At 43.5% G+C, this 211,266-nt stretch overlaps 4 protein-coding genes across 20 annotated transcripts; 2 read left to right on the plus strand and 2 right to left on the minus strand.

The window, feature by feature from the left end:
• The first annotated feature begins 8,226 nt into the window (after positions 1-8,226).
• cdc27 (cell division cycle 27) lies at positions 8,227-41,699 on the plus strand. 4 transcript variants are annotated; one of them, XM_036938088.1, is made up of 20 exons: positions 8,227-8,245; positions 26,235-26,353; positions 27,686-27,761; positions 28,299-28,446; positions 28,588-28,713; positions 29,639-29,736; positions 30,009-30,178; positions 32,647-32,864; positions 34,289-34,400; positions 34,654-34,772; positions 35,091-35,190; positions 35,556-35,760; positions 36,026-36,198; positions 36,423-36,575; positions 36,795-37,003; positions 39,706-39,823; positions 40,068-40,196; positions 40,343-40,417; positions 40,927-41,089; positions 41,464-41,699. In XM_036938088.1, exons 2-20 carry the CDS (start codon positions 26,327-26,329, stop codon positions 41,550-41,552), a joined length of 2,508 nt encoding a protein of 835 aa, XP_036793983.1. In that variant the 5' UTR covers positions 8,227-8,245; positions 26,235-26,326; the 3' UTR covers positions 41,553-41,699. The 4 variants fall into 4 exon arrangements, with proteins under 4 accessions (XP_036793983.1, XP_036793984.1, XP_021480250.1 ...); XM_036938089.1 differs by lacking the exon at positions 8,227-8,245 and adding an exon at positions 25,474-25,610; XM_021624575.2 differs by lacking the exon at positions 8,227-8,245 and adding an exon at positions 25,570-25,706.
• A 3,736-nt stretch (positions 41,700-45,435) lies between these two features.
• On the plus strand, positions 45,436-127,481 carry kansl1b (KAT8 regulatory NSL complex subunit 1b). Of its 4 annotated transcripts, none has more exons than XM_021624577.2 (15): positions 45,436-45,615; positions 74,714-76,091; positions 110,672-110,813; positions 111,404-111,496; positions 112,110-112,210; positions 113,524-113,716; positions 116,211-116,382; positions 117,814-118,005; positions 118,823-119,005; positions 119,366-119,532; positions 119,681-119,805; positions 120,162-120,219; positions 120,479-120,591; positions 124,303-124,585; positions 124,808-127,481. In XM_021624577.2, the coding sequence occupies exons 2-15, from the start codon at positions 74,803-74,805 to the stop codon at positions 125,063-125,065; spliced, it is 3,369 nt and encodes a 1,122-aa protein (XP_021480252.1). In that variant the 5' UTR covers positions 45,436-45,615; positions 74,714-74,802; the 3' UTR covers positions 125,066-127,481. The 4 variants fall into 4 exon arrangements, with proteins under 4 accessions (XP_021480252.1, XP_021480254.1, XP_036793985.1 ...); XM_036938090.1 differs by having other exon boundaries at positions 45,439-45,595; XM_021624578.2 differs by lacking the exon at positions 45,436-45,615 and adding an exon at positions 47,029-47,470.
• A 154-nt stretch (positions 127,482-127,635) lies between these two features.
• Positions 127,636-168,593, minus strand: maptb (microtubule-associated protein tau b). Of its 10 annotated transcripts, XM_021624584.2 has the most exons (15): positions 168,431-168,593; positions 152,352-152,552; positions 151,777-151,863; positions 147,794-147,823; positions 145,080-146,321; positions 143,382-143,425; positions 142,749-142,928; positions 142,381-142,471; positions 141,615-141,850; positions 141,085-141,177; positions 140,595-140,687; positions 135,389-135,470; positions 135,070-135,176; positions 131,213-131,380; positions 130,365-130,593 (listed from the first exon to the last, which is right to left on the minus strand). In XM_021624584.2, exons 2-14 carry the CDS (start codon positions 152,533-152,535, stop codon positions 131,228-131,230), a joined length of 2,622 nt encoding a protein of 873 aa, XP_021480259.2. In that variant the 5' UTR covers positions 152,536-152,552; positions 168,431-168,593; the 3' UTR covers positions 130,365-130,593; positions 131,213-131,227. The 10 variants fall into 10 exon arrangements, with proteins under 10 accessions (XP_021480256.2, XP_021480258.2, XP_021480260.2 ...); XM_021624581.2 differs by lacking the exon at positions 131,213-131,380 and having other exon boundaries at positions 127,636-130,593; positions 168,431-168,586; XM_021624583.2 differs by lacking the exons at positions 131,213-131,380; positions 168,431-168,593 and adding an exon at positions 154,882-154,902 and having other exon boundaries at positions 127,636-130,593.
• A 7,239-nt stretch (positions 168,594-175,832) lies between these two features.
• On the minus strand, positions 175,833-179,804 carry myl4 (myosin, light chain 4, alkali; atrial, embryonic). 2 transcript variants are annotated; one of them, XM_036939660.1, is made up of 6 exons: positions 179,620-179,804; positions 178,499-178,526; positions 178,205-178,354; positions 177,694-177,867; positions 176,122-176,158; positions 175,833-175,986 (listed from the first exon to the last, which is right to left on the minus strand). In XM_036939660.1, the coding sequence occupies exons 1-5, from the start codon at positions 179,791-179,793 to the stop codon at positions 176,130-176,132; spliced, it is 555 nt and encodes a 184-aa protein (XP_036795555.1). In that variant the 5' UTR covers positions 179,794-179,804; the 3' UTR covers positions 175,833-175,986; positions 176,122-176,129. The 2 variants fall into 2 exon arrangements, with proteins under 2 accessions (XP_036795555.1, XP_036795554.1); XM_036939659.1 differs by lacking the exon at positions 175,833-175,986 and adding an exon at positions 176,245-176,322 and having other exon boundaries at positions 176,128-176,158; positions 179,620-179,801.
• Positions 179,805-211,266: the final 31,462 nt, after the last annotated feature.

Here is a 211,266-nt window from a genome sequence, read left to right on the forward strand (position 1 = left end):
GCTCTGGAGCAGGTTTTCATCAAGGATCTCTCTGTACTTTGCTCTGTTCATCTTTGCCTTGATCCTGACTAGTCTAGTGGTCCTTGCCACTGAAAAACATCCCCACAGCATGATGCTGCCACCACCATGCTTCACCGTAGGGATGTTGCCAGGTTTCTGCCAGATTTAACGCTTGGCATTCAGGCCAAAGAGTTCAATCTTGGTTTAATCAGACCAGACAATCTTTTTTCTCATGGTCCGAAAGTCCTTTAGGTGCCTTTTGGCAAACTCCAAGCGGCCTTTTTACTGAGGAGTGGCTTCCGTCTGGCCACTCTACCATAAAATCCCGATTTGAGTACTGCAGAGATGGTTTTCCTTCTGGAAGGTTCTCCAATCTCCACAGAGGAACTCTGGAGCTCTTTGAGTGACCACTGGGTTCTTGGTCACCTCCCTGACCAAAGGCGCTTCTTCCCCGATTACTCAGTTAGGCCAGGCAGCCAGCTCTAGGAAGAGTCTTGTGGGTTCCAAACTTCTTCCATTTAAGAATGATGGAGGCCACTGTGATCTTGGGGACCTTCAATGTTGCAGAAATGTTTTGGTACCCTTCCCCAGATCTGTGTCTCGGAGCTTTAGGGACAATTCCTTCAACCTCATGGCTTGGTTTTTGCTCTGACACGCACTGTCAATTGTAGGACATTATATAGACAGGTATGTGCCTTTCCAAATCATATCCAATCAACTGAATTTACTTCAGGTGGATTCCAATCAAGTTGTAGAAACATCTCAAAGATGATCAATGGAAACAAGAAGCACCTGAGCTCAATTTCGAGTCTCATAGCAAAGGGTCTGAATATGTAAATAAGTTATTTCTGTAATTTTCTATACATTTATAAACATCTGTTTTTGCTTTGTCATTATGGGGTATTGTGTGTAGATTGATGAGGATTTTTTTTTTGTTTACGCATTTTAGAATAAGGCTGTAACATAACAAAATGTGGAAAAGACCAAGGGGTCTGAACACTTTCCCAATGCACTGTATAGTATTAATCAAGTAAAAGAGATTGATGCTAGTCTAGTCTGGATGCTAGTCCGGATGCTAGTGACAACAGGCCAGCTTCAAAAGGTAAAAGACTGGAAGTTTAAAAGCAGGGTAATGGGTCAGTGGGGCTGGTATTTAAAGGTCTTAAATTGGAGCGATTCGCAAAGACAAAAAGATGGGGCACTATTTTTCAGTGTTGTATCCTTTTGCTGTGTTATGACAACTTTCACATTCAGTTACATCTCTTGATGTACCCATTCCCTGCCATCCAAAATAATTGTAATAGACTAGCACTAGAACATACTAGAAACTCTCAAAAAGGTAATGACTATGTTTTATCAGAGCATGGAACAGCTATTCAAAAATGTGCTCTGTCAAAGGTTCATTGTTAGCCTGAAGAAATGTCAAATAGGGTATAGATGTAGTCATCCACAGCAGGTGGCATGACAAATTGCTGTTCAAATACCAAATGATGAAGAGAAAATGGAATAGAAATGCCAAAACAAAGAAGCAGCCTGATGTCCTGCATTTTGTCAAATTAGGCCTTCTTCCAAAGCCGAAAGAAAAACACCCGCTACTAGTTGTGGGAGGGAAAGAGCTGAAAGCACTCATAATCACTGTTATTCTGTCTTTTTATAAAACTTTTTTATCTGAAATTATATTGATAGAAAACTTTTGAACGGTTACAATGTCTTCCTTTTCCTATAAAACGATGCATAAGAAACATTGTTTTTTTTGAATTGTTGAACAGAGACCAGAAGAAACTTGACTTTACAGACAGAAAATTAAAGGGAAGTCAAATCGGGCCAGTGCAAGTAGGTTGATTCCCAGACTTTAAACGCTACTTGAATAAGTCATGTCCCTCGTCTATTGGGGTTGGCAAAGGTCCTCCTATTCTTTAAATTCCTGTCACTCTGGGGGGGTCAAATGCGGGCACTATCCTCCTCAGTGAATTTCTTAAAAATAGTAAAACCTAAAAAAAAGTTAGCCTTTTTAGATCAAACTATATTAAATATTTTCACAGCACCAAATAATCTATTAAAACACACTGTTTTGCAAAGAAGGTCTACAGTAGCCTCAACAGCACTTTGTAGGGCAGCACTATGGTGTAGGCGGAGGACAGCTAGCTTCCATCCTCATCTGGGTACATTGACTTCAATGCAAAAACCTAGGAGGCTCATGGTTCTCACCCCCTTCCGTAGACTTACACAGTAAGTATGACAACTTCCGGAGGAAGTCTCCAACCTGTCAGAGCTCTTGCAGCATGAATTGATATGCTGTCCACCCAATCAAAAGATCAGAGAATGAATCTAGTACTGAAAGTATAAGCTACAGCTAGCTAGCACCTCAGTGCATAAAATGTGTTGAGTAGTTGACTCAAAGAGAGAGAAAGACAATAGTTAAACAAAATTTAACAAAAAAAAATGGAGAAGCGAGAGAGAGAGCTATATATGTGACTCACCACCTGGATTCGGTCTTATGTAGCAAAATTTGAAATTGTGGTTTTTACATTGGATAAAAGTAGAGACTCAGAGCTACAAAATGGTATATCATACACTGCATTGTTGAGGAACAATGGGAAAGTAATTCTGCTTTGAAAGTTGATAAACTTGAAATCTCACTTTTGAGAAAATGGCCTTGCTTTGGAATGGAATGTTTTGGTATCTAGTGAACAACTCTTCATTGTCTACACCCATACAACATCGTTCACACCCTCTTAGGCTTTAGCCCCACCCATCTCATTTCGCCCTCAGAGCACACACATGACGCTCTGGCCGATGATTTGTTTACTCATGGATAACATGAAAACAGCCTAACCAGCTCTGCTTGCAACAATTTCATTACGCTTTTTTGCAGACCTTTACTGACACCGGCCATATTCGACATGTGTTGTACACTTTAGCTTAAGACATGTAGCTAGCTAGCTAAGTAAACAAGGAACCTAGCTAGGTAAACAACGTGTAAGATCACACACGTCACGTAATGCTACCTAACAAACCAGCCAGCTAAAGTTAGCTAGTTAAACAACAATGAACATAGGAACGACATGATTTGGCACTACGCTGCATGAATATGCTGGGAGCTAACCAACCAGGTAGCTAACATTACGCTTTAACTAGCAAAGCAAAAAGCTATTGGATACAAATAATAACATCAGCTAGGGAGCCAGCCAGCTAACGTTAGCTAGCTACAGTTGATGTTGGAAGTTTACATACACTTAGTTTGGAGTCATTAAAACTTGTTTTTCAACCACTGCACAAATGTCTTGATAACAAACTATAGTTTTGGCAAGTTGGTTAGGACATCTACTTTGTGCATGACACAAGTAATTTTTCCAACAATTGTTTACAGACAGATTATTTCACTTATAATTCACTGTATCACAATTCCAGTGGGTCAGAAGTTTACATGCACTAAGTTGACTGTGTCTTTAAACAGCTTGGAAAATTCCAGAAAATTATGTCATGGCTTTAGAAGCTTCTGATAGGCTAATTTACATCATTTGAGTCAATTGGAGGTGTACCTGTGGATGTATTTAAAGGCCTACCTTCAAACTCAGTGCCTCTTTGCTTGACATCATGGGAAAATCAAAATAAATCAGCCAAGACCTCAGAAAAAAATTGTGGACCATACTTCCAAAGTTGTGGCAAAATGGACAACAAGGACAACAAAGTCAAGGTACTGGAGTGGCCATCACAAAGCCCTGACCTCAATCCTATATAGAATTTGTGGACAGAACTGAAAAAGTGTGTGCGAGCAAGGAGGCCAACAAACCTGACTCAGTTTTACCAGCTCTGTCAGGAGGATGTGCCAAAATTCACCCAATTTATTGTGGGAAGCTTGTGGAAGGCTACCCAAAACTTTTGACCCAAGTTAAATAATTTAAAGGTAATGCTACCAAATACTAATTGAGTGTATGTAAACTTCTGACCCACTGGGAATGTGATGAAAGAAATAAAAGCTGAAATAAATAATTATCTCTACTCTTATTCTGACACTTCACATTCTTAAAATGAAGTGGTGATCCTAACTGACCTAAGACAGGGAATTTTTACTAGGATTAAATGTCAGGAATTGTGAAAAATGTAGTTTAAATGTATTTGGCTAAGGTGTATGTAAACTTCTGACTTCAACTGTAGATAACAGTACACTAGCTTGAAATGAAACCACTTTCTGTCATAATTAGAAATGTGTAATATCTGAAAATGTAGCTAGCTAACGCTAGACTAGCTTACTTGTATACAACATCATGCATGATGGACGCCCCTCCCTGTCATGGATGCCATGCCACAGTTGCCTTTAGTTTGAAGATGGAATTGGGAGACAGGTGTTTTCTCCATCTCTTTAGCTATCATACTCTAATTCCACTGATTTCAAAACTTGGTACTCCAGAAATTGGAGAGCAACACTTAGCTATGCAGCTCCATTACACAATACATTTTTTTATAAAGCCGTGTTTGACAGGATTACTAAGACAGACTGACCAGCTCAATTAGACAAAAGTCTTCTATATGGCAGACCAATCCAAACTCCTCTCTCGGCATGTCCAGCCCACTCATCTCAGCCAATCATGGCTAGTGGGAAGGTTGCTCACTTTTTCTGTGGCTTAACCAACAAGGCTCATAATTTAACAATTTTATTCATATTTACAGATGGCATTCAAGTTTGTTATTAAGGCACATGAAAGTTCACATGTTCCAGAAGGTATTTCGGCCCCAAAACGCATTTTGATCAACAAAAAAAAGTTAAAATAGCTCTACTGTGAAGTCGTGACTTACTACATAGGCCTAGTTACCTGAAACGGGTCACATATTTAATTGTGTTTTTTTTCCATTTTCATTTACTGTAGCTAGCGAATGCAGCTAAGGAATGCTATGTTAGCTAGCTGAGTATGGCTATCCAACACTAGAACTCTTTCAAGTAAAGGTAAGCTTTTGGTTTTATTAATTTATTGCCTCTGCGGTCAGCCAGTGTAACTGCAAAACTGCTTTCTACCTGTACCCTATACTGCATGATAGTAGCGGGTTTCCTAACGTGTTAGTTCTAGTAGCTATGTTGACTAGCTTTGACATTAGCTAATATGGTGACAATGATGTAGGCTGTGTGTAGCAGTTAGAGGTTATGATATGAAGGTTTGGCTTGAATGTTTGGCTTCAGTGGCCACAGACCACTGAAGTCCACAAGCGAATGGAAAAGGTGAGAGGAGGAGAGCGCGTAGATGCGGCAAGGAATTCTGTTGAAAAACGTATCTTAAACTGAAGCAAATGAAATGAAACAAGGATAAACACCTGAATTTGTCCAATAGAAACTCTTGTTTGCAACTGTTGGACAATTGATTACACCTTAGATCAGCTAGATGCAGGCAAGAGTGTGCAAGGTGGTATTGAATGTGTCACTGTCTGTCACCTTGATTACTCAATTTTCTATTGATCCGTGTACCTATGTTGTAAACTTTCATTCATCAGCTAGATTATTGCAACCTCATGATAGATATAGAGACATTTTTGTATCATGTAGTATCCTAAACCTATTGATGTTACATTGAACTGGGTCAATGGAATATGAATGACAGTCATACAATTTGCTGTAATAGAAATAAGGCCATGCTCATTAAAAAAAAGAACTCGTCCTCCCTAATCTTAAACGTCAACGACCGTTACTGGCAGGCACAAAGGGCCCCATAACCTCTCATGGTTACCAAAGAGGTTGAGTGTATTAGTATATTTCTAACAGTCATAATTGAATTGATCCATGAAAAAATGCCCTAGCAACTAAACTAAACTAAAATCCATGTATTCTGTGTTGGAGTGTTGACAGACATCAGCAGTTCCTTTTAATATGTTAAGTCAGTCTGCATTTTGAATTCATCACAGAATTCTTCAGACATATTTGATCCATTAATGATTACCTGGAAGTAAAAAAACTAAACATTCTTAATGTCCCACCAGGGAAATTCATTGTGCAATCAGGGGTTCACAACACACAGCATGCAGGCATATTACCCAAACTGTTCATTTAAGTCTGTTCAAACAGATCCCATTTCAAAGGAAACAAGAGCTCATTAAGATCAGGTGTGACTAATTAGTGGGCGAGGTCAACAAACCTGAACAAGATAGAGGATAGAGATTGTTTTGTTGATCCTGAGAACTGTATGTACGTTTTTAAATAACCTTCTTGGAACGTTCTCTGAACGTTAATGTTTTCTTGTGGTTTTTATGGAAAGATTTCTTAACGTTCCTTGAACATTAATTTAAATAGAACCATGAGGAAACCTGTAGAAAATATTATGCTGAAGTAATGAAATTCTCACAGAAGAACTTTGTTTCTAAACATTCATAAAACAGTTTGAGAACATGGCTTTAAATAGAACCATGAAGAAACCTGTGGGAAACGTTATGCTGAAGTACTGAAATTCCCACAGAATAACATTGTTTCTTAATGTTCTCTAAACTATTTGAGAACATTCCAAATGTCAAACCAGTTGGAAAATGTTCCTAGAACATTGCCAAAATTTAAATTAAATCAAACCATATTTGAACTTTTAGGAAACATTAAAATTACTTTTTTTTGTCAAGAATGTTCCAAAGCCAAGCGACTATCCTGCACCATTCCCAGAAAGTTGTGGGAAGGTTGTATGCAAAATATCCATAGGACAACCACCCTGTCACCATCCTCTAAGAAACATAAGGTTCTCAGAACGCTAGCTAACTGGGTATACACCACACTTGACGGAAAACGCACCGTTTTAACATGTAAACAAATGTATCAGTCTTGCCTCTAGATTAGAGAGATTGCTTCAAGTAAAGGCTGTCTATACACCAACCACACTATATTAAATGAGTAACAAGTGTTATGTACTGTATGACCTGACCTCACTCATCAATCTATATTTCCGTCGAACAATGGAATGATGAATGACCTATGTTTAGGAATACATATTGAGAATGAATTGTCTCTATTCTAATAACATCATTGTATAGTACTGTATAGGTAATATACAACCCTGAGCTGCTACAGCCATTTGATTCTATACTGAACAAAAATATAACTATTTCAAATATTTTAACGAGTTACATTTCATATAAGGAAATCAGTCAATTCAAATAAATTCATCAAGCCCTAAACTATGGATTTCACATGACTGGGCAGGTGTGCAGCCTTAGGTGGGCCTGTGAGGGCCAACCAGAATGAGTTTTTCCTCACAAAAGGGCTTTATTACAGAAATACTCCTCACCCCCTCAGACAATCCCATAGGTGAAGAAGCCGGATGTGGAGGTCCTGTGCTGGTGTGGTTACACGAGGTCTGTGGTTGTGAGGCCGGTTGGACGTATAGCCAATTTTTCGAAAACGACGTTGGATGCAGCTTATGGTAGAAAAACGAACATTCAATTCTCTGGCAACAGCTCTGGTGGACATTCCTGCAGTCAGTATGCTAATTGCATGCTCCCACAAAACTTGAGACATCTGTGTCATTGTGTTGTGCAACAAAATGGCACATTTTAAAGTGGCCATTTGTTGTCCCCAGAACAAGGTGCACCTGTGTAATGATCATGCTGTTTAATCAGCTTATTGATATGTCACACCTGTCAAGTGAATGGATTATCTTGGCAAAAGAGAAATGCTCACCAAAAAGGATATAAACAAATTCATGCACAACATTTGAGAGAAATATACTTTTTGTGTGTATGGAACATTTCTGGGATTTTCTATTTCAGCTCATGAATCAAGGGACCAAAACTTTAAATCTTGCGTTTATATTTTTGTTCAGTGAGTTGTGGTAACGCATCATCAGCCATTATGCTGTGGTTCTTCCGGTGAGTATTTCACCTTATCTCAAAAGAGGAGGGTACAAGAACTAAGAACAAAAAACATGTAGAGAAAGAAAGATTGGAAGATTAATTGAACAAATTGGGAGGGAGGGAGAGGGAAGGAAGAGGGAGATGAGCCAATTAGTGACTTACATAAGGAAGCCTCTCCTGCCACCACCCTTATTGTCCTAATAAGCATAGTGACCACAGCATGGTCAAAACAACTCTAACATGCATGAGGTATTTTCCTATCTGGGCTGTTGGTGTGGGGGTGAAAAGACCTACAGCCACTGACACACCAGACACTCTTGTCTGGCTGGCTGGCCCCTGCTATACAGACAAGGGGTAGCTGGTATCTCTGACCTCCAAAACAAAAACATAAGGGGGCACTGAAGTGAGCCCTGAGGTGGGTTCTGAGGTGAGTTGAGTTTGAGTGCATGTGTGCATGACAAAGAGAGCTGCATCTCTCTCTCTCCTCTTGAGTGACACAGTGTTGACATTCGAGGACACTTGATTACAATGTAGCCAGGCTAGATGGTATCCACTCAGTGCTACATCTCACCCATCTCAATCACTTCAACCATGTTCAACAAGATCCCAAAATCATGCACAGTGCTGAATGAGATTACTAACAACTGGTGTGGGGGAGATAAAAAGACCACTTGAACAGAAACAGTAGGTATTCAAACTGTAGAACCCAGTTCCCTACATTTTAATATAAAAATGGATATGATCAAACAAAACTATGCTACATTTTATCTCTGGGACCATCAGGATGACAAATCCGAGCAAGATTACTGAATGTAAGTACATTATTTACCTTCAAAGGTGAATGTATCAAACTAGTTGCTGTGATAAAAGTTTTTTGTTGTTGTGCACTCGCCTCAAACAGTAGCATGGTATTTTTTCACGCTAATAGCTACTGTAAATTGGACAGTGCAGTTAGATAAACAAGAATTTAAGCGTTCTGCACATATAAGACATGCATATGTCAGAGGGGAGATTCAGAGGGGTTGGGTTAACTGCGAAAGACACATTTCATTTGAATGTATTTTGTTGTGCAGATATCCCCTTTCCCTTACACAACCTTGGATTTGGATGGTGAAAGTATGCCTGGTCCTATTTGTTTGTGCAGTCAGCCAATTCCTCTGGTCGTTGACAGACTGCAGGCTATAGGCCATAGTGTATGTTTGTATTTGTGGCTCAAAGCTAAATACCAGCTCCACCTCTAACCCTAACCCTAGTTTTATGTCCACACAATGGCTCAACCCTAACCTTAACCTTAAGCCTAAACCTTCCCCACATGTGCCAGATCTTGAATCCAGTAGGACTCATGTCTTGGAGGCAATGTTTAGATTTCCTTTGTGTGTGGGATGTTCTAAAGTCCAGGTAAACATGACTGTTTACCTGCATGAAATATTAGACGTATCTCAAGTTTACTTCCATAACAAATGGACTTTGCTTCTAGGTGTTACACAAATTAACGTCTGGATGGAAACAAAAGTGATCCTTCAATGCGCCTATCCTCCAAGCAATCTCGAAAATACAGCAGCCACAGGACAACTTTGTTTTGATGTCGTGAAGGACCAATCTCAGGAACTGAAGAGATATAGCTAGCTAATGACCTCCTTTTGCACGTGGATAAAAACAGTGGACAGAGACTTGCTTGCTACGTTAGCTAGCTAGCTGGGATTTTCTACAAGGAATCTGCCTCCCGAAAAAGCTTCTCCCAAGCGTGACACCTACTCCCGTTGCCTGCTGCTTGGATTCCACCTGGCGAACTTTTCACCGTCTGCCTGGGCCTGTCTCCCCCTGCCTACTATTTATTTACTTTATCTCATACTTTTATAGCCTACTCGACTCATAGAGAGCTACTCTCTCAAGATATCTTGTTGGGGCGAGTGACTCTTTGAACTTACAATTGGCTAGTCATTCTTGTGGGCCGGCTAAGGAGTATTGGTGTCTCAGAGGGGTCTTTGGCCTGGTTTGCTAACTACCTCCCTCAAAGAGTGCAGTGCATAAAGTCAGAACATCTGCTGTCTTATCCACTGCCTGTCACCAAGGGAGTACCCCAAGGTTTGACCCTAGGCCCCACGCTCTTCTCAATTTACATCAACAACATAGCTCAGGTAGTAGGAAGCTCTCTCATCCATTTATATGCAGATGATACAGTCTTATACTCAGTTGGTCCCTCCACAGATTTTGTGTTAAACGCTTTACAACAAAGCATTCTTATTGTCCAACAAGCTTTCTCTAGGTTGTGGTAGCTAGCACACCAGGCCAAACACCTCTGAGACACCAATACTTCTTAGCCGGCCCATAAGAATGAAATGGTCTACCATATCAAAAATAAAAATAGCAGCACAACATTGCTTAAAATCAAGGGCAATGGTGACATAATTTGGGACCTTTAAGGTTGCAGTGAGACATCCATAACCAGAGCGGAAACTAGATTTAATATTTTAGACATCAAGAAAGCCAGTCAGTTGATTGTTGACAAGTTTTCCCCAACACTTCTGATAAATTCGCAAAATAGAAATTTGCCTATAACAGTTAAGATCAGCTTGATCTCTCCCTTTAAATAAAGGACACACCGTGACTGCCTTCCAAGCAATGGGAACCTCCCCAGACAGGAGAGACAGGTTAAAAAGGTGAGAAATACGCTTGACGATGATAGGGGCTGCAACCTTAAAGAAGAAAGGGTCTAACGATCCTCTGTGGCTAAGTCATGCTCCCTTGGGAAGTATTTTGAATGGTTTTATTTAGACAGCAGTAATTATATAATTTTGGCAAAACTTCAATTTACTTTCGGGAAATCCAGCATCCTTACAGTGGTCTGTGCACCTGCCAACTTTCCTTTCCAATTCCCAAGAGGCTGAAACCAGAGATATGTATATAATGACGAGATGTTCATGTCTCCACCCTAACAATAGGAGTCTTTGTCCCAAAGGCGGGAATGCAGGTGACAAGCTTAGGTCTGCATATTATTCCCATGGAAATGCATTGGGCTTATACTGGATAGATGTTGGCGAGAGTGAGCCCTCTCGCTTCACCTCTTCCTCTCTGCTGAAACTATATCACCGCATGTATCGCTGTCTGGACAGAAATAGTATGACATGCCATACTATTTTGGTCCAGACAGCACCAGATACTGTACACTGTCAAACATACTGATACGGCCTGTGTCATGAAATTGTACCCTTCATCATTTCACTCATTTAGCAATACTTCCTCAATGGGCCAGAAGGTTATGTCACAATGTAGAACCTTAACTGGTCTGAGACTGACAGAGGCTAATGTGCCTTTGGCTTAGGCCATGTGGCTCTGCTGATGCTGGTATTACAGTGCTTTAGCCACACCGTGGGAAGACTGCGGATAGTTTTATGAACCTCAGAAATAGCCTGCCCTGTGCTAACAGCATGTGGATTTGTAATTAAAAGACAAGCTCATTCCCATGTAAGGGTTGTCTGTCGATTTTACGGTATGACTGGTAAAATAAATAATATCCACACGCACACACACAACCCATGACCCCGTTTTTAGTTGGGGAACAACACTTTTATTTAGATGTGGTGTAAACTAGGACATTTGAATCTATTCTAGTGATTTAATTTGATAGGATTTGGTTACAGCACTTTTCTTTAACAGCAGGTTAGTTGACAGCCGGTCAATCTATTCATAATCCATTATTCATAGATGTAAGTGTTGTTGTTGAAATGTCTCTAGGCAGAATAAACATGAACCTGGGGCATGTTAGTCATCCTAGTTTAGTGCTGTGTTTTCCCTACAATGTGACATAAAAAGTAAAAATGGATTGATACATTAATATGAGTGAACAATAATGTAATTTGTGACTCTTCATTTCTTCATACACTCATGAATAAATTCAGACGTGGATTTTCAAACTGAACAGCGATAGCTATCCTCTACCAGGACAGTAGAATATATTTCAGCAAAACATGTCCAGCAGCGGTATGTGGTATGTGCCTCTCACGCTTAGTGTGATTATTATTAGGCTACCCTTTTCACTCTGTGACACTGGACAATAATTTAACAACATTCCTCATTCCCCTATAGCATCATATTCTCCAGAGAAGCTGTGAAGGAAGTAAATGTTGCCAGGACATGACAGACCAGATGTATGCTACATGTCGTGACCTTTGTGTTGTGTTATATCTGGGGGATAACTGCAAGAGGGCGAAGAGAAAACAGAGGATCATGGTCTTCTGGCCTGATCACTCATCTAGTTTGAAAGCACATTAAGAAGTTACGACGTCAACAATAATATGTATGTGGCTGTATGTGGATATTATGTTTGTACATGAAGAGCAACGGTGTGGTTATCCAGATATGAAAAGAGCGTATAGCAGAAGGGGGGGTCAAATCAAGTCTGTAGGACAACGCCTATTGAATGCTGCATGGAAATACAAGTTGCAGATGTTGAGTGGAGAGTGGAGAGGTACAGTAGTAGTAGTAGTCATTGTTCTAATCTCGACAGTCTTTTGGCACCATCTAGTGTTTCATTACTGCTACACTACCTCGTGGATGAAATGAATGGCATTGCGCTGCAATGAATGCATCTTTATGAATTTCTTCACTCTCCTCTAGAAAACAACTCAACTGTACATCCTGGTTTTCTATGCATATATTGTTTAGATGTTTACATTAAAACATATCAGTGCCATACAAAAATGGTATAAATAGTCCATGCTTTACATTATCAATTATTTAGGTCAATGGTCAGTAACAATCAATACAAATATTGATAAGTCCGGGGCCTTAGCGAGAAAAAAAACCCTGTTACAAAGCGGATAAAAACCTTACATTTGGTACAAAAATTCCTCAGGTTATATGAAAACATCTCAGAAGGGGTGCTCATTTCAAAATTAACCAGGAAGCGGAATTCAAAATGGCCACCAATGGAGACGATAATAAATCCATAGTCAAATTTAAAACATCTTACCAAGTCAAATTTTCAATAACAAAAAACAAGTAATAATACATCAAATGTATTCTTAAATTCTGATTAGTGAAGAAAAAGAAAAAGGACTTAGGGCCCTGGTTCACGTGCCAGCATAATGGCATAATGCAGTGTATGACAATCCAAAATCCTGGCATTGACACTTTTGGAAACAGAAGGTGTCACTTTTACAGCTACACCACAGGAGTTCTCTGCAAACTTCGTCAGTCTCTGGTAAAAGTTTCCTCCAAGGTGTCCAGGAATCAACTGTTTTAGCCCATCCAAGATTGAATGGTTTTCAGACTTGTTGACCAAATGCTTGTTTGATACACTGCTTGGTTTGCATGGTGCACCAGTGCAGCGGTATGTTCTCCATTGAAAATGACCTCTTGGAGAAGAGATCCTTCTTCAGATCAGTGACACAATCTAGGCTGTTGTCTTGTATCTCTCAAGCAAAGTGAAAGTGGACGAATCCAGATCAAGGTATGAAATGGTTCAGCTGCCATCGAAACAAAGGCATTAGTCACCTCTGGAGATGACTTCCATGCTGTCTTTTTGCCCTTTCCGTTGAAACCTTGAGGTTGTATAACAACTTGTGAATGCATAGAAGTGCCCCCTTTAAAATATGAATGAATATATCCGAAAGATCATCTCTACCAAACGTGACGCTTTAATCCGCTGCATAAGTTTCATATCAAGGTGATATTACATAAATTGTATCATAATGTGACAGCCTATGCAAGAACCACCATCTCCAGTTTAAGGTCATATTCAGAGTAAATTACCCATGTTCTCTATAAATGAGCTATGGTGGCCATATTGGATTATGTTTAAAAAAAAAGAGGTGCCATGCCCCAATTTTTGCAGTGGTGGAGAAGTACTCAATTGTCATACTTGAGTAAAAGTAAAGATACCTTAATAGAAAATAACTTAGGTAAAAGTCACCCAGTAAATTACTACTTGAGTAAAAATATCTGATTTGATTTTGTACTTAAGTACAGTGGTGGAAAAGGTACTTAATTGTCAAACTTGAGTAAAAGTAAATGCCATACATCAAATTCCTTGTATTAAACAAACTAGATGATACAATTTCTTTAATTATTTTTAGACAGACATAATTTACAAACACAGACGTTGTGTTTAGTGAGTCTGCCAGATCGGAGGCAATAAGGATGACAAATCTGTTGCAGCTCAAGTCAACATGCGAAACCCGCAATGCTCTGGGTCTGCGACCAAACGACCACCCCTCATCACTGTCAAACGCTCCCTAACACACTTCTGTGAGCAGGCCTTTCTAATCGACCTGGCCGGGGTATCCTGGAATGACATTGACCTCATCCCGTCAGTAGATGATGCCTGGCTATTCTTTAAAAGTGCCTTCCTCACCATCTTAAATAAACATGCCCCATTCAAAAAATGTAGAACTAGGAATAGATATAGCCCTTGGTTCACTCCAGACCTGTCTGCACTTGACCAGCACAAAAACATCCTGTGGCGTTCTGCATTAGCATCGAATAGCCCCCGTGATATGCAACTTTTCAGGGAAGTTAGGAACAAATATACACAGGCAGTTAGGAAAGCTAAGGCTAGCTTTTTCAAACAGAAATTTGCATCCTGTAGTACTAACTCAAAAACGTTCTGGGACACTGTAAAGTCCATGGAGAATAAGAGCACCTCCTCCCAGCTTCCCACTGCTCTCACCACTGATAAATCCACTATAATTGAGAATTTCAATAAGCATTTCTCTATGGCTGACCATGCTTTCCACCTGGCTACCCCTACCCCGGTCAACTGCCCGGCACCCTCCACAGCAACCCGCCAAAGACCCCACCATTTCCCCTTCACCCAAATGCACATAGCTGATGTTCTGAAAGAGCTGCAAAATCTGGACCCATATAAATCAGCCGGGCTAGACAATCTGGACTCTCTCTTTCTAAAATGATCTGCCGAAATTGTTGCAACCCCTATTACTAGCCTGTTCAACCTCTCTTTCGTATCGTCTGAGATTCCCAAAGATTGGAAAGCTGCCGCGGTCATCCCCATCTTCAAAGACGGGGGACACTCTTGACCCAAACTGCTACAGACCTATATCTATCCTACGCTGTCTTTCAAAGGTCTTCGAAAGCCAAGTTAACAAATAGATTACTGACCATTTCGAAATCCACCAAACCTTCTCCGCTATGCAATCTGGTTTCAGAGCTGGTCATGGGTGCACCTCATCCACGCTCAAGGTCCTAAACGACATCATAACCGCCATCGATAAGAGACATTACTGTGCAGTATTCATCGACCTGGCCAAGGCCTTCGACTCTGTCAATCACCACATTCTTATTGGCAGACTCGACAGCCTTGGTTCCTCAAATGATTGCCTAGCCTGGTTCACCAACTACTTCTCTGATAGAGTTCAGTGTGTCAAAGGGCCTGTTGTCCGGACCTCTGGCAGTCTCTATGGGGGTGCCACAGGGTTCAATCCTCGGGCAGACTCTCTTCTCTGTATACATCAGTGATGTCGCTCTTGCTGCTGGTGATTCTCTGACACCCTACACAGACAACACCATTCTGTATACCTCTGGCCCTTCTTTGGACACTGTGTTTACAAACCTCCAGACGAGCTTCAATGCCATACAACTCTCCTTCCGTGGCCTCCAACTGCTCTTAAACGCAAGTAAAACTAAATTCATGCTATTCAACCGATCACTGCCCGCACCTTCTCGCCCGTCAAGCATCACTATGGACGGCTCTGACTTAGAATATGTGGACAACTACAAATACCTAGGTGTCTGGTTAGATTGTAAACTCTCCTTCCAGACTCACATTAAGCATCTCAAATCCCAAATTAAATCTAGTCGGCTTCCTATATCGCAACAAAGCATCCTTCACTCATGCTGCCAAACATACCCTCGTAAAACTGACCATCCTACCGACCCTTGACTTCACCGATGACATATATAAATTAGCCTCCAACACTCTACTCAACAAACTGGATGCAGTCTATCACAGTGCCATCTGTTTTGTCATCAAAGCCCCATACACTACCCACCATTGCGACCTGTACGCTCTCGTTGGTTGGCCCTCGCTTCATACTCGTTGCCAAAACCACTGGCTACAGGTTATCTACAAGTCTCTGCTAGGTAAAGCCCCGCCTTATCTCAGCTCACTGGTCACCATAGCAGCACGCACTCGTAGCACGCGCTCCAGCAGATGTATCTCACTCGTCACCCCCAAAGCCAATTCCTCCTTTGGTCGCCTTTCCTTTCAGTTCTCTGCTGTCAATGACTGGAACGAACTGCAAAAAATCTCTGAAGCTGGAGACTCATATCTCCCTCACTAGCTTTAAGCACCAGCAGTCAGAGCAGCTCACAGATCACTGCACCTGTACATAGCCAATCTGTAAACAGCCCATCTATCTACCTACCTCATCCCCATACTGTATTTATGTATTTCTCTTGCTCCTTTGCACCCCAGTATCTCTACTGGCACATCTACCATTCCAGTGTTTAATTGCTATATTGTAATTACTTTGCCACCATGGCCTATTTATTGCCTTAACTCCCTTATCTTACCTCATTTGCACTCACTGTATATAGACTTTTTGTTTTCTTTGTTCTACTGTATTATTGACTATATGTTTTGTTTATTCCATGTGTAACTCTGTGTTGTTGTATTGTGTCGAATTGCTATGTTTTATCTTGGCCAGGTCGCAGTTGCAAATGAGAACTTGTCCTCAACTGGCCTACCTGGTTAAATAAAGGTGAAATAAAATAAAAATGGGCTGGCTGGCTAGCTAGCAAATATAGCTACACACAATAATAGCAAAGTCAATATCAGCATGTGAAGTAGCTAGTTAGCCAACCTGGTCTCAGAGCATTTCGCATTATTCTGTACGTAAATCCGAGAAACTCTGTTTGGTATGGTTACTTAACCCCTTTAACTAAACATCTATACAGGGCCTTAGCATCAAAAAGGGATGAAACCGTTACACAGCAGATCATGCTTTCAAGTGTATCTGAGCTATTGACTTTCAAGCAGGCAGACATTTGGCTCATATGGCGCAGTACTGTGATAAAGCCACTCTCCCTACACTGAAAGTTAATAGGGATACGACTTTTAGATTGCAAAAACGTATTTCGTACATGTCAGATTTCAAAACTGGCCACTGTCATAATGTGGGAGGTTGTCTTCTGTTGAATGAGCCATTGATCATATTTTTGCAATATACCTACATCAAGAAATGTGTAATTTAACATTTCTCCTATTTGTCTGCTTCTTCAGTCCAGGGTGCATTGCAGCTAACCCTTCCCCTAACCTTTTAACCTACATTTAAAAAAAAAATAAACTAACCCCTAGCCTAGCTAAAATTAGCAAGGTAGCTAACATTAGCCACCTAGTTAGAATAAGAACAAAAATGGATTTGTGTGCAAATACTATTTACAAGATATTTACAGATGTTCACTGCTGCAATGTGAACTTTGGGAGCATGTGGTCCTTAAACTCCTATTGTCCAGCAATATGTGTCTGCCCTGAGGTCGTCCACACAACGAAGAAACAAGTGTCCCTTCCAGTGATGTGGAGCTGCCCTTGGACCTGGTGCCAGTAAGAATGGTCTTCACAGAGGCGGTAAGACCCTCCCTCTTCCTGGATATAGAAATCCTTTGACTTCACTGCCTTCTCAATTGTAAGGTCCCTTGCACTATAGGGACTTGACTTCCACCATTGCTGTGGTGCTGACGACATTATCTGATTGCCCTCCTAGTCTGTGCCCCACTTTACATACAACACTCCAACCAATGACTGTGATCTGAGGACCTTTATTACCAGCGACGGAGTAATGCGCTTGGCCCTAACCACTACTCCTAAATTGCTGGCCGTCAACCTCCCTCTCCTCATGGTGTGCCAGTTGGAGTTGGTGCGCTGTCCTACTGTTGCCTGCAGAATAGCCTCATGCTGCGCCGATGACAGCGCCATGCCAGCCAGGATGCTTGCATGCCCCAGCGGTTTTTCTTGCTCAGGTTCAAGGAGCCATATCACACTGAACCTGCCTTGGAGATTACTTAGCCACTGAAGATTTTCCTCCGTGGGCTCTCGGGACAGAGGGTTGTAGTCTTCGGCCGGGTACAGGTCCTCCACTGACTGCACCTGGATGGGCATGGCTGGCTTCCTCCACATCCATACAACCGATATTGTGAACTCCAAAAATAGCCAATGCAGCCGCATGGGGGGCATTCGCATGTGGTAGAGAGAATCCCCTGGTCACCTACAGAGACATGCCAAGAGGAAGGATGTTAAGTGCCACATTCCTTTCAATGCATGACTTTGAACACCTTGCAATGCATTTGTTTGTAAGAAATGTGCTATATAAATAAAGTTTGATTTATGATATTACAGCTGTAGAATATTTAATAAACAGTAATTTCCACATGAGGACAAGTGCAGCTTTTCCATAAACTTTTAATTGATAAGTTGGGATTTTATAACTTGACATATCAATCATATAGTGGGAATGAGCATATAAGTCAAGACTGGGTGAATGCATATATCACCCTGAATAAATAAATACTGTGCCTTTGAAGACTTGTCTCTGGTCATGAAACTACAATAAAAGCTGGATGCCTAAACAAAGTCAATTCTGACCGTCAATAGATTTATAGATTCATTCTCCTCAATGACTACATTCTAGAGCTGAGTTATCACTCATCTACGTCTGGTATCCGGGGTAATCTAGTTAGTGATTATATAATCGATTAAGTGGCTCTTTCCTTGTAGAATGTTGACAGCAGTATAGAAAACATTGTATTGCTAAGATGCTCAAATTGAACTTAATAGCTACACTCACTGACACAGGATAAACTTAATCTCTCATGCTGGCCCTGACCAAACCAGTAAATTGCCTCTCACTATAGCTGCACTTCTCAACATGGCCAGACTTCCCTTTTAATGCTCTTATAGTCATCCTTGAAAAATGCTTTAAGGTCTGAAATAGACACCAGTGTCGACAAACTGGGCAAATAATTATCTAGGCTAAGTAAAACCATTAAAATATATCTATCTATACTGCTCTGCTAACTAGATATTCAGTGGCAAGCTGAAACCACGAAAGGGGACGGGAGACGTTAATCAATCGGGCACGGGTCTCTGATCTCGCTGAACGGTAGCTAACAATGTGGGCTAGAGATGGTGTGTAGGAGCTTCCTGTAGGAGTTGTACAGTCTTGCTGAGGGTTTCTCTGTTGCTAATTAGCATTTCACATTTTGGAGAGTAAATTGAGGCAAATATATTGATAAAACTTGTCAGAGAGAAAATTACATGGCTATCAAAATATCACGCCAGGGTAAGTCTACACAAAACACAGACCTTATATGAAGTACTTCTAATATCCCAGATGTAAAAATTAATTGGGGAAACAACAATTGGAACCATTACCTGGTTTTACCGCTAGGTTTTATGGATATTATGACGCGTCTACTGTGCTGGACTATATGAAACGTTGGTACCATATAGAATGATAACGGCCTCTATTGGCCAAAAGCCCGTTTTAGCATGGGTAGATTCATTGAGGGCTTCCACCATGCTTCAGACATTTTAAAGCAGTCAACTGAGTGAAGATTCCTATGGGTTTTAGCCTCAATGGCACTTGCCATTCTGTCACAGACACTATAATGGCCAGCCTGGTCTCAGACTAGACGTAACAAAGTACATTTAAATCTGGGACACTCAAATTAGTACATGTTACATTTGGTATGGCTACATAAAACAGCAGGTTACTTAAGCAGGGCTCGACATTAACACTTGTGCTCTTCCTCTGGGCAAGTAAAAAAAAATGTTGGACAAGCAGATTATTGGTTTAAGTTATCCGAAGGGACAATAAAACAAAACCACGTAAAAATCAAAATATCAAACAATTAGGCTACTCCAATCAGAATTGCATCAGAAATGGATCAAAGTGTCTTCCGGATACAATGTTTTGCTCACTGTCCTCCCAATCTCTGCAGAGCTTATTGTAGTATAGTTATTGTATGCCTGCATTGAAAGGCTAGTAATGGTTCACATCAACACCATTATCCCAGAAACCCTAGACCCACTCCAATTTGCATACCGGCCCAAACAGATCCACAGATGATGCAATCTCTATTGCACACCACACTGCCTTTTCCCACCTGGACAAAAGGAACACCTACGTGAGAATGCTATTCAATGACTACAGCTCAGTGTTCAACACCATAATACCCTCAAAGCTCATCACTAAGCTAAGGATCCTGGGAATAAACACCTCCCTCTGCAACTGGATCCTGGACTTCCTGACGGGCCGCCCCCAGGTGGTGAGGGTAGGAAGCAACACATCTGCCACACTGATCCTCAACATTGGAGCCCCTCAGGGGTGCATGCTCAGTCCCCTCCTGTACTCTCTGTTCACCCACAACTGCATGGCCAGGCCAAACTCCAACACCATCATTAAGTTTGCAGACCACACAACAGTGGTAGGCCTGATCACTGACAACGGCGAGACAGCCTATAGGGAGGAGGTCAGAGACCTGGCTGGGTGGTGCCAAAATAACAACCTATCCCTCAACGTAACCAAGACAAAGGAGATGATTGTGGACTACAGGAAAAGGAGGACGAGCACGCACCCATTCTCGTCGACGGGGCTGTAGTGGAGCAGGTTGAGAGCTTCAAGTTCCTTGGTGTCCACATCGCCAACAAACTAGAATGGTCCAAACCCACCAAGACAGGAAACTAGAAATATTTGGCATGGGTCCTCAGATCCTCAAAAGATTCTACAGCTGCAACATCGAGAACTGGTTGCATCACTGCCTGGTACGGCAACTGCTCGGCCTCCGATCGAAAGGCACTATAGAGGGTAGTGCGTACGGCCCAGTACATCACTGGGGCTAAGCTGCCTGCCATCCAGGACCTCTACACCAGGCGGTGTCAGAGGAAGTCCCTAAAAATTGTCAAAGACCCCAGCCACCCCAGTCATAGACTGTTCTCTCTACTAGCGCATGGCAAGCGGTACCGGAGTGCCAAATCTAGGACAAAAAGGCTTCTCAACAGTTTTTACCCCCAAGCCATAAGACTCCTGAACAGGTAATCAAATGGGTACCCGGACTATTTGCATTGTGTGCCCCCACCCCCAACCCCTCTTTTACACTGCTGCTACTCTCTGTTTATCATATATGCATAGTCACTTTAACTATACATTCATGTACATACTACCTTAATTAGCCCGACCAACCAGTGACCCCGCACATTGGCTAACCGGGCTATCTGCATTGTGTCCCGCCACTCGCCAACTCCTCTTTTACACTACTGCTACTCTCTGTTTATCATATATGCATAGTCACTTTAACCATATCTACATACTACCTCAATCAGCCCGGCTAACTGGTGCCTGTATATAGCCTCGCTAAAATTTTACTTAGAAATTGCACTGTTGGTTAGAGCCTGTAAGTAAGCATTTCACATGTTGTATTCGGCACATGTTACAAATAACCTTTGATTTGATAGGCATGAGCACTCTTTCAATCATGCAGTCGCAAGATTAGTTTTTGAGATCAAAGCGAGCCGCGTTTGCACATTTGTTGATAATATGTCGCACGGGACTAGGTGTAATGTGGCACCAAAATACAATGACCAAAACACAGGGTGCGAAAATTACGGACCAACCCAAAACACAGGGTACCCAGTCCGGAGCACGAACACACCCAACAACACAACACGTAACACTAGAATAATCCTGCACAAAACAAGGGCGGGTCTACTAGCCTTAAATAAGGATGCCCATCAGGAAAACATAATAGGACACAGGTGCAACTAATAAGACAAAACAAACAGAAAAGGGAAAAGGGATCGGTGGCGGCTACTAGGCCGGCTCCCGCAGCGCGCCGCCACCGGCCTCGAGGGCGAGGCGCTGGGCGATCCGGGTGGAGGCGGTGGAAGTCTCTCAGGAGTGAAGAGTCCAAAATGTCCTTCACCGGTACCCAGCACCTCTCCTCCGGACCGTACCGCTCCCAGTCTACGAGGTACTGTAGGCCCCCCACCCGGGACCCCTCGATGTCCAGAGGGGGCAGAGGGACCTCAGGCACCTCACCTTCTTGATGGGTACCAGCCACCACCGGCCTGAGGAGAGACACATGAAATGAGGGGTTAATACGATAATAAGTAGGAAGTTGTAACCTGTAACACACCTCGTTTATCATCCTCAGGACTTTAAATGGCCCCACACACTGCGGCCCCAGCTTCCGGCGGGGCAGATGGAGGGGCAGGTTTGGGGTCGAGAGCCAGACCCGGTACCCCAAGCGACTTACAGCTGTAATCGCAGCAAAAGGTGGCGCTACAAAGTATTAACTTAAGGGGGCTGAATCATTTTGCACGCCCAATTTTTCAGTTTTTGATTTGTTAAAAAAGTTTTAAATATCCAATAAATGTTGTTCCACTTCATGATTGTGTCCCACTTGTTGTTGATTCTTCACAAAAAAATACAGTTTTATATCTTTATGTTTGAAGCCTGAAATGTGGCAAAAGGTCGCAAAGTTCAAGGGGGCCGAATACTTTCGCAAGGCACTGTAAATGCGGTTTTCCACTCATCTCCTCCCCAGATACGCACCAGATTATACGCACTCCTCAGGTCCAGTTTTGTGAAGAAGCGCGCCCCGTGAAATGATTCCACCGCCGTAGCGATGAGAGGTAGTGGGTAACTAAACCCCACTGTGATGGAATTTAGACCTCGATAATCAATGCACGGACGCAGACCTCCCTCCTTCTTCTTCACAAAAAAGAAGCTTGAGGAGACGGGTGATGCAGAGGGCCGAATGTAAACCTGTCTCAGCGATTCAGCGACATATGTCTCCATAGCCACTGTCTCCTCCTGGGACAATGGGTAAACGTGACTCCTAGGAAGTGCAGCGTTCTCCAGGAGGTCTATCGTGCAGTCCCCTCGACGATGGGGTGGTAATTGGGTCGCCTTCCTCTTACTGAAGGCGATAGCCAAATCGGCATATTCAGAGGGAATGCGCACGGTGGAAACCTGGTCTGGACTCTCCACCGTAGTCGCACCAACGGAAACTCCTATACACCTGCCTGAACACTCCTCTGACCACCCTCTAAGAGCCCCCTGTCGCCATGAAATCACCGGGTTGTGCTGAGGTAGCCAGGTAATTCCCAACACCACTGGAAACGCAGGTGAATCGATAAGGAATAGACTAATCCGTTCCTTATGACGCCCCTGCGTTACCATGTCCAGTGTCACCGTGGCCTCCCTGACCACTCCTGACCCTAATGGTCGGCTAACTAAGGAGTGCACGGGCAAAGGTAGGTCTAACAAAACCAGGGGAATCCCTAGCCTTAATGCGAGCCCACAATCCATTAAGTTCCCAGCTGCGCCTGAATCGACTAGCGCCTTATGCTGTAGAGAGGGAGAAAACCTATTTTCCTGGGTTAACACAAACATATGACCGACAGTAAGCTCTGGGTGAGTTTGGTGCTGACTCACCTGGGGTGACCGAGTGGTGCTCCGCCTGCCCTCCCGACTCCCAGACGAGCTCCTCCAGCACCGGTCGGCCGTGTGTCCTTGCCGACCACAACTGGTGCAGGAGGAGACTCCTCCTCTGGTCCCCCTCGATGCAGCCCCCCCTAACTCTATTGGGGTGGGAGCAGGAGGGCCTGGGGGTGGAACCAACAGGGCCTGTTCCGGACACCCGCGGGCAGCCAGCAGGTTGTCCAGACGAATGGACATGTCTATGAGTTCATCCAAGGTGAGGGTGGTGTCCCGACAAGCTAGCTCCCTGCGGACGTCCTCCCTGAGGCTACATCGGTAGTGGTCTATCAAAGCCCTGTCGTTCCACCCCGCTCCTGCGGCCAAGGTCCGGACCACCAGGGAAAAGTCCTGCGCGCTCCTCGTCTCCTGTAGCAGGTGGAACAGCCGTTCACCTGCCGCCCGACCCTCTGGTGGGTGATCGAACACAGCTCGGAATCGGCGGGTGAACTCGGGGTAGTGATCCCTCGCCGAGTCTGGGCCATTCCACACTGCTTTAGCCCACTCCAGGGCTCGTCCCATCAGACAGGAGACGAGGACGCTCACACTCTCCTCCCCTGAGGGAGTAGGACGGACGGTTGCCAGGTATAGTTCCAGTTGGAGGAGGAACCCATGACACCCAGCCGCCATCCCATCATACTCCCTAGGGAGCGCCAGACGCAGGGCCCGGAGCCAGATGCTGAAACAGGGGTGCTGGTAGAGGGGATACTGGAGATGAGGTGTGAAGGCCACTCCGCTCCCATCGGTCCATCATCAGATCCATTGCCGGTCCTATTCGGTGGAGAACAGTGGTGTGATGGAGGACCCTCTCCTCCATCGACGGGAGAGGAGGTGCGGCTGCTCCTGCTGATTCCATTTAAAAAGGTGCGGGATTCTGTCACGCGGGACTAGGTGTGTGAGGTAAGAATCAGGCGCAGAGAGTTCCAAGGGAGAAGTGCACTTTAATGTGGCACCAAAATACAATGCCCAAAACACAGGGTGCGAAAATTACGGACCAACCCAAAGCACAGGGTACCCGGTCCGGAGCACGAACACACCCAACAACACAACACGTAACACTAGAATAATCCCGCACAAAACAAGGGCTGGTTTACTAGCCTTAAATAAGGACGCCCACCAGGAAAACATAATAGGACACGTGCAACTAATAAGACAAAACAAACAGAAAAGGGAAAAGGGATCGGTGGCACCTAGTAGGCCGAACAGGTAGGGGAGCCAACTTTGGCGGAAGTCGTGACATAATAATTGCTAGTGACTTATTTGACCAGTTATATCCCATTTTTGGCAAGCTATGAAAATCCTGGAAAGTCATGGTGTGTGCATCACCTGCGTGTGTGCCAGGGGGCTATTGCCAGATGAGAGACAATTTCGCAGCAGGTAAAATAATGATATATAACAGACTAAATAGATAGCCAATTAAACAATGTGTGTAATTTGGCTAGTTATCTCGCTAGTGTAACTATTTAGCTATTACCATTCATTAATGTAATTGTCCTGTCCGATGTCCTAAAATAACTTTGCACTGGCACTCGTGTATAACCACAAATGGCCAGCCAACACACAGTTGATGAAACGAATGCAGCATACTCCGATTGTAAAACCAACTCTCAAGTGCTCAAAACTGGCTAGGATTATCCTCTATTCAATCCTGGCCATGTAATTCTGACAAAGTAAAAAAGTATTATTAGAATAGCCTGATTGACAAGTAACTCCTAAGCTGTCAAGATCTCCTCTGAACACTGAATATTTTAACCTTACAAATAGATACAAATCTTAGTTAGCTACTTCACCCACTTTAGCAATTTGATCCCTGGTTCATTGAATGAGGGATTTTTTTTATAAAGACATCAAATGTATTTGTCTGTAATTGTAATGTTGTAAGGTGGCCAACTCTCATTCTGGAGAGTCCACGAGAGCTACTGTGCGTGCAGGCTTTTGCTCCAGCCCTGCTCGAACACACCACATTGTAAAAAAACACACAAAAAAACAGGACCTTGATAAGCTAAATCTGGTGTGTTTGAGCAGGGTTGGATAAAAATCCTGCACATCAAGTAGCTCTCTAGATGGAGGGTTGAAGGACCACGTGTTTTATACAGTAGCCTATCAGTGCATTATTTTACTTTGTAGGGGGATAATTAAGAGCCTTGCTCAAGGCCACACCGGCAGGAGATATAATACATAGTATCAGAGACCAGCAGCCTTCCATTGTCAATACCAGTGATAATATTTAAGGATATTTTGTGAAGTGGTTCCTTGTATCATACAACACAATTTTCAGGCATATTTTGGCCCATGGTATTACAGACCTTTTTTTGAATTGAGGTTTCAGACAAGTAAAAAATCTGTCCTACTTACAAGTGGCTAAAAAAGTTAATGTCAAGCCCTGTTAAGGTAAAAATGAAAGGAGAGTGGTTGGTAACGTGAACGTCTTCGATTCTCATCATGGACAATTTTAGCTAATTAGCAACTTTGCAACTACTTACTACGTTTGAGCTACTTAGCATGTTAGCTAACACTAACTCCTAACTTTAATCCCAACCCTTAGCCTAGCTAACGGTGGTAACAACAAATTGGAATGCGTAACATATCATACGTTTTTGAAATTCGTGACATATTGTAGGAATTGCATTTCGTAACATCATATGAAATGGATGATGGACATCCAGAAATTGATACATACCATATGAAACGTAACATATCAAACTAAACATAGTGTCTCGGATTTAATTACACAGTTATACAAATTAGTTCTATCGATCTCTATGGTTGATACACAAGTTTATATTTTAGCTAACAACAGTTTCGGTTATTTCCGCTGGTCTTCGATTCTATTCGTAAACTGATACGTTTGCATCTGTTTCGGATATGTTCGGGAGCTTTCGACATGGTCGGTAACGGTCGTTGTGTTCAAATCTTCAGAGCTACTTCTGGCCTGGATACTGAAATAAGAAAGGAACTGAAGAAAGAGGGAAACAAAAAACAGTGGACGAGAGAAGGAGCCTGACAACGGAATGACGGTGCTGCAGGAACCTGTTCAGGTAAAGAAGTAGTTTGCTATACCAAGAAGAGAACGGTCACATGCAGGACGAGGAATGTATTGTGGCCTGCATGGTTACCTCCCTACCAGAAAGGTCCACTACTGCTACACCGAGGCCTGAGAAGAAATGGTTTGGCCTAGCCAGCTAGCATTCTCCGAATAGTTGCTTCGTTGTTAAAATCGGTAAACTAGTGCCTGTTATTCAATATATACCACACATGGGTACTCTTTAGAACGGCCACTGTCAGCCAGGTATACGACATTAGATAGCGGTAGATGCCAGCTAACTAGGTGCTCAGTCATTAGCCATATTTAGCTAACGACATTAACTCGCTACTAGTTAAGGAGCCTCAACGTTTGTTTTTAAATTATCTGGTTAATGTTAGTAATCTAGTTAGCTACTGGAAAACTAGACTAACAACTTGCTAACTTTAGCTAATTAACGTTACTAACTTAGACTGACAGTAAAGTGAGTTTTTCAGATAACGTTATCTAAATTAACTAAAGTTAGTTAGCTAAACAGTACAGCTGATCAGATTGATGATGGTTGACATTATTTCGATGTCATTCTCCCTGTAAAATAACATTAGCTAACGCCAAAGTCGTTAAGCTAGCATCTAAGTTAGCTAGTATGTCGACCAAGGTTTAAGTTATTTCAGATTGTATTGTAAAATGGGCATTTTGACAGCTGAATTGAACATATTGAAAACCATTGGCTAGTTAGCTAACTACTCAGTGCTAGCTAGCTACATGGATAACTGCTGCCTGCATTGACATAGCGTTTGAACATTTGATGCAGCTAGCTACTTGCCATTTACCGTAACCTTAAACATCATCAGATCTGACATAGCCAAGTAACGTTACCTCAACTAACAGCCAAGTACCTAAATTTGAGTTGAGGTACTTAGCTAGACGTTACATTGCTACGTTATCCAATGGCCACAGATGTTGGTATTGATATCGAACGACGAAATAACGTTAGCTAAATGTTTGACACTTACCACGAAAAACTGAAATTCGCCTAAGCCCTAGACCAGTGAAAGCCCCCCCAAATGTAAGATAGCATTGTCTGCCCGTCGAATGTAACTAGCTAATGGTTGTTTGCTGTGTCAACATTTCATAGCCATATAGCTAACAGCCAGCCATAAGATTGAATAGTTCGCTATAATATTCAAAGAATGTATTATCAACGCATGTGCTTATTGACTGATTAGGTCATTGATTATTAGTGAGTTGTAAAGCTTGCTGTCAGAGCCACCACCAGATCAGACAATCATAGTAGGCTGTATGACAATATGTAGAGATGCAGATGTGTTTGTCTCCCTGTGTCTAGGCTGCTGTTTGGCATGCACTAAACCACTATGCCTACAGAGATGCCGTGTTCCTGGCCGAGAGACTATATGCTGAAGGTAATGAAATCTACCCCTCATGACTTAAGAAGATCCTGTCCATGCTGCAGTACAGCTGAGCTCCTCCTCTTTCAGCTTAACATTACTGTGCAGACAACTGTACAGTTCCGCCTGATTGCTTTAATCCACACATATACCCCTGAAAGGTTTTGACATGATGGTGGCTTGTGGGGCCTGACTGACACATGCAAAACAGGTTTTGGAACACATTGTCATTTCTTATAGAATAGCCTGTAGGCTGCTGTTGCTTTAATGTGGAACGCAAACCACTGCAGTGGGCTATTAGGCTATAGCGTAGATGTGAGTCGATCAAAATAACATGTCAAGTATGAAAATTGGTCACATGCCAAAATGAATCTAATGCTGTCAGTGCAAGTATGAAAATGTCGGCGCCAAATTAATAAAATGTATATTTATAACTCAGTCATCTGGGATTGTGCTTTTGGTGTTTGTGTCAGGGTATGTATCTGTATGTTAATTTAAGCGCAAATTATGCAAATGCCTATTATTTGGATGCATCTCTTATCCTCCTCACAGTGCATTCGGAGGAGGCCCTCTTTCTGTTAGCCACATGCTACTATCGTTCGGGAAAGGCCTACAAGGCATACCGCCTTCTCAAGGGGCACAGCTGCACAACGCCACAATGCAAATACCTCCTCGCCAAGTGCTGTGTGGAACTGAGCAAGTAAGGATGTTATTTTGTTTCTGGTGTTTTAGGTCTCATAGCTATGACATTGTGCATGCTTTGAATGCAGAATGTCTGGATAGCTCCTTCCTCTGACCCCTGTATGCTCACATCAGTGGTCCGGTCCTCTTCTCTTTCCAGGCTTGCAGAGGGAGAGCAGATCCTGACAGGGGGGGTCCTGAACAAACAGAAGAGCCAGGAGGACATCGTCACAGAGTTTGGAGACTCTGCCTGTTTCACATTGTCCCTATTGGGGCAAATCTATTGGTAGGATAACCATGTTCATTACTTCATTGTTGACCAATCTAAAGCATGTTCGGGTAAAGTTTTCAATTGATTCTTGATTGCTTGTGTGCTAGCAATCACATAGCAATAGCTAATGTTTTACTATGCAACTGAGTGATAGATGTTGCACCCTAGTGAAGAGGGTTGGGCGTAGCAGTGCCTTGATGTTTGTTTGTCGCGATGGGCTCGTTTATTGTATCCTGAAGGAAACCTTGTTGATTCATCTTCCCGTGGTGTTGCTAATGAATTAAAGGGAGCAGAAATTGAGAATTGGAGAGGAGGCATGTCTGTGAATGACATTTGGATGTTACCTTGGTCAATTCAAATGGACTATTTGAATGCAGGAAGGGGCTGCAGCAGCCTCCTAAGCAGAGGATGTCCTTTTCTACAGAGATACTGTATTTAGAACATGATGTAAGCTCAGCCAGTGGGCTAGAATCTCCGAGCATTTAATTATCACTTAGTCGTGAACGTCATGTTACAATTTAGACATGCATGAACCACAATCAAAATGCTGTTGTCTCAATTTCTAAGGTTTAACCATATCAGAAATCAGACTCTAAACAACAACATGGTATGCTGGTATATTTCACAGTGCTGTTGCATTATTACTGTGTGATGTCAGGAAAACCAATGTAGCGGTTAAGCAAAGGTAATTGGTCTGGTTCTCTAACATGTGTGACCGTAATACAACCATAAATGCACAGCGAGTGGTTGCTTCCTCTTATAAATTAGATTTGAGGTACAGGAACAAGCTAATCCTGACAGATATTAGCTGGAATGTTCTGAATTAGATTAACGTAACCAGGCGCTATGTGTTTTGTTGTGTGATTGCACGTTCGTGCCTGTCACCCACATGCGTCACTCTATCGAGAAGATAATTTTCTTCTTCCTTCTGTCTGTGCAGCAAAACGGATCGTCTGGCCAAAGGTTCTGAATGTTATCAGAAGAGCCTGAGTATGAATCCTTTCCTGTGGTCTCCCTTTGAGTCCCTCTGTCAGATCGGTGAGTCAGTCAATCAGCTGGGATGGGTGGGTGGTAGGGTAGTTAGTTATATAATGCATGTTAAGATGATAGAGTACAATATGTATTTGCATTAAAAATAGTTTGATTCACTCGTCATTGTAAGACAAAAATGTGAAACTTACACTGGTCCTTATCCCATGCATGATGGCGGATCCAAATCTAATTCCCTGACCAGTGCTCAGGCTCAAATCCACTCTATTCCCTCCCCTTGTTCTTAAGCTGATTGTATTAACCTGTATCTTTGTTGTCAGGCGATCGGCCGGACCCAGAGCAGATCTTCAGACTGACGTCCCTGCAGTTCTTTAGCGGTGGGAGTGGAGCCCCTCCCCTGTTCCCTATCAGCCCTGCCCACACACCAAGCCACAACATGCCCCACCGCCAGGTGGACACGGTGCTCATGGAGACGCCCCAGGACACCTTAGTACGTCCTTTCAACTCTCCCTCCCCCTGTCCTTTTAAACCCAGTATTCCTGTTCATATTTTTCTAAGGCCAGGTTTGGCTGTCTTTACAATGATGGCTTGCATTGCATTGGTGCCAAGATGAGTGTTTGACCTGGTGTTTGGTTAGGACTGTGGAAGAAGGTGATCGGTGAACACTAGGGGTGTAACAGTAAACTTATTCTTACTGAACTGTTTGGTACGGGGACCTTGGTTCGGTCTGCAATGTGAACCCAAATGTATATATTTGTTTTTGTGTGTTTGTGTGTGTGTGTACACACACTACCGTTCAAAAGCTTTGGGTCACATAGAAATATCCTTGTTTTTGAAAGAAAAGCACTTTTTTTGTCCATTTAAACTAACATAAATTGATAGGAAATACAGTGTAGCCATTGTTAATGTTGTAAATGACTATTGTAGCTGGAAATTACTGATAAAAAATAAATAAAAATGGAATATCTACATAGGTGTACAGAGGCCCATTATCAGCAACCATGACTCCTGTGTTTCGATGGCACGTTGTTAGCCAATCCATGTTTATCATTTTAAAAGGCTAATTGATCATTAGAAAACCCTTTTGCAATTCTTTTAGCACAGCTGAAGACTGTTGTTCTGATTTAATGAAGCAGTAAAACTGGCCTTAGACTAGTTGAGTATCTGGAGCATCAGCATTTGTGGGTTCGATTACAGGTTCAAAATGGGTAGAAACAAATAACTTTCTTCTGAAACTCGTCAGTCTATTCATGTTCTGAGAAATGAAGGCTATTCTATGCGAGAAATTGGCAAGAAACTGAAGATTGCGTACAATGCTGTGTACTACTCCCTTCACAGAACAGCGCAAACAGGCTCTAACAAGAATAGAAAGAGTGGGAGGCCCTGGTGCACAACTGAGCAAGAGGACAAGTACATTGGAGTGTCTAGTTTGAGACACATCCTCAACTGGCAGCTTCATTAAATAGTACCTGAAAAAAAACACCCATCTCATTGTCAACAGTGAAGAGGCGACTCTGGGATACTGGCCTTCTAGGCAGAGTTCCTCTGTCCAGTGTCTGTGTTCTTTTCCCCATCTTAATCTTTTCTTTTTATTGACCAGTCTAAAATATGGCTTTTTCTTTTCTTCTAGAAGGCCAGCATCCCGGAATCGCCTCTTTACTGTTGACATTGAGACTGGTGTTTTGCGGGTACTATTTAATGAAGCTGCCAGTTGAGGACTTGAGGTGTCTGTTTCTCAAACTAAACACTCTAATGTACTTGTCCTCTTGCTCAGTTGTGCACCGGGGCCTCCCACTCTTTCCATTCTGGTTAGAGCCAGTTTGCGCTGTTCTGTGAAGGGAGTAGTACACAACGTTGTACGAGATCTTCAATTTCTTGCCAATTTCTCGAGTGGAATAACCTTCATTTCTCAGAACAAGAATTGACTGACGAGTTTCAGAAGAAAGTTATTTGTTTCTAGCCATTTTGAGCCTGCAATCAAACCCACAAATACTGACGCTCCAGATACTCAACTAGTCTAAAGAAGGCCAGTTTATTGCTTCTTTAATCAGAACAACAGTTTTCCGCTGTGCTAACATAATTGCAAAAGGTTTTTCTAATGATCAATTAGCCTTTTTAAATGATAAACTCGGATTCGCTAACACAACGTGCCATTGGAACACAGGAGTGATGGATGCTGATAATGGGCCTTTGTACGCCAATGTAGATTTTCCATAAAAAATCCGCTGTTTCCAGCTACAATAGTCATTTACAACATTAACAATGTCTACACTGTATTGCTGATCAATTTTACGTTATTTTAATGGGGGAAAAAATGTGCTTTTCTTTCAAAAACAAGGACATTTCTAAGTGACCCCCAAATTTTTACCCGTAGTGTGTATATACACACAGCACCAGCCAAATTTGGACACCTACTCATTCAAGGGTTTTAATTTATTTTTTACTATTTTCTACATTGTAGAATAACAGTGATGACAAACTTTGAAATAACACGTGTAATAAAGTAGTAATTAAACAAATCGAAATATATTTGAGATTCTTCAATGTAGTGCCTTAGACCACTGCGCCACTCGGGAGGCCCCAGGACCTCTAATTTTTGAGTTAACCTGGAAAAACTAAATGAAACCAGGTAAAAAAAAAAAATATGAAACAGATTTTATAGGGCCCTACATTATATGGCTCGTGATCTGTTCCTGGGTTAGTTTGACATCTTTTGCCAACACTAAAATTATCTACAGTAACGTTTGGCATTTAATTTTCCGCTGTACCGAACCGTGACCCAAAAACCGCAATATGTACTGAACTGGGGGTTTGGTGAACCGTTACACCCCTAATGAACGCTTTATGATAAATGGCACTTCACAAGCAAAAACCACAGTTCTTTCTATAAACCTGCCTATCCAAATATGCAATGAAGAACTGACAACTGCTGTCTTGTTCCCTTTCCCTCCCCTGTAGGAATTAAACAGACTGAACCTGGAGTCTTCCAACTCAAAGTACTCGTCTCTGAACACAGACTCCACCATGTCCTACATTGACTCGTCTGTCATCTCCCCGGACACCGTAGGGCCTCTGGGTACAGGCAGCTCCCTGCTATCCAAACAAGTGCAGAACAAACCCAAGAGTGGGCGCAGTCTACTGGGGGGACCGGCAGCACTCAGCCCCCTAACGCCCAGGTACTGGTGGTCTCACCCTGTACACACACATAAGATGTTTTTTCTCAGTAGAGGCTCTATTACATGTGTTGGGCTGTTTTATCATAAGTGGATTGACACAGGCACGCATTATTTATCTGCTCATAAGTGTCGTGTGGCGGGATTCTATGTGTGTTGAGGCACTCCCACATGTTTCCCTCTTTGACTACTTTTTCAGTGTCATTATGTAGGGTGTCCAAAAATGCACTTTGGTGATTAAATTTCACTTCCTTATGTTTATAAAATACATTTTACCAAGACAAATTTGATTATTCATGTTCTAAATCTTTCAGTTGGTCTTTTAACATATCAAAAAAGTCACATTTTGTAACCTAATACATCTGTTAATAAGCACTAAGTTTTGTTGAGATAGCGGTGAAGGTTCCTCATAACTTAAGGATTTAGCATTTTGTGGTTGTTGTCTTCAAAGTTGTTTCCGCGGGTCGCAAAAAGCTAAATTAGCATAACACGAGCTGAATTGAATGTAAAAGGCTTTGAAGGTAAAAGCTTGGAACACACTCAATGCTCCATTGACATTTCACAGAGATACGTTTGTTTTTGTGAGAAATCTTTGAAGTAGAGCAGGAATTTCACATTTAATACAAAAAGTTCATACTAAAATATGGAAGCATTACATATGTCTCAAAATCGATATCTATCTTACCTCTATTGTTTTATGTCCTGTGGATTTTATAAGAAAGATGATGAGTTAAACGGTGAGCCTGTCAGTTTACCTTATTAATTCTTGCACAGCATCCAGCCTAGCAGACACAATGCTATTTTCCTGTATTTTGACCACTTCTGCTCTAGCCTCCATTGATTTAGTCATCATTCAAGGGTGAAAACTCTAACATTTGAATGGATTATGATAGAGACATGAGATTTGGAGCATTGGTTTTCTTAGAGGAGTATCTGCCCAATTTAATGTTATTTTACCCATTGGTCAAAATATGCATTTTTAATTGGACACCCTACATTATAGAGGCATATGCATTGGCAGCGATCACTCCGCTAGTAATTTGTCCATGGCGTTGAAAATTGTAGTCAAGTAACATTATCTAGGTTATAATTTGATATTGTGCACCTGGCTGCAGTACTACATACTGGTCTCTTCATTCATTCATTCATTCATCCTCCAACTCCATTGTCCACTAGCCTGTAATTAGGGAGACTGTAATGATAACTGGCTTCAGACGACGTCTTGATTACTGCTTTTCCTGTCCTCTACGACGGTTTTGTTCTGTGAGGGCTTTTCTACTTGCGTTAAAGGCTTCTCTGGTACTGCAACTGGATGTAAATGGCCTCCATGGAGACTTTTGGATGATATGTTAAATTATACAGAGCTGAATAAGTCAACAATGTAGATGAGATTCAAATGGATTCTCAGTGTATGATCTTATTCCCAGTTTTGGAATCTTGCCCCTGGAGCCCAGCCCAGGGGACCCCTTGTATCTGCAGAACTACTCTCACAGTGGCTCGGGGATGGAGCCACCCCCTCCCGGAGTCCCACCAAAGAAGGTACGCACGCGTCATCGCTATATTGAAGACAACACGCCAACCGCTATGTGGCTCTCCTATTTGGAGCGTTGATCGAAGAGCAACACACTGTGTGTAAAAATTGTTATATGCATGCTGAATAGAAAACATTTCAACTTCAGAGGAAATTCCTTTAATTTCAGTGTTGGATTGAACAATGGAGGTCAAAGATGTTTTGTTAGAATTTTTTTAAATGTATTTTTAAATAGCTTTGTTCCCACTTTTCCCTCTTCAGTCTGTAGCGAGAATCAGCCAGCCGGGGACGAAGTCGGTGTTTGCACAGAGTGGCAACAGCAGGGAGATCATCCCTATCTCCTTCAACCAGACTCAGACCACTGCCCCCCCACAGACCAGGTATGTGCTCTTTACAAGGCCCATATGGACCCATGTTTACAGTATGGAAATGCAGAGATATTGCCAAAAAAGACAGCTGTCCTCACAATACTTGTTTATTTTCAGTGAGAATTCATGCAGGGTGAAATTATGTAATGTTATGAAATTGTGATCCATACTTGTTTTGAGTTAAGTGTTGTGCTTTAAACTTGAAACACTGCAGCATTTTTGCTTTGTCAAAATGTCACTCATGGCATTGGTGTTCTCTGTGCTAGTGGTTGTCTAAGTATGAAGACCTGATGACCATTGTTGTGCTCTGTTTGTCTGTGCCTACTGTAGTACTACGCCTCAAGTGCTGAGCCCCACAATCGCTGCTCCCCCCAACGTGCAGCCCAGACGGAGCTCCAGACTCTTCACCAGTGCCAGCTCTACTGCCAAGGTAACATAGAAGAGACTCGGCATTTGAGTGGATTTTTCCTTTAAACATATAACCAAATACTGGAATTGAGATGGACAGTAGGATTTGTGGTGTGTCATTTGAACCAGAAAAACAAAAACATCAGTTTGCTCTCAAGTCTAGCATTTTAAGTAGTATTATATTTTTGAGCAGAGATTTCATTTTATATGTATTATTTTGTTCTATATAGAATAGAGGTTGGCACTGGGCTGTGCTGCTGAGATTCTTGGCAAAGATGTTATTTTTCCTATTACCAAATATCAAAAGGGGGGGGGGGGGGGCAGACATGGTTCTGATGTTAGCAGAGGTCTTTGAAATGCTAAACACAAACAAACATTCCTCAACAGGAGAATAGCAAGAAGCTGAAAATGAAGTTCCCCACCAAAATCCCCAACCGGAAGACCAAGTCAAAAATGGGCAAGGGAGGCATCACCCCATCCAACCTGAACGAGAGCATTGAGATCCTCAAGCTGGACTCGTCCATGACAGACGGGAAAGTCAATATGGGCTCTCCTCAGTTCCAGGCCTTCAGTCTGCAGAAGGCTGCTGCAGGTGAGCTGGGACACTGTTAGAATCAACTCTCACACTTTGACTTTCAGTCTTCTTTGCCTGACCATAAAGATGTAGGGATACACTGCCATTAAAAACAAATTATGTCAAAGTAATGCAGTAGTTTTCTGACTTTTTTTTATTAAGTTGCTGTTATAATTGTACTACATTTCTATAGTCTTATTAGCCACCTTGTCATATGATATCCTTACAAAGATGCCATCACAAGTCCTTATCTCCAAACCCCTTTTTTCCCTCTGTGTTCCAGATGGCCTGATGTCGCTGATGCGAGACATCGGCCGGGGGTACCTGGCCCTCTGCTCTTACAATTGTAAGGAGGCTATCAGCATCCTGAGCCAGCTGCCCTCCCATCACTACAATACAGGGTGGGTCCTGGGACAGATCGGCAGGGCCCACTTTGAGCTGGCCGAATACATGCAGGTAAGGGAGAGCCTTCTTTTGCTAGGTTCATCTTTCATACATAAAACAGGAATTGTGGGCATCTGAAGCTAGATGTGCTCCTTTCCTTACTACAATTCCACAGGGTTAAGACTGTCAAATGGATGCAAAGAATGGTTGAGGGCTGTGCATGGTGGCTTTTGCTACTTCTCAATGGCTCGATTAGAAACTTTTCTCACTATTCGCCTCCTGTCCCATCCCTGCAGGCGGAGAGGATCTTCTCAGAGGTGCGGCGCATCGAGAGCTACCGGGTGGAGGGCATGGAGATTTACTCCACCACCCTTTGGCACTTGCAGAAGGACGTGGCCCTGTCGGCCCTGTCCAAAGACCTCACCGACATGGACAAGAATTCACCAGAGGTACGTAGTTAACTAACACACTGGGACAAACAGTTGCATGTACCGTATCCACATGTCCTGGACTAAAAAGTATGTTCAATTGAGACTTTTCCATTGGGAATTGCTTACAAGTGATTCTGTCTTGGAGTATGGTTGCCTTTAATTTAAAATATCCATATTTTTGCTCCTCTTCTATTCCTTCCCTCCTCCCCAACTCTTTCTCTCTCTTTGTCCCCTTAGGCATGGTGCGTGGCTGGTAACTGTTTCAGTCTGCAGAGGGAGCATGACATTGCCATTAAGTTCTTCCAGCGTGCCATCCAGGTGAACCCGGGCTTTGCCTACGCCTACACGTTGCTAGGCCATGAGTTTGTCCTCACAGAGGAGCTGGAGAAGGCTCTGGCCTGCTTCCGTAACGCCATCAGAGTCAACACACGCCACTACAATGCCTGGTGAGTTAGTGCACAACCTTGGAGTGATAGTGGATGTGACAAAATCTGAATTACAATCGTAATAGATGTGAAAATGCTCTATTGTGGTTGAGAATGAAACGACTGAACAAATGAACAACGAAACAGCACAGCAAGTAATTGAAGGAAATAGGTTTTGATTATGTTTTACCGGTAATTGGGACATGCGTAAATACCAACAAAATAACTTTTTGGTTTTCGTGTGTGTGTTTCAACTAACTGTACTAAAATGCTTAAAAGGCCGCTAAAATTGTAAATGTCAGTATTGGTTTTTTTGGCACGGAAAATATTGGATATCTATCGGCCAGAAATGTCATATCGGTGCATCCATATAATTGGTAATTCCCCAAAATATCAGGTTTTAAAATCACAGCTGGCCTGTTACATTGTTTGCTGCCTCCATTCGGGATGCATCGTTTCAGTTTCAATGACTCAATATAAAAACGGATGAATGTAACTAAGATTTGGAATGTCAATACAATCAAACTAGCAACGGAATGATCACAAGTCCATTATAACGTGGCCAATAGGCTAGCACATCTATTTATGTAGCAAGCTAAAAACATGGAGCCTAATGCTAGCTAGCTAGGATGTCATGCCATTGGAGGAGTGAGTAAGTGACCCCCCACTCCCCTCATATCGTTTTTCGGGTGGCTATACAAAGCTAGAGATGCAGGTGTCATTTGGTTAGCTAGCAAGAACTTGAATGACTGTTATACAGTTAGCCAGAGTGAATTTGCGAATGCAAGAGATATGCTATCTACTCTAATTTCAGAGTACTCTCGTCTGAGTATGCCAGAGCGCAGACAACTGATGAATTTACAAACGCACAACACCTACTGAATATGACCGGTGTCAGTAAACATAGGCAAACATTTTTTTTATAGTTAGTCAAGAATGCTCCAGATAACATGTAACCAGCTCTTCTACGGCAAGTAAAATGGTCAGAGTGAGGTGTTCTCACATTTGTGTCTGGAAGTAGCTAGTTAGCAAACTAGCAAACTTTAGCCAGTTAGCTTAGGTGCAACCATGCATTGGCAGGCAAGCTGCAGAAGGACAAGGATATAATTCCCCATTGTTTAGCTGAAAAAGTTTGAGAGTGTTTATCTAATGTTCCTTCATTAGATTTGATCTCCTCTTGCTCTGGCTAGCATTAGTTGTTGGTCTTGTTGATGTGCATAACTGAGGGAGAGAGCCTACCTTTTCATGGTTGTTTGATCAATAGAAATAAAGTTCCCAAATGTAAGAGGACTCCTGTGTTGTTTACATATTTGCAGAAATCCATCCGGATGTATTTTGTGGCTTTTGGCGAATGCGTTCTAATGATCTAAAGTTGCGCTGTTACAACTGCCTGTAAACACAGTCCAGTTCAAAGTGAATGATTGCAGGCCCATGTAGCAAATGGCATGTTTATAGAAAGGTCTACTGTAGCTCTGATTGGCTATAGCGCACCAGTCTGTGTAGATTCCGGTCCTGGACAAGACATGTTTTTATTCATTTTTATTAACTGCAGGGACTATTTATTAATTGTCCAAATGCACGGCCGCTTTCCCACTTTATATTGCTATAGAATTTACACAAATGCCTTAGTATACGTAATTCCCAAACATTCTAAGAATTTATGAAACGTGAAAATGACCAGTGGTTGCTTGTCAGAATGTAAGTGTCATTCTTCCTAGTGTGTATATGAACAGATTTGTATACGATTTTATGTCGCTAAATTGCTGTCAGTTCCACTTTAAATGCAACACTGTTTCTCACACAAATTATTTTCAAAGAGTTGGCTAACAGCAAGCACGCAACAATAAAACTTATTCTTGAGTTATTCTTGAAAAGGGAGAAGCTAACAAATTAGCAACAACATCCTCTATGATAACACCTACTGCAGCCGCAGCAAACTAGCCGCCGAAAAAAGCTAGCTAGCTAGACCGTGGGAAAACTACTGCTCGCTATTGCGCAGAAGTGCAGACGTTTCGGTATGTTTTTGTAAAAAAAAGTCCCACTCATTAAGTCAATGTGATTGGTTGATTTCATTGTCACTACAAATTTTTTCCCTATTACAGTTGAATAGCAGAAGCCTTTTTCTAACTTCTGATGGTCTAGCCAATGGCTGACTTAGCTAGGTAGATTTATTTCCCCAGAGACCAGCAAAGAAATCCTGATTTTGAATTTTTTTTCCTCAGCAGCGTTAATCCGTTTTCTTTCCAACAAAAACTGAAGAGATTAAATCAAACTCCATTGAAAATAATAGAATTAGCATTATTATAATCATAATTGTATAAATCCTTAGCCTGTAGAAGGCCCATTGTTCCCCACTGTGTTTGTGTTAGTAATTATTTTTAGATTGGCTCTATTTTTCCCCAGTATGCATTTTTTTTTTTCACTATTCTGAATATCTAAAGAATCCATATGTTCTGAAATATGAACACAGAAATACTGGACATTTTGAACTCTTATGGTGGGGATTTGACAAAATTACAGTCATGGTCTTGAATTGGACTCTGGTCTTGACTATGTCTCGGTCCCTTTGTCCCCCTCCCAGTCTCGACTCGGTCTCGCTTAACACAGCACTGTATTACCTTAATGCAGATTAAAGCTAAAACGTTGTGTTTTGATGTTGGTGAATAATTCAGGATTATGGGAGAAACTTGTTCTCATCTCTATTTCTATCTCTCCATCTCCAGGTATGGCTTGGGGATGATCTACTATAAGCAGGAGAAATTCAACCTGGCAGAGATTCACTTCAAGAAGGCACTTAGCATCAACCCTCAGAGTTCTGTGCTCCTCTGCCACATCGGAGTGGTGAGTGGCCCACTACACTCCGTCTCTTTCAGCTCACTCAGTCTGTCAGGGCACTTCAAGACATTGCATGCAGATTTTTTTTTAACCATCTTTATGTTTTAGAAAACTACTTATAAATCATATGCATTATTGTTACTATTTTCAAAGCCTGTAGTATTTTACATTTTGTACTTGAGTCATATTTCTCCAATGTTCTTTATGGCACTAACTAACGTGCTCCATGTTTCCTGTTGTTTCCACACAGGTTCAGCATGCACTGAAGAAGTCTGACCATGCTTTAGAAACCCTGAATAGAGCGATCAACATAGACCCCAAGAACCCTCTATGCAAATTCCACAGGGCCTCCATCCTCTTCGCTAATGAAAAGTACAAGGTAGGTCCATATGGCATTTCACAAGCAAACACCGACTAACCTACTTTTCAGCACAATTCCTCTTCTTCCGTATTAATATTATCATTGTTCACTGTATTTTCTATTGGTTAAGTCTAAGCAAACAGTTTTTTGTGATCCCTATTCAGGCGGCTCTTCAAGAGCTGGAAGAGCTGAAACAAATAGTGCCCAAAGAGTCCCTTGTTTACTTTTTAATAGGAAAGGTAAGCAAATGTAAACTTATTTTCTTTGTGGGGATTACGAGGAAAGGAGCTGACCATAAGAGAAGAATTTACAGTCACTTTGATATTCGTACTCAATAATAGACCACTTTACACTCACCTCTCAAATCTCATATAGTCTGACTTTGTGCAATAGACTAAATAGCTATGAGATGTTTATGACATCAAATTTTATTTGTCACATGCGCCGAATATAACAGGTGTAGTGTAGACTTTACCGTGAAATGCTTACTTACGAGCCCTTAACCAACAATGCAGAGTTTTTAAAAAGTAAGAAACATTTGCTAAATAAACTAAAGGAGAAATAGTAACCCAATAAAATAACAATGAGACTATATACAAAATGTACTGGTACCGAGTCAATGTGCAGGGGTTCGGGTAAGTTGAGGTAATTGTGGGGATTTAGTGACATATTTCCTAGTTTACGAATGTATTCATATGGATGGTGTGTCCTGCTCTAATCATGCTTTCTTCCCTATTGCTCCCCTCAGGTGTATAAGAAGCTGGGCCAGACCCACTTGGCATTGATGAATTTCTCCTGGGCAATGGACCTGGATCCCAAAGGAGCCAACAATCAGATCAAAGAGGCCATAGACAAGAGGTACCTCCCTGACGACGAGGAGCCTGTCACTGAGGACTACCCCTATGACTCAGGTACAACCACTGTGACTGCCATGACCAACTGACACATGGCTTTGACCATTTAGTTCCCTGTTAATGATGGCAATGACTTGTACATTTGTTATGAGTTGCATAATTTATGAATGCAAAATATTTGACAGCCTTAAAATTAAACATTGAGTACTAGTAGTAAATAATTGAGTCAATACACGTCCGAATTTGAATAGTATATGTGAAACACTCCATAAAGGTGTAGCCAAGTGGCCTACCACTAAAGTACATATCATAGGGCGAGAATGCCAATATGGTCAGGTTTCTGTCTCTGTATTTGTTACTTCAAGAAGGAAGCTGAAAAATGTCACTGTCAGGAGCCATGCTTTGACCTCTAACCTCCATCTTGTCCCCAGCAGCTGAGGTGGAGGAGTCGCAGGAGAGCAGTATGACCGACGCAGATGACACACAGCTCCACACTGCCGAGAGCGACGAGGTCCTGTAACTCACCTGCCCCTACCCCTCCACCCCGACCCCTCTTTTGGACTTAAAAACCATGCCAACCTGGAGCCAACCGCTGGACTCCAGCATTAAAGAGGAAGAGGAAAAAAAGGAAAACAAACTGCTGCTAATACAGTACCTCCGATTTATTTTCATCATCTGCTATTTCTTGGTTTCGTTTTCTTCTACCCCTACACACACCACTACCACCACCATCCTCGTCCTTCTCCTGTCATGCCTTAGTCCTCACTGGCTTATCATTCTCGTCGGCTCCCATGCAGCCATGTGTGGACATTTTTTTATTTTCTGGTTTGTTTTTCCTAGAATACCTCATCAGCACCACATTGCCCCATCAGTGCTGATTTTGAATGTCCTACCCCTCATCATTGAAAGACATCACTTTCGCTTCTTTTAGGTTTGGAGCGCTGCGCTCATGCCCTCGGAAGAAAAATAAACAACAAACATTCATGGAAGTTCCTGTCTTAATGTTTAGGGTTTTTTTATGTTCTTTTTATCAGCTTTACTCTGAATAAACACTTGTGTTATAGCCTGTAACTCTTTGGTTCCTCTCTCCTGGTTGGTCTGTGATTAAATGTATGGGAGAAGAAATGAGGACAAGCACATTTCTCGCCTTTTCTCTGGGGCGTTGGGATGTCCAAGGTGTTCCAACCATGGCCCGGCAAGTTTCAGCTAAAGCAGACAGATAATATCTCCTACTTGAGATCTAGCAATGACAGATGTCTCGATCACAGATGAATAAATAAAAGTGACATTTAACCATGTTTGTTTTAGAAGTGCCTCTTATTGACAACGATATGAGAAGCCAGTGGTTCATCAACCTGTCAACAAGATTTGATGTGCAGTTCTTTTGAGGTGATTCATCATGAAATACTTCTAGAAACAAATGTGCTAAAATATGATAATCATCCACAGGTTTAGCCTGAGTGTCGGTCTGTTTGAACTATCATGCCAACTAGTTGTCATTCGCCGTACCAAACATTTGGCTTGACAATTACATGAATGGAGTTGGAAAGACCACAAACTGATCTTGCACAAGGCTACCACAGGTTGGTCCTCACTGACCACATTAATACAAGGTATGATGACGGGGATTAAATGCCCAGTTTCAATATTTGGATGCATCTGGTCTAGAATTAATCAACCAAACATCCAAGTGTGTGTTTGGGGAATTCCGCATTGATTCTATGTGTATGTATACAATGTTTCTTGATGTGCTTCTTAACGTACAGTTGGGAAAGGCAATCTCAGTGCCACATTCAGAAATATTGCCCCATATCAAGGAGTTTAAATGCCTTTCCTAAAGTTTTGGTCCTTTTTTTTCTAAGGCAAACAACTTAATTTGTCCTCAGCACAGCCAGGATAAAATATTATGTTCTCATTTTGCAAGTGCTTTGGGATATTAATTTAAAATGTGTTCTGTCTTTGGGGATAATGTCTGTTCATGTATATATGTGCTATTCATTTTAAGGATATTTGAGATTATAGAATAAACTACTTTAAACATGTCCTCTATTTGACTGCCTTGTGCTCCCCCAAAATGTGATGTCAATAAATGTAAGACTTGTTGGCTGCGTCTGCCGACAAACACCCGATAAGACAATGTATCTTAGTAGATGCTGATCAGAGTAAATTGGACAATGATTGGGGAACTGAACAACAGTTTATAGCCTAGTTTAAATTAAGTATGGATTTATATCACAAGTCTCAATTAATTGCATTGAGAACACTGATTAGTTCATGATTTCTAAGTGGGGGGAAACCAGTATTGTTTCAGGACAGGAGATGAAGATAACTCAGTGGTTCTGACAGCAGTGGGAAGATATTTTCACAATTGAGGACCTAGATCAGAGAAGAACTGGGATGAGCATCTGCTGTATCCTTGCCCTCACTGGCATACCAGGACATTGCATCTGACGTATCCTTGCCCTCACATCCATAGCAGGACATTGCATCTGATGCAAGCAGGGACTTGGAGCCAGTATATGGAGGTTAGGAATGTTATTTTAAGGTTAGTCTTATCATGTAGAAGGACAGAAAGACCACTGCAAGTGGGGCATGACATTAACTGACAATACACCTAGTCGGTTTCAGGTCCTCAACAACTGAGCCACTCCACATACAACCACCTAGGCTAGCACCATTATCTCTGTATTTTGCAACTTTAGTTCAGCAATGTAATATTACACACTACAGCAGCCTGAAGAAAATCCCCTTCAAATGACAGTGATCCAATTGTTGTGACCCAGCTTCAGCTTGTCAACACATCTAACACCGTATTAGGTTGCTGAAAAAGCAAATTAACAGCTTCGACTGTTCTCAGTGGCTATTACTAGGTACAAATTATGCTCCGTTTAGCCAATTAAGGGTTGAAATGTGGAGACTAAATACAAAGTAATTTGTGGCAAATGATTTGGTGGAGACCGGGATAATTTGGTGAAATTGACGTTGAAGAGTAATTGGCTAAGTATTTAGTTTAACCAAATTATTTTATTTTAAAGTATTGCACTGTTATTGAGCTTGTATATTAATGACAACAACTGGTAAACTTCCATATTATTTACTTTCAGCTGAACGCCCATCCGTGCAGACTAGAAGATATAAGCCAATCGCCATCGCTGCATAACCAGGTTGACGAATCACAGTGCTAGGCAGGCGGGTAATTCCGGTTCAAGACTGGTTGACTTGTGCAGGTAAGTGAACATGAATTCTTCACTCTGTCATGTTAAAACTGAGTTTATCTCACGTAATTTTACAAAATGGATTATGTTAGAAGATAAAATGAATAGATATGGGATTTAAGTGTGCTATTTTATATGTTATTGATTTATTTGATGATCAAGTTTGAAATGCTAAGGTAAAACTGCTAACGTTACTGTGGGGTTGCAGTCAACAGGCCAAATAGTGTATCTAACGTTAGCTAGCCATCGTTCTTCGGGTGTCGTACAGTAGGCACACACACTTGCAAAATTATATACACTATATAGTAAATAATAATTGTGATAACACTGTGATATTTACAGTAGAATTTTGCACAGTAAGTCACAGTGCATGATAGTGTGTATGTTTAGCTACGTTTATAAGTTAGTAATAGATTTTAGCGCAGGGATTGCTAGCAAGCTATGCTAGATGCGCCAGCTAGCTAACTTACTTAGACAAGGGCCGTGGAGTTCGCTAGCTAGTAGCTATCCAATATATTTGATTATGGGCTACAGCCCGTTTCCACAAAATCAGTCAAGCTAAAATAGTATTGAGTCTCAAATGAATACACTTTTTATTCTTGATTTAGAAGACTGTGGAAGATTATGTCCTAGTCTAGTGTTACTGTAGCTGCACGTAAATATTCACCAAAATTCAACAAGATAACTTGCAGAATAATTTTTTAATATGGCACAATGCCAGGTCATTCTATAAATATAATATGATTGTCATATAAACTCAGAACAACAAAAATCAATCACATAATGTTCTGTACAAATAGTGTTTTTCGACATTCTTTGTAGTGGCCATGCCAAGTAGGCCTATGTCAGTCATGATTTATAGATATATTATTGATTTATAATGCAGTTTCTGTGTATGTACAGGTACCTTGGACAAAGAATTGGAGGGATTACCTTGTGGAAGTTACAGTGCATTCGAAAAGTATTCAGACCCCTTCACTTTTCCCACCTTTTGTTATGTTACAGCCCTGTTATAAAATGTATTAAATAATTCCCCCCCTCAAAAAAATAAAAAAATAAAATCAATCTACACACAATATCCCATAATGATGAAGTGAAAACAGGTTTTTAGAAATGTTTTCAAATGTATTAAAAAAAGAATAGCGTTTCTAAAAACCTGTTTTTGCTTTGTCATTATGGATTATTGTGTGTAGATTGATGAGGGTGAAAAAACTATTTAATCCATTTTAGAATAAGGCTGTAACGCAACAAAATGTGGAAAACGTGAAGGAATCTGAATACTTTCTGAATGCACTGTACCTGGAAGACACAGTGGATATTTTTACCCTAAGGATGGATTTGGTTGGAGGTGAGCTTTTCTATTGCAAGGTATGTATACACAACACATGTGTTACATGATACAGTATTGATCATGTGTCATCATCATGCATAGAGTTATTACATGCACAGTGCTTGGTTTTAATAATTTTGGACAGATTGCCAAAGTGCATTGTTCCTTAAATGACTATGGTTGACATTTAACTATAATTTGAAATTATGTATCACTACAATATTGTGTCACTGTCTGGCATAGCAACCTAAAGACTGTTACAGAAATGCTGTGCGGGAGTCATATGCTGACACTAGATGGCGGAATAGTACATTAGTAGAGTGGACAGTTGCAGAATACAGAACAGGTGGAATATCAAAGGCATCCATATAGATGTTTATTGTCATCTGAAACTGTAAGCAGTTTTATGTTTGCCTAATGAAAGGAACTGGATTTGTAAGTAATAGTGAAGGATTGCAATTAGATTACCCTAGAAGTTACAGGACCATCCTTTGCCTATATAGAGCTCGCCAGCTTGAAGTCCAAAAAAACATAAATGAGTAACCTCTGGTTCATTCAGCCATTCCTATTTGGAAAGAACAAAGTTTTGGGATAAACGCTGAAAATAATGTCTGAGGTTAACACAGGCTTAGAAGATCTTATAAGATTTGTTCTATGAGATAATACCAGTCAGTTAACATGACCTTTATGAATTAGGAAGCATTTCGTGTTTTAAAAAATAAATAAATGCTTCAAAATTCACAAAAAGTGACGTTAGCTGATAAAGATTCTCACAGAACAAAACGTATAAGATCTAAGCCTGTGTTAACCACATACCCCATTTCTGCATTTATCCAAAACCCCTACAAAACTCATAGGCTTTGTCCAACGAACCATGGCAGAGTTAGTGCTTACAAAAAGACGCCATTACTATTGCTCTATTGGTTACAGTTACACGCATTGCCTATCTGTTACCTTCAGATCTGCACACTAAAATGGTACAGGGCCAGGGGGAGTGTTTTTAAATTTTTTTATATTGGTTTTTGTTGAGAAAGCAGGGACACAGTTCAGGGGTGTATTCATTGTGTCTTGCAACCGAAGCAGTTTACTGTTTTAGAACCAAACAGAACGAAACGTTTCCCATTGGGGAATGCTATCATAACATTGCAGGGTAGTATCATAGATATTTATAACTAACCATGTGTCATTGTCCTGGTTATGAACCCATAACCATTCACTTTCTCCAATCCTTAAGAACCACGTTTTGATTTAGGGTTATAATGAAACTGGATCCATTCCGGCTCTTGCGTGACATGTAATAACTGCAAGTCACGATTTAATTGAGCCATGATGGAAGACACAGCAACCCAGTTTCAGTCATTTAGAAAATGGAACGCTTGACTCTGGCTCCCTCTAGCGGAGACAGGCTGAAGTTCCACTAGTGGCGAGTATGAGGAATGTCTCCCGCCGCGGTTTTGCTCTCGGGTTCTGTTTGTCAGACTTGAAATCCGAGGGAGAGGAGCGAGCCGCCATTTTCTGTGTGACGCTCTCCCTAAAACGGCAACAATAAAAACGGATTGCCGTGGAAAATACATAACAAATCGTTGATAAATGGCGTTGGGAAACAAGACCAGTCCAACCGCATTTGAAATAAACTCGATTGAACATTAATAATTGCAGAGGGAGAGAGAAGAGAGCAAGCTGACTCGGTTCCTCAAGTACTCGTTGTTTCGCCCATTTCGTGATTTCGGGAGTAACACGGGGTTACCCAATTTGGATCGCACGAGACGGATTTTGTGAAGAGGCATTCTCGAATTATTTGTTTTTCAACATATTTTGTTTCCTTGATGAAATTACTATCAAAGTGCGGGATTTGTTTCTAAAAATTTTACCGGATCGGCTCCTCGTCACGTGGTAGGTTCCTCCTTTTTCTTTGTTACTTTTAACTCCGTAGTAAAAAATAACTTTGAAATGTTGCAACATCATTTAGCATTTAACTTGTTTGGTAACCTGCATGCCGGCCATCTCGCATTTATAGTAATGCTCAACCATTATTTTGTGATTATTTTTTTTTTATGTTGCATAGCTGGGTCTACCTACCTTCCTTTCAAATCCAAGTTCTAGCTACAGACAGTATAGGTAACGTTATGTTTATTACTCTTACTGCATTCGCTCTAGCTGAACGATCTGCTGCCAAGGGTACACCATTATAGTAATCTTCAGCTAGCCAGTGAACATGAGCCATGACATTCTTAAATTATGGGAGAGTGCGAGGGAAAATACAGTTGACCAGACAATCGTAAAACATTGATATCAACATTTAACTGTAACGTTACCAGCTACAATTGTGTCAATGTCAAGCCTTATTCGCCGAAGCGCTTGATTTGAGTATTCAAATTACACCTAGTCAGTCCACTAACATACTTGTATAAATGTATTTAGGCCGTTTAAAAACGTAGTTTGCAAGCTTGCTGTATTTCCCACGATCTAATGCATCTCTGCGCCACCGCATTCTAAACTTAATCGTGCGTAATATACACACCCGAGCAATTCTATCGAATGATCGCAATCGTGCGAGAGGGGAACCATTTTCGCAACCCTTAAACGTTAACCTAGAAAATGAATTGTCGCATAGATCACATTATAATTTTGGATACATTTCCAATTGAGTAATTTATGGCGAGGTTTACATAATGGCGCAGCCATTGGCAGTTGCAGGCGCCACGTTTTCCACTAATTGTTTCATAAAAATGATTTCCTTTAGCAGAACCAACCAAGCTAGTTTGCCAAATAATTGTAACATGTCAATTTAGCCTCACTTGTGACTTAGCGATATACACAAGGCCGCTAGAAAAAAACAAGGAACATTATCATTGTATTCAATATCATGGCATGGCAAAACCTTGATGTGTTGATCTCAACCGTCTCCTATGTGCTTGTATACTGTCTAACGTCAGTGCAGATATTGTAATTTTGTCCCATCCATTTATCAACCAGGAACCGTGTTCATGTGAATCCCTTTAATTGCACACTAACCTGCTCAACCCCTGGTTAGTGTGTTACACATCTGTAGTTTTCTGTTATATAATGTGTTGCATATCCTTGCATCATATGTGATCTCAGCACTACAATTCTGTCATTTTCTGATGTGTGAACTTCCTCCAATGTCTGATAATCTCAGTAATGTTCATCTTGTGGGGAGGGGGAAGTTTATCTTCCTGGTTGTTTACTGTCATTATGGGTGGGTACACTACAGTACACTCTTGGTGTAGCTGAGCAAGTGAGGCCTTGACTGTTGTGCTCTGCTGCTGTACTGGGGCCTCTGCAGTTTGCAAATCCATTGACTGAATTTAAAGAGAGATCATGGTCTGGCTGACATGTGCTTTTTGGGAAATGGTTTCAGGGGGTTAAATACACATAAACAGGACTGGTGTAGAGAGAGAGAAGCCTACTGATTGCACATATTGGCCAGACAGGGTGACCTCCCCCACGACCCTGTCCCCATTGCAGCCCATGTGTTGGAGTCAGAGAGGTTTTATGAATAGAGGGTGATGAGCACCTTGCCTGCTGCTGCATTGGACCGATGGCACTGCTAGCTCAGGCCTGGCTCCATGTTATAGCCAATTTAATGAAGAGCTGTTCTCTCGTATTACATGGCCCCTCCCTAGCCTGTTTGATATGGTGTAGGACTGGGAGAATATGCTGCTTAAAGTGTGAGTGCTTTCACTGCCTGTTTTCACTCCTCTTATTTGTTTTTATAAGCCACACAATTGACAGAGAACCCCCCTCCCCCATTGACCCTTTAGATCTGGGTGGAATCCTATCAGCTGTCTTCGAAACGTGTGTGTGTGTGTGTGTGTGTGTGTGGTATTGGAGCAACCGTAGGAGGAGGCTAACACAACAAGTATCTAGTTTATGAATTTGGAAGCCATTGGTTGACTCGGGGGAGGGTACTCAATAACCTGAATGGAAAACAGCATTTATTCAAGCCACTTACTCAGCTTTTGTCCTTCCCAGAAATGATAACGGTTCCTCACTTTAATCAGTTTTCCAGGGCATTCCACTACAAGAAAATTGGCTCATTGTTGCAAATGTTAGATACTGTCAGTGCCAACCGAAAGTATGAAAATATTGTGGTTTGCTGGTTGCATTTTAAGCAGGAAATGTTGCGTTACGTAACACCCTATTGTGGACAGAAATAGTCCTATTGTAAGTTATTAAAAAGGTATGGGTATACATTTTTGGCCTCGATTTAGGCTATCCTAGCCACTTAGAGCATATAGCAATTTCCTCAGCCTATATTCTAGATCCTTCTGTCCTAATTTTGCATCTAACCAATCAATATAGAAGCAGAGTTACCAGGAAACAACCAATAGAGGTATGGCTGATTACTGCTGTAGGCTACAGACCATAATGTGCATAAAGCAACATCTGTTTCTCCGGTTAGGCCAAAATGCAGGCCTATTTCTGATGATTATGCAAATCTATATGTACGGATCTGCAGTGTGTTTTCATAGGTGCACTGGGTTTGGGATTTTATCCTGTCAGACGATTGACTTGGAGAGATGAAAGCAGAGCCTATTGGTATTACTGCTGTTATTACTTGGTATTGTTCAGGCCCCCTCAGACGGTTAATGTCTGGCTTCTGAGCTGAAGACTTCAGCTCATGATGAATAATCTGTTCCAGTCAGGCACACTTGAAATCAGTCTGAGCAATCACAGCTTTATTCATACATCTAAATTATTTGCTCTTTTGGGTTTCTGTAGAAGCAGTTGTTTTCACGTGTGTTTTGGGTAGCAGGTATTGTACACCTTGCTTTGGCATATACTTGAGCTGCTGCTTATATGGAAACACTAGTCTCTTTCCTGGAATACTGACTGGAGAAAGAGCTGAAGGGTGACATTTGGCTCACTAAAACGACGTCTTTGCTGGTTGTTTTTGATAGTTCAAGCCTAGTCTGCCGAGGCCAAGTACACTCCGATGCACGCACCCTCCAGTTTCATGCCCTCAAGCCAACATCCCCCTCCCTCCACCTCAATCCATCTCTTCCCCCATCTCAAACCAAGGGGCCGTGCCTCCCTCTGAACTTAACCTAGCTCAGAACACACCTGAAACAATCCCTTTGTTCAAACTCTCCTCCCAGAATGCCCCATTCCTGAAAATCTTTTACCAAATGTTTTATTTTTTTCCCTCCGCCTCACATAAGAGAAACATGGACCAGCCAGCCAGGTGGGAGAAGCAGGAAAAATATATCAACCCCACTCAACAAGGGAGGAAAAAGGCAAACAATGTACATGACCTGAAGAGAAACCAGAGGTGAAAATGACTTAAATCCACAAATAAACATTGCTTTTAAAAGGGGAGGGGGAAAAAGATGGGCTAAAATATGGGCTAAGAACAAAGGCAATGTACTAATTTACCAGACTCCTGCCTGGACTTGTCATGGCCTAGTAGGATGTTAAAGGCCAAAGTGTTTCACCCCCCCAGACCCTAGAGGTCAGGACAGGTTTGAGAGGAAGCCTGACCATTGGTAGGCTCTGCAGGGAGTGGCTTGACTGACACACTGGCCCCCATTCACTCCTGTGCTGAAGCCACCAAACCAGTCTGGAAGTGGAACCATATGCATCATGTATGATTGGGTGAATTGGGGAGCACAGAAACACACCATAGGTTTGCTGGTTCCTCAGAGTTTTACTTCTCTCTAGCCTATTCAGACACTGGCTTTTGTTTTTGTGTGTTTTTAAAACCCTACAGTCAACTAATTGCCCCAGCTGGGAGTACCTGGGACAGCTGGCTGAAATCTCAACCTTTGAGATAAGAGGAACAGAGGAAACTCTGAATTATTTTCAGACCCAATTGTTTTCCCCCGTTTACTATGGTGTATTTAAGCTTTTTTCCCTTCTCATGGAGGAACCTGAACGATTAAGAGACTTCAAAGGCAGAAACCACTGGCATAGTGTTTACAAAACCAGGTGCGCTGTACCGTGTATGAGGAGAGGAGTGAGTATACCCACGGGTTGAACCCGACCTATAGTCTAAAGTTCAGTGTGCTGTGGCCTGTGCTCCCTGATGGCCTAATGGCCCAATTAAAAGTGCAAGGCGCACATGCTTCTCTTCCTCTCTGGGTCATTCTGTATTTTTATTTCACCTTTATTTAACCAGGTAGGCAAGTTGAGAACAAGTTCTCATTTACAATTGCGACCTGGCCAAGATAAAGCAAAGCAGTATTTCAATCACTTTGCCAACACCTCATTTGGCCGCCTTTCGCTCCAGTTCTCTGCTGCCTGTACTGGAACGAATTGCAAAAATCGCTGAAGTTGGAGACTTTTATCTCCCTCACCAACTTCAAACATCTACTATCTGAGCAGCTAACCGATCGCTGCAACTGTACATAGTCTATCGGTAAATAGCCCACCCATTTTTACCTACCTCATCCCCATACTGTTTATTTTTATTTATTTACTTTTCTGCTCTTTTGCACACCAATATCTCTACCTGTACATGACCATCGGATCATTTATCACTCCAGTGTTAATCTGCGAAATTGTAATTATTCGCCTACCTCCTCATGCCTTTTGCACACAATACAATGTATATAGACTCTCCTTTTTTTCTACTGTGTTATTGACTTGTTAATTGTTTACTCCATGTGTAACTCTGTTGTCTGTTCACACTGCTATGCTTTATCTTGGCCAGGTCGCAGTTGCAAATGAGAACTTGTTCTCAACTAGCCTACCTGGTTAAATAAAGGTGTTCTCAACTAGCCTACCTGGTTAAATAAAGGTGTTCTCAACTAGCCTACCTGGTTAAATAAAGGTGGGGGGGAAAAACACTTTTTGACTACACCCCTTTTGATTTGAACGAAAATGTATATAGGCCTAGGTATTTGCCCATGGTAAATATGGCCAAAAGATCATACCATGGTATGAAAACAATTGGATGGTATGATAGTATTTTATATTTTTGAATAATACAAGTTCTAAATTTGCTTTCTGAGTATTGTGTGGCCCAAGGATAGCAACACATACGTTCAAAGTGATATTATTGTTTTATACTGTTCAATTAAACCAAAAATAATTTTATGCATTTCCTGCACTCATTTGAGATCGTTTCCACACTGCCACATAGTGCTGCACAAACAATTTAGGCTTTATTTTTAACCCAATGTTACAATTGCGGTTTGACTTGTGACTTGGGTGAACTGTTGGAATTGTGGAAATTCTAATTCTGTAGTTAGAATATAGTAGTGGGCACTTGGAATTAGAGGTCGACCGATTATGAGTTTTCAACGCCGATACCGATTATTGGAGGACCAAAAATAGCCGATGCCGATTTTTCTTATGTGTGATTTAAAATTAAAAAAAACATTTGGGTAATAATGACAATTACAACAATACTGAATGAACACTTATTTTAACTTAATATAATACATCAATAAAATAAATTTAGCCTCAAATAATGAACCATGTTCAATTTAGTTGAAATAATGCAAAAACAAAGTGTTTGAGAAGAAAGTAAAAGTGCAATATGTGCCATGTAAAAAAAGCTTGAACATACGAAAGCTGGTGGTTCCTTTTAACATGAGTCTTCAATATTCCCAGGTAAGAAGTTTTAGGTTGTAGTACTATTTCTCGTTATACCATTTGTATATATACCTTTCACCATTGGATGTTCTTATAGGCCCTTTAGTATTGCCAGTGTAACAGTATAGCTTCCGTCCCTCTCCTCGCCCCTACCTGGGCTCGAACCAGGAACACATCGACAACAGCCACCCTTGAAGCATCGTTACCCATTGCTCCACAAAAGCCGCGGCCCATGCAGAGCAAGGGGAACAACTACTCCAAGTCTCAGAGCGAGTGACGTTTGAAACGCTATTAGCATGCACCCCGCTAACTAGCTAGCCATTTTACATCGGTTACACCAGCCTAATCTCGGGAGTTGATAGGCTTGAAGTCATAAGCAGCTCAATGCTTGAAGAGCTGCTGGCAAAATGCACAAAAGTGCTTTTTGAATGAATGCTTACGAGCCTGCTGCTGCCTACCACCGCTCAGTCAGACTGTTATATCAAATAATAAACTTAATTATAACATAATAACACACAAATGGTCATTAATATGGTAGAATCTGGAAACGTATCATTTCGAAAACAAAATGTTTATTCTTTTAGTGAAATATGGAACCGTTCCGTATTTTATTGAATGGGTGCCATCCATAAGTCTAAATATTGCTGTTACATTGCACAACCTTCAGTGTTATGTCATAATTATGTAAAATTCTGGCAAATTAGTTTGCAACGAGCCAGGCGGCCCAAACTGTTGCATATACCCTGACTCTGCGTGCAATGAACGCAAGAGAAGTGACACAATTTCACCTGGTTAATATTGCCTGCTAACCTGGATTTCTTTTAGCTAAATATGCAGGTTTAAAAATATATACTTCTGTGTATTGATTTTAAGAAAGGCATTGATGTTTATGGTTAGGTACACGTTGCAGCCACCTCAGTCCTTTTTCGCGAATGCGCACCGCATCGAATATATGCAATGCGGGACACGCTAGATAAACTAGTAATATCATCAACCATGTCTAGTTAACTAGTGATAATGATTGATTGTTTTTTATAAGATAAGTTTAATGCTTAATGCTAGCTAGCAACTTACCTTGGCTTCTTACTGCATTCGCGTAACAGGCAGGCTCCACGTGGAGTGCAATGAGGCAGGTGGTTAGAGCATTGGACTAGTTAACTGTAAGGTTGCAAGATTGAATCCACGAGCTGACAAGGTAAAAATCTGCCGTTCTGCCCCTGAACAAGGCAGTTAACCCACTGTATCTAGGCCGTTATGGAAAATAGGAATGCGTTTTCTTAACTGACTCGCCTAGTTAACTAACGGTGTAAATTTTATTGACATGACAACAAATGAAAATTCCAGGGATTAGTTTTTGTGACCGGGTAGGAACCAAAGTGTTTAAGGGACCCTATAATCGTTGCCTACAGTGAATGTTTTCTCTTAGCTACTTCATGTAGCTAACATATTCTTGCTTTGCATATTCTTCTTTGATTTAGCTGATACTGTTGCACAAACAACATGCTGATTTAGGCCTACACCATCACTGGTATTATCAGACTGTATAGTTAGTTACGTTTGCTCTGACTCAGTACATTTTATTAGCTAGTTAGCGATTAGCATTAGCAGCTAACCAAATTTAGGCCCAACTTGCTAAGAAAAGACAAACTAGCTGTTTGCAGATGTAAGAAACAAACTATTAGTGTAATTATAGAACACTAGTGGATTTATATTAAGGACCAAAGTGAAAACGTATCGTCATCAACACTGTTGCATGTGCTGCATTGGCCATGCAGACTGAACGCTAGTGTCTCGATGTTAAGGAACAACAAATGTGCTCCTTGAGTGACAGAGGGCGGGGCTAGGCCTGTGTGGAAAGCAGCATTGAAAGAGAGCTGAGAGAGATTAGTGAAGTAGCGAAGTTAACAATAAAAATCAACGTTACACATGGCGTATCGCATTTAAAAAAACAAACATTCAAATACCATTTGATAGAAGGTAAAGTAAAAACCCAAACCAGTCTGTGCATCAATAACGGTATATCGTAAAATACAGTATACTGCCCAGCCCTAGGCAGAAGTGGTCAGAAAGTACATTTTTGGACCCGAATGGTAAAACATATGATATGATATATGTTGATATATGATATGATATATATGATATAGGTGCTCAAAGTTTACCCATTTTGCATACCCCACCCTACCATAAGACACCCAATGGTTGAGCTTAATTTAAAAGTGTTTTCATTAAATTAGCATTTAAAAAAAACATTTAACATCAATTACCTAAAAACGCATAAACTCAGATTTGATTTAATTTTAGCATATTTGGTAGTTTAGACCCACCCTGTATTCAAGAGTATGCTGTGTCTCAACTGATGGTGGGCACGACATTAACATCTCAGATGATTAATTGTTAGATACTACTGCACTGTTGGGGCTAGGAAGACAAGCATTTTGCTACACCCACAATAATATGTGTATGTGCCCACCATCAGTTGAGATTTGATTTTAAAATAAGTTTTGAGGCTACAACGTAAGAAAAAATGGTAGGGGGAAATCGCAGTCATGCTAATCGTTGTTCAATATAAAACAATGAACCATTCCTACCATTTGGCAAATATGGATGGAAAGTATTTTACCTACACACACAGGCGTGTGTAGACACGCACACACAGAGTATGTGAGCAGAGTGAGGAGCTGAGCGTTTCCAATTTGACTGGAGCGTGGGGCGAGATTTGGCCTTCTCGCCCGCTCCAATTTCGCTCCAGTAGCACCCCACCCCAGCTTGCATTTGTAGTCTACTCGTGTGCTGCTCTAGCCCCTTGCTTTATCTACTGTCATGTTAGCTAAATATTTTCATAAATAAACTAATAAAACATGGGGGCTAAATCAAGGTGACTTATAAAGATGAGGGCCAAGAAAGGGAGTGTCCAACTAAATAATCATTGTGGAATCTGAAAATGCACTTATCCCAAAAGTTTGAGTGTGTACTTACTATGTGCACATGCTATAACAGGAATGCGGTGGGTAGATAACGAAGTCGGTCATTGTAGCAAATTATTTCTAAACAAAAAAATCAGACCTATTAAAAGTTTCATTAATTTTAGTTAATTTTCATTATCTTTACAATAGGCCATAATAGATTTATCCCCATAGGCCTGGCATATTCCCACATTCAATGAGCTTTCTGTTTTGATTGGGTTATTGTGCCTAAAAACCTTTGGGCCTCATCATAATAGAAAAATAAAATCAACTACTCTGCATCTCTGCCCAACCTGGTAAGAGTGGCCAAAAGGGTGTTTAGCATCCCCAGTGGCTCTAAGTGTAGGGGGTGTTCTTCACTGCTGGCCGGTTCTCCAGGCACCATCACATGAGCCTGACACCACAGACCGGCCAAACTTGTGTTTCAAAAAAGGAATTTTTCCATTAATTTGTATTTAATTCTAAGTAAGTCACAGCCTATATGTGCAATTTATAGACTATAATGATTTAATACAACGCAATGTTTAAATGGTGAGAGCTTTATGTCCCTACCAGCCTGTTGTGTCACACTCGCAAATGCTTCACAGTGTATGTCTTTGTAGGCTATAGCCCTGAAATAATTGAAATAATATTGCCAAAATAATTCATTTTCATTCCTTAGTTTTCCTGTCTGGGTCCTGACCTATTTACTCTTTTATATGCCGTTTTAATACAACATGTAGCCTACTTTAAATGATTTTCGCTTCTTACATTCACCTTTTCATGTTTATTCAAATACTTTTCATTCAAATCCATATGGTTTGGTTTCAATACTTAAAAACCAATTTGTAGATCCAGAAGAAAAAAAATAGATGTGTGCTAGTTAAATTGTGATTTTAATGAATGGAGCGGAGTTTTTTTTATTTTTCATTAGCGCGGACCTTTTCTTTTAGCAGAGCTGTAGGAAAGGACATGAAGCATTGCGCACCACTCCATGAGCTTCCAACAGCTGAACTACTCTCACATGCTCTGACACACAAACACACACACACAAACACACACATCACACACAGGCCTATGCATGGACACACACGCAGTCATTATGGGAACTTTGATCCGGACACATTAACTGCAGCATGTAGGAGAAATCCTTATCGCATTCAAGGACTGGGTTTAACGTGAGTTGGTGGATGGTTCCCACGAATAGCAGAGATAAAGGTTACGACCTTCAGCTGCAATACGAGTAGCTGGATTTACCTGGTACTGGACCAGGTGAGGGAGAACCATTTGATGCTTCTGTCAATAGGTAGAATATTGTTTTGTTGTAAAATAGATATATAAATAAATATTTCTTACCATTAGGCCCTATTTAGCATTTTGATTATGATTCGTAATGTATTCGACCAACATTAGACCTTTATGCTTAACCATCATCAATGGTAAATATAGTATATTGTGTTATGACAAAATTACTAGCCTGTTTTCCTAATTTAAACCTTTTTTAGCACAACCTACATTCTTTCCTCTGTACTGGAAGTCGATCCATTTCAGGTTTTACTGCCTCTGCGATGGCTGCCTCCACCTAAGAAGAGCCACATTTTAATTACCTCTTTGCATTGTGTTCAGAATAGGTCGACGGGTGTAGAATACGCATCATGACTTGGTGGGAGGTGCCTCATCCGCATAAGGTGATCGTGTGAAATACGCATCATTGTGGGGCATGTCCTAAACAAAGCCTGCGTTTGGTTGGATAGGGTGTCGCTGGGTGGGTGGTGCTTCTTATACGCCTGCAACTGGTTAGACTGGGTGGGTTGGTCTTAAAGGGCTCTGTAACAGGAGTCCTGTTTCCAACGCTCTGCTCTGCACACCGCCATGCCTGGCTCAGGGTTGTCCATGAGAATATTGATTTCTTCGTAACAACATGTGTGTTATAGAGCCACTCTTGCTTGCCTGGTTGTGTAGGTGGAATAAATGTGTCAAATTCAATGGTTCTTTTTTTCAGTGTTAATGGGATGTGACAACCACAACAAAAATAAATGAAATGACGCAACCCCATGATCTAGTTTTGAAGGCTGGCCGTTGCAGTGTTTACTTTAAAAACTTAATGTTTTTTACGCTTTTGATTGCCTTCATCAAAACATCCAGCGTTGTTTTTCTTCAGGATCATTATTTAGGGACTAGACCGCTCTCTCGTTTAACTCCTGTAGGCTTCAGTTAATTATCTGCCCGAACAAGGCCCTATTGGAGCGAGGTCATCATATGACGGGAGACAGTTTCCATCTTTCCTCTTGTTAGTTTATGCCCTCAGAATAACTGCCGGAGGCTGGAGAGTGGAGGACATGTTTGACAGCCAAACATGTGTTTTTGAGTCTAAATGACGGTCTTTGTCAGTTCATTGAGATGTGAGCTGTCCTCTTTCCCACCTTCTCTTCAGTCTGTGATTAAAAGTCTGATTGGTCCCCTGCAGGAGGCCTCTCTAAGGTTACGGCTGTGACAACTCTTTGTCGCCCCAGCATTTAATAGCTCAATCACTAAACTACAGTACAAAAAAACTCCTCAGCTTTTCAACATGGCTATTTCAAGACTTCCTGATATTGTTCAAAACTTTTTATGCTTATGAATGTCGTAGTAGGGCGTTAAGACAACAGATGTACTTTCATAACATATTTTATAACTAATAACACCAATACAAAAATGGTATTGTGTGTGTGACCAGCTTTGATAGATCTTTAAGCTAGCCTTTATTGGCGCTTCCTGGATATGTGCCAGTACCTTTGACCATTATATCAGCTACATATCTGCACCCCCCCGTTCTTGCATAGTTCTCTTCTGACGCATGTTATGAAATCTCCAAGCAAAAAAAATAAATGGATTGCAAGTTAGTATTAACCACTAGACCTATCTTTTTCAATAGACACAATGCTGTCCATTGTTTTTGAAATGTTTGATATTTTTATCTGAAGCAGGCCAGAACAATGGTTGCATCCCAAATGGTGCCCTATATTGTGCACTACTTTTAACCTGATCCCTGCGGGGACCTGCTTGTCACACGAGGTGGTATATATATATATATTTAAGCAGTAAGGCCCGGGGGGGTGTGGTATATCACCAAGGCTAAGGGCTGTTCTTAGTCACGATGCAACGCATTGTGCCTGGGCACAACCCTTAGCCATGGTATATTGGCCATATGTCACAAACCCCCGAGGTGCCTTATTGCTATTATGAACTGTTTACCAATGGAATTAGAGCAGTAAAAATAAGTGTTTTGTCATACCTGTGGTATACGGTCTGACACACCACGGCTGTCAGCCAATCAGCATTCAGGGCTTAAACCACCCAGTTTATAATATAGGATACAGTTGACATACACCTTACACCTTAGCCAAATACATTTAAACTCAGTTTTTCACAATTCCTGACATTTAATCCTAGTAAAAACTCCCTGTTTTAGGTAAGTTAGGATCACCACTTTCTTTAAAAAAATGTGAAATGTCAGAATAATAGTAGTGATTTATTTCAGCTTTTATTTCTTTCATCACATTACCAGTGGGTCAGAAGTTTACATACACTCAATTACTATTTAGTAGCATTGCCTTTAAATTGTTTCACTTGGGTCAAACTTTTTGGGTAGCCTTCCACAAGCTTCCCACAATAAGTTGGGTGAATTTTGGCCCATTCCTCCTGACAGTGCTGGTGTAATTGAGTCAGGATTGTAGACCTCCTTGCACACACACACTTTTTCAGTTCTGCCCACAAATGTTCTATAGGATTGAGGTCGGGGCTTTGTGTTGGCCACTCCAGTACCTTGACTTTGTTGTCCTTAAGCCAATTTTCCACAACTTTGGAAGTATGCTTGGGGCCATTGTCCATTTGGAAGACCCATTTGTGACTAAGCTGTAACTTCCTGAGCGGTATGACGGCTGCGTGGTCCCATGGTGTTTATACTTGCGTACTATTGTTTGTACATATGAACGTGGTACCTTCAGGTGTTTGGGAGCAATTTCCAAGGATGAACCAGATTTTTGAGGTCTTGGCTGATTTTCTTTAGATTTTTTTTCCCATGATGAGTTTGAAGGTAGGCCTTGAAATACATCCACAGGTACACCTCAAATTATGTAAATTAGCTAATCAGAAGCTTCTAAAGCCAAGACATAATTTTCTGGAATTTTCCAAGCTGTTTAAAGGCACAGTCAACTTAGTGTATGTGAATTTCTGACCCACTGGAATTGTGATATAGTGAATTAGAAGTGAAATAATCTCTCTGTAAACAATTGTTGGAAAAATTACTTGTCATTCACAAAGTGGATGTCCTAGCTGACTTGCCAAAACTGTAGTTTGTTAACAAGACATTTGTGGAGTGGTTGAAAAAACAAGCTTTAATGACTCCAACCTAAGTGCATGTAAACTTCCGACTTCAACTGTATATATTATAGGATACTTAGTTCTTTGGGTGATTAGCTACCAGCTATGAATCCAAACAACAGAAACACTTTGAAAATGGCTACTGCAGCATTTATTTTGCTATACATGTGCTCATACTTCTATTTATATTCACAAATGTGAGTGACATGCTTGCACTGTGGAGCCCTGACCACCCACCTACTTTGCTGGTGAAACAGACATCTTACCCACCAATGCCAAAATCTACCCACATTTGGCGGGTGTTAGTTTTATGCCCTGTTTCTTGCACCCCTTTCATCCTTTCAATGTCAGCATGCTCGTCTACCAAACGTACACAGTGGCAATTCCACAGTAATGAGACTCCGCACAAGGACTACTGTATAATGTTATACTACACATTCTACAAAACACATTTTACTGGAAGAACTGTTCAGATGCAAAGTTTGAAAACTGAGGGAGATTTTACAGAAATTCTGTTATGTTACCACGATTTCCAAAAACTCTGTTAAATATCTGGTCTGAATTCAAATTTAACTTCTTACGGCTGAAATCCCGTTAATGGGATCGATTTGACAACAGCCAGTGAAAGTGCAGGGCGCCATATTCAATCAACAGAAATCTCATAATTAAAATTCCTCGAACATACAAGTATTATACACCATTTTAAAGATCAACTTGTTGTTAATCCCACCACAGTGTCCAATTTCAAAAAGGCTTTACGATGAAAGCATACCATGCGATTATGTTAGGTCAGCGCCCAGTCACAAAAAAACACAGCCATTTTCCAGCCAAAGAGAGGAGTCACAAAAAGCAGAAATGGAGATAATATTAATCACTAACCTTTGATCTTCATCAGATGGCACTCATGTTACACAGTACATGTATGTTTTGTTTGATAAAATTCATATTTGTATCCAAAAAGCTCAGTTTACATTGCCATGTTATGTTCAGTAATGTTTTGCCTCCAAAACATCCGGTGATTTTGCAGAGAGCCACATCAAGTTACAGGAATACTCATCATAAACTTCGATGAAAGATACAAGTGTTATGCATAGAAAGATATACTTCTCCTTAATGCAACCGCTGTGTCAGATTTCAAAAAAAGCTTTATGGCAAAAGCACACCATGCGATAATATGAGTACAGCGCTCAGCCACTATACAGATACCCGCCATGTTGTGGAGTCAACAAAAGTCAGAAATAGCATTATAAATATTCACTTACCTTTGATCTTCATCGGAATGCACTCCCAGGAATCCCAGTTCCACAATAAATGTTTGTTTTGTTAAAGTCCATAATTTGTCCAAATACCTCCTTTTTGTTTGGGTGTTTAGTCCAGTAATCCAAATGCACAAGGCGCGAGCACTAAGTCCAGATGAAAAGTCCAAAAAGTTATATTACAGTTCGTAGAAACATGTCAAACGATGTATAGAATCAATCTTTAGGATGTTTTTATCATAAATCTTCAACAATGTTTCAACCGGACAATTCCTTTGTCTTTAGAAATGAAAAGGAACAGAGCTCGTGCGCGTGACTAAACTCAATGCTTTCTGGCCTCCCGGGTGGCGTAGTGGTTAAGGGCGCTGTACTGCAGCGCCAGCTGTGCCATCAGAGACTCTGGGTTTGCGCCCAGGCTCTGTCGTTACCGGCCGCGACCGGGAAGTCCGTGGGGCGACGCACAATTGGCCTAGCGTCGTCCGGGTTAGGGAGGGCTTGGTCGGTAGGGATGTCCTTGTCTCGTCGCGCACCAGCGACTCCTGTGGCGGGCCGGGCGCAGTGCGCGCTAGCCAAGGTTGCCAGGTACACTGTGTTTCGTCCGGCACATTGGTGCGGCTGGCTTCTGGGTTGGATGCGCGCTGTGTTAAGAAGCAAGTTGGCTAGGTTAGGTTGGGTTGTGTATCGGAGGACGCATGACTTTCAACCTTCGTCTCTCCCGAGCCCATACGGGAGTTGTAGCGACGAGACAAGATAGTAGCTACTACAACAATTGGACACCACGAAATTGGGGAGAAAAAGGGGGTAAAAAAAACAAGAAAACTCACTGCTTTCTGCCAGACCCCTGATTCAAACAGCTCTTATTCTCTCCCCTTTCACAATAGAAGCCTGAAACAATGTTCTGAAGACTGTTGACATCTAGTGGAAGCCTTAGTGTACATTTGGTCTGATTGCACTTCCTATCTTTGATAGGCAATGAGTTGAAAACCAACAAACCTCAGATTTCCTACTTCCTGGTTGAATTTTTTTCTTGGGTTTTTGCCTGCCATATGAGTTCTGTTATACTCACAGACATCATTCAAACAGTTTTAGAAACTTCAGTGTTTTCTATCCAAATCTACTAATAATATGCATATATTAGCTTCTGGGCCTGAGTAGCAGGCAGTTTACTCTGGGCACGCTTTTCATCCGATCTGTGGAAATAGAGCCTCCCAGCCATAAGAAGTTAAAGGTATCTGCAGCAAGAATGGGGTTTCTGCAATAACATGATACATCTATTTTGGTTATTCAACTACAGTAAATGAAGTGGAATTACACCCGGTTACAGAATTCTGTCATGGATCACTAATCTGTACTACACAGAAACGGATATAAATGTATTTCTCTTCATGGTGATGTATCCTAAATGGATACTATGCCTACTCAAAGGTATACATACGTATGTAATACCCTCCTTTGAATATTTAGTTATTATTCTACACATTGTAATGATATCCGCCCCCAAAGAAGACCAAATTGGGTTGGACTGGACCAAATCCGAACCAATCATAGACGTCTATGTTTCACAAGTTTGGACATCAAAGTACAGTACATCACAGAACAGAGTATAGTACAATAAGGTAAATTATACTGTACCGTAAAGTACTGAACTATACTCTACTAAAATATATATATATATATATATATATATATATATATACCGTTGAAGTCGGAAGTTTACATACACTTTCTTGTTCACATACTATAGGTTTGGCATGTCGGTTGGGACATCTACTTTCCATGACACAAGCCATTTTTCCAACAATTGTTTACAGGCCAATTATTTCACTTGTAATTCACTGTGTCACATTTCCAGTGAGTCAGAAGTTGACGTACACTAACATGCTGACCAGACCAGACACGTCGCGTGCGTCGCAAAATAAATGTAGAAATCCATGTTATTCAATTATTGCACCCACACTGCTCGCACGCGCCAACACGCATCTGCAACGCCAAGGGCTAAAATAGAACTCCTTTCTATTTCTGTTGCAGATCATGCTGAAAGTCCTGCCTCTCCCATCTCCTCATTGGTTTATAGAAGCAGGTATCAACGTGCCAGCTCCTCATTGGTTATACCCACGTGGGTGATTGAAAGACGAATTTAAATGTATTTGGCTAATGTGTATGTAAACCTCCGACTTCAACTGTATATGTATCTTGTGCGGTGCTCTTCACACTTGTAAACATAAACGTCTATGGTTGGTTCAGATTTGGACGGCACATCCAATCATGGATCTCTATGGATGGGCCAAATCAAGGCCGGACCGCAACAAAAATAAATATCTGCGGACGTTGAAATTAAACCTATCCAGACCGCTCCAAGAACGTCTTCTGTGGACGTTGAAAGCAAGGCAGCAATTTCAACTACTTTTCAACTTCCATTGACATCCGGTGTTGGTCGGTGCTCAGATGCGGATTACAGTAAATGGAAATACGTATGTGTGTGAGAGAGACACCAAGGAGGGCCTACAGCAGCTCTTAGATCTTCTATCACACCTGGGTCCTGACAGCAAGACAACAATGATTGTTTCAAAAAAGGTCCAGTTGCCAGGACCACAAATACACATTCCATCGAGACAACATGGCGCCTGAGCACTCAAACTACACCTATCTAGGCCTAAACATCAGCACCACAGATAACTTCCACAAAGCTGTGAACGATCTGAGAGAGAATGGGCGAAGGGCCTTCTATGCCATCAGAAGGAACATAAAATACGACATCCCAATTAGAACCTGTCTAAAAAATACTTGAATAAGTTATAGAACCCATTGCCCTTCATGGTTGTGAGGTCTGGGATCCGCTCACCAACCAATAATTCACAAAATGGGACAAACACCAAATTGACTCTGCATGCAGAGATCTGCAAAAACATCATTGGTGTACATTGTTAAATGGAAAATAATGCATGCAGAGCAGAAGTAGGCCAATACCAGCCAATTATCAAAATCCAGAAAAGAGTCAACTTCTACAATAACCTAAAAGGAAGCTATACCCACGCCTTCCATAACAAAGCCATCACCTTCGGCGAGATGAACCCAGAGTAGAGTCCCTTAAGCAAGCTGGTCCTGGGGCTCTGTTCACAAACAGACCCCACAGAGCTCCATTTCAGCCACAGCAACACAATTAGACCCAACCAAATCACGAGAAAACAAAAAGGTCATTACTTGACACATTGGAAAGAATTTACCAAAAAACAGAGCAAACTATTATGCTATTTGGCACTAAAAAGAGAGTACACAGTGGCAGGATACCTGACCACTCTGACCCAAAATTATGGAAAGAGGCACAAATTTCCCTCGGATTACAGACTCATGAAGAATTTGAAATCCAATTTTGACTAACTCCCATATATTTTGGGTTAAATAGTGTGCAGTGTGCCATCACAGCAGCAATATTTATCACCTGTTGCTACAAGAAAAGGGCAACCAGTGAAGAACAAACGCCATTGTAAATACAATCATTTATTTATTTTCCCTTTTGTACATGAACAATTTGCACATTGTTATAACACTGTACATAGCCATATGACATTTGAAATGTCTCTGTTCCTTTGAAACTTTCAAGTTTACATTTTTAATTGTTTCGTTCACTTTTGTTTATTATGTGTTTGAAAGACCGAGAGAGCTTTGACCACAAACCAACAATGAAAAATGGTTGCGTTGAATGTAATAATATGCCATTGGAAGGGAAGACTGGTTTGACTACTATGATTTCCCATTGTAGCTAATTCAATTGCAGTAATTCCTTTACTGATTTTAAGGAAATTCTGTTATCAATTTGGTTAATTTCAAGTTTTAATCACTTATTAATTAAGAAACCAAATAGATATGGTTTCTACCTTTACTTATTACTTCCGTGAACGTTAATTATCTTCCCTAATGAGCGAGATAACTTAGAAAATATCTTAAGATATGTGGGGTTTTGGTAACGGAATTAAGGCACATGCCAATGTTTCTTAAACTAAATGTAAGAGTTGATATTAGTTGGCAGGGCCCTTTACTAATTCATTGTTGTGTTTTTTTTTTATATTTCAAATTTATTTTATTAAGATTTTTCCATCTGTTTGACCAGAAATCACAGCCTTTGCTTATTCCCAATTTTGAGGATGGAAAATGGTAAAAAAAAAATTAAAAATAAAAATAAAAAAGTTGTCAAAAATATAGACTCTAAGTTTTCATTTGGAACCATATTTGACATGAACTTCACATGGTGGTGCTCATGGCTGCTTTTACATGAAAATGACCAGAGGTTAAAAACTGACTATACTGTATGCAAAGGAAGTAGCCTAAGTCACGTGTAAATGTGTGCTGTGAATGTTTAATAGTTTCTCTCTCTCCTTGTCTCTGACATCACCTTGTGAATAAACATGCTAGAGGTGTCTTGAATGAGTGGTGTGTGACTGCTCTGTTCCTCCTCCCTATCCCTGATCTACGTCTGAACTGGAACCGAACCCTAAGTCCCTATAGGCTGTAGTGTATTAGTTTTGACCCTGGTTTCAAACATCCTCCATAATGTTCTCTGTAGTCTAGTTGGTGCCTAGTGTAGAGTGAGGTATTGCTGAGTCATTGCCACAGTCTGATCTCACTTTCTGACACAACAGCCCAAGGGAGGTCACCTTACATTCCAAACCCTCACTGGATCTTTACTCTGCTGGTTTATTATGAGTGTGACGCTGAGCGACAGCCCAAGTTGTTTCAGCCTACTCGTGTGTGTGTGTGTGTGTGTGTGTGTGTGTGTGTATATCTGTGAGCACATGCGCGTGTCAAGTTTGGTCAACATACAATTATTTCCCCCCTCGAATGGGAAAACAGTGTTCTCTTTCTTGATTCCATTCAGACTGTAACATCGTTTGGAGAGTGTAGGACGGGACTTCCCCAGACAGCATAACTCCCTCATATCTGTCCCTCCCTGCTGCCTCTCAAAGGCTTACGTTGATTAAATGTTTTTCTATGTAGAGACACTTGGGAAAGCACCCATTAAGAAACCCTTGGCCTGCAGTAGCTGATACAAGAGGTAACTGGCAGCTCTGGTAGACTACGCACCAAGCTGTTCTTGTCACACAGACAGTTTTGGGCTATTAGATGAATCTTGTTTGTCCTTCTATGTAACTCGGGCCATATTTGTATAATAATTTTACTAAGTACATTCAATTTATGTAACCCTACTTGAATCAAACTGTCATTCACACCCCTGTCCATTCACCAGGGAATTATGAACACATACATTTGAGCATGGAGGGGTTGTACCGTAGCCTACTTGTTTTATACTGAAGTCCAGAGAATGGCGAAAGGATTATTTGATTGAGGTTTGGTGAACTGAGTTTGAACCTGGCTGCTGTATTAGTAATGTGCTACTAGCAGGCGCCTGGGTTAGCTCGTCTCTTCCACATAGCTTCTGCTTTTTTGACCAGGGCCCATTAGGGAATAGGATGCCAGTCGGTGCATATCATGAGAGTGGGACTGTCAATTTCTCTGCTTGAGTTTGTGTATCTGGACATATTCTCAAGGAACCAAATACCAGTTTGACAAAAAAGGCTACACTCTACTGAGCAAGGACCTGGCTAGCGATGTGATAAATTGAACTGTGCAGGAGCTCCACAAAATTATAATTAACAAATAATATTCCACATCAATTCACAATGCAGAATAATGGTCCTATTACGTATGTACAGTGCTTGACTTGGGCAGGAGCTCACCGGAGCGGAGTACCGGCAGCTCACATTTTCTACTTCTTGAGCTCCTGCACCTCTTATAGAATATTAGCTCAAAAGTATTGTGGAGCTCCTACACAAAAATATGAACAGTACCGGCATCTATTCCAGTCCAAGTCAAGCAGTGCATATGTGTGTCCGCTAGGGTCGGGCAATGAAGTTGCATATCTACCACAGTTTTTATACATGCATACTATACATACCCTTGACAGGGCATCAGATGCATCATGTTTGTTTGTAAGGGTGCACTACAGCATTTTACTTGTCTGAAGTAATGCTTTTTCTGAAGCGGGATTAATGTCTATCGCTAGACAACCAGAACTGTCAATCAAATCTTGAGCTGCCTGCGCGCAGCCTGCTTGCCTGTGCACAGATCACTCTTTCCTGAAAACAAACAATATCATTTACATGAAGCTTTTTTCATTGTTAAAATAAGCCTAAAAAATAATCTCAAAATTAATACTTTTAAGTGTTTGAAAAGAAACCGTAGGTTCGAATATCCGGATATTTGATTAACCGTGACCATCCCTAGAGTAGTGTGTGTGTTGGATAGTCATGCGTGTATTTGGTATTATATTAGGATCCCCATTAGCTGTTGCAACAGCTACTCTTCCTGGGGTCCACACAAAACATGAAACATAATACAGAATGACATAATACAGAACATCATTAGACAAGAACAGCTCAAGGACAGAACTACATACATTTAATTAACCATCTATCATTTCCTTCACCTTTAAATAGGCTTATGTCTGCCCTGGCCTTGCTAGGTGCTGCTATGTCATTGTCTCAGTTGATAATTGACACAGCTGCACGGTTCTAGTGTCTAGTTTGACATGACTCAATCCCAAGCTAAAGTAACACTGCTCGGAGACTGTGTGTGTGGGTTGACTCATAACCCGCAGTCCCCATGGTTAAATCCGCAGGTCGGTCGGGTTTAGGGCCATAAAATGTTGTGTGGAGGAAGGGCAGGTGGATGGCGGGCGGGTTGAATAAAGAGAAAGTGATACCCGGACAAAGTCCATCAATGTATAATTATTCTGCTATTTATAGGCTACATTGAAGATGCGAAATGGAGAGTTGAAAGTAAGGGGGGGGGGGGGGTGCAGAAAAATAAAGTCTGGGAACGATTTAGTTATGTGTGGTGATTGAGAGGCACTATACATATTCGACAGTCACAAGACGGGGACTTCAAATAGGCCTATGGCACGTCAAGGGAATTGTAGCCTACTGTTCAGATGGGTTAAATGGAAACTGAAATCTGGACACTGACTAGGTCTATATAGCTTTAATATTAATTCCTGCAGAGTAAGGCATTTCTTGCTGTAAAATAATGCACCGAATGTAGGCTACATTTTGACTGGGGAACAGGAGTGGAGAAATGATTTATTTTGTTCAGCATCTTGAGAGAATGCAAATCCGCTGTTAGCACCTCTACAGACGGTATCTATCTTCATCAGCATCATAAAAGCTGATTAGTATTTCAGCCACATCAAATATGCATCCAGAAGGAACTGAAATCTTGTCAGAAACATTGTTAGGTTGTTTTTAGCAGCTTTCTGTTTCCTTACAATCGGTCAAACTGGTGTCATTTGGAAATTTAGCATTTTCTCCCCGAGAATCAGAGATGACCGAGAACTTGACCGACGTCAACTAGATTGAAGCATTCACTCTTATCGATTTATGATATTCTCGTGAGCAAGGGTTAATTTTGTACTCTAGGGCAGCATACTGTGTAACGACAGAAGAGAAACCGCGTGTATCTAATTATAGACAAGATGACTAACGGCCTACCAAAATATTGGAAATTATGAGCAGAAACATGTCTAAATAATGCAACAAAAATCCTGCACCCTATGTCAAAAGAACAATCTGCCATCTCGGACTGCGGGTTAGGGTCGGGTGCAAACCTCTTTCACTTTATCACATATAGTTGGGCGGTTGCAGATGGGTTAGCAATTGCTGACTGGTGAGGGTGAACAAATGGCTGACCCGCGCACCACGTGTGTGTCCTGGAACCCTGTCCACAACTGGAGTGACCCCATCCCTCCTTTTTAAAGTGTGGCCTTCCACCCCCACCTGACCACTCATCATATGGTAGCAGCAGTACAGATGATGGGTTCAGATTAGCACAGTGGAAGTTGACCCGCCCGTGCATGTCAAATTAACATACCCCTCCAGAATGTTCTAGAATCTATTCACTACGTAAGCCTTCTCCCCACTCAACCAGCAACATGGGGAAGCAGCCTTAGGAAAACAAATCACAAAAGAGCATTTCTGATAAGTGCTTCCAGAAATGGCTTGAGAGAAAATCAAATGACTTAGGCCTTCCTGTCCCCCTCATTTATCCTTTCTCTCCCTTACATTTTCCCTCAATTTTGTGAGGAGATACAGTGCCTTGCGAAAGTATTCGGCCCCCTTGAACATTACGACCTTTTGCCACATTTCAGGCTTCAAACATAAAGATATAAAACTGTATTTTTTTGTGAAGAATCAACAACAAGTGGGACACAATCATGAAGTGGAACGACATTTATTGGATATTTCAAACTTTTTTAACAAATCAAAAACTGAAAAATTGGGCGTGCAAAATTTTTCAGCCCCCTTAAGTTAATACTTTGTAGCACCACCTTTTGCTGCGATTACAGCTGTAAGTCGCTTGGGGTATGTCTCTATCAGTTTTGCACATCGAGAGACTGAATTTTTTTCCCATTCCTCCTTGCAAAACAGCTCGAGCTCAGTGAGGTTGGATGGAGAGCATTTGTGAACAGCAGTTTTCAGTTCTTTCCACAGATTCTCGATTGGATTCAGATCTGGACTTTGACTTGGCCATTCTAACACCTGGATATGTTTATTTTTGAACCATTCCATTGTAGATTTTGCTTTATGTTTTGCATCATTGTCTTGTTGGAAGACAAATCTCCGTCCCAGTCTCAGGTCTTTTGCAGACTCCATGAGGTTTTCTTCCAGAATGGTCCTGTATTTGGCTCCATCCATCTTCCCATCAATTTGAACCATCTTCCCTGTCCCTGCTGAAGAAAAGCAGGCCCAAACCATGATGCTGCCACCACCATGTTTGACAGTGGGGATGATGTGTTCAGCTGTGTTGCTTTTTTTTTTTCTTTTTTTTTTCATCTGACCAGAGCACCTTCTTCCACATGTTTGGTGTGTCTCCCAGGTGGCTTGTGGCAAACTTTAAACGACACTTTTAATGGATATCTTTAAGAAATGGCTTTCTTCTTGCCACTCTTCCATAAAGGCCAGATTTGTGCAATATACGACTGATTGTTGTCCTGTGGACAGAGTCTCCCACCTCAGCTGTAGATCTCTACAGTTCCTCCAGAGTGATCATGGGCCTCTTGGCTGCATCTCTGATCAGTCTTCTCCTTGTATGAGCTGAAAGTTTAGAGGGACGGCCAGGTCTTGGTAGATTTGCAGTGGTCTGATACTCCTTCCATTTCAATATTATCGCTTGCACAGTGCTTCTTGGGATGTTTAAAGCTTGGGAAATATTTTTGTATCCAAATCCGGCTTTAAACTTCTTCACAACAGTATCTCGGACCTGCCTGGTGTGTTCCTTGTTCTTCATGATGCTCTCTGCGCTTTTAACGGACCTCTGAGACTACCACAGTGCAGGTGCATTTATACGGAGACTTGATTACACACAGGTGGATTGTATTTATCATCATTAGTCATTTAGGTCAACATTGGATCATTCAGAGATCCTCACTGAACTTCTGGAGAGAGTTTGCTGCACTGAAAGTAAAGGGGCTGAATAATTTTGCACGCCCAATTTTTCAGTTTTTGATTTGTTAAAAAAGTTTGAAATATCCAATAAATGTCGTTCCACTTCATGATTGTGCCCCACTTGTTGTTGATTCTTCACAAAAAAATACAGTTTTATATCTTTATGTTTGAAGCTTGAAATGTGGCAAAAGGTCGCAAAGTTCAAGGGGGCCGAATACTTTCGCAAGGCACTGTATGCCCTAATCTGCATTGCTGTTCAACATTCCCCACCTACCAATCATGCAGAGCCATCCAATTGGTTGCCCTGACTGTCATTCAGGTTCGACTGGTTGTCAGTGTTGTCCTGTCCTCTAAGATGTGGTTGACCAGATGGGGGACAACTTGTTTCCTCACACCTCTCCCCTCCCCCCTACTGCAGCAGCTCCACGTCCCAGCTTGTCCCAGCCCATCCATGGCCTTCACACACAAGGCATTTTGAGTAAAACATTATCAGAAGATTAGGACGATTATAACATATGCCTCCTCCCCCTCGTCAGTTCGTAGCAGCTGCCCTTATTTTTAAGGTGTTTCTATTTGCATTTTCAGTTTCTTTTTAGGAGCTTCTTGCCTTTCTGCTTGCTAGCGCTGTTGCTTAAAATAGTGCAGCTGTAATATTGAATGTAATGTCATTCAGGGACACAGGTCAATATTTACTTGATACTGTTAATAAAACACCCTCCCCATTGAGAAACATTCAGTATTGCAACATCTTCTTAGGGCTGAGATCCCAGCCAGTGGGATCACTGAAAGTGCAGGGCGCCAAATTCAAAACAGCAGAAATCTCATAATTAAAATTCCTCAAATATACAAGTATCTTAATTTTAAAGGTAATCTTGTTGTTAATCCCACCACAGTGTCCGATTTTCAAATAGGCTTTACAGCTAAAGCACCACAAATGATTGTTAGGTCAGAGCCATATCACAGAAAAACACAGCCATTTTTCCAGCCAAAGAGTGGAGTCACAAAAATCTGAAATGGAGAGAGAATGAATCACTAACCTTTGATCTTCATCAGATGACACTCATAGGACTTCATGTTACACAATACATGTATGTTTTGTTCGATAAAATTCATATTTATATAAAATAATCTCATTGCCTCATTATGTTCAGTAGTTCCAAAAACATCCGGTGATTTTGCAGAACCACATCAATTTACAGAAATACTCATTATAAATGTTGATGAAAATACAATTGTTATACATGGAAATATAGATAAACTTCTCCTTAATGCAACTGCTGTGTCAGGTATCAAAAACGCTTTATGGAAAAAGCAAATCATGCAATAATCTGAGTACGGCGCTCAGAGAACCAACAAGCCAAAAAGATATCGCCATATTGTGCAGTCAACAGAAGTCAGAAATAACATACAAAAATATTCACTTACCTTTGATGATCTTCATTAGAATGCACTCCCAGGAATCCCAGTTCCACAATAAATGTTTGATTTGTTCGATAAATTATAGATATTATGTCCAAATGGCTACTTTTGTTAGCGCTTTTGGTAAACAAATCAAAACTCACGAAGCGCGTTCACTAGTTGCAGGCGAAATGTCAAAAAGTTCCGTTACAGGTCCGTTTCAGTAGAAACATGTCAAACGATGTATAGAATCAATCTTTAGGATGTTTTTAACATAACTTCAATAATACTCCAACCGGAGAATTCCTTTGTCTTCAGAAAAGCAAACGCAACGGGAGCTACCTCTCATGTGAATGCGCGTGACTGCTGGCAGCCATCTGACTCATACCCCTTTCATTCAGCCCCCCTTCATAGTAGAAGCCTCAAACAAGTTTCTAAAGACGGGTGACATCTAGTGGAAGCCTTAGGAAGTGCAAGATGACCAATATCCCACTATCTTCAATAGGGGCTGAGTTGAAAATCGACCAACCTCAGATTTCCCACTTCCTGGTTGGATTTTTTCTCAGGTTTTTGCCTGCCATATGAGTTCTGTTATACTCACAGACGTCATTCAAACAGTTTTAGAAACTTCAGTGTTTTCTACCCAAATATACTAATAATATGCATATATTAGCAACTGGGACTGAGGAGCAGGCAGTTTACTCTGGGCACCTTATTCATCCAAGCTACTCAATACTGCCCCCAGCCATAAGAAGTTAATAAAACACCCTCCCCGTTGAGAAACATTCAGTATTGCAACATCTTTTTGAGTCAAGTTGAAAAAGGAATTTTACATCTAGGAAGTGGGAATAGTTTGAATGCCTGATTTACTGGGTCAGATAGCCCAGTAAATGCTTTGCATTTATCTTGAAGATGAAACATGGACATTGTTTTTGCATTCTAATAAAGTCGTAGGCTACATGTTTGCTTAAGAGAAGCCTACGTGATTCTTTACATTATTGCATTCTTTGTAGACAAATGTTATAAAGCTGAACACTGCCTTTTTTTGGGTGATTTTTACGCCTAGCCTATCCTTTTACGCAGCTGCACAGTGTAACCTAACACCTGTGCCATCCGTCACCACACCCTTTGGATCTGCAGTGTTACAGCACGGCACCCTTTCAGAACGTAACACACCAGTCTGCTCTCTCTCTCGCTCTCTCTCGCTCTCTGGAAATGAATAGTGATTTCATGTCGTGTCAGCCTGACCTGTTTGTATTCATGACTGAACATTTCTTAGAAATATTACTCACAGATTTTTCTATTGAGCAGTGATGTTAGTATCGTGCTAGCATAATTTGCACTTGCGAAGCCAGCCAGCCAGCCACCTGCATATTTTTCCTTCCACCATTATGATTTTCCTGTCTTCTCATCAGTCTATACCCTCCATTGTTCTTGAATTACATTAGCCAGGCAGCCTGCCAACATCTAACCAAATTACACATTGAAATGGTGAGCTTAGTTTGGCTATGGGGTCTTAAAAGCCCATCTGAGCTTCAGGAAAATACTTTGAAAATACTGAAATTACCACTGGTAGGGTACTTTTCCCATCACTCTGCTCCTTCCCTTTTCTTTTTACCTTGTTAACCTTCCGATCGGCTGCTGAAATCCCCCTTGTCTGGATGCGTTTTGGTAGGCCTTTGCTCCAGCTAGGGCTCTGACCTACATTTGGTGAGATCAGCTGTTCCCTCTTGTGTCCCACGCAGACATAAATTAAGCTGCATAGCTCCTCTCAATGTAGTACTGCTGGTAAATTAACCCCCCCCCCCCCTTCACTCTCTATCTTCCAGCTATGGTTTCATCTACGCACCTGCTCCTCTGCTCCAGAAACATGTAACTGATGTCTGAGTTCATATGTATAAAAGCTTCACTGTCTGTCAGCAACCAGATTTCATGCAGAGTAGTAATGTGGCATTAGGGCCAGATCATTATGACTACTATAGGCAAATTTGAAGCGTTACGTAGAATGCTCTTGGTTTGGATGACAGTGAATTATGATTTATCAAGTATGAACGTTGGAAATGGCTCATGGATGTTGTGCTGTGTTTTTAATGTAGATCTCTGACTCCCCCTCTCTCCTAGGCTGTCCTCTGGCGAGGCGGTAGGTGGGTGGTGTGGAGCTGGCCTCGGCACCGGGAGAGGCCCCCTCGCCCGCCCCCTCCCTGTGCTGCATGGCTGCGATGGCGCCCGCTCTAACCGACGCGCCGGCCGAAGCTCACCGCATCCGCTTCAAACTGGCTCCGCCCTCCTCCAACCTCTCCCCGAGCGGCGTGGAGAGCAGCGGAGGCACCAGTCACATCCTCGTCTCCAGCAACGGCACCGTCAAGCGCAAGGCCCCTGAAGAGCGTGGTCCCCACGGGGGGTCCATCACAGGTAAGGGGAGGGAGGACTCGCCGCGAGGCAACGAGGCTCCTTCCACACCTCTTGGGAAATTACAGCCGCTGGTGGCGTCGTACCTGTGCTCGGACGTGACGTCCGTTCCCTCTACCAAGGAGTCACTGAAGCTGCAAGGCGTCCTACTGCAGAAACACGGCCTTCTGCCCAGCTTCCTGCCCAGGAAACACAAGACACTGGAGCTGTCAGAGGAGCAGCTGAAGAGCATCATGAGTAACAGCAGAGGAGGTGGTCCCCCTGCCCTGTCAAGCTCGCCGCCACCGGTCAACGGCGTGGCCAAGAAGTTGGCCAAAAACGGGGCGGACCGCGACCGGGACAGTATGACAACAGTCAATGGAGGTAATAACAGGCCTCCTGCTGGACATGGACTGGACTCCCCAGTGCACCAGCCCCAACCCCACACAGCTGCCTCTAGAGGAAACTCTCCTCTTAACGGGGGAGGGCAGCACCAGCAGCCCACAGGACTGTCCTACAACCCTGCTGGAAACACTGAACAGCCAGCACCCCCCGCAGCCTCCACCAACACCCCCATGGACTGCCCCGACAGCAAACCCTCAGAACGGCCACCATCGCTGGCCACGGACACATCATCCCTTTCCCCAACGGACCGACAGACCTCTCTGGGCCTGGGCAGCCTTGGAGTGGACGTTAAGGAGAGGACTCAGCAGAGCCAGAGCCGGCAGGGCGAGATCGAGGGGCGTCTGCGGCGCCTGAGGAAGCGCCTCCAGGTGGTTCAGGCCAAGCAGGTGGAGCACCATGTCCAGCAGCAGCTGGGGGGGCTCCTGGAGAGCACCCTGGGGCCACTGGATGCCCTCCGACCTGGCGGGAGACGAGGAGGCCAGGACACCCCCCTCACCCCGCAGGAGAGGGAGGGGCTTGGGCGATTCCTGAAGGACGGCTCTGTACCGGCGGAGCTGGAGCGCTTGTCTCTCAGTGGAACCACCAACCTGAGGTCCACGGAGAGTGCCTTCGACTCGGACGCCACGGAGAGCAGCTCTGGAGGAGAGACGGACGTGGAAGAGGACGAGCTCACCAGGGTGGACATCGAGCAGCGACACATCTCTCTGTAAGTACCTGGACAACAGGAAAAACATATTTTTTTCCCCCGCTTGACAGACAATTTAATTGGATAAAGATAGTGGGCCTTTTGGAATGAAGTAATGTTGACTAAATTGGCATTTAGGATGGGGAGAAAGCAGAGAGGGAGTCGGAGACTGAAGTAGTGGAAAATACAAAGATGCTAGAGTGAGTGAGTGAAGGGGGGGACTCCATCCTGGCTTGGCTTGTTGGGTTGTTAGCCACTGGGGATCTGTAGTCTCGTTTTTAGCAGAGAAACACTGCCAGTTTCAGGGTTCATCTCCGGTTACCACTCTGCTGCTGAAAGGAAGCCTAATCCAGGCCCACTTATGTTACATACAAGCGTGTGTCCGCTCGCTATGTCTTCCTGGTCCTGTGTTCATGAGGATGTGGCTTGCACCCTCCTTCATGTGGAAGGTGACCCTGATGAAGTGATGGCTGATGGGTAATGAAAGTGAATTAAAAAACCCTGTTTTAATAAAAGGCTGTTCTGTTCTGATGGTGCAGTGCCATCCTCTGCTTCAAACACACTTTCATGTCTTCGGGGATAAGCCTGGGTCTAAGAAGCCACCGTTTTCAAAGAAGTGAAGGCAGAGAGCTTCTTCCGGATATATCTTGGCCCCAGGTTAGGTTAATTCCAGTGCGGTTGTTATCCTATGTCCGATATTGCTGATCTTTTGCTAGTTGACCATTGGAGGAGGCACTAAATGTGATCATCCCAGGAGTCAATTTTAACCCAGAGTTGGTGTTTTCATCTCTTTTTACAGGCAGATGAAATAATGGGGGAGTAGATGGACAATCCAACCTGAAGTATTCAGTATTGGTCCTACGTTGTTTCATGTTACCTTAACTTTTGAATAGCGTTGGCTAGCTGTTGCTGGTTACGCTAGATGTTCCTATTCAGTTGGATTGGCCTTTTTCAGTTGAGTAACATGTGGGCACTATGTTTGGCTCTTTTTATAGTCAGCCCTGCGGCTTTCCTCTGATTCTAGCTCCACCATGCCCATTGGTTATTGTGTGTAGTGCGTGGCCCATGGGCACTAACCAATCTATATAGTGCACTACTTTGGACCAGGGCCCATAGGGCTGGGATCAAACGTAGTGCACTATGTAGCGGATAAGGAGCTATTTGGGACTCCACGTGAGCCTGACTGTGGGTCAGAGTCACCGAGGCCTTGTTTGAATGTTGTGAACTAAAGCTGAAGACGGACCGGTATGAGGGATAACCTACATTTGGGCATGATGAAAGCAGTTGGTCGGTCACATGGCAAATTGCGTAAGACCAAATAGGCTTACTTCCAGCCAGATTATAGTGAGAGAGCATGATGACACAGCTGCTGTTTTTTACAGTCTCTGTCTGACTGTCTGTGTGGGAGAAGAAAATTGTGGCACCTGCACCTTTAAGAAGTGACAAGGCGCTCCTCTTGTGGAGCGAGAGAGGGGGGGTGGCACTTTTTTTTCCTTGTACATGACTCATCCACTTCCATAACATTCTATATGATGAACAGAGAACATATTTGCAAACACTTCAACTCACCACACAGAACTATTCCTGCTTTTCATAGTTTAGGTTATCAGCTTGTTGATGGTACCACCTTGTCGATTGTGTGTGTCTGGATGTCTGTTGTGTCTTGTGTAAGAAAAGTTTATTATTTCCAGACCAGTTGAAGTCGCTATTGTGGCGTTGATGCAGCCACTATAAGGTCATTTTAACATTTGGCTCTGAGCAACCCCATGAGGTTTGATTTGTGTGATCTGTCTTGTCTGTCTGTCTGCACACCGTGTTTGTCCTGAAACACACGTAAATACACCAGGGGTGTAGCAGTGACCCAAACCCACGGTTTGGTACGTTTTGTGGTTAAGGTACAGCAGGAAAATGAAATGCCAACAGTTAATAGTTCATTTTAGTTTATTTGGCTAAATACGAAACATTTAAAGGCACCCTATTTGTTGCCCAAGTCCAGTTTCTGTGACATCATTTAAAATGTTCCTGGTATTGTCTGTTGTGACAGCGGTTGTTATGTTGGGCCTCTCAAGTAGAGGTCTAAAAAGTTGGACCTGTTCTGAAATGGACCTGGGGCTTTCCCACCCGGACAAAAAAAATGCATAAATCTGTTTTTCAATATAGAGACCCGAACCAACCCGAGGACCACTAGTTGCGTATAGACATGGTCGGATCTGAGTTAGGGGAGCAGCAGAGAAGTCCATTTGTAAGCTACTTTGTTAACCAGAGCTTATACAGCGGGGAGAGACGGTGGAGGACGGGCCTTGCGTGTGTGAGAGACCGAGGCAGCAACCAACCATAACAAGCCAACTTGCGCTAGAATATTAACTTCTAGCCTGTCATAGCTAGGTTATATATCATCCAATATGATATAAAAGTGTGCTGTGTCTTTTAAGACCCATGATGTCATTCACACAGTCATTTTCGAGGCTCAAGCAAAGATGATATTGAGAGACTTGAGGCGGGGCCCATAGGAGGAAGAAAAGTAATTGTTTTTGGTGACAATCCGTGTTGAAATCAGCAATATTTTTGATTTATGGTTTGTATATTATCAAAAACAAGGTACTAGGGCAGTGAATTGATGTTAGCTTCAGCTAACCAAGGAAAGCTAGCCTACAAAGCTGGAAGCTACCGGTATCATCTTGCATTGTAAAGTGTTGTAATGGTTATATGTTGGTGAAGAGTAATTAACGGTTTCAAAATGCCTACATACCGTGTTGCATTATTCAATTGTGTTAACTTCTTTGCAACATAAGTGGTGGTGCAGCCCAGGCTCCCAAGGAAGTGCAGTGGTTCCTAGAGCTAGCTATGAGTATGTGGAGCAGGCACGGTGCTCTCACACTATAAGGGGACATCGGCTGCGCTGATAGACAGACTTGGTTCTCTCTCAATCAGTAGATGACACGAGACGCATTTGACAAAGTACCGAAAGTAACAATTCTAGTTCCAGACAGTTTTTCATGTTCTAGTATCAAAAAGCTCCTGCCGTCTCGGTATACCGTGCAACGCTACACACGCGCACACACACACACAATATAATGTGCTGTCTGAAGCTAAGCGGTGATGGTTAACCCCCCCCCCCCCCCCAGAGTGTTAACTCCTTGTGAAAATCTAAAAGCAGAGCAATTGTCTTGTTTTGATTTGGTCTCATTTTACAACCCAATAGTTCTCTTTGACACAGAATGACCGGTTTGCTTTTGATGTCTGTGTGTCACGTGATGAGTATGGTCTCTGTGTACGAGGCTGCTTGTTTGTTTGTGGCCTTTCTGTCCTTGTCAAAGTGACACAACAAAGCTTATGTGAAGATTAGCATCATTGAGGGTTTTACTGGAGGGCTTGATGCTTGGTTGGAAGAGCCTAAACATGTTTTTTTGTATACCAGCCACTGTGGAAGGTAGATTTAAAAAATGTATATATACACTACTCAAAAAATAAAGGGAACACTTAAACAACACAATGTAACTCCAAGTCAATCACACTTCTGTGAAATCAAACTGTCCACTTTGGAAGCAACACTGATTGACCATAAATTTCACATGCCGTTGTGCAAATGGAATAGACAACAGGTGGAAATTATAGGCAATTAGCAAGACACCCCCAGTAAAGGAGTGGTTCTACAGGTGGTGACCACAGACCACTTCTCAGTTCCTATGCTTCCTGGCTGATGTTTTGGTCACTTTTGAATGCTGGCGGTGCTTTCACTCTAGTGGTAGCATGAGACGGAGTCTACAACCCACACAAGTGGCTCAGGTAGTGCAGCTCATCCAGGATGGCACATCAATGCGAGATGTGGCAAGAAGGTTTGCTGTGTCTGTCAGTGTAGTGTCCAGAGCATGGAGGCGCTACCAGGAGACAGGCCAGTACATCAGGAGACGTGGAGGAGGCCGTAGGAGGGCAACAACCCAGCAGCAGGACCGCTGCCTCCGCCTTTGTGCAAGGAGGAGCACTGCCAGAGCCCTGCAAAATGACCTCCAGGAGGCCACAAATGTGCATGTCTGCTCAAACGGTCAGAAAGACTCCATGAGGGTAGTATGAGGGCCCGACGTCCACAGGTGGGGGTTGTGCTTACAGCCCAACACCGTGCAGGACGTTTGGCATTTGCCAGAGAACACCAAGATTGGCAAATTCGCCACTGGCGCACTGTGCTCTTCACAGATGAAAGGTTCATACTGAACACATGTGACAGACGTGACAGAGTCTGGAGACGCCGTGGAGAACGTTCTGCTGCCTGCAACATCCTCCAGCATGACCGGTTTGGTGGTGGGTCAGTCATGGTGTGGGGTGGCATTTCTTTGGGGGGCCGCACAGCCCTCCATGTGCTCGCCAGAGGTAGCCTGACTTCCATTAGGTACCGAGATGAGATCCTCAGACCTCTTGTGAGACCATATGCTGGTGTGGATGGCCCTGGGTTCCTCCTGGGTTCCTCCTAATGCAAGACAATGCTAGACCTCATGTGGCTGGAGTGTGTCAGCAGTTCCTGCAAGAGGAAGGAATTGATGCTATGGACCGCTCGTTCCCCAGACCTGAATCCAATTGAGCACATCTGGGACATCATGTCTCGCTCCATCCACCAACGCCACGTTGCACCACAGACTGTCCAGGAGTTGGCGGATGCTTTAGTCCAGGTCTGGGAGGAGATCCCTCAGGAGACCATCCGCCACCTCATCAAGAGCATGCCCAGGCGTTGTAGGGAGGTCATACAGGCACGTGGAGGCCTACAGGCCTCAGTCTCATTTTGACTTGTTTTAAGGACATTACATCAAAGTTGGATCAGCCTGTAGTGTGGTTTTCCACTTTAATTTTGAGTGTGACTCCAAATCCAGACCTCCATGGGTTGATACATTTTATTTCCATTGATCATTTTTGTGTGATTTTGTTGTCAGCACATTCAACTATGTAAATAAAAAAGTATTTAAGAATATTTCATTCATTCAGATCTAGGATGTTATTTTAGTGTTCCCTTTATTTTTTTGAGCAGTGTATATTTGTGTGTGTATATGTGTGTGTATATGTAGATTAATATGTATGTATGTAGATTAATATGTATGTATGTATGTATGTATGTATGTATGTATGTAGATTAATATATATATATATATATATATATATATATATATATATATATATATATATATATATATATATATATATATATATATATATATATATATATATTAATCTACATTTTAATATACATCTCTTTTGTTTTTGCCAGACAAAATATCTGTTTTGCCATAGTTACACAAAGAAAAAATTGGATGAGCATGCTTGTAATGTTTCTAAAACAAGTAACGTGGTATGTTGCTCAATTTAGTTAAATATTCTGTGACCTGAGTGTTTTTTCAAATGTTTTGCTCCCCCTTTAAGGTTACCTTGGTAACAGGGCCACTCGAGTCATCACTTGTGCCTGCTACAATGTCACTAGTAGAGGCCAACGATGTCTCTTTTTGTTAGCTGTGTGAGCAAACTCAAACATTGAAAAGCAACCGAGCTTGTGAACAAAGCTACGTAAATGGATAAGTAACACGAGGACAAAGTCTCACTTTAGAAGTCATTCAAGTAAATTAGACCAACATTTATTTTGCTACAAAGCACAACTCGCACTTGTGCCCATACTTGACTCTTTTTATGAAGCGCTCACAATTTTGAGTCCGACGTGTTACCATGCGCCAACGTGGCTGGTGAATTAGACGTTCTTTCCCGGCAAAGCCTAAATCTACCTGCGTTTGGCAGGTAGCCAGTGTTCATTTTAGGCCCTGTTGGTTGGCCTTATATCCTCCATTTGTAATCATTAACCTTTGGCTGTCTTCCAGGCAAGGTCTTGTAGCGCCCTGTAGGCCAACTGTTTCACTCCTTCCCATAACCCACTAGGCCTAAATATTATGCATTCATGAATAAAACTGTTCTATGAACTGTTGCTATCGGTTCTACCTAACTGGGGTTGTTTTTGGATTCATATCTACTCATCCATATCTACTCATTTTTGGGGGGAGCAACAGGAACATGTTGGAAATGCAGGACAGGTCACCTGTGCAGGTAAGTGTCCGATTTTAAACATGACCTAGAAGGCTCTGGGCCCTAATCCACAAAGTGTCTTGAGTAGCAGGGCTGATCTAGGATCTGTCCACATTATCTTTTTCATTAGGATCCAAAACTGATATTTGATCAGCACTCCTACTCTAAGATGCTTTATTGATATGGGCTCTCTGATGTTCTGCTCCTTCAGCCTTAGTGCTGCAGTGCACTGACTCAGGATGATGAAAGGCCTTTTTCTGGTGCATTCCACTGTCTGCTCCATTTTGGCCTCTTCCGGAGACCAGCGCCTCCCTGTCAGCCCAAGTGGCAGCTCTGTCTCAAAAGCCTGAGCCTAGCCACGCCCCCATTATGCAAACCCACTGCCTTTGATAACAGGATGTTTATTTTTTTAATTTTTTTTTTTTTTCCTTCTTCCTCTTCTTTGTCTGTACTCACATCTCACAGGCTCCCCTTCATCTTATGGGGACTCTCCACAAAGCCTTGTGTATTATAGTACTGTCGACGTGTCAGCAGCAACTCATTCTCACATGGTCTCGGTGCAATACTTTCCTTCCTTCAATCCCTTCAAATTCAATATGGAGAACTAGGTCCTTATCCTTCCTCCCACTGATGCTAAACTTGTGAAATATATTTAGTGATGGTGGGCATGTGAATGCGACCTCATGCAAATTGAGTGTGAGATTTGTTTGTACCAATACTTTTGGCATCCCATTTTTTTTTTTAAGTGCAAAACTGTATTCTATATTCTTCTGCCCCAAAACAATGGCAAGGAAATTGGGAGAAAGATTAGTTTGTGAGGTGTGTCAAGGTTTTAAATAAGTAAAGCTCTCAAGCAGTTACCGACCTCTTCCTGCAGTTATTGGTGTGTGAGAGCTTAGCCCTGATTGGTTCTCAGTCTGTTTTATTGCCATAATTGCAACAGTGAGTTTCCTGTTATGTTAGCGCAGCTTCCTTTTTTGCATGGCCGTTTGGCACATAAACCTGTAGCCTTGGCCCACATTAGGCTAGTTAGCATGAGAGGAACTAAGCTCTTAGCCAAACTATGGAAAAACAGGCTTTTTGTGCCCTGTCCTTCAATTATTCTGTGTGCTTCACAGGGCCGTGCCAAGAGTCCTTGTCAATGTGATTTAAGGACCCAAGTTACTCATTTACAAATGGATCCACTACGTCCTTGTTCCTTCCTGCTTGCTGACCTTTCGGGTTGGCTTTCCAGTTTAGCCAGTTAGCTCGCAGGATCCTCGAAGCAAGCTGGTTGGTTAGGTTTTCTTTGCGTGGGTGGTTTTCATCTTTATATCCGTTCGTCTTTTCTCTCCTTTCTGCCTTCCTTTTGTCTCTTCTTTCCCTGGCTTGTGTTGATACGTTCACCTGGTGTGCCTGTTCATCAGTCTCTCAGCCTGACGCCAGGCTCTTTTGTTAGCCCGTTTTCTAGAAATGTTCGTGCAACGTGTCCTCTCTGCAGTCGGCACCACATGTCGCCATATCCTGGGTCCTGTTCAGCTGCACCCCTAGGCAGTGAATGGGAAAAAAAACGCCTGGACTGACCCTAGCTGCTCAGTGCTCAACAGTAATGTAGTGTCTCAAATGTCCCTCATCTGCTCCTCTCACACACTACAGGTCCAGCTGTAATATCCGTAATGACCACTTTATCTCACCCCCAAAGCAAGTGTCCAGAACAATATTATTATTTATTTATTTTAATTTTTCCCTTGTTATAAGTAATACTTTTGTCTGCATATTTTTTTTCATTATAGATAATCACTCTTATTGTTCATCATTCTTATCTAACCAGAAGGTTTCCAACAACAGTATTGATTTAAAAAGGCAGTGTTGGGCAGCACATGGTGCATTAGATGTCTGTTTAATCAGTCTGGAGATTACTAGCACGCTGGATTAGCAGACAGCTACCACCAGCACCACCACTAGATTAATGGGTTGTGGATTGAAACGACAACACGCCTGCCTTCTCAGGGTGGCTTTCTGGAGCTTATGGTAGAAGTAGGATATGGTTCACCCCCCCCCCCCCCCCCCCCCCCCCCCCCCCCCCGTAACGAACGCCCTGAAGGTTGAATGGTAGTTTCCTCATCATCAGGGTTGTGTTGATTAGGGCACAACGTAAGAACATGTTTTGCAACAGGAAACGAACGTGAGTGTTTTATTATTGGACAAGTCCAGGTAGTCCCTTCCACTTTTAGAGTCATTCTCACTCTGTGAAAGCAGGACATACCATACAAATACTAGTTTACCACCACCCCAAACCTCTCTGCCTGTGGTGGTGTGACTGCAATTATTGAATGCATTGCCATTCTCTCTCCCTCACTCACACCACTGTGTTTGCTCTTCGCGAATGGAGTCAAGAGAACCGCTCTGGCTCAGAGCTTCCCCTCTAAAGATCACTGAGGTTCTCTTAGGCTGGTTTTCTATCTTAAATCCTAGGACCAATACCATTGAAAGACAGATGGGGTACAGACAGTCATGTTCATTAGTGATTTCAGGGGATGGTAGGTGACTAGGCTTAGATCGTATTCTCAGATGAATGGGGAAGGTTGGAGGAGTCTCGTTTTCCATAATGTTCAACATCTCCATAATATCGTTATATAGGCTGATGATATAACATCAGTCTTATTTACATTCCAGGGGGACTGAAAAACATGTCAACAAGAGGCGCCTTTTTATATGCTTTTTTTGTCTGATTGAATTGTTTGTGCAGTAGACAGTAGGCCTACATTTGGTGCTCTCCTTCGAAACCCGTGAGAAGGTGGCAGCAGAGAAGTTACAGCAGTGTTTCAGACCATGACATCCCGACAATTGACAGTGGTGTAAAAAATACTTAATTACTACTTAAATAGTTGTTTGGCGTATCTGTACTTTATATTTGACAACTTTTAATTCACTACGTTCATAAAGAGAATCATTTACTTTTACTCCATTTTCCCTGACACCCAAAAGTACTTGTTACATTTTGAATGCTTAGTAGGACTGAAAATGGTCCAATTCACACACTTATCAAGAGAACATCCCTGGTCATCCGTACTGCCTCTGATCTGGCGGACTCACTAAACACACATGCTTTGTTTGTAAATGATTTCAGTGTTGGAGTGTCCCCATGGCTATCTGTAAATTAAAAAATAAAATTTAAAATTTGCCTAATTATAAGGAATTTGAAATCATTAATACTTTTGATATGTAAATATATTTGAGCAATTACATTTACTTTTGATACTTGTGTAAATTTTAGACTTTTATTCAAGTAGTATTTTACTCATTTTCTATTGAGTTTTACTCAAGTATGACAATGGGGTACTTTTTCCACCACTGAAAATTGTTCTTCTCACGAAAGCGTGTGTAGCGCCTGAACGGTTTGCGCCACAAACTAATGACTATGGAAAGGGGGAGACTCACAAACACGATGGTGTTCTCCGGTTTGCTCTACGACCTCCATAAGTGTTACCCATACAAACGAAGGGAGGTATGAAGGCAGTTTTGTGGCATCAAAAATAAGGGGTTAAATACACTGAGTATGCCAAACATTAGGAACACCTTCCTAATAATGAGTACCCTCTTTTGCCCGCAGAACAGTCTCACTTCGTCGGGGCATGGGCTCTACACGGTGTTGAAAGCCTTCCACAGGGATGCTGACCCATGTTGACTCCAATGCTTCCCACAGTTGTGTCAAATTGTCTGGATGTCCTTTGGGTGGTGGACCATTCTTGATACACACAGGAAACCGTTGAGCGTGAAAAACCCAGCTGCGTTGCAGTTTTGACACAAACTGGTGCGCCTGGCATCTTCTACCATACCCCGTTCAAAGGCACTTACATTTTTTGTCTTGCCCATTCACCCTCTGAATGGTGCACATACGCAATCAATGTCTCAATTGTCCCAAGGCTTAAAAATCCTTCTTTAACCTGTCTCCTTCCCTTCATCTAAACTGATTGAAGTGGATTTAGCAATTGACCTCAATAAGGGATCATAGATTTCACCTGGTCAGTCTATATCATGGAAAGAGCATGTGTTCTTAATTTTTTTTATACTTAGTGTGTGTCCAAAAAAAACATTTGCTTAGTTTTGTTATCTATTAGATATGCAATTGGCATGCTGACTGCAGGATTGTCCACCAGAGCTGTTGCTAAATAATTCAATGTTAATTTCTCTACAATAAGCAGTACGTCGGCCGGCCTCACAACCACAGACCACGTGTAACCACGCCAGCCCAGGACCTCCACATCTGACTTCTTCACCTGCGGGATTGTCAGAAACCAGCCACCCAGACAGCTGATGAAACCGAGAAGAATTTCTCCGTAATAAAGCCCTTTTGGGGGGGGAGAAACCCATTCTGATTGGTTGGGCCTGGCGCCCCAGTGGGTGGTCCTATGCCCTCCCAGGTCCACCCATGGCTGCATCCCTGCTCAGTCATGAAATCTATAGATATGGGCACATTATCTCGTTGTATTAAGTCTACCTCAGTAAAATTGTTGAAATTATTGCATGTTGCGTTTATTTATGTTTAGTATAGTGAATGCCAAGTTCAATATTTTCTTTAAAAAAAAAAAGTGTGTATAATTAATTTTGTTGAATCTTTTTTTATATATATATGTAAAAATCCTAAAATTCAAAATCAAATAGTTAAATGATCCATGGTATGGCCAGCGTTTAAAAAATAAATACAAATAATAATAATCTATGTTTGCAATTGGGTACTTTTTCACCACTGACACACAGTTTTTATAATGAGAAAGTGACCAATAACTACTTATTTTGTAATGGAATGATTTTGTCTGGAAAGCCAAGTCAACTTGGCTTTCCAGACAAAATCATTCCATTACAAAATAAGCCAGCATTTATATGTTGTCTTCCTCATAATAACCACGTGGTTTTACTGCAACAGTGTAGCACAACACCTCTTCAATTGAAGCCGCGGTAAACAAATGAAAGTGGCCACCTCTCACAAAAACAAATCAAAAATGAAATCACGGTTAATTATAAGCGAAGCAGGAGAACGTATACATTGGCTACAATAATTACAAGGACAGTTCAAGGACCAAATTTAGGAAATGTCAGATTTTTCAAGGTAGGCCTATTCCAGTAGACCACTTGAATTTCTGAGCTCCAAATTGAACTTCCAAGAAGGCTATTTCAAGCCCCTTGTTTAAAATTGCAGGTGTGACATGGTTACCAAAATCTATTTGGCACGTTATTTCATTACCCGATCATATTGTGAAGAGGCCCACTAGGCTATGTAATATGTTGTCATTATATCCAGAATAATTTATAGGAATGGTGTTGGATGTTGCGCAAAAGCCCATCCTACACAATTGAGTCTAGTAGACCCCCGTGTCCAATCCGAGGCACGAAAACATGAACTCGTTAACTTGATGCTTTCTCTGTTAAATCTAACGAGACCCTGCTGTAAATCAAGCAGAAAACAGACGATCAACATCAATTCGCTAGAGATATTAGATCCAGGCACAACGGTTTTCACCTGCATAATGGATGAGAGACACATATTCTAGACATTACTCGAACACCTTTTCTTTCTTTTTTTCATCACTTGGGCTGTTGCATCGCATGCGCTGTCTCAACAGCTCTTTGTCACTAGACTATCAGTCTGAAAATGCACATCAACACAGTGTTATCCATAAATATTGAAGAAACACATTGATGACCGTATCTATTTAGGTTTCAAGTATGTCTTTCAAGGGGACTCTGGCTAATGTGCGTTTTTATTTTCTTCTCTCAATCGTATCAATTGTTTTGGATTTGTATGCCCATAAACTGTTTTCATACCGTAACATATGGAGACATGAAATGTTTCGTGGTTACACTGCATTTCTGGGAACTCTATATATAAAAAAAAAAACTGTCCGACAGCTATATCCAGGATTCGTACGGGGTTCACGTTCAATGTCTAATTTAACAACTTAATAAATATATATAACGACAACTTACACTGCAAGAAATGGAAGGATAGAGAAGTAATGTTTAATGTCACGATTTTGGACAACTCCGTCAAGACACCAACCACGAGGAAGGGTTACACGGGTTTCAAATCAGCTCGTGAATTGTATTGAATATAGCTATGTTCCTCTAATATAAAAGAATTGGCTGATTTTTATTATCAATGACTTATCAACCGCTGTAACATGTTGTCCATCGTATGAAATCCTCAGTGGTGCCCTAGTTTCTAGAAAGACCCATATGCGCACAGGCAATGTCTAACGCTGCAGGCAGCATAGACGATGGAAAATTCATGTTTAGAGCTGATGGTTGGTTGCATGGTGTAAGAATTAATACAATGAATTAGTTCTTAAATGTTATGATGGACACAGCTTTGTCGAAACTAAACACACCACCTCAGCTCAACAAACTCGAATGGATTGTTTGAGGTGCTGCAGTTTGCGAACGCCATTGTGCTAATCACCTTTCAGTCAAGCATTGCAATCCGCCAACAGTTCACAATCTAGTCCGGTTGCGGCCACAATTAGACCTGGCTTCCTATGTACCTACAAATAATCGTATTTGTGTGCCTAGCAATCAACACATGTTCATTTGTTAAAGCGCACGCTTTTACAAGTCTGTTACAAATTACAGCTCCAATAATCCCCTTATTGTGAACAAGAGGTTTGTAGAAGCATGACTGTTTTGAGTTTTCTGTTCACCGGTTGGGGGTCCTGCGTGTTCTGGGTATTACTGACTCAAATGAACTAAATGAGTTGAAAGATTAGTTCTTTTGATTGAACAAGTTGAAGATCAGTCTGTAAAAAGAGCTGAACTGTGTGTGTGTGTGTGTGTGTGTGTGCCAGTGTCTCATCCACACATGCGTGTGTTGGAAATGTCATCCTAACCTGACCAGGTCCTTTCTCCTTCAGAGGTGATAACCTGGATTACGTTTCTAGTGGACAGTGTTTCCTTTAAAGATAAACTGGTGTGTGTGCCTTCATGGTTGAGCTCTTTATTCATTGCGGCTGCAACAGAACACCTTGGCTGAATCTGCGTTCTGCATTTAAATGACCTCCTAAGCCATTTGATTGGCCAAATGTCCCTCTACTGGACAATTTAAAGGGAAGTGTGGACTGTGGATGGTTTCCCCATCCGCACCTACTTATATTAACCTGTGGTTACTACACTACCTCCCTTTTTATGAGTGGAACCCCTAGCTCTACAGTTAGGATTTCTGGGGGGCTGCAGTGGCAATGAAACCCGGTCATGTCGCTGTGAAATGAGTTCCTCTGCTGCTCGAGAAGGAATTGAAGAACCATTTGCTGTGGTGTGTGTGCTTGCTGAAGAGGAGGGGTCGGGTAGAGGGGAGCAGGTCGCACATGTAAAACATCTGTCACAGTTTGAGTATCAAGAACAAGATAACAAACAGCATAGCTGGTCTCAGCGCTATTGTAACACGAATACCACAGCTCATGTTCTCTTTGAATGAACTGGTGACGTGTGGTGCTGTAGTACCATGTTATGGGGAGCACTAAGAAGTGCTAACCTAGTGAGGTAGAGCCTCCCTCATTCATGCTACATAATATCGAAGAGCCTGTGTGTGAAGTCGCTGTGGTAGTCAGTGTAAATAGAATAGATTGGCTGCTCAGGTATCCTGTTGCCTGCAGCAGAGAGAGAATATTGACTCGTTTTAAAGGGCAGCTCCCTCTGTGCACTGCTCCGTCTTTGTTTGTGCCTCCGCGTGTATGCGTTTGTGCGCACATGTGGGTTGTGTGTTTTGAGTCTGAGGCGCAGAGACCGAGCGAGCAAACTTTGTTTGTTCAAGAAACCAGATGTCACATCACCCTCCTTTCAGTTTCTCCTCCCGCTCTTTAACAGATACAGGAAGTGGTTATGCATGCGTTTGTGTGGCGTGTGTGTATGTGGCAGTGCGTTTCCTGTTGTGCATCACCCTCCAGTCAAGCTAAGGTGGCTGACAGACCAGTTTGTGTGTCTGGAGAGCAGAGTGAAGGAACGCGTGCCACCATTGTGAACTGTGATGTGTCATTACCCATATGGTTAGATGTTCTACGCTCGCTTGGGTTCTTTCTGTGTTTGGATATTCTGTTTTTATTAGGCCTTACTAGTCCAGTGGAAGCATTTTATAACAAGTAACATGATCATCTATGATATTTCTTCACCCCAGGCTAATACAGGCCTATGTGACTCACAGCGTATATCTATTGGAATACCCAATGCACCCTGGTAAAAAAAAATCTTAGAAATGCGACCCAGGGACAGTGCTCCCAACTAATACAAAATGGAGCCTTTTATTAGTCAACCAGTGTATTTTTATGGGTGTGGCTTTTCTATTTCAGGCCAAGCAGCATATCCCCTCTTGCTCTGTTTGTCAGATTCTTCAGGTCCTTCCTCCTCCGAATGGCCAAATTACTTTGGGACATCAGTCTGATGATGCTTAATCGGCGAGAGCTCCTCTGACCTTTTTGCGAGACAAAGGGTTGATGGAATATGACATTTGGATGCTCTATCAAGGTTGCCGTTTGTCATTCATTCGGAACCTAGCAAGCAGCGATGGGCTTTGTCTTTCTACCCTATGCATGGCGTTCCTCAAAGTGAGCTTCTGCTCAACAAGCTATACCACAATTTTATTCCAGACGTTGAAAAGCGAGGCCTATTCGAGACCGCCTACAGATGTCCAGTGGAGCACATGCTTGTTTGTCTGGATGTCTTGGATGTGGTCAACATTTCGGCGGCTACAGTTGCCTACCGTAGTGAATAGCTTGGTGGCACAGCGGCAGTGTAAACTAGTATGCTCATCAGTTCCTGATTTGGAGAATGCTGCTGCCCCACCTCCTTCCCCCCTATCCCAATAGGCCTAGCCCGAGCTCTGGTGTGTGTGAAGAGCTCTTCTCGCCCGTCTCTGCTGCCTCGGTACCTGCAGCAGAGTCCCTCCCACCTCCTCTAGTCCTGTCTAGCCCACCCTCCTCTCGCGCGCTCTCTCTCGCTCTCTCTTATATCTGGCAGTGCCGGGCCCATAATGAAAGGGCACCTGTGTGTGTGGCAGTGTGAATGGCTAATGTGCCTAGTGTTTGCTTGAATGCCTATACGGCACTTTTCTGATTGCTTGTGAGTTGGTTTAGTTTGCAAGGTTTGTGTGTGCATTTTATTCTGCTGTGCATGGTGGTCATGACCTATGTCATGTCATTTTAATGTCTAATGTACTTGTTCCTTCCTTTTGATTTTTTTTCTTTTTTCAGTAAACACTGACTTTCAATAACTTACTCAGTTTCAGTTGGAAATGGTGGGGTTTGAGGGCCTGACTGTTACAAGGATCTAAAAATAAAGAGATGGTACTGCTATTCATTTGGTCTCCATATCGCTTAGTCTCCAGTATATTTATAGTAAAGGGGGGAGGGGGTGGCGTCCTCAGTCCCCCAGGAGCATGCTTCATCCCTGGGCCAAACGAGTCCTGTGTCTGCCGCTCTGTGGGAGAAAGGTCTGCTAGATGGATAATGAGATTACAGGACAGAGAGAGAGGAGAAGAGAGGCTGGTTGGGGCTCAGGCTGTCTGCTGCCTCAAGATCACTGGGGACCGCACCGCAGTGGTTCACTATACTGTACCACCCCAGGCCTGAATCCTCTAGAAACACAACATCCTTATATTGCGTTGGATTTTCATTTGCTATAGACTACTACCCCCGTAATTGTCCCTCAAAGCTGGGAGTGGGGTTATTACAAAATGGAGGCAGGCAGGCACTGTGACTGAAGAATTACGATGCTATTGAGTCCTTTTTTTAAAGACCAGGCTGTAAACAAATTGATTTTTGCACACTAGACATCTGTTGGGACAGAACAACTTCTGGTGCCCTCCAAACTTGGAGGTTGGCAGATTTGACGCACTAAAATAAACACACTAAACTAAAGGTCTAACCACTGACTGCTACACAATATAACTATTAAAATGTAATTATAAGTGGTGTAATTCAAAGGTTACACGCGAGAAAGGGGAACATGTGAAAGCAAAGGGTGTAATTGTTCAGGATTTTGGCATCAGACTTCAAGATGTCTCATTATGTTTTCCTCAAGTTGACACCCTCACATGGTTTCTCTTAGACCATTATATGTTTAACAACAACTTGTGACTAAATTTGAAATAGCAGGTCATTTTATGGAGAAACAGTCAACAGAAACCAGGTTGCATATTAGCATGACATCAGCAGTCATGGGGCCGCACATAACTCAATATTTGCACATTTTCCCAGTGGTGGGGGGTATATCAATCTGTCTGTGAGTCAGGCTTTACTTAAATTACTCATGTAATCCTAAACCTTTTGAACGCGCTTTAAAAGACTACATGCCCCGTCGCTCCCTGCGTGAGCCTCCTTCCCCTGCCATGTGCATAGGCCTAGATGTACACATAGCGGCCAGTTTATTAGGTACTCCATCTAATACTGGGTCGGACCCCCCTTTGCCTCCAGAACAGCCCGAATTCTTTGGGGAGTGGAAACGTTGCTCAGTTGGTATCAAGGGAACTAATGTGTTCCAGGAAAACATTGCCCATAACCCTGCCATCAGCCTGTACCGTTGACACCAGGGGCCGTGGACTCATGCTGCTTACACCAAGTTCTGACTCTGCCATCAGCATGACGCAAAAGGAACCGGGATTTGTCGGACCAGGCAATGTTTTTCCATTCCTCAATTTTCCAGTGTTGATTGCGGGCCTACTGGAGCTACCTCTTGTCTTTAGCTGATAGAAGTGGAACCCGGGAGGAGGTCGTCTGCTGCAACAGCCCATCTGTGACAAATTGTGCGTTCGGAGACACCGTTCTACCCACCAGTGTTGTACTGCGCCGTTATTTGTGGCCTGCCTGTTAGCTAGCACGATTCTTGCCATTCTCCTTCGATCCATCTCATCATAAGCTGTTTTCATCCACAGGACTCCCGATGACTGGATGTTCTTTGTTTGTCGCACTGTTCTTGGTAAACCCTAGACACTGTCGTGCGTGAAAAGCCCAGGATGCCGCCCTTTCTGAGATAATACCCCGCTAAAAGTTAATTAGGTCACTCGTTTTGCCCTTTCTAAAATTCAACCGAACAGTAGCTGAATGCCTCGATGCCTGTCTGCCTGCGTTATATAGCAATCCATGGCCACATGACTCACTGTAGGAGCAAACTATTTTCGTGAACGGGGTGGTGTACCTAAAACTTTCCACCGAGTATGTGTTAATTCAGACGAGGCACCAATGCGTTGGAGATAATCTTGTTGTTTTCTGACAACAATACAAATTCCTGGACCGGTGGACTGGGCCATGGAGGAAGCCACTGGGTTCTTGGTGAGTTTTTCTTTTCTGGCAGGCAGGGCAGACGCTGGGAATGGGGACAGAGAGAGCAGTCTACTGGGCTCCGCTCAGGGTTCGTTTGCAAAGAGGATTCCTGCCCTGACGCTGCCGTGGTAAAGATATGGCCCTGCCAGAAGCTCGGACACTCGGGCTCCTCAGCCTTCCGCCTCCCTTCTCAGCCCCCTTGGCCCTTCTCCTTCAACAGCCTAGAAAGTGGACTAGATCCTCATTGGGGTATTGGCTAGGCCTACTCATGCGAATCAACTGGAACTGCTGACAACTTATTATGAGTATATTAGTCAGCGTGGGCACTGGACATGGTGCATGGATAGGCCAAAATGAAAATGCATGGACACACCAGTCTTGCCCACACACATAAAACAAGATATGAGAACATCAACACCCATACACTTTCTCTAATTGTTAGACTCATTTGTTCATTCACAACACCCACTCCTAGTCTTCTACCAAGGCCTGTGACTCATTCACCAGGCACGCACACACACACACACACACACAGACATATGTTTCCTCTTCCTGTTTCAGCACCAACAGCCAACCATATTGGCCCAGTAGAATACTGGCAGGTCACATGGTCCATTAGGCTAACTGACCCCATCAGCTAATTGAGACTCTCCGGCAGTCAGACTGATGTTATATCCAGGCAACAGCCCCAAGACTTCTCACCAAATGGCACCCTATTCCCTATGTAGTGCACTACTTTTTACCCGAGTATGTGGCAGAGAATAGGATGTCATAAGGGACACTAAGACTCCCTCCCTCGTTGGACCGATGGCAAAAGTCCACAGCTACAGTAGTGCACTATATAGGAACTAGGGTGCCATTTGAAACGCTGACCATGTAGCTTCAAACAGGCTCAGTTTCATTTACATTTAATCCCCAATCCTTATTTCAACCACAGTCCTTTCAGCAGATGAATTGCCGTTAAATATATATATATGTGTGTGTGTGTGTGTGTGTGTGTGTATCTGGATCATTCTATTCCATCGGTACACAACTCTTTCCCTTTATGTGATTGTAATGTGCTAGTCTTTGTCCACACTTTCACATTGGCAACTGATACAAGCCCAGGCAACAAACAATTGGACGTCTCCTCCCGTACCAAAATCGGACACAAAACCAGACGACACAAAGAGGAAGCCGGGCTAGGATACTACATTGAGACGGTCTCCTCCAGGCCTGGTGCTAAGCCTAGAGTGAGGGAGGGCCCAGCCCATGCCTTGCAGTGGGCTAGCTGCAGCCCAGCAGCCTGCCTGCCTGGCCTGCTCAATAATACACAGAGGAGAGCTGCTGCCGGTCAGATGGTGCGGTAGTCTGGAGGAGGAGAGGAGTGGAGCCTAGGGCCTGGCTGTGACACAGCAGCCCAGCCCTCCCACCTCCCACTTTTATTTAATGTATTTATGTAATGTGTAGGCCTTCCACGAACTGGAAAGGGTGCTTGGTTTCCATGGCAAAAGATGTTCAAAGGGTTGGCTAGCCGAGTCATAGCTCACGACCTATGGAGGCAATTTGTATTACTGATTTCTGATATTAACGCCGCCGCGAGGTTGTTTTGTCCTTTTGAAAATCTATAATGGATTATTGTGTGAGCCGCCATTTTAATGTCCATAACAGATTCAGTTCTGTAAGCGCTGTCATCCTTATCATACAACAAATAAAGGATGGCTGATAGGATTTATTTGTACACCTCCTCTTTTTGACCAATCTAGGCCTGTGTATTTCCTGGTGTTAACATCTATATTTCAAGGTTGTATGTTTTCAGTGCCGACGTTCCTGCTTCTGCCTGCTTGTATGGCCAGTGTAGACTGTTGTGTACTGCGTTTGTTGTCAAAGCGTAGACTAGGAGCTTGGCTTACTTTGATGTGGCTAGCTTTGATCGCTGTTCCCATCTGTTGTTGTAATATGCACAGCCCCCCCCCCCTGTTCAACAGTCACCGTTCTGCTCTGCTGTCTCCCTGTCTCCCTGTCGCTGGCCATGTCTTGTCACCAGCGTCACTGGGCTGATTGAGCTAGTAGCACACAAATACCACTCACCGGAGTGCCGGACTTTGTCATGTTTTTGTTATATTCTCTGACATGCATACGGGCAGGAGGTGAACAGTGAAAAGTATCGTACACTGTAGGTAGCCCTATGGTAGTTTTCAAGGTAATGTCTGGGTTGTATTCTATGCAGGTAGATGGGCTATACTAAGCCTTTCCCCCCTGTAAACACCCCCCAATTACACCTAATGTTTTTATGAAGCAGCATGTAACCTAGTTTGAATACGACCCTGCTGTCAGTTGTCCAGTGCCTTGCTATGAACAGTGTCTCGGAGGAGGGATTTTTTTTTGTCAAGCAAGTTATTGCGATCAAGTATTAATAATATGTCCTGTTGCCAAGTAACCGAGAGCATTTGGCATTCGGTGGTAGTTGTATTGAGTTCATTAATCTAGCTTTTCAATTTGAATATTCAAATGATCCTTTTTTGTATTTTGCTTTCGTTGACCTAAATGGGCCCGAGGTGAATGGGAGAGCATGCAACACTAGCTTGGCGCCTCCCCTGTGCGGCAATCTAGAGGGTCACCTTTCCACCCATCACAACTTAGATTGACAGCCTTGTCGTCCTATCATAGTAAAAGCCTACTTGATTTACCACCCATCAACGGTAGTACACATCAGTATATCAATTGTCTCTCTTAATTTGATTGTAAATGTTACAGCATTCAACAAAACTGAAACCTTACAATTGATTAATGATAATGTCTGTTGACAAGAGATGACAGGCAAACACTGACGGTAGCTCCAACATGTGATAGGTTGAAGATTAACTAAATGTAAAACAGCCTAATTATAGTTGCCAGGCTGTCAGCCCTATCGAAGCCCATGCAGAGAGAGAGAGAGCGGTGTGCTGTCAGGACAAGTAGTTTGAAGCCATTGGCACTGAAATACGTTTACATGGTTGCGAACCTGAAACTCCCTTTCTCCCCCTCCTATCACCAGCCAAAGGCAACATGTCTTCCTCTATTGCTGGCTGGCACCACTTTACTAAGGTGTGGCATTGCTAGGCAAGATTCACCATAACATGCAGCAGCCCTGCCTCCCTCTGGGAACCTATGACGGCATATGCTGTGGGTTAGGACAACAAAATAGCGGTACCCAACAAAGGGTGCAATTCCATTTAAAATCTGGTCAATTTGGGAAGTGCACTAAAACTCCAATGCCGTGTGTGTGTGTGTGTGTGTGTGTGTGTCAACGAAAGCAAAATACAAAAAGGATCATTTGAATATTCAAATTGAAAGCTAGATTAATGAACTCAATACAACTGCCACTGAAGGCCAAATGCTCTTGGTTACTTGGCAACCGGACGTATTATTAATACGTGATCACAATATGAACTATATATATATATATATATATATATATATCAAATGGAATTTGGTTTACTTTCCAAATTGACTGGATTTGCCTCAACTCTGGTGCATCTGCGTCTAACATCCCTAGCCTAATCTTTTATTTATAGGCGACTGAAGTTATTGTATGACGACTGTAACGCCCAGTGTAAAAAAAAAAATCTGGTATTTTTTGTAAAAAAAAATATATATATTATTTAGGGCAATATTTTCATCCAGACTTAATTTAAATGCCCCTGACCTCTCTTATCTGGCCATCTCTGGACAGCATGGTGATGTCTATGGACAAGCCTGGGCCAATAGGGACGTGTGGAATTGGAACATGGAGTGGAGCCTCGAACCGGTATTGGAGTTCCTGCCTAACCCCTGTGGGTTATGCAATCACACGCAATATTTTTAACACGTAATTTTCTCATTCTCACATCTGGGCTGGGTTAACCAACAGTATGTCTCCTTTCCAATACCACCCCACAACAATGTCATAAGACACTCACTCTCTTTATTCACTCTCTCCTCCCTCTCTTCAACTCTCACCCTAATTCATATCTCTACTCGCTCTCCACTTCTCCCTCGCTCTTCTACTTTCCCTACTCTCTAGCTCATTATTTGTTCTTTATGTAATGACTCCAACATTACATCCCCACTTAACCTTTTTAAGTCATAGCAGTGAGACTTTAGTGCCCCCCCCCCCCCCCCCCCTCTGGCCCTGGCGTCCCAGCAGCACACATTCTGTCTCTCCATTCACCAAGAAACACAACGCCGGCCGGGGAAGTCAGAGCACAGAGAAGGGCCCGGGAATACAGGTCTTCGTTCCCCGTCTGGTCTGCACCCATTGAATCGTTTGCTTTGAATCAATCACCTGCGGCCCAAATGTATTGCAGTTTAGTCCTACCTCTTTCGAAGAAAGCTGTGGGTGTTGCCCGGGTATTGCATCGAGTTCTGTATTTAGTGTCGTCCCCCCTTTTTTCCCTGGAAAGCAACTGTGCTTCTCCTTGTATGGATCGAAGCTTCCATGTGTGTTTTTATTAGCAGATAAAATGGGTAAGTCCTTTCCAGGAAGCCAGGCGCAAAAAACAAACACAAACATGAAAAATTGGGTTTGACAAGACTTGATGCAGAATCTTAGTTTCCTGTTCCTTTCTCTCGCTGGGAACACATGAACTCAGCAAATAAAGAAACGTCCCTTTTTCAGGACCCTGTCTTTCAAAGATAATTTGTAATAATCCAAATAACTTCAGATCTTCATTGTAAAGGGTTTAAACACTGTTTCCCATGCTTGTTCAATGAACCATAAACAATTAATGATCCTGCACCTGTGGAACGGTCGTTAAGACACTAACAGCTTACAGACGGTAGGTAATTAAGCTCACAGTTATGAAAACTTAGGACACTAAAGAGGCCTTTCTACTGACTCTGGAAAAACACCAAAAGAAAGATGCCCAGGGTCCCTGCTCATCTGCGTGAAGGTGCCTTAGGCATTCAATGTCCGTACTGTGAGACGCCTAAGACGGAGCTACATGGAGACAGGGCGTACAGCTGATCGTCATCCTAGTGGCAGACCACGTTTAACAACACAGGATCGGTAAATCCGAATATCACACCTGCGGGACAGGTACAGGATGGCAACAACAGCCGCCCGAGTTACTCCAGGAACGCGCAATCGCTCCACCAGTGCTCAGACTGTCCGCAATAGGCTGAGAGAGGTTGGACTGAGGGAATTTATTTTTCACCTTTATTTAACCAGGTAGACCAGTTGAGAACAAGTTCTCATTTACAACTGAGACCTGGCCAAGATAAAGCAAAGCAGTGCAACACAAACAGCAACACAGTTACACATGGAATAAACAAATGTATTGTCAATAACAAAATAGGGGAAAAAGTCTATATAAAGTGTGTGCAAATGGCGTGAGGAGGTTAGGCAATAGTAGTGAAGTAATTACAATTTAACAATTGTAATTAGATGTACAGATGCAAGTAGAGATACTGGTGTGCAAAAGAGCAAAACAGTACAGCTGTGTACAGCTGCAGCGATCGGTTAGCTGCTCCGATAGCTGATGTTTAAAGTTAGTGAGGGAGATATGTCTTCAGCTTAATTTATTTTTAAAATTCGTTCCAGTCATTGGCAGCAGAGAACTGGAAGGAAAGTTGGCCAAAGCAGGTGTTGGCTTTGGGGATGACTAGTTGGATATACCTGCTGGAGTGCGTGCTACGGGTGGGTGTTATCGTAACCAGTGAGCTGAGATAAGGTGGACCTGGAGCCAGTGAGTCTGGCGACAAATATGTAGCGAGGGACACCCGACGAGAGCATGCAGGTCGCAGTGGTGGGTGGAATATGGGGCTTTGGTGACGAAACGGGTGGCACTGTGATAGACTGTTTGTTGAGTAGAGTGTTGGAGGCTATTTTGTAAATTACATCGCCAAAGTCGAGGATCGGTAGGATAGTCAGTTTTACGATGGTATGTTTGGCGGCGTGAGTGAAGGAGGCTTTGTTGCAAAATAGGAAGCCGATTCTAGATTTAATTTTGGATTGGAGATGTTTAATATCTGTCTGGAAGGAGAGTTTACATTATAGCCAGACACCTAGGTATTTGTAGTTGTCCACGTTCTAAGTCAGAACCGTCCAGAGTAGTGATGCTAGTCCTCACCAGACATCACGGTGTGTCACATGGTCATCGGACTGAGCTTGTTGTCATTGCAAGCAATCTCAATGCTGTGCGTTACAGGGAAGACATCCTCCTCCCTCGTGTAGTACCCTTCCTGCAGGCTTATCCTGACATTACTCTCCAGCATGACAATGCCACCACGCACAGAACGAGCAGTATGGCTGATTTCCTGTAAGACAGGAATGTCAGTGTTCTGCCATGGCCAGCGAAGAGCCCCGGATCTCAATCCCATTGAGCATGTCTGGAACCTGTTGGATCGGAGGGTGAGGCCTAGGGCCATTGCCCCCCAGAAATGCCCGGGAACATGCAGGTGCCTTGGTGGAAGAGTGGGGTAACATCTCACAGTAAAAACTGGCAAATGTGGTGCAGTCCATGAGGAGGAGATGCACTGCAGTACTTAATGCAGCTGGTGGCCTCACCAGATACTGACTGTTACTTTTGATTTTGACTCCCCCTTTGTTCAGGGACACATTATTCCATTTCTGTTAGTCACATGTCTGTGGAGCTTGTTCAGTTTATGTCTGTTGTTGAATCCTGTTATGTTCATACAAATATTTACATGTGTTAAGTTTGCTGAAAATAAACGCAGTTGACAGTGGGAGGGCGTTTTCTTTTTTTGCTGAGTTTATTACAGAATCCTGAAAACATATTCCCGAACCATGACAGTTTTAAATCTGTGTTCCAGCATTCCTCAGCTGCCTGGTTACAGCAGATGAGACAGGGAGCCATGTGACTTTTGGGGGTTAGATCTGTCTCCTTCCCCAGATAGGCAGGAATCCTCAACCTTGTTCTATAACAAATATTTTATTTTAGCCCTCAAAACAGTGTGCAGAAAAAGGAATTCATATGCAAAAACCATTGTCTGAATAATCAAGAAATGTAATGTTATGAACCTAGCAAATATGTAAACCAGATGTGCCCTACCTTTTGGTAGGGTTGCAAAAACAAGCCTTGTTGTTTTGTCTGGGTCTGTGCCCCAGTTAAAACATCCACAATTGTTTACAGGACTTCCAAACGCAGTACTCTGCTATTCTTCCCGTTTTATCTCCTCTCTGCAAGACAATCCCCCATTGCAGCGAGGTCAAGAATGATACCACTCTCTCCTCCTCTCCCATCCGGCCCAGTTTAGAACCTGTGGAATATGCTGGTCCAGGGTTGTGTCCCAAATGCCACCCTATCCCCATTTAGTGCACTACTATTAATGTCAAAAGTAGTGCACTAGGTAGAGAAAAGGGTGTCATTTGGGACACAGATCTGGTTTTTGGTTGGCTGGTGGTTTTGTCTCTCACTGTTTCTATAGAGTCAGGTCTGTTATCGGAGAACCCAGAGAGGAGCCTATCAGCCTGGCCGGCCTGGTCCATACGCAATCGTCATACAACCGGAGTTATTTACTGGGTTCTACTGCCTTATCTCCCACACCAGTGGGCTAATAGTGGGGGGAAGAGACAATGGAGGCTGGGGTAGGGGAGAGAAGTTTTGTGGGAGGGGGTATTGAGTATGGGGGAGGGGGTGAAGTGGTCACTTGTTCCGGCGCGCATCCGATCATGTGTTCCCCATTTGAAAAGGAGCAACACTGTGGAAATGTGCCTACAGGCAGAAATGTGGAGGGGGATGGTGGGGGCTGGGGGTGTGTGAGTGCAGAGGTGTATGGATAGGGTACTTTTGTGTGTGTAGGGCCCCCTTCAGAAATCGAGCGTGCTGTCAGATTGGCAAGCCAGGCGAACGTGAAGCCAGCCTACTTTAAAGTTGCTTCTGTCTGGCTGTGTAACAGAGTTAATATACTATATACATGGTGGATCAACATCCAGTCCAAATAATTGAGTACTATGGTCACTGTTCGCTTTGAAATGTAGACAATTTTCTGTTGAAATGTAGACAATGCCACTGTTGGATTGCATTTAGATTGTGGACATTGTTGTCCTTGTAGAGAAGACTAAGCTGAAATGGCAAGAAGCTGCGGTATGCAGGACATGAAAGCTTACCATTCTCACATAAACCCCTTCTGATTCACAGATGGTCTTAATCACACAATATACAGTGCCTTCAGAAAGTGTTCACTCATCTTGACTTTTTCAACGTTTTGTTACAAAGTGGGATTAACCCCTTACGGTCGATGTCCGCGCCCTGTGGAAATCGAATTGGCATAATAAATAACAAAAAGCCCATTAAAATTCTCAGTGTAAGCTAGAGAGACGTTTGTTTGCATAGGATGTCTCAATCCACCGCATCTGCAGTGAAAGATGACCGAGTTGATTTTTCTCCGATTTTGTGTACAAATTTGGTTACATCCCTGTTAGTGAGCATTTCTCCTTTGCCAAAATAATCCATCCACCTGACAGGTGTGACATATCAAGAAGCTGATTAAACAGTGTGATCATTACACAGGTGTACTTTGTGCTGGGGACAATATAAGGCCACTCTAAAATGTGCAATTTTGTCACACAGCACAATGCCACAGATGTCTCAAGTTTTTAGGGAGTGTTCAATTGGCATGCTGGCTGCAGGAATGTCCACCAGAGCTGTTGCCAGAGAATGTAATGTTAATTTCTCTACCATATGTCGCCTCCCCCGTCATTTTAGAGGATTTTGTAGTACGTCCAGACCACGTGTATGGCATTGTGTGGGCAAGCAGTGTGCTGATGTCAACGTTGTGAACAGAGTGCCCCATGGTGCTGGTGAGGTTATGGTAGGGGCAGGCATAAGCTACGGACAACAAACACAATCGCATTAAATTGATGGCAATTTGAATGCACAGAGATACCGTGACGAGGTCCTGGGGCCCATTGCCGTGCCGTTCGTTCATCAACCGCCATCACATCAGGTTTCAGCATGATAATGCACGGCCCCATGTTGCAAGGTTCTGTACGCAATTCCTAAAAGTTGGAAATGTCCCAGCTCTTCCATGGCCTGCATATTCACCAGACATGTCACCTGTTGAGTATGCTTGGGATGCTCTGGACTGACGTGTACAACAGCGTGTTCCAGTTCCTTCCAATATCCAGCAACTTCGCACAGCCATTGAAGAGGAATGGGACAACATTCCACAGGCCACAAATCAATGGTCTGATCAACTCTATGCGAAGGAGATGTGTTGCGCTGCATGAGGCAAATGGTGCCCACACCAGATAGTGACTGGTTTTCCGAGCCACGCCCCTACCTTTTTTATTACGGTATCCATCTATTCCCAGTGATGTGAAATTCATAGATTAGGGCCTAATGATTTTTTTTATTGGCTAATTTCCTTATGAACTACAAAATCTTTGAAATTGTTGCATGTTGCTTTAATATATTTGTTCAGTATATTATGACCCCTCTATGGAAAGATAAGACTCTCACAAACATGGTGGTGTGTCCCCCCACAATTGTCTTGGGACTTGTCTGAAGTCGGTACAGCCGAGCTGCCAACTTCTGTCTGTAGCGTCCGAACAGTTAGTGTGTAGCCCAATCAAACAAATGTCCACACTGTGCGAAGGTGACACGAACATGAAGGTTGTTTTGCTCTAGGACGTCCACAGGCCTCACGAGACATCTGAAGGTCCCCCGCTACCGGTTGAAAAAATGAATGGTAGTGTTTAGTCCCCAAAATAAGGGATCTTTCTTATATTTCTGTGAAATGTATTTTTTTTGTGGATGATTTGTTGTTCCATGTCATGAATCTGTTATTCTATGCATTTGTATGGGCTATTATCAGTAACCGCAAATTTATTTTCATCAAAACATTTTGTTTATACTGTACCAGTCAAAAGTTTGGACACCTACTCATTCAATGGTTTTTCTTTATTTGTACCACATGAAGTCATGTAGTAACCAAAAACTGTTGGTTACCAGTGTGTCACCAGCAAAGCACCATCACACCACCTCCATGCTTCACCGTGGGAACCACACATGCCGAGATCATCCATTCTCCTACTCTGCATGAACTGTAGAATGGCGCCGGAGAAGATGGCTGACGTTTTACGTGCTCCTAACCAAATGTGCTATTTGTTCGTTTTTTGCGTTGGTTGTAACTTATTTTGGAACTTATTTTGTACATAATGTTGCTGCTACTGTCTGGCCGAAAATAACTTGTGGATATCAGAACCGCGATAACTCGAACTAAAATAAGCATTTTCCTTTTAACGAGTTAGAAGCAAATGATATACCGCTTTCTTGGGAACAGGCCCAAATCCCCACCATTTGCTTGAAGAAAAGACGGTGAAAAGGGGGTGCGGAGGTCAGGCCGCCTTCTGAGAATTCGTAGGCAAGCGAGTAAACCCCCACTGCCATCCGTTCTATTGGCCAACGTACAATCATTGGAAAATAAAATCGATGACCTACGATCAAGATGATCTTATCTACCAATGTGGCCTTTTGCGAGGCTTTGGAAAACATCCCTGGTCTTTGGTTGAATCTGTGTTTGAAATTCACTGCTTGTCTGAGGGACCTTACAAATAATTGTATGTGTGGTGTACTGAGATGAGGTAGTCACTCAAATCATGGTAATTAAACACTTATTGCACACACATTGACTCCAACTGCAACTTTGTGACTTGTTTCACATTTTTACGCCTGAACTTACTTAGGCATGCCAAAACAAAAAGGTTGAATGCTCACTGACATTTCAGCTTTTCAATTTGAAAGAATTTGTAAAATTATCCAAATACATAATTCCACTTTTGATACTATGGGGTATTATTAAATATCTTATTTTTAATAATAGTTTTTTTATCAAAGGCTCTGACTACCCTCCAAACATACGTTTATATAGTAGAGGAAAATGTGGGCCTGAGGCTTGTAAGTCATTGTAGAGGATTGGCCCACCCTTGATCTGACCTCATTATAAAACATGTTTTGAAGGGGCAATCTGGGATTCAAACAGCAAAGCAGGTCACCACACCACTGTTTCAATGGCTGTAGGCCTATATCATTCATTTAAGACACACATATTGCCCCTTTTTAAGCCATGTTTCCCTGTCGGTACTTTTAGCATGTTGGTCAAATAGAATTGTATATATCACGCGCTTCGTAAACAACCGGTGTAGTCTAACAGTGAAGTGCTTCGTTACGGGCCCTTCCCAACAATGCAGAAAGCGTAATAAATACAAAATGAGTAACGATAACTTGGCTATATATGTGGGTTACCAGTACCACTTCGTTATGCAGGGGTATGAGATAATTGAGGTAGTAATGAACATGTAGGCAGGGATAAAGTGACTAGGCAACAGAATAGACAAGCAGTAAAAGCAGTGCATGTGAAGAGTCAAAAGGGTCAATGCAGTTAGCCTGGGTAGCTATTGGTTAACTACTTAACTATTTAGCAGTCTTATGGCTTCGGGGTAGAAGCTGTTCAGGGTTCCTGTTGGTTCCAGACTTGGTGCATTGGTACCACTTGCCGTGCGGTAGCAGAGGGAACAGTCTGACTTGGATTGCTGGACTCAATTTTTAGGGTCTTCCTCTGACACCGCCTAGTATAGAGGTCCTGGGTTTGCAGGAAGCTCGGCCCCAGTGATATTCTGGGCCGTACACACTACCCTATGTAGCGCCTTGTGGCCGGATGCCAAGCAGTTGCCATACCAAGCGGTGATGCAGCCAGTCAAGATACTCTCAATATTGCAGCTGTATTACTTTTTGAGGATCTGAAGGCCCATGCCACATTTATTCAGCCTCCTGAGCGGGAGAAACGTTGTAATGCCCTCTTCACGACTGTATTGGTGTGTGTGTGGACCACGATAATTAATTCCTTAGTGATGTGGACAGCGAGGAACTTGGAAGCTCTGGACCTGCTCCACTACAGCCCTTTGGATGGGGGCGTGCTCTTACCCTTAATTTCCTGTAGTCCATGATCAGCTCTTTTTGTCTTGCTGACATTGAGGGAGAGTTTCTTGTCCTGGCACAACACTGACAGGTCTCTGACCTCATCCTCATCGGCGATCAGGCCTACCACCGCCGTCATCTGCAAACTCAATGATGGTGTTGGAGTCGGACCATTCAGAAGAGCCCCGGTTAGCTCCCTGTATTTTTCCAGCAGGAATGGAATGGGTTTGTAAATGCCCTTCCCAGACTTCTTCATTCCTTGCCCTGTTCTCTTTCACCAGCTTCTCTTCTCTCGGCTCCTCACTCCACTACTCCCCTCTCCCTCAATTTTTTTCCGCCTCCTCACTCCCTCCCTCCGCCTCTCGCCTTGCTCTTTCACTCCCGCCTTCATGCTGCGCCATGAAGGCTAGTCATGTGACAGGGGAGGTGGGCGGGATCTTTTTTTTCTCTCTCGCTCTCTCTCTCTCCCAGCACATCAAACCCTTTGTTCTCCACTAAACCCTGCCCGTAGACACACACACACAGGCTGACTGGAAGAAGTGCTTTCTCTTCCTCTCTCCACCCTCCCTCTCGCTCTTTTGTCGCTGCTAAAAGCAGCATGTGGATCCTGGCTCATCCTACACTGCTAATGGCATTTAGATATGCTCATGTATTTTAAAGAAGGGTGGGTGATTTTTCTCCCCATGCGCTCCCTCCGTTCCCTTTAATAGTCTGATGTTATTTCCTTTGACGGTTCGGTCCCTGTTTCCTCAGCGACCATGACGATTACCACCCGCCTTTTATATCCTGTGTTTTTGTTTTGCCTCACTGCTCGCTGCGTTCATTTCCTGGTTCGGCGGGTTTCGTGTGTGTGTGTGTGTGTGTACTACTGACCGACAGATGTAAGCTTCTGGCTGACTTCTGAAGATATCTGAAATATTCATCAAAGTGTTAGATTTTCACATAAATCATAAGGCATTTGGTTTAATGTTGGAGTGGTGTGCTAGGTTTGTTTGAGTGCTATATTGAGCATGGGATTCCGTTTTATTTCTCTGTGGTTTACCAGCTAGCCATCATCTGATGGTCTGGCATTCCTTTACTTTGGACATTACTACTGTCTAGCCACCTGCACGTGCACACACACTACGAAACAGTAGAGCTGTGGTGTTACCATTATCGCAATATTTTGTCCATGCCAAAAATTCAAATGCGACGCAAATCAAACTCTTTGGTCCTTTAAAAACCTGCTGTATGTAAAAATATTGGAAAATAAAAAAGAGTATCGTGATACTGGTATCATCTCGGCCTTGCAAAACAGCTCCCATTCCTAGGTGAGAGCAGAGTAGAGACAGGTGTGAATGACTCACCCCAGGTGAGAGGACAGGACCTCACGCTTCAAGGTCACACACACTTTCCTACCACAAAGCCAGCCATACTCCTTACTGACGTTACTCTGGATTTCCTCTCAATGCCAGGCAGTGTATCCTTTTCTTCCCACCAGGGCTCGTTTCACGCAGACACGGCCTCCCAGAGCTCTGTGACCCCTCTGTATGTGTCTCTGAAGTCAGGCCTCTCACAGAGACACAGGAAGCGTGTCAAATCAAATCCATATTTTTTTTGTCACATGCGTCATAAACAACAGGTCTAGACTAACAGGAAAATGCTTACTTCTCCCAACAATGCAAAGTAATGATAGAAAATTAATAACACGTAATAATAAATACACCATGAGTAACGATAACTTTGCTATATACCCAGGGTGCCAGTACCGAGTCGATGTGTAGGCGTACGATGTAGTTGAGGTAGATATGGACAAATAACTAAGAATAAAGTGACCAGGCAACAGGATAGATAATGAGCAGCAGAGCGTGTGATGGATGGATCTATAAGAGGGAGCCTCACCAGAGAGGATGGCACATGGCCACTTAATCTCTCCTCTCTGGCTGGGGGGAGACGAGTCCCAGACCGCGTGCACGCAACCGAGTGTCAGCTAAAAGTCGAAAGAGAAAAGCCAGTGACTCAGGGGTATGTTTGGTAGCTACTAATCCACGGTGTGTGTTTTGTGAATATCAGAGATGGAGATTGGCACTTGTTTTCCTGATGGCCATCACACAGAGAATTGCATTACAGTATTGTCAGAAAGTCCAAGGAAGAGGCCTGTTTTGCGGCCGCCCTCGCCGGCCCTGAGCGCTTATTGAAACGAGTCGGGGACAAATGTAAAATGTATTTAAATGGCTTGTTATTTCTTAAGAACCTCGGCGGGGTTTCTGGAAGTCTGCAGGGGCACTTCACATGCCCTCGGCGAGAGTGTTGTTATTACACACACATCGTGTTTTATGTGGGAGAAGCTTCTTGTTGGAGGTCCTGTCCTGGCATTTGTTTTTCAGATTGTACTTTTTTTCCTGTGTGGGTGTTTCTGTGAACGCCAGTATTATTGGTTGTCCCTGTACTGGTGCTTTTCCACTGAGACTAACCCCTACACCAGTAGGTCGCCAGTGTTTTATGTTCATGTGAGCTCTAGTGTAATTGTTTCCATCAGGAATGCGACACTAAGACTTGGGGCGAGAGGAACCAGCAACCTCTGCATCATTCAAGACGGTCTCTCTCTCTCTCTCCCCCGCTTTCTTGCTCTTATTCTCACTCTCTCTCTCTGTGTGTGTCTTGTGTGGATGGAGAGAGAGAATGTGATTGTGGCTACTTCCTGTATGCCTGCTTCCTGTTCCTGTGTGGATCACAGACAGGAGCGGGGGACTCATTGTGTCGCTGCAGCAGCCAAAACTCCTCCCTCTGTCCCTCCCTCTGTCCCTTCCTCTCTCTCTCTCTCTCACTCGCTCTCCACAGCCCTACTGCACACAGTATTCTCCCTCTGTCCCTCTCTCTCTCCATAGCCCTACAACGCATGGTTCATTCTCTCGCCCCTTAAATGCCCCTAGTGGTTGACTGTAGTACTGCAGTGCATTGCGTACTGCCCCTCCCCCACACTCACCACAGCCCCATGTGGAATTTTTTTAATTGACAAGAAGAGGCTTGGGGTAGAAAAAAAGCACTCTTCCTTTAAAATGAACAGGAAAACTGTGGACTCGGGTCCTGGTTCAGATTTGTGTTTGTTTGGTTTTACAGGGAAGAGTTAATTGTTTCTCTCTTATAACTTTTCTTTGGTTCCCCATCACCTCCCTCCCCCGCAATGGCCTTGTTTATAGGTCCATGTGTGCTTTATTGCTAATCAGAATATAAAATACAGCATCTCTGAGTAGCTGATTATTCAGTCTTCTGAAATCCTCCCATATGTTTTTGCTCACTGGCTACCTTTGTGGTACTTGGCCACGTCACACTCCAGGCTTATTTTCCTATATCACACTAACCTTGGAAATGGGAGGCTGCCTTACTTTCCCTTTCTTACAGGTGTGTGTGTGTGTGTGTGTGTGTGTGTGCTAATTTAGTCTATGTCTGCTAATGAAGAGAGGGAGTATACATACATGTTCTCACATTTTATTGTGTCTTTTTTTTCTGGAGGAACTGTGAAGAGAGAAGGGTGTATTTATATCCAGGCGTCATGAAAAGGTGTGTGTGCAAGTGTAGACAGGTGACGCTTTGGAGCGTTCATCTGAATGTATGACACAAAATTTGAGTCTTGGAAATACATTTTTACATTGCCACATTCTGAAAACAGGCCCACGTCTTCCTCCTAGGCTTAAGCCTCTTTGTGTCTGTATAAGAGATTCTGGGCGCCCGAACACAGCCCCTTCTAAACAAAAAGTGACCTTGTTCGGTTGGTCTGTATTGATTATTGATAGCTGTAAAGAGGGTGAGAATGAAAGCCGCAGGGGTTTGGGTGTTTGAGAGAGTATTGAACCAGCGCCCTGTCCCAAATTGCATCCTGTCCCTCATGTAGTCTGCTTTTCACCAGAGCCCTATGGGCCATGGTCAAAATGAGTGCACTAAATGGGGAATAGGGTGCCATTTGGGATGTACACATAGTGTGTGTTGAGAGGTTGTCCTCTAAATTCCAGTCAGTGTGGATGAGGAGAAGGAGGAGGGAGAAAAATGGGGGTGGAGGAGGAGGGCCTGTAGCAGCAGAGGCCTCACTGGTCTCTAGCCATCTCACCAGACTGATAGGAAAGTGGGTTATGTAACGTTGGCTCTATAGAAAGAACATAGCAGCCCTCTCTTTTTGTCTCTCGCTCTCTCTACATGCCCCTTCACTTTTTCCATTTCTGTTCATCTGTTTTCCCTACCCTCTCTCTTACCCCCATTGCACTGATTTCTTGCCCTCATTGTCCCCGTCGCCCCCTCCCACCCTCGTTTCTCTGTCTCTCCCTCCTGGGACAGAGTGTGATCGAGGGTAATCTTGATTCATTTCAGAGACCTCTTCCTTCCCAAAAGGTCCTTTGCGCACAGCTCCATCATTTGGAACTCTTGGCTTGAACACAGCACATTCAGGGTAGGCGAGGCTACTACTAGGCGCGCAGGCCCGGGTGTAGAACACATGGGAAGGGGTTCAGTGGAAAGGTGCCAGCTACAGTTTTGTAACTAGGTACATGGCGTGCTGCTGCTGCTATTGAAACGTAAGAAACACAAACTAAGTCGAGCAGCTCGGGAGCCAAGAGAAAGTGACGATTTTAATTAGACTAAATGTCATCAGTCACTGGGGGACTGGAAGTATGTGTGTTAGGCATGGGCATTTGATTTCACTGTTCAAATAATATCCAGAATGTTTTACTTCAATGGGGACTTGTTTGCGTGACTCATGAAAGGTGGTGCACTTTGCTTTTTTGGGGGGGGGAGGGGATTTCCAATGATTTAGAAATCTCCCACTTCACTTGCTTCACATGGAACCTCTGACTGTAAAGCTGCTTTGATTGACCTACCAATAGCAAGCTGGACGTGTGAAGTGCCTATAGGCTACCAGTGCCTCTTTTAATGGGGCGCATTCATAGCTGTTGTTCTATTATAATGTCAAATGGCATGGTCTGCCCTGGAATGTAGCAATGTCACATAGATAATTAAATACAATTTTAAACAAACGTAAATTTAAAAAAAAAATGTATCAACTTGTAAGTAACCGAATACTAACCCATTCTAACAAATAACCGTGCCCATCCCGTATGTGTGTGATGGCTTAGACTTGAAGGAAAGTCTGTGGCTAGCGTTGTGAATGGAGTTAGATGGATGTTTTTGAGGCATTTTTTCCCCCATTTAGTGTTATTTGTGTGACGCCCCTTTGCTTCATTCCGAAAGGCCTGGTCACTGACCTCGGAACCCTCACTGACCTTCCTCCATACAAGCAATCACACTTCCCACACACACACAATCTCTCTCTCTCTCACTCGCTGTCACACTGACATGGACACCCCCTTCTCTCCCGCCTCTGCTCTGACCCTGTCCTCCTCCTCTCTCTGCCCGACAGATGGAGACGTGCGGAGGGGCGCTACGCGGTGGATAGGGCCTCCATAGTCAGCCACTGGAACTGGCTGCAGGCCCATGTGTCTGACCTGGAGTACCGCATCCGCCAGCAGACGGACATCTACCGCCAGCTCCGCTCCAACAAGGTCAGCACCACGTCAATGAACACATCCCCGGGTCTTAACTCTGATTACGATTCTTATTCTTTTTTAAGTGATTCAATGTTTCTCTATGGTCAGCGCCCTCAGTCTCAGCCACCTGGGTTGCCCTGGCAACAAGCCCAAGAGTGTAGGGGGCGGACCTGGTGAAAGTCATGATGTCATGGGAGGGGGGAGCATGTCACGTGACCTAACATGTCTCTCGCACCCCACGCTCAAAGTAACTCAGCTCACACCTCATCGGCAGATGAGAAAAGTGGGAACGCGTTTCTATTCTGTTCGTATCAAGAGTATGTTGCACTCCTCGATACCTCTGACATGTCTGTCTGCTTTTATCCCTCACTCTCTTCCCCACTCCTATCCTCTGCTCCTCCCATCCATCCATCAGTGATTTCCCAGTGGAATATCTTAGCCTTCCTGGTTACATTTCTAGCAAATTGCTTCAACAGCTTGTTCATGGTGCCCCTTGTCTGTGGCTACACCGAAACCAGTTACTTTGGTGCAAAGCTACTGTTACCTCTGGTGTTATGAATCAGAAGGACTGAAGAGCTCACCCTGGCCTATCTGCGCTCTCGTAGGGTTCCATAATGCTGGCAGAGACCTCCCTCTTTGACGTGTCACCCGAGGACGGGGAGGTGAAGGCGGAGCCTGTTGGTTGCCCTGTAATGCAGGTAAATGAGTCTGACGATGTAACTGTCCAATCAGATCCTCAACAAGCCTGTGTCTTAATTTCTTAGACATCAATTCGCGTATCCTATTCATGCCCTAATTTTAAGTGAATATGTCCACAGTTCAGTTAGTACTACATCCTCTTAAGTAATTGTAGTATGATGTACTGTATCAAAGAGAAAGGGAGCGCAAATGCGACTTTTCCACTTAGCGTGGTCCCTCCCTACCAGTTCAGAGGAGAAAGAAGGGAGAGAGGGGGAGAGAGGACAGCACCCAAGATGGCACCCTGGCACTGTGCCCAAAATAGAGAGACGGGAACAAGACTCGCCCACAGAACCCTAACCAGCCTCCGGGACTTGGGAGGGAGGAGGGACTACTATCTCAGGAAGAGAAGGGGTGAGGAGGGGGAGGTCCCAAAACAGTGGTGGTCTTTGTTTTGTCATGCCAAGTAGCGTTGACCTTTCTATCCATTCAGTTGTGGCCCGAGGAATTCACTAGGAGGTCGTTCAACTGTTCTGGGCTCTGCTGTAGTGGAATGGAGTTGAGGATGGGTTTGGAAGTGTTTTTAGAAGGGGAGTTCCATGGTAGCCGTGCCAACCTTGTCTTTGGTTCCAGGAGTGTGGCTCAGACGGTGGGGCGGAGGGTCCGGGATCCGTGGAAACGAGCCCGAGGAAAGGGTGCGCGTCCGGGAGACAGGTCAACGGGATCATCAACAGGTACGACACAACCGAATGAGCCCTCTTACTCGTCCAGTTGGTGTGTGTCCTGCAGGAATCCCAACCATTCTATGCCAACCACTGTGTCTGAACAAAGGGGGTGGGTGGATGGGGACATGGTCCATGTGGGAATTGCAGCTGCTCGCTGTCCTTCCCAAACATACTACAGGGTTTGGACACACAGCACATGTGTTCATGCTGCAGCCTGTTGTTTTCCCTCTAGTGGAATGCATAACTGTGAATGGAAGTTCTTTGTGTTACACTTAAATAATCATTCTGTCACCAAGTAATACGTATTCACACTCATCATAGTGCTAAATGGGATGGGCGTTTCCTCCCACATTGAGACCTACCAAATAAGCTACTCAGTGGACAATCAAAACATGAATCCATAGTGAACATAATCAGTAGTAGTAATATATGGACTCATGTATTGCAATGTTGATGAGTGACTGTCCCTCCCTTCCCTCCAGCTTATGTCATTGGTCTATAGCTCTACAATGTCCATATGTATTAGTGCTGCGCAAATAACCAACATTTCTGTTATTTTTAGTTTTTTAAACAACTAGTTGATCGATAGTTCAATCATTTGAAATCTATTTTGTTCTGTTTTTCTGTGAGCTCAATGTGCACATTGCACAGTTTCTTTAGAAATAAATTAGATCCAGCCTGAACTATGCGATGCAGTAGGGAGTTGTAGTTTCCAACTGGCCAATATTGTAGTAAATAAACTACAAAGAGCATAATCCATTGTACATCTACTTGTTCGGTCTCTGTTTCTTTTATGCCTGCTGCAGAAGAGGCAGAAGAATGTGTGATTGTGAGGGATATAGAGAGCAGCTGTCGCTTCGAGGTATCTCTACCTGAAAATACATGATCTATGTGATTATTAGTTGGTATTCAGCAGTCATAAAAGTATGCCTTGTTTACCTTGAGGAACTACAAAATAGTGATTTTTGTCAGAAAGCATTGGCAGCAGCTCTGTGTAGATGAGATGACCTGGAATGAAAGAATAAATTCATCAAATGAAAAATAAATAATATGCACAACTGAAATATTTTATTAAAGTGATAAGTGATAAGTGATAAGCAGTAATGATGGGCAGTCACTACCATCATGGGACTTTTATGAGTTGTTTTATTTTCTGTGTTACAGCATTCAGCCCAAATAATCGAAAGCGAACCGACCTTAAAAAGCACTAATCACTCAGCCCTAATATTTATCAGCAGCTCGTGGATGTAGATTCACAGGGTTTCTCTGTCTTTTGTGTTGCGTAGCATTGATGAGTGACTGTCCCTCCTCCCTCCCTCCAGCCTGCGGCCTGGCTCTCCCGATGGTTCTGACCCGGAGGAGCAGCTGAGGAAGCAGCAGCAGAACCAGCCCTTGCCCCAGCTACTGTGCTCCCCTCAGGATGACACGTGTGTGTCGGCCCGAACACGGCCCCTCCTCAGCTGCAAGAGACGACGCCTCGTCAGGCCCAGCACCCTCACCAACCTTAACCGCAAGGTTGGTGTGTGCGCACTTTACTGTGTGTGTAATATTGTTTTTCTGTTGGTGTGCTTTCACTGCTACATTGTCATATTGTGTTTTCAGTTGTTGTTGTTTTTCTGGGTAGCGAATGGGTGTATTGTTTGCTAGTATGACTGTCTGTTCTTGAACTACAGAGTTGTTGGCTGATATTTTGTCTGTGTATAGCCTATATGTTATGTGTGTGTTTATAAGGATATGCCATCTGCAATGTGTGTCCTTTTACGCATTGGTGTGTGTACATTTGTTCACGGTTCGACATTACCTCCTGTCCGGTGCACGTAAAAAATAAATATCAGACCAGCAGAATATAGAATACTGTTGTCCGGATGGACAAGTAAAACAAATCACATTATCAAACAAATACCCAGGTCAGAATTGGACCAGAGTATCCTCCACATGCGTTGTTGTGCTCTGTTCTCCCAATGTATCAGAATAGAATTATATTGCGTTGACAGGCGGGGTATGTCAATCACTTTTGAGATCAAAGCGCAGAACCACACGTAGCCACGTTTGTTCATATTCCTTGCTGGTTAGTGAGTTATTTGCCCAGGTATAGCATATTTTTGGTCAGCAAACAGGGTTCGTATGGTTATGAAAGTCATTGAAAAGTCATGGCGCGGGCATCACCTGCTGTGTTCCCGTGTGATTGGGTCCGAGGAGAGCGAGGGAGACATTACAGCAGGTAGGCCTATAAAATAATGATGGGCAACGGATGAACTAAAGAGCCAATTCAAAACCATATGGTGTTGCCTGGCTAGTTGACCGTTTAGCTTAAAGCATCATATTAATGTCATTATAGTGTCCGATGTCCTAAAGAGAAGAAAAAAAAACGTTCCAGCAGCACTCGTCGTGAATGATGAACGGCTGTGTTAATAAACCAAAGCTAATTACTGCTTTTTTTTTAAACGGCCTCTCAAAAGCACTCGAAAGAGTTGAGAAATAAATCTGACTCATTTGGAAAGTTCTATTAGGCATTGGCCATGTCATTCTGACAACGTTGAAATATGTGTGTGATTTGACCTAGCCCAAATGAGAAATGATTCCCAACGCTGTCAGTAAATCTCCACTGAAACCTCAATGTTTTAGCCTTACAAGGCAGATGAACATGTGTTTGTTAGTTACCTTGCTTGAGGTAGCCAACCGTAGCTATTTGATCCCTGATTCATTCAATTAGGAAAGTATGTTATAAAGACGGTGTTTAGTTGTAAGTGTAATGTTGCAATATTTTGTCAGCCAACCATCCTCCAGGAGAGCCTTAAAGGGGCAGTGTTGTATTTTCAGACAGGCTTTCATATGCAAAGTAGCTTATTGGCAGAGGGTAGCTTACATTTTTGCAGTTCTCTGAATGGTAGTAATAATGATAATTGTATTTTGTAAAGTGATTTTAAGTCTCCCTTTTGGCCCATGGTGTTAGACCATAATTATTCGGGGGACAAGTGACTTGAGCTTTCAGATGAGTACAAAGTCAGTCCTACTTGTCCAAAGGGCAAGTGGCTAAAAAAAAGTGAATGTATGCCGGTCTGTGTGTGTCTTGAGTTACAAGTGTGTTTGTAGTAGCATTAAGTGTGATTACACGTGGGGAGTGTACGTGTTTGTCAATGTACTGACTACAGCGTATGGATTAATGGTGAATGACCAGCCCTCCACGCCAGTACATTTTAAGGATCTGCATTCAAACTCTCATAGTGAGAGAACACACCCTCGGTGTGTGTGTATAGACTAGATGTCTTCTACCTCTGCATTCTCCGAAGACGTCTATTCCTTCACGTGAAGTGGCCTTGGAACAGGTGGCTAGTCTCCAACGACACAGGTAGGGCTGAACGCCGCTGACTCGTGTTCTGTTTAAAGCAGCGGCGTTATATCTCAGACTAGGAGGAGCTGCCTGACAAGACGCACACAATTCAAAGAGGTTTGACTGGACAGGGGGGAGCTTATCCCAGATCAACACTCGTACTCTGTTCAGTAAAAGGAAACGCTGCCATAACGGGAGCGGACTGTGAACAAGCTCTCCTCTCAGCCCCTTGCGCTTCAGATCGTTGTTAAAGCGTTCAACTAAACAGGAACTCTGGCTTATCTTGTTAAACCAGCACCGCCGCAGTTTCAAAGGCTTACCCTATACGTAAATGGCAGGAAAAGCTAAGCTTGTGGTGCTATGGATCTATGTTTTTATTTCTTAAACAATTGAATCTGGTCCGATTTTGATTGCCTTACAAGAAGGCAGGCGCTGTAGAAGGTACCCATGTTTAATTTTTTTAGAGACTTTAGACGCAGTGTTGATGTGCAACAGTATGTTGTTGCTGGAACAGGAATATCATGACTACTTCAGAGATGGTTTCCTTCTGTTTGCATGTTCCCCGTGTGTCTGGATCTTACCCGCTTGTCCTTGTTGCATTGAGAATTTGCGCTCACTCGATTCCTTAGACCTACCTGGTTAAATAGGTTTAAAGAATCATCCCCGTCTCTTCTCCAGGGCCAGAGGCTGAGCGTACCGGGTCCTCGCTGCGGCTGCGAGGTCAACCCCCAGTGTATGACGTGTGGCGGCCGCACCCTCTCCTCCTCTGACGTCCAGTATGAGCGCCCTCTACTGGAGAGGCTGTCCCAGTTCGACCCCTGCGTGCACCCCATCCTCTCCCTCACAGACGGTAAGATTGATCGGTTGGTTGACGGATTGATTGAATTTGTTTGATCATAAAAATACATCCAAACCCGCTCCAGCCGGAGACAATGTACGCCTTGTAGCTACGTGCACCACATCTTCTCTCTCACTGTTGTAAGTAGCCCTGCCCTCGTCATGCCCTTGGTCAAGGGCCAGGGGTTGGCTAACAAGGGCCAGGGGTTGGCTAACAAGGGCCAGGGGTTGGCTAACAAGGGCCAGGGGTTGGCTAACAAGGGACAGAGGTTGCTGTTCCATCTTGTGTTTGCTGGGTAGTGGAGCAGCATAGTTGGTTTATATGTGATAACGATCCAGTATTGACTACTTAGTCGCACCGCATTATATAGACTATATTTTAGGCAGAATTTGAGCTGGAGCTTTGATGTATCGAGGACTTGCAGCACCACCAGCTTCAATCCAATCAAGGGGCTTTGTTCCACCCATGTCATGTGGTGTGTATTTCATTCTGATTCTGATTTCCACTAGTGAGCTCCCTCCCACACTTTTCTACTGCTGTAGTAAAGGCCTGTGGCCCGCGCCTGTAATATGGGCCTGCCAGTGCTTAGATTAAAGGCAGGGGGAAGTAGAGTGCAGGATGAAAGCAGGCCAAATCCTCAGGGGGTTGGCGGGGGTGGAGGGGCTTCTAGAGCTTCCAGTCTGAACCTGCTGAAGTCCTCCCCCTGGTGGATTGAGGGAGAAATCCACTCTGACGCTCTGTCAAAGCGCTGCTGCTCACTGCATCCACCCTCGCCCTCTCAGTCCCAGATGTTCCTTTTCCACATGAGAGGAGCTAGCTAGCTAGCTAGGCCTGAGAGATGTGAAAGCGTCAAAAGTCTGCAGTGTAATGAGGTATAAAGGACTGGCTGGAGACGGATGGTGCAGTCAGAACTAGGTCAACTGGTGAAAGAGGGGATGGTTGGTGGTTGAAAAGGCAATGCAGTCTATGACCATGCAGTGCTACTGTCTGTCTGTAGGTGGTAGCGAGGGGTCCAATATGGCTGCTGTAGCTTGGCACACACAATGGTGTTGGCCTTTTTTAATAGTGCACGGTTGATGGGGTTTGTAGTTTTTACAGGTTTGATCTGTAGTTCCCCTAGTATCTATGCCTAAACAGTTGTCGATACCGGTTTGGTGGTTTGTTTCTATTTTGCCAGGCCAATGTGCCCTGTTTAGATGTAGGTAGGTTTATTTGAACATCTTGGTACATATGCAGAAACAAACGTACCATTTTGATGTAAAACACAAGTAAAAGGTAATGATCAACTGAACTATATGGACAGTGAATTATCGATACATAGTAGGTCATAAACAACCTAGTTTAAGAGCTCTTGCCAAGAGCTTATATAGAATTATTATTTATTTTTTTACATTCATCTGCTGCTAACCCCAACCCTCCGTCTCCGTCTGTGTGTTTGTGCAGACGTGGCGATGAGTCTGCACCTGCAGCGCGTCCTCAAGTCCCACTGGAACAGCCGGCCGCTGGAGAAGATCAAACCCCTGAAGAAGCTCTCCCTGAAACACAAGCTTTCCGTGGGACGTCCCCACGACCCCTCCGCCTCCTTCACCCCCAAAGACAAACACAAGATGACCAACTCCCTCCTCTCCACAGTCCGTAAGTAAAGCATCATCACCCCAAAAAACAAGGCTGAGACTTTAAGCCAAGCACAGGGGTATTGGCTCCCAGCGTGGAAGGCTCGTATAGCCATTTGTCCCTAAGCATGTTAATCTTCTACACCTTAAACGTTGTGTAACGCAGCAGACCTTATAGACTTATAGGAAGGATCTCTTAGTTTTGCAAAGCTCTTAATATGATCGGTATTGGCTGTTCATATACCTGTGTAACAACACCAAACGTACGAGGCCCCACCAGCCTGACAATTCACAGTCCTACATAACAAGCGTTTCTTTTGTTTGTTACTCTGTAGTATTCAGGTGTGAGTGTGTGTGTGGCCCAGCATTTCCTGGTAAATACAGTGACTCGGCTGCCTAAATGACAAAGCGCTTTCCTCTGTGTGATTGATTGAAGAAGCTTTGGTAGTTTTCTGCTTCAAATGCATGGACCCTATTCAGAGAGCACAGATGGATGGAGCACGATACCCTGATAATCATTTCATCACAATGTTACATAATCCAGAGCTCTGCAGCACAAGGTTAAAATGTACGTTTCTAAGCCAGTTTTGGTTGCATTTGTACGCTCACGCAGACCCACTCACAGACCTGGCTGGAAATAGGACCGCTTTAGTGTTGTGGTGGAGTCTACTTCATCAGGATGTTTTTACAGTCAATTAACACTGTTAGACAAAATCTGAAATATATATTGACTGGTCGTGGCTAAAGTAGAAAAATGTATTCATATAATATACAGTGTGTGTGTGTGTGTGTACAAAACATACACACTGCCTAACCCTCCGTTGCTCCATCCTCATCAGGCCTGTCCCACCACAAGGTGCGTTCAGAGAAGCTACACAGGCAGCAGCTGGACAGCCTGCTGGGGTCCACCAAGCTGGAGGGCCGCCCCCACTACCGAGGGGAGCGGGGCCACGGGCCCTACGACAAGAGCCACGCACGCAAGAGGCCCCGAGAACACTCACTGTCACTAGACAGGATGGACAGTAAGTTGCCTACAGTCTGTTTATTTTCCTCTCTTTCTCTCTATCTTTCCCTCCCTCTCCCTAAGCACCTGTCTCATAGCTTGAGCAGCTCAAATGAGTTCTGAAGGGTAGTTGTCGCACCGCTCAAGCACCTCCACCGCTTTTCACTGGACGTTTGACCCTTTCCATATCATTTAAACTTTTTATTCTTTATTCAGTATCCATTTTATCCCGTGTCGGTTACTGAATTTTTAAGGCTTGAGTATTTGAGAGATGGATTTATATCAATCAATCGGGAGGATTCCAGTGTATTTCATGAGATTTTTTTTCTCTACTCTCTTATTCTTCCCCCATACTCGCTCTCTCTCGACCTCTCCTCAGACACCCCTAAGCTGTACCTGGATGGGGGCAGTCTGTGCCCGTCTCTATCTGCTGGGCTCCACACCACCGCCCACAGCTCCCTGCTCCGACAGCTGTCAGCCTCCTCAGAGACCTGCTCCATGCCCTTCACCCCCTTCAACAGCAGCCTGAGGGACAACAGCACCCCGGTACGACACGCACACACAGCCGGCCTGTACAGCCTTGTGCCCATGCATGTCCTATGTGATTGAAACAATAATGGTGAAGTAATTTGTAGAAGTACTTTAGCAGTTGGATTGACGGTGACTGACCCTGCTCTCCTTCTACTCCGTACAGCATCAGCCCATCCGCAGGAGGAGGGGAGAGAGCTCCTTTGACATCAACAACATCGTCATCCCCATGTCTGTGGCTGCCACCACCCGCGTGGAGAAACTGCAGTACAAAGAGATCCTCACCCCCAGGTACGCAAGACACAAAATGGCCGCCATGTCTACCTCGGCATGGGGAAGTTGCCTAGAGTCAGGAAACTAATTACAGATCTAGAGTCAGCTTTTGGAATTTCCCCCATCTAATAGATTAATAACGGTTAGGATATGGGACTGTGATGCTGATCCCTAGATATGTCCAGAAGGGCAAATAGCAATTGTTAGGATATGATTTGGGAGACTGTAAGCTGATCCTAAATCTGTGCCTAAGAGAGACTGCCCAGAGCTATGCACATCAGCTGTACATTCACTCACTTGAACACGCATACTCACACACACACACTTTGGTGGTGAATTACTGATGTATTAATTATCTGGCTTACATTTTGCAGTTGGAAGGAGGTTGACATTTGTGCTAAGCCAATCGCTGAGGAGGCTGACATTGAGGAGGTAAAAATGATTTTTTCTTGGTATGACCTTTTCAGAATCTCAGTTGGTGTAGTTTACTGATGCAGACCAGGAGTGATTTAGTTGTCCAAAGATGGCAAACATCTAGATAGAGCCGCCACCAACCTCCAAATAACTGCTTCGTTTTCACCGTATCGCTCTAATGTAATAATACATTTAATGGTAATAACCAAACCAATGTTTGACAGCACCAACTTGGATGGCTGATCTTTCTTTCCCTCTTTCTCTCTCTCTCTCCCAGGTTGAGGACCTGACAGACACTGCATTCTCCCAGCTGCACCAATCCTGCGAGGACCAGGAGCGTTCCCGCTGGAGCTGGACGGCCAGCGCCATCGCCAAGAGGAGAGGCAGCCGGTCAGTAACACACGCCGAAACACCCCGTACCCGCAACATGAGCTGCCCCAATTCAAGACCCCCCCCCCCACACACACACACATGGTCTGCCCTAATCCACCCACTCCCCATAGTTTTTCCAAGAAGCAGTGTATGTGGAGGGTTTTTCTAATTTATTTATTTATCCAGAAATCAGTCTTTTTTGTGTGGTCTGTAGCAGAGATGAGGTTCTAAGCTGCATATTGATTATGATTCTCTTATCTCAGAACCTTGACATTTTTTGCACTGTTTCTCCCTAAAATAGCCTGGTCCAGTATGTTGAACTGCAGTGCAGCACAGGGAACATCTTGGCAAATAGCCTAGCGGTTAAGAGTGTTGGGCCAGGTCGCTGGTTCTCAGATCCCACGAGCGGATTAGGTGAAACATCTGCCGATCGTGCCCTTGAGCAAGGCACTTAACTTCTTTGGGGTACCCCCCCTCTTCTCAATTTCCGCCTAAAGACATACCCTAATCTAACTGCCTGTTGCTCAGGCCCAGAGGCAAGGATATGCATAGGAAACACTCTGACTTTTGTGGAAATGTGAATTGAATGTAGGATAATATAACACAATAGAGCTGGTAGAAGAAAATACAAGGAAATAAACATACGTTTTCTGTTTTTATTGTTGCTGCATCATCACCAAGAACAGCCAAACATACAGATAGGATGCTGTGGATGATTTGAATGAAGAACATAAGATGACAACAATAGCTGAGCAAAGTTTTGGACAGATGACATTGAGCATGAAGTCACCCAGGTGTCCCACACAAATGTACCCAAGTGGCCAAATTGGTACAGGGATACATTTTGAAGGAAATAACTATATACAAAATACATAAATGCTATCCCCCCCCCCCCCCAAAAAAAAAAATATATATATATATAAAAACAAATAAGGGTAACTATTTACAATATTGTGAAGACCCTCAGTCCTCTACACAATATTGTGCTGCTGGTGCCATGGCCCATAGCAGTCTCTTTCTGCTCTAAAGCAGAGGCTTACTGAACAGGTGATGGGGCATTTCCTGTGACAAAGGGCACAATGACATCTCCCTACTCTGCCCTTTTTACCCTGAGGCACATTCATGCCTGCAGAGATGAATCTGGGCAGGTGAACACCACTGGTTGGAGCAGAAGGGACAGAAGGTGCTGCAGTGGACTTGCTGTAGCTAGCAAGCTCCTGGATGAGCAGCTCCCTGAAGGCTAGCTGTGAGATGGGGGGCTGTCCACAGCTCTTGACCATTTCCTTCAGGAGGATGAAGGAATTCACCAAAGCAATGTCAATGAAATGATAGAAAAATGTCTTGTACCATTTCATGGTGGAGAACATTGTAGTATCCTATCAACGCATCTGACAGGTCCACACCTCCCATGCTCTTGTTGTAGTCTTTTACAGCAGCTGGAATGAGGAGATTTTTTGTGGTCCATGCCCCGGCACCGTCCTTCACACGCCTGACGACGTGATCTCCACTGAAGGACTTGTGGATACTGGAGCACATGACCACCTCTCTGGTATCCATCCAACTCAGTCCATTACCGGTAGCAAAACTGTTTTCCCTCTCATAAACAAAAAAAATGCAAGTGTAGACACACACAGAATCAGCCAACACAAACCGTTTAACCCCATTTCGTTGGTTTGTGACGCATGTATTGTTTGAGGCTACCATCCTCTCATCGATGGACAGGTTCTGGGCGGGCTGAAAACAGGTCTTGCAGGCCTCAATGATGTTGGGGTAGAGAGGTTTGATTTTGCACAGCCTATCAAACCTTGGTGTGCCTCTCTTGTCATTCTCCCCATCAACTTCTGGGTCACTGATGTGAAGCGCCCGTGAGATAGTCAGAAACCTTTTACAAGACATGACAGTCATGGGGAAAGGCAGTTGATAGAGAGCTGACGTTTTCCAGTAGTCCCTTAGTTTTCAACTTCACCAGCCCCATGTAAATGACCATTGAAAAGTAGCAGAAAAGGTCTGACATGGAAATGGTCTTTCCTGCCTGCTTCTTAGCCCTGTACTTATTGGTGTTGTTGGTGACACCAGGGAATCAACAACTGACGAGGTGAAAAACGGTTGAAAAAGTTGAAGGGGGCTGTACTTTGCAGTCATGTCTAGTTGAGGTCCTGGCTGCCTTTTTGGTCTAAAAGCTGGTGGATTTGGTTCCACATCATCTTCTAACACAGAGTGCCAACGACCCTTTGACCCTCTGTCTGCAGGTTTCTCTCTTCCCCACCTCCGCTTCTTTGTCACTGACTTCACATCTCTAGATGGCCAGGTAGGTGTGGAGCCGGAGACAGCGGGGGTTCGGCTGGATTAACCAGCTTCAGAGGGAGATGGACACCTAGACATTGGCGGCTCATAATCAGAATCACTGCCACTGTGAAATATTTTTTTTAAGAATCAGTAACAATACTTTCACATATGAGTCCTGTATCAACACATAAAATAAACATATGTGTGTATATATATATATATATATATATATATATATATATATATATATATATATATATATATATATAGAGTACAGGGAACATAATCACTATGGTGAAGTGGTGGGCTGTTCCATTCCATGTTTATGTAAAATAAATGAAAAAGATATCTCACACACACACACAGTATAGCCAATGTATACTTTACACATTTCATTACAGATGAGATTTTTTTTATATATATTGCAAATAAAATAAGAAAATCAACAACAAAAAGTCTCAAATGAATAATATTTGATATTATTAATTTCAAACAATGACATTAGCATTAGAACTTACCAATCCATCATGGCATCCTCGCCATGCAGAAACATGTCTTCCACCTGGGAGTCAAAACTAGCTTCGCTGAAAGATTCATCTTCCTGAAGCAACTCGGTCTCGCTGTCTCTATCTATCTATTGTCTCTATCTATTTCTTCTATAATTTCGGTTAAATCTGTATACCCAGACTTTGTTTTAGCTTTTCCTGATTTATTACAAATGTTTCGTGTTAGGCTATAAAAATGGATTCTATCAAACAAAACAAACATTCACTGTGTAGTTAGGACACTTGGCATTGCCACCAGAGGAAGATCTTCAATGGTAAGCAATTTATTTTATTGTTATTTCTGACTTTCATGACGCTAATGCTTGGTTGGAAAATGCTAGTAATACTTGTGTGTGCGTGGCGCCGTCCTCAGAAAATAGCATGTTTGCTTTCGCAGTAACGGCTTTTTGAAATCTGACACAGCGGCTGGATTAATAAGACGTTCGTCTTTTAAACAATGTAAGAGACATCTATGTACAATAATGTTTACAATAACAAATGGTGTATTTAGAATGTTACCTCTCTGCAGTTTCACCGGATGTTGGCCTGGTGGGGACGTTAGCGTCTCACCTACCCTAGAGAGGTTAACCCTAATTGCTCCAGCGTCGCCGTGATCGCTGGCCTTGACCCCACACTCCGAGGGTGTCTCGGGGAGTTGGGATATGCATAAAATAAAAAAAAATCCAATTCACACACTCATACAGGTTTCCCCACTTATACATGCAGTGAAACAGGAAAAATATAAGCAGCTCCTATTTCACCTTTGGTCTTCTAGAATCTAGATGATAGGTTTCTGTACTTAAGGCTATTGTTCTCCTTTCTGTTCAATTGAAGTCTAGCTGAAGACTTCATTTATGTTCTTCATGTCAAGTTAACTCCCCTCTTCCCCCCCTTCCAGTTCATATGTCAGTGGCCGGTCGGACGGTCGCACCACTCCCCTGCTGGGCAGCAACAACCCCTCCTCCCCGGACACAGCCCACTTCCACGCCCTGCCGGACTACGGCAGCGCTGCCTCCCCCTGCTCCCCGGCCAGCCCCGACCTGCAGTCCTACCCCTACGCCCCAGGGTGTTACACAGTAGGAGGGTACTCCTACACCCCTATAGGATCCAGGGACTCCTACCGCCTGCTCTCCAATGAAGACACGCGCTGCTCCACGCCTGACGGAACCTACGAAGAACTGGTAGGCTCATCATAGCACATACACTTTCGTACTATACACACGTTCACACACTTCAGGTGTTTAATCAGTGTGCATGCCGTCTTTGTGAATACTTTGGCAGATTGTAGAGGACATATGAGTAGGCACCAGCTCTTTGGGTATAAATATACACAGACCGATAATCTTTGATAAGTGAGTGATAGTGTCCAGTCTCTGACGTGAGTTTCCTCTCTCCCTCTCCAGGTTCCCATCCCAGTACACCCATGGGACCGAAGGAGCTTCCCCCTGGAGAACGACCCGCCGCCAGAGCCTGAGGAGCAGGCAGGGAACACCGAGGAGCGCCCCTACAGAACCATGCGCCACATCTCTGGCTGCAAGACGGGCTCGTCCAGATCGGAGTCTGACACCGGGGGTCCCCCCTCGCCGCTTCCCCCTGACGACAGCAGCAAGCAGAAAGCCCCCTCCGCCTCCACCACTCTCACCAGACCCTCCCACCGATGAATGAAGGCTCTCCCCGCATAAAGGACTCGTCACTTTTTTTCTTTCACAAGACTCTAAACAAGAACCACATCAACAATGGAATAATGGACTCCTGTTGTTTGATATTCAAACATCAGTCAAATTCTTTCACAGTTTTTAGTGAACACAGACAGAGACCCCCATCAGAAATCAGTTTTGTTCTTTCTTTTCTTGGTCACCGAAATGAACAAATATATAAAAGTGAATGGGGAGAGAAATTAGACTGAAAGCTGAATTTGTGATGAGCAGGACGTAGAGTCGCTTCCTGTTTCTGGGCCAATGGGCTGAGCGCTAAGCAGCCACTCAGGCAGTGTGTGTACCTTTGTAGCGTTCTATTCCCCACCACCCTATGTCAGTGTAAAATGGAGTGAGTACAACACAAAACAGCAATGCCTTGTTGTCATAGCTTGTTATGTTGTCCCCTTGAATCAACTTAATAAAGAGCCCCAGAGAATCGGAAATGTTCCTTTATGCACTTGTTTCACAGAGCTGTAGTAGTAATCAGTTTGCCATTTTCCTTGATGTCTTGTCTGCTTTTCTTTCCTCCCTGTCTGCATTGGTATAGTTGTTTTCTACATATAGGTTTAATAATATATTTCCTCTCAACCCCGTCACAGACTGATGGCATACGTGGTTGTTGGGGCGGTGTATGAAATTAGCACAGCAAGTAACACCACCCTCAATATGAGATTACACATACACTAGTTTGAATAGATCCTTCAATCAGCCAAGCCAAAGTGAAGCAAATAAATAATCATGTGGATATGTTCACTAATATAACGGCCGAAAAAGACGCATCACCTCATAGAAATGGAGTGGATTTCGGTGTCTTTGTTCAACTGTGCATATTGAATTTGTCTTCATTTTCGATGTGGTGTGCGTGCTGTTCACGCTTTTCTGATTTTGGTTTGGATAATGTGCAAGAAATCACTTAAAAGCGTGCAGTCGGGTTCCAATTACAAAGAAAGCTCCTCTGTTTTTGAATGTAGTATTTTGACTTCATCTTGGATCAAGGCCCTTCATTATTTGTTCCACTTTACATTTCTGTACCCTAGCTATTGACATGGGTTGCTGTTGTTCACATCCGATGCAATGTTTCCAGCTTGTAATGCATAATTGCCATGCAATTTCATGTCACTCAGTATAGTAAAAGAAAACATGAGACAAAAATATGTAAATGTACCTAATTTGTCTCGGTCCTGTGTCCCTATCTGTTTTTGGAATTGCACAAGGCAGATGTCAATGTACCTGTTGGATTGTCAATGCAGTTCCACAATTGGATTAAAATCACTCAAGCTCTTGAGTCTTATTGAGGGTTCAAATGTCATGTTGGTTAAGTCAAATGATTTTCATGTAACAATGCAAAACAAAACTAAGTATGGGTTGTGTTCATTAGAGCAAACAAAATGTTCTGAAATGGTGGACAAGTCCAGGTAAATCCTGCCCGTTATATTCCTTTGGTACCTACTGAACTCTGCCATCAGCTGCCCTAGTTCCCAGCACCCCCTGCTTTGTCCCTCCCTGCAGATGAAGTGGAGTATTGTACAGAAAGCCTCGAAAGAGGCTTATGTTTGAGTCACTACGTCAGAAGGCTGTGGCTATCACCCACCCACCTGCTATGTAGGGCTTTCAGTTGGAGTCAATTTGAGCCTGGCCGTTTCTACTTGGTCACTTTGTGTGTCTGATTCATGCTCTGCCCCAGCAGTCAAACCCACATGTTAGTTAGCTAAACCTACGATTGCCCCAACCAATGCCCTGCTCTTGTTCCAATTACCGCTAGTATGGAATCATGTCATGAGTTGTTTGAGCCTCACAAGAAAAAAATCATTCACATCACTGTTCAGTTGAGCCTTTTTGTCTCTACCTTCCTTGATTCTGCTGTCTCATTTCGAGGAGGTAATGTGAGGCCTTCCCTGGTGAATAATTCTCCCACAGGAGTCTGTCTGTCCAGACCGACCGAAAGACAAACAAACCGGACTCTATTTCTAGGGACCATCGATGCCTATCCCTTTCTCCTCACAGAAGTCCCGCCTTGTGGGTGGGAAGACCCACCAGGCAGAAACTGTTTCGATGTACAATAGGGTTTGACTAGCGTTGAAAAGCCAATATATTGTCTGGGCTATTTTCGTACTTAGAATTTCCAACGTGATGAATGAGGGTGGGTGAGTGGTATATCCTTTAGCATGTAATAGTTTGTACAAAAAGAGTATATTTTGTAAATAATTTAACAGTGTTTGATGTTCAGGCTGTAGCTGTCCTGATTGTATAGGGAGAAGCCACGACAAATACACTATATTGAACACTTTATGCAGAGGCAAAAAAAAAAAAAGTTTATGGATTGACGAATCCGACGGGCAGGCAGCGTGTTCTTCTCAAAATAAAAGTGAAATATATTGTATCAACTGTGTCCTTGTGTTCCCTATGAGCTTGTAAGTTCTCCATGTGTAAAGCCCTTGCATATTTCACAAACAAGGTCAGTGTGACAGGGAAATACCCCTGTCATTCTTTGAAACACTCATCACAAATGTAATGGAAAGAAGAAACCTTTAACATTGCTGTTCCAATACTGACTTTATTTCCTAATCCACGTTTACAGCAACAAGTATCAGTGTAAACCAAATATTAATAAAATGCACATCACAAGGACAATCACGACTGTCAAAATAAAAACTCAGCAAAGGAGAAAAAACGGGACATGGGTTGGATAGAAGCTAGTTGACTTGTATCATTGTTCCCTTTGAGGCAAAAGGGAAAAGATATTTACCACACTGAAAAGCCCAAAATTACCCTTTTCCTTCCCTTAAATTAATGACATTAAGTCCTAAACATCATTTGCACCAACTTTCTTCCCTTCTTGTCGCAACAGATTTAATTACAATACAATTACCAGTTTGCTTAAAATGTCAGTTAAGAAAAGGTTTAATGAATACAATGCGGTTATGCTGTCCTTTCAGGATAGTAAACCAATCCCTCAGATTAATTTACTGTATGTGGTTACATGGGAAAAACTAGAAGAGTGACATGACATTTCAATTTTCAGCTTCGAAATAAAATACTAACTTGGAAAAAAACAGCCTTACACTTTTGCGGAACATCATTCACCACCCCAAGGTGCATAGGGTTGTTTTATGGTACCTTTTCTCAAACGGTCTAACGTGAATATCAGTCTTAGTATGCCTACCTATATGTACCCCTGCACGTCGACTCTGTACTGGTACCTTTAATCATTGTGTATGTATTCTTTATTTTTCTCTGCATGGTTGGGAAGGGCTCATAAGTAAGCATTTCACTGTTAGTCTACACCTGTTTATGAAGCATGTGACATAGCATTTGATTTGAGTATTTTTGGGGCTTTCGGTAGTTACATGTCTTACCTTTAATAGATTTCTTCAATCGTAACAATTAATATCCGCTTAACCCCCTTTTCATATATTTTCAGCACATTACATAATGTTCATGTTGACCATGAGGAATGAGGAGGAAAGCCAGACAATTATCATTCACACACATGTAGTGGTGGTCAACTTGAGAACTTCAGTGTGTAAAAACTACCTTCAAAAACAAGAGTACATCGTGAGGGTCGGGAGTATAAAAAAGATAATAGCAGGGTGTCAGCAGGTACATCTACAAGCATTCGTAAATAGCAGTTGAATATGTCTTACATCCACAGAATAGGGCTACTAGTAGGAAAGAAAGTGCGCAACATAAGGTTAGATCTACAGCGTAAAAAAAAAGAGTGCTCTATCGTTGCGAAGAAATATTTACTTTAGTTAAAATTCGCGTCGTAAGTAGTGCGCTGTGGGTAGGTAGGGGGTGGTCATTTGATCATCTTTGACAAAGAGAGTGTGCAAGTGCACACTTCGGGAGTAGGGTAGAGATTTGGAGCACATCCTATAATCAGGCTTTGAATTTCATGCAGGTAAAATTGAGACTTTTCTAGGCATGTGTGTTATGGGTATGCAGTGGCATTTATATTGCCTGACCACTCAAACTGAATTATTCCGCTGCGCAATCATTCCTACATACTGCAGTCTGAGACAGCCATCATTCAAGTCGTTTGTTGTTGACATCAAAATAAGGGGTGTTGTACAAAACAAAGTAATCAGCGATTGGATAATCTCTAACCAATCAGAGTATCAAAGCCAATGATGAAATTTCATAACGCCCCTATACCCACGTGTGTTCTGGCTCTGGACCAATCAGATGGCCTAGAATGGATATCCGTTCTAGAAATCAAGGGGAGCTACTCAGATCCAGACTCACTGCTGAGAAGAAACTTGGTGAGGATTGGTGATATACCACCAAAATATCTGCACGTAGACTATACCATACACACAAAAACCCCTCTCAACTTCAAATGAGCAATCTTATCCAATTGATTGACATATGCACAATGTGGCTCCATTACTCCATAATTCATTGTTTACTTATTTGATTTTAATTGCTCAGCAATGGGATCCTCCTTGAAATGTTTTGAACAGGCCATGGGCTTTAACTCTTAAGTTAAATATTCTGGGTAATAGACTTGTAATTGTCCTTCTCATGAAAATTGTTTATTTTATAATTTCACAAACAATGTCTATTTTAATCATCTCAAAGGCAGAGTCAATTTGCCTTACTTACACGCTATTAATTACATCACAGCAACTGTTTACGACAACGTTAGAATTTCATTATACCGTAAATAAATCTTTGCGGATTTCTCAACTGGGGAATATCAGAGTTTTTTAAGCACGAAAGGGCAACAGTCTATTTGGCACTTAGTATCATTTGAATGGTATAGTACAGTGTCGCTTTAATTTAGCTGATCTTTTCTAGTGGAGAAAAGATTTGAGGCTTTGGCTACTTCACATTTTAAGGCTTAAAATGGGCAAATTCAAACATCCACTGCATGGCAATAAGCAAAGAAATGTGCAATATTTTCATGTGGAGCAAGTTGCGTTCAAATTGAGCAGCCCAATTAATTGCACTGTAAATGGAAAGTATGGTAAATGTCTTTATAACAAGGCCTGTCTGTGTTTTTATGGGTATAGAATAATGCTGCGTTTCTTTCACGTATATGTTTTCATTACCTGTGTCTATCTAAATATTGAGACCATAAACGGCTGTCCATTAACGGACCACTTTGCCCTGACTGATATCCCCGGTCGGAAAATCCTGCGAGCGACTTTGAATTTCAAGGAGGAAGGGAGAGTGAGTGAGGCGCTTCTTTTTTCTCTTCGTTTCTCTTTTTTTTTATCACATGGTTGGTTCCCTTGGTAACCTACAATGCTTTTTCAGGGAGGGACGTGGTCGAATCACAGGCCTTGCTTGGCGAGGGAGGCGGAGACCTGGTCGGCAAGCATGGATAGCGGCGGCGTCTCTGTCATGTTCTGGCTGCCAGGGGACGACACGTTGCTGAGAAGATGGGCGGGTGAGCCGCCTGCGATGATCTCCACGGGGACAATCTCCGCTCCGTGGTCGGTGCGGGCTTTCGCCGTCTCACGGAAACTCAGTTTGTGGCTTTCAATCTGCAGGAGCGGAGATTGATACATTTAGTGAATGGCGAGCAAGGGCACCTACAGTGATGAGACAAATCTTTCATGTGTAATTATGCATCATTCATGGATTGTGTCTGTGTAAACCTTCGGGACCAGGTTTCCCGTTAAGCTTAGTCCTGGACTAAAATTAATTCTAAATGGAGAATTTCCAATATACGTGTATTCTAGTCCAGGACTAGGCTTAATCTGGACATGGGATGAGTGGAAGTCAAATCAGCGCAAATCCAGTATTATACTTTCTATGTGATGACATCAGAATGTAGAATGGTGAACAGAGGTTGTGCATATCACAAAAGACCAGTGATGCTGCAGTTTGAAAGGCTCTTGACTTTGTGTTAATGCCCTCTTGTGGTTACATGTACACAATTTCCCTCGATAGTGTGCGGAGTCCTATGGACATGCTGTGTAAATGGGTGTGTGTTTGGCTGCACATGTGCATGCATGTGTGGGTGCGTGCATGTTTTTTAAGGGGGAATATAGGCCTTCATTTCAAGGTTGAGTATCTCTGTTGTGGCTTGATCCGTCCAAATGACTGGACAATTTTGGCGACTTTGGGGTTTTGGTCTGAAGTAAGACACTGTGTACTTACTGGAGACTTCTAGCTTTACCAGGACGCCCCCTCGATTGGGCTGTGTTCAGAACGGGGCGACTGAGGGGGATCAGTGGAGGGGCCAGTAGGGCTGGGGATAGGAGCTTCCCTATTTAGGGAGGTGTCTCCTTTTCCAGAAACCCCCTTGGCTTCCTTCCCCTTCTCTCTCTATGGATGGATACCACACCCAGTATGGACGGAAAACATGCGTTGGTGTTAAACAAAACAAATGAAACGTAACAAACAAATCAAACAAGATAAATCAAATGAAAAAATTATAAAAAAATAAAATAAATGAATGAAAGAAAGAGTCTGTACAAAAAAAAAATGAAATACATGAAAGTTGTTTAAAAACTGAAAGAAAGAACAAAAATAAGCAATAGATTGGTCTGCAGTGCCAGCTTGGAATCAGAGTGAAAATGAAAGGTAGTCTGAATAACGTTACCAGTCTTGAGCTAATATTCCACTCCTTGTCATTGCCAACGAGACTGGCCTTTCAGCAATCTGGAGTTGCTCATTGGTTGTTGGAAATAGCATTTTCCATGAGAACATGTGGATCCTCGAAAATATAATGAATAACAAAGTCAAAAACAAATATTTAGCTGTTAGCTAGGCAAGTTGTTGTATTTTGAGGCTTAAAATAATTTTGTGGTTGGAATTGCAGTATTTAGTTTGAGAATTTAGACACGAGCTAGCACATTTTGACAGACTAGTTTCTTCTGGACAAACAAACACGGTTGCTCAGCAACCGGATACCAATGTGTTACAATAACGTCTATCTGCAGACTGCGGTTACTACATGCCACGCCCACTGCCATTGCAGCTGCTAGCACTGTCTCTGGCACACACTCCAGCACAGTAGGTGGCAGTAATGCACCAGAGTTGGATGCCAACTGCCGAAAACCCCCACATAAGAAGGGGGCCGGTACACAGTGTCCTTCAACTCTGCCTGCCGAGTACTGTTTACCTGCAGTTTTGTTAACAATATGGTGAGGGAAGTAGCTAGCTAACTAGAACACCGGTACAGTGTCATTCTCCCCCGCTTGCCGAGCACTGCTTTCCCACAGTTCTGTTAATGTTACAGCATTACGGCTTGTATAGCCAACCCAACTCTTGCGTGGCACTACCGAGTAGTGATTACCATTGCCGTAAAGTTAAAATAACTGCCAGAGTTCTCTTTGATGAGGTTTAACGGGGGATGGCATCCAATAAATGTTGGATTACCACCACCTACTAGACTCCCTTATACTTAGCTTAATTATTTTTTCCTTTCTACATTTAAAAAAAAAAAATTACAAATACCTGACCATCTAACACTACACTCACAAATAATAATAAATACCATACTCCACTATTTAAATCTATTTAGTCCTACTTCAGGCTGAAAGGACGGGACACCACCACTTAACACATCCTGTAACTTCTGATGTCAAGTCTCGCACACCCAAATACCTCTCTACAGCTGCTGCCACCTCTATTTTCTGCAATTTACATTCCATCCCATAATCTAACCTTACTGAAACATATATCACTTGTTGGTTTATCCTTCTGTACTGGTACTGATCTACTAATCACGCCACTCCTCTCAGGATCCCTCCCCCTTGACCCATCTTCCTCTACTTTCTTCACTGCCTCAGCATATGACAACTTCTGCACTACTCTAACCCTGGAAACCTCAACATGTCTCTCTCGCACGGGACATTTCTGATCCCCCCCCCGCCCCATTGTCACCCCTACAATTAACACATACCACTACTTTCCCCAATACTACACATGTCTCATGCCTTTCTGCACACTTCTCACACTTATGACCTTCCTCCTACACACTGCTGCCACATGCCCATAAGCTTGACACCTGTAATAATGTAATGTAGTCGGCACAAAGCTCGTACAGGACAAGTTATACATCCTAACAACACTTTGTCGGGTAAAGACTCAACATCAAAACTCAAAAGAACAGACAATGACTCTTCTGTTTCTCCACTCGCGCTGCCCTGCCTGCGTCGTACCAAACGACGAGCATCACACACCGGGATTCTTCCCCTCCAGTTGCTCAGCGTTCACATTGACCGCTACCCCAGTATTCACTCCTCAATGGCACCCTTTTCTTGAGAACAAAACAATTTATATCTCTTGCCCCCCATTCGTTTAACACAGAGCGCCGGCTCCCTCTGACCAGCAGAAGCACATATACTTATCACAAGACCACTTTCTGGTTACCCGATTCCACAGCACCCAACTCTGTTTTCACCCACCCTGAAACCTCAAAGGAATCAGCAAAAAAGAAAAAAAAAGAAAAAAAAACTTCACTCCTACGGTCACAGACTCTTTATCCTGACCCTCGGTGCCAGCCTCAGGCTCCAAGAACGTCACCACACCTACCACCTCCGATACATCGCCCTTCAGCTCACTCTGCCTACACTTTCTACCATTTTCCGTTAACAAACCATCCCCTTTTCCCCCCAGCTATTTTTAACCAACTCAAGCTCACCCTCTTTATTCCTCCCCCTCTCTCTTAGACCTCCTCAGCCTCTCTTTTCCTCTCCATGTTCCAAGTATAACTCTCTCCTTATGATAATACTGCACTTCTCCTGACAAACATCTTGTTCTTTCCTTGTTAACCGGCTGTCCCCATCTCCATACAATCAGCACAAACCCCTCGGGACGTAACGCTCAACAGTGCATCCCACTTGTAAAGCAGCTGCTTCGTCTTGATGTTCTTCTTTGTCAGTAGCTATTGAGGAGCTTTTCCATTTCAAACAAGTGCGTTCCTCTCAACTGCCGGTGTCCTAGCCTTAATGGCAGTGGGCGCGGCATGTAGTAAGTGGGGCGTTGTGGGCGCGGCATATAGTACGCGGTCTGCAGATAGACCCTACTCACGTGTTCTGTGGAGACTAAAAAGTTCCAATATTTGCATAATAGTTGTGATTGGAGGATAGCTCTAAGGGTGATCGAATCAGGATCAAATCCTCCGTTTCTCCACAAGCTCATTAATGATAGAATGATCATATTTGAAGATGACAGAAAGGCCACTCTCTTTGGCACATGACATGGAGTGGATTAGCTAAAGAGACGGGTACACGGGCTAAATGAGAGGAGCTGCTGCCACCCAAACATGCTGGGCAAAGAGAAGAGGAAGGAGAGCAGGGGAATGGGTCGCCAGAGTTGCCATTGCAAGGGAAAATGTAATCTCTCGATATAGGCTTAAGAATTAAAATATTGAGTATCTGATTTGATTCTGGGTGTCGAGATGAGGGAAAATACTGCCTCAGTTTCTTACTGTATTGAGTTTAAAATTGGCCTCCGTGTACTATGTGTGGTAAGAGTTTTTTTTTAACAGCGATCATTTACCTTTAGGGAAGTTTGTATTTGCAATAAAATTTATTTATGATCTATTGTTAGGCTTTATATGAAATATTGACATAAAAAAGTGTTTGTAAAAAAAACTTTTTGTAAGTACATGACACTCAGGCGTATGCCTATTGGCAATGCAGAGGGAGAGGCCTACTTAGTAATCAATGTGACCCTGTGTTAATCGCTCTTTTGCGTGACATTTTAGACATGTTTACAAGCAAGTTTCATGGCATACTCAGTTTGCTAAGGAAGAGTTTGCCAAGCAAGAAGAGTGATCATTTAGTTTAGATTTCAGAGATTTGAAGCCAGAGAGAATATTAGCAATGAATTGTGTGCAGACTGTTGACTCCAGAATTCAGGCAGAATAATTCAATGTTTCAGAATAGAAATTAGTAATTGATTGTAATAGTTTTGTTTTTTTTTTTAAAGATTGAAACATGAAAGTATTGTTTTCGAAAGACGTGCGAGTCAATTCGGACATTAGTGATAGTGAGTCCGTTTACCTTCCTCCCGCCACCTCCAGCCACATGACCAACGTTGTCCATGGACCCAATCTTAGACTGAACCTTGAAGTCCAACTTCTCCGATTTGATCTCCACATTGCCTCCACCTAATGAAGACAAGCGGCATGCTTTAGCACTGCAAAGGTTATTCAACACATTTTCCTATTTCACATTCGTCAGGGAGCATAAAACTATTTGTTGATATGGCTGAGTATCGACCACCAATAGCCTCAACCGTAGTCCATGTTAGAGCAGGGTATCTCTGTTGCATGTTGTTTCCTTTCAGTCACCATAAGGTTTTATTCTGTACATAAATTACCTGGTTTGTGGTGAATGTTGGCCTTCGATCCACACTTTGACTGTACGTTGCTGAGGTCAATCTTTTTGTGAGTAATTTGAACCTGGATATGGCAAATGGGGAGAAACAAAGGAGATCATCAGAGCATAGATAGAATCAGACCAGAGGGGTGGTCCTTGTTGGGCGATGCGAGGAGGCAGAATACAGAGAGACAATCTAGAATGAGTCAGCATCAGTCACATGCAAGGACAAGGACACCACCATGAATGGCTTCCTGAATAGACTTGCTTTTAGCATTGTCCTTAATATATATTGGTTGGAAAAAGGGAAAGGGGTTATCCTATTGCACCCACACATGAGAATTTCCTTAAAAATGAAAAGATAGCTAGAATATTTCAGGGAATTCAGTCATCGTTATCAAAAACAATCAGGCCATAATGATGAAATTTGAATCTAAATGAGACAACTAGGTCTCAAATTTGGATGCAAAGGCCCTCTTGGTTACAATGCAAAGATGTTTCATTACATCTCTAGAAACTATGACGATACAATGCTGTTTTCTAACCCAGTTTAACCCGTGCCATGTATGTAAGGACACATATGTGATTAGATGGATTGGATTACCAGCCTTTCACCTTTTCGTTCAAATTTTTACAGGAATATTCTCTACTACACATTCCCCCACGTCTGTTTTCCTGAGAAGCGAGACAAGGTACCCGATGATCAGGAGGATGAAAGTAATCATAAAATGGCTGACATCCATGAAAACAGCACTTTTATAATCGATATATCTGATCAAATGTTTATCGAAGTAAATTGCTAAATAATACAAAAATATATATAAACTCAACAAAAAAAGAAACATCCCTTTTTCAGGACCCTGTCTTTTAAAGATAATTCGTAAAAATCCAAATAACTTCACAGATCTTCATTGTAAAGGATATAAACACTGTTGCTTGTTCAATGAATCATAAACTATTAATGAATATGCACCTGTGGAACGGTCATTAAGACACTAAAAGCTTACAATTAAGGTCACAGTTATGAAAACTTAGGACACTAAAGAGGCCTTTCTACTGACTCTGAAAAACACAAAAAGAAAGATGTCCAGGGTCCCTGCTCATCTGTGTGATCGTGCCTTAGGCATGCTGCAAGGAGGTATGAGGACTGCAGATGTTGCCAGGGCAATAAATTGCAATGTCTGTACTGTGAGATGCCTAAGACAGCGCTACAGGGAGACAGGACAGACAACTGATCATCCTCGCAGTGGCAGACCACGTGTAACAACACCTGCACAGGATCGGTACATCCGAACATCACACCTGCAGGACAGGTACAGGATGGCAACAACAACTGCCTGAGTTACACCAGGAATGCACAATCCCTCCATCAGTGCTCAGACTGTCCGCAATAGCCTGAGAGAGGCTGGACTGAGGGCTTGTAGGCCTGTTGTAAGGCAGGTCCTCACCAGATATCACCGGCAACAACTTTGCCTATGGGCACAAATCCACTGTCGCTGGACCAGATAGGACTGACAAAAAGTGCTATTCACTGACGAGTCGCGGTTTTGCCTCACCTCGGGTGATGGTCGGATTCACGTTTATCGTCGAAGGAATGAGCGTTACACCGAGGCCTGTACTCTGGAGCGGGATCGATTTGGAGGTGGAGGGTCCGTCATGGTCTGGGGCGGTGTGTCACAGTATCATCGGACTGAGCTTGTTGTCATAGCAGGCAATCTCAATACTATGCGTTACAGGGAAGACATCCTCCTCTCTCATGTGGTACCCTTCCTGCAGGCTCATCCTGACATGACCCTCCAGCATGACAATGCCACCAGCCATACTGCTCATTCTGTGCATGATTTCTTGCAAGACAGGAATGTCAGTGTTCTGCCATGGTCAGCGAAGAGCCCAGATCTCAATCTCATTGAGCACGTCTGGGACCTGTTGGATCGGAGGGTGAGGGCTAGGGCCATTCCCCCCAGAAATGTCGGGGAACTTGCAAGTGCCTTGGTGGAAGAGTGGGGTAACATCTCACAGCCAGATCTGGCATATCTGGTGCAGTCCATGAGGAGGAGATGCACTGCAGTACTTAATGCACCTGGTGGCCACACCAGATACTGACTGTTACTTTTGACCCCCCCCCCCCCCTCCCTTTGTTCAGGGACACATTATTACAATTCTGTTAGTCACATGTCTGTGGAACTTGTTCAGTTTATGTCTCAGTTGTTGAATCTTATGTTCATTCAAATATTTACATGTTAAGTTTGCTGAAAATAAACGCAGTCGACAGTGAGAGGACGTTTCTTTTTTTTTGCTGAGTTTATGAATATGAAATTCAAATGACCAGAGCTCTCATAAAATCACTCCAATCCATGATTTAAAACAAGTCTCCACTACAATCTAGACGACAACCAAATCCCCAAAGCGACCTAAGCGAAATAGGTTTACTCTCTTGAATAAAATGAAAAAAATAAAACAATAGGCCTATGTGTTTAAATGAATATTGCTGGGGGGGGGGGGGGGGACATTTCAACCATACCCCCACTTGTTTACATACACACAAACATATACACATCCAAACATGCAGCGATTTGCTGGTATGCAGTTTGAACGTGTATTTACGCAGTACAGACACATGGTGGTGTCAGTGCTGCATAGAGATACAGGCTTTCATCACATCATTCTCGACACACAGCACAGAAGCCCAGCCCTTGTTTCTCCGAGCAGATAAGACACAACTACAGAAAGACTGCAACGCTGCAGCCACATCCAACTCAGTGCAGCCCAATCACTATCCATTTACCAGTACCAGTATAAATAAACTGGCCTCCTCATTTCTGTTGTAAGCGTTGAATCTTACATCTCTACTTAGACACTTGATTTACAGGAGGTTGATGGGTGGTGGCGGAGGGGACAATGAGTTGGAGGTAAATATCACAATTGACAGGAGTCAGGTTGAGCCCGGCGGGCAAAACTGGTTGTAATGCTGTCTTTTGTGACGTCATAGGTTGTATTCTGATTATAATAAATGTTTGTCAATGTCTAATGTCTAACAATGTAACTAATTATCGGACCAGAATATGACCTCTTTCCCAGACATCTTGGTATTGTCATAAACGAGATGAGGATTTTAACTGGTTGTAATCTGACATTTTTAGAACCAGAAAATGGCGTCATTATGGATTTACCACCCCAAAGTTTGCCCGCTGGGACTGCATGCTCACGGTCATACACCAACCAGGAGAACCGTGCCACCATTATAAGTCAATGATGTTCTGCTTTGTCTCATCACTACTGCATTCACGTCATCCATGTCATGCAAGGTAACGACCAGCACGGATGTCGAGGTGTTCAGCTCAAGACACTGAACCGCGTATTGGACTTGGAGAGTTTGAGACTACAAGAGCCATTGGGGTGCATCATACAGGTTATTGGAGACACATTTGAGGAGACAGATCTAGGGCAGACAGACCAAAAACACAAACTTGGCAACAGCATCTCCAGGCATGGATGCCCTGCCCCCTGTAATGCCTTACCCATGCAGCTGTTTTCAGGAACTCAAAAGGGGCCAAGGTGCTATACAATTGTCCCTGACAAGCCCTAACCTTAAACCAGTGTCCCATTGCAGTTTAATGAAATCAAAGTTTTTAAAGAGATTGATTAGGCCTTTATCTTGGCTTTCTGGGTGGTTGTGTTGCCCTCTGCAGAAAGTTGAAGCCAGTAAGATTTAGTCTCAGATGCTACTCTAGTCTGCTACTCTTTTCTATTGGTCTAATTGGGCTTATTGTAGCCCAGCTGTGCCTGGGGCCCACTGTACATACCGTACACAACATAAACTCACATAATTTATCTAACAGATCATTCTCTTTTTAGGGAATGCCAAAGCACACAATAGTCCCGAGAGATAAACCTGGTAGATGAACCTGGTGAAAATACCCATCAGCCCATTGAAATCAAATAGATTCATAAATTTTACTTCGCTGGATCTTTCCTCATACTTTGTCAAATCGTTTTGTGGAGAGCTCTATTGAGCGCACATTAAATCATAGTAAGTCCCTCATCGTTCTGGGTCATCTCATTTCAGGTCTGTATACTAAGGCTGTACTGTATCAATCCAAAGCCAGATTTAATGACGTCTGACGTGCACATTCCATTACTGTAAGGCATTTAGTCAGCTCAATGAGAGGACACTGGTTGACAGACCTGTGCTGCTGACAGCAAGTACACTGCGCTGCACCATCCACTCTGGTCTGAGTGGTCTGTAATCGTGACTCATTGAGAGAAACAATGGCTTTATTGGTGAGGGGGACTGGGTTGCTTGTGATACGATAAGGTCAGCAATTCTCATATTCTAGAAAAAACAGACGTTGGAAACTTAGTGTATTGTGTTGGAATTGATTTGTATAGGGTAGAAATGCAGATCAAATCACAATGCTTGCCTTTACGCTAGGCCAGTGTGGAATGAATCTGTAAAGGGCAACTGTATGAGGAATCTGCTTTGAAAGTTGTGTCTTTGAAAACTATGAAAACATTAAGCTTTAAGGGGACAAATGGCGGTGACCAGAAGTTAATGCAGTATCTCAAAGATATTTAGGCTTGATCCCAGCTTGAACCTCCACATGAACAGGCCTTAAAACTATAAGACCTGTTCATGTACAGTTTTACATGTGACTTTGAATGTTTTCGCATTTGGAAAAATAAAAGGACGTTTCATAACGTGCTGCAACTGTAAGATGTTAAGACTTCAGAGAAGTGTTCCTACTTGAAAACATTATGTAGAGCGGGCTCTCGTTTGTTATGTTGAATATGGTCACATGCATCATATACTTCGAGACTATAATTACCTCAGCACATTCATCTGATTTGAAATGTTGTTCCATTCACGTTGTTGATTCATTTAATGTTCCTGTATCAAATCAAGCGATAGCCTGACTGATTTAAAAGGAATCGAGTTGAAATATTGTTTACAAACTTACATAGCTTGTGCTACCATAATAAGAGAACATCAGAGAGTAAATTTAACAAAAATGAAGAAAGCCTGTAAACTCCTCAAACTTAAGTAACTATCTAGCTATAAACTAGTGAAGTCCTCATTTAATTTAAGTCTAGGAGGAGCGTGGAGAGTGGAGAAGGAATAGCCTTTATGTTCTGGCCAAGGCCATGATCTGGTTCTAACTGCGGGAAGACTCAAGACCAAACCATGAGTTCATCCTCAAGTTACTCACGTTACCACCTCGGGGGACATGCTTGAGATTGTCTTTGGAGCCACACCTAGACTGAACACTAGACAAGTCGATCTTCTTATGTAAAATTTGCACCTGGAAGAGGTAGAGGAGAGGCGAAAATATCACCTTTCTGGCAGGTTGCTGAAGCAGCTGCAAGGCTGCGATGTGGATCTTGCTGCTGACTGCTATTTAGACATTTACTTAAACCAGATTATCTACAAGATGGCCTCAAAGTTCAAGGTCGGTGTCTGCACCGCAGATACCAATTCAATAGCTAGATGTATCACCTTCAGAAGTTACAGGCATGAGGCAATGTCCTTATTTCACAGGTCAGGGATATCTGACATGCACTGATCTCAAAATAGTTACAGATCAATGATCAAGTGACCAGTCTTTATGGAAGTGTGTGGATTCTGTACTGTAGGAGTTTGAAAATGGGTAATGTCCCTGTCTGCAGTCTCTTGACCGCCATGCCGTCTGTGTTACTCACATTGCCACCTCCTGGGGTATACTTGAGATTGGCTTTGGAGCCACACTTTGACTGAACGTTACTTAAATCCATCTTCTTCTCAACTATTTGCACCTGAAAGAGTCAGGAGGGAGAAAGCGTTCTTACAAACATCCAAGGAACTAATACGGAACAAACCTTTTTTTTTATTGTTCTGGACATATTCAACAAATACTGTAAAGCCATTTGTGATCACAACTCCAACATTGGCTTTGAAATGCCAATTACTGGAGTGGTACGTGGATTCCGGCCTGTGATAAACAACTCAAGCTTGGAAGAAAGATACCTAAGAAAAACAGCACCCAGGTTGTACATTTCAGGCCACTTTTCAGAAGTTCCTGGGTTTTTCAGAAATCCCAGTTGGAGGACTTCCTGTTGGCAGATTCCCATCACCTCCTCTTCCTCTTACCATGGGTTTCTGAAAAACCTGCAAACTTTGGGAAGGTTTCTGAAATTCTTCAACCCTTACCATTTCATAAAAAAAACGAAAGAAAACGGTTTTAAGCTCTTACCCGTCCTCCACCAGGCGAGTGCTTGATGTTCTCCGTGGAGCCAATCTTTGACCGGACGTTCTTCAGGTCGGGCATGGGGGCGGCCAGGGGCACCGGACTGCGCCCCCTCATGGACCCAGGGGATTTAGGAGGGGTCCGCACCACCGCCACCTTCTTCACCTCCCGGCTGGCGGGGGACTTGGGTGTGCTGGGGCTGCTGTAGCCACTACGGTCTTGGGGCGTCTTGGGGGAATCAACTACAAGGTTAGGAGAAACATAATCTAGGATTAGGTTATTTCAATCTATGTTTGTGCTCCTGTTTTCTGGAACAAGACCTGCAAAACCTGCAATTCTTTGAAACTAGGCGCCGGTGATGTTTTGCTCAGCCTGTAGTTAAAGCCAAAATGCCCAGACACTTCTAGGTACATTTTTCTCTCTCCATCACGCCATTCCAAAGAGAGCAAAGGAAATGGTGGTGACACCATCTAACGTGCTGGGGATGCAAATGTAGTTGTCAAGCTGTCACATGTGAGAGATGGCAAAGGTATCAAGCTGTTGTTAGAGTTAGAACCTTTTTCAATGGGGATATGGAGTTTGACCATATCCTTATCATGCTCCCTCATCTCTGCTCACACTCCATGTGTTAACCTCTCTCGAATTGGGGGACTCTCAATGGATTAATGGTGATTGCGCTTCATGTGCTCCCATTGTAGGCACTGCTGTACGAGTTTAAAGGAACACATTGAGAGTTGACCATCTGTTGAACATGTCCTGAGTACTGACTGACCTCCAGCAGTGGTCTTGGTCTGCATCCTGGTCCCAGCACCCTGGGGTTTGGCACCTGGTGTCCTGGTGCTGGCGGTCTTCCCATCTCCAGTCTGGAAACCAAACAGCACAGTTACTTCTAGAATGGAAAAACTAGAAACTACACAACAAGCGATGAACCGGTGTTGAAACAAAAGACTCCGGACTAATTTGGGAAAGAACTGACTGAGTGTTTGGGGTTTAGGAGAGGCATTGCATAAGATCATTCAACACCATGGAACTTTGAGGTATTCATGTCATAATGCCATTGAGCATTATGAGCCTATGGATAGGCTGGCCTGAGCCTGGGATTGTGGTCAAAGTTGAGACCTGTCCATGTGTGTTACTTACCCTTGGCCTGGGTTCTCTGGCTCTTGCACTGCCTGGACTGGGTTTAAATATTGAGCTGGGCCTGCTAGTGTTGCAGGCTGGGGCAGAGGAAGAGGACCAAGGCTTTTTGTTGGGGGTGGTTTGGACCGAGGAGGGTCGTTTGGGGGTGGATGCTTTGACAGGTGTGGTGGCGTTGGGTGTCTTGTGACCAAAGGTGGTAAAAAAGTGTTATGAAACACAAAGGAAAAGACCAAAGTGAAAGCAAACAAACATTTAAAGAAATGCATTACGATGGTGGAACTTAACAAAAACCTATAAGCGATATAGACAAACAATTAAAACCAATATAAGCCATTTTTTTAAAATGTAAACAGTAAAAATCTTAAATTCAATATGTCAAAAAGTGTGTGTGATTGGTGAATGGCTTTACATGCAGATATGCTGTACTTCAATTGCAGAGCAAAACAGTGCGTTTTTTTGGGCATTCAGTTGAAGGCAGATGGTTGATGCAAAAGTGTCTGTCAAATTTGAGCCAACATGTTTGGAACCTCCTTTGCAGCTGTAAAGTGAAGCACTGAGATGCAGCAGCCATCGATATATCTCAAGATCACTCCAGAGGTCAGACCTCTGGTCCACACATCAATTATCACCTACCTTTTTCTCAGCTGCTTCTTTCCCAGCCCCTGCACTGGCCTTGGCTGCAAGAGAGGGTCAAAGAAGGGGACTGAGAGTCAGTGCTAATATCATAGTCCGGTCTAATCAGCAACTTTGAGACCTCGCTGCACTAGGCTAGGCTAACTCTCTGAAGCTAAATGGCCTATTCATCCCAGGCATGAAAATGCTAACGGACGATGCGTGTTAACTACTCTAGTTGCTGTATCCGGATGCTTTAAAGTAGCTTTTGGATTTCATAGTAATTGTCAGCACACTGAAATGAATTGCCAGAAAGTACATTTGCCATAAACTTTTATTGAACTTTAATTTGAAACTTGCCCCAGATTCGAAATGATCTGCGTATTGACATTACACTGCATGGGGAGGTTTAAGCACAGTAAGTCTTAAGAGTTTCAAAAATAAGTAAGAGTTTCAAAAATGAAGCCACTTGGCCTGATTTCGATCCCCCGAATCAGTCCACTCAGAGAATCAGAGATAATACACTGTCTGAGACTAGGCTAATCATTTGAGGGGGGGGGGGGACTAAATTAGTTTTAGGGCCAATGAATGTGGTACAGACAACTGCTTAGAAACCGTCCTTTTTTATTTAACGTCAGGCCTGCATGTTATTGGATAAGCAGGGAATTGAGTCTCCGTGGTGACCGTGATGCTTTCAAATGGTTAGTTAGGAGATAAACATTATTGCCTGCCTATCAATGGCTGTATTGAAAGAGTGGGTGGTTCCCATTAAACTGATTCATTATTTACACTCCAGTAATCATTTAGAAAAGCTTTTACAGAAAATGTACCTTTGAAACGGGAATCATTTCCTTATCATGCCATGTGCAAGTGCTTATCAGCCATTATCTGATCATTACTGACAATTAGCAATGTAGGCAACCTTAAAGATGATTAGCATAAAGAGAACCAGTGATCCATCTAATGATAAGTAGTGTGTAGCAAATACACTCTGTGAGAGACCACCTGCACTGTTGGGGAAGATAGTATGCATGGATGCTTACATTAAACCTGACAAACAGTGCTGACTTACACTTTTCTGCTCATTTAATAGACAGGAAACAGTAGCCAGAGTGTGGTGTGTGTGTGTGCATACACGTGTGAACCATACCAGGTGTGTGTGTGTGTGTGCATACACGTGTGAACCATACCATGTGTGTGTGTGTGTGCATACACGTGTGAACCATACCATATGTGTGTGTGTGTGTGTGTGTGTGTGTGTGTTTCAGAAGACGGGAGGTGGAAGGAAAGGTGACCCATAAATACACAGTCACGATGATGTGATGTTGCACACCCAACAAACATGCAAGTGACATGCAAAAGGGGCTAACGGGTGGAAAACATTGCCAGCAAAAATAATTTGGGCACAGGAGGGTTAGTGACCTAAAACAGGGGCTGGAAACACAGACAGAACACAGACCAAACACAGAGAAAAGAGAAAGCTCAAAAGAGAACGAATTGAACAAAGAAGAGACTAGAAAGAAACCGGCGGTGGTGGTGGCGGCGACAAGCAGTCCGTTTCATCAACCGAACACGTTCACATTTTGCGTTTTGTGCATGTTTTTCAGAAAGGGTGCTGCTTTATTGTGCTGCTCTAGTAAGAAGAAGAAATTATCTGAGAGAAAAGAAAGGAGGAGGAGGTGGAGAGGTGGGATTGATAAACTAGAACAGAAAACAGACCTTTCAGCTGGGCACCTGGAGCATTTGCTTTTCCGCCAGGTGGGGCGGCATCTTTTGAGGGTGCTTTCAGAGATTTAGCTGCGGTGGTCTTGGGGGGAGGGGCAACAGCGTTAGCGGTCACTTTTCTGACCGGGCCTTTGGCTGCTGTAGGAGCACCTCCTTTGGCATCACCTTTGGGGCCACTGGCAGGCTTGCCAGGCTTAGTTTCTGCAGGTTTGGCTTCTGCAGGTTTGGCTTTGGTCACCGACTGAGCTGCCGTCACCACTTCGATGACGTCCTCGTTTGCCGACTGCAGGTATTGGCCTTGAATGTCCTTTGAGGTCTTCACATCATCCTTCTGGACAGGCTCAACCTCCATCTGGGGCACAGCAATCATGGGCAGGGGACTAGCTACCTTCTCCTGCACCTCTTCTTCCTCCTGCACCTTCTCCTCAGTCTCCTGCTCCACCGCATCACGGGCATCTGGCTGGTACTCGATGAGAGGAGACTGGTCCTTGGTCCGGTTGGCTGCGGTGCTAGGGGAGAAGGGAGATTCATGGTCGGCCCTGTTGGAGTCAGGGCTCTTGCTCTCTGGGGGGGTCTTGTCTGCTCCGTTCTGCAACCCTGCAGGGATGCCCTGACCAGGGGGGTGTCCCTCAGGCTCCGTGTAGTCAAAGGATAGGACGCGCTGCTTGGCTTCCTCCGGGGTCATGGCAACAGGAATGACAGGTGTGCAACCTTCATCTTTCTGCTGCTCTTCCTCTTCTGAGCTGACCTCACGCCGTGGCCTCCTGCGAATCGTTGATACCTCTGTTCTCTCCTCCTCTTCATCCTCGTCGCTATCCTCCTCTTTTTCTTCATCCACCTGCTCTTTCGTCCCCTCCTTTTCCATGAAGAGAGGGCTCTGAGGCTTCCCAGGACTGATCCCGTCTTCATAGGCCGAGGTAGGAGCCTCCTTGCTCTCACATACATCCTCCTCATCCTCGTCCTCAGACCCAGAGTCGCTCAGGCTGTGGCCCACAGAGACCTTGTCTGACGAGCTCCTCTTCATCTCAGACCCCAGCGAGTCTGGGGAGAAGAGCCTTGGAGTGTCCCTCTCGATTGGGAAATCAGGGGCTGAAGGAGACGCCCGGGGGCTCACCGACCCAGCCCGCTCCCCGTCTTCGTTCCCGCCGTCGGCAAAGCCGGACCTGCTACTGCGGCCGCTCTCTGTGGCAGGACTGATGCCTTCTGGTGTGGGGCTGAGCGATGCAGTGAGCTCCTCTGGTGTGGTGGGAACCGGGAAGCAGAACGATAAGGGACAGAGGGGATAGATCCACAGCAGGACTGTGGTGTTAGAGACACTTACCTCCTCCTCAGAGACACACATTCAACACCCAACAAAAGGAACAGAAATAAAGGAAAAGAAAGAATCGAAAGGAAAGAAAACAACCACTGAAGGAGCAGGAACACAAAACAAAGGGCAAAGGAACCTTTTTTTTTTTTTTTTGCTGGCATCAACAGGAACAACAATGAAACATCAAATATATCAACTGCAATTATCTGGATCGTTTTGGTACCTAAATCCTGAGAGCTGTAGGTGTTTTTATAAGAAGCTCCGTTTGCAAATCACATTCAATGCAGTTGCAAACGTTTTGCTTCCATGTTTCTAGCAGAAAGGATGGGTAGACTACACAATGAGCGCTATGAACTATGTATGTAGCTGTGGGTTCATAAAAAGCACCTAACAGCTCAGACACTAAGCCCTCAACTTCTGCCTGAAAAAAAAAAAAAAAAAGAAATCAACCAAAATGCACAACAGAAGTCAAAGCAAAGCTGTACCATATCAATACAAGATAAAAAATGTTTTAAAAAAGTCTCATTCAACACAGTACTCACAATGACCCAACAGCTCTGAATTTCTCTCGCTCTTGGATCGTTGTGATATATGAAATTGCAATGGCGATGAATCAACGCTAGTCTGGCTGCCAGATTGTTTCCTTTGCAAATGGGCCTTGCGGCGGGGGAGGGTTTTCTGGCTGCTAGCCTCACATACAATACGTCATGGTTTCCTCCTTTAAAAAAAGGGGGGAAACTGCAGTTGCTCCATCTTTTTCTGGACTTATAAATGATATCTACCCATTGATTCTTGAAGAATATAACTTTTGCCTCGATTTTAGTTCAAGCGTCATTATCCCATCAGAACCCAAAATAAGCTTTACTCCAATTGTTTGTAACGTTAAACAAATTAAAATGTAAACAAAGCATGGTTAAAACTATAGCTATGGTGTGGTATCACTCAGCGTAAGAACCATTCTGAAATCCTTAAATGATCGACCTTGCACTTGAAATCAAACTCCATCACCCACTTAAGATTAATACATTTCAAGGATCAATATAAAAAATTGGGAATCTACATCGTGAAACATTCCAATGAGACAGTGTCCTCTGTTCTACAATGCACACGCCGTGGTACTACTATAATGGTGATTGAGATGAGTTGCGGTTCAAATCAATACAGGAGATTGTCCATTACATCTCCATGCTAAACCCGATCTCGGTTTTCAAATTGGTATGAGAGCTATTGGGATGATTATTTGAAAATGTAATAAAAAAATATATATATTTTTAAAAGACGTTGACGATGATTTGATACAGAATATGCATGGATGGTAGTCGGTCTCAAAAACTCCACTTCCTCATGGCTACATGTGGTCTGAGGAAGAGAGATGGTCAGATGGGCATTGCGGTTATACCTTGACCTGTAGCAGTCATCCCTCTGGTAGCTGCGTGGCCCAGGGTTCGATGGAAGAGGAAGAAGAAGAGGAAGAGGAAGAAGACAAAGGGGGGAAAAAGGGGGTCTTCATTAGACTTTCTACAGGCACCGGTCAGCTGATCTCCAACATACAGCGAACACTCACACAAGTATGATCAAACTGAACAGCACGCACGCACACACACACACACACACACACACACACACACACACACACACACACACACACACACACACACACACACACACACACACACACACACACACACAAGCCACCTGCCAAAATAAATCCTCTCGTCTAAAGCTCGCTAAAAGCGCTAAGTTACTCTCGGTCATGTGCAAGTGTAGTTTCGGGGACAGTCACGGCTGCCCTACACCACCTATCTGTCGATCTACAGTGTCTTCAGAGAGAATTCACACCCCTTGACTTATTTCACATTTTGTTGTGTTACAGCCTGAATTTAAAATGGATTCCTTTGAGATTTGTTTTCTCTCACTAGACTACACACAACACCCCATAATCTCAAAGTGGAATTCTGTTTTTCGAAATGTTTACAAATTCAATCAAAATAAAGCTGAATGGTCTTGAGTCAATAAGTATTTAACCACTTTGTAATGGCACGCCTAAATAAGTTCAGGAGTAATAATGTGCTTAACAAGTCACATTTGTTGCATGGACTCACTCTTTGTGCAATAATGGTGTATAACATGATTTTTGAATGACTACCTCGTATCTCAGTGTCCCACACGTAAGGTAAGGTTCATTATACTTTGGATGATGTATCAGTACACCCAGTCACCACAAAGATGTTCGTTCTTCCTAATATCAGTTGCTGAAGAGGAAAAATGGTGACTTTAAAACGGTTAGAGTTTAAAAAAACTGAGGATGGATCGACAACATTGCAGTTACTCCACAATACTAACCTAACTCAGAGTGAAAAGAAGGAAGCCTGAACAGAATAAAACTATTCCAAAACATGCATCCTGTTTGCAACAAGGCACTAAAGTAAGCCAAATACTGCAACAAACAAACAAAAAAGTATCCTGAATACAAAGTCTTGTGTTGTATTGGATTTGCCGCAAACACATTACTGAGTACCACTTTCAATATTTTCAAGCATAGTGGTGGCTGCATCATGTTATGGTTATGCTTGTAATCATTAAGGACTGGGGAGTTTTTCAGGATAAAAAAAAGAAAATGTAATGGAGCTAAGCACAGGCAAAATCCTAAAGGAAAACCTGGTTCAGTCTACTTTCCAACAGACATTGGGAGATGAATTCACCTTTCAGCAGGACAATAACCTAAAACACAAGGCCAAATGTACACTGGAGTTGCTGACCAAGAAGACAGTGAATATTCCAGAGTGGCCGAGTTACAGTTTTGACTTAAAATCTACATGAAAATCTATGGCAAGACCTGAAAATGGTTGTCTAGCAATGATCAACAACCAATTTGATAGAGCTTGAAGAATTTTGAAAAGAAGAATGGGCAAATATTGCACAATCCAGGTGTGGAAAGCTCTTAGAGACGTACCCAGAAAGACACACAGCTGTAATCACTGCCAAAGGTACTTCTACAAAGTATTGACTCAGGGGTGTGAATACTTGTGTAAATAAGATATTTGGGGATTTTATTCTCAATCAATTTGCAAAAATGTCAACAACAAAAAATATTCACTGTCATTATGAGCTATTGTGTGGAGATGGGTGAATGCAGGCTGTAACATAACGTGGAATAAGTCAAGGGGTAAGTATACTTTCTGAAGGCATTGTACCTAACATTTTCTGGGGTGAGGGTGGGGGGGGTTAGCATATACGTTAATAAGAAATGCTTATCCGCAAATTCCGATTTCAGGAAAGCTTGATGATTCCTCCATGTCAACCATTAACAGTTCTCAGTCTGCAAGCTCAGCATCATCTAAGTGGCTATAAATGATTTTGCCTACAGCTAATAGGGCAGTCAGAGTCACTGAACCCCAGTTAGGGACTAAAGCACCAGACACATGCACCATGGTCCTTATATTACAGTTGGCTATCCTGTATTGACAAGTGTAACTTACGGACTATTGCTGGTAGCAGACATACAATAGACCCAGTGAAAGGAACATGAGGCCCTACAATGTAGGCCTAAATCTAGATATCTAGCCTTGTTCTCTTGTCCTGCGGTATATTGCTCATGCCATGTGGTTCAAGGAAGGTTTGGAGGAAGTGAACTAATTACATTACGCACATAGTTCTATTCATGGAAATTGCTCAATCTTTCATGTATTCGTGGACAGAGGTTAGAGACCAAGCTCGTCTCTAGTGCACAGCAGAGTAGACACTGTGGTATCTATAGCTGTGGGCTACCGTTGAGAACACAACCACCAAAAGTGCCTTTTGTCCTTCTGGCAATACCATAAATCATTGTTGAATAAAGGCCCACTGACAGTTGAGAGACCTGGAGTCCCTGAGTTAGTAAGTAGCTAAAAACGGGCTATAACACCACGGACGCAATTATACGAAGCATTATGAACCCCATGATCATCACGTCCCTATGGTAAATGAACCGAGTGTGAAGATGAATGAAGTCCATGACATCAATCCTACGAGCCATGTTTAAAATGCTCCGGGGTGACTAGCTATGGCTCTATAGGGACGTGTGGGGGTTCAGCCTTCTGTTGCCATGGCGCCATCGTGCTGACCAAGGCCACAGCACCAGTTAAGTGGTGACCATATTGACCCATTAGCCCAGAACCCCCCCCCCCTTTCACTTATTCTGAGGTTGGCCTGTTGGCCGTGACTGGGAGAGAGCATGTTACTGCAGAGTGCCACTTATACAACGCCGTTATACAACGCCGTTATCGGATACAAAACCACAAGGGTTCTTAACTTACTGACCGCCGGCCGGGGCAATCTAAATACAGGAAGCTTACGTCCACGGTCTTTGTCATGACAACAGCCTAAAACTTCATGCTAACAGTAAGGATGCTGACAATCATGAACACAACAGCCACAACTCTAGGCCCGATACCTAATGCTACGGGGGGGGGGGGGGGGGGGGGGGGGGGGGGGGGGGGGGGGGGGGGGGGGGGGTTGGCTGTGTGACCTGAATAGAAAGTGTTCTGAAAAGCCTCAACAACAACAAGAACGGTGTCTGCAATCCATGATATTTCCTGCTTCTGTTCAGAAATTGCATGTTTTTACTATGAATGATTATGCCATTCTGAGTTCTGTTCTGGTATAATAATTCATAATAAAAACATGCAATTTCTGAACAGAAGCAGGAAATATCATGGATTGTTGAGAGTCCAGCAGCAGGGGAGCAGCAGAATCATCCTTAAATCCTGACAAGAGATTTCATTAAAAATGCATTAGGAAGGAAAGGCAGACGCCCTCAGAAGAACTGACCTTTGTCTGTAGAAATGAGAGAGAGAGAGCGAGAGAGAGCGAGAGAGAGCGAGAGAGAGCGAGAGAGAGCGAGAGCGAGACAACTATTTTAAAAGAAGCATTGGTTGATGTAGATGGTGATTACGTAAACTGAAAACTGGATGAAGAGAAGAGAGGAAAACGGAGGAAAAGCACATCATTTAGGGGGATACAAAGGCGCCCAGGGGTATATATGAAAAGTGAAGCAGGCAGCTGTGAAGCAAGAAGCGAAAACAAATGCATGTTGAGGTAGTTGTGACAAGAAGCTGGATGATGATTCGCGAAGAGGCAGAGGCCAAAAGAACCAATGAGCAAATTGCTTTTGAAGCCGCAAACAAGAGGCACAATCACAACCAGAGGTGGACTCAATTCCATGTCCTAATAATCTATTCATGATCAATTTATGATTCGTTTATGAAGTCTCTCAAGATTCATGAATCAATTCCTGAAACATTTCCTGAATGAACACTCATCAAAATGGAATTGAGCCCAACCCTGCAGCTCACCCAGCCCCCTATTAGAAATAAAGGGGTCGGAGGTCAGGAGCGGCCATACCCGAGAGGGCGCTCTTAGACACAGAGACCTCTGACACTGGTGCTGGAGGCTGTGATTTCAGTTCCGATGACAGCTCCAGCAAATCTTCTACGACAGACAGAGGCAAGATTATTTGTTTGTGAGAGAGGGAAAAAAATGAATAAAAAACGGGCATCACCTCAGGTTTGCGGGAACAAAAGAGCGGGCTAGCCTATATTTTGGAGGTAGGTGGTTGGTGAACATATTGAGGACGCAGCGAGGCAGTTTAAGAGGTATAGTGGAACATATTTTTGGGGGACCGACCCAAAACGCCTGGATTACAGTAAACACACGCACACACTGATGTCTGTAGGGTTATTTAACCATGCAATCTAAGGAAGGGTAATGCAGAGAACAATAACATCCTTTACTTCCGTCTGGATGCAACAGATCGCCACGGTCTGCTTTTTACTATTAAGGCCGACAAGAAACAGATTGACCAGATTCTAAGAAACCGTGACACTGTTTTCCCAAGAACGTGTATCTGATGCCCTCTTTTCCATAACCACCCTCTGCTGTCGGAATCTACAGTCCTGGTGACCTAGTCCATCACTGACCTTCCATGCCCCCAGGTCCCATGTGTGCGTCTGGCATCCCGTTAGGCTTCTTGACCTCCTGCTGGTTCTGGGGTTCTTTCAGTGTCATGTTGGCCAGGGCAGCCGAGGCCATGGTCTCCCCGGAGTTGAATTGCACGGTGGCGTGGCCGTCCAGGCTCGAGTTGAAGTCCTGATGCTGATCCATGGTGAAACGAGTTCAGGCTGGGAGGAAAGACAGACAGACAGAAGAAGAAAAAACATGGAGTTAATGCTCTACTTCGTTTTGATGCTATCCACATGAGACTACTTTGGCAGGTGGAAATAGATAACGGACTGAATTTGAATAATGCCTTGAGATATGAGATGGTGCCGTGTCACATTTTTCAGACCGCATGGAACCCGGACTGAACTGAGAGGATTCTAAGCATTGCTTTGTTGTTGGCTTACTTAAAAGGGGGTCAGAGGAGCAGAGGTGTGCAAGAACCAACCACAGTTGGTGGGATCTCAGTAACGGGCTACAATGGAAAAGGGTGAAGGTGACAGAGAAGTCATTGACGACGATTCCAAATCGACACCCAGCACACATGCTTCTTCCCCACAGACAGGGATATGGCTGCTGAGCTAAAGAAAGACCGATACCAGCACACTGTTGAAATCTACCCCAGTTTTATTGTGCAGTGTTTTTTCGCCCCAAAAGGTCTTAGTCACCAACCCAGACCCTTCGTACAAGAACAGCAACGGATTTGTCCACTCATCCCAGGCAGCCCGAGCCTGATCCCGGATCTGTTTGTGCTGCAGTCTTGCCAACTCCTATGGCCATTGTCACACCAACGGGCTGCAACGCTGCGATTTCCATGTCGCCCCCTCATAGGGAGCGATAGGGACAATCAGGACTTTTTCTTTGTCTTATAGAAGCTTTATGTAATCAAAAGGACTTTGCTAACGCAGACGGACGTGGTGCAACAACAGACTGGCGGGCTAGGGGAAGATGAAACTCCAGAAACATTTGCCTAGACTCTGACGCCCTTTCTCAGTGATCATGATTTGAAAGGACAGGCTAGGTTTCTTTGTTTCTTGAGGCTTTTGCTAGGTAGGCCCTAAAGATCCATCATTTCTAACGTGGTACCAAAGGACATGTCAACGCAATGTAGGCCTAACGTCTCAATGCAGCTTGACCTAGCCTGTTCTTCCCCCGCTTCAAGGCCCCGAGCAAAGCGGTCACCTCAATGGTGAGTGTAGAGAGACAACAACTAGGCTATTCAAACCTTTTGAGCTACTCTACAGACTCAAGGCAATCCTCCTCTTCCTCAACTAAGCTTAGATAATCGCGATTCGTCGTGATATTGAGCTACAAGTATGAGCTACTTCCCTGTAACGAATGTCATCATGTCAGGGACGGTGTGCTGTAATGTGAGCATGCTTCTATTTGTTATGAAGCGAGATGATGAAGTGGCCAAGTTAAACACTGGCCAACCATGAGCACTCCCTCTCCTGCTCTGGCAGAAACAGCAGCTGAAGGACGACACAACACACAAGGGCTCCTCCTCCTCCTGCAGAAACAAGCTGTGCACTGCAGCTCATAGAGACGACAAGATCAGATGCGCCAATCATAGGGTCATATCAATGCGAGGGGGGGGGGGGGGGGGATTTCCTCCTGTCTTGTCAAAGGGGAAGAGAGAGTTCCTCTCAAAATACACACGGCAGCAGCTCAGTACGTGACAACCTGCCAGGCATATCCTGTTTCTGTTTCCTTACATCCAGCGGTTTGGCTGGTGTTATTGTGGACGAGTTGTTGTGTTTCTTATTAAGCGGGTGGTGGCATTCTGTTGTGCTCGGGGTCATCTTGCGTGTGTATATTTTCTGGACTAACTTACAAGACTGTAGAACTGCGTCATTTAGCGATACTGCACAGACGACCGTTTTTCAGTTTTGCTGACAACACAAATCAGCACCTGCTTTGGACTCGGTGCCTAACAGTTCTTCCTAAGGCGTGCCAACCAGTCAAGGGCATAGCTTTCTATATCTGGCCATCTCTATAGACCCATTTACAGCAGTGAAACACCACTGTTCTGACAAAAGAATATATATATTTTTTTATAGGACCTCACTCTAAATAGACATAGACAGGTTGAGATCTGGCCACTGTGAGATCTGAGCACTTGGCAACTGTTAGCTAGCCTATGTCCTGGATAAATAGTTTAAGATATAAGTATTGGCAAAGTTAGTCTTAATGCCTAGTAGGAAAAACATATAATCAGGAGGGTCTAGTCCTCTGAACACACAGCATTTAACAATCAATGCCCGGACTGCAGTGATCTTTAGACATCATTTCATTTCTCCCAGCGACAGAGGTCAGGGGATGGGCGTACTGGGCGAGGGAGAAGGGCTGAAACCATGTTCTGGCAAAGCCCACCCTGTAATTTGTATTGGCCTGCGACTGGTCTGGCAGCTGTGTTCTGATTCTCTTTGTGGGCTGATTGCTGGAGGGAGGGAGGGGGAGAGAGAGAAAGAGAGAGCGCGTGTGTGAGAGAGAGAGACAAAGAAGACTTACAAAGAGCATCACAGCCCGACGTGTACCAGAACCACAGACCTCCTTATGCACCGTCAATCCACTGCAGTTGGTCTACCTTAGGGCTCTAACAAAGAGGTACAGGGAAAGACATGCTAAATGCGAATAGGCTCACTCAGCTACTAAAGAGGGCGGCCCAGGGCCCCACTTATCGGCTTGTTGGCGAGGTACTCAGAAAGGAGGCAATTATCCAAAAAGCAGAGGGGAGGGAGAGAGGAGACCAAATTGGTGATATGATTTTTGATCTGAAATGCCAGATGTTAATCCTCTGTTGAGCGTCTCACAGGCGTTTACACCTAATCGTTGTCCCGTACTCACCCTCTAACAGGGCGGCAGGTAGACTAGTGGTTAGAGCGTTGGACCAGTAACCCGAAAGGTTGCTAGATCGAATCCCCGAGCTGACAAGGTAAAAATCTGTCGTTCTGTCCCTGAACAAGGCAGTTAACCCACTGTTCCTAGGCCGTCATTGTAAATAAGAATTTGTTCGTAACTGACATGCCTAGTTAAATCAAATAAATAAAATAATGCCAGGCCAACACACACACTGTGAAAAGCAGGGCCAATCATCAATGGCTAGGATTTTCTACGCGCAACAGAATGAACACAGGCTTGTCTCACATCATTTGCTGCACTGTGGTTTAAATTTGGGGGGGGGAGATTCATCCCCATTTTCGTTTAAGGAACATGTCATCAATTTTCTCCATGATTAGCCTACACCCTGTTTTTGTATTGTTGATTTGTTAGTCCGGATCATTTTTTCCCACCTGAGCATGTTAACCAATGTCTCTATGTGTCTAGGACATTGCTTAAAAGTGGTTAAATCTCGACTATCACCGACTATCACCTAAAAACTCCCCAGTACCCCATCCCATGTCTTCTCCCTCCCTGTCATCGCCTCTGTGGATCGTCTTTGTGTAACACTTAAAAAGGTGCAATATGCAGAAATCGCCTGTTTGCAAAAATTCAAACAAAAAAAAAAAAATCTAAAAAGTTTGCCCAATTTCATTTTATGTAACAAAATTCAAAAGGCACTCGCACATCTGAGTTCTTTTTTTGCAGGTGCACACACGGTAACAGTTGAATAAAACAAGAACATAGAAGAAACCCGCACACCACTCTTGATAGTATCACTGTTTTTTCTCTGTTTATGTGACCCAACAAAAATCAGATTTATTGTACAATCTAAAATATTGTGTTTTCAGCTGGTGTACAAAATCAAAAGTAAAAGACGCAAAAATGAAACTTAGGAACGAGAAGCATAGAAATAGTGCATGTTGAACGGATCTATGCCTCTTAGACTTGTTTTCAATGAGAATTGCTGATCTATTTCTTTGTGAATTTGGTCAGGTTGCCCAAAAAGTGACATATTGCAGTTTTAAAAGGCGGGAGTGGGAGGAATAAAATGTCAGAAGGGGCTGAGTTGATTTGGAGCTCTGTCAGCCTGGAGAGCTACTCGCTGAATAGGACTTCTCTCTAACAAAACACACACCACTATATATCAGCCGACAGCCAGGGAAGGGGTGGTGGGTGGAGCTAGAGCAGCACTGCACTCAGAGAAAGCAAGGCAGCGTCCAAAGGAAGCCTCTCTCTCTTTCTCTCCTCTTTAATATTCATCAGCAGTCGCTGCAGCAAGCAGAGAGAATGAGAGAGAGGGGGGAAAGTCTGAGGGAGAGGAAGAGAAGGGAGAGAGAGAGAGAGAGAGAAAGAAAGAGGGAGGCATCAGAGACGATGCCAGCCCTTACCCCACTGTCTTGCCGTAAGAAAGGAATGAGAAGGCTAGAGGGAGAAAGTATTAGAGCAGCAGATAGAACACAGCAAGGACAAAGTACGCAGCGTGGGATTTAGCATAGCTCAACGATGGAGAGAAGAGAACTGGGAGAGAAGGAAAGCGTCTGAGGGAGGTGGAGGGGGCGGTAAAGGGCGAGGGGAGAAAAAAAGAAAAAAAAAGATGGGAATGGGAGTGACAGAAAAGACGACACAGAGGTCGACACTGACGGAGGAGAGAGAGAGAGAGAGAGAGAGACTGTTGTTGGGAGAAGGAAAGGGAAAAGCGAGAGGAGAGGTTAAAGGAGAGAGGGAAAGAGAGAGGAGAGGTTAAAGGAGAGAGGGAAAGAGAGAGGAGAGGTTAAAGGAGAGAGGGAAAGAGAGAGGAGAGGTTCAAGGGGAGAGGGAAAGAGAGAGAAGAGGTTAAAGGAGAGAGGGACAGAGAGAGGAGAGGTTAAAGGAGAGAGGGAAAGAGAGAGGAGAGGTTAAAGGAGAGAGGGAAAGAGAGAGGAGAGGTTGAAGGAGAGAGGAGAGCGAGAGCGAAAGAGAGAAGGGGGGAGAGGCGAAAGAGAGAGGAGAGCGAGAGAGGAGAGCGAAAGAGAGAGGGGGAGAGGCGAAAGGGAGGGAAGGATAAGGCAGGCGCGCCTGCAAAGCCTCTGGTCCTTGCGGAAAGAAAGCTGGCGCATGCTCATACAGGGGGACACACGCCCAGCCCAGTGCAGCGGCATGATACAGCAGAATCCAAAGGAGACTGAAGAAATGGAGGAACCATCCTCAGTCTTCTAATACTCAGCCTCATTCTAGCCTACATCCCCAATGTCAGATGGCAGATACAATGGTAAAATAGAGACATCTTAAAGATTAAATAGAGACATTTCTCCTCTGCTGTCGTTTCCAATATATATATTTTTTAAATCTCAATTGCCTAGACCTTTTCCTCTCAGATTAGGCTAGACGCAGTCTTCAGTTTTCCACTTGAATCGGTTTCAGCATATCATGTATATCCATGTGAAATTAGGCTAGAGGGAAGTATGTGGGTGTTTTGAGCATAACACATATGAGAATATTTTGCTGTTTCTGGGGGGGGGGGGGGGGGTCCATATGAGACGATCTTAATGATCCGATTGGGGTTTCATTAAGCTAAGTCCTTTCAAAACAAACCGTTTTCTCCCTTTACGTAACCCCAACCCACTACACTCTTGCAAGACTATTGTTGAACCCGATTAGCGAATACTGCATGAACTGTTGCCACAGACAGCGCTTGAAATAAGCGGCTCCAGGCCGGACTGCGTTGAAAGTAGAGTCCTTTCCACTCTCTCAACAGTCCCTTTCTCCTCTGCGTGACAACAGAGTGAAGCAGAACGTGTCGACTAAGAGAAGTCCACCTGACTGTTGTGTAACTGTAGGCCGAGGTGTCATCCGATGTCTGCAGCCGGACCACAGGACACAGTCAGACAACATTTTAAAGAGGAAACGGGAGAGAGGGAAAGCAGTTGTAGTCTGCGGCCCGGAGTGTTCGCTGCCCATCCATGCAGATCCACATAATGTCTCAAATGGGACCCTATTCCCTATATAGTGCACTATTCTTGACCAGGGCCCAAAGTCGTGCCTGTAGGGAATATGGTGCCATTTGGGACATTATGTGGATCTGCATGGAACGTTTGACAAAAACAGCCAGTTCAGTCTAATCCCTATGAGAAAGACAGGAGAGTCAGAAGAATGGGTGGAGCCTCGTGTGGGGACAGGGATGGATTTCAGAAAGAAACAGGAAGTTAAGCTGCTACAATGGAACAGTGGGGTGTTTCTTTCAGATGTGGTGAACTGGGGGTTTCCTGCTTTCACTGTCCCAGAAAAGACCAGAAACAAGATCCCAGAAAGGCTACAGCCCAACGCATCCACCTTGCCCTCTCCCGGGGTCCTCCTTCGGAGTGTCCCGCTCTTAACATTGTCACTGTTGTGGCTCCAGCCAGGGCTATCTTGTACTGTAGCTGTGACGTGACTCAGCACCGGAAGGCTGCCCTCCTGGGATCGTCGAGAGGGTGAAGCTGCTAGGCTAAGGTTGAAACGGACCGGTTACATGTAAAACAGGACTGTTCTGAAATTACCCCACAGCGCTACACAGTTTAGTTCACAAAAGCCTTGCATTGATTTCTCCCCAAAGAGGAAACCACAGCCTAATCTTCTCTGTAATTACAAGAAAGAAGGTCAAGTTCAAACAAGGTTTCCGGTGATCGGACCAAAATCCCCCAACCGTGGCTCTATTTTCAGATGCCCATTTGAAAATGTTGATGCCATTTGTGCAACTCTGGCAGGCATTATCCTGACTCGACGAGAAGCCGTTATCGTTTGGGGATAATGAGGACGGTGGACCCAGACCCAACGGGGAAATACTGGGCAAAACTGGTTGAAATGACATCATAGTGACATAATCTCAATCCATTTCGGCCTGTAATGGTTAAAGCTTTGATCCCTTATTGATGTCACTTGTTAAATCCACTTCAAAAATCAGTGTAGATGAAGGGGAAGAGACGGCTTAAAAATCCTTCTTTAACCTTTGAGACAATTGAGACATGAATTTTGCCCTCAGAACAGCCTCAGTTCTTCAGGGCATGGACTCTACAAGGTGTTGAAAGCCTTCCACGGGGATACTGGCCAATGTTGACTCCAATGCTTCCCACAGTTGTGTCAAGTTGGCTGAATGTCCTTTGGGTGGTGGACCATTCTTGACCCCCCCCCCCCCCCCCCCCCCATGGAAACTGTTGAGCATGAAAAACCCAGCAGCGTTGCAGTTCTTGACACAAACCAGTGCGCCTGGCACCTACTACCCTAACCCGTTCAAAGGCACTTAAATATTTTGTCTTGCCCATTCACCCTCTGCATGGCACACATACACAATCCATGTCTCAATGGTCAAGGCTTAGGAATCCTTTAATCCATCTCCTCCCCTTCATCTACACTGATTGAAGTGGATTTAACAAGTGACATGAATAATAGCTTTCACCTGGTCAGTCTGTCATGGAAAGCAGCTGTCCTTAATGTTTTGTGCACTCAGTGTACATGCCTAGAATGATGCTTTGTTAACGTCAGTATTGCCTTGTACCTTAAGCCTTAGATGTGAAGCCATTCATTTTACAAAGTTATAAAAAAATACTTGCTTTGATATTCGCTCCTCATGACCAGTCTTTGATCTTAGTCAGCTAAACACATAATACTTGACTGCACATGGTTTAACTACTAATAGGCTAATTGCTTGGTCTTATTATGAGTCGCATGTGAGGTAAATATAATATGCATATATCAAATATTACCCCACTATTTGCTGTTATACCTTGTCCATAGACTGCTTGCAGGGTAAGGAAACCAATGTGTAATTTTTGGTGGACTACCCCTTTAACTTAGGGCTAGGCAACAGACCTGCTACGTAGGGTCGGTAGGCCTAAAAATACCCCATGAACTCAGAGCTACTGACCCTACACAGAGTGCCCACCATCCATCACAATACTAATTTAATCACAGTATTATTTTCAAAGATTCAGGAGGGGACGATGACATGCAAACCCAAAAGTAGGTTAGGTCTTGCGTCTTCAACAAGGGACAGTGTCTTAATCTGTGAGCCCTCGTGTTCTCCACTGTGGTGACAGAAGCCAAAGAGGGTATTTATTTATGAGCAGTGCTGAGAGGAGAGGACATTCCAGTCATGCTGATCACGTCCCCACCAGCTGACTGACTGACATGGTTTCTCAACATTCATCCCCACTACTAGGCCTGGCTCTATACACTCCCTCAGCTCAGGGGGTCAGGGAGAAGACATTGTCAGTAATCACTACATGTCCTCTAGGACACACCTTAACCCCCCCCCCCCCCCCCTTCAGATCTCCAGCGGTTCAGTCAGGGCATGCGGGGCCCCAACGTTGACTTCACTACAAACACTCTCGGATGCCAGGAACAAGCTAAACGAAGTAGATCCTGGTAGTGTGAACAACGGAAGTGGGAAAGCTTCCACAGATATCTTCCGAGGCACTCAAGTGTTGAAAGTACAAATGGCGTAGTTCATTCCGGCTCGGCAATTTCATTGCAAGATTAAAAAGACGCACCATCCTCTGATGCCACATTGAGGGTAAAGCAGTGCTCTTCTTCCCAGTGTTCAGGTCAGTGAAGTGCACCAGTCCTTCTTGCGGCAAAGCACCCCAACAACATGATGCTGCCACCCCCGTGCTTCACGGTTGACGATGGTCATTATGGCCAAACAGTTCTATTTTTGTTTCATCAGAAGAGAGGACATTTCTCCAAAGAGTATGATCTTTGTCCCAATGTGCAGTTGCAAACCATTGTCTGGCTTTTTTCTATGGCGGTTTTGGAGCAGTGGCTTCTTCCTTGCTGAGCGGCCTTTCAGGTTGTCAATATAGGACTCGTTTTTACTGTGGATATACAGAATACAGAAGTCGGAAGTTTACATACGCCTTAGCCAAATACATTGAAACTCTGTATTTCACAATTCCTGACATTTAATCCTAGTAAAAATTATCTGTCTTAGGTCAGTTAGGATCACCACGTTATTTTAAGAATGTGAAATGTCAGACTAATAGTAGAGAGAATTATTTGTTTCAGCTTTTACAGTGCCTTGCGGAAGTATTCGGCCCCCTTGAACTTTGCGACCTTTTGCCACATTTCAGGCTTTAAACATAAAGATATAAAACTGTATTTTTTTGTGAAGAATCAACAACAAGTGGGACACAATCATGAAGTGGAACGACATTTATTGGATATTTCAAACTTTTTTAACAAATCAAAAACTGAAAAATTGGGCGTGCAAAATTATTCAGCCCCCTTAAGTTAATACTTTGTAGCGCCACCTTTTGCTGCGATTACAGCTGTAAGTCGCTTGGGGTATGTCTCTATCAGTTTTGCACATCGAGAGACTGACATTTTTTCCCATTCCTCCTTGCAAAACAGCTCGAGCTCAGTGAGGTTGGAAGGAGAGCATTTGTGAACAGCAGTTTTCAGTTCTTTCCACAGATTCTCGATTGGATTCAGGTCTGGACTTTGACATTCTAACACCTGGATATGTTTATTTTTATATAATCTTCCCTGTCCCTGCTGAAGAAAAGCAGGCCCAAACCATGATACTGCCACCACCATGTTTGACAGTGGGGATGGTGTGTTCAGGGTGATGAGCTGTGTTGCTTTTACGCCAAACATAACGTTTTGCATTGTTGCCAAAAAGTTCAATTTTGGTTTCATCTGACCAGAGCGCCTTCTTCCACATGTTTGGTGTGTCTCCCAGGTGGCTTGTGGCAAACTTTAAACGACACTTTTTATGGATATCTTTAAGAAATGGCTTTCTTCTTGCCACTCTTCCATAAAGGCCAGATTTGTGCAATATATGACTGATTGTTGTCCTATGGACAGAGTCTCCCACCTCAGCTGTAGATCTCTGCAGTTCATCCAGAGTGATCATGGGCCTCTTGGCTGCATCTCTGATCAGTCTTCTCCTTGTATGAGCTGAAAGTTTAGAGGGACGGCCAGGTCTTGGTAGATTTGCAGTGGTCTGATACTCCTTCCATTTCAATAGTATCGCTTGCACAGTGCTCCTTGGGATGTTTAAAGCTTGGGAAATATTTTTGTATCCAAATCCGGCTTTAAACTTCTTCACAACAGTATCTCGGACCTGCCTGGTGTGTTCCTTGTTCTTCATGATGCTCTCTGCGCTTTTAACGGACCTCTGAGACTATCACAGTGCAGGTGCATTTATACGGAGACTTGATTACACACAGGTGGATTGTATTTATCATCATTAGTCATTTGGGTCAACATTGGATCATTCAGAGATCCTCACTGAACTTCTGGAGAGAGTTTGCTGCACTGAAAGTAAAGGGGCTGAATAATTTTGCAAATTTCTATAGAATTAAGGTCAGGTATTTGGCATGGCCACTCCAATACCTTGACTTTGTTGTCCTTAAGCCATTTTGCCACAACTTTGGAAGTATGCTAGGTGTCATTGCCCATTTGGAAGACACATTTGCGGCCAAGCTTTAACTTCCTGACTGATGTCTTGAGATGTTGCTTCAATATATACACACAATTTTCTTTCCTCATGATGCTATCTATTTTGTGAAGTGCACCAGTTCCTCCTGCAGCAAAGCACCCCCACAACATGATGCTGCCACCCCCGTGCTTCACAGTTGGGATGGTGTTCTTTGGCTTGCAAGCCTCCCCCTTTAACCTTCAAACATAACAATGGTCATTATGGCCAAACAGTTCTATTTTTGTCAGACCAGAGGACATTTCTCCAAAAAGTACGATCTTTGTCCCCATGTGCAGTTGCAAACCATAGTCAGGCTATTTTATGGCAGTTTTGGAGCAGTGACTTCTTCCTTGCTGAGCAGCCTTTACAGTTATGTCAATATAGGACTCATTTTACTGTGGATATAGATACTTTTAGAACTGTTTCCTCTAACATCTTCACAAGGTCCTTTGCTGACAATTTTGCCTTAGCTGATTTCTTTTGATTTTCCCATGATGTCAAGCAAAGAGGCACTGAGTTTGAATGTAGGCCTTGAAATACATCCAAAGGTACACCTCCAATTGACTCAAATTATATCAATTAGCCTATCAGAAGCTTCTAAAGCCATGACATCATTTTCAGGAATTTTCCAAGCTGTTTAAAAAGGCACAGTCAACTCAATTCCCACTGGAATTGTGATACAGTGAATTACACTTAGTGACGCCAACCTAAGTGTCTATAAACTTCAACTGTAAATAAACGGATGGCTCCAGCGAGTCCATTGATATTCATAGACTCAAAGTGAACCGTCTATTTCAAGGTAGTCATCACCCCCGTCACCAAAATATAGCAGCCAAGATGCCCTGGACACACTCTACCGTTAGGTCTAGGACACCCTCACAATGCAAGAGTCTCTAACCACTCCCCAGCGGGCAAAGCTGGTTGTAACTGCGGCATTATAACGTCACTGTAATGATACCATTGTAGCCAGTTTTGCCCAATGGGTCTGAATCTTCTACTCAGCATGTTAACCAATAAACACACAGTGACATGTCTGCACGTTTAAGCCCAGGCTAAATCATAATTAGTTGGCCAGTCTGCGACAGGCGTGGAGTCTGTTACAGATAAATCACTTGTAGAACAAGCAGACTCTCCGTTACACAGTCAACATGTCTCTGGGTCTTGGGCTGGTAAGAAACACTGTTACCGTGCTGCAAACAGAGCAGGGCTGCATGATGCTGTTAATACATCCGACTTAAGGCTGAGAGTAACCATGAATCGGCTCAAATTAGCTCGTACGAGTAATATCATAGAGTTGTTTATGTTTATAGTTGAGGCTTTGGCTAGTGGGTTATGGGGATGTGTGCGCGTGTGATCTGTAGGTGTTCGTCTTTACTGACAGAGGGTCACCCACTCCATGAGTCCTGCCCGCCCACTCCACTCACAGTTGGCTGCCTCGGTCAGTGGGTATGACCTAATTTCCACAGTCGGTCCCCGCTATTAGGAATGGATGGGATAAAAGCAGGGCTTCACCACGCTCTCGCTCCCTTTTCTCCCCCTCTCGGTCTCTAAAGGCATCCATGTGGACCATGAACATTGGTCTCATACAGCAGGCGTGTCGGTGGAAGCAGGGAAAGCACCGGTTGCCTCAGAGGCCTGGCCAGGGCAGAGCAGGCTATCTATAGGCAGCTATCTATAGGCAGCTCTCTACAGCGCGGTGCTCTGTGCAGCATGACGCGAGATGAGCGAGAAAGAGCGAGCGAGAGAGAGAGAGAGAGAAGGGGGGAAGTGAGAGAGAGAGAGAGAGAGAGAGAGAAAGAGAGAGAGAGAGAGGGGGAAGTGAGAGAGAGAGAGCTGGTGCTGCCGGCTTCCTCTGGAAACCTCAGTATCTGTTGGAAACAGATGTCAAAGACACTCTCCGAGGACCAGTGCAAATGGACCTACAAACCTCTCATGCGTGCAGCATTAGGCTACCACTCCTCTTGAGGACCAGCCAGTCTCAAGGTTAAAAAAATACATGAGAAACATTGACTGTGTTCCTGCCCAGTGCTGAATCAGGACCCATGGGTGTGTTAGGTCCTACTGTTAAGATGTTAATCTCCTCAATACACAAACATGACGAGTGGTGGTGGAGAATGAATACCGTCGAGTAACATTAGGCCTAGTTCAGTATTTTTCACTCAAAACAACTAAGAGGAAATAGGATAGGCAGCCTAACATCCCTACAGGCAGAGTCTAACCACCACTCAAAGAATCAGCATGACAACGAGCCCAAGATAATCCCAGATTAGTACAGAGCCAGCCAAACCAAAGGAAGTTCATCTGGGCTCTGTCCGTCTCCTCAGTGCTGTGGCTCAGTGACCTTGCTACCTGCACCACCCTTACACCACAGCATACTACAGTACAGTGGAGGCTGCTGAGGGGAGGACGGCTCATTACAATGGCTGGAATGGAGCGAATGGAATGCGGTTGACACCATTCCACTTATTCCGCAGCGGTCATTACAACGAGCCTGTCCTCCCAAATGAAGGTGCCACCAACCTCCTGTGCAACAGTAGAGTATAAGTGTCCTTGAGATCTGACAGAGAGCCAGGACCAGACTTAGCATTTGTTCTGGAGATCTCCTACCTGCATGAGGTATAAGGGAATTCCGGACGGAAGAATTCATTAATTAGGCTAAAAGGTATCCTCAAGTATTCCAGTCAATATCATTGATAGGTTTTCATATTCCACATTAAATGCGGGCCCAAAATGCACGTAGCCTATTCTTTCTCAAACATTAGGTGAATCCAATGACTGCATGAATAAGGGCGGACCCTGCTTTTCCAGTTTGTTTATAGCTAGCACCTTAAAGTAATTCTGTATTTATATGCCAAGTTGTCAGAGGCTCGCGGCGCAGAGAATCAGCGAGAGTGGCCCTCAAAGAATGCCTGGCATTCACCCTGTATCCTGTACTGCGAATGTCCCCGAGGAAAAATAGCAGCAACGTGGAATACTAATCCTATACATCATATAACAGAGTGCAAGAGAGAGAGCGCAAGGGCGCAGACCACTTTATCGTGCAATCAAATGCAACCAACAGAGATTACGCTAGTAAGAGTTGTCAACCATGACATACTTGGTAACACTGGTCATCCAATGTCCTTTAAGAATAATGGACGCTCATGTTACGTTAACAAGCCATGTCCTGTTCATCTGGCCAGCTGTTGAGTGTGAGAGACATCTGCTGGCATGGACTGCTGATGACCGCACAGAGGCATGTGTACAGCTGCTTGTGGCAGGGCAGACAGAGATCCCAAATGGCGCCCTATTCCCTACAGCTGGGCTCCAGCAGCAGCGTACGCTAGGCTATGCTAATGCACTCAGCATGGGTCTCCAAGAGAACTCTTTGATTCATAGTGAACCCCGAAGTGCAGAAAGTAAGGAGTGCTTTGGCTAAATATTGGACCAATGGCAATTAGTGTTGGCTAGGATCTCTTTTTCGTCATCCAATCACAATGAGGCACTCTAGTTTTGTGCATCTTGTTTATAATGAGTTAGGTGACTGCCAATTTAGTTTAGTCTTTAACTTAACTTGAAAATGAATCCTAAAAGCACTGTTACTGGGGCTATGTTGTAGAACTAGTCTTAACTGAATTATGGTCCCTGCCTCTGATCCCATTCAGTGAGGTCAAAACGGATGAGTGCAGATGTAAATTCCCTGCAGAGAACACAGAACAACAAATTACCTCCATAAATTAGGGGCATAATTGAATCATAGTATGTCGTATGAATATCATACTACACTGCAGTAGCATGTAGTCTTCAGACCAGCTCATCCAATTAGGCTTTAGATATGTTTTACAGAGCTCCCTAATTGGGCAGTCCAATCAAATTATGCATGGAATATTTGAAAACTAAACGTTTGTCAGACAGCAGAGGGCCATTTGTCACCATTTTTTTGTACCAACAAAAACCTTAAAAGTATGGCTAGGAATAAGCCATTTTCCTAATTTTCTTAAATTAGGCTATATCCCAATACAATGATAATGGAAATTAGGTCTAGTTCTCGAAGAGCTCCTCAAACAGGACAATAAGTCATTTCTACAGATGTCCAATGTATGAGATCAGGGAAGAACAATTCTTACAGCATTCTCCGGGATACGTTTAACAAGATGGGCGTGGAGGAGGAATTGGATAGGAGAGAAAAAAGCCTTTGTCCCTCCTTCGATATTCCTTTGCAATAGACTTTGTCTATGATTTTTGACCTCGAGCAAAAATAGTCGAGGGATAATGGAGAGTGTTGATTCATCTAACAAATTGTACAGACCTACCGGCAAGTAGCGAAACCATGCATGCTCATCTCTCACTGCAACTCACAGCACAAGAGCAATGACAAATTGCGGAGGGCAGAGCGAGAAAGAGGTGTGTCCGCAACAGAAAAAGCACCGACAAAAACGCCATCATCCTATGGCCCAATTTGACAAGAATAGACCTCAATATGAAAATTACAAGGGTGCTGAATAATATCGAAATAGTATGAACAACAGTTAATCGATTCTACAGTGAATCGATTTGTTTCAGACAAAGCACCACATGGCAAGGGCTCGCGGAATGCTTCTCCTCACAAATTAGATTGGACTTAGAGGCAAGATGAAGACGTCTACATTTCCTAACAAAATGGCTTTAAAAAAAATACCCGGCCTACTACTTGATTACAAAGTTGAAATGGCAGTAATTGGGATCGCATGCATCCCTGAAAAGGGAGGTGTGGCAGACCAAACCATTACAAAGCATTCCTGAAATATGAATAATTAACAGTTAGCTAATTAGGTAATAAGCAGGTGAAATAACATTAATTTGACAGTCTACTTTTGGTTGTCTATAGTGGACAACAAGTAACTACAGTCAGGCAAGCTACTGACAATAAGTGGCCTGATGATAAGGTGTAGTCACCAGCCAACATCAGCACCATTGTCCGCGGAAAGCACCGCTGCGAAAATCCAATTTCATAGGATCCAGATGCACAAAAATCGAACTGACACACAAGTGTTGATGTAGCTATAAAACGTTTGCTACGGTCTGGTCTGTACATGGATCAAAGCAGAAATACTATATCAGGCAAAAACCTATCCTGTAAGGAACACTGTGTGATTTCTTCTTTCAGATCTCAAGCAAGACACGCTATCCAAAGTAAAGACAGGCCTCAAGTAGGCGAAATAGAAGGGCACTACTATCTTAAAAATCGTAGCTAAAATCTGTGGCCATAATGATTGGCTAAATAGATAGTTAACGCTAAGCTAATTACTTTGATAGCTCATTTGTAGCTTGCTAACTAAATTACACCCATTGGCTACATTCATTAGCTAGCTTAGCATCAGTTCACACATCATGACAGCTGTCATATCTCAATAATTAAAGTTAAACGTCTAAATATATAACAAACTACAAAGTGCATATTTATGGACAAATCAATTGAGCTACTTTCGATCCAATTGTCCACATGGCTTGTTTGGGGCTCGTGCCTGTTGTGATGAAGCAGCTAGCGAAAGCAAGACAGTACCCAGGCCCAACTTCTCCTCACACCCAGACCTAGGCAACGGAAAAAAAGATTCGCTCGGTGCCTCAAAGCTAAATGACAAGCATGAATGGCGCTTTTGTTTTGCCCCGGAAAAAAAAACGGAAACTGCTCGAATTCTTAATCAATCCGAAGACACCTAGGAGAAATGTCTTGCAGAATGTACTGGGTTTGCTATAAATAGATAAGGCGTCTTTCTCTCTTACCTGTGTGGCAGACAGTTATTGTCTCTCCAGCTGCAGTCACTCAGTGGCCACCCGACAGAGAAGAGTAGTTGTCGCTAGGCGGCCTGAAGGGGAGGAGGGCGCCAGAGTACAGACAGCGATTGTTCTGAAATTTCTTCCTGAGCGTTCTGCACTAGAATGCATGAAGTTAAAGGGGTTTGTGTGTAGGCCTACACTGATCTCAGCGGAGGCTGGTAGGAGGACCTATAGGAGGACGGGCTCATTGTAATGGCTCGAATGGAATTCATGGAACGGAGTCAAACATGTGGTTTCCATATGTTTGATGTGTTTGACCCCTTTCCATTTATTCAATTCCAACCATTACAACGAGCCTGTCCTCCTACAGCTCCTCCCACCAGCCTCCTCTGTTGATAAAATGGTGTTAGATGATGATATTAAAAATAGCTTAGCTGATATGAACAAATTGCAGGGCTTCTACAATGCTAACCCAAACGAATGGCACAATGGGAGACCTACCTTGTTAAGTAGCCTTCTGCCCTATGTAATAGGTGACAGGACACAATTTTTACCAATGACCTTTTGTTATTTTCTCACGTTAAAACAATGTTTCATCTAATCTAATATATTTGAATTTCCATTCCTCTAGGCCTGGCTTAGTGTCAATTTGCCAATGATTATGTAAGAATTACTGGAAAACCTGCTTAGAGGGATCTGGAGTGGAAATACCCTTCTTGCCCTAAAACCTGTGGGTGGGGTATAGCAAGGGAAGCACTGTGCTTGCCACTGTTAGTGACCTGTACATGTTGGATAGGTCTGGCCTTCTACTCTGGCAGACTGACTGATCTAACACTCCTCCATACTAAACCAACCATAGATGGCAGTAATTGGTTACAATTGTGTAATTACGTGTAACTAGACTACACATACACTTACAGTGAGTGGGATATAATTTGTTTCCTTATGTAACCAATGGAATAGTCCCCAAAGTGCAAATTCCAAGCTAAATCAAGCACACCTCAAGTGTGTTATATAAAAGTACTTGACAAATTTCACCCTAGGTCTGGTATATTTATTAGGAGATCGATCCACCTAGAAACACATACTGATATTTTGCAAAGCAATGGTTTGTGTAATACATGTTGCCTACAGAGTGTTGCCAGAAAGCATTGCATTGTGTCATACATTTTGTTAAGGAAGTCTTAACCACAAGGCAGGGTTGAGGTTAGCTCCTGGAGTTGCTTAGCAACCAGACCACTTGAGAATAAGCATGCATTTTTTTCTCCAGTTAGGGACAAAGGAGGGAGAGGGGGAGAAAGAGGCAGATGGTACATGTCTGAAATTACTATGGTGTGTTTGGTCTGCATTTTATTTCAGGTGATTTGACATTATTTCTCTCTTAAATTGTAAACCATATCTAACAATTGGTCTTAACATACTGTGAAATAAATATTCATATTTTACTACTGATTATTAAGGTCATTCAAAGCCAAATAAAATAAGATTAATCCCACCTGCAGTTCTGTGGTTTGAAATTGTTCTGTCTATTCCATATTGACACTCACTACAGCTTTGCATAATAGTTTGTGGGCTATGGTATGGCACTGTTCATTTAATTGCAATATTTAATTGCCATATTAGTGTAAGTAAGTAAGTAGCCTTGCATGAGCCTTGGCTGTTTATATAGCATGAGGCAGCTTAATGTACAAGTACACCCCTTGGACAGAACACTAGTCTATCACAGGGCCAATACACTGTAAGTGTAAGAAGACAGAATATGTCTTTCTGTTCTAGTCTGGTTTTAGGCATGTGAGGCAGATTTATGTTAGATTTCAACTAAAGGCAGTCAAGTAGGAACAGAGATGCGAACAGGAATCAAGATGGCGGCGACAAAGATGGTCGCCTCGCTTCGAGTCTTTAGGAAACTATGCAGTATTTCATTTTTTTATGTATTATGTCTTACATTGTTAGCCCAGAAAATCTTAAGTGTTATTACATACAGTCGGGAAGAACTATGGGATTTAAGAGCGACATCAACTTACCAACATTACGACCAGGAATACAACTTTCCCGAAGCGGATCCTTTGTTCAGACCACCACCCAGGACAGTGGATCTAATCCCAGAAGCCGACCCAAAACAATGTCGCCGCAGAAGAGGCAGACGGAGCCTCCTGGTCAGGCTCTGTAGGCGGGCCTTGTATGCATCGCGGAAGTTAGAGTTGTAGTGATCGAGTGTATTGCCTTCACGAGTGCTGCAATCAGTATGCTTACTGATTGCAGCACTCGTGAAGGCAATACACTCGATCACTACAACTCTAACTTCCGCGATGCATACAAGGCCCTCCATTCGACAAACCCAACCCCGACTCCATCTTGCTCCTACCGTCTTATAGTCAGAAACTCAAACAGGATGTACCCATGACTAGAACCATTCAACGCTGGTTCTGACCAATCAGAATCCACGCTTTAAGATTGTTTTGATCACACGGACTGGGAAATGTTCCCGGGTAGTCTCAGAGAATAACATTGATCTATATGCTGACTCGGTGAGTGAGTTTATAAGGAAGTGCATTGGAGATGTTGTACCCACTGTGACTATTAAGACCTACCCTAACCAGAAACTGTGGATGGATGGTGGCATTCGCCCAAAACTGAAAACACAATCCACCGTGTTTAACCATGGAAAGAGGACTGGGAACATGGCAGAATATAAACAGTGTAGTTATTCCTTCCGCAAGGCAATCAAACAAGCAAAATGTCGGTATAGGGACAATGTGGAGTCGCAATTCAACGGCTCAGACACGAGATGTATTTGACAGGGTCTACAGGAAATCACGGACTACAAAAAGAAAACCAGCCACGTCACAAACACCGACATCACGCTGCCAGACAAACTAAACACCTTCTTTGAACTTTATGACTACTGCCGCGTAGCACTCACTTCTGTCATCATGAAGTGCTTTGAGAGACCAGTCAAGGATCATATCACCTCCACCTTACATGCCACCCTAGACCTACTTCAGTTTGCATACCGCCCCAACAGTTCCACAGACGATGCAATCACCATCACACTGCACAGTGCCCTATCCCATCTGGACAAGAGGAATACCTATGTAAGAATGGTGTTCATTGACTGCAGCTCAGCATTCTACCCTCCAAGCTCATCATTAAGCTGGAGGCCCTGTGTCTCAACCCCGCCCTGTGCAATTGGGTCCTGGACCTTCTGACGGGCAGCCCCCAGGTGGTGAAGGTAGGAAACAACATCTCCACTTCGCTGTCCCTCAACACTGGGGCCCCACAAGGGTGCGTGCTCAGCCCCCTCCTGTACTCCCTGTTCACCCATGACTGCGTGGCCATGCACGCCTCCAACTCAATCATCAAGTTTGCAGACGACACAACAGTAGTGGGCTTGATTTCCAACAGCGACGAGACAGTCTACAGGGAGGAGGTGAGGGCATTCAAAGTGTGGTGTCAGGAAAACAACCTCTCACTCAACGTCAACAAAACAAAGGAGATGATCGTGGACTTCAGGAGACAGCAGAGGGAGCACCCCCATATCCACATCGAAGGGACAGTAGTGGAGAAGGTGGAAAGTTTTAATATCTTCGGTGTACACATCCCAGACAAACTGAAATGGTCCAACCACACAAACAGTATGGTCAGGAAGGTGCAACATCGCCTCTTCAACCTCAAGAGGCTGAAGAAATGTTGCTTGTCACCTAAAACCCTGACAAACTTTTACAGATGCACAATCGAGAGCATCCTGTCGGGCTGTATCACTTCCTGGAACGGCAACTGCATCACCCTCAACTGCAAGGCTCTCCAGAGGGTGGTGCGGTCTGCACAACACATCACCGGGGGCAAACTACTTGCCCCCCAGGACACCTACAGCACCCAATGTCACAGGAAGGCCAAAAAGATAATCAAGGACAACAACCACCCAAGCCACTCCCTGTTCACCCCGCTACCATCCAGAAGGAGAGGTCAGTACAGGTACATCAAAGCTGGGACCGAGAGACTGAAAAACAGCTTCTATCTCAAGGGCATCAGACTGCTAAACACCAATCACTAACTCAGAGAGGCTGCTGCCTACATAGAGACTCATATCACTGGCCACTTTAATAAATGGATCATGAGTCACTTTAAACAATGCCACTTTAATAATGTTACATATCTTACTTTACTCATTTCATATGTGCGTACTGTATATACTGTACCTTATACCATTTATTGCACCTTGCCTATGCCGCTCGGCCATCACTAATCCATATATTCATATGTACATATTCTTATTCCATCCCTTTAGAGTTGTGTGTATTAGGTAGTTGTTGGGGAATTGTAAGATTACTTGTCAGATATTACTGCACTGTCAGAACTAGAAGCACAAGAATTTCACTACACTCGCATTAACACCTGCTAACCATGTGTATGGCACCAATACAATTAGATTTGATTTGAGAAAAAGCTCCTTGATTTCTTAGCCACAAGGTGGCATCCTTTCTCTGGACAATGTCCCCCAGCACAGACTTACACTGAGTGTACCAAACATTATGCCCTTTCCATGACATAGACTGACCAGGTTAATCCAGGTGAAATCTATAATCCCTCATGGATGTCACTTGTTAAATCCACTTCAATCAGTGTAGACGAAGGGGAGGAGACAGGTTAAAGAATGATTTTTAAGCCTAGAGACAATTGAGACATGGGTTGTGTATGTGTGCCATTCAGAGGGTGAATGGGCAAGACAACAGATTTAAGTGCCGCTGAACAGGATATGGTAGTAGGTGCCAGGCGCACCGGTTTACACATGCTCAACAGTTTCCTGTGTGTATCAAGAATGGTCCGTCACCCAAAGGACATCCAGCCAACCTGACACAACTGTGGGCAGCATTACAGTCAACATGGGCCAGCATCTCTGTGGAACGCTTTCGGCACTTTCTAGAGTCCATGCCCCTACGAATTGAGGCTGTTCTGAGGGCAAAAGTGGGTGCAACTCAATGTTAGGAAGGTGTTCCTAACGTTTGGCACACTCAGTGTACAATCATAGACCCTGCTCTAAGGAATTGGTACAAGTATTCATGTCTCCCACGTTAAAACTTGTGTCTTTGTGAGGTCACAGCACTATGCACAACATGGCGTAATGTACTCTTGTGTATGTATGTACTAATGTACTAGTCAGACTTTTTTTGTCAGTCATACACTAGTGTTGGCTACTTCCTTTACCGGTCTACATTTTGCGATACACATGCATGTATTCTGTATCATTTCTTTATGAGTGTATCCAATGCTGTTTAATGTACTAAACAACATACAGTACTAGAGTATTTGTATTCGGTATTCTGTGTGCTTTACCATGTGCATGCGTTTACCACATGCATTGACGCATACTTACCGTAGTCTATTAGTGACACCCAATACAATGCACTGACATTACTGCATTAAAATCCTACTGGTCAGTGACTCAAACTCTTTACATCATTCCGTCTTTTCTGCTATAAAACAAAAGATCGGAGAGCGCTACACCAACTGACCAGCCATGTCTGGAAGGTGTCCATCTTCTCCTTTCCGGCCCAAGCCCAGTCTTCAGGGAGAGGTCAAGGGTGTATTTCGGGGGGGGGGGGGGGGGGGGGGGGGGGGGGGCAGATTGTACAGCTGTTGGACTGTTTACAGGCCAAGGCTATTGTCCAGTAGATTATCTGGCATCCGATGTTAGACTTTTACAGGGAGGTTACCTTCCTACCCTCCCTCCAGACTTGTGTGTTGTCATAGACCCCTCCCCTTCTCTCCCCTCCCTCTCTAGACTCCTCTTCTATACTTCTATACACTGGGTAAAGACTAGAGCTGTTGGAATGCACATCTCACTCACAAACACTCACACACTGTAACATATCATCCAACCCTACAAGTACAAAGAGAAAACAACAGCTGACGTGGATTAGCTGAAGTCATGTGTGAAAAAGGCAAAGAAGGGATGCCAACGTTTATGGTGTCTCATCACGACCAACAGGTGATGGGTGGAGGGAGACAGACAGAGACAGGCCTATATGGGTTGTTTTATGAGGAAGTAGATCATGCAAACATATTTGTTGTTTAAGAAAAATGTGTGTGTGTATGTGTGTGTGTGTATGTGTGTGTGTGTGTGTGTGTACTTGTACATATTGGGGTAGAGGACGGGTGGGTTAGCTTTTATGATTCCTCATCTGCAGGGCTGGGCGTCCTCAAACCTCAGTGTTAGGTCGGTTGGTACAACAGTCCATAAGCTCCAGCGTACGTCAACAGCAGCTGCATCCAATGGCTCTGGCATCGCTCACTAAATAGGAGAGTTCTTAACAGTTGTCTCATCCTCTGTGTACAGGGTCAGATCCTCTCAAGCCTCCGAATCAGTCCATCTCACCAGCAAAGCTAGGGATTTTCCAATTATTGACTTACAGTAGCTACAGCATACAACTGTTCTGGTGCCAGTTCGCATTACCATTGAGGCAATAATCATTTTGGTTTATGGTTTCAGTGTTATGAATTGTGCTTAGGTTAAATTAGATCCCTGAACATATGATGCTAATACGTGGGCATTCTGATGTGACTGAATTGATACAGATACAAGGCCGTTTCTATTTAGTGTTCTACCAGTAGAAAACAGCTACTTAGCAACATAATATGCTGTACATGCTAGAATATACACATTTCACAACTTGCTCCCCCTCCCTCTAAACCCTCAACCCTCACAGATATGTAGTTAACAAACAGAAGCACAGTTGTCACTCACCTGTTTGGAATGTTATCACATGTCATTGCTCCATTAGTGAGTATAAATATGCATAAGTGACAGACGCAGGCTTTTGACATGTGAAACCTAAGAATGCACCAGAGACCCGTAATGGATTTCAATGGGACCACCAAAGAAGGAGAGGATCTCCCCCACTTTAGGGAATACACAGTTGTCACGCCCTGACCTTATTGCTTTTTATGTCTCTATTTTGGTTTGGTCAGGGTGTGATTTGGGTGGGCATTCTATGTTCTTTTTTCTATGTTTTTGCATTTCTTTGTTTCGGCCGGCTATGGTTCTCAATCAGGGACAACTGTCTATCGGTGTGTCTGATTGGGAACCATACTTAGGTAGCTTTTCCCCACAGGGTTGTTGTGGGTAGTTGTTTTCTGTTTTGTGATAGCACCTGACAGATCTGTTTATTTTTGTTCTACTTTGTTATTTTGTTTCAGTGTTCAGTTTGATTAAATATCATGAACGCTTACCGCGCTGCACCTTGGTCTTCTTCTACTTCATATGACGAGCGCTACAACAGTGCTCCTATTTCAGATGAAGTCCACGCCATTTTGAAAATAGTTACCAATCCCTCAATATTGTCACTTTCAAACAGTCACGCAACCACACCATGGATATAAAGAGGAACATTGCTTTGGACCTAGATGTTTGACATTGAACTTTTATTTCCATTATCAAAACGTTGTGACACTCACCCACATGCACTGACACAGACAGAATCGGTCACACACACTGAGGACAAAGAGTTGAACAAAAGAGGAGAGGAATAAAAGAGAGATTCAGGTCAGCGACATCTTGAATTCTGCAACAGAGAGAGAGACACCTGTCATTTCACTTTCATTACATCATCAGATTGAACATACGGCATCAGTTTGATGCGCGACTCAGGGTGCAGACAAAAAGGTCATGTACTCCACAGTTAAAACACTGTACTCACTTGATCATTCACCCAGTCATGATGTGTTTCACAAAGGCTGAAATAGAGAGATAGAAACAGAGAATGTATTAACTATAGGTGGGAACCAGTACGCTTCCTCAGCACACTGCATGAAGTAGTCACCTTGGTAGTTAATGCAGCCATTGCTGTCCTCTTGTCCTTCCATCACTACCTCTATCTCTTTCTCTGTCATCTTCTCTCCTGCCGGTGTAACGGAGGGTTGTGAGACATTTTCAAATGATGTTAAAGACTCCCCATAGACACAAACCTCACGGAAAAAACACATTTGATCCTAATGTGTTTCACATGTGATCTCACGTAATTACATGATGTGAAGATAAAACTACACGTGAAAACATAATCTCATGTGAAATAAATGTGACAACATGAGAATGGTACCATGTTCAACATGTGGCTTCAACATGTGGTATCATTTTCAACATGTGGTACCATGGAACTACATGTAAAACTGCAAATTAGATTTTTAAATGTGAATGTTTTCAAATGTCTCTAATGTGAAAATGTGGTGTTAACATGTAAACTCCACATTTAATACATGTGAACATATGGTTTCACATGTGAACATCTGACCTCAGATGTGTCTCTTTTGCTTTCACTTGTGAACATTTCAGCTCAACATGTGAAAACAGCTATGTCACATGTGAAACTGCTGATTTCACATGTTTTCTGTAAGGGATGTAATTAAATAATGTAGGGGTCTTGAGGTAAGTGGTATGCTGTTCAGCAAAAGTAGTGTAAAAGTCTTTGACCAATTACAATCCTTTCACATGATTACTTTGTACTGCCTTTTCAGTATGACCCCACCTGGGATTTGAAATCACAACTTCTGGATTTAGGTTACACTGATCTTTCTCCTGTGCCACAAAGTCTGTAACATGCTCAGAAGTGCAGCAATTTGATGTTTTTCTATATAGTCTAATGTTGGTGGACCATATTATTCTGTTTTAATGCTACTCCTCAATCACTATGATGAATAGAATAGTTTTTCTTGAGTGTAGTTTTTAACAAAGCTGAGATTTACTTTGAAGTCCAAAGTGTAGGAATACCGGTGAAATCAGTCATTGACACAGACATGGTGGCATAGCAAGAAGATCTGAATGCCGCGAACCAAGAGTTTGTCTCCAAATCCCAGGTGAGAACACGTTGAATAAAAATTACTGTATAAATAAACATACGCGTTATAATAATGTATGCAAAAGTGTGCCAAATATGTACGTTGAAAACACTCTGACTGCGTGACTTTCCGACAGAATTTTGTCTGCAAGGCATCACCGGTGAAGTCTCACGTGAAGGATACTCACATGTGACATTTTTTTATCCACATGTGAGAGGTTACGTGGTCACGTGGAAATCACTTGAAATTTCACGTGTCAAATAAAATGCTTACATGTGAAATCGTGTGGTTTTTCCATAACGGAAGCCAAACCCTAAAACCAATCCTCTATTCAGATACCCTTAGGGCTTTCACATTAACTTCATAGAGCACACATTACACATCTATAATCACATCATAAACATGAGATTATAGCTACATAGAACACGGGCACTAACCAAGAGTTGCGAGTGCAAGACGCAGCTCGGCGCCCATGACGGTGCCGTTGCCCTCCTTGTCAAAGACACGCAGTCCTTCCACAAAGTCCTCAAAGGTACCCCGGTTCTTGGACTTGGAAATGTGCTGGAACATTGGTAGGAAGGTCTCGAAGCCGATCAGCTTAGTGTTCATTTCTATAGTGGCACGGTGAGCAAGGGAAGGATTTACTTTCGATGAAACCAAATCAACCCATCAGCATACAAGCCTCTACAGAGCTCAAGGTGAATAAAGAGAACGGAAAGTAGGAGAAAGATGGCGACTTAAGCAATGGTGTGGCCATGCACAGGTTCAAAGGCTGGAGTCATTGTCAAAAGGCAGATATGTCTACAAACTCTGATGCCGTCAGTTAAAATGTTGCTCCTGGTGGATACACTTGCAGAGCAAATTATTGATGTCTATGTCTGTGTGAACATGTAACCAGTGACCACTACTACTTTACAATGTCTATAGAATACTGGTGTGCCCACTGACCCTGTGGCTTGGGTGTCCCTAGGACTCTCATGACCTCTTCGTTGGAGGGGTTCTGGCCCAGCGCCCTCATCACATCACCACACTGGGCGTAAGAGATCTTCATCTCGCTTTTGGGGGTCCTGTCGAAAAGCATGAAGGCCTCTTTGAACTCTGGGGAAGAACACAGATGACCAGGGTTAGCTGGGGAAACTAGTAAGTCATCAACAGGTCAGGTCATCCAATAAACGTTCCCCATAACATATAGTAAAATTGACATCAAAAGATGTTGGATTTTTTAAAGGAAGACCAGTTTACCGTCAATTTGGTCTGCAGTGAACTCCATCTGAAATAGAAAAAAGAACACTTCAATAGTGGGAATATTGCTACTGATTTTGCCCAGCTCATCATTGTAAGCACATTTAGCAATTGTATTGTGGAGGATGAGGTGCATCCGAGGCGCATCCTATGTATATGACATGGGGGGAGTTCATTTGAAAACCCCCGAGGTCAGCTGTGGACACCCCGTTTGTGTCTCTAAGAGTAACAGGGCCCCCTAGTTTCAAGATGGTGGGCTTTGTGTGAAACCTAATTCTCCTCCACTGTCCCCGTGGCCAACACAGACTAATATAAGAACAATAGGAATGCAAAGTTCCGACTGGGGACCCGCTAGAAAGGCTGTTCTAGAACCCCAGAGAGACAGAAGAATGCAGATGAATCCGGGTGTAGAACCTCTCTGGCACCAAATACCAGCCCAATTTGTTTTTTATCATCCCAGAGAAAAACAACCTGACGAGGAACAGTTATGGGTTGAAATGTTATTTTTCCATTGAAAGAGCATGTTGGGAACATAAAAGAGTTCTATGAACTGTTTGCTTGATCCTGTCGCTGGAAAGTGTTGTCAGATGTGTGCCACTACGCCAACAAGTCTTTGATCGTACGGTGAATGCCAGTTGCCAAGGCCAAAAGAACAGAAAATGAAAAAAAAAAATGTTGTTGATTAGGAACGCTTATAATATACTTTGATTTACCTCCAACATAATCTCATTCAGATGTTATCTTCAACAACTACTGTACCAAGCAGAGACGGTTTAATGATCTGAACATAACTAACCTGAAAGGTTATTACATTATTGAAAATGTCACATCCTTTGCAGAGGACAGCCACGCCATGACATTTTGCCAAAGAACTTTGCCAACTAATACAACAATGTTTTTTTTTTACTAGGAAAATTCCTCAACTTTTGACAGACTTCCCTGTACAACTAACACATCTCTAACTCGTCAACTAAGGATATAGCATCCTCTTCTCTCATATTTACTGTCATAAGTTCTACTACTAGCACAGGTGGATGAGAGGAGATGACAGCAAAGACTCACAGAGAGGTTAGACCGTAGAATTACAACATACATTCTAGAGCTACGAGTTGGACACTCACCGCAATGCTTTTGGGGTTGAATTCAGGCTCCTTGGGCTTCTCTGGCTCCGGAGCCGGTGGGGTCGATTTTGCCACCTCCTTCTTCGGCTCGGGCTTCTTGGGGGCCATTGTCCTGGATGGGAAAGTGTGTGAGTGAGAACGTGTGTGTCGAGGTGGAGGCTGAGAGAGGACCATCTCTGGAAGAGATATACCCAGCTTGGGGGTCCCCACTGAGACAGAGGGGTTGGCTTAGCCCACAGGAGCCAGGATCACATTCTATATAAGGGTAAAAAGACAGTCTTAAGGATAGAACTTCACAAGACGTCATCCATGTGGTCACCCACACGGGCTCCCGAGTGGCGCAGCGGTCTACGGCATGGCATCTCAGTGCTAGAGGTGTCACTACAGACCCTGGTTTGATTCCGGGCTGTATCACAACCGGCTGTGATTGGGAGTCCCATAGGGTGACGCACAATTGGCCCAGTGTTGTTAGGGTTTGGCCGGGGTAGGCCATCATTGTAAATAAGAATTTGTTCTTAACTGACTTGCCTAGTTATGTAAAAGACAGCTACAAATACCTCATCAGGGTTCTCTCTCTCATAATGGCAAATATGATCAGTATTCAGGTCCCAGTCGACGCTTAACTATTTAGCACATCAGTTGTGACATGTCGCCAGTAAAGGGTTAAGGTGAGTGATAAGTATAATTTCCTCTTAGTGGGTATGGAGGGGCAGTGGCTTAACTACAATTAGAGAAGCAGGACATTACTCAAGGGAGTTTAAACTATCTTCCTCTCTTAACTTAGTTGCCCACAACTCCCAAAGGAGAGAAAGAGAGAGCAAGAGAGTAAGAGAGCGAGAGAGACAGGGAGGGAGAGTCCTGATGGGACTATTTGGGGTTGGAGAGGAGCAAGAAATGTGGGAGGGCAGATGCAGTGTCTGAACAGCTGACTAAGGAAGGAGGAGGGAGACACTGATGAGGGAAGGGGTAGTCTGGCCGTTAGTGTGCTCATGGAACTAGAATGAACTTACTGAGGTCTTGGCCTGGTAGGCACTGAAGCATAAAAATGTGAATGATCTAGACTCTAGTTACTGTACATACACAGTAAATATTTTGACTCCTGTAACGTATTGTATTTCACAGTGTTATGTCATGTCTTTGAATAATCAAATGTGCTGTAGGCCTATATGGGGGGGGGTCTGTGAAGATTCCGAGAACGCTATCAAAACATACCATGAGAACCAACCACTGCCCTCAGATGCTTTGTTAACCTCTGCCTGGAGCCCTAAAACACCCAAGGTGTTACACCCTAAAACACCCAATACAGTTTAACAAGAGGAGCCTGCAGCAGGCTGGCCACCTGCTACAGTGGCCCCTAGCATAGCTTCCTTCCTCAGGCTGTGGAGGGTCTGGGTCATCCCCTTGAAAGGGCCACTAATCCCTTCCAGAAGCCTCCAATAAGAGGTGGCAGCACTCACTGCCTTGGAGTAGTCTGCAGCAATACACTAAAAAGTTGAAGAACCCCTGCATTATGGGGTAGGTCAACTTTGCATCCGCATTTGGGAAACTGTGTACTGCTACTTACAGTTTATCCCTGTTATAGAGAATGCTTACAATCTAATTCCCGAAACTAGAGCAACGAAACAGAGTCTTTGAGTAACTCCTCTGTAGGGGGGTAATATTTATCATATATGATATTGTATATATATACCTTACATGCGACTAAGCAATTAGCCTATTAACATGTTTATCTGACTCTATAAAGATAATTAAAATATGCAAGAGACTACAGTTGAGTTACAGTAATGGGCATTCAAGAAAATACAAGCATATTTAATTACTTTGCAAAAATGAATGATTACTCTTACAAGGTCAACCTAAAAAGCACTACATTGGCTTGCTCCTACTCATCGCTACGATTTGGTCCTGCCGTACATACCTACATGTACGCTACGGTCACAAGACGCAGGCCTCCTTATTGTCCCTAGAATTTCTAAGCAAACACCTGGAGTCAGGGCTTTCTCCTATAGCTCCATTTGTATTGAATGGTCTGCCTATCCATGTGAGAGACGCAGACTCGGTCTCTACCTTAAACCTGTTAGGGATAGGCGGCAGCATTTTCACGTTTGGATGAAAAGCGTGTCCAGAGTACTGCCTGCTACTCAGGCCCAGTTGCTAAAATATGCATATTATTAGTAGATCTGGATGGAAAACACTCTGAAGTTTCTAAAACTGTTTGAATGATGTCTGTGAGTATAACAGAACTCATATGGCAGGCAAAAACCTGAGAAAAATCCAACCAGGAAGTTGGAAATCTGAGGTTTGTAGTTTTTCAACTCTTTTCCTATCGAATATACAGTGTCTATGGGGTCAAATTGCACTCCCTAAGGCTTCCACTAGATGTCAACAGTCTTTAGAACCTTGTTTGATACTTCTACTGTAAAGAAAGGGGGAATGGGAGCTGAATGACTCAGTGGTTTGCCAGAGTGGTATGAGCTGGTCACGCGCGTTCACGTGAGAGTTAGCTTGCGTGCCATTGCATTCCTGAAGACAATTCTGAAGGAATTCTCCGGTTGGAACATTATTGAAGATTTATGATAAAAACATCCTAAAGATTGATTCTATACATTGTTTGACATGTTTCTATGAACTGTAATATGATTTTTCTTCTCAATTTTCGCCTGGACCTGCCCGCGTGTCGTGAGTTTGGATTTGTGAACTGAACGTGCTAACAAAAGGAGGTATTTGGACATAAATTATGGGCTTTATCGAACAAATCAAACATTTATTGTGGAACTGGGATTCCTGGGAGTGCATTCTGATGAAGTTTTGTCGCACCTTGACAACTGTTCAGTCTTGTGGTCAGGTGGCACAAAAAAAGGACTTAGGAAAATTGCAATTAGTTCAGGACAGGGCAGCACGGCTGGCCCTTGGATGTACACAGAGAGCAATAAATTAATAATATGCATGTCAATCACTCCTGGCTCAAAGTGGAGGAGAGATTAACTTCCTCACTGCTTGTATTTATGAGAGGTATTGACATGTTGAATGCACCGAGCTGTCTGTTTGAACTACTAGCGCACAGCTCGGACACCCATGCATACCCCACAAGACATGAGGTCTCTTCACAGTCCCCAAGTCCAGAACAGACTATGGAAGGCGCAACAGTACTAAATAGAGCCATGACTACATGTAACTCTATTCCACATCCAGTACCTCATGCAAGCAGTAAAATCTGTTTTGGAAAACAGATTAAAAAAACATCTCACAGAACAGCGGGGACTGTGAAGCAACACAAACATAGGCACAGAAATATGCATACACACACACACACGATAGCATACGCACCTTACACACACGTACACATGGATTTTGTACTGTATATATGTGGTAGTGGTGGAGTAGGAGCCTGAGGGCACATGGTCTGTGAATGTATTGTAATGTTTTTAACATTTGATAAACTGCCTTCATTTTGCAGGACCCCAGGAAGAGTAGCTGCTGCTTTGGCTAATGGGGACCCATCATAAATACAAATACACACACACCTCTCCCTCACTTTTGAAAATGAATGTATGCAGCAGTAGCCTACTCCACACAAACAGACTCTGTAGACCATGTCCTTCATTTAGCCTTCTCTTCTGAGGGACCTAAGTTCATTTCAGTTTGGACCTAGTATCTAGGTGTGTGGCAGTACAATTAGACTAGGTGTTCTGTAAATAGGCAGCCTATGGAATTGTGTGTGGACTGTGTAGGCCTAACCATAAATAAAATGGTGCAGTGCCTCAACGCTTCACCTAGTAGGAAATAACCCTTATGAATATATGGTCTACATATAAGAAAAAATATATAACAACCAACTGATCCTTTAACTGTAGAATAAGTATGAACGCAAAGTAAAGTTCAATCGATCAAATGTATTTAGAATTCCCTTCTTACATCACCTGATGTCACAAAGTGCTGTACAGAAACCCAGCCTAAAACCCCAAACAGCAAGCAATCTCGGTGGCTAGGAAAAACTCCCTAGAAAGGCCAGAACCTGTGAAGAAACCTAGAGAGGAACCAGGCTATGAGGGGTGGCCAGTCCTCTTCTGGCTGTGTCCCGTGTGGAGATTATAACAGAACATGGACAAGATGTTCAAATGTTCATAGACGACCAGCAGGGTCAAATAATAATAATCACAGTGGTTATAGAGGGTGCAACAGGTCAGCACCTCAGGATTAAATGTGAGTTGGCTTTTTATAGCCGATCATTCAGAGTATCTTTACCGCTCCTTCTGTTTCTGGAGAGTTGAAAACAGCAGGTCTGGGACAGGTAGCATGTCCGGTGAACAGGTCAGGGTTCCAGTTGAAACTGGAGCAGCAGCACGACCAGGTGGACAAGGGACAGCAAGGAGTCATCAGGCCAGGTAGTCCTGTGGCATGGTCCTAGGGCTCAGGTCCTCCGAGAGAGAAAGAAAGAATGAAAGAGAGAAAGAAAGAGAGAAAAAGAGAGAATTAGAAGGGGCATACTTAAATGCACACAGGACACTGGATAAGACAGAAATACTCCAGATATAACAGACTGACCCTAGCCCCCCGACACATAAACTACTGCAGCATAAATACTGGAGGCTGAGACAGGAGGGGTCGAGAGACACTGTGGCCCCGTCCGACGATACCCCCGGATAGAGCCAAACAGGCAGGATATAATCCCAACCACTTTGCCAAAGCACAGCCCACACACCACTATAGTGATATCTCTAACCACCAACTTACCATCCTGAGATAAGGCCAAGTATAGCCCACAAAGATCTCCCCCACGGCACAACCCAAGCGGGGACGCCAACCCAGACAGGAAGATCACGTCAGTGACTCAACCCACTCAAGTGACGTACCCCTCCTAGGGATGGCATGGAAGAGCACCAGTAAGCCAGTGACTCAGCCCCTGTAATAGGGGTTGAGGCAGAGAATCCCAGTGGAGAGGGGGAACCTGCCAGGCAGAGACAGCAAGGGCGGTTCGTTGCTCCAGTGCCTTTCCATTCACCTTCACACTCCTGGGCCAGACTACACTCAATCATAGGACCTACTGAAGAGATGAGTCTTCAATAAAGACTTAAAGGTTGAGGCCAAGTCTGCGTCGCCCACATGGATAGGCAGACCATTCCAAAAAAATTGAGCTCTATAGGAGAAAGCCCTGGCTCCAGCTGTTTGCTTAGAAATTCTAGGGAAAATAAGGAGGCCTGCATTTTGTGACCGTAGCGTACGTGTAGGTATGTATGGCAGGACCAAACCGGAACGATAGGTAGGAGCAAGCAGTAAAACCTTGAAGTCAGCCCTTGCCTTAACAGGAAGCCAGTGTAGAGAAGCTTGCACTGGAGTAATATGATCAAATGTTTTGGTTCTAGTCAAAATTCTAGCAGCTGTGTTTAGCACTAACTGAAGTTTATTTATTGCTTTATCCGGGTAGCCTGAAAGTAGATCATTGCAGTAGTCTAACCTAGAAGTGACAAAAGCATGGATTAAAGTAAAGTTATACATTATTATTCAGCTCAAGGCGTGTCAATTCAGTTTCAATAAACAAAGCAAATTAAAAACATGTTATAAATCAACAGTTATTATCAACACCTTTGATGATGCAGGGACTGGAAGACTAGTCAGGATCGAGGGAAAGATTAATGGAGAAAAGTACAGAGAGATCCTTGATGAAAACCTGCTCCAGAGCACTCAGGACCTCAGACAGTGGCGAAGGTTTTACCTTCCAACAGGACAACGACACTAATCACACAGCCAAGACAAAGCAGGAGTGGCTTCGGGACTAGTCTCTGAATGTCATTAAGTGGCCCAGCCAGAGCCCGGACTTGAACCTGATCAAACATCTCTGGAGAATCCTGAAAATAGCTGTGCAGCGATGCTCCCCATCCAACATGACAGAGCTTGAGAGGATCTGAAGAGAAGAACAGGAGAAACTCCCCAAATACAGGTGTGCCAAGCTTTAAGCTGCCAAATGCGCTTCAACAAAGTACTGAGTAAATGTAATATTTCATGTAGTAAATTTGCAAAAAATATTGAAAAAACTCATTGTTTTGTCACTATGGGCTATTGTGTGTAGGTTGATGAGGGAAAAAATTATTTAATCCTTTTTAGAACAAGACTGTAATATAAGAAAATGTTTAGAAGTCAAGGGGTTTGAATACTTTCCGAATTCACTCTATATGATCATGTGTATGTATGAACAGTGTATGAATATAAAAGGTGTGTATAGCAGCAGTTACAGTTGAAGTCGGAAGTTTCCATACCTGTACACCTTAGCCAAATACATTTAAACTCAGTTTTTCACAATACCTGACATTTAATCCAAATAAAAATATCCCTGTCTTAGGTCAGTTAGGATCACCACTTTATTTTAAGAATGTGAAATGTCATAATAATAGTAGAGAGAATTATTTATTTCAGCTTTTCTTTCTTTCATCACATTCCCAGTGGGTCAGATGCTTCCATACACTCATTTAGTAATTGGTAGCATTGCTTTTAAATTGTTTAACTTGGGTCAAACGTTTCAGGTAGCCTTCCACAAGCTTCCCACAATAAATTGGGTGAATTTTGGCCCATTCCTCTTGACAGAGCTGGTGTAACTAAGTCAGGTTTGTAGGCCTCTTTGCTCACATACACTTTTTCAGTTCTGCCCAGAAATGTTCTACATGATTGAGGTCAGGGCTTTGTGATGGCCACTCCAATTCTTTGACTTTGTTGTCCTTAAGCCATTTTTCCACAACTTTGGAAGTATGCTTGGGGTCATTGTCCATTTGGAAGACACATTTGCGACCAAGCTTTAACTTCCTGACTGATGTCTTTAGATGTTGCTTCAATATATCTACATAATTTTCCTACCTCATGATGCCTTCTATTTTGTGAATTGCACCAGTCCCTCCTGCAGCAAAGCATCTCAACAACATGATGCTGCCAACCCCATGCTTCACGGTTGGGATGGTGTTTTTTTGGCTCGCAAGCCTCCCCCTTTTACCTCCAAAAATAGTGATGGTCATTATGGCAAAACAGTTCTATTTTTGTTTCATCAGACCAGAGGACATTTCTACAAAAAGTACGATCTTTGTGCAGTTGCAAATCGTGGTCTGACATTTTAATGCAGTTTCGTGGTCTGACATTTTAATGCAGTTTTGGAGCAGTTGTCACGCCCTGACCTTAGTTCCTTTTTTATGTCTCTATTTTAGTTTGGTCAGGGCGTGAGTGGGGGTGGACATTCTATGTTTTGGTTCTGTGTGTTATATTTCTAGGTGTTTGGCCTGGTATGGTTCCCAATCAGAAGCAGCTGTCAATCATTGTCTCTGATTGAGAACCATACTTAGGCAGCCTGTTTCCCCACTATGGGGTGCGGGATTGTATTTTGTTCACGTCTTGTTTCGGAGGCGTTATTGTGCGCCGGACCGTTACGACCCTGTGTTTTGGGTTGGTCTGTGTTTTCCGTTTCAGTGTTTGCATCATACGGGGACTGTTTCGGTTTTCGTTTATTCTCTTCTTCTTTTGTATTTAGTGTTCAGTTAATTAAAGGCAATATGAACATGTACCACGCTGCGCTTTGGTCTACTCCTTCTTCCTCGGACGAACATCATTACAGCAGTGGCTTCTTCCTTGCCGAGAGGCCTTTCAAGTTATGTTGATATAGGACTCGTTTTACTGTGGATATAGATACTTTTGTACCTGTTTCCTCCAGCATCTTCACAAGGTCCTTTGCTGTTGTTCTGGGATTGAGTTGTACTTTTCACACCAAAGTACGTTAATCTCTAGGAGACAGAACGCGTCTCCTTCCTGAGCGGTATGACGGCTGTGTGGTCCCATTGTGTTTATACTTGCGTACTATTGTTTGTACAGATGAACGTGGTAGCTTCAGATGTTTGGAAATTGCTCCCAAGGATGAACCAGACTTGTGGAGGTTTACAATTTTTTTTCTGTGGTCTTGGCTGATTTATTTTGATTTTCCCATATTGTCAAGCAAAGAGGCATTGAGTTTGAAGGTAGGCCTTGAAATACAGGTACTACTCCAATTGACTCAAATCATATCAATTATTCTTTCAGAAGCTTCTAAAGCCATGACATAATTTTCTGGAATTTTCCAAGCTTCTTAAAGGCACAGTCAACGCAGTGTATGTAAACTTCTGACCCACTGGAATTGTGATACAGTGAATTATAAGTGAAATAATCTGTCTGTATTGTTGGAAAAATTAGTCATGCACAAAGTAGATGTCCTAACCGACTTGCCAAAAATATAGTTTGCTAACAAGACATTTGTGGAGTGGTGGAAAAACAAGTTTTAATTACTCCAACCTAAGTGTATGTAAACTTCAGCTGTATATAGGATGAGCCTTGACTAGCATACAGTATATACATATGAAGTTGGTAAAACAGTATGTAAACATTATTTAAGTGACCCGTTTTCAATGACTATGTGCATAGGGCAGCACTCTCTAAGGTGCAGGGTTGAGTACCAGGTGGTAGCCGACTAGAAAACAGTGACTAAAGTTCAGGTCAGGTTACTGGGCGGAGGCCGGCTTGTGGTGACTTTTTAATAGTCTGATGGCCTGGAGATAGAAGTGGTTTTTCAGTCTCTCTGTCCCAGCTTTGATGCACCTGTACAGTCTCTGCTTTCCAGATGGTAGTGGGGTGAATAGGCCGTGGCTTTGGTGGCTAGGCCAGAAAATCTTAAACGTCACTCCCATTAAAACATGGGGTCTGAAACCTGACACTTCAAGTGAGCTTTGCTGAGATAGCGGAGAGCAGACAGATGAGGGTTCCTTCCACTAAAAGGCACCCTTTGACGTTCACAGAGCATTTTGTTTGCCAAAATGTTAGTCGGAACCGGTCCAGAACCGCTCAAAGTACCCCATATAGAGAATGATGACACCTTTTATTTGTAACCTACCTCTTATGTATTTTAAACATTTTGATTGAAATCTATCTCCATACCGGCAGGTACCCTAGTGGTTAGAGCGTTGGGCCAGTAACTGAAAGGTTGCTAGATTGAATCGCTGACCTAACAAGGTAAAAATCTGTCATTCTGCTCCTGAACAAGGCAGTTAACCAACTGTTCCTAGGCTGTCATTGTAAATAAGAATTTGTTCTTAATTGACTTCCCTATTTAAAAAAAATATTTGAACTATTAACTGCTCTATCTTTACCAGAATCGTTGTAACTATAAAGTTTGCAGTTGAGACTCGGCTGATCCTCTCAGTCCAAGAAAGTAACTTACAAGCAACAAATCCCTCGCTGTCCTTACAGTGATCAGGGATCCTCAACTACATTTTCAGCATATTTATTTACACTGGTGAGCAAGTTACATATATGTAACTTTAAGCTAGCTAGTTACCAAACATTACTATCTTGTAGTGTTTTGGAGCAGTTTTGCAAATTATTTTTCAAGGAAAGTAGCTGTTGGTTGTTCCAGTTATCGCTAGAATCCGCTAGATGATGTCAGGAAGTAATACATGTTTCTTTTACATTTCAGTCATTTAGCAGAGCAACTTACAGTAGTGAGCGCATACATTTTCATAATAGTTCAATCAAACTTTATTTGTCATGTGCCGAATACAACAGAATAAAACAACACCTTACCGTGAAATGCTTACTTACAAGCCATTAACCAACAACTCAGTAAATATTAATAGTGACGTGGGAATAGTAATAGTGATGTCATCAAATGTATTTGCGTATGTACATTTAAAACGTATTAATCCCATTTTCTTTTATTCTTATGCTGTCCCTCAATCTCTAAAGAAATTAGAAATGTTTGAAGGAGAACAAAAAGGAGAGCAGACAGATGAGGCTTTCTGGCACTATAAGGCACGAGACCCTACCAGGTTCCCAGAGCACTTTGTTCACCAAAATGTCAATTGGAATCGATACAGAACCACTCAAAGTTCCCCATATAGAGTAGTTAACATCTATTAATGATGACATCTTTGCTTTTGGATCATGGTATATGTTTGTGACACTATATGGGCATATATACAGACTATGAGTTTTATTTTAAAGTTGCATTCTATATTCGCATAACGCATCTTTTATTTGTGACTCACTACTTGTATATTTTAAACATTTTGATAGAAATGTAGCTTTCTCTATACCATTTGAACTATTAGCTCCTCTCTCTTTACCCCAACCAGTGGCCACTCACGACCGTTGTACGTTAGCTATAATGTTAGCGGTTTGGGACTTGGCAGTAAGAGGCAGCCGGTTATGACAGTTGATCCTCTCTCATGCTGACCACACCACCCGCGTCGCGTGAGCGTTGCAAAATAAATGTACACATACATGTTATTCAATCATTGCACCCACACTGCTTGCGCACGTCAACGAGAGTCTGCATAGCCAGGCGCTAAAATTGAATTTGGTTCTATTTGTGACGCTTGACGCACTGCAAATCCCGCTTCTCCCATCTACTCATTTGTTTTTAGGGTGATTGAAAGATGAACTGAGGTCCACACTCCATTCCAGTTGGTGGTGTTAATGCACCTAAGTAATGCACCTAAATCCAAAGAAGAAGAAGCCTGAAGGAGGAGAGACTTTTAGAAACAAACTCAGTTTACCCTTTTATCTGTGGATTAATTGTCAGAGTAGAGGACCTTGTGCATTTCAGGTAAAATAACAACCCAATGTTTATATCCCAGGACAAATTAGCTAGCAACGAGCAAGCTAGCTAGCTAAATTGCCATAAATGTTGAATTATTTTCGACCTGTCCCCAAATTAATATAGTTGGTTCAAAGTTCGTTTTGATATTTCAACCTGCGTGTCCTGATCAAGTCTGGGGTCAAACCAGCATGTGCATGATGGCGCATGCGGTGTGGTCAGCATGTCAGCCCATACCATTACTTATAACTTACCTTACAAAATATGTGAAATTTGCATATTCACATCTGAAAATAAAATTTTAGATGTTAATAACTGTCACGAATCCCGCCGAAGATGGTGCCTCTTCCTGTTCGGGCGGCGCTCGGCAGTCGTCGTCGCCGGCCTACTAGCTGCGGATTTGTGGATTTTTTTTCCCAAACCGTTTCGTCCTGTTTGTTTTGGACTGGGTCTTTTAGCGCCCGTGTGTGTGGTGTTGACCGATACTCTGTTGCTTTGGGAATAAATATATCCACGTATCTAACTACCCTGCTCTCTGCACCTGACTCCTCCGCCCACTACTTCTAGAAGTCTTGATAGAAGCCCGCACCATACCAGGGAGTCAGCAGGAGCAGCGACCACCCCTCTTCCATCGATGGAGGAGCGTGTCCTCCATCATACAGCCGTCCTCCATCGGATCGGTTCGGCGATCGACCTGATGATGGAGAGGATGGAGCGATGGGAGAGGAGTGGTCTCCCGACATCCACCCCAGCTCCCCCACAGACGACGCAACCCACTCCTCCTCCGTCATCATCTGGTCCCAGCGCGTTGCGTCTCGCGCCCCGAGGGAGTACGATAGAGCGGCGGCTGGGTGCCAGGGATTTTTGCTCCAGCTTGAGCTCTACCTGGCTACCGTTTGTCCGACTCCCTCGGGTGAAGAGAGTGTGAGCCTCCTCGTCTCCTGCTTGATGGGTAGAGCCCTGGAATGGGCCAACGCTGTCTGGAACGGCCCAGACTCTGCTCGGGACCACTACCCGGAGTTCACCCGCCGTTTTCGGGCCGTGTTCGACCACCCTCCTGAGGGCCGAGCGGCGGGTGAGCAACTGTTTCACCTCAGACTGGAGACGAGGAGCGCGCAAGACTTCACCTTGGAGTTCCGGACCTTGGCCAATGGTGCAGGGTGGAATGACAGGGCCCTGATGGACCACTACCGGTGTAGCCTCCGGGAGGACGTCCACAGGGAGCTAGCTTGTCGGGACACCACACTCTCCCTCCACGAGCTCATAGACTTGTCGATCTGGCTGGACAACCTGTTAGCTGCCCGCTGGCGTTCAGAGGGGGTCCTGTCAGTTCCACCTCCCAGCCCTCCCGCTCCAACTCTGATGGAGGTGGTCAGAGGAGTGTTCAGGTAGGTGTATAGGAGTTTCCATCGGTGGCACGTCGGTGGAGAGACCAGACCAGGTTTCCACTGTGCACATTCCCCCAGGCTATCGCTTTTTGTAAAAACAAGGTGACCAAATTACCACCCCATCGACGGTGGGATTGCGTGATAAACCTCCAGGAGAACGCTGCACTTCCCAGGAGTCACGTGTACCCATTGTCACAGAAGGAGACGTTGGCTATGGAGACATATGTCACGTAATCTCTGAGACAGGGGTACAGCGCGTTTTTTCCTGGACCTCAGGGGCGCGTATAATCTGGTGCGTATTCGGGATGGAGACGAGTGGAAAACCGCGTTTAGTACCACATTAGGCCACTATGAGTACCTCGTCATGCCGTATGGGTTAAAGAATGCTCCAGCCGTCTTTCAGTCCTTTGTAGATGAGATTCTCAGGGACCTGCACGGGCAGGGTGTGGTGGTATACATTGATGACATCTTGATCTATTCTGCCACACGCGCCGCGCATCTCTCCCTGATGCGCATCTCTCCCTGACTGCTGGAGCATGACCTATACGTCAAGGCTGAGAAATGTGTGTTCTCCAAACGAGCCGTTTTCTTCCCGGGTTATCGCATTTCCACCTCGGGGGTGGTGATGGAGTGTGACCGCGTTAACGCTGTGCGTAATTGGCCGACTCCGACCACGGTAAAGGAGGTGCAGCGGTTTTTAGGGTTTGCCAATTACTACCGGAGTTTTATCCGGGGTTTTGGCTAAGTGGCAGCTCCTATTACCTCACTGCTGAAGGAGGGGCTGGTGTGTTTACGGTGGTCTGCCGAGGCGGACCGAGCTTTCAACCGGTTGAAGGCGCTGTTTACTGACGCGCCCGTGTTGGCATCCGGACCCCTCGTTAGCATTCATAGTGGATGTGGATGCGTCCGAGGCTGGGGTTGGAGCCGTGCTGTCACAGCGCTCGGGCACGCCACCGAAGCTCCGCCCCTGCGCTTTCTTTTCGAAGAAGCTGGGTGTGGCGGAGCCGAACTATGATGTGGGGAACCGGGAGTTTTTAGCTATAGTAAAAGCCCTGAAGGTGTGGAGACACTGGCTGAAGGGGGCTAAGCACCCTTTCCTCATCTGGACTGACCACCACAATCTGGAGTATATCCGGGCGGCGAGTACACTCATCTGTCGATGGACTTTCTTACTGATCTTCCCCCGTCTCAGGGGAACACTACCATTCTGGTTGTTGTGGATCGGTTCTCTAAGTCCTGCCGTCTCCTCCCATTGCCTGGTCTCCCTACGGCCCTACAGACTGCGGAGGCTCTATTTACCCACGTCTTCCGGCACAACGGGGTGCCGGTGGACATCGTATCTGATTGAGGTCTCCAGTTCACGTCCCATGTTTAGAGGGTGTTTATGGAACATCTGGGGGTCTCGGTCATTCTGACCTCTGGTTATCACCCTGAGAGTAATGGGCAGGTGGAGAGTGTGAACCAGGAAGTGGGTAGGTTTCTGCGGTCATATTTCCAGCACCGGCAAGAAGAATGGGCGAGGTATGTCCAATGGGCGGAGTTGGCCCAGAACTCACTCCGTCACTCCTCCATGAACATGTCGCTCTTCCAATGCGTGTTGGGCTACCAGCCGGTCCTGGCTCCGTGGCATCAGAGTCAGACCGAAACTCATGCGGTGGAGGAGTGGGTACAGCGCTCTAGGGAGACCTGGAGGGCAGTCCAGGACGCTCTCAAGCAGGCCGGTCGACGGCAGAAGAAGAGCGCTGACCGCCACCGCAGTGAGGCCTCTGTGTTTGCACCAGGGGACAGGGTCTGGCTCTCGACCCGAAACCTGCCCATCCGCCTGCCCTGCCGGAAGCTGGGGCCGCAGTGTGTGGGGCCATTTAAAGTCCCGAGGAGGATAAACGAGGTGTGTTACAGATTACAACTTCCCTCTTACTATCGCATTAACCCCTCGTTTCATGTGTCTCTCCTCAGGCCGGTGGTAGCTGGTCCCCTACAAGAAGGTGAGGTGCCGGTGGTCCCTCCTCCCCCTCTGGACATCGAGGGGTCCCCGGCATACACGGTACGAGCTATTCTGGACTCGAGACGCCGGTTGAGGGACCTGCAGTACCTCGTGGACTGGGAGGGGTACGGTCCGGAGGAGAGGTGCTGGGTACCACATTTTGGATCCTTCCCTCCTGAAGGACTTCCACCGCCTCCACTCGGATCGCCCTGCGCCTCGCCCTCTGGGTCGCCCTCGAGGCCGGGGTCGGCACGCTGCGGGAGCCGCACGTCAGGGTGTGGTGGAGGGGGGGGGGGGGGTACTGTCACGAATCCCGCCGAAGATGGTGCCTCTTCCTATTCGGGCGGCGCGCGGTGCTCGGCTGTCGTTGTTGCTGGCCTACTAGCTGCCACCGATCCCCTTTTCTGTTTAATTTAGTGTTGTCTGATTAGTTGCACCTGTTTCTTGTTTAGGTTTAGGTTTTGGGATATTTAAACCCGGTAGACCCGCCGGCTTTTGTGCGGGCTTGTTTTTCTGTTATTGGTGTGTGTGATTTTTGTGGATTTTATTTCCCGAACTGTTTCGTCCTGTTTGTTTTGGACTGGGTCTTTTAGCACCTGTGTGTGTGGCGTTGACCGATTCTCTGTTGCTTTGGGAATAAATATATCCACGTATCTAACTACCCTGCTCTCTGCGCCTGACTCCTCCACCCACTACTTCTAGAAGTCTTGACAATAACATGTTTTCACCTCACGTGAATTGCAGACTCACGTGGAATTTGCGGTGTCATGTGAACATTTTCACGTGAATATTTCATTTACATTTAACACACGTAAAAAACATTCACATGTGAAAATCTAACTCTCACGTGGATTTGCATTTTCACATTTTCACATTTGCTTTTACATGTTGTCATGTGATCACGTGAAATTCATGTGGTTTTTCTGTAAGGGATACAACACTCAATATGTAATTTGTTCCATTCATGGCTCCTAAATATCTCACACAATCGTTACAAACTATGACTACCATCCTGCCAATACTCTTAAATGGATTCCTCTCCATGTATGATGTCTGGGACACAAACTATCTCCTCTCTCTGCTCTCTTTAAAGGTTGTGTGCGTGTCTACTTGACCCGCAGGGATGGAAATTGTGAGAGATCCATCCGTCTGTTTATCCGGATCCTCTCTGTGTGTGCACCAGTTGAGGCTCTCTGTGTGTGTCCCAAATGGCACCCTATTCCTTATATAGTGCATTACTTTTGGTGCACTATCTAGGGAATAGGGTGCTATTTGAGACTCAGCCTCTGTTTGGCTCATGGGTTCTTGGAATGTGGACTCTTTGCCAGATCTAGACCTCCAGCTGGTTCTGGGATCGGCTCCAGGTAACAGTCCAGTAACGGGGTGAACGTGTTGGGCCATCCCAGAAGACCTCAAGCAGTGTCATTCACCTTAAACTTCCAAAACCTCCCATTGCGCCCAGCCCCATGCTTCAACCCATGTTTGTTCCATCAGAGATAAATGTTTGTTCCATCATAGTTAATGGATTAAAGTCGGTTTAAACTTTTTCCTGCAGTGGTCTAAGTCAGGGTCACAGAGTGTTTCATGGTAGTCTTCAACAAATCTACTTTGAAACAAAAGTATACAACTCACACACATGGTTCTGGACTTTAAAAAAAAAGAAGGCACCTGTAACATGCCAGATATAGAATTGACATAAATTCAATTTTGAGTTTGCATCCCAAAATTACACTCTATATACATCACAAAAGACTGAAATATAACAGAACCGTTCAACATAGTTTATGAAAAATAGTAATAACATTCCACCCATGATACCACTAGAGGGCGATTGACTGCAGGAAAGGGATGTATAAGATTACTTTTATATGACTTAAATTACTTTCTAAACAAGAAAGAAATACATACTACGATCAGGAGGTACGAAATCAGGTTTAAATGTAAAGGTTTAATTACATCTATTACTTGTAATACTGAGTTGGAAATTATCAGAAATAACGGTATGATTAAGCTATTGGATCTCGAAACAGGGAGAAAAAGCTTCTCTCTGCTTTGATTAGCATATTTTCTGAGGGCACTTTACAATGTTACCAGTGAGTTGTGCTATTTGAGTGTGCTCTGTCTGTGCACTGCAGTAGCTGAATGAGTTTCCTTATTACTGTGATGCAACTTTGAATGAGATCAACACACATGTAGCATAACCAGATTGACTTGTTAGTCATGTTCCTAACTTCAAGCAATAGGCGTAATTCATTTAGAATTGTTTTCTATAAATATCTGCAATCAGCACTCATCAGATAGCAGTGTGACAGCTTCACAATTCCTGTGGACATGTCTGCCTGTATCTAAAAAAACTCAGCAAAAAAAGAAAAGTCCCATTTTCAGGATCCTGTCTTTCAAAGATAATTCGTAAAAATCCAAATAACTTCACAGATCTTCATTGTAAAGGGGTTAAACCCTATTTCCCATGCTCAATGAACCGTAAACAATTAATGAACTTGCACCTGTGGAACGTTCATTAAGACACTTACAGCTTACAGACGGTAGGTAATTAAGGTCACAGTTATGAAAACTTAGGACACTAAAGAGGCCTTTCTACTGACTCTGAAAAACACAAAAAGAAAGATGTCCAGGGTCCCTGCTCATCTGTGTGATTGTGCCTTAGGCATGCTGCAAGGTTGCATGAGGACTGCAGATGTGGCCAGGGCAATATATTGCAATGTCCGCACTGTGAGACGCCTAAGACAGCGCTACAGGGAGACAGGATGGACAGCTGATCGTCCTCGCAGTGGCAGACCACGTGTAACAACACCTGCACAGGATCGGTATATCCGAACATCACACCTGCAGGACAGGTACAGGATGGCAACAACAACTGCCGAGTTACACCAGGAACACACAATCCCTCCATCAGTGCTCAGACTGTAGGCCTGTTGTACGGCAGGTCCTCACCAGAAATCACCGGCAACAACGTCGCGTATGGGAACAAACCCACCTTCGCTGGACCAGACAGGACTGGCAAAAAGTGCTCTTCACTAACGAGTCGCGGTTTTGTCTCACCAGGGTTATGGTTGGATTTGTGTTTATCATCGAAGGAATACGCATTACAACGAGGCCTGTACTCTGGAGCGGGATCAATTTGGAGGTGGAGGGTCCGTCATGGTCTGGAGCTGTGTGTCACAGCATTATCGGAGTGAGCTTGTTGTAATTTCAGGCAATCTCAGTGCTGTGCGTTACAGGGAAGACATCCTCCACCCTCATGTGGTACCCTTCCTGCAGGCTCATCCTGACATGACCCTGCAGCATGACAATGCCACCAGCCATACTGCTCATTCTGTGCATGTTTTCCTGCAAGACAGGAATGTCAGTGTTCTGCCATGGCCAGCGAAGAGCCCGGATCTCAATCCCATTGAGCACATCTGGGACCTGTTGGATCGGAGGGTGAAGGATAGGGCCTTTCCCCCCCCAAAAAATGTCTGGGAACTTGCAGGGGCCTTGGTGGAAGAGTGGGTTAGCATCTCACAGCAAGAACAGGCAAATCTGGTGCAGTCCATGAGGAGGGGATGCACTGCAGTACTTAATGCAGCTGGTGGCCACACCAGATACTGACTGTTACTTTTGATTTTGACCCCCCCCTTTGTTCAGGGGCACATTATTCAAATTCTGTTAATAACATGTCTGAGGAAATTGTTCAGTTTATGTCTCAGTTGTTGAATCTTATGTTCATACAAAAATGTAAGCATGTTAAGTTTGCTGAAAATAAACGCAGTTGACAGTGAGAGGTCGTTTCATTTTTTGTTGAGTTTTCATGGGTCTGTATCCAACATGACGCCAGACGTTACTCTTCGAAACATGATGCCTGCAGCAGCTTTGTGCAACCAGAGAGAGGCAGAGAGTCAGCAGACCCACACACCCACCCACATCAACCCAGACCCACCCACACACCCACGCAGTCTGTCTTTTCAGGAGCAAGTGTCAATGCAGGAATGCTCCAGGCCTTCTGAGAATATGTGTGCTCAATATGTTACAAAGACAGAGATAGAGAGAGAAGCAGAGAATTACATTACAAGACACTGAGATGCAGAGGATATTTGACCTTCTAAGACTTTCAGTTGGAAGAGAAAACAAGATGAAGCATCCTGTTTTGATTATATGCATAATACATGGGTCATAAATGGGCTATACATGTTATCCATGTGAAGGAATTAATTCAGTCCATTTACAATGCACACTATTCTCTCATTCTTATTTCCTCATTTCTGTTTTTATCCACCACAAGAAGAATGATAATGGGATGAATACTGGCACAGTACTGACACAGTACAGATTAGGGTAAATATGAACGGTCATGACCCATTACTAAATGGAATAAAAATGTGTAATTGCCGTTTATATATTTGGGCTGCATTCTTTCATAAGGTCCTTTGTTCTGTCTTGATCTTTGGTGAGAAACTGCGTATGTTCTCACTCGAATGTTGGTAGATTATATTACTGGAGTTGTACTGACCAAGGGAGTAGTTGTTGGTTATTGACAAACCAGAAGGATTTATGAAGGATCCATGGACTTACAGTTCCTTGGTCACACACACTCAAGTGTGTTGACTACTTTCTAGAATCGTGTTTTTTTATGCCAAAGAACAGATCCCCAAATAGACTCCTTATAAATCAACTCACTCCAAATAAAAATTGTGTTTAGATTTCTGGTTTAAGATGATTATGTCCTAATTTTTGGATCGCTTGGTGAACACTGCTGTTACAATGTGACTTTGTCTTGTGTTGAGATTAAATACTATGGTTGGATAGAAAAAGACTGCATCTTCAAACTACTCATTTACCATGATACCTGTAGCTATATTGAAAAACAATGCCTGTGCAATACTCAAAAGAATTACCTTTTTAATTAATCAAGACTTTGATGACTGTCACGTAGAGTATTCCAGAAGTCTAAACTGAAAAACCTAGCCTCTATCAAATAAACGATGGCGGAGCCGCAAAAGTACTTCTGTGCAAAAGTACTTCTGTGCAAAAGTACTTCTGTGCATTAAAAAAAAAGAAGTTTTTATTTAACCTTTATTTAACTAGGCAAGTCAGTTAAGAACAAATTCATATTTACAATGATAGCCCACTAAAAGGCAAAAGGCCTCCTGCGGGGACGGGGGCCTGGGATTAAAATAAATCAATAAATACAATATAAATACAGGACCAAACACACATCTCAACATGAGAGACAACACACCACTACATAAAGAGAGACAAAAGACAACAACATAGCAAGGCAGCAACACATGACAACACAGCATGTGTAACGGTTTTCCTGTTGTGAAGGAGAAGCGGACCAAAATGCAGCGTGGTGGTTATTCATGTTCTTTAATTTATAAAGACACTATACATGAAATAACTAAACAAAACAAGAAAAGTTAAAACCTAAACAGTCCTATCTGGTGCAAACACAGAGACAGGAACAATCACCCACAAACACACAGTGAAACCCAGGCTACCTAAGTATGATTCTCAATCAGAGACAACTAATGACACCTGCCTCTGATTGAGAACCATACTAGGCTGAAACATAGAAATAACCCAAAACATAGAAAAACAAACATAGACTGCCCACCCAACTCACGCCCTGACCATACTAAATAAATACAAAACAAAGGAAATACAGGTCAGAACGTGACAGCATGGTAGCAACACAACAGACCAACAACATGGTAGCAGCACAACATAGTAGCAGCACAAAACATGGTACAAACATTATTGGGCACAGTCAACAGCACAAAGGTCAAGAATGTAGAGACAACAACACATCACATATAACAGCCACAACTGTCAGTAGGAGTATCCATGATTGAGTCTTTGAATGATGAGATTGGGGATAAAACTGTCCAGTTTGAGTGTTTGTTGCAGCTCGTTCCAGTCGTTAGCGGCAGAGACCTGAATAGAGGAGCAACCTAGGCATGTGTGTGCTTTGGGGATCTTTAACAGAACGTGACTGGCAGAACGGGTGTTGTATGTGGGGGATGAAGGCTGCAGTAGATATCTCAGATAGGGGGGAGTGAGGCATAACAGGTTTTACAAGTAAGCATCGACCAGTGGGTCTTGCGACGGGTTTACTGGGATGACCAGTTAACACAGGAGTATAGAGTGCAGTGATGTGTCCTTTATGGAGTATTGGTGGCAAATTTGATGGCTGAATGGCAGCTAGTTTGGCACTTCCCGTCAGAACGAACCAAGCAATTTAATCAATTAAGCAATTAACAACGTCTTGCGGTGAGGGCGGGGACATTTGGGCGGTGTGAAGGTGGCGTGGGAAACGGTGAAAAATATAAACTTTTCCCAACTTTATGCAAATCACCAGCGGCGACCGCTGGGCGATGACCAATCATATCGAGTGGTTCCCATGACGAATTTGACACTATGAGACCCAAGGCTGGAGACTTTCTTCAGCAAAGATGGTTGACAGAAATACTAGGATGGAAGCAAATGTAAGTGATTATAACGTCATAACGAATCATGCAAGAAAAATGTACAGTTGACACACTGTATTTAGTTTTCATGCTAGTGAGGGCCGAGAATCCACTCTCACATAGGTATGTGGTTGCAATGGGCATCAGTGTCTTAACAGTGCGATTTGCCAAGGCAGGATACTCTGAGCGCAGCCCAATCCAGAAATCTGGCAGTGACTTTTGATTAAATAAAATGTTCACAGAACCACTTGTTGCAATTCCGATGAGGCTCTCTTCTTCAGATATCGGTAAGTGGACTGGAGGCAGGGCATGGAAGGGAAAACGAATCCAGTTGTTTGTGTCATCCGTTTCGGGAAAGTTCCTGCTTAATTGCGCACCCAACTCACTCAGGTGCTTCGCTATATCACGTTTGACATTGTCCGGAGCTTGAGTTCATTTGCACACAAAAAAATCATACAATGATGGAAATACCTGTGTGTTGTCCTTTTTAATGCAGACGGATTAGAGCTCCAACTTCTTAATCATAGCCTCAATTTTGTCCCGCAAATTCAATATAGTTGCGGAGAGTGCCTGTAATCCTAGATTCAGATCATTCAGGCGAGAAAAAACATCACCCAGATAGGCCAGTCGTGTGAGAAATTCGTCATCATGCAAATGGTCAGACAAGTGAAAATGATGGTCAGTAAAGAAAATTTAAGCTTGTCTCTGAATTAAAGAAAATGTGTCAATACTTTGCCCTTTGATAACCAGCGTTACATGGTCGCTGCCCATATCATTGCATTTTCACTGTTGTGTCAATCTGTCAGGCATTCCCTTGGCAGCAAGAGCCTCTCGGTTGATGCTGCAGTGTACCCAAATGGCGTCGGGGGGAACTTCTTGCACGCGCGTTAGCACTCCACTACGTCTCCCTGTCATGGCTTTTGCACCATCAGTGCAGATACCAACATGAGCAGCAGCAACGTTTGGCTACATATGGACCGTTAGTGGAATTCCCGTGAGAGAGTAACGGTTAATGGGATTGGATGTTAATTATTTGACTAGGCTACCTGTATTTGGCATTGTGTTGTTATTTTGCTGAACACTAGATGGTTTAATTTAATTTTTGGCAGTGAAAAGAGGCTACTCAGGCGAGAAAATATAAATGGACTGTTTGAAAATGTGAATCACATTTTTATTTAGCGTACCCCCGACAGCATTGCGTACCCCTGTTTGGGAATTACCTGGCTTAGAGGGATAACAGCAAGTGTAATTGAGAGTGATTCTTCGCCAGTGAAACAGGTTTGAAGAGTTACAGGTGAAAGTTAAGTGTTTGGGGCTATAGTCTCTGTGTGTGTGGTGTGTGTGTGTGTGTGTGTGTGTGTGTGTGTGTGTGTGTGTGTGTGTGTGTGTGCGCGCACACGTGTGCAAGCGTGTGTGTGTCTGTCTGACAGTTATTCAAAGATGAAAATACACAAAATGTCTGCGTGAGGTATGAGTGAGTATGACAGTGTCAGTAGATGGTATGGGTGAGTAAGATCTTCTAAGAAGTCTCTGGTGCTTGGCAGGATGCCTCCACAAACAGGTACATGCGATGGAGAGGAGGAGGTGTCGCGGGGGGGGGGGGGGGGGGGGGGGGGGGGGGGCTAGATGACACCTGCACCTGTCTCCCCCAGCTTGGCTCCTGTCTCACCTGCCCCTCTAGACCCAGTTGTCTTATTTACAGAGATGATGGCTTAATTTCCAGCCACAACGGGGGGGTTAAGAGATGCTGCATGCATGTGTTTAAGCTTGGACCGCTGCTCCGCAAGCCCTCTATACCAAACCATGCAAATCAGAACCGCTGGCATCCAATACAGACGAAGGCATGTTTCCGAGGGCCTTACGCCGCTCCCCGAGTGCCCTAATTAGACATGTATATCAGGTTGTAACTTTTTCTCTGTGTTATTAACTGTCAGCACTATCCCCTCCGTTGAAGTCACATTGCTGGTGGAGAGGCCTTGGTCCTTGTCCTACGGCCTTGACTCCCATGTTGTGCCATCCGCCTGTTCATCTTCTCTCGAGGGGACGATGTTGGCAAAAACACGTTGTTTCGTAATTTGGCTGCTGTTGTATGGTGGTCACTGGCGGAGACAAGAGGATCCTTTGTGAATTTATGTAGTTTTTGGTCAATTTGTAAGGGAAAACTATTTGGCACTTGTAGCGTCGAGGAGAGCCAACACACAAATAGAAATGGACAATGTTCTCAGTGTTAGAAGGGGGACATTTTGTTCTCTGGTGATCGTGGGCCGTGTGTGACATTTAAGGCCATCTGTGCTGTGAAGGGATATTTGGGTTTTGGGGATAGCCTGGTGTGTTTCTAAGGTTCCTGTAGCTGTTGGTCTTTGTTGTGGGGTAAAGGAGAAAAGATACTTAAGCAATTCACGCTTTCATTCCAATAAAAACCAATACTGTGCTGGATTGATTCTATCTTCTTTCACATCATCCTTTCCAGCATGGTTCCAGCAATTATGGTAGATCCGTGACCAGCTCAGTAGTGGGTACAGGGTGTGTTCCCTGGGTGGAGGATGAGGGTCAGATGGGGTCATGGGAGAGGCAGGCAGGCGCCATGCAGAGTGGCAGACACCCCATGTACACTTGGACCCAGAGGGTGTGAGAGTTTGTTAGGGAATCAGTTCTCTCTTCTGGTCAGCTCTAAATCTAAACACCTCACACCTCCTGTACTGTGTACCTGTTTATGAATGGCTCTTCCTTCAATATCATCTGCACTCCACAAACATCATGGCGTTACCTTGCATACTCAACCACGTGCTATTCTCATTATTCTTTTTGAAATGTGTATGTTCTGTTTATGACTGTGATACCTGTTTGAGGTTTATGTTATTACACATTTCTACAGGCTTTAGATTTGCTGGAACCAGGCTGGAAAAGCAAATGTGAAAATATAATATCTGAGCCAGCACAGAGCAGTTCAGGTCATACAATACAGTACAGTACAACATCGTTGAAGAGGCCAGAAGGAACTTAAAATCCCTGGTGAGCAAGCGTTTGAGAACGGTATGCAGCTGCCTTCGTGTCCTCTGGAGCTGGTTGTTCAGCTACAGCTAGTCTATATGAACACATTCTGTTGGGTGAGGAGGCTGAGTGGGGTTGACTCAGAGACGGGCATCCCTATACGCTCTCTATGCAAGTTGCGTAGGGTCACGCAAATTACGCAAGGGCCCTGCCTCCCCCTCCTGTCAAAGCGGGTGTCAATGTTTTCAACTTCGATGAGAGGTTGAAGAGGAACTGTCCTTCTGGTCACGAAAAGAGAAAGAAAAACACCATGAGAGTGAATTGCGGGAACAGCAATCAGATAAACTTTTGTTCTCTCCTCTACAAGTTTGATGTCAGCAAAAAACAGTAGCGTTAAGTTGATGTGCTAGCTTGCATTGCATCTCTCTCTAGTCTGTCTGTCTTGCTAACCTAGCTGGGCAGTGCATCTCTTGGTCTGTCTGTGTCTTGCTTGCTATTGCTTTCTTGCCAGCCACTTCCAGGGATGTGTTCTGTGACTTGTGTCTGACAAAAGTGAGATTGAAATTCAACTATTTATTACGTTTGATAAACTGCAGCTCGGAAAAGATAACCGCGTCTTGCGTGAACATACGTTCATATGCGCTTGCACGAAATGAAACTCGCGCTTTCCAGCAGCAACCTCTGTGGGGACCAGCCCAGACAATATATGGGCGTTTTTGGCACTCTTCATAGGCGTACATAATTTTAAAACAAGACAATGATTATCTAGTCTCTCAGTCAAGGTTTAGTTACTCTGGACTAATGCAAGGTGGAAAGCAATGGATTCACATTGACCTATTTCGCAACAAAGCATCCTTCACTCATGCTGCCAAACATACCCTTGTAAAACTGACCATCCTACCAATCCTCGACTTTGGCGATGTCATTTACAAAATAGCCTCCAATACCCTACTCAACAAATTGGATGCAGTCTATCACAGTGCAATCCGTTTTGTCACCAAAGCCCCATATACTACCCACCATTGCGACCTGTACGCTCTCGTTGGCTGGCCCTCGCTTCATACTCGTCGCAAACCCACTGGCTCCATGTCATCTACAAGACCCTGCTAGGTAAAGTCCCCCCTTATCTCAGCTCGCTGGTCACCATTGCATCTCCCACCTGTAGCACACGCTCCAGCAGGTATATCTCTCTAGTCACCCCCAAAACCAATTCTTTCTTTGGCCGCCTCTCCTTCCAGTTCTCTGCTGCCAATGACTGGAACAAACTACAAAAATCTCTGAAACTGGAAACACTTATCTCCCTCACTAGCTTTAAGCACCAACTGTCAGAGCAGCTCACAGATTACTGCACCTGTACATAGCCCACCTATAATTTAGCCCAAACAACTACCTCTTTCCCTACTGTATTTTATTTATTTATTTATTTAGCTCCTTTGCACCCCCATTATTTTTATTTCTACTTTGCACATTCTCCCATTGCAAATCTACCATTCCAGTGTTTTACTTGCTATATTGTATCTACTTTGCCACCATGGCCTTTTTGCCTTTACCTCCCTTATCTCACCTCATTTGCTCACATCGTATATAGACTTGTTTATACTGTATTATTGACTGTATGTTTGTTTTACTCCATGTGTAACTCTGTGTCGTTGTATGTGTCGAACTGCTTTGCTTTATCTTGGCCAGGTCGCAATTGTAAATGAGAACTTGTTCTCAACTTGCCTACCTGGTTAAATAAAGGTGAAATAAATAAAAAATAAAAAAATTGATTTATATATTGAATTGAAAACGTTGATTAGCTGGGCATACTGGGCAATATGGATGCACATCTCTCAGTAAATAATAACCATCAAGTGTTCAGCCAAGCCATAGTGTAAATAATATTTTTAATTTGGAAATGTATAAAAGGAAATCTGGGGGAGCCAGTTTGAATGGGCCTGATGCAGCTGAATAAAATTAATAATAGTATTGATATCTATAATTTACAGGTGCTATGCTTAAGTTTGTCAGTAGAGGAGATGCTGGTTCATCAGCCAGTACAAGCACAGACTCAGTTGATCCACATCCAGCCTCATCCAGTACTAACACAGACCCAGTACTGGCAGCTTCAGCAAGTACTAACACAGACCCAGTTGAAGTACAGGCAGCCTCAGCACGTACTAGCTCAACAAGAGGTGTACAGCCAGCATCAGATACAAGCAGCTCAGACCCTAATAGAACAGTTGCTGCTCCACCAAATGACCCAGCAGATTGGCCCCCAGTCTAACAGACTTCATGAGGACTGAGTTAGTGCGCAGAGGTCCATTCAAACCAGGACTGGATTTTTCTTACCCTAAAGACAAGTCTAGAAGAGGTTTCGATTCAGGCTTATTACAGAGACAGCTGTCAAATGGGGAAAAGATTACCAGGACATGGCTTTCATACTCAATCAAAAACAACACAGTTTATTGTTTTTGCTGTAAGCTCTTTTCTACAAAAGACTACAAAATAATAAAGGAATGTGTGAATAACTGGTCAATTATCAACGTCATTCTGAAATACCACGAGGGTAGTCCTGAACACACAAACAATATGATTAAGTGGAGAAAACTTGACCTGTGCCTAAGTAGGGGACAGACTCTTGACCAGATACAAAAGGCAGTTTTGGAGGCTGAATGAAAGAGATTGTGGGATGTCCTTTCACGTTTAATAAGTATCACTCAGTCTCTGGCTGAAAGAAACCTAGCATTCAGGGGTTTAAACTCTTCCAACCAGATAATGGAAACTTCTTATAGGAGGTTGAATTACTGGCAAAATATGACCCCGTTATGGAAAAACATCTCAGCAAAATGAATGACGGAAAGACACATACATGCTCATTACCTTGGGAAGTGTACTCAGAATGAGCTGATACAGATTGTGAATGACAAGATTCTGGAAGCAATAGTGACTCAAGTAAGAGACTCTAAGTACTTCTCCATTATCTTGGACTGTACACCTGACATTAGTCACCAGGAGCAAATGTCCATTATTCTGAGAAGCCTGGCTTTAAAGGGAAAGCCAGAGATCAACGAGCACTTCCTCAGCTTTGTGAATGTTGAGATTACAACAGGCTTGAATCTGTCCACTGTCATCTTAGATAAGCTGAACGAGCTGAAGATTCCATTTGAAGATTGCAGAGCTCAAGCTTATGATAATGGGGCCAACATGAAGGGCAAGTGAAGGGCAAGGAGTACAAGCTAGACTCCTCAATAAAATTCCCAGAGCTGTGTTCTTCCCACGTGGAGCACATACTTTAAACCGTGTCATTGCAGATGCTGCCGAATCTTCAAAAGATGAAGTTGGGTTTTTGGACATGTGCAGAAGCTCTTCACCTTCTTTTCAGCTGGCACACAAAGATGGAGTGTTTTGAAAAAACGTGAACACGACAGTGAAGTCATGGAATGACACAAGATGAGAGGGTAGACTCCAAAGTGTTCATGAATCAGGAATCAGGCTTCTGAGGTTCGGGAGGCATTACTGGAAGCCAGACAGACGATCAACGATCCTGTGGCCAAAGTGGAGGCACAAGCATTACAGAGGAAGTTGGGTCCTACCACTTCTTGACTTGCTGTGTCGTACGGTGTGAGATACTGACAATGACAAACAATGTGAACAAGCTCCTCCAATCCGACTCAATGCAGTTGGATATCGCAGTGAATTTAATCTCAAATGCAAAGGCCTCCCTCACTAGATACCGGGAAACTGGATTCTCTGAGGCCCAGACAACAGCCAAAAGCATTTGTGAAGAAATGAATGTGGAGGCTGTTCTGAAAGAGAAGAGACTAAGGCAAGAGGCATTTCAGCTATGAGGCTCATGATGAACCAGTGACTGATGCACTGAAAAACCTTGAAGTCAACTACTTCAACATTGTGGTCGACTCTGCTGTGACATTCATGGATGAGAGGTTTGAAACACTCAACCAGGTGAAAACCAAATATGGAGTGCTGCTGAACGTCAGTGCTGTCTCTCAGATGTCCAGTGAATTTTTAAAGGCTCACTGCATGGAAGTTGAAAACACTTGAACCTTCAGAGATGACTGTGACATCAGTGGAATGGATTTGGCATACGAGATTCAGAATTGACCTGATCTGCCATCAGATAAGATGTCTGCCTTTGAGCTGATTTCCTTTTCTGTGAGAAAAACCTGGAGGAACTCTATCCTAACCTTTGGATAGCCCTAAGAATTGCAGTCACCCTACCAGTAACAGTAGCTCAAAATGGAGATGGGTAAACCACTTCTCCAATCTTTTTGGCTCTATAACAAAGAACAAAGAGCAAAAACATATACATGATCAAATACAACTCTTAGAATCAACTATTAAAGACTACCAGAAACCCATGAAATCTCCAAATACCTTGAATGAGCTACAGGAAAAAGTTAATCCATAGTTCTCCAATAAAAAAAATCTTAATCATGCTTGGAATATCAGTAGATTGCAGTAGCCTATGCTTCAGAGGGGAGGGGCAATTAGCCTACACAATCACACACACTGCCAAAGATGTTCAGCTTGTAGGCAGACACTGGAATACGTTTCTGAGTGACCAGCATGGCTACCACAACATTCTGCAGCGATCCGCCATCCCATCATGTTTGGGCTTAGTGGGACTATCATTTGTTTTTCAACAGGACGATGACCCAACACACCTCCAAGTGGTGTAAGAGCTATTTTACCAAGAAGGAGAGTGATGGAGTGCTGCATCAGATGACCTGGCCTCCACAATCCCCCGACTTAAACGAAATTGAGATGGCTTGGGATGAGTTGGACCGCAGAGTGAAGGAAAAGCAACCAACAAGTGCTCAGTATATGTGGGAACTCCTTCAAGACTGTTGGAAAAGCATTCCTGGTGAAGCTGATTGAAAGAATGCCAAGAGTGTGCAAAGCTGTCATCAAGGCAAAGGGTGGCTATTTGAAGAATCTCAAATATAAATATATTTCAGATTTGTTTAACCTCTATGGGACGGTTGTTGCTTACATGCGCTAATGTGACTACAATGACATTGTATACAACAGCCAACTTTCCAGGACATAGACATGTCCTATATGGGCAGAAAGCTTAAATTCTTGTTAATCCAACTGCAGTGTCCAATTAACAGTAGCTATTATAGTGAATAATTCCATGCTACTGTTTGAGGAGAGTGCACAACAACAAAAAACTTTTATCACGGCAACTGGTTTGATATATTCACCTCTGAAGGTAAATAATGTACTTACATTCAGTAATCTTGCTCTGATTTGTCATTCTGGAGGTCCCAGAGATAAAATGTAGCATAGTTTCGTTTGATAAAATCAATTTTTATGTTCAAATGTAGGAACTGGGGTCTACAGTTTTACCCCACTGCTGTCTATGGCTCCACACACACCCCGCCCGGCCATCTAGATGTGTGAAAGTTAGTGTATAAGCTAATGATCCATCATGTATGACATTCCTGGGGGTGTGTAAACTTACATTTTGTATTACTATAGCATAGCATTACCATAGCATGTTCTCTATAGTTTTGTACTTGAAAATGTATAATTTCACGAATTCGGCACATCTGGGCAAACTCCTGGCAGACTTGATACAAAATATTGTGCAGTAATGTAATAATTCTTCACTGAATCAGTCTGAAGCTTTGCACACCCACTGCTGCCATCTGGTGGCAAACATCTAAATTACAACTAGACTCCAATCTGAAAGTACTGTATGGCCTTTCTCTTGCATTTCAAAGATGATGGGGGAAAAAAACATACGTCTGTTTTTTGTTTGTATTGTCTTTTACCAGATCTAATGTGTGTATTCTCCTACATTAATTTCACATTTCCACAAACATCAAAGTGTTTCCTTTCAAATGGTATCAATAATATGCATATCCTTGCTTCAGGTCCTGAGCTACAGGCAGTTAGATTTGGATATGTTATCTTAGGCGAAACGATCATTTTAACACATTTTTTGGTTACTATATGATTCCATATGTGTTATTTCATAGATTTCATGTCTTCAATTTTATTCCGCAATGTAGAAAATAGTAAAAGATAATGAAAAACCCTTGAATGGTAGTGTATATATATACAGTTGATGTCGGAAGTTTACATACACCTTGGCCAAATATATTTAAACTCAGTTTTTCACAATTCCTGACATTTAATCCTAGTAAAAATTCCCTGTCTTAGGTCAGTTTGTAAATTGCTCCCAAGGATGAAACATACTTGAGGAGGTCTACAATTTTTTTCTGAGGTCTTGGCTGATTTCTTTTGATTTTCACATGATGTCAAGCAAAGAGGCATTGAGTTGGAAGGTAGGCCTTGAAATACATCCACAGGTACACCTCCAATTGACTCAAATGATGTCAATTAGCCCATCAGAAACTTCTAAAGCCATGAAATCATTTTCTGGATTTTTCCAAGCTGTTTAAAGGCACAGTCAATTTAGAGTATGAGAACTTCTGACCCACTGGAATTGTGATACAGTGAATTATAAGTGAAATAATCTGTTGGAACAATTACTTGTTGGAACAATTACTTGTTTCATGCACAAAGTAGAGGTCCTAACCGACTTGCCAAAACTATAGTTTGAAATTTGTGGAGTGGTTGAAAAACGAGTTTTAATGACTCCAACCTAAGTGTATACATACTACCAAACATGGCTATCTCTTTCTCTCTCTCTTGCTTCACCTTAATTTAGGAAGAAATTAGTTTGTTCAAAACTGTTCAACTATTGTCTTTATCTCTCTTTGAGTCAACTACTCACCACCTTTTATGCACTGCAGTGCTAGCTAGCTGTATCTTATGCATTCAGTACTAGACAGGATGGTCCTCCCCTTCCTCCTCTGGGGAGCCTCCACTGATCCCAACCCACACCCAAATACCCTCACACCTATGATCAGACTCCTCCCCTACTAGATGCGTGTGCAATCATAGAACTACAATTGCTAAAACATGGCAACTTGACTGCACCGTCATGGCCACCCTTCTATTTCTATGTTCGGTATTAACTTTCAGTGTTAAGAGCAGAGCTGAGTTCAACATTTATAATGATGTAGCCATCGATACATGTGTTTTGAACCTCTACCAGATGCCATAGCATGGTGAGAGGATTCTCAAGATGTCCTATATATGCTTACCTTAAGTTGCTGAACATAGGTATACTAAGATATGGTAGGAGACACAGAGTATGACTAAGATGCAGTGTTTAATATGCAGTTGGCTTGGTTGCAGAGGTCATGAAACATGACATGAGGGACATAGTAGAGTTAGCAGACCAGACAAGTTGTGAGAAAGTTGTGGGCTGGGATCTTCAACCCTCTTGATAAACACTAGAATGAGTATACCAAACATTAGGAACACCTCAAAGATCCAAGATGGCGTAGCAGTCTCGTCTTGTCGTGTCCCGTGTATATATCTTTTATATATTTTATATATTTTTCTTTGCATATCTGCCGGTACAGGGCACGGAACCCCGCCAATCCTTCACGACTGGACTACGACATCCCCAGATTATTCCCACCGCAAGCTCTGTACATTTTCGCCTGGATCAGCAAGCTAGCTGCAATCCGAGTGTCTACTCCTGGCTAACGTCTCTGCCCTGAAGCTAGCACCAGTTAGCCCGGAGCAAGCCCATGCTAGGCCCATCTTCCGGCTAGCTGAAGAGTTACATCAGCCACTCCTGGGTTACAATCACCTATCCAGACGCGTTTTACTGCCGGTGCGGAGCCCCACCGGGCCTTCACGACTGGACTACCGACGTTATCTGCCGGAGGGGGTTATTCAACTCTCCCCTCCATCGCGACGTAACCTGAATGCCCATCTGCTAACTGCGGCCCGCTAATCGTTAGCTGTCTAGAGTATATCGGCTGCTAGCTGAATAGGTCCATCGGACAATTTTCTTGGGCCACTATAACTATAACTATTTTGCCAATTGGACTGGTCCCCTCTACCACACGGAACCCCACTAATCTACCAACGGAAAAGCACGAGGAGGCTATAAACAGACCTACTCCGTCTTCTGCTAGCTTGCTACCCCTGGTCCGGATAGCTGTCTGAATCACCGTGTCCCCAACCAACCTCACTACTCACTGGACCCTTATGATCACTCGGCTAAGCATGCCTCTACTTAATGTCAACATGCCTTGTCCACTGCTGTTCTGGTTAGTGTTTTTTGTCTTATTTCACTGTAGAGCCTCTAGCCCTGCACAATATACCTTATCCAACCCTTCAGTT

Source organism: Oncorhynchus mykiss, chromosome 12 (genome assembly GCF_013265735.2).
Source record: "Oncorhynchus mykiss isolate Arlee chromosome 12, USDA_OmykA_1.1, whole genome shotgun sequence".
NCBI lineage: Eukaryota > Metazoa > Chordata > Actinopteri > Salmoniformes > Salmonidae > Oncorhynchus > Oncorhynchus mykiss.

Excerpts from the sequence above, each read along its gene's own strand:
- cdc27 (XM_036938088.1), top strand. The coding sequence starts at position 26,327 with ATGACGGTGCTGCAGGAACCTGTTCAG. Across the intron at positions 34,401-34,653 it reads CCGGAGTCCCACCAAAGAAG|TCTGTAGCGAGAATCAGCCA; the intron begins GTACGCACGCGT and ends TTCCCTCTTCAG. Across the intron at positions 35,761-36,025 it reads TCTGCAGAAGGCTGCTGCAG|ATGGCCTGATGTCGCTGATG; the intron begins GTGAGCTGGGAC and ends TCTGTGTTCCAG.
- kansl1b (XM_021624577.2), top strand. The coding sequence starts at position 74,803 with ATGGCTGCGATGGCGCCCGCTCTAACCGACGCGCCGGCCGAAGCTCAC. Across the intron at positions 120,220-120,478 it reads AGGAGGCTGACATTGAGGAG|GTTGAGGACCTGACAGACAC; the intron begins GTAAAAATGATT and ends TCTCTCTCCCAG. Across the intron at positions 124,586-124,807 it reads ACGGAACCTACGAAGAACTG|GTTCCCATCCCAGTACACCC; the intron begins GTAGGCTCATCA and ends CTCCCTCTCCAG.
- maptb (XM_021624581.2), bottom strand. The coding sequence starts at position 152,535 with ATGGATCAGCATCAGGACTTCAACTCGAGCCTGGACGGCCACGCCACC. Across the intron at positions 142,472-142,748 it reads CCAGAGAACCCAGGCCAAGG|ACTGGAGATGGGAAGACCGC; the intron begins GTAAGTAACACA and ends TTTGGTTTCCAG. Across the intron at positions 130,594-135,069 it reads CTGGAGGTGGCGGGAGGAAG|ATTGAAAGCCACAAACTGAG; the intron begins GTAAACGGACTC and ends CCGCTCCTGCAG.
- myl4 (XM_036939659.1), bottom strand. The coding sequence starts at position 179,793 with ATGGTCCTCTCTCAGCCTCCACCTCGACACACACGTTCTCACTCACAC. Across the intron at positions 178,355-178,498 it reads CACTGCAGACCAAATTGACG|AGTTCAAAGAGGCCTTCATG; the intron begins GTAAACTGGTCT and ends GTTCTTCCCCAG. Across the intron at positions 176,323-177,693 it reads TCTTGCACTCGCAACTCTTG|GAGAGAAGATGACAGAGAAA; the intron begins GTTAGTGCCCGT and ends TTACACCGGCAG.